Here is a 205,371-nt window from a genome sequence, read left to right on the forward strand (position 1 = left end):
ATAGAGAGAGGAGGGCTGTGCTTTCTGGAGGACAAATCCTCCTGGCTACAGGGCTTGTAACTTCCACTAAAGGGAGCTTGGTGACGGCAGAACAAATACCCTTCGGCCTGCGGTTGCTCCCCGACGGCTTACCTGCTCTCTCCCAGGCCAGTTCCAGGGGCCTGGGTGTCCCTTAGAGCCCGCGGAGGCTGTTATGTTGTTGATTTCATTTCCAGCTTTAGACAGCAAGGCCCTCAGTGGGAAAATCAAGAGTATAAGCACTTTATTAAAAAATTTTTTAAAAAAGACTTAGTAAGTCCTGTAATATGAAAGTGAAATGTCAGGACAAGAAATGCTCGTGTTTTGTAAATGATCCACTTCTGTCAAGCACAGCACAGTCTCTGGCTGCCGGTTGCTTTTAGGCAAGGTGGTGGGGCCCAGGACACCAGGTGTATTTTTAGTAGCTCTCTCCTCCAAGAGGTAGAGGGAATAAAGGCAGCCCTCTTGTGGATGACATCACCTGTCACTCAGCAGCTCACGTGCTACACAGCAGGATGACACCATTCCTCAGAACATCAGAGCAAGTTGACAAGTCAGAGACTGAACACAGGCCTTTCCATGCACCAGACCCAGCTTCTGTCCTGGGTCGTTCAGGGCAGGGAGACATGGATTTCTGCCCCTGGGATTTCTGTTTGTCCAGGTGCTGAGGCCACTCCCCCCTCCTCTGGTGCTGTGGGAGCCAGCTCCTCTGCCCTCTTTGCCCAGCACTTTCCTTAGACCCCCAGAAGGGCGCCCTTCTCATCTCCCTCTCTCCCCTCTTGCCATCCAGCCCTCCACTTGGGGCTGACAGGTGGACAAACCCAGGCTGCAGGAGGGGCTCAGTGACAACCATAGGTGGTCTCAGAGTCTCTCCCATGACCTTAGATCTCAGCCTCCCCCCTACCATTCATTCAACAAATGCTGATCAACACCTATGTGTGCCAGCCAGAATCCCAGGCTCTGGGGACATAAAAGTGACAAGATGTGGCTCTCCCACAAGGAGCTTGCAGCTTAGATGTGGAAACAACTCATCACAACCGATGTGTGCCTGTGTTTATGTCCAGAAAAGAAAAATGAGAAACTCAGCTCAGGTGAGGGTGGTGTAGTCAGAGAGGGCTTCCTGGAAGAGGCAACACTTCAGAGCGGTCTCAGAGGATGAGGAGTTGGCCAGAGGAGAGTGTGGGGGGTGGACGGCTGGAGGTGTAAAATAGAATTGCTGTTTGGGGGGCCTACATACAATGTGTGTTGGCGGGGGGAGTTGTGGGAGAGGAACCTGCCAAGGAGAATGCCTCAGGGGAAGCGGGATCCTACTCAGGGACTTGGACTCATTCTGGAAGCAGTGGAAATGTGTGACTCCCCCTACTTGGGGTCCTCCTCTCCACCCCACACCCCCAGCCTGAGGCCCACACGAGCACGTGGCCCCACCCGTGGCACCCTTGTCAATGTTCCTTAACAGTGGGTTTCATCATTGCAACTTGCCTCTTCTGCTCAGCCAGATCCTTCCCTCCTGCCAGCAAGCTGGAGCGCTCCCTGGAAGTCTGCCTGGGCCAGCATCCCATTCCCAGGCACCTGCTGCTTCTAGGCTCAGGGAGTATTCCAGGACGCTTTTATCTCCAGGCCCACACTCCCTCCTTTTCTACCCCCACAAGGCTCTACTCTGAGCCCTCTCCTTGCTCTGAAGGACACATGCCCGGACCGCTCCCTCTACCACCTCTCCGTGTGCCCCTCTGGCTGACGCAACAATCCCTGCATCCCACCCCTCAACTGCACCTCCCCCTGCTTTCCTGCTGGGGTCGTTCATTACCAGGGAGCCAAGAATCCCATTTACCAAATGTTTACTCATCGCTTAACTAATCACCCAGCACTCTGCCCATGGTGAACAGGAGCTCCAGAAAGCCAGGGGAGCCAGAAAGTCTTCTTGCAAGACGAGCTTGTAGAATGGGTTTGCTGGGGAGGTTGCTGGAGCTGGAGCCCCCAGCTCCCCCTCCCTCAGATTCTCACCAGCTCCCCAGGCTGCACTTACCTGTCCCTGGCCATACTCCACCACCAGACCAGGAGAAACCTACCTCCTCATGGCTCCACTCACCAGGGGAAGCCAGCTTTTGGTTAGCCAGGGGCAAGTGTGCATTTTGATGGAATCCCAGACGAGTGGCTGTCAAGTCCTCTCCAACTCATGGAGACCCCATGTGTTGCAGAGTAGAATTACAATCCACAGGGTTTTCATAGCTGTGACCTTTCAGAAGTAGATCACAAGGCCTTTCTCCCAAGGCGCCTCTTGGTGGGTTCAAACCACCAACCTTCCAGTTAGTGGCTGAGTGCTAAACCATTTGCACCACCCAGGAACTTCGATGGGATCCCATCCCAGACATATTTTTAAGCCTCCCCATATGGCTCATCTCCTCGCTGGCTTTCCATCTTCACCTTCCAGGAAGCAGAAGTTTAGCTCATCAGCCATGACGCCATCCCATGTCACCAGTCCCCCACTCCGCATCAGCTTGTAATGGGCCAATTTTCTTTTACCTTCTGTCAGCTTGGAAAATATCTCAAGAACCTTTGATTGTGCATTAAAATATTCTTTACAATTCTACGCTCGATATCTCTTTCTGCTTCTCTAATTGTCCCTTTTAACTCACCGCACTTTGGGTGTAAATCTCCTAGGCTCCCCCTTTTCAGACTGTGAATAATTACAAGCTCTAAAAAAATATACACAAACATCTATTGTTGGCTAAATAACTCACAACATAATCAAAAAGCCGAGGAAAAAGAGGCTTTGTGCAATGAGTGCCCACTTGAGTTCTATCGGGAAAGTCTTCCTGGCCCGGCCCTTTTAAAAGGGCTGTCCCTAAAAAGTCCACTGAGTGAAGGGTCCTGGATGGCCCAGGCTGGAAAGAGGAGAGGAAGAGAGAGTAGCCGTGGTACCCATAAGGGTCCATCCAAGAGCAAGCTGCTGGTGAGCGAGGGACAGTAAGGGTGAGGACAAAGGAGACCTTTGTCCATGGAAAACAACAAAATACAACAACAAACCCATTGCCTTCAAGTTGATCCCAACTCATGGCAACTCTACATGTGCAGGGTAGAACTGCACTCCATAGGGTTTTCAAGACAGTGACCTTTTGGAAGCAGATCGCCAGGTCTTTCTTCCAAGGCACCTCTGGGTGGGTTCAAACTGCCAACATTTTGATTTGTAGGCAGGCGCTTAACCAATTACACCACCCAGGGACTCCTCGTCCAGGGAGCAGTGGTTAATTCAAGCGGCATTTCTGTGGGCCGGTCCACAGGCCCCTTACCTCCTGAAGAAGTGGGTCAGCTCCTCCGAGGCGCAGGCCCAGCCTGTGCTGATGTGACCCACCCACCAGCTCACCCCTTCCAGCTCTCAGTGCTCATTAGAGGTTAGTTTCTAAGCACCGGGAGGGGAGGGTGGGGAAGGCTATGTGTTTGTGTCACCGAGTCCTGTGTGGCAGCATGCACACTAATGGGATGGCTGAACGGCAGAATTTGACATCGCTGCTGCAAAATGTGCTTGGGTCACAGTGCTTTCCAAACCCTGCGCAGCACCAGTCTGCCCCTTCCCCTCCCGCAGGCATCGCAGGGGCCCTGCCAGCCCAGGCTTCTGATGCTCCCTCTCAGAGCCTCAGAAAAGGGAGAGGAAGTGAGAGATGTATTAAACTCTTCAATCTCTGTAAGTACCATTTCCCAGGAGGCCGACTCTAAGGAAGAAGGAAACGCAAGTGCTGGGGACCTAAACAGGTAGGAGGCCTCAGAGGCAACCGGCTCCAAGTCTCCATGTCACCTCTCCCCCACCCCGCTTCAGGGACAGTCACGGGCAAGACAATCATACTCTGAATGTCTGAATGTCAGCTGGCCAGAGATTTAGATGTGGCAGTGTCCAGGTGGCTGCTTGCTGCTCCAGCCAGCGGGGGCTGAGAAAGGCTCTATTTAGTAATCAGTAAATAAGACTTCCTCAGTAGTGGGAGGTGGGAGGGTAGGGTAGGAGGTAGGGGGTGGGGCGTCGAGTGTGGTGGAATGGGCAAGGGGAGTGGGTGTCCCAGCCGGTGGCCCAAGGGGACACGCCTACAGTGTCGCTTGAAGAGGGAAAGCACAACCCTGTGGGCAGTCTTGTAGCCCAAGAGTCAGAAGCAGGGAGAGAAGCAGACACATAGGAGGAGCAATAGAGAGAAAGCCCCTTGCGTGCACACACACACACACACACACACACATCACTCACGCCACGCCTGTCGCTCATCTCTCCTGCACCAAGCGAGGGACAGTCACACAGCCAACAAATCTGAGCGCTGATAATGTGCGTAGCCCCCAGCCAGGTCCTGGGAGACCATGGTGAACCAGGGTCCCCCCCCCACACACATGAGGAGCTTTCATTCCAGACAGGTTGGAAATCGAATCCCCTTTATTTGATTATGGAGTCCGTGGGTGGTGCAAACAGTGAACATGGTCAGCTGCTAACCAAGAGGTTGGAGGTTCAGGTGCACCCAGAGATGCCACAGAAATAAGGCCTGGTGATCTACTTCCAAAAAACTAGCCATTGAAAACCCTATGGAGTATGGTTCTACTCTGATACAACATGGGTGGCCATGAGCTGGAATAGACTGCAACCGGACAGCAACCGGTTGGTTGGTTATTTGATTACAGGGGTCCTGATCAGGAGGGGGGCAGAGGGCTCTGTTTGCAGAGGAGACCCAGGGAGGGTGCAGGACTGGGGTTTGGGTTCTGCTCTCCAGATACGTTGGTGACCCTCCATCAGGGACCCCAGTGGTGGTGTGATAAGGGAATGATTCTGATCTAAGACCTGAGAGGTGGTATTTCCCACTGAGCCTTGGCCCTGAAGAGATTTAACCCACACGCAGCACCACCGAAGCTCTGTAGAGGCGGTGAGCCCTAATCTCACCCGATCCAGCACCTGTCCAGTGCAGCCTAGTCATCCCCCCCACAGGCCAGCCAAGTGGGCCACATTGATATTCTCTTCCTGTGCCCTGGGTCACAGGAGTCTCTGAGGTGTTTTTATTCTTTATCTAGCATCTGAGCCTCAGAGGCCCTGAGGTGCCTGACCCTTTGTCTTGCCTGCCACCTGGAAAGTCTTTCACTGTTTTATCTGAGGCATTTAAAGTGCCACCGGGTGTCTGGCAGTTTGTAAGCCTAAGTTGTAGGCTCATCTGAATTTCCACGCCGGCCCTCTTTCCAGGAGCCGTCCCAGGCTTGCCTCCTTGCCTTTGCCTCTGTCAGCAAAGAGGCTCTGACCCAATCTGGGCGGCAGCACCAGCCACTCTATGCCGACAGAGGGAAACCAGGTGGACAGTGCGTATGTTCTGGTTGGAAGGAGCTGTAGTGTCCTCCTGCTGTGAACTGCCAGCGTATAACCACTGTGAACCCCAAGCCTACACACTGCCCCAAGTCCCAGTCTTGTCCTGTTGCTGTCATTCCGCATCTCCTCCACACCACCCTGAGGAGACACATCTGTCTAGGCCCCACAGGTAACAGGGACGCAGGAAGCGCTCCCTGCAATCACTCCTCCTGGGTCACTAGCTCTCTTCCCCACCAGCTTCACACTGGACCCACCACTGGCCTCAGCCTCCCCAGTGGCCATTGTCCGAAGCTGTCCCTTGTAGCCTATTCCTCGTTCATCACCCGCCTCAGCCCTGAAGACAGTCAATGGCCAGACCATGGCCCTGTCTGTCTCCTTGCAGATCTTTCTTCCTCATCCATTTCCTTTCCCAAGGCCAGTGACAAGTTAAAATGGAAAACCAACTTAGAGTTGAGTAGTGTTTTAGGTCTTTATAGGCGAGTCATAGATGTGACCTCATAACAGCCTGGGATGTGTCCCCTCTGGGGATATTTGATTATAATCCCCATTTTACAGGTAAAAAAAATGGACCTCCTACATACTCAAGGTTGAAGGTTTGAGTCCACCCAGACGCACCTCGGAAGAAAGGTCTGGTGATTTATCTCCCAAAAATCAGCCAGTGAAAACCCTATGGAGCACAGTTCTCCAACACACATGAATGTCAGAATTGGCTCGACCGCAAGATTATTCAATCCTGGGCTTGTAAGTCTAAGACCAGGGCTCTCCCCTGATACAGCCCTACCCATCTTTCCCTGAGTACAAGGAATCCAGACATTTTGGGGCAAGGCTGTCACTAGAGGAGACCCTACGCACATGACCCATAGTGTATTTTTTTCCTAGGGCCGCCATAATAATCCACCACAAACTGCATGGCTTAAAACAATAGAAGTTTACTGACTCTCAGTTTTGGAGGCCAGAAGGCTGAAATCAAGGTGTTAGCAGGGCCATGCTCTCTCTGAAGGCCCTAGGGGAAGATCCTTCCTTGTCTCTTCCTAGCTTCTGGTGGCTTCTGGCAATTCTTGGCATTCCTTGGCTTATAGACACATCATCCCAGTCTCTGCCTCTGTCTCCACATGGGCCATCTTCCCTGTGTGTGTCTGTCTTTGTATCTCTTTTCCTTTTTTATAAGGACACCATTAGGATTGGGCACTATTGGGTTAGGGGCCATCCTATTCCAGCCTGATCTCATGTTGACTGAGTACATCTGCAAAGACTATTTCCAAATAAGGTTACCTTCACAGGTATCAGGGGTTAGGATGTCAGCATAGCTTTTTGGGAGAATGGAACCTGGGTGGAGCAAATGGTTAAATGCTCAGCTATTAACCAGAACGGTTAGCGATTCAAATCCACCCAGAGGCACCTGGGAAGAAACCTGGTGAACCACTTGCAGAGGACCACAGGCATTGAAATCCCTATGGAGCGCAGTTCTACTCTGAAACACATGGGGTCGCTATGAGTTGGACTTGACTCTACACCACTTGCTTTTTTTTAAGAGGCACTTGTAACCCTTCCTACCTGCAGCTCAGTATTTCAAGCTCTGAAGAGTTTATTTGCACAAGCCCTGGAGAGGAAGTCTGGTGGTCCCATCTTACTGTTTTTCCTAGAGATTCTCCCTGCTCTCCTGACCCCCTTAAATTTTCCCAAACTGGGTAACTGGGATCATCAACCCAGATAACTGAGGGAGCTGGTAAAAGCCCCCCTGCACTCTGCCTTCCTTTCCACCGAGCACAGGGGTGCAGTGGCCAAAGGCTCCCAAGCTGGCTGGGGTAATTTCTCCAGTCTCTTGAGGGCTACACCCGGACACTCACTTCTGAAAGGACCCGATGTTCAGTACAACAGAGACTCCAGTGTCAAGGGCAGAGAGAGACCTGTTCCCATTGTCCTTCCTCCTACAGAGTACCATGAGACCACCATGGGAATGCCTTCCACCATGTAACAGAAGAGAGTGGAACAAGGGCAGCTGAAGGAGAAAATCGGGCCAAAAAACAAGTCTCTCCTTCAGGGTTTCTAATTACAAGCTTAAAATGGGTAACTTTGTAGCTCCCCTCCTCCAGTGGCTCCATATTTTACCACTCTTCCTGTGCTGTGATTTTGGGCCCCTTTTTGTAGTTTTTATGAACTCTGAGACTGTTCTGGGGATTTGTATTTTCTTGCCATGGTTTTTGTTCATTTGGAAAATTAAATTTTTCATATTCCTTTTTAGTTAATTATGTCTGCTTTGCTTGTTTGGAATATTTTCATAAACTAAAAAATTTTGTATCCAATTTTAAATTGTCTAATAGCAAATTGGAGCCCTGGTGGCGAAGTGGTTAAGAGCTCAGGTTGCTAATCAAAAGGTCGGCAGTTCAAATCCACCAGGCAGTCCTTGGAAACACTATGAGGCAGTTCTACTCTGTCCAATGGGGTCACTATAAGTCAGAGCAAACTTGACAGCACACAACAATAGCAAATTGTCTAAAAAAAAATGAATGGCCAGCCACTAGTTTTGTATGATTTTATCTAGGTGATATTATAACATTTTACAATTTATCTTAGCAAAATTTTTTTCTGCCTTTTTTTGTTTAACTTTTTATTTGGAAATAGTTATAGATTAAGTCACAGGAAGTTGCAAAAAAAAAAAAATTACAGAAAGATTCCATATACCCTTCACCCAGTTTCCCCCAATGGTAACATCTTTCATAACTCCATGTTATCTTGCCTTTTTAATTTTAAATTACATTTAATTATGTTTACTTTACCTATTCAGTAAAAGTTCTCTTATATTTAAAGAACTAAAAAAACAAAAACTCAAACCCAGTGCCGTCGAGTCGATTCCAACTCATAGAGACACAATGGGACAGAGTAGAACTGCCCCATAGAGTTTCCTAGGAGCGCCTGGTGGATTTGAACTGCCGACCCTTTGGTTAGCAGCTGTAGCTCTTAACCACTGCACCACCAGGGTTTCCAAAAGAACTTTGATAAGGAAAAAATAAAACTTCCAACAGGGACAGAGGAACGGTCAGTTTTTTGCCTGGATATTTCTGAATGAAACATTAGGATCTTAAATGCTCTTTTTTCATTGGATTGTAGAAGGAAAGACGAGAAATTGTTTGCCCAGATTCAGGGTTCGTAACCAGGGTCTGTGAGCCAGGAGTGAAGAGATGAGAGAAGAACAGGTGTCCACAAACCTTCTGGAATGACATGCAAAGCTTTTTTTTATTTTTTATTGTGCTTTAAGTGAAAGTTTACCAATCAAGTCAGTCTCTCATACAAAAACTTATACACACCTTGCTATGTACTCCTAGCTGGTCTCCCCTTAATGAGACAGCACACTCCTCCTCTCTAACCTTTATTCCCTGTGTCCATTCAACCAGCTCCTGTCCCCTTCTGCCTTCTCATCTCACCTCCAGACAGGAGCTGCTCACATAGTCTCACGTGTCTACTTGAGCCAAGAAGCTCACTCCTCACCACTCGGATCTCTGTCTGAAGAGTTGGCTTTGGGAATGGTTCCAGTCTTGGGCTAACAGAGGGTCTGGGGACAATGACCTCTGGGGTCTCTCCAGTCACATTCAGACCATTAAGTCTGGTTTTTTTACGAGAACTGAGATCTGTATCCCACTGTTCTGCTCCATCAGGGATTCACTGTTGTGTTCCCTTTCAGGGCAGTCATTGGTGGTAGCCAGGCACCATCTAGTTTTTCCAGTCTCAGGCTGATGGAGTTTCTGGTTTACGTGGCCCTTTCTGTCTCTTGGGGTCATCTTTACCTGTTGTCTTTGGTGTTCTTCATTCTCCTTTGTTCCAGGTGAGTTGAGACAAATCGCTGCATCTTAGATGGCCACTTGCTAGCGTTGAAGACCCCAGACACCACTCACCAAAGTGGGAAGATGCAAAGCTTTTTAGGAAAGTGCTATTTTCTGGAGAAGTTTTCCATCCGATCCTTAAAAAGTTTAGGAGTTGCTAATGAGTCAACTCAGAATCATGTTGTATTAGAGTAGAACTGTGCTCCGTAGGATTTTCATTGGCTGATTTCGGGAAGTAGCTCACCAGGCCTTTCTTCCTTGTCTGTGTTAGTCTGGAAGTACTGCTGAAACCTGTTCAGCATCACAGCAACACGCAAGCCAGATGGATGGTGGTTGTGCGTGTGGTACATTGGCCGAGAATTAAACCCAGGTGTCCTGGATGGAATGCAAGATTTCTACCATGGACACATCACTGCGCTCAAACCCGTTGCTGCTGCATTGATTTTGACTCATGGTGACCCCTGTGTGTGTCAGAGTAGAACTATGCTCCGTGGAGTTTTCACTGGCTGATTTTTCAGAAGTAGATCTCCAGGCCTTTTTTCATGGCTATTCTGGGTGGACTCGAACCTCCACACTTTCAGGGAGCAGCTGACCGTGTTAACCACTTGCACCATCCAGGGACTCCATTAATTTAACCTCCTCGTGATCCTACGCTTGCTGCACCCCCCACCCTGGCAATAGGTAGCCCTCTGCCTTCAGTGTGGGGGCAACTTGGGCATCGCCAGCTGAAAAGTGGCAAAAGCCATGGCAGAAATATTCATTCCTGACCAATTTGTCCTTTTAACTAATTTGTTTTTGACCAAATTGTCTACTTCCCTGCTCTCACATGAAAGAAATAGGGCAGAAGGGAAAAAGGATTGAGAAGCTAGCAGAAAACAGCAACGAAATTTTAAACCCAGGCACTCTGCTTCATTTTCACTCTAAAAGCTGTGGTGGTCACTGGCAGGGGCAAAATTCCGCAGGAACAGTGCTTTTCACACACTAGTTTGAAGACAAGGGGGGCCCGTGATTGCGATTTTACCAATTTGCCACAAAACGTTAATGTACTGAGCTTTTCATTAATCCAAATTTACCCAATCTAAACATAACCCTTTCTTCTGAAATCATGTCCTTTTTCTTTTGTGTGTATTAAAAGTCCTTTTTGTTTGTTTCTTTGGATAGGGAGGTGTCCTAAATGATCTTTCTTTTTTGAACTAATCACATTGGTGAATAGCAGCTTAGCTTGTTGTTTCTCAGTCTCTCGCTGACCAAATAAAATGTTGGCAACCTTAGGTAGGCCTTCCAAATTCTTTCTGGAATTTTACCGTTCTGTAAAGCCCCAAAAATCTGTTTTGGAGGGATTGGGCAATGGGGTCCTTGCTCACCATCTTTCCCAGCCCCAACCCAATCTTACTCAGGCCGCGGGGTCTGCTGATCTCTGCCAGCCCATACCCTGCCACACACACTTTTTTTTAAACTTTTGCCACTATTTGTAGGGTAAATACCTGTGCCAGCCTCCTTTGCCCAGCCTCCTTCCTTTTTATTACCTGCCTCTCCATTATTTGCAGATAATTATTTGCAATAATTAGGCAATTACCCTTAAAGACAATTACACTCCTCCATCAGCAAACATTGATGCTCTTTTCGTGGGCCTTTTAATGAAACCGATATTAAGGAGATACTTTATTTACATAAAGTCAAATTGTTCCTTCTCAAGAGGTTCTGGGGTAAACGTTAACATTTTCAGATCTTATCTAGAAGGTGGGTGCTTGGGGCAGAGAAGGAGTTGGGAGGGCTTTTTCTCTCTTGGAATAAGAGGAGCTGCTTTAAAAGGTACGATGCCCAGGGGACCCAGTACAGTGTGCAGCCCTCCCTCCCCAAGCTAATGAGATCTAAAAGTATCAGTGCTATGAGCTCAGCTCTGCAAGTTAAATCATTCAGGAGGGAGGCTCTCCTAACCCTGCTGCCTCTTACTGACCACAGCTTTAATCTCTCTCCTGACAGCCATCTCTGGGGACCTCCCAGCTCATCGCTTCAAGGAGCTTGATTGAAATATACTCCTCGTCCTCTCCTTCCCATAAAAGCTTTATCCATGCAATGGAGTATTACTCAGTCATAAAGAGAAATGAAGTCCTGATGCATGCCACAAAGTGGATGAACCTGGAAAATATTATGCTGGGTGATATAAGACAATTTCAAAAGGACAAATACTGCATGATCTCACTTACAGAAATATGTATATATATATTTGCCAAAGCTTATTATTGATTACCAGGGGTGCAGAGGTAGAAGAGAGGGGGAAAGAAGGATGAGTTACTGTTTAATGGAGCACTGGTCCCTGGGTGGTGTAAATGGTTTGTACTCAACTACTAACCTAAAGGTTGACAGTTTGAACTCACTCACTAGTGCCATGGAAGAAAGGCCTCACCAGTTCCAGTTCCATAAAGTTTATAGCCAAGAAAACTCTATGGAACAATTCTATTCTGTAACACACGGGAACGCTGTGAGTCGGAATCAGCTGAAGGCAATGGGTTTGGCTTTGTGTTTTGGTTTGAGTTTATGTTAACAAAGGTGGTCTAAGTCAGAAAAGGATAGGGACAATGGCTGTGCAATGTCACTGAATTATACGGGTAAACATTGTTGAATTTTTTTGTTGAATTATACACTTGAAAATATTTTGTTATGTGTATTTTTACCACAATTTTAAAAAATGGGGGGAAAAAAGCTTTATCCTGTTTGAAGGCTGACACTGAAGAGTGATATCTCGCAAGTCAGGGGTCAAGGGAGCCGCCAGGGAGGCAGGGTCTAGGCTTACACAGGTAACTCCATTATCATTATCGTATTAAAAAGACTAAAAAAAAAAAGCATTGCCATTTTCTCTCCTCGCAAATGCCCTTTTCTTTATTTTTTGGACCACTACCTGGTGACTATCATACTTGACTCGTTGTGGGCGAAACAGTAGCAAGGTGCAGTTTCTTTCAAAGTTAGAAAAAAATAAAATAAAATAAAGCCCGCTCCTGCTGGGCTTATAAAGAGCTGTTTTCTTCCTGAGCTCCATGGCATGGCGGCTCTAATCCGAAATTTCTTTTTAATCATAGCAGGAGTCCCAATTAGCATGTTGGGTAATCTTTCAAGTACAGCTGGGAGTTTCATGACCGTAAAGAGCAGAGGAAATATCATGTGCGAAGCCTCCCCGAGGAAGAGGGCAGGGAAGGCAGAGCCGGGCCTGTGTGTACACGTATGTGACTAACGTGCACACACAGGCTGATTTCCACAAGGCCGCGTGTGTCCACCCAGGTCCTGTAAATCCCAACACTGTGCAGGGATCCCGACCTTGCCTGTCCCCCGAGCTAGGGTGCCAATACACAGAACATGCTCATACTTGCCCTTTTCCCTAAGAATATGAGCATGAAAACCTGAGATCCATTTGCAAGGCAGCCTGGCCCAGGGTTTGGGGTGCCTCTCTGCACTCCATGAGGCTGGCCGAACCCCTGACTCTACTGACACCAGGGCCCAGCTCGGACCTGGAACTGCCTGTCAGTGACCTATTTTCCTTTGTTCTTGTTTTTGGAAGTGCTGATGTCAATGTAGAATTCAGCAGAGAGGCTTAGTGAGAAAAAAGAGGAGAGAAGGGGTGGGGGAGAAGAAGGGAGAGAATGGAGGGGAGGGAGGGAAAAGAGTAGGGGGAACGAGAGCAGCAAACAATGGTATCAAGTTACCTGCAGCAGCGCTAACCACATAGCGTTACCATCCCCACAGGGCCTGCCCGATATAGCAGGGATTGGCAGGGCCCTGTGGCTCCCGGCAAAGTAAACGGGGAAGGGCTTCCTACAACTTCCTCTCCCAGTCAACGCACAGGGGCTGGAGGAGCCCTGGTGCCCAGGCGGGCAAGCCAGGAGGCCTTCACCTCCGTGCACTTTCCTCTGGTGCCCAGAGATGCTGGGTTTGCCATTGGTGAGAGCCCAGCCGCAGCCCCCTTGACGTTTGGGAGTTGGCGGAGGCTCCCCACACTCGCTGGGGCTGGAGGAAATTGGTCTCTGGGGACACTGAAGGCAGCTTCCTCTGTTCGCTGGCTCCTTGGTAACCCACAGGAGAGAGCTCCGGCAGCTGGCCTGCTGTTACCTCCCCTTCTCAGGTGCGTGTGTGGGGGAGGAGAGGCTGCAGGGTTTGGGGTGAGGAGAGTCCAGACTCCAGTGTGTGGCAGCAAGACTGTGGGGGAGTTACTCCAACACGCCACCTTTCTGGGGTCTGATCCTGTCCCTTCTCCATTGACTGGCTTTCCCATCCTACAGTTGTGGTTGAACTCCAGGCCAGGATGACAAAAACGCAGGCACTTGCGACCCATTTGGTCTTAGCACTGGGCGCTGGGCAGAAGGCAGAGCTGAGGAATCCAGGCACTTTCGGGGGGCGGGGGGGAGGATGGGTGGAGTCCTTCCTCGCTCACATTCAGTCAAGGAGATTCCTAATGGTAGGACAACTTCAGATCCATACTTTCAGGAAACCTGAGGCCGTAAGCCTCCCAACTCTGTGCATACCATGCATTTTCCTCCCAAGGTTTTCACTTTGTGCTGCTGTGCGGCCCCCTTCAGGTGGGGCTGGGGGCTGGGGGCTGGGGGCTGGGGGCTGGAAGCTGGGTTGGGTAAGGCCCTCCTGCTCTATTTTGTAGCTTTTGGTTCCCAAACAAGCTCGGCACATGATTAAACTCGTTCTTTCCTGCTCAATAAGCTCGTACATTTTTTCAAAGAAAGAAATATACAGAGGAGACAAAGCCCTCCTATGCTGGAATTAAAAAAAAAAATTAGACCCCAAAAAATAGGTTACCTGACAATTGACTGGCTTCTAAGTAGAGCATCGTGGAGTGGCTGTAGCAGCGGTTGGGCTGCTGGGGCTGCCCCCTCCTACTCCCAGCTTCCCGCCTCTTAACCTCTCTCTGTCTTCTGGGCTTAAAGTCAGGATAATAATTTTTGCCACCTCCCTCCTTCAGTGGGCTGGAGGAAGGCATAATGAATCAGTGTCTGAAGCGCTCTGAAGAGCCTGGGTTCAGGACGCAATGTAAGTACACAGGATCACCAGCCACCTCTTGAATCTACATCTCGCTGATTTATTTACTTCTCGAGAAAGAGACAACAATCACCATATTTACACTTCAGGCTGCAGCTTTCTGCCTTTCCCAACAGCACCGCTCCCTCAGAGATTGCTGAGGCCTCCATTAAAGATCTGCCTGCTCTCTCCCAGCCTCTCTCCTGCCTCACGGACCCCAACCTTCTTCCCCCAAATCACAACTTGTTGCCACAAAATGCACCACCATCCCCTGAAAACACAAGGCCACAGCCCCCAACAAGAAGATGAGGAAACGGATTCCACAGGCGAAAAAAGGCTCCTTTTCAAGCCAAACGCTGCCAATAATTAAGAGGCAAACCAGACGTGCGTGAAAGGTAAATGGATGTTGTTTAAATGTTGCGTCATTTAAAGAGTACCCTGGTGCTTGCGTTCCTTGTTATCACACGGGGCCACAGACTGGTGACAAGTAGGCTGGCACAGGGACAGCTCGTCCTGCTGAGGGGTGGGGGAAGGGGTCAGGGCGTGCCTTTCAGCTACTGCTGTTGGGGGTAACGTTTGATTTTTCCCTTCCTTTCTGACTTTTGACAGCCCCTGTCATTTTCAGCTGCATTCAGTACTTGGTGCTTTCACACAGACAGAAAATAAAATTAAAAGAGCAAGAGAAGACAGAAAGAAAGAGCTCTGAAAGGTTCTCATTAGTTCTGAGAATGTAGAAAGGCAGCTGCTCCTCAGACACCCAGGTCTGGCTGGGAGAATCCACAACAGCCAAAATGTTTGACATTCTGTAGCAACAGAGTCCAACCCAAGAGCTCCTTGGGTACCACCTGCCAGGAGACAGGATAAATGTATCCTCAAAAAGCGGCCTAGGGACTGATTCCCCAATGTGGATGTGTGAGGGAATGTCAACAGAGGTCCCCTAAAGAATGATGTCTCCATTTCCATGCTAATCAGGGGCTGCACAGAGAAGAGACCTATCTCTTTGAAAAGCAGTACAGGCCACCATAGCTCAAAGAACCATAAGCACCCAGTGGTTCTGACGTTCTCCCAGGAGAAAGCATGGAGATAGGCCAGGGGAAAGGGCTCCAAGTGGTGCAAACGGTATGTTCTCCACTGCTAACCTAAAGATTAATGGTTGGAACCCACCCAGCAGTACCACAGAAGAAAAAGCTTGGCTATCTACTTCCATTAAGATTATAGGTAAGATCTTGAGAAATAGTTTAAACTGAGAAGAACACATTCTTTTTGGTTACGAGAGGGGGGACGGAGGGGGGTGGGAGAGGGGTACTTACTAATTAGATAGTATATAAGGACTACTTTAGGTGAAGGGAAGGGTAACACTCAATACAGGGGAGGTCAGCACAACTGGACTAAATCAAAAGCAAAGTTTTCTGAGTAAACTGAATGCTTCAAAGGTCAGCAAAGCAAGGGCAGGGGTTTGGGGACCATGGTTTCAGGGGACATCTAAGTCAATTGGCATAATAAAATCTATTAAGAAAACATTCTGCATCGCACTTTGGAGAGTGGTGTCTGGGGTTTTAAACGCTAGAAAGCAGCCATCTAAGATCCATCAATTGGTCTCAACTCACCTGGACCAAAGAAGAATGTAGAACACCAAGGACACAAGGTAATTACGAGCCCAAGAGACAGAAAGGGCCACATAAACCAGAGACTACATCAGCCTGAGGCCAGAAAAACTAGATGGTGCCCGGCCACAACCAATGACTGCCCTGACAGGGAACACAACAGAGAACCCCTGAGGGAGCAGGAGAACAGTGGGATGCAGACCCCAAATTCTCATAAAAAGACCAGACTTAATGGTCTAACTGAGACTAGAAGGACCTCAGCGGTCATGGTACCCAAACTTTCTGTTGGCCCAGGACAGGAACCATTCCCAAAGCCAACTCTTCAGACATGGATTGGACTGGACAATGGGTTGTAGAGAGATGCTGGTGAGGAGTGAGCTTCTTGGATCAGGTGGACACTTGAGACTATGTTGGCATCTCCTGTCTGAAGGGGAGATGAGAGGGTAGAGGGGGTTAGAAGCTGACAAAATGGTCACGAAAAGGGACTGGAAGGAGGGAGCGGGCTGTCTCATTGGGGGGAGCATAATTGGGAGTATGTAGTAAGGTGTATGTAAGTTTTTAGGTGAGAGAGACTGACTTATTTGTAAACTTCACTTAAAGTACAATAAAAATTATTAAAAAAAATTATAGCTAAGAAAATAGTATGGCGCATAGCTCTATTCTGTACCATACGGAGTCTCCACGAGTCAGAATTGACTCGATGGCAACTAACGACCACATCAGGATGGGGGTGGGGGTGGGTAGGTTGGAATAACCCAGGCTTCCCGCCCCTCCGGCATGGCCTGCCTTTGTACTTTTTACAGTCTGATTTTTTCCGTTCCTGGAAAACATTCCTGGCTCATGCTTGTCTCCAAAGGAATGTTACTGCTGGGCCTTGCAGCTTATCTCCCCAGTGCTTTTGAGATCAAAACCCCCAAACTTGTTAACTAAAAACTTTGCTGAGGGAACAATGCACTCGGAGGAGCAGAACGTGGTGCCAATTTTCTCATTAAAGTGCCTTTCAACAGGAGAACCCATTGCCATTGACAATGGGCACTTGGCCACTGCCAGTCCTAAGATGCTGAAGAAAGGAGAGGAAAACAGCTGTGTCCAGGTCAAAATAGATTAAATTTATGGCTGGCCGACTGTGGCTGAAAGCTGCTTACTGCATGCGTGGTGCTGCTATTTTTAAAGGTGATTTTCCAAAACGTTTTTCCTGTGGGTGATGTGCCTTTTTTTTTTTGGCATGGGACACAGGCCTTGTGCTTTGTGCCGATGGCTGGTGTTCCTTTGGGCTGTGGCTCAGATGTCATTAAGCAATTAACATCCCCCCCCAAAAAAGACCCAGTGTCTTCAAGTCAATTCTGACTCAGTGACTTTATAGGACAGAATAGAACTGCCCTCATAGGGTTTCCAAGGAGTAGCTGGTGGATTTGAACTGTCGACTTTTTGGTTAGCAGCTAAGGTCTTAACCACTGAGCCATCAGGGCTCCTAATCAAACCCCATCGACTAAGAATACAGTTCAGTTGTATCTGATGTGGAAGAAAGCAGACATCAGGGAGCATTTGGGGGTACAGAAGAGTGAGTACGGGGCCGTGCAGCGAGGAGCCAAAGAGAAGAGCCCAGGAGCAAGGTATCCCAGTTGTCACCGAATATGACAGAAATTTGAATGGACCCACAGCTCCCATCACGGACCCAGCCAGCTGAAAGAACATGGGAGGGTTCAAGAAGGCAGAAAGACAGCCAAAGCCATAAGGACAGTTGCTCCCAGGATAAAGACTTCTCCCCACAACTAGTCTGCCTCCCATTGGATCCTGTCTGCCTGCCAAAGGGAATTTCCCAGCAACTCTTGGGGCACCAGGAGTCCCTGGATAGTGCAAACCGGTAATATGCTTTGCTGCTAACTGAAAAGTAGAAGGTTCAAGTCCACCCAGAGGTGCCTTAGAAAAAGGGCCTGGTGACCTACTTCTGAAAAATTAGGCATTGAAAACCCCATGGAGCACAGTTCTACTCTGACACACACGGGGCGCCATGAATCGGAATCCACTCAGTGGCAATTTGGGGTAGCTGTGATTTTGACTCTGTAACAAAGCCACAATCACATCGAGCTTTTCCTCAAAATCAGGCCGTACTTTCCAAAAACGTTTTCCTATCTCAGTGTCATTCAGCGCTGGGTCCCTTCTCTCTGAGGTGGTTCCCAAGATGGCCACAGAAGAGCATCTCCCCCACAAGGCACCTCAGGTGGGGAAGGGAACCCAAACAGAAGTGGTAGCCAAACACTGATGCCAAGGGTGTTCCTCCTCACCTTTGTCCTTACCTAAAGCTCTGAGTCTGAAGGGCCAAACTCAGGACTGCTTTCCTACAGTGGTTTTACAAAGGTTTACTTGCCTTTTCTTAGGGATAGAAGCTCATTATACTCCGAAACAAAACAAAAAACCATTTGCCCTCTAGTCAATTCCAACTCATGGCGACCCTACGTGTGTCAGAGTAGAACTGTGCTCCACGGGATTTTCAATGGCGGTGATCACCAGGTCTTTCTTCCAAGGCACCTCTGGGTGGATTCGAACCACCAATCTTTGAGTTAGTAGCTAAGCACTTAGCCATTTGTGCTACCCGTGGACTCCATTATATTCTAAAGTGACCTATATGTTGGTGGTCAGCTCTGATAACTAGAAAACACTTCCTTAGGTTAAATCAAAATCAACCTAACTGTAAAGTTGTCCACTCTCTGCCCAGATTTGCCTTCTGGATGGGGTACTACGAACAAAGGTCTCCACTAGGCTCCCAGAGGTTGTTCATTCTAATCAACTGAGGGTATGAAAATGTCTCCTCCCCCGCACCCCACCACTAGGTCATAGGGCACTGCACCTGGGCCAGACGGAAGGAATTTCAGTCCTACCACAAGCATGGATAGTATAGTAACTATCACAGCAATTTTAAAATACAGTCTACTTTTATATGGTAGGTGGAAACCCTGGTGGCGTAGTGGTTAAGTACTGCAGCTGCTAACCAAGACTTTGGCTGTTCGAATCCGCCAGGCGCTCCTTGGAAACTCTATGGGGGCAGTTCTACTCTGTCCTATAGGGTCTCTATGAGTCGGAATCGACTTGACGGCGATGGGTTTTATACACTAGGTGCTTTATATTTATTATTTCTAATCCTCGAAACAGGCCGGAAAGGCATGCATTATTATCATCCCTGCTTTATACACAAGGAAATGAATTCTGAGGTTAAGTAAGTGTAAGATGTGGGATCTGAACACAGATATGTTTTACCACAGAGTCCTACGATTTTCTCCTGCCCCGTGTTGTCTCAGTAATGTGCAAAGGAGCAGCCACTGAAATCTGCTTCCTATGCCTGGGGGCTAGAACGTGGAGGAAGAATGGGTGGTCTTCAAAGGAAGGGTGAGAATGAAGCAGAAACTCCAGTTCCACCTCTAAACCAAACAATAATGTTTTATTTCAATTTCCCCGAGCATATAGTTCAGTTACACTCGGTTGGAAAAAAAAAAAAAAACACAACTGGTTCTTGAGAAATGTCAAGTATTACATTTCAGCGGACGTGTACAGAACAATCAAAATGTTGCACATCCCCAAACAGATGCAAACCTGCACCCAAGTCTCTTCCAGAGACACATCACCGAGGTCTGAAAAGAGCAGCTCATGTTTCCAGCCCCGTTATTTTTCTAGAGTATAAGCTTCATAACGCCAAAGTCTGGTTCACCCAGGAAAGAAAATATAATAATCATTATCCCTTACATATTTATGGAGAGGCCGTGGTAGTTCTGTGGTGGAATTCTCACCTTCCACGCGGGAGACTGAAATTCAACTCCTGGCCAATGAACTTCATGTGTAGCTACCAGCCATTTGTCAGTGGTGGTTTGGGTATTGCTATAATGCTGAACAGGTTTCCGGAGAGCTTCCAGACCAAAACTGTGAAGAAAGGCCTGGTAATCTACTTCTGGAAATCAGCCAATGAAAACCTTGTGGATCACAATGGTCTGATCTGAAATCCATCATGAGGATGGCACCGGACTGGGCAGCATTTTGTTTTGTGGTGCATGGGGTCACCATGAGTTGGGGGCCAACTCGATGGCAGCTCACAACACACTTAGGGAATGTTTTTTGCTTTCCGTTCCCCACAAATTGTTTGATCCTGACTTCCTCTCTATGAGGTGGAAGGCAAGAGGTTATCTTTACCATAACCACTGAAAAGTCCCTAAGTGGCACCTGACTACCAGTGTAAACGCTGGTGGTTGAAACCCATCCAGTGGCACCCTGGGAGAAAGGCCTGGAGATTGGCTTCTGTAAAGATTGGTTACAGCCAAGAAAATCTTACGGAGCTTTTCTACTCTGTAACACATGAGGTTGCCATGTGTTGGACCCGATCTGACAGCACCTGGTGGTTTAATAGATAAGGACATCAGGGGACATGGGTTCTCCAAGGTGAAGTCCACAAGAAAGCAGGATAGAAATCCATGTCTCATCTTTTCACTCTACCATCCTTCTCACAGAATTTCCACTGTCCCTTTGTGAGCTTCAGAGTCCAGTAAGGAGTATGACCATTCGAGATCCAATCAAAGAGCTGGGGTAGGAGGAAGGACAGGAGAGAGGAAAGAACATGGCGAGAACCAGGAAGAGGAGCTATGGTGTCACTAAAGCCATGGCAAGGACAATCAGACTTGACTACAGCTTCCACCAGGGACACAGCAAGAACAGCCAGGCTCCTTCAACGAGATGGCACCAGAAGTCTCTTGACATTAAGTGTTCTTCTTCCCACTTGCAAGACCTTTTTGTCGGGACCATTGCTTGCCCTTAGTAATGACAATGTCAGTCCCAGAGAGATCCAGAAGGCTGGCAGCAACTAGTACCCTCTGGTGTGCCTGTGGCCAGAATAGAACAAAGATGCTGGAGCTCCTCTGAGGTCCTATTGTCTAATGAATTAAGGTTAACAGCTAAACAGTGAAAGAAAGGGCACTGAACTTTACTCTGCTACCACTTTGCTTCTAAGTAAATACTTAGGGGATTGCCTCACTCGGTTGTCAAATACCAGTAGTTCCGCTGAATAACAAAGTGAGGCAGCCATAGGCCTTTGGAACACATGAGCGGGTCCATCCTGCGTTGAGAGGGTCAGACTGGTATTTGCCTCACGCAAAACCCCCAGGACACAGAAAAGCTTAACAGCCACACTTTAGAAAATTCTACTGGCTTAATAATTCCCACCCAGAGGGGCGCTGGCTCCTGTGACAGTTGCTCCCTAGAGCTTGGCCCTTTTCCCCCAGGGTCTGGGAGAGCCCTCCCTACACAACCATTCCCCGTAGCACCCATTTCTATTTTTGGGGACCACTCTGCTCTTATACACGGAGAAATAAAGAGTTGAGGTTTACATGGTCATTTTTGTTACAGTAACGAAAGCTTTGAAATGATCACAAAAGAAAATATGCCTCCTAAAAAGAGCTGAGGCAAATTATTATAGCAACTGAGTCCTAAAAGGAATTTTCAAGTAAAAATATGGCTCATGTGAAGTTGTTATGGCAACTGACATTTAAAAGTAACTGGATTTGGGCAAGTTTCTTCCCCCATCCTCTCTGCAAAGTCTTGCAGGAACTTCATGCTAAAATTATGCTTTAATTTTAATTAGCCAAATAGGTCATAAATATAGCTTATTCCCAAATCCTTACAATTCTTACCCTGCAAGCAGCTGATTTATTAATGAGAAAATATTTCTACAAAACCCACTTACTATTAAAAAATCCTATCCAATATTTTTCTAATATAATTTATCAATTTAAACACATTGCATAATGTGATATTCTGGAGCATTCCATTAAAATGATAAATAGCAGTGGGGGGATAAAAAAACACAAGAGATTAAACATATTGCAAACCATGTAACTGTATTTAAATAACCCGGGTCATTGCCAAGGAAAACACACTGTTTTGACCCTCCAATACAGTCTACACTCAACCCCGTGGCCCTGAATGCACAGAGTGTTAATAGGACAGAAGAAGAGGGGCAACAAGAAATGACAGGCAACTTCAGAAGAAATAAAATTTCTATTAGGCTTTGTAATAAGATTACATCAAAGCAGTTCATATGTTTTAATCCGGGGAGAGAAAAAGCAACTACTTGGGGTTTGTGCCTGGGGGCTGCCTCTGTGTACTGAACCAGTTTGCATAATGAGCAATTTTCATTCAATCAGGATCTCAGCATAGATAGTTCCCACTTGGAGGTCCCAGGCACAGGTTCAGAGTTATTATTCTCCCAGCTCCACCTGCTGGAGAAAACTGCACATTCAACAGGGAGAAATGGATGCAGGGCAGCTTCTCCAAGGTACTCGTCTAAATTCGGATACAGGAAGTTAGAAACGTGACTTTAACCACTAGCTCCCCAATCCCAAAGAGACTATGGAAGACACCCAACGGTACCACCTTCAGCAACTCCTGTCCCAGGGAGCAAGGAACCAGGAAGGTGCAAGTACTTTGCCATTGGCCGCTAATGGAATTGCTGGCAGTTCAAACTCACCCAGCAGCACGACAGAAGGAAGGCCTGGCCATCTGTTTCCATAAAGATTACAAAAAAGAAAACCCTGTGGAGCTCAGTCCTACTCTGCAACACATGGGGTGAATCGGAATCAACTCCATCGCCAACAGGTTTTTCCTTTCTTTCTGGGAAGGGTTGTGGAGTGAAAACCTTTGCTCACTTAATTAGGGATTTTAGAAATCGCTGTTTGCATGCTGAACCAAACACTAGGGAGATTGAAGTTGCTGGGATGGGGCAGTTTGCCCTGAGTGACTGGTGGACAAGGTCCATTGTTTTAAAGCACCAATCGTAGCTCCGAGTTGGCTAATCATCTATCAAGTTTCCCAGCTCTCTGGGTCTTCATAAGATTTAAAAAAAAAAAAAAAAAAAATGCCCAAATGGAATTGCATTTTCATGCACAATGGAAAACTTGAAAGCTGAACAAATCGTTTTGAAAAACTGGCACAGGCGCCCTTGGCTTGGAGGAGGGAAAGTCCTGGGCGAGCCGGCTGCGCCAGGACCCGGGGCTGCGGCCTAATCCCCTTGATCCGAGGGGTTAGTGCGGCTCCTGCCGCGCAGCTCTGGGCTGAAGCCGCAGAACCGACATGCTCCACCTGGCTCCATCCCGCGCGACAGAGCGGCGGCGGCGGCCACAGGGCCGCTTCCCAAGGGGGAGGCCGCGCGGGGAGCGGGAGGGCCATCAAGCCGTGCGAAACTGTTTTCGAAAACCTAGGATGATCATTTAAATGTTTAAAATATGCACATGGTAATTCAAAACTAATTACCCTGAGCACATTTGAAACATTTATGCCACCATCGCTGGATCCTGCCTACTGACAGCGCGCCACGGCTCACTCTGATGTTGCTATAAACTGCTTCAGCGATTTTAACTTCCAGGCTAAATCAGGCGGCGGCCCGCTCGGCCTCCGCCCCTGGTTGGCACAGAGACCCCTTCCCCGACTTCCAGGAGAGGAGGCTGCGCCCCGTTTCCCTGGAGAGCCATTCATCACGGTCGTGTAGTTCTGAAGCTGCCGAATCATTGCTGTCCATAATTATCATTTCCATTATTTAATTTAGGTTAAAACGACCTCTCCCCCCACCTATTCCTTTTCTCGTGGTGTGCCCCCCGCCCCGCCCACCAATTTGCCCTTCCTCTGCCTCAGCGTCCGGCCCCATTTTCCTATCTCTTTCAGGCTCATCGAAAAGTTGCTTTGACAGTCCTATCCCATCCAGTTCTCCATTTTGGGGGGTGAATATGGGACATCTTCAGGAAAGCAAAGAGGTTGTGAGTGTCCACATCCACCAGCCATCTTGAGAAACACAACTGAAGCAGGCCAATCCGAATGAGTAGCAGTCATTGCTGAGTGTGTAATCATAGCCAAGGATGCACGGCCCACACCACATACGTGCACACACCACACACATTTGCACACACAACGCATTGCACACATGTGCGTACACACCACACAGTACACGTGCACACATGCACACACACGCCTCATGCACAGAGCAAAGCCTGCTTATAAAAAATAAAAAAAAAAACTTTTTTTTTTATACTAATTAGACCTAGGCAGGTCCTGAAGCAAATTCATCCCCCCACTTTCCAGAATAAAATGACTTCTCTTCCTTTGGGTGCTCTAAACAAGCATGCTAGAAGCAAAGCGACTGAGAAGTGTAATGCTGTGGCTAAAACGACTTTAACTTCCCAAGTCTATCCAAGGAGACTGACCCAGGGCTGGAAAGCTGGAATTGGAAGACGCACAATCCTGGAGGTAAGAATTAAAAAAAATTAGCACGGGTTTATTGATAGACTCCAGGAAACAGATGAGTGATTGGCAGGCTCCTTGTTAGTGCTTTGAAGATGCCAGTGGCAGGTTTTAGCCGTTTAGGAATACTAAACTAGGTTAGATTCCCGCAGCCAGCTGAAGTTTGATAGAGTGGTATTACCGGGTTTAACTGGAGCCATTAAGAGACTTCATTATCCCCGCACCACCGCCACCAAAGTTATCACATGAGCCATAATGCGAGAGAATTCTCATTCCGTCAACAAGAGAGGGAGCCAGTCTATCTTTGTCCAAAGAAAATGAGCAGCCCAGCATGAAGCTTGTGAGGAATTGAGTGTACAACACTTCAATAACATCCCCTGCAGGATTTCCTCAGCTATTTAGTTGGCTAAGCAGAGGCAGGCTGCGCTGGAGCAATCTTCTGTTTACCTGGCTTTCAAGAACACCAGCTCCAGGAGCTGCTGAAAGGTCAATTAAAGACAAAGGACAGCCACTAAGACCTACATTCCAAAAGGGCTTAAGCATTAAAAAAAAAAAAAAAAAGCATTAAGCTCCGAGAAAATCAAGGTCCACGCTGCTCTCCTGATGTTCAACAATCTCATTATTTTTCTACAAAGATCTACCACGCAGGCCAAGCTGATTTCCTTGGTATCACCTGCCCCTGGCTTACGTGCTCCTCCACCCTGGCTTACGTGGTGTGTGCTGTTCCTTAAGCTTGACACATCCTTCTCTTTTCCTTCTGCCAATCCGTTTTTTCTCACCTTTGGAATTAAAACTCAGAACTTTCATGACTGCCTGCCTTACATTCTATTTCCTCCTTTTCCAGCCACACACTCAGCCTGCACAATACTGCTTTGCGTGTTGATAAGCAGTGTTCTGGACCTTCCCCTCACAGATTAAAATTCAGAGAGAAAGGATGAGTCTTCCATTTCTTTTGCATTTCATGTGGCATCTCAAATAGTGATCTCACATTCGAGACACCCACACTAGATATACTGACTGACCCAGTAGTTTTATAGCTGGTGTTAGAAGACCCCTAGGCTGACCCAGCACACCCCCATACACTGAGCAAAAATTGCACCCCTCATTCAGATGTTCCTGGCATCCAATAACTTGCCTGAAGCCAGATTTATTGCTCCTGCTGTAAAGTGTATCTTCTCTAAGCCTCACTTAAAAGCTACCACTTGGCAGAAGATCAAGTTGAAAGTGCAGGCTAGCAGGTGATGGCGAGGGTAGGAGGGGTGGAGAGGGCGGGGTGGAGCAAATAATTGAAGCTCCGAGAAGTACCAGCTCAATATTTAACCTAGCTGGTAATTTGCTGTGACAATGACGCCACGAAGAGAACACGACTACTATGCAAGAATGTCGCTGTCTAATTAAGAGAGCGCTGCTTTTTCTAGTCCCCCGCGCTTTAATAACACACACAAAATGAGACTTGGCTCCAGGAGCTCAAGGTTCCAGGAGGAGACAAGTGCAGCATCCCACGGTGGCAGGCACATGGCCGGTGGGCGAAGCTGCCCCGGGAAGCCAGCATAACACTTTCAGTTCACCCTCAGATGGAGAAAGGGAGAGAGCCGCTCGACCCTCTCAGACACAAGAGCCATTTGACCGACAGGCATCTTCCCTGAAAGCCAGTGCAACTACTGCAAATCAACGTGCTTCCCAACCTGCTTCCAACCAGGAAGGCTCAGTGTGGGTCTGATCCTGAAAGAGTAACTTTAATGATAAGGATTTTCATGAAAATAAAAGTGCACTTAAATAAAGCCTTAAAGGTGGACAGTAAGACAGAAACAGGGACACACACACACCCTAACTGCTGGCTGAAAAGATTCCAGGATGCTACAAAAGAATATTATTAAAATCATAGCTATAAAGAAGGGCGCTGCCATCTTCTAAATTGACTGCTAGATTCATGAAACATCGCTAAGCAAGATAAACTGGTTTTTGCTTAATTAGTGGCTCCTTTATGGAGGGTTTGCTGCCTGGAGAGAGCCCATTAGAGGAGGAGAACTCATTTACAGGGATGCACCTTATAAAGCTATTCAAGTTTTAAATAAAGAGTGGAGACGGAAATTGGTGGTGGTGGTGGGAGTCGGGGTGTTATGGAGGCAGAAAAGCTGCTGCGAAAGACAAGCTTTTGCACTACAAGCCTGAGTGCTGAGGAGATCAGCTTTCCTAGGCAACACAGAAGCCTCTAAGATTTTAGGCCAATAGAAGTGACCTCTGTACCATGGCTGACTGAAGATATAAATAAACTTCAACATGAGCAGCAGTGTCAACTGTGAGAGGAAAGAGATGAGAGTCCAATTGGGGCTTATTTTTAAAAAGTCCTGGTCGTTCTGACTCCATTTCAGGGCAGGGTATTCATGAGCACAAAGCCGCTGATCCCTGCAGCGAGCTCTCCTACTTCACCAGGCCCCAGCCCCTAGGTTACCTAATCACTGAAAGGAAGCTGCACCACACACAAGTTAAATATAGGCTTGGTTATCTGTGTTTTACAAGCTCCAAGAACGTTATCTACGGAAGCTGTCATTTTTAATGACAGCACAAACTTCCAATTACCAACTGGGTAATACGCTAGGGAGCAGGTACAATTTTTTAAGAATGGCTTACAATCATTAAAAGTTTACGTGATCACTTTTGAATTGGATATAAATATTTCTCACGAGGCAGGTGGGATCACATTTCTCATGTGGTTTATTCAAGGCTGGAAAAAAAAAAGATTTTTTTCTTGAAAATTATACAGTTTGAGATTTGTCAAGAGCTAAGAAGTAGGGAGTGCAAGGGGATAGTCATTAAGAGTCTGGCAAAGCTGAAAGGCTGAAAAAGTGGCCAGGTGGTTGATTCAGTCTCAGATACACCCACAGCTTCACTGGCAAGTCACAAACTCCTATGCAAGAGCTTGGGGTCTGGCGATAGATAACGCAAGTAAGTTCCCCTCACGCTACCCATGGTCAAACGTTATTCACACAAGGAGCCCAATTTTCTTTAGTGCCCTCTACCCAACCTTCATGGCATTCACGTAGCTCCATCTGTCAGGAATGAATCTAGAATGGATGACAATTATCAAGTGTGGCACAATCAAACAGCCCCTGACCTAAATGAAGGTTACAATTCTCCTGAGTCTCAAGTCACCCAATTCTTTGGGAAGCCCTTCCTAATGACTCCAGAATCAGGTGTGATTTTATAAAGCAAGTCAAATGTGTTCTTAAGAAGCCACTTCTCCACACACCAACAGAAAACCAGAGCATTGAGTTCTCCTAAACACAACTCCACTCACGTGGTGGGCAGCAGTAAACTAGGCTTGGTTCAGAAGCCTTCCATTCCTCTCTCCCCCGCATTAATCTACCTGCTTTGGCTCAAGAGGATTCTAGGGCCTGCTCGGATTACCTGCTAGCCTTTGATGCTACACAGGGTTAGAGGGGTTATCGCTGGACTATGGCAAAAAAGAAAGAAAAATGAGAGACTCTAACAAAACAAGAAGGCATATTATTTCCCTTTGCAACAAAGTATAAATGCTCCTTTTCATCAAAAGCTGAGTTTATGATAACAGTGAGAAAAATGTAAGCATTCAGCAAGTGAACTGGGTCAATAAATGTAGACATCCATATAGCCAAATATGGAAACCCTGGTGGCGTAGTGATTAAGAGTTATGGCTGCTAACCAAAAGGTTGGTAGTTTGAATCCACCAGGCACATCTTTGGAAACTCTATGGGGCAGCTCTACTCTGTCCTATAGGGTCGCTATGAGTTGGAATCGACTCGACGGCAATGGGTTTTTATAGCCAAATATAGCCAGATACCAGTGAAATTTATGCAGATCTATTTTTATCAAGCTAGAAAAGATGTCTGCCTGACAGTGCTAGGAGAAAAGTGTTACAGAATAGTATGCATAGTTGCATTTCTTGTTAAAACTATATTTATACACATATGTGCATAGAAAAAAGTGGTCAGCTATACAAGTGGTTATTGCTGGTTTGTGGGATTATGGGCAATGTTTTACCTGCATGTTATTTTGCTACAATGAACATGGATTACTTGTATAAGAAACAAGAAAAATGGTCCTGTAACCTAGTGTCTGAGCCTGTCTACATTCAGGAGGAGGGATGAGAATCACCAGGATCGGCCCAAAGCTGATACCTGAGGTGCAGGTCAGACATACCCCCACTCTCCAACTTTTTCAGCATTTTTGACACTAGCCTCTCCTCCCCTCCCCGACGGTGCTCTCTGCTTCTCTGCTGGGTTAGATAATTTGTTGCAATGGCCACACTGAACTCAAGGACCATACTCTCAGTTATATGGATTATTAGGGGTGTAACAGGCTACAGTTTGTCAATCAGGACAGCTTCCAACCAGGATGGCTCTCAGCTCCTTATCGGCTGTGCCCACAGGCAGACCCTTCCCTTGGTCATGCCAGCCTGCGACCCTTCTCTAGGCCTCTGCCCTACTCAGGCAAATGTTACAACTCTTTAGGTCCTTAGACAAGTGCCCAGAGGCATCCCACTCCCCCAGCAAGCCTCCTGCCCAAAGGTGCTTAGCTCTCTCTTGTTCCCTGGGCTGGCAAGCACCACTGCAGCTGCCTGCTGGTCCCATGGTTCTCATCGCTTGTACAGCTGCTGCTGTTTCTGTCTCATACCATCTTCAGTGTTACAGCTCTCTTCTGGGTCTAGGTTTTCAGCACAGGAACCCCAGTCCAAAGGATACGCTCCACTCTAGGCTTTTTTTTATTGTGCTTTCTTATACAAAAATTTATACACATTTGTTATATGACCCTAGTTGCAGTCCCTATAATGTGACAGCACACTCCCCCTTTCCACTCCGCATTTCCCGTGTCCATTCAACCAGCTCCTGTCCCTTTCTGGCTTCTCATCTTGCTGCCCATTTAGTCTCGTGCATCTACTTGAAGCACACTCTTCATGAATATTATTTTGTTTTACAGTCCAATCTTTGTCTGAAGAGTTGGCTTTGGGAATGGTTTTAGTTCTGGGTTAACAGAGAGTCCAGGAGCCATGTCTTCTGGGGTTCCTCTAGTCTTAGACCATTAAGTCTGGTCTTTTTACACGAATTCGAGTTCTGCTCCATACTTTTCTCCTGCTGTGTCAGGCAGTCATTGGTGGTAGCCAGGCACCATCTAGTTCTTCCGGTCTTAGGCTGACGGAGTCTCTGGTTTATGTGGCCCTTTTGTCTCTAACCAAAAGGTCGGAATTTTGAATCCCCCAAGTGCTCCTTGGAAATCCTATGGGGCAGTTCTACCCTGTCCTATAGGGTTGCTATGAGTCGGAATCAACTTGATAGCAGTGGGTTTGGTTTTGGGTTTTTTGGCTTGTCTTCTGGGTTAATATTTTCCTTGTGTCTTTGGTGTTCTTCATTCTCCTTTGCTCCAGGTGGGTTGGAACCAATTAATGCATCTTAGATGGCTGCTTGCAAGCTTTTAAGATCCCAGATGCCACTCACCAAAGTGGGATGCATAATTTTTTTTTTTTTGACATTTTTGTTGTGCTCTAAGTGAAAGTTTACAAATCAAGTCAGTCTCTCACACAAAAGTTTATATACACCTTGCTACATACTCCCAATTGCTCTCCCCCTAATGAGACAGCCCGCTCCCTCCCTCCACTCTATCTTTTTGTGTCCATTTCGCCAGCTTCTAACCCACTCTACCCTCTCTCTCATCTCCCCTCCAGGCAGGAGATGCCAACATAGTCTCAAGTGTCCACCTGATCCAAGAAGCCTATTCCTCACCAGCATCCCTCTCCAACCCATTGTCCAGTCCAATCCCTGTCTGAAGAGCTGGCTTCGGGAATGGTTCCTGTCCTAAGCCAACAGAAGGTCTGGGGGCCATGACCGCTGGGGTCCTTCTAGTCTCAGTCAGACCATTAAGTCTGGTCTTTTTATGAGAATTTGGGGTCTGCATCCTACTGCTCTCCTGCTCCCTCAGGGGTTCTCTGTTGTGTTCCCTGTCAGGGCAGTCATCAGTTGTAGCTGGGCACCATCTAGTTCTTCTGGTCTCAGGATGATGTAGTCTCTGGTTCAGGTGGCCCTTTCTGTCTCTTGGGCTCGTAATTACCTTGGGTCCTTGGTGTTCTTCATTCTCCTTTGATCCATGTGCGTTGAGACCAACTGATGCATCTTAGATGGCTGCTTGCTAGCGTTTAAGACCCCAGACAGAACATTTTCTTAATAAACTTTGTTATGTCAATCAACCTAGATGTCCCCTGAAACCATGGTCCCCAGACCCCCACCCTTGCAACTTTGTCCTTCGAAGTGTCTGGTCGTGTTCAGGAAGCTCCTTAGCTTTTGGTTTAGTCCCGTTGTTCTGACTTTCCCTGTATTGTGTGCTGTTCTTCCCTTCACTTAATTCTTTTAATTGTGCCTTTAGTGAAAGTTTACAGTTCTAGTTTCTCATACAAAAATTTATTCACACATTATGTGACCCTAATCGCTCTCCCTATAATGTGACAGCACACTCCTCCTTTCCACCCCAGATTTCCATTATCCATTCAACCAACTCCTGTCCCTTTTTGCCCTCTCATCTCACCTCTGGACAGAAGTTGCCCTTTTAGTCTCATGGATCTACTTAAGCTAAGAAGCACTCTCTTCATGAGTCACCTAAGGTAACTCTTGTCCACTCTAGTTAGCGAATTCCCTTCTTTCCCTCCTCGCCCTCGTAACCATCAAAGAATGTTTTCTTCTGTTTGAATCTTTTCTTGAGTTCTTGTAATAGTGGTCTCATATAGTATTTGTTCTTTTTGACTAATTTCACTCAGCATAATGCCTGCCAGATTCATCCGTGTTGTGAGATGTTTCACAGATTCATCATTGTTATCACTGCATAGTACTCCATTGTGTGAATATACCATAATTTTTTTATCCATTTGTCTGTTGCTGGGCACCTAGGTTGTTGCCATCTTTTTGCTATTGTGAACAGTACTGCAATGAACATGGGCGTGCATATACCTATCTGTGTGATGGCTCTTATTTCTCTAGGATATAGTCCAAGGAGTGGGACTGCTGGGTTGTATGGTACTTTGATTTCTGGCTTTTTAAGGAAATAACAAATTTCTGAAGTGGTTGTACCATTTTACATTCCCATCAGTGGTGTTTAAGTGTTCTAGTCTCTCTACAACCTCTCCAACATTCATTATTTTGTGTATTTTTGGATTAATGCTAGCCTTGTTGGGGTGAGACGGTATCTCATTGTAGTTTTGATTTGCATTTCTCTGATGGCTAATGATCGCAAGCCATTTTCTCATGTACCTGTTAGCCGCTCCAGGCTCATCTTGATGATAGTGAGGTCCCCCCATCAATCTCTGTGGGATTGGCCCTTATATTCATTTCAAGGGTTGGCCTTCCTAGCCAGACCACAAACTGACCAATCATCTCAGTAGGCCTATTGACCAATTCCTGCAAGGTCACTTAATCCTAATGGGTGGTTTTATGCGCCCCATTTGCGTAGTATACTGACCAATCCCTTGCAAGATTGTGGCCCAGCCAATCATTTTTGGCAGAATTATAAACCTAAGGCCAGAAAGTCCATATGTAAGAGAAACCCATTGCCCCCGCAGGTCCAAACAGTCCCCTTTTTAAAACGTTAATAATACTTTACATCAGCATAAGAAATGAAATATACTCACTCAGCTTAGTTTCAAATAAATGAAAATACAGCATCTAAACTCTTTTTGAGGAAAAACTGATTATTTCCAAAAGCCTGAACTCTACCAACAGAGTGGATTATATAAGACGAAGCTAACAAACCAGTAAAGAGGAGAGGGGTAGGGAAGAAATTCTCCCTTTGAGATAAAGAAACGATCAATTTACTAGGGGAGTATTGGCTTTCTAACAAGTGAAAAGAAGGAAAGGCGGCTAAACAACCTGTTTCATTTTCTATAAATAAAACCTTGGAAGGCATATTGCCAAAGAAACACAAGTCAATATAAACCTTTATATACTGGGCTGCCAAACTTCACTTTTAGACAGTATATTAATTACGTAGTCAATAACCATGGGTTTCATTAGTGTATTAAATACCATGATCAATATTATTTATACTTTTCAAAGATACGCAACTCAGAAAAAAAAGTGGGGGAGGGGGAAATTTTTGACCCTGCAGTTCAAAAAAGTCAGAACGGCACAGCAGAGATTAGCTAGGCTTTAATGGAAAGCATAAAACACTGAAAATATGGACAGAAATCAGATTTTTTTTTCCAGTCTCTTTTACAATGAGACTGGAGGGAATTCAAGAACCATTTAAAATAAAGGCGAAATGATGAGATTTTTTTTTTCCTAATTGCTTAAATGCTGATGTCATGATGTATGCAAGTAAACATTGATCTACAAGGGAAAGAGAACTAGAACGTGAACAGTCTTTTGAGGTAAACTATATCCAAGAGAATTCTAAGAACTGTGGGCCAAAATCTATTTAGGCAATCCTCAGGGACCTCGCTCTCTTAAAAGCATAGCAGTGGAGCCAATTTCTGATGCTCCTCTACTGGTGATCTGATTTCCTGCAGGGAAATCCGTTAAAAATCCTCTCTAGAGAGCCCCCCCTCCCCTACAACACTCCCCCTGGATTTCTAATGACATCCATGTAGACAGGCTGCTTTTGTCATGCTGGTCATTAGAAAGAACAGTGACTGTACAATGTGATCCAGACACTTCAGGGTAACACTAGTAGTCGGTCCTCCTCACGGGGTAGACACATGTTGGAGACAGGAGTGAATGCTGGGAGTAGAAGATATAAAAGACTGGTTACTGGACCAAAAGCTGGATTACCACTTTCAACCCACAATTTGTCAATCCAGAATGGTGTGGAAGACCGTGATTTTCTAGTCAGTGGTTTATGAGCAAGGTTAGGCAGGACAGAGCTTCTGTAAAAACTGAGGCCTCAGCCACAGAATCAAGTGCAACCCAATTATCATCTTCTGAGACCAGAGAAGGGCAAGGAGATATATGTCTAAACAACTAATGGGCCTGAGAAAAGGGCCCTCTCTATTGGGAGCCAACCTGCCTAGAGTGAGCTGGTTCCTCCCAACAGAAGACGGTAAGGGCGAGATGGATGGGATCTTGTCACTCGATGATGCCACAAAGAGCCTGCATGTGCTGCCTTTGCACAGACTAAAAACTAGGTCCTCCAGCTGCAGGCTCACTGCAATGCTGCCCAACTGCTTGGAGAGAGATGTGCGGCAAATGCCAAGCGGTGGGCTGCAGCAACCGGATAGATAATTAATACGATTAGGAACACACAGGGCAGGCATGCGCTTGCTGACTGAAAAACCCAGTAGCATAATTACTGTTTTCTTACTCGCTCACTGTCTGTACACATTTCAAAGCCTGGTTGGTGTTAGCCTGCTGTGTAAATATCAATAAAATCCCAAAGTGCCAGATCGTCAGCATTCCTGGGCACAATGGCTTTTTGTTTTTAGTGTTTCCGTTCCTTTGAAGATGCATTTCAGGATTGCAAACGTTAGGAAGAAGGATCTCCACGCCTTGGACTAATCTTCGAGTTTGAAATGAGTTAACATCTCCCCAAAGTGAACATTTATTATGGAGGCTAATTAATTGCCTTCTAGTTATAAGAACTCTTCGCATTCAAAGGAAGTAGGAGTCATACTGTTTATTAAACAAAGCAAGGCAAACAAAGGGCTTCTCCCTTCAAAATCCTTTCTATTTAACATGGCTTTAATCAAGAAATGAAACATACAAATGCAAGAAATATATACAGGTAGAAAAAGTGTGTCTTCACCAACCCAAAATGCAACCTTAATTGAAAACTAAAGCGATGCTTTGTAGTTGCCTGCATTTCCCTAGGGGATGGCAAGTCAATGCTTATCAGCCTTCCTCAGAAGAGACAATTTTGATTAATATCAGACCCATCTGACTCAGTCTATTAGACCCTGAAGGAAGGATATTCTTCAGATATAAGAGATGCCTTTGATTAATAATTCTGCTGTATTGCCATTCCAAGCATTCACAACTACGTGGCACCTCTAGAAAGACAGATCCTTTGAATTCTAGGAAGACACACTTACTGAACTATCCAGGTTCCACGCAACCACTTCTCAGCTCTTCCCCCAGAAGGAACCCAAGTTGCGAAGGTGTCACCACTGGAGAAGTAAAACCCTAGTTACCCTAGCTACATAATTTATTTTACTCTCTGCAGATTTGGGGTCAATTACTTGTGACATAATTCCTGCTTAAAGATAATGAAGTCTTACTAAAATTGACAAAAGCCTAGGAGTGACTGGTACTATGGCACCTGCTGACTGACCCCTAGGTCTGACACAGCTTCATGCCACGGCCATCTGAGTGGACTTTCCTTTGCCCACCAGTGGGTTCCAAGATGCACATAAAAGAGGAAACTGCTTAGTCCACCATCAAGAGGCTCTCTGCACTGGGCAGCTAATGTGGAATTGTCACGCAGGGGGTAGGAAGAAATCCATTTCATTTCAGCTCTTTATTTTCGAGCTTTGGCCCAGTCAGCGCTGCTCTCCTCACATTACTGCGTGGCATTCTTCCTGATGCTCACGATTAGTCTTCTGCCGTATTCTCTGTAGTCCACAGGCTTCACGTCCACCACAGAGGCCTTAATTCGGGACTCGTCCTTTGGAAAGAGAAGAGCAGTTTGTGACCGACTGGAAAGCCCTGGCATGTAGCAATGGTGATAACCCCCTTTGCTTCAGTGGCTTCAATGATCCCAGCAGGAGGAAACACAGGACTCAGAGTTTAGTAATTCCAATGAAGAAAAAATTATGAGTGAGCACCAAGTCTAGAACTTCTGGGGCTGGCAGAGTGGACAGAAACCTCCCTTTCACAAAGGCCGTTTTCATCCTTTCCTCCTGCTCCCCCAAAACATTCAGAAATCTAGACTCCAAATGGTTTGAACCTTAGAGGGCTTATCTAGCTCAGCTCACTCTATTTACAGAGGGAAGAAGAGCCCAGAGAGGATAAGTGACTTGCCTAAAGCCACACAGGGAGTTCTGAAAGGTGAGCTTTCTTTTCAGGACAAGCTGCATGTGGTGTCAAAGAAAAAGCACTCGAGGCAGATGAAAAGACCTGGTTTGGGTCCCATCTCAGCTCTGGGTGAGTCAATCAATATCTCTGCACTGTACTTTCCCTGTCCATATGATGAGGTGGCTAAAAGACTCTTCAAGCCCTTCCCTGGCCCCCACTCCCCAACACTGTATCACACTGAGATTGTTGGCCCTTATCTCATTTAATGCTTACAGAAACAAACACATCCATTAGCAGCTATTATGGTTAAGGCCTAATAATCAAACAAAAGAATGAGTAAGGCCTGCAACAAAAGAAGCAGGAATGTTTCCAGAATGCTGCGTCCTCACTCGTTTATTTATATTCAGGAATTGGCCACAGCCTCTAGAGGCAGAAAGGGGGGATGTCCAGAAAGGGTGCAAGGGCTAGCTCAGGGCTTCTCATACTTTATCGTGTTCGGTGTATATACAGTGATATTTATAAGCTTGGTTAAGAGCAAAGCTCTGAGATGGGACTGCCTGAGCTGGAGTCTTATTTCTGTCACTTGCTTTAAACAAGTTACTTATTCTCTGTATGCCCACGTTTTTCATTGGTAAAATGGAGATACCAACATTTCTTATACATAAGGTTCCTGTCCAGACCAAGTGAGATAATGGATGTGAAGAGCTTAGAACAGTGTCTGGCAGATAGTAAGTGCTCAATAAATGCTGCTTTATTTTGACTCTATTTTCTGGGCAATTTTAGGAGTTTTGAAGGTAATTTTAGCTACGTGTGGGCTTTGCTTTATATGATGATTTTAGAACCTAAACTTTGTAGAAGATGTAAGTCCACTAGACACTATCAATTTTTGTCAGAACACAAACCAAAAAAAAAAAAAAACCAGTTTTAACTAAAAAGGCCATATAGTATTTTTTTTCCCTTAGATGTCTGACATTGGACAAGATACTTCACACCTCTCTGTTTCCTCATCTAAAAATGGGGAAATAGTACCTTGGTGCTGGGAAGATTCACTGGGTACTGAACACAAGGTGCCTGGGATTGAGTCTGGCACAGGCAAGAAACTAACTGACAGCTCTCACTGTTGCCATGTTATTGGCAGGTGACAAACAGCAATTTCCCACACCCCGGCTGACTTTACTTACATTGTAGGTCTCTAGTTTGATTCTGATCCTGAATGTAAAAGATCGAAAGCTGGCATTCTGGAAAACTTCCTCAAATGCTTGTTCATTCTGCAAAAACAAAACAAAAATTTAGACATGGAAACTACTGGCCCATCTGAAAATATCTGTAAGACTTTTGAAGAGGCTTTGAGAAAAATCTTTCCTTGAGGAAATCATCGCCCCCAGTGGTTTGAAATTCATTACGAATGACTAACCTACAGGTGTCATTTCATTACATAAAACGGTTTAAGTAGAATTTTATTATAACTTAAAACACTCTAGGTAAATGCATTTGTAGGCTTCAAAAGCTTGAGATGGAATAGACCTGAGGCCCAGCATCATCATCATCATGAATTTACAAATTAGGGAGAAAAAAAAAATTCAGAAAAGAATTCAAGTTGTCATATACATTATTTCTCTCAGACTCTGAACTCCCAGCTACAGGTGTGAGGGCAAGGGAGAAGACAGGTGAGGTGGGCAAAGGTTACCAACGGTCTAAGGAACAGCCCCTCCCTCTTTCCCTTGCCCCTCAAATACTATTTTTTGAAAAAGCCTGACAGGGATTAAAGAAAGCATTTTATATAAATTTATATAGAATAAACTTATCACTTTATGTAAAATTGATAGTTCCTATCAGTTAAGTATTATCTTTGCAAACCATATGGAACATGAAGAAAGCTTTGTTATATAGAACTCTTTCCTGTAAAGGTTACTTTACAAAAAAATAAAAAAGAAGTCTTCTGGACTTTCAGATTTGTAAATAAAACAACACGCTAAACCTTCAGAAAATAATGCCATCCTTCCTCCAAGATTAGGCAAGCAGGCAGCACATGCTCCAAGAACATCACGGTTCCAGAGCGAAGAGTTTCTATGTGTCCTCATTCACCAGCAGTAAAAACAGTCAAATGTAATAAGCTAATAAAAAAATCCTGAAAGGCTGCCTCGAGCCTTAAAATCTGGTATGAAAATAGAGGACCTGGTAAGACAGACAAAAGATACCATCATACACTTTTTTAATGATGATAAAAAAATACCATCTGGTTATTTCTGTCAACGGGCATGCTGGGACTCTTCAGAAATCACACGGACAATTTAGAAAAGGGTGGGGGAAGAGCCAAACGGGCAGAACCCAGGACAGGAAGGAATAAGGAACACATGCCAGAACAAATGCCCAATCCTTTCTCCCCAGTGGCCTTTACAACTATTCTAACCAATTTCCCGGAAATGGGGGGAAAAAAAAAATTAGAGATAGAAGTTAATGTGGCTCAGTAAATACTGCTTACTCAACAACAACAAAATATCTAAGAAAAGGAAATACTGCTTACACTGGTCTACTTTACATATTTTATCTGAACAACTGTCTTTCCTAAGTTTAGCATACTAAGTATATCCCCTGCCTTAAACAAACCTAATACGTGAAATGCAAATTTATAAAAATGGAATCGGCTAAAACGTCTAATAAAAAGAAAGTAATTTCCTGAGAACTGCACGTGACTACCCGAAATACCAAGTACTTTATATGTGCATTTAAACCAGGATTTGCCTTGGCTTTTCAGAAAGGTGTTTGTTTACTATGTCACCAAGGCATACTTGTACTTGAAGTTATTTCAGATGTCTTCCAGGTCTCAGATGATCACAGGCACACCAACTCTGGTGTGCTCACTGTAATAAGAGAAATAAGTGGTTCATACTTGAAAGTGCTTCATTTTTGAAGCACTTTTATGTACATCACACCTCATTGTTACCTCATTAGCCCATTACTTCATTACCTCATTGTTAACACATCCAAAATGGACAAAATTAGACAAAATCAGATGAGCTCTCAAATATCATTAGACCGAGATATGACATACAACATACAAAAGAGACAAACCAAAAAATACTGTAAAGCAAAAAGGGACAGCGTACAGCATGGGAGCTATTACAGTTATAATAAGACGTGGCCAACCTTCTCTTTTAATTCTCCCAGGTAAGCCGCGCTTTGTCCGAGGATGGCCTCTGCAGACTCCTGGAAACAAGTGACCCACTGATTCTCTAGAAAATCTGCAATATTTGCCTAAAAAACACAACTCTATGTTATTAGAGCAAAGAAACAAAGGAAAGCATGCTTAGGAGACTGAGATTAACTCTTCCCACTCATTAATTATTCCCAAAGAAAAACACAATACCACTAGATATACTATGCTCTTTGCAAAGAATGTGAAAGGTATCCTAGAAGAAGTGTGAAGTATAAGTCTGGATCCCAGCAGGAACACAATATGCTGTGGATGTGTGATTTCAGACCTCAGTGGGGCACAGCCCAACCGCACACTCCTTCAGATGCAAAATACAGGCACGTGGGACTTAGCCCTGCCCCACCCAGCTCCAACAGGCTTTGGACTGAGGGTGTTGAACAAGCCTCCAATGAGTCAGGGCGAGTTCTTGCATTTTAAATTGTACATTCTTCAGTCACTAGGAGGAGCTTCATGAGATGGGGCTAAGTCATTGCTGAGCAACCCAGACAATTTAAGAGCCTGAGCCAGGGGCCTTTATCTGGCCATCAAATTTACCTAGCAACTGCGTGAGTAATAACGTTTCTCCAATTAGACTGTGGTATGCAGTTAAACAGGGGAGAGTCAAGGAAGAAAGTGGGTATCAAAGAACCCAGTTGCTAAAGTAAAAGACTCTGTAGAAAAAAAAGAAAGCAAAGGGGTATTTTTTTTAATAATTTTTATTGAGCTTTAAGTGAACGTTTACAAATCAAGTCAGTCTGTCACATATAAGCTTATATACACCTTACTCCGTACTCCTACTTACTCTCCCCCTAATGAGTCAGCCTTTCCAGTCTCTCCTTTCATGACAATTTTGTCAGTTTCTAACCCTCTCTACCCTCCCATCTCCCCTCCAGACCGGAGATGCCAACACAGTCTCAAGTGTCCACCTGATACAAGTAGCTCACTCTTCATCAGCATCTCTCTCCTACCCATTGTCCAGTCCCTTCCATGTCTGATGAGTTGTCTTTGGGAATGGTTCCTGTCCTGGGCCAACAGGTTTGGGGACCATGACCGCCGGGATTCCTCTAGTCTCAGTCAGACCATTAAGTATGGTCTTTTTATGAGAATTTGTGGTCTGCATCCCACTGATCTCCTGCTCCCTCAGGGGTTCTCCGTTGTGCTCCCTGTCAGGGCAGTCATCGGTTGTGGCCGGGCACCATCTAGTTCTTCTGATCTCAGAATGATGTAAGTCTCTGGTTCCTGTGGCCCTTTCTGTCTCTTGGGCTCATAGTTATCGTGTGACCTTGGTGTTCTCCTTTGATCCAGGCAAAGAGGTATTTTAAGGTTGTCATTTTGATACTACATATTCATTTTGCAGGTATGTGGGGCTTTTAATATCAAATGCTATGATGAAATATAAAGTGATGTGGGAAAAGTTAAGAGCACTCACCATATAAGGTCATGGCATCATATGCTGGGGCTCACACCTACCGTGTACCCCATATTATCCTCCTAAGAGGAGAAGAGCATCACACCCTACAGGGTAACAGCACAGATGTGCAGGTGGGTACATGGCATGTGAAATAAGCGTGCACAGAATTCCACTTCTCAGAAGTTTAACAGAAGCTGATGGAATAAACTTTGAAGGCCAATTATTTTCTGCATTGAATTTTTTGTTGCTACCATGTGTTTTCATTAACGTAAAGCATACTGAACCACTGAGTGTTTGTATTTTTGGTAGGTACTACGGATTTTTTTCTAGCCTCATCCTACCAATCCTACCCTTGGAGTCCAGAGGGACATATGTGTCCCCTAAATTTTACCTCCAGAGAGCAGAGGGTCACAGGTGTCCCACATAGTTTTTATCAAAATCCCTATTTTTCCCACCAAAAACATTGATTCAGTACCACCTCACACGATGCCCTGTAAAACAGTAATTAGGGGCACATGCCCATTTTTTCCATTTCAAACTGTTATATAGGTCTCCACCTGCAGGCTGCATGTACTGTTTGTGGGAGAGCAGGTTCCCAATAAACATCAGAGGCCAGAAAAGTGTGTGGTCGCTATATGTACCATGGGCCAGGAAAAAGATAAAACTGTCTAAAACAATGGTCATCGTAGTTCAATGAAAAGTGTATAGTTCATAAAAAATATGATGCTTAAATAGAACTTCCCTGCTGAACTAACTGTTTAAAGGGCAAGAACGTAGAATGGGTTGATGGAATCCTTTATTAAAAATATTTTCTTAAAAATTTCCTATTACAAGAGTATTCGTTGCAAAGGAAAAAAAAATTAGGAATGCAGAAAAATATACAGAAGAAAATAAAAACCAACCAGAAGTAACTGCTACTGGTATTAGTCCTCTCAGGCTGTTTTCTATGTATGTGTACATATAAGACATACCATTCTATAATTTGCTGTTTTCAATTAATATAGCCCGAGTACTTGTCATTTTATAGTCTTTATTAATAATGGTTTACAAACATCTTAATTGTGGAACTTTGTCAAATAAGAAGCAAATTCTAATGCTTTCATGGTATTCCGCTCTATGGATATTTAACAAAGAAATTAACCAACGGAATATCAAGGATATTTAAGCTGTATCTATTTTTTTTTTTTTCAAAATAAACAACAGTGTAATAAACTTTATACATACATAACATCTCTGATTATTTCCTTAGAATAAATTCCCTTCAGGTGTTTACTGTATCAAAAATATAAACGAATTTTTTATGGCTTTGACATATTACTGCCAAATCACCTTCTAGAAAAATGTGAGGGCCATCTTCCTGTAACTTCACTATCATTTAGTATTATCATTAAAGGAAATAAACAAACAAAAAAACTTACACCATTCATTTTAAAGTTTTTAAAACAGAAAGAAACAATTCTTAACAATGCAAAAAAGCCACAGCCCCTTGTGAGCAAGTGGTCACATGCCTCCGAAGTCAGCTCTACTGAGGCTTGAGGAACAGATTATCCACAAGGAAAATAACTAAATACAGGCGCTGGCTGTGTAAGTACCATTACTGCTCTCCAAAAATGGCATTTCAAATTACTTTTCTCTATAACTGTTAGACAGCAAGCGCGACCAAAGCTGCCACTTGCTAAATGCATGGCAGACTGAGATCGGCCAGAGTATCTAAATACAACTTTCTGACATGAAAAAAAGCTTTTAGGAGGAGAAAACAGACTGCCGTTCATTTCTTCAAAGGCCTCATACTTCCTAATTTATCAAATAACCACAAGCTTTTTAGCACTTACTGCAGGCTTCCTACCATGGACTACAGTCACGTATCACTAAAACGTACATGATACGTTCTGTGATTTGGACATTGTACAAACATGTCTAAGTCATGAACGATAGCATTCACTGATTTTCCACTTCATGTTGTTAATAACCTTTGTTTCACTTCCAAATCGATACTTCTCCTTTGCCTCTTGCTGCTGCTATCCCTAGCACTGGTTTGGCTGCATTTGGGAGCCATGAGCACGTCACAGTAGTATTTTTCAGAAGAAAATTAAACAGAGAGATAATGCTACAACACTCAAGAGACACACGATACAAGAGATTGGATGCTGCTGCCTACGAGTCGAAGCATACACTGTTACACGGAAAACTTTTTTAAGTAGGGAAGGTTCACATTAAAATAACAATAGAGGGTACAGTACATCTATAAGCCAGTAACATACGCATTTATTATGACTATCAAGACATATGTATTATAGGCTATGTACTGTACCATTGTATGGAGCCCTGGTGGCGCAGTGGCTAAGAGTTTAGCTGCTAACCAAAAAGTCAGCAGTTTGAATCCACCAGCTGCTCCCGGGAAACCCTATGGGGCAGTTCTACTCCGTCCCATAGTGTCACTATGAATCGGAATCGACTTGACGGCAACAGGTTTGTTTTTTTTGTACCATTATACACCTGGCAGTGCAACTGATTTGTACATGAGACACGAGAGACACCTGTTTCACACAGGAAGCTGCTGTGTTCGGTATGTCCAGTTACACCCCATACATCCCATTCTCCAATCGGGATTTCTGAACTCTATTATAATCTTATGGGACCACAGATATATATGCAGTTGGACGTTCTCCGAACAGATGTTACACGACATGTGACCATATTTTGTTTTCGCTGTTTCACCCAGGGTGTCTGACACATGGCAGGGACTTGATAAACACCCCCAGTGGCTCTCATTTACCCACTCTACTTACTGCCAGGATCATGCGGTACTTGAAATTGGGAAATTCGCTGTCACACTTCTCACAGCGGTATAATCCGTTCTGCTGATCAATCACTTTCTTATTGCAGTCCTGAGTTGGGCAGGCCTGGTACATACAGTTCTCCTTGCGAAGATACACCACTGTCGCCACACAGCTGAAATAGTCCGCCTTCAGGTAGCAAGAGTGACATGAGACACAGAGCATCAAACCGATATTCAGGACTGAACTTACTGGCAGCTCAAAGCTTGCCCTTACACATAAGTGGAAGAGTTTCTATATTTTAATTCTCAAAATCACAAAGTGATTATATACGGAATGGTTCGTTCTGTAGTTTTAGAAATCATATGTGCTAACTACAGAACCCATAAAGGTAAATAAACCAAGCTCTAAAACACAGAATTCCTTAGCTACAGAAGAGTTCATTCTAAATCAGTTTAAAATGGAAATCTTTTCTCTTCTTTGCTTGTTCCTTTAACCCACCCAAGGTAACAGATCTCTGCAACACAGAGTGTGCAGACCACAAAACTCTAGCAAAGCTATGATCAACCATTCCTTCCGCAAATTATTCTGAAAACAGTGGTAGTGAATTCTAGGGCTTAAGATTTGCTTTTATCCTTTGTTCGGGGGAGGAGGGGGGAGGTCAGCAAACCTCTTCTGTAAAAAGCCAGAGAGTCAAGATTTTAGCTTTATAGGCTACCTGGTCATACTGCCTCTGCTGTGGCTGCTCAGCTCTGCTGCTGAGGTACAAGAACAGCCTTAGACAATATGTAAATGAACGTGTTTGGCTGTGTTCCAATAAAACGATTTACAAAAACAGGTGGCAGGGGGAAAGGAAAAGTTAGTGCTCAGGGGGCACTGAGTTTTTGTTAAGGCTAAAGAAAAATCTGGAAAAAGTGGTGATGGCTGCACAACACAGTGACTGTGTCATTAAGGTCACTGAATTGTACAGGTAAAACAGCTGAAACTGCACATTTTACCACAATAAGCGACAAAACGAAAAAACAAGGGGCAGACCAGATTTGGTCCCTGCACTGGTCTGCTGACCCTTAGTCGAGGAGGTCAAATTCAGTACAAGGCAAAAATAATTGTGGCTAACATCTGTGCCTTCAAAATTAAGAAATCACTGATGAGTAAATCTACCAAGGATTAAGTCATGTGCTTGGGTTTCTGCTGTTTATATTTGTTTTTTTGACCCCATAGAGAGGAACGGAAATGAGTAATTCTTTTGGGTACATTTAGTACTGCCAGGGAACAGTTCCCTCTGGGTGTACCCTGAATTCAGAGCCAGGTCAGCAACCTGTAGGGCTGTCTCAGGCCAAAAGAGGGAAAACCATAATGTGGATGTTTAAAGACCTTGGGCTAATCTCAGTTTAGAAGGTTCTAGAGAAAATAAGACTCCAAGGAGGCTGTCTAATGAGTCTTTCTGTATTTCCAGGTTAGCTCCGGATTCACAGTGTAACTTGAAAGTCTGGGTGCAGGTGGGTATTTCCAATGGTGGACTTATTATACATGGTCCACCCTTAGATCTAAGAGAGAAACAGTGGGCAAGAGAACTACAAGAATAAAAACTATATTGTATATTATGAAAAGAAAAAAGCAGAGGCTGCTGTTATTTGAGACGACAAAGGAGAAACAAATGATTTAAAAACTGAACTACTGACAGAATACATGTGTAGGTCAAGATGGGAGGAGGGTCACTTGAAAGGGCAATTGCAACTAAAGTCAAATAGCAGAGTCAGCGCCTGACAGAGGATCCTGGCGATTCTCAGCCTAAGCGAGGTTCATGTTTTACAGGCAGCTAAAGCACAGGTGAACTGCCCATGTCTGACCCTGAACCTAGTACTTAACACTTGTGAACTGTAACTTCAAAAAAACATCTTCTTGAAATGTGGGCACTTCAATTTGCAAGAACAATCACAAAGAAGAAACATGGACTTGAAGGCAAGTCACATTATCATAAACAGCTTTGTTATTACTGCCTCTAAGAATTCAACAACTCTGTGGAGTCACGGTTCTTCCGGTTTTCTGCCCCCACATACCCGAGGGATACAACATGCCCCTATCGGTAAGTGCAGCCTCATCACCCTGGCAGTGAATCCCAAACCCCACGCCGTGCTCCGGTCACAAATCACAGCTCTGAATTAATGTCTGGCAGACAGGCTCAGAAACCAGATTTGAAAACTCATCCTTCTGCATGCTACATGTGCTTTTATGAAGCGAGTTAGGAAGGCAAGCTACCTTGTCACCCTGGCCCAGGTTCTCTGATTTGACCTCATACAAAGTTTTCCAGTTGGTGTTGCTCCCTCCTATCCCTCCACTCTTTAGGTCAGAGATGGAAACACCATCTAAGGCTTGTCCTTCTGAGTCAAACCTGAAAAACAAACAAAGAATAGGGACAGGCACTTGATATGCTTCTCTATTGTGCTACTTGTTCCTATATGCCCCACACAGGCTCCCCCGCTCCCCTACCTTTTATGGCTGCAGTCATTGGAGATGGAGTTAGTGTCTTCCTAACTGTATCTTGAGTCCACTGAAGCACACGAATGACCCTTATAATCTCAATTGTTTTGATGCCCCCCAGTGGTCAGGACAGAGAGTGCCAAAGCACCACAGAACCTTTTCTTAAATTAGCCCTGCACAGCAACACTGGCCTGTGGGCCCAAGGCCTAAAAATAGTAACTGGGGACATCAACAGCAAAACAGCAACAATGCAGAGCTCCGGTCCAGCCTTCGGGCGACTGACACTCATTCTCTGTCAGCAGCAGCGTTTTTATCATCACTGAAATGTATCCGCATAGAAAGGGACGGTTATCAATTGTAACGGGTGAGCAAAACTGTTTCCATGGTGAAAGATCTTTTAAGCTTGATACAGAGTCCAAAAGATTACATAACCCAAAGTAATTTACTAGAAGGCATTATGTATTTTCTTGGTGTGGATCTACCTCCTCAGTGAGATTTTACTTAAGCCAATATTAAAAGTTAAATTTCTATTAAATCATTGTCAAAACTGATTGCGTTTCTTGACCATGTAACAGCTGATATGAAGGAACGGGGGCAGGGAGAAAGTGGCTCCAAAACAAATTTGTAACAGGGAGGAGGGAGCCTGAGATTACAGACATGCCAAACGTCATCCCAAAGGTGGACAACTGAAAGCTAAGCACATCCAGGACAGGCTCCTTAGAAAGAGACCATCTGGCAGAATGAATGCTGCCCTGCGTTGCAGACAATTGCCTTCTCATTCTTTCAGGTAAGCGGCTAAATCCGTCACAGAGGCACAGCACGCTCCATAAATCTGTTTCACCACTACCAGCTACATAAGTTTACGGTTTCGAAAACTCCAAGGAGACGTTTGCCACAAAATACAGCTCATCAGCAGTCAACAGAGCAAGGAGAGAGGCAGCCCTTCTTACAGTAAAAACTCCACACCGCTACAGCCAAGATCTCAACATCTCAAGTGCTTGCCTAGGTGGAGTATGTGCTCCCAACTTCTCTTTGGTCAATGCCAAGTTAGTTTATTCTAGGGAGAGGAATGTCTTTTAAAGGTGATGGGGATCATGGTTATTGACAAGTGAAATATGAAGACCTTAATGTGGGCGTCGATTAACCTGGGGTCAAGCTCCAGAGCCTGAAAGAAAACCAAGCAATAAGGACAAACTAAAGCCGTGGTTATTTCTCATCAGACTATTAACGGTCCCCGCTTTGTAAGGCAATACCAGCTACATAGTTAAATAAATAAAAATCTGCAGACTGTACTCATGAGGCCGGCTTACGTGACATGAGCGCTCTAGAAAATGTTTCACGAAACCATTAAAATACTATTGCTACTGTTCACATTAGACTCAAAACAAAAGTGGGGAGTATGTAATATGAGCTAATTCCTCAGTCACTTAAACCCTAAGACATGGTTTGAAACCGACCTGTGTCCCCCTGTGATTACAGCTATACAAATTATTCAAGCTCAAGCTAGTTGAAGTGTTTTCCGTGACAACAACAATTCTTGCATACCATGTTTCGGTTTGAAGTGCTCTTTTAAGGCAGAGTTTCAATGCCCTAAAGAGTTAGATATATTAAGATTTTAACAGGCTGTCCTCATTCCTTGAGTGCTTTGGGAATAACAATACAATGCCAACAAAAGCCCATTGTTCCCACCACACTTTATCGGAGCCCAGCAAATACACTCTAGATGATGTGATGGGTACGAATGACTTGACAGAGTAAGAAAGCACTTTCTCCTCCCACACCACAGAAGCCCACAGCTGTAAAGTCAGGAGAGAAACGCGCTCTCAGCTCACAGCCCCTCAGATCGGAGCTGCTACAGCCTGGCTGCACCCTGCTTTGCCAGGATCCAGGTCAGCATGCAGCACTCTGTTCTAATTGCCTCCTCTGACTCTTCAGGTTTGTCATGGGATTACAGGTTTGTCAGTTTAAGGACTCTAAGGCCATCCTCTCAGAAGGTATAATGCCTCCAAGAAATGCAGAAACTGTTCCATTCAGTAACGAAGCCCTCTGCTCGGCAGACAGCTCACATACTGATCGTAAGAACCAAAAGAACCAGCTCGTCTCAAAGCCCAGGCTCAAATAACTCCTTTGTTTAGCCCCATAAAACCTACCATCCACGAAGCTTGTAGGCCTCTGGGATATCAGGATTCACAATGACAGTGCTTGAAGACAGTACAGAGAGGCTCCGTCCACCAAAATCAGAAACTCTGGCTCCTTTGATAGCCATCACGGGCTGTCTAGTACCATCAAATTTATCAGCCTGCATAAGAACAAAAAACACCAACCACACACAAACAAGTGTCACTGGCAGGCACGGCTGAGGAAGAACACACAGAACATTTTTATAGGAAACAAGGAAAACGTCAACGGTATGTTGAATGTAATAAGTGGTAACATGGAATCTATACAAGATAGACCACACACAAGAATCTGCTCAGAGAGAAATCAAAAAACTAATCTATCACCATTTTCCTAGAGTTAGAGAAAACAGAATTTCACTATATAAGGGTTTAAATCACAGGATACCTCACAGAAGTGAATCAAATAAAGGATTTCAAATATACCCTAGACAGCCCAGCCCTTCACCCTTGCATGGCCAAAGCCCCACAACTCATGGGATGAGACAACCCACCTAAGTCCTTTACGTCTCTGCCTGTCTGTATGTAAGCTGACTGCTCAGTGCAAGTACTTACATCTTCTCCCCATAGAGTTGCAGATACCACCTTCCCCGACATGTCCATCAAATAGATATTTCTCTTAGAAACTTCTCTGTTGTTAGACTTCACTACGATTTTTGTGGCATCTTCATAGCTCTTGCAGACTCCAATTATGTCTAAAGCATAGGCACAACGTTTTAGCAAGAGATGGTCAAGACCCCCATTATCGTATGACAAAGGTTGTATGGCAAGCACTTCCATCTTAGACCTTCCCGACAGACTGCAAATAAAACTGATAACTGCCACTCTCTTTGTTCCCATATGTGGACTTACCTACGAGCGAGTCTTTGGACTTGTTCTCTAGGTCATCAATCCCTGTGAAGTCAAACTGCATTGTAGGTAAATGATGACCATCTTCACAGGGCATGACAGAAGTCTCATTATTGAAGGTCATCTCATAGTCATTTTTAACAGCTGTGAATTGTTTGTTAGCAATCTTCAGGGTGCCTTTTGAGAAATAATAGACCTGCAAGAGAGGCCAAGCCATGGAACATCTGTCCAGACATAAAAACCCTTTGCCACTACACGCCTTGCTGGACAAAAGCCCCCTCACCCCCACGCCCAAATCAGCACTACCGTACCTTGTTCACTTCGATAAGGGGAAAGAACTTGTCTGCTTGCTCGTTGAAAGCCGTAGCTCGGATTTCACCCTGCAGAAACATGTGAGAGTTGTGTTCAAAACCAAGCTTTACCAGTGAAAAACAGGACACCTTAGTATCAAAATGGCACCTTCAGAGCAGTAGCACAACCATAAATGGGATCTATGAAAGGACTAGAGACACTCCAGAAGCCACATTTTGTAGTCTTCAATCATCCAAGCTATCAGCCCTAATGAAAAAGTGGAGATCCAACTAGCTAAACCTGTAATCATGCTTTATTAATCTCAGAAACTTAAAAAAAAAAAAAAATCCAGCAGTGAGTTTTATATTCTAACAACAACAACAAAAACTTTTGAATACTGAGTGGCATGACTAAAGGCCACAGGGAAGCATGCTGAACAAGACGATTCACCAGCATCCACGTGAGAAATGAGGAATTACTTCACATTCAGGAGTCGGCGCCAAAAATGATACGACCAGTCATGTTTTCAAGTTGCTTGGGGTTTGATTTTCACTTTTACTTTTTTGTCAGTCAAAATGCTACAGAGGGATAAGAAACTTAAGTAAACAGTTTAAATGTTACCAAGGAAAGGAAGAAATTGTCTCTAATTTGCCCTCTGAAAACAAAGCCCTCTTAAGGGGTTAAAAACCTAGAAAATACGCAGCACTTTGAAAAGAAGGCCTGAAGTATATTTTAGGACTTATAAACAAAACCAAGGGACAGATACACAGCTATCAAAACTCCATAGCTTGGAAATGTTTTGGTCCTGTGAGCATTCTTCGGTTGTGTTTAAATAAAGCATATGAAGAGTCTACGCAGTCAGAATCCATTTCCCACAAAGCCATTCATTTAGCCAGGTGGCTGCTGCCTGCCTTCTGCTGTGACCCAAAGCTCCACTCCACTCGTAAGCAGGAATCGTAGTCCAGGGCCTCAAGTAAGCCTGCCAGTAAGGCAGGGCGTCTCTAGTTCCTCCTGCACACGTGCTACTTATACATTTAGAAAACTGATTTCTACTTTGATAAATGCTTTTATTTAATGTCAAGGATTTTATTTATGACCATTAACCCTCTGCTCCAAAAGACTATAACAAAGGAAAGAACAGCAATGACAATCGTGCTTCTTTTTGACCTACTATTATTTTGCACCTGATCAGCCTGCACAAAGATAAGTCCTCTGTTTTCCAGAGTCAAGTGCTCCTCTTTCCTCACTTGACAAAATACTCACACTTTCATCAACCAGTTCTATAGAGAAAAGCTTTCCTTCTCCTCGAGAGTTGCTCCAGGTACGGATCTGACTTTTGTTGGTGACACGAGCGCAAATGGTCCACCTAAAAACCAAACGGTGCATTACTGTTTGAAGTCTTACTTGGGAAGGATCTGAAAGGTTTCCCATCATCTTCCTGTGGCCTTTCTTATCTTTTGCATATTCCAGAATGTTAAAATGTTGTGTTGTGTTAAAATGTTAGCTGTCTTTTAATCTAAAACCCAAAGATGACACACAGGTTTGACAGTTTATAGAATAAGCAAATAGGGAAACATACAAGGTGATTTAACACTAACTCATTCTCCTGTCAAGTAGGTAAAACGATAACCTCTCCCTTCTCCAAAAAGCATCACCAAGGCAGCAATATCCCTTAGTGAAAGGTTCTAAGCAGTAATACCAGCAATTAAATTTCGCCACTATTTTCAATTATGAGAACAGAAGTCACTGATGTCAAACCTCTGTCTTATTTCTAATACACACTGAATACAAATACAAGGTTACAGAACGTCATACTGGTGAGTTATCCAAGGAAAATGCTCTAGAACAGTATGAACGAGAGGCTACCGAAAATGGAGGCACAAGATCCGAGATCTAGTCCTGGGTCCTGAATGTAGGTGCTGGGCAATTTAGTTACCTTACTTATAATTTCACCAGGGAGGGGGGGAGCTTTTCTATCTTAAAAAATACTGAAGAACAAATAAAATACATTTGAAAAAGTTCTGGGGAAAAAAGTCACTAATTGTTAACTGCTCAAATTAACTTTTAATGGAAAAAGTCATAAAAGAAATATATGTTCAGGACATATTAATGGAGTTAATACAAACAGTACAGATTCTTCTAGCCATAGCAACTCATATGTAACTCATAGCAACAATTTTCAGACTAAGTCAACTATTTACATGATGAGAAGATGAAATGCCTCCTAAATTAGAACGAATACTTATTTTTACTCACAAGACTATCAACTGATTCCTCAAGCATTAAATATTTTTTATTTCAAATTCTTTGAAAATGAACAAAAACAAGAGCAGCCAAAAAAAGTAGTAGAGGGACGGCTGCACTTGCAGATACTACTTAGGCCAGATAAATGCTTCACGGGGTTTGATTTTCTTGGTTTGAAGGTTTAGGGTCATGGCTTCATGGGTCTATCCAGTCAACCGGCCTAATGTTTTTAGTTTTTAGTTTAATTCTAGTTTGATGAGTAGCACCTGGTGTTTTAAAAGCTTGCCAGTGGCCACCCAAGATACAAGTGGTCTCTACTTGCCTGGAGCAGTAGAAAAAGAAGGAGATCCAGGAATCAGAGAAAGAAATGCACGGCAGGTCTAATTTCCTACATACTAAACTACTACTTCTTTTACTATGAGACCAGGAGAAATGGCTGGTGCTTGGCTCCCATTACCAAACGTTTTCTGATCAAAAGGAGGGAAATATAGCACAGACCAGCAAATTCTTATGGAGATCCATTAAGACTGGGGGAACCCTTAAATCTATTGTCCTGAAATAATCTTTAAACTTTGAACTGAAACTATCCCATAAAGTCATCTGTAAACAAAGCAATACTTTTGCTCAATTAATAAAGAATGTCAGCCTTAAACACTGGGATCTACTAAAGAATTATCTAAATGTCATCAAATTGATAACAGTAACTCTAAAGCACAGGTAGAACTTTAAGAGGCACAGAAAGCCAAAAGTTAATGGTGGCGAAACAATACGGATAGAGATCGTGAAAATGGTCACACAATGTGAAGAAAGTAACCAAGGGCACTGAACTGTATGTACATGTAGAAATTATTGAATGAATGTATGTTTTATCGTGCATTTTTTCACCGAAAAAAGAATGAAACTCTTTTATTGCTATTCTGCCATTCTTTCTGATAAGCAAGTTAAAGGTTGCCACAATTTGTACCCTTTTCCTTCTCAGAAAAAAAGAGACCCATTTTATGTGGTGGTGACCTTGATGTTCAGGCATAAGAAACTCAAAAGCCCACCCATGACAACTATTTATACAATCTGTAAGCACACTCTGAACTTATTCTATGAAACAACTCACTTGGACTGGTAAGGGGTGAGGCTGGCAATGGGTACCACTTTGGACTGTGTTCCCCCAGCTGTGTTCACCAGGCTGGTGCCTCCAGCTTTTCCAAATGTCTTTGGGGCACCATAAGCCTTCGATACAATGGAACCTTTAAAATAAACAGAAAGGATAGTGCATTATTCTACTTAGCTTTTATAATAACTTTTGCAAAAACTCTCAATTACTGAGGTGCAACTGGTAAAACTATATAAAATGAGAGGCAAAGTTTTCCTTTTTTACTATCTAAGGGATACGAGGGTCAAGTAGATTGAAGCAAGCAGCTAGAAAAACAATCTAGAATCAATACCGGGCACACAGAGGTTCACTATCACATTTGCTGACTTAAGCCCTCGTCAGGATAATGGTAGTGAATTCAGTCACTGCACTTTCTGAAGTCCATTCTCTTAAACTTTTCTTTTACATCACTGGGCAAGGTAATGGATCAGAGAAAGAAAACCAACCTTCTTGACTGTAAACTGATGGCAAGTCATTAGTCACATAATAAAAAAAGCAAAAGGGAGGGCTAGGACGTAAGGGACATACTTGAATGGATCATTTGAGGTGAAGGACACCTATTCTGAAACACGCCAGGAAGACCCCAGTGCTCAACTGGCCTATAAGACTAAAAAGCATAGAATGAAGTCTATGGGATTGGGGTTAGTTGGGGAAAAAAGAGCAAGAATCAGTTTTTGGCTCAAAACATGTAGGTGGGTGACCACTGTGATGCCTTCTGCCTCCTTCATCTGAGCCTAAGCAGCTACCCTCCACTTGGAAGGAACAGGGAATTAAAGCCTATTAGCAGATGGGTTTCTTTATACACTCATTATTTCTGTAAAGCTTCAATCTCCAAATTAAGAAAACATAATTTAGATCAAGGATTTCATATTTCATATTTCTTCAGAATCAAATTTAAAGATGTAAATCTACCATTTATTCGGCATTTATTTATTGAGTTTCCATGGCATGTAGCACACTGTTACAGGTATTCGCAGCACTTAGTAAAAATATACACACTGTTTCAGATCCTAACATCTTCTATTCTAACTGGGGAGTCAAGAGAGACCAACACACATACAACAGCAGTAATTACCTCAAGAGTATGCACTGAAGCTCATGGACTTTGTAGAATATGTGTGTGTGATTTATGTCCATACATGCAACATACAATTACACAAACATAGACACATGCCTATTCATCCAATTTCTCATGCCAGGCAGCTTCCCCTCAATACACACCCAAGTCCTTTTTCTTTCACCACCCAGTTGATGCATGTTTAGGCAACATTAACTAATTTTTTTTTTAATGAATTTCAATCTAAGTTAAAGTCAAACTGGAAAAGTAAATCTGTGGCAGGCCAGAAAAGAATAACACACCATATTTCAGCTTAAGAAAGTGACTTTTAGATTATTTGCCACTTATCTTAGCTAATCCACCCCCCCTTCAACAGTACATAACTGGAGAGCTGTGTAGAAACTAGCTAACTTGCTAAATCTACTGACGAATGGGGAAACAGTCCTATGTCCTACAGGTTTCACAGAAGCATTAGTGATGATTTTATCTTGCTTTTCTGAGAATCTTAGCATTGAAAAACAGGAACTAATAGTCGAGGGTAAAAGAGGAGAGGCATGCGAAGCTGCAACAGAAAAGGACCTCTAAAAATAAACCCAACCAATTCTACAATCGTAACTTTCATAGGTGACTTCTCAGATCAAGAGATCCCTAAAGCAAAGGCCAGAGAGTAAACAAAATGGTTCCATTAGAGCTTCTCAGGACCTGCTGCACAGCAAGTTAAAGGAAGAAACTATCTCTCATCCATGAACTGAGAAGCAGAGCCTATGACCAATATAAATGATACTGCCGCCTTCAAGCAAACGATAAATATCCCAGACAGCCCCAAACAGGAAACTTGAAGAGAGACAAGTCAAATTTAATAAGCAGATCCTAGATAGTTAAAAGGCAAGAATTTAAAAGGTATGCAAATTCACAGGAAGCCAGAGGGTGTAAAACTTCAAGATGTGAGAAACTGTTAAGATAAGCTATTAACAGAGAAGAGTATAACATTCTGATAAAAAAGGCATATTGTTAAAAATCTTTAAAAGACTACCTTTAATTGTTTTTTCAACCACATACTTTAAATAAGAATCTGAATTATTCTTTGCAAGAAGCAATTCTGTCATGTATGGCATTTTGAAAACTCCCTTCTGTCCCAGATCAAATTTCAAAACGTTCTTCAAAAAACTGACACACAGAAGGAACACACGTCCTCACATGGCAATCTTACCCATTCCTGAACTCCCATTCTGTTGCTGGGGTTTGCTGGTTGGTGGACTGGCTGCTGAGGCTGGGGTAGCAACTACCTGCTGCTGCCCATGGCCTGAGGATCAAAAGGGAAAAGCCATTTTAGTGCAAATCATTTGGGTTGAAGGATGTAAACTTAAGTGGAAGACATATTCTGAAAAAGTGTAAAATTTTGATTTTGTCAAAGCCTCTCACAGGTCAGAATTCATGCTGGGGCTTTGATTGCATGCAGTGAATTTCCAGGAGTTCACTTTTTGTTTTCATTACTTTTACCTTTCACCTGCTTATAATTGATAGCTTTCAGTTTTAATGAGGTTCTCCCCTAAAGCCTTGCCCATTTCTCCTGCGTGAACCTGCAGTCAAGTCACTGGGCTGAATCTGCAACATTACCACTATTTCCATAGCAACAAATCGATGTCATCAACAGAACAGTGTGTTCACGGCAGGATCTATCAGAAGGAAAAGCTGGGTGGTAAGAAAAACCTAAAAGCAGTTCAATTGTCTCTGAAGTGCTCCTGCTTCAAAGGAAACGGCGACGTTCAGAAAAGATTCTACCCTTTCCCTCCCAAACAAAGCCACCTTATTTTGTAACTGACAGTTGGTGGAAAATAAGAGTTGAAAGAGTCTTAGGTACCGTGAAGTGCGAGTGAACTGTCACAGCAGGGAGAGATGAGAATGGAGTTCAGAAGCAGGTGTGCCAAGGAAACAGGGAGATTAAAAGGAAAGGAGGGGAAATGAACACGTCTCTCGAGCAGAAAATAAGAAACAACAGACCCTAGGAGTATTTATTTGCCTTTCACCCTTTATACTAATGTTTATGAACTTGAAGAATGTTAAAATTGTAAGATACACCTAATTTTTAAAATGACAGATTTATGGATTTTGTTTTTGTGGTTTGCACTCAGGGTAGGAATCAACCTCATCTGGGCTGCCCACTCTGGGTGGTGCAAACAACACGCTTGGCTGCCAACTGAAAAGTTGGTGGCCTGAGTCCACCCAGAGGAGCCTCAGAGGAAACGCCTGGTGATCTACTTCTGAAAAACCAGCCACTGAAAACCCTATGGCCCACAGTTCTACTCTGACACACACGGGGTCACCATGAGTCAGAATCGACTCAACAGCAACTGGAGAGGGACAGAGAGAGATTTGCACCACAGGTAAAAACAAATTCTCGGTGAATTAAAACAGTAATGTAAAAAAGTCACACCATAAGAAAAGTAGAAAAGGAGAGGGCTTGCAGCACACAAGTGAGCTCAAAAAAACTTCCTAGGGTGCCGTGAGAACCGAAATGCTGAGCGCTGCTGGAAAAGTTCCCACCTGCCACCCCAATTGCTGGGTTTAAGTTCCTGCTGGGTTTTCCAAAGTCCTAACTCAAATGGGCGTATTCCACACCAATTTAATTTACTCCTGCCCATATTACTCTTAACTGGCACAGCTAAATGAGAGTTAACTCTACCATCAGAGTAAAATAAATTTAGCATAAAATTAAAAAGGCTAAATAGAATTGTTTATTATTTAGTTCTTCCTATGGAGAGAAAAATCAAGAGGCCTTATTTACATAGAAAATAGAGCCTAGATTATTGACAATGAAAATTTTCCTTTCTTTTTAGCTTTTCCATCATCTCTGAATTTACCAAGTGTCATAGGAAATTGGATGGGAGAATTGCTCTTCTCTGACAACGTGTCGTGAGGGAACATTTTAAAATTCTACAGTGAACCTTTTTTAAATCAGAAGGGAAAAGATGAGTTATTCAGTAAGGAGTATTGGGGCTAAGTGGCCGGGAAGAAATAAAACTATCTCTACCCGCTTCATGAAACATATGCATAAGAATCAAAGATTTAAACATTCAAAAATGAAATAATAAAAATACACAAACCCTACCATACTTCAGCACAGTTCCTCCCTCGGTACATAACGATGCATGGAGCCTTTAACCAGCGGAGTCTTAGGCTTAACGAAGTACAGTATATTTAACAAGCCTCCAATTATAGCCTATAAAACCAGTTGCCGACGAATCGATTTTGACTCATGGCGACTCCACGTGTCAGAGTAGAAACGGACTCTGTGGATTTTCAGAGGCTGATTTTTTGGGAAGTACAGCACCAGGTCTTTCTTCTGAGGTGCCCCTGGGTGGACTTGAGCCACCAAGTTTTTGGTTGGCAGCCAAGCATGTTAACCATATGTGAGAAACATTAGTAACAGTTAACTTTTTTTTTTTTTTGGCATGCTTACTATGCACCAGGTTCAAGGCTAAGTGCATATTCCATTTAATCTTCAGTCTTATGAGATAGATGCTATTCCCACTTAACAGATAAGAAAACTGAGATAGAAAAGTCAGGTAACTTGCCCGATGTCGTACAGCTAGGAAGTTTTGAACCCAGCTCTGACTGGATCCGTCTACTTCACTACCATCTACTTAATTTTTAATTAAAATTTAATTCTAGCAGCCAAAGCTATGATTATATAAAACATAATACCCATAATATCTAGTAATTTTTTTTTTTTTTTTTTTAATAATCCACTTACTCGAGCAATCCCTAACTCCTGCTCTGGACCACATTTGCCAATCTGGCAGGAGACAAGGGCCAGCCCTGACCCAAGTGGATGTCAAGAGTCCTGGTGCATTCAAAAGGCAACAACTGTCCTTCAATTTCACGCACTGCAACACAGCAGCGAACTACAGGGCCTGAAAGTAAGCCATCTACAGCTAAATAAAAACCTTCCTGAAAATTAAAATTCTACCCCACAGCAGTAACACAGAGACTCAACCTCTGATAATCTTCTGTTCTGTGCCACCTGCAAATCAAATCATTCCAACAAGATGGATCAAGGTCATAATTCCCAGACTCTTGCTCCAGCTTCACAGCACTGGCTCCGACCCAGGAGGGAAACAGAATATTTAAAAACAGACTCTAGCTCCTCAAGTTACTTGCACTCACACCTATCACTTTTATTATCACTATAATGGTAAGTGAGCTATCAGCTGAGAAAAATTAGCTAACAGACAGTGGAGTATGCAGAGCAGCACAAATCCAGCTTCTACCAGTGAGTACTGTCCTAACAACTACAAAAAATACACAAAAGATTCAATCAAATAACTGCAATTTCCTACTGGCAGAAAACGGACAGAATCAGACTGAAAAAAAATTCGAACTAATACGTTTCAAGAATAAGCAATACTAATAGCTAAGTATTATGTAAGAAAATTGACTCTAAGTAAAATGTGGTTAGAATAGTCTAGCTACATAGAACTAATAACATATTGACAAAAATACATAGTGCTAAATATGGGAGATTTAAAACCATCCAATCCAATCCAATATTGTATGAAGCATGAACTAACTGTATTTAAAGTTTTCTCACATTTTGAAAATTCCGTAAATAATCTTTATTTCTAGTATTACTATAAGAAAATTTCAATGCACATTTTGGAATTTCTCCATTAACTTGGCCAATTAGTTTTCCTGGTCACCTGCCATGTCACAGGTTCTAGGTTAAATGCTGGGAGGATACAAATCTATCTTTAGTTCCCTACCCACTGATAACAGTTTCCTAATAGAAAATCAGAAACCATTTCTGTGAAATACAATGTAAGGCAGTAGTCACTGTAACAAAGTTCTTTCCACAGATGGCCCCAGTAACAATGTGTTATTGATCTGGTTACAAAGTAACTCAATAGCAAAAATCCTGGACACCAAATTCATCTCTCTGCTCTTTGACAGACCCTGAAGAAAGGGTGGGGCCAGTAGAGGCGGGTGTTCAGACACAGGAATTTTTCCCATAGCTCTACAGTTCTGACGCCAAGCAGTAATTATCTCTCAATCCTACCACCTCCATCTCTCAAGCAACACTTTTGTCCCTGAAACACAAAATGCCCAAAGCAACCATTCAATTACATATGATATAAAAAAACTTATTTAAAACCTGGTCGAAAGTGATAAAGTTGGGTATGGTCATCTTTCCCTTGACCCTACTGTACCCAAAGATTTCACACAGATGCTAAGCGTATCCTTTGTCTTAGCTCTCCTTCCTGAAAGCTGAGAGTAAGATAACCAGTGTGTTCATTTTAACAAAACCACACTACTGCAAAACAAATGTGACGTTCCAATGTAATATTTTAGAACTTTACCTGAATAGGCTCCAGCTTTCCCTTTCCAATTTAAGGCATTAAATCATTGTGATTTGTGTGGGTATAAACAGATATCTAGAAGGTTCCATTTCTGGAACGCGCATGCCTAGCGCCCAATCTTCCCGCTTCTCCTAAACCACCATAAACAACAGGGAGGATAAATACCTACCCCCATATAAACTACATATAAACTATAGTTTTAATGAAACTAGGGGACAGAAAAAACCCACAAATTCCAAACAATATGAAAGTGAAGCTAAAAACATCACAAATCAAGACACCAGTAAGACAGAAGTAAGACAGTAAGACAGAAGCAGTGTGGATGCTTTAAATGTAAAAAAAGAAATCACACAAGTACTAGAATAAAATTTTAGAGCAAGAAAGTCCTTTCCAACTATGACTCAAAATCCCAAAATATAAAAGAACTGGTAAATTCTATTACATAAAAAAAAAAAACTGCATAGCAAAAAACACCGTTAGCAAAGTCAAAGACATACATCAGAAACAAAGGACAAACTCCTAATTTTTAAAGAACTCCTAAAAATTAAGAAGACCAACCCAAGAAAACGGCAGTACAGTAGTCAGTTCACAGAGAACAAAAACAAAAAGGCCCTTAAACATATGAAAAGATGCTGAATCTCATTCAGAATACAAATTAAAAAACTACACTGAGATACCACCGATCAGACTTATAAAAATTCAAAAGTTTAATGACATACACTGTTGGCATGGCTGGGCAGAAACCAGTATTTTCACGCCTTGCTGGTGGGAGTGCAAAATGATACTATCCTGTGGAGGGGAATCCAGCCATATCTACCAACCACAGATACGTTTACCCACTGACCAGGCAATCTCGCTTCTGGCAATCTAACTGCCTCTGTTGATACACCTGCATATGTACAAAGTTATTTACTGCAGCACTGTTTTAATAGCAGAGCATGAAAACAATCCAAGAGTCCATCAATAAAAGCTGATTAAATAAACTATAAAACAGCCACACAATGGGATACTCTATGGCTGTTTAAAAAACGAGGAATGTTTCTAAACCCTTATACACAACTGAGTCTAAGTTAAAAAAAAAAAAAATGCAAGATAGTATACTACTGCCTTTTGAGTAAGTAAAGTGGAATAAAGAAGGAGAATATATAATATTTATATTTGGTTAAACCTGTATAAAGAAACACCTGAGAGATAAAATCCAAAACCACAACCAAATCCATTGCCACTGAGTTGATTCTGACTCATAGTGACCCTACAGGACAGAGTAGAACTGCCCCCATAGGTTTCCAAGGCAGGCCGCCATTATCTTCTCCTGTGGAGGAGCAGCTGGTGGGTTTGAACTGCTGACCTTCTGGTTAACAGTCAAGCACGTTAACCACTGTACCACCGGGGATCTTTGAAAGATAAAATGGTGTTAGGTGCCCTTGAGCTGGTTCCGACTCCTAGCAATCCCATGTACAACAAAATGAAACACTGCACCATCCTCACAACTGTTGCTATGTTTAAGCCCATCTTTGCAACCACTGTGTCGATCCATCTTGTTAAGGGTCTTCCTCTCTTTCGCTGACCCTCTCTACTTTACCAAGCATGATGTCTGTGGTGGTTAAGATTGTGTATCAACTTGGCTGGGCCATGATTCTCACTCAGTGTTTTCATGTGATCACTCCCATGATGGAATCTGCTGTGAGTAGCCAATCAGCTGAAGGGGAATTTCCTTGGGGGTGTGGCCTGCATATAAATATAAGCAGACATCCTGGCTCTTTTGCTGGCTCTGGATCCTGCAGCTGCTTCCTGTTCATTTGACCTCTGGTTTTTTGGACTTGAGCTATCAGCTTATCTGCCAATCTTAGGATCTGTGGATCTTCACAGCCTGTTAGCGGGAGCCCTGCTGATCTTGGGTTCGCCAGCCCCTGCTATGCGAATCAGGAGAAGCCCTGTGGTCTTGCCTACCAATCTTGGGATTTGCCTATCTTCGCAGACTGTGAGCAAGAGCCCTGCTCTCTGACCTGCTGATCTTGGGTTCGCCAGCTCCTGCAGCTATGTGAATCAAGAGAAGCCTCTATTCTGATCCACAGATTTGGTACGTTCCAGCATCTAGAATCACGTTAGCCATTTCCTTAATATAAATCTCTCTCTGTATATATTTATACACTTCACTGGTTTTGTTTCTCTAGAGAACCCAGACAGGACAATGTCCTTCTCCAGGGACTGGTCTCCCCAATAACATGTCCAAAGCATGTGAGACAAAATCTCACCATCCTTGCTTCTAAGGAACATTCTGCCTATACTTCTTCCAAGACAAATTTGCTCGTTCTTCTGGCAGTCCATGGTATATTCAATATTCTTCGCAAATACCCTAATTCAAAGGCATCAATTCTTCTTCAGTCTTCCTTATTCACTGCCCAGCATTCACATGCATATGAGGTGATTGAAAATGCCATGGCTTGGGTCAGGCATACCACAGGCCTCAAAGTGACACCTTTTCTTTTTTAATACCTCAAAGAAGTCTTTTGCAGCAGATATGCCCAATGCAATATGTCATTTGACTTCTTGACTGCTGCTTCCATGGGCATTGATTGTGGATCCAAGTAAAATGAAATCCTTGACAACTTCAATATTTTCTCTGTTTATCACGATGTTGCTTATTGGTCCAGTTGTGAGGATTTTAGTTTTCTTTATATTGAGGTGTAATCCATATTGAACACTATAGCCTTTGATCTACATTAGTAAGTGTTCTTCCCTTTCTGCAAGCAAGGTTGTGTCATCTGCATAATGCAGGTTGCTAATAAGCCTTCCTCCTATCCCGATGCCATGTTCTTCTTCATATAGTACAGTTTTTCAGATTATTTGCTTGGCATAAAGACTTGAGTAAGCATAGTGAAAGGATACAACACTGACGTACCTTTCCTGATTTTAAACCACACAGTAAGCCCTTGTTCTGTTTGAACAACTGCCTTTTTGTCTATGTACAGGTTCCTCATGAGCATAATTGTTCTGGGATTCTCATTCTTGCCAATGTTATCTATAATTTGTTATGATCCACACAGTTGAATGCCTTTGCATAGCCAATGAATCACAGGTAAACATCTTTCTAGTATTTCAGCCAGGATCCATCTGAAATCAGCAATGATATCCCTTGTTCCACATCTTCTACTCAATCCAGCTTGAATTTCTGGCAGTTCTCTTTTGATGTACTGCTGCAACCATTTTTGAATTATCTTCAGGAAAATATTACTTATGTGTGATATTAGTGATATTGTTTGAGAATTTCTGCATTCTGTTGGATCACCTTTCTTTGGAATGGGTACAAGTACTGATCTCTTCCAGTTGGTTGGCCAGGTGGCTGTCTTCTGAATTTCTTGGCACAGATGAGTGAACACCTCCAATGCTGCATCCGTTTGTTCAAACAACTCAATTGGTATTCCGTCAATTCCTGGAACATTGTTTTTAGCCAGTGCCTTCAGTACAGCCTGGACTTCTTTAACACCATCAGTTCTTGATCATATGCTACCTCCTGAAATGGCTGAAGGTCGACCAATTCTTTGCGGTACAAGGACTCTGTGTAGAAACCACTAACTGTGGCTACCTACAGAGAGCAGCAGTAGGTACAAACAAGGTGGGAGGAAGCAGGGGTAGGAACAAGCCACTATGAATATACATTTTTGTAGTTTTAACTTTTGAAATCATGTAATTAGATATTTATTGAAAAACTAAAATCTGTTAAAGAAAACAGATGTCTGACTATTTTAATTATATTTCAATTTTTTAAGAGTTATACTAGTCTTAAAGGACATATATACCAACATGAAATAACTTCTAATTACACCCACTCCTCACTTACAGACGTGGTTAGGTTCCAAACACCAGGTCACTAAGTGAAAATTGGCATTATGCAAAAGTGGACAATGACGGTGGTGGAGGGATGGGGTGCCGGTGCTCTTCTGTGCCTCAGGGCTGGTGGGTGATGCACTCGCCATGGGAGGTCCGCTTCAACCCCCTCCTCCTTTTCGTGGTTCCCCTCCTTCTCCCCTCTTGTTGGGTGGGGAGCTAGTTGGAGTGGGGGCTGGTGCCCTCCTGCCTTGCCTCGCCACCTGGACCTGGGAGCTGCTACGAGCTGTTGCCAGGAGCTGGGCACCTACGCCCATGCTGGGAAGTTCAGTCCCAGGAGCCCAGGATGTTTCCCTGTGCAGGATGGAGCTTGTATGGGAGGACCATGGGGAAGGTGATAGCGTGAGTTACCACACTGGGTGATGCCAATCCTAGTGATGCTTCGCACCCCAGCATTCGTTACCGTCAGTCGCACATCATTAACATGCAAAACAGAGAGTAGATTTTTTTACTATTGTCATAAATATGAATGTTGGATAACAAGGTAGTCGATAAGTGAGGAGTAGGTGTATTCTTGTATTCGACTTCACTTACATCTTTTTTATTCACAATACATTTTTCACACCAGGCAAGAACTTTGGTATGAAGGTTAATCCGCGAAGGTCTGGGTATAGTGGAAAGCATCCTCACCTGGAAATCAGGCATATTGAGTTCTCATGTTTTGAAGCAACTCATTTGCTGTATGATCTTGGGCAAGTCACTTCATCGCCTTATTCACCTTCGTTTTTTCTTATGATTACAACAACTGGTTTCTAAAATAGTCCCTTCTATCTCTAACGTTCTGAAATTGTGCTGACCCTCTTCTAGAGTTCAGGCCTGAGCTTCTCCAACTCTCCTTTCCCATTACTCCATTTAGGCAAAGGCTAGGGCTGACTTCCAGGCAGGAAAACAAAGGCAGGGTGCAAGTTGCCTCCAGCACAAGAATGGTTGTGATCAATTCTACTTATCCTTAAGTAAAAGCCCTACCTACTAATATCGAAAGTTAAGGATAAACTGAAGACTATGTCCAATAAGTTTAAATCAAGACAGTGAGTTAGTACACATCAGTGGAAATCACCTAAGTACCATTTTCTATTGGGAGCAACAGTGATAGTCTAATTATAACAGGAATAGCTATTTCTCTGAGTTAAAAAAAAAAATCTACTTGATTTCCCACAGAGAAATCATTTGGGAAGGAGAAAATACACAGTGGAAAACTTCAAATAATACAGTTTATATCTTATTTACATGTTTCATATACATAATTCTTAGAAGAAAGGCCTGGCAATCTACTTCCAATAATCAGCTGCTGAAAACCCTATGCAGCATAGTTCTACTCTGACACACACGGTTACCATGAGTTGGAATTGACTTGACAGTAACGTTTTTATTCAATATATAACTCACATATATATCTTTCAGCATCTTTATGCTGACTAGCTAAAAGTTTGAATTTTTTTAAATGAAAGGTGAAAGTTTAAACCTCAGGTTAATTTCTTATCAAAAAATGTACACAATATTGTTTTGTGACTTTGGTTGCAATCCCCACAATGTGACAGCACATTCCCCCTTTCCACTCTGGGTTCCCTGTGTCCATCTGTCCAGTTGTCGTCCCTTCCTGCCTTCTTGTCCTGCTTTTGGACAGAACCTGTCCATTTGGTCTCATATATTTGATTGAATTAAGAAGAATGTTCCTCACATGTGTTATTTTTTGTGTCATAGGCCTGTCTAATCTTTGTCTGAAAAGTGGGCTTCAGGAATGGTTTCAGTCCTGGGTTAGCAGAGAGTCCAGGGGCCAGAATTTGGGGGGCTATTTTAATTTTTGAAATGTCATATTTATAATTAAAATAGCTAATTAATATAAGATATGTGTTTAATAAACTACAGAAGTTATTAAAAAATTATTCAATACATTTCTTTTAAACATGTGTCCTTCCCATAAATTGTATCAGAAAAGGTTTCTAAATATTCATGATTGACTATCATCTCTTAATGACTTCAGATTTAGTTAAAAAATTAGCAATGACACCTCATCTGGAGCAAGGGAGAATGAAGAAAACCAAAGACACAAGAAAGATTAGTCCAAAGGACTAATAGACCACAACTACCACGGCCTCCACCAGACTGAGTCCAGAATAACCAGATGGTGCCCAGCTACCACTACTGACTGCTCTGACAAGAAACACAATAGAGGGTCTCAGAGCTGCAGAAAAATGTAGAACAAAATTCTAACTCACAAAAAAAGACCAGACTTACTGGCCTGACAGAGACTGGAGAAACCTAGAGACCACGGCCCCCAGACACCCTCTTAACTTAGTACTGAAGTTACTCCTGAGGTTCACCCTTCAGCCAAAGATTAGACAGACCCATAAAACAAAACAAGACTAAATGGGTGCACCAGCCCAGGGGCAAGGACGAGAAGGCAGAAGGGGACAGGAAAGCTGGTAACAGGGAACCCAAGGTCAAGAAGGGGAGAGTGTTGATATCTTGTGGGGTTGGCAACCAATGTCACAAAACAATATGTGTATTAATTGTTTAATGAGAAACTAAACTGCTCTGTAAACCTTCATTTAAAGCACAATTTTAAAAAATTAGCTGTAAGTAAAAACAAAATTATCCATTTTTCTGATTTTAAGAAATCAATCTGAAAACATAAAAACCATTTGAAAATACAGTTACAGCCTTCTAAGTGTTATGAAGAAAATTTAAATATATAACAAAATAGAAATGTGTATTTAAAAAAATTAAGTCTGATTAATCATTTAATTGTGATCTAATCTGACATTGACTCTAATTCTCCCAGCTGGGAAACAGGGAGAAGAGAGGCGTAGAAGAGTTAAATTCTAATCTCCCCTAACATTAAGTCAATAAATAAATGTCTAAACCCAAGAGTCAAGATGGAGCAGCGTGAAGGTTTTATTGAGAAATACCAAGGTAAAAATGGAAGCAACAGCTGTCAGAATTAAAACAGATTGCCCCTAGACAGGAACAAGGGCCAAAGAAGAGTAAGGCAGGGGAATGCCATTTTGTTTGTTTTTAAGTACACACCTATTTGACTTTTAAAACTACTTATAGGACAAGATGGAGTAACAGAGACCAGATTGACTCTCCTGCCTAAAACAACAAGAAAAAAACACAGACAAACTATATGAAACTAATAGATTTCAAGAAACCGGACATTAAGCAACAAAGGACAGTGATCCCTGAGACATAGGAAACAAAGTAGATATGATTACACCCATTTACTGACTTGACAGTTTCCAGGTTGGCAACACAGCAGGGAGACCAGGAGGAACCTCTGAGTTGAGATGAGTTTGGGGACAGAGCACCAGAGAAGACAGAGCCACAAAGATTTTTTTTATTTCAACATAGTCAAATATTCAATGTGAATTCTTCCAATCCATTGAGGCAGTCCTTTCCTCTTTGTTATTTTTGATGGTTTCATTTTACAAACTGTTCATAAAAATACATCTGGAATTTATTTTGGTTTACAGTAAGGCTCCAAATTTATTTTTATTTGACTCAGTGGAGGGCCACACAAGACTTCTCCTGTGACGGGACTAGTGGCTTATAATGATTCTTTGCCTTTCTCTAGAGCTCTTATTATCTCTCTTGCTTAAAGTAATGAACTTCTTTTTTTCCTGATTTCATTGTGCTTTTCTATATATTTCCAAAGAAAATAAAAATCATTAGTAATTTTACCACCGAGAGATAATAACTGCTAAACAATATGTTATACGTATATTCAATTCAATTCAAACACTCATTGAGAGCCAACTACAAGTTAAGACAGTAGGGATACAACATAAAAACAAAACAAATATGGAGCCTACCTTCATGGGATTTACTCATGGCCTAGCAATAAAGAGATTAGTCTAAAAACTTACTAGTGTGGAGAATGCTATCAGGAGTATAGGCTACACGCTATCCATTTTTTAAAAACAACAATGGACATAAGACAAATCTTAAGAAAACACATTTCTCACTATTATTCCAAGACCGTTATTTTTCAGTGTACTGTAAGTGGGATCTTCCTCCATTATACTCTCTAACTTTCCCCCTTTTCTTCATACAAGCCCTAACGTGATTTCATCAGTACTGGCAAAAACTGGCAAATAATCTACTTCCTAGCCCCAAAATCATGATCGCTTTTAACAAATCAAACTGAATACCAGAAGGTGGAATTCCGTATCTATACAGAGGTCTTCAATTGAGTGCTACAACCTATAAAAAAGTATTTACCTTCATTATAGGGCACTGGATTGCCAATCTTTAATCCAACTGCTTCTGCTGATTTCAAAACTTCTAACTCCATCAAAATAACTACTCTCCTACAAAGGCAAACAAATACAAACAAGTTAGAATAAAAAAATAAATTCAGAAGCCCTTCAGTCAAATGATAAGCTATTAAAAAGACTTCCCCCAATGATCATTTTGAGAAAACGATTTCCCTTTCTCAACTGTTTTTCCTAAGCTGAATAACTTGAGAAATACATGCTATCAGTTCCTACACAAATATTTCCATTAATCTTTCACAGCATCATTATCAAGGCTTTTTGGGATCGCAGGGTTTTCATTTCCCATCCAGTCCCTTAATTAAAATGCAGCAGGCTTATTACATACCTTATCTTCAAGGAGCCCCCGACATGATAAGAATTTAGATTAAACACAAGCATATGTGGCACAGAAAGAGATTATCTGTTTTCAGAAACACATACTTATTTAAACAATTACTTTCTCCCGTGAAAACCAATTATGACAGAAGATATAAAGAAAATGTTATTATTACCCATCTTTAGGAACACGCAATCTTTGGTCTATTCTGCAACTCTTCCCAAAGACCTTAGGCCAAAAATGAAAACCTCTGACATGGCCTATGAGGTCCTGGGTAGTCTGGCTTAGGAAGCTCTCTCCAGCTCATCCTACCGTGGCTGTCTGCTCTCTCGTGTCCTGTTTTCTCTCAGTTCCTGGTACACAGTAAGCTCTTTGCTGCCACAAGGCCTTTGTACTTGCTACTCTTTGGCTGTGCCATCATTGAACACTCCTTTTTAGCTCTTTCTCAAGCATCACTTCTTCCAGAGATACTTCCCTAATCTTTACTTTAGATCAGGTTTCTCTATTATACTATCTCCTACAGCATGATGTCTCTCTTTCAGAGCACTTCTGTCAGGTTTTAATGATATATTCCTTAGTTATGTGATTATTATCTTTTTGTCCTACTAGACTGGAGCTTCAATGAGGGCAGGAATCTTCCAGTGCTTAACGTAGCAACTGGTCCACAGTAGCTGCTCAATATATACTTGACAGGGAATATCATGATATAGTTATGTTTTAAAAATAACCGCGATAGGAAAAAAAATTGCAATAAGAAAAAACAATTTGAGGGGAACACACTGGAGGCAGGAAGACTAATTAGAAGAGAAGAAATGGTGGTGGCCTGATTTAGGGTAGTGGCAGTGGAGATGAAAAAGCAGAAGGTTTGGAGCAATATTGAAGCAATAATAAATCCAAGTTCATCACGTTGTGTTCTTTAAATAGTCTGCCGGGTGTATTCTGAATTTTTACATACAATCCATCAGTCTGTGCCACTCTTACTAGGTTTTTGTATCAGGGTTACGTTACTTCAATAAAATAAGCTCGAAACTAACTGTTCTTAAAAATTAGACAGAGATAGTCCCTGTAAAAACTATTTGATAGATAATCTGTTGTGTGCCATCGACTCAATTCCGACTCATAGTGATAATACAGGACAGAGAACTGCCCCGTAGTGCTTCCAAGGCTGAAATCTTTACAGGAGGCGATCACCAGGCCTTTTCTCCCACAGAGTGGTTAGTGGGTTCAAACTGCTGACCTTTCGGTTAGCAGCCAAGAGCTTAACCACTGTGCTACCAGGGCTCCTCGATAGATACTTAGTGGTGGATATTTAACGACCTTCCAAAATCATCCAAATTACTCCAGAACATTTAAAAGTGGAAGGTTTATCAATCATTTAGCATTATCCTAATATCAAAACCTAAGAGAACAGGCACATGAAATCAAAACTAATTTCATCTTGTATTACATATACATACATCGTAAATAAAACATTAGCAAGATGAATCCAGCAGCATATTAAAATACGCCAATACCAATTTACAGCAAATACAGATGACAGACGGATACGTTAAACGACATTACTGGAATACAATCAGCAAAATCCAGACTGTGGGAGGGTAAAAAAATACCCTGGTTTCTTTAAAAATAATAGCACAGGAGAAAAAGAGATATGGAGGAGGAACTTTACAGATTCAAAAGGACTTATTTAAAAAAAAAAATCAACCAACTGTAAACGTTACAGGCAGTCCCTGGGCGATGAACATCAGACTTCTATACAACTCACAGTTACGAACCAGCCCACCCCTCATAAAGCTACACACAATGGTTCATAATAACAAGTGCTAATTTGTGACAAGCATCGAAACATTATTAATACTGCATTATTATGTTAAAGATGTTTTAGTGTATCTGGAAGTGTTTCTTTAATGTTTTGTTATGCACAGAAAGGTACACTATATAATATATTCTCAAACATTTGACTGACATTAGAGACAAACCGTATCCAACTGTTCCAACTTACATACAAATTTGACTTAAAGACAGACTTAGGAATGGAACTCGTTTGTAATCTGGGGGCTGCCTGTACTACGAATCTTGAATACATGGATATATATTTAACAATTAATATATATATACATACGCATATATAGATGTGCGTATGTGAATGATAACTGAAAATTGAACACTAACTGGACAGTCAATACGATATTTATATCATTAATAGTCCACTAGAAAATAATATTCAAATTAGCAAAAAAGCCAGCACAGTGGTTAAGAGCTACAGCAAGCTATGGCTGCTTATCAAAAGGTCAGCAGTTCAAATCCACCAGCCACTCCTTGGAAACGTTATGGGGCAGTTCTACTCTGTCATGGAGGGTCGCTATGGGTCGGAGCTGACTTGATGGCAACAGGTATAGGGGCATGATGGTACACGATACTTTTCTGTATTCTGTGTACTTTTGTATATGGTTTAAATTATCCAGCATCAAAAACAAACAAATACATTTTTAAAAGACGGGAAGTCAGCAAAGTGGGGGCAAAAAAATTTTTTTAATGCAGGGTTCACTGCAGGAATGCAATGATAGTTCAGTATTAGATAATCTGTTAAGGTAATTGATAATATTAAAAGATGAAAAACATGAGATACAGGAAAAGCTTTCGAAAAAAATTCAGCAGCCATTCCTGATAAAACCCTAAGTAATAGAAGGACCTAAAAGACTTCCTGAACATAATAAAGTGCGTGTATTCACATGATAAATACCATGCTGAACATCAAAACTAAAAATATTTCTGTTAAAATCAGGGTGCACACGGGGTACCTATTTGCACTCCTGCTGTCCAACATTGATGTGATGATGGCTCTAGCTAATGCATTAAGATCAAAAAGCAATAAATGACAGTTTCATAAATACTAGAATAAAGAGATAATACAATCATATGTATATAAAATCCAACAGACTTTAAATGAACACATACAATACTCTTGGATGAGAACACTTAATAGCAAATACTATAAATGTAATACAATCCTTGGCATTCCAACAAGACTCCTGCTTGTTTTTTCTTTGCGTTTTTTGAATTTGACAATATAACTCTAAAATTCATATGGAAGAATAAACATAGAAGTGCCAAGAAAATTTTGGGGGAAAAAAAATAAAGGAGACTAAGGCCTATAAATTACCAAAATATTCTACCGGTACCTACTTTAACCAAAACTTTTTGGCAGATAATAACAAACGTTGGCGGAGATGGAGAGAAACTGGAGCCCTCACACACGGCTGGTGGAAATGCAAACTAGTGCATCCACTATGGAAAATTGTCTGGCAGTTCCTCAAAAAATTATAGAGTAATCATTTCACCCAGCCATTCCATTCCTAACTATATACTCGAGGGAAATAAAAGTGCATGTCCACCCAAAAACTTGCCCCCAAATGTTCATAGCAGCATTATTCATAATAACCAAAAGGTGGAAACAACTAAATACCCATGAACTGAGTAACGGATTTACAAAAAGTGGTATATCCAAACCATAAAAAGGAATGAAGTTCTGATACATGCTACAATAAGGATGAATGTTGAAAATATTTTGCTAAGTGAAAAAGCCAGTCATAAAGAATCTATTTTATTGATATAAAATGTCCAGAACAGGTAAATCCATAGAGACAGAAAGCAGACTAGTGGTTGCCCAAGGCTAGAGAGGACAGAGAGTTGAAGGGGTACAGGGTTTCTTTTGAGGGTGATGAAAATGTTCTAAAATTAACTGTGTTGATGGTTCAACAACTCTGTGAATACACTAAAAATCATTTAATTGTACTCCTTAAATGGGTGAATTGTATGGTATGTGAATTATATCTCAATAAAGCTGTCACCAAAAAAAAAAAATAGTAATAATAACAAGAAAGTTCCATGACACTGGCACAGAAACAAACAGGTCACTGGAAAATAATGGCAAACTCAGAATAGACCCAGATAAATGGAACACCAGCTTCTCTCATCTACTTTTGCCCCCACCCATCAATTCACCACAAGCCTGTCAGAGAAACCTTTTGAAAAAACTTTTTAAAAGATCAAACCACTCCCCTGCTCAAAACCCTATGGGTTTCCTGTCACACTCAGAATAAAAATCTAAATTCCTTACTGGGGCCTTCCATTTGGAAGAAAATTAAGCTGAATTTCTCCCTCATGCCCTACATAAAAGTAAATCTGAAATGAACTAAAGTTGATTTCAAAAATCTACAGAATGTCTGAAGAACTACAAAATATTTTTATAACATGGTTAGGAGGCCTCCTAACCAAGATACAAAATCCAGAAGCCATAAGGGAAAAAACAGACACATTTGACAAGATTAAAAAAAAAAAAAACTTCAATTCCATATCACAAGACACCATAAACACACCAAGATAGAGTGAAATAAAATATTTGAAACAGGTAACAAAGACTTAATCAATGTCGCTGGTTTACAGAGAACTCCCACAAATTAATAATAAAGAAAAATAAGCCAAGTATATAATAAAAAGCTATTCAGAAAAGAGCTACAAATAGTCAATAAATATGTGAAAAGACATTTGACCTCACTAAAAGGGAAATTTAAATTAAAATAATGATGATTGGCAATTATTTTAAAAAGTATTAAGACTTGCTGTGTTGAGATGGTTAAAAGGAAACAGGTATTTTTTATCCTTAGCTTTAAAACAAAAAACCAGTTGCCATCCACTTGATTCCAACTCATGGCAACTCCACATATGTCTCCCTCAGGTTTTCAATGGCTGATTTTTCTTTCTTTCTTTCTTTTTTTACTGTGCTTTAGGTGACAGTTTACAGCTCAAGTTAATTCCTCATACACAAATTTATACGCATATTGTTCTGTAACATTAATTGCTCAGTGTCTGATTTTTCAGCAGTAGATCACCAGGCCTTTCTTCCAGGGCACCTCTCAGTGGACTCAAACTTTTGGTTAGCAGCCAAGCATGTTAACTGTTTGCACCACTCAGGGACTTCTAAAAACAGCTTTCCAAAAACCCAAAATGAAACCCACTGCCATCAAGTTGATTGCAACTCACAGCAATCCTACAGAACAGAACAGAACTGCTTCATATAGTTTCCAAGGCTGCGCTCTTTACGGAAACTGACTGCCACATCTTTCTCCGGTGGAGCAGCTGGTGGGTTTGAAACTCTGACCTTTCACTTAGCAGCCAAGCTCTTAACCACCGTGCCATCAGGGCTCCTTAAACCTGAGATATAATTCATATACCATAAAATTCACCCTTTAAAAGTGTACAGTTCAGTGGTTTTAGTATATCCACAAAGGTGTACAAGCATCACCGCTTCCTAATTTCAGAACTGTTTTTATCACTACAAACAGAAAGATTGTGCCTATCAGCAATCACTCCCATTCCGCCACTGCTAAAAACCAAACCTGTTGTCACTGAGTCAATTCTGACACACGGTCACCCTACAGGACAGAGCAGAGCTGCCCCATAGGTTTTTCAAGGCTATACAGAAGCAGACTGCCATATCTTTCTCCCATATCCCAGCCCCGGGAACCATTAATCTAACCAGCTAACCTGTTTCTAGGGATTTGCCTATTCAGAAACAGGCACTCTCATACAATGTTCATGAGTATGCAAATAGGTATACCATGGCTTTCGACTCCACGATATTAATTCTAATAATCTACCCTTCAGAAATAATAGCACGAGCATGTAAAGATAAATGTACAAGGATGATTGCTAAAGCCCTGTTTCAAATAAATTGAAATGATCACCAAAAGGGTAAGGAGTAAATAAGCCTGGATGTACACACACACACCAGCTCTCAGCAGAGGTAGGAAAGATGACAAGGCATGTTATCGCCCTGAGGTGGTCGAATAAATCAAAGCCCGTGGGAGTGGAATTTTATCCTTGACTGGAGAGAATGGGCTTTGGAACTTGAGTTTCCCAGCAAGAACCGCACTCAACCCCAGCAAAGCTTTCCACCCTCTCCGATAACCATGCTCTAGACGACAGAAAAGTGGATAGAAAGCACCACTTAAGCACTCAAAGGTAGCCTGGAGTGAAAGATAGCACGTCCCAAGTGAGAAGGCTGGCAAGGAGACTTACCAAGCCTAGACTATATCAGAGCAAAAATAAAGTGTGGACAGGACTGTCCACATTAAGCATGAACAAGATAAAAAAAAAAAAATGACATAGCAACAACGTAACACACAACAAAGCATAAAAATGAAGAGGAACATGGAAGGCAAAAGACAACGAAAGAACCTACTCTAGAAGAAAACGTAAGCCAAGAAAGGGAATAATACTTCCAAACAGTGGTTTGCAAATTAATGAGACTATGAATTTAATAAAAGAATAAAGATTAGATAAAACAATAGACTGAGAAGAAAACTGAGTTTGAAAAGCTAAGGAAAAGATGAGAACAAAAGTACAGTAACACCATTATGTATTTAATACTTAAGTTACAAACATCAAGGAAAAGAACATAGAAAGCAAAACGCTGAACTACTATTATGCTGGAAAACCCTGAAGTAACCCAAAGCATGCGTTAGAAAAAAGATCAAAACAAGCTGAAGACATATGGAAGAAAAAGTTATCTGCAACGTAGGTCAAAACTGAAACTCAGTAAATGAAATCAAAAAGAGCATTAAGGATTAACACACAGAAAATTTTCCTCAAAAAGAAGGCAGGGAAAGGGCCACATGAACCAGAGACCTACATCATCCTGAGACCAGAAGAACTAGTTGGTGCCCGGCCACAACCAATGACTGCCCTGACAGGGAACACAACAGAGAACCCCTGAGGGAGCAGGAGATCAGTGGGATGCAGACCCCAAATTCTCATAAAAAGACCAGACTTAATGGTCTAACTGAGACTAGAGGAATCCCGGCAGTCATGGTCCCCAAACCTTCTGTTGGCCCAGGACAGGAACCATTCCCGAAGACAACTCATCAGACATGAAAGGGACTGGACAGTGGGTAGAAGAGAGATGCTGATGAAGAGTGAGCTATTTGGGTCAGGTGGACACTTGAGACTGTGTTGGCATCTCCTGTCTGGAGGGGGGATGGGAGGATAGAGAGAGTTGGAAGCTGGCAAAATTGTCACGAAAGGAGAGACTGGAAGGGCTGACTCATTAGGGGGAGAGCAAGTGGGAGTACGGAGTAAGGTGTATATAAACTTATATGTGACAGTTTGACTAGATTTGTAAACGTTCACTTGAAGCTCAATAAAAGTTAATAAAAAAAAAAAAGAAGGCAGGCCTGAACCTGAAGACTGAAAGCGCATACCATACACTAGAAAAAAGAAAAAAAAAAACTGATATAGAACAATTGACATGAACTTGAAGCATAAAGAATGAATTCCTCAAGAATACAGGAAGAAAAAGCAAAGCTTTCTACAAGGGAAGAAATCAAATCAGGCTGGCCTGAAGACTTCAATGCCAGATCAATTTCAATGCCAGAACACAAAATTCTGAGGGTAAAACCACGGGACCCACGGATATGACACCCAGCCACATTGTTATTCTGGTATAAATCAACAGGCTGATATAAGGGAATATGGCACTAATGAATTATTCCAGAAAAAAGCTCCTGAATGAAATCCAATAAACCAAGAGAATCAAAATAAAGAAGGCAGAAGGAAGGATGGCTGGAGAAAACATAAAAGTCCTGATCAGTGTAACACAGAACTAACTACTTTAACCTCTTAGCATTGTTCAATTTTCTCTCATTTTAATATTAATGGAAACATTTATCTGACTAAATTCAGTTGTTCCTTGTTTATTTGTATTGAATCATAAGAGAAATTTTAATTAAGTATAGTGTGTATATTTTTTAAATTTGTTGTAATTTTTAAAAAATAATTTCAAGCTTATAGAAAAAGTTGCAAAGATAGCACAAGTATCTTTCATTTCCCAAGCCATTTGAGAGTAAGCTGCCAACACAATGCTCTATAGTTTTGGGATATTTTCCCACTTAGCCACAACACAACCATCGAAATCAGGAAATTAACGCTGGTACAGTACTTCCGTGTAATGCACGGAACCCATTCACATTTCATGAAATGTCTCAGTGATCTTCTCTATAGCAAAAGGATCCAATCCAGGATCACTTGTTATACTTGTCTCTTAAATCTGTAATAGTTTCTCATCCTTGAGGCTTCTAAAGATCAGAGGCCGGTTCTTTTGTAGACTGTCCCTCAATATGCTTGAAGCTTCCTCATGATTGGATACACGTTATGCATTTTTGGCAAGAACATCACAGAAGTGACGATGTGTTCTCCTTGCGTTCTATCAGCTGATACACAATTTCCATTTGACGCATTACCATAATGTTGATCATTATAGTCAGGTGCTGTCTGCCACGTTTCTCCAATGTAAAGTTAGCTTTCCCTTTTACAATTAGGTATGTCCTGGGGAGGTCCTTTAAGTCTGTAACTTGTTCAAACTAAACTATCACTCACTGGTTTCAGGGTGTGTGGTAGGCTGACTAACGGCCTCCCAAAATATATCTCCCAGGTCAATTCCCAGACGTTGTGCCTCATGTGCAGCCACCCCCCATCTGTCGGTGGAAGCTTGCCTGATGTTATAAATGAACAGGTTTCAGTGGCACTTCCAGACTAAGACAAACTAAGAAGAAAAGTCCTGGCAATCTACTTCAGAAAAGCAGTCAATAAAAACCCTACGAGTCACGATGGCCCTATGTGGAACCCAGCGTGGAGGTGGCGCAGCACCGCAATGCAATTCGTTGTTCTGTTGTGCATGCGGTTTCCACGAGTTGGGGGCCGACTAGATGGCACCTAAAAACGACAAAAAGACATCTATGTCCTAATCCTTGGAACCTGTGAATGTTACTCTATATGGCAAGACAGGATTTTGCAATGTGATTAAACCCAGGATCCCTAAATAGGGAAATTATCCTGGATTATCAGGGTGGGCTCTAAGTGCAATGATATGTATCCTTATAAGGGGGAGGAAGAGGAAGATCTGACAAACAGAAGAGGAGAAGGAATATGATCACACAGGCAGAGATCAGACGGATGCAGCCAAGTAATGCCGGTGGCCATGAGGAATGACAGCAGTCGCCAGAAATTAGAAGAGGCAAGGGGTGGATTCTCCCGTGGCCCTGCCTACACGTTGATTTCAGCCCAGTAAAACCGAGTTCAAACTTCTGGCCCCCAGAAATGTAAGAGATTAAATTTCTGTTGTTTTAACTACCCGCTTTGAGGTAGTATGTTACAGCAGCCATGAAAACCCATTATTGCTATAGAGTCTATTCCAACTCTTAGTGACCCTACAGGACAGGGTAGAACTGTCCCATAGGATTTCCAAGGAGTGGCTGGTGGATTCCGGCTGCCGACCTTTTGGTTAGCAGCCAAGCTCTTAGCCACCAGGGCTCCATAGCAGCCATAGGAGACTAATATAGCATCCATTAATGTTTCCTGCATAAATTATTATGTTCGTTGCCAAATAAGATATTCTAATGCCATCAGTCCTCTACATTTGTTACATGTCATACTACTATTAAAAAAAAAAAAAAAAACTTTTTATTCCCTCTATGTATTCATTTATTCAGTATGGATTTATGGATTCCTTTTTATTCAATAGATTGTAATCTGCTGCTGTCATTTATTTTGATTTTTAAATCGTCCTAGATTTGCAAGTAGAAAACCCTGCGAGCTGATTTCTCTGTCCTTTTGACATGTTCCTATCACCCCTGCACATGTCCTTCCTGTTTTTCAATTTTTTTATTGTGTTAAATAGATATGCCCCCACATGTCTGTCAGTTTGTCGTACTGTGGGGGCTTGTGTGTTGCTGTCATGCTGGAAGGACATGGAGGACTGGTTTCAGCTGAGCTTCCAGACTAAGACAAACTAGGAAGAAGGACCCGGCAATCTACTTCTGAAAAGCAGTAGCCAGTGAAAACCTTATGAATAGCAGCAGAACGCTGTCTGATATAGTGCTGGAAGATGAGTCCCCCAGGTTGGAAGGCACTCAAAAGATGACTGGGGAAGAGCTGCCTCCTCAAAGTAGAGTCGACCTTAATGACGTGGATGGAGTAAAGCTTCTGGCACCTTCATCTGTTGATATGGCACGACTCAAAATGAGAAGAAACAGCTGCAAACATCCATTAATAATTAGAACCTGGAATGTACAAAGTATGAATCTAGGAAAACTGGAAATAGTCAAAAATGAAATGGAGCGTATAAACATCGATATCCTAGGCATTAGTGAGCTGAAATGGACTGGTATTGGCCATTTTGAATCGGACAATCACATAGTCTACTATGCTGGGAATGACAGCTTGAAGAGGAATGGTGTTGCATTCATCGTCAAAAAGAACGTTTCAAGATCCACCCTGAAGTACAACGCTTTCAGTGATAGGATAATATCTATACGCCTACAGGGAAGACCAGTTAATATGACTATTATTCAAATTTACGCACCAACCACTAGGGCCAAAGATGAAGAAATAGAAGATTTTTATCAGCTGCTACAGTCTGAAATTGATCAAACTAGCAATCAAGATGCATTGATAATTACTGGCAATTGGAATGCAAAAGTTGGAAACAAAGAAGAAGGGTCAGTAGTTGGAAAATATGGCCTTGGTGATAGAAACAATGTCGGAGATCGAATGATAGAGTTTTGCAAGACCAATGACTTGTTCACTGCAAATACCTTCTTTCACCAACATAAACAGCGACTATACACATGGACCTCGCCAGATGGAACACAAAGAAATCAAACTGACTACATCTGTGGAAAGAGACGATGGAAAAGCTCAATATCATCAGTCAGAACAAGGCCAGGGGCCAATTGTGGAACAGACCATCAACTGCTCATATGCAAGTTCAAGCTGAAACTGAAGAAAATCAGAGCAAGTCCACGAGAGCCAAAATATGACCGTGACTATATCCCACCTGAATTTAAAGACCATCTCAAGAATAGATTTGACGCATTGAACACTAGTGACCGCAGACCAGACGAGTTGTGGAATGATATCAACAACATCATCCATGAAGAAAGCAAGAGATCACTGAAAAGACAGGAAAGAAAGAAAAGACCAAGATGGATGTCAGAGGAGACTCTGAAACTTGCTCTTGAGCATTGAGCAGCTAAAGCAAAAGGAAGAATGGATGAAGTAAAAAAACTGAACAGAAGATTTCAAGGGGCCTCTCGAGAAGACAAAGTAAAGTATTATAATGACATGTGCAAAGAGCTGGAGATAGAAAACCAAAAGGGAAGAATATGCTCAGCGTTTCTCAAGGTGAAAGAACTGAAGAAAAAATTCAAGACTCGAGTTGCAATACTGAAGGATTCCATGGGGAAAATATTAAATGACACACGAAGCATCAAAAGAAGATGGAAGGAATACACAGAGTCATTATACCAAAAAGAACTAGTCAATATTCAACCAATTCAAGAGGTGGCATATGATCAGGAACCGATGGTACTGAAGGAAGAAGTCCAAGCTGCTCTGAAGGCATTGGAGAAAAACAAGGCTCCAGGAATTGATGGAATATCAATTGAGATGTTTCAACAAAGAGATGCATTCCTGGACGTGCTCACTCGTCTATGCCAAGAAATATGGAAGACAGCTTCCTGGCCAACTGATTGGAAGAGATCCATATTTATGCCTATTCCCAAGAAAGGTGATCCAACCGAATGTGGAAATTATAGAACAATATCGTTAATATCACACACAAGCAAAATTTTGCTGAAGATCATTCAAAAACGGTTGCAGCAGTATATCAACAGGGAACTGCCAGAAATTCAGGCTGGTTTCAGAAGAGGATATGGAACCAGGGATATCATTGCTGATGTCAGATGGATCCTGGCTGAAAGCAGAGAATACCAGAAGGATGTTTACCTGTGTTTTATTGACTATGCAAAGGCATTCAACTGTGTGGATCATAACAAACTATGGATAACACTGCGAAGAATGGGAATTCCAGAACACTTAATTGTGCTCATAAGGAACCTTTACATAGACCAAGAGGTAGTTGTTTGGACAGAACAAGGGGATACTGATTGGTTTAAAGTCAGGAAAGGTGTGTGTCAGGGTTGTATTCTTTCACCATACCTATTTAATCTGTATGCTGAACAAATAATATGAGAAGCTGGACTACATGAAGAAGAATGGGGCATCAGGATTGGAGGAAGACTCATTAACAACGTGCGTTACGCAGATGACACAACCTTGCTTGCTGAAAGTGAAGAGGACTTGAATCTCTTACTAATGAAGATCAAAGACCACAGTCTTCAGTATGGATTACACCTCAACATAAAGAAAACAAAAATCCTCACAGCTGGACATATGAGCAACATCACGATAAATGGAGAAAAGACTGAAGTTGTCAAGCATTTCATTTTACTTGGATCCACAATCAGCAGTCACGGAAGCAGCAGTCAAGAAATCAAAAGACACACTGCATTGGGAAAACCTGCTGCGAAGGACCTCTTCAAAGTGTTGAAGAGCAAAGATGTCACCCTGAAGACTAAGGTGTGCCTGACCCAAGCCATGGTATTTTCAATCGCATCATATGCATGTGAAAGCTGGACAATGAATAAGGAAGACCAAAGAAGAGTTGACGCCTTTGAATTGTGGTGTTGGCGAAGAATATTGAGTATACCATGGACTGCCAAAAGAACGAACAAATCTGTCTTAGAAGAAGTGCGGCCAGAATGCTCCTTAGAGGCAAGGATGGCGAGACTGGGTCTTAAGTACTTCGGACATGTTGTCAGGAGGGATGAGTCCCTGGAGAAGTACATCATGCTTGGCAGAGTACAGGGTCAGCGGAAAAGAGGAAGACCCTCAACAAGGTAGACTGACACAGTGGCTGCAACAATAAGCTCAAGCATGACAATGATTGTAAGGATGGCACAGGACCGGGCAGTGTTTCGTTCTGTTGTGCATAGGGTCGCTATGAGTCGGAACCGACTCAACGGCACCTAACAACAAATAGATATGACATAAAATTTGCTGTTTTAATTTTTTTTTTAATAATTTTTATTGAGCTTTAAGTGAACGTTTACAAATCAAGTCAGTCTGTCACATATAAGCTTATATACACCTTAATCCATACTCCCACTCACTCTCCCCCTAATGAGTCAGCCCTTCCGGTCTCTCCTTTCGTAACAATTTTGCCAGTTTCTAACCCTCTCTACCCTCCCATCTCCCTTCCAGACAGGAGATGGCAACACAGTCTCAAGTGTCCACCTGATACAAGTAGCTCACTCTTCATCAACATCTCTCTCCAACCCATTGTCCAGTCCTTTCCATGTCTGATGAGTTGTCTTCGGGAATGGTTCCTGTCCTGGGCCAACAGAACGTTTGGGGACCATGACTGCCGGGATTCCTCTAGTCTCAGTCAGACCATTAAGTCTGGTCTTCTTATGAGAATTTGGGGTCTGCATCCCACTGATCTCCTGCTCCCTCAGGGGTTCTCTGTTGTGTTCCCTGTCAGGGCAGTCATCAGTTGTGGCCAGACACCATCTAGTTCTTCTGGTCTCAGGATGATGTAAGTCTCTGGTTCATGTGGCCCTTTCTGTCTCTTGGGCTCATAGTTATCGTGTGACCTTGGTGTTCTTCATTCTCCTTTGATCCAGGTGGGTTGAGACCAATTGATGCATCTTAGATGGCCACTTGTTAGCATTTAAGACCCCAGATGCCACATTTCAAAGTAGGATGCAGAATGTTTTCACAATAGTATTATTTTGCCAATTGACTTAGAAGTCCCCTTAAGCCATAGTCCCCAAACCCCCGCCCTTGCTTCGCTGACCTTTGAAGCATTCATTTTATCCCAGAAACTTCTTTGCTTTTGGTCCAGTCCATTTGAGCTGACCTTCTGTGTATTGAGTACTGTCCTTCCCTTCACCTAAAGTAGTTCTCATCTACTAACTAATCAGTAAAAAACCCTCTCCCATGTTTTAATCATTTTTAAAGTACATTTCAGTGGCATTAATTTCATTCAAAATGTTGTGCAACCATCGCCACTACCTCGTTCCAGAACATTTCATCAACCCAAAAGGAAACCCCATACCCACTAAGCAGTCACCCCTCATTTCCCTCTCCCCCCAACCAATGGTTATCTTCAATCTATTTTCTGTCTCTATGAAAGCGTCTATTCTACTTAATATAAATGGAATCATACAATATTTGCCCTTTTTGCCTGGCGTATTTCACTTAGCGTGTTTTCTGGGTTCATCTACATCGTAGCATGTATCAGAACTTCATTCGTTTTTATGGCTGAACAATATTCTGTTGCCACATTTTGTTTATCCATTCATCTGCTGATGGACACTGGGTTTGTTTCCACCTTTTGGCTACTGGGAATAATGCTGCTATGGACATTGGCAAAAAATATGTCTGAAGTCTCTGCTTTAAAATCTTTTGGGTATATAGCTAGGAATGGAACTGCTGGGTCATAAGGTAATTCTATGTTTAACTTTTTGAAGAACTGTCAAACTGTTTACCATAGGGGCTACACCATTTTACATTCCCACCAGCAATGCAACCATCATCCTTGCCAACACTTGTTATTGTCTGGGTTTTGTTTGTTTTTTATTCTACCCATCCCAGTAGGTGTGAAGTGGTATCTCCTTGTGGTTTTGATTTTCATTTTTCTAATGACTAATGAATGTTAACCATTTTTTCATGTGCTTATTGGCCATCTGTATATCTTCTTTAGAGAAACATCTATTCAAGTTCTTTGTCCATTTAATTGGGCTGTTTGTCCTTTTGTCATTGAGTTGTAGCAGTTCTTTATATATTCTGGATATTGACCTTTATCAGGTATGTGGATTTGCAAATATTTTCTCCTATCACTTCCTTACTTTCTTGTTCAATAAGATGTTCTAGGTTAATCTTGTAATTTCAAGGCTGTAATAAAACATCCTCCAAATGGCCCTTGTTCCTTTTTTTTTTCCTTTTTAAACAGTATTTTCTTATGTTTTCTGGGAAAGTTTATATAGCAAGTTAGGTTCCCATTTCACAATTTCTATACAAATTGTTCAGCGATATTAGTTACATTTAGCCCTGGTTCCTTTTAAGGTAAAATGGCATTCAGAAACCAAGATCTGGGTACTAAGAAGGCTCATGACTATTGGGGCGTTGCTGTTCAAAAGCCCTCTCAGTGGACAGAGGTAGAAAATACACACACACACTATTATATACGTGTATACACATATATGGAGCCCTGGTGGTGTAGTGGTCAAGAGCTCAACTGCTAACCAAAATGTTGGCTGTTTGAATCACTAGCCACTCCTTAGAAAAGCTATGGGGCAGTTCCACTCCGTCCTATAGGTCACTATGAGTTGCAATCGACTCCACAGCAATGGGTTTGGTTTTTTGGTTGACTATACATACACAAACCAAACATATACATCTATATTTCTATATATCTCTTTACATACTATAAACTTTTAGTTCACTCTGATATCTCTAATTCCAATCCAACATCACAGATTTCTCCCTTGGGTGGCCCCCATTATCCTCAATATATTTATTAGATTAATTCCCCATATGTAACCAATCTCCTGTCACCACTGTTCCTCCTCCCAACCACCTACATGGACACCGTCCTCACAACACCTGGGTTCCAAAGGTCCAGGCTACCACCACCCCACTAGAAACAAACACTGTCGTCTCCCCACTTGATTCTGACATCTCATGCTGGGCTGCCACCACCTCCTGCACAGACTTTCTCCTCATCCTGCTTGGACTCCCTCCCCACCCCAGTCAGTCTTCAACCTACTTCTGTCTCTCTCCTTACCCCCAAGATGTGCCTTTCATGCTTGCTCTTCTCAGACTCTGACAACACATAATGGACTACAGCCACACACAACCCAGAGATGTTCTCTTCACTTGCTGGTTCACCAACACTCTGTGCCAGACCATAAAGACGCCCTCCTCACCCTGCTTGGGCTGACAACTTGTGCCAGTGTGCAGCTGCCCCTACACAAGTACCTTTCTCATCCTACCCAGGCTCCTCAGTACCCTCACCTAGCTGCCACCACCCTCCTCCATCTGCACAGATGCCTTCTCCTCACCTTACCCATGCTATGACAGCTGGCCCCAGGCCACTACCACCCAAAACGGAATAAAAGTGCTGTTCACCCTTGTATCTCTAACATGGAGTACCTTGTAAGTACTCAACATACTCTATATTGGCTGAATAAAACACTTACTGTGGAATATTCGAGGAGCCCTGGCGGTACAATTAAAGTGCTCAGCTGCTAACCAAAAGGTCAGCGGTTTGAACCCACCAGCCGCTCTGCGGGAGAAAGATGGGGCAGTCTGCTTCCATAAAGATTTACAGCCTTGGAAACTCTATGGGGCAGTTCCACTCTGTCCTATAGGGTCGCTATGAGTCAGAATCAACTAGACAGCAGTGGGTTTGGTTTTGGTTTTTTATGGAAGATTCAAAATTGCAGAAAAAGGGGGCAGTGCTACCCAATTAATTATGTTGTCCTTTCTGTGCTAATAAAGACCCCTTTCCATTAAAAGGGGTCCATTTGGGAGAGAATTCTGAAAACAGTGCTTCTGAAGAGATTTAAAAAAATAAGAAGAGTTTGGCATTCTGCTTTGATCTCCTACTCTGAAATTTCCAATCTGTCTCCCAACTTCTCCCCCTTGGTGCCACTTTTCAGTCACCTGAGTTCAGAACTGAATAACTGTAAATTCTAAGCTGAAAATTCATCCTTGCCTTCTTGATTCCTAAGAGAATCCTGGCATCCAATGAACTTCTCTTTTTAAAATTTAGAGTCCCTGTTCTATGACACAAGAAAACACAAGAAAACACACCACATACCTTCCATCTTTCAGTGTGTTCACAATAAATCGGTTAATCTGGCAAATACAGTTGCTGGACAACCGTTCTTCCTCAACAAGAGGGTTCAATTGTGTTGCCAACATGAAAGCTGAAAAGCACAGAGATTATTTTAAGCCTCCAACACATTCAGTCATAAGAATCTGAAAACCAGTCACACCTGTGCTAACAAAGAAAAATAACGCCTTCAGTATGTTCTTGAAATTAAAACTAGTCAGACTCTGTAGTGAAAAACAGTGTAATTTCCTGTTCATTAAACATCTGCTGCTGTTCTTAGATGTATGCATTTCTTAAGGTGCCCAAAAGAATCTTTTCCATCAGTCAGATTTCATGCCAAAGACTAAAAAAATATCTTCTAGGTCCTTCACTTTGTGAATAGAGATAGCAGGTACACATTCCGCAAATTCTTTTCTTTTTCCTCTTTAAAACATCCAACACAGAAGTAAAACCCCCAAGAAGCAAGTACAGGGACAGCTAACCCATCACATTCACTAAATGTCAATATCATCCTGAGGGAAATTAATCAAAGAAAACATAGACCTCCAGTTAGAGAAAATTAATTAAGCCAAGTGGCAGCTTTCCCACTTGATCCAGTCTATTGTCAGAATGCTCTCTGCCGATTGCAATTCTGCCTGAATGAACTGCAAAGCCAAGCAAATTTAAGACTTCTGGAATACACCAAATAATTGTAATTCAAGGAGTTGGGTGTGCTTTTATCATTTAAATATTCACAAATCCCTAGGCTCATACTTCATACTCACAGGATAGAGTGTTCACTCCATCACTCATCAGCAGTCGATAACGGGGTGGACTATTCCCTGTAGTAATGGGACGGATGTTCTAGGAGAGAAAATTTGATTCATTAGCCAGATTGTCCGCCTAGGCCTCGGGGATAAGTAAACCCAAAGGGCAGGACAATGGGTCTGCCATTAGTTCAACACAAACTGAACTGCTTACCCATCCTCTGGACACCTAAATCCAAGTAAAAGAAATTTGGATTTGATGATCTTCCCATATGACCTCTCTCAACTAACACTATCACAGATCAGAATAAAATCAGGTGCCAACAACCCATTTGTTCTCTCTCCCCTAATCCAAATTTGACTGAAAATCTTTTTTTAAAATACATAATATAATACGGCAACTATTATGCGCAAGGTACAGGGTGGGAGATACTCAAAATACAAAATGAACTACAAAATCCTTGCCCTGAAGGGGCTTACAATCTGGGTGTGGATGAAGACGGGGAGGGATGAGAGAGGCGTGCACACGATACGGGGCACGAAGTCAAGACATTTATCCCACCTTGAAGGCAATCAGAGGTGGCTTTCTGAAAGAAGTAAAAACACTTAAACAAAAAATTTAAGATGGCTGGTAGCTAGTTTGGGAACAGCGGGCAGACCATCAGGGCTACTGACTCAGAATCTCTGAAAAGAATGTTCCAGGATTCTGCTTTCATTTATTTTTTTAAAGTTTCGAATAAAGTTTTAGAACCCCGTAAATGAATGACAGGGTTAACGAGGAATTTTAAGCAGGGACGTTCACGTCAGACCTCTCCAGAGGCTGTAAGTAAGGCAGAATTGAGCAAGACAAACCTAAGGGCAGGAAGGCAAGTGAGGAGGCAATTGTAATGATGGTAGTACTCCCATAGCATTCATCAGCCACAGAAAGGAAGGAGAGGCAAAGCTTTAAATGTGAACCTCCACAGGTCTAACTCTGGCTAACGCGATGTAAAAAAACAAACAAAAAAAAGTCTGGCTCCTCTCTCAGGGCTACAATGTGGACTGGCCTTTTTCTGTGACAATGGGAAGGATTTCCTGAAGTAGGCAAATCTGCACGTTCTTCATCAAAACATAATTTATAATTATATCTAAGTTTAAAACATGTTCGAAGTAAAGCATATGTAGGTACTCACAATGACTTGGAGGATAGGTTTTATGGACGTATCTCCCTGTTGCATTATGGCCTGAAAGAGGAAAAATAGATTCTTGTGAGATATGTACTCAAATAGGCCTCCCACCGCATCCTCTTTTGTACATTTTGAATTTTAAGTCTCATCACTCCCTTAACCAAAACAAACCAAACCCGTTGCCGTCGAGTCGATTCCAACTCATAGTGACCCTATAGGACAGAGTAGAACTGCCCCATAGAGTTCCAGGGAGCGCCTGGCGGATTTGAACTGCCGACCCTTTGGTTAGCAGCCGTAGCACTTAACCACTATGCTATCACTCTCTTAGCAATTTTTTTTTTTTAAATAGCTTTCAATCAGGCTTTTAATTTTTTTTTAAAAAAGCCACCATTTGAATGTACCCATCAGAAAAACTGGGGGCAGCAGTGCTTCAGTGGCAAAATTCCCACCTTCCATGTGGAAGACCAGGGTCAATTCCAGGCCCACCTACCTCCACAGCCACCACCTGTCTGTCGGTTGTGTATTGCTATCATGTTGAACAGGTTTCAGGGGAGGTTCCAGACTAAGATCAATTAGGAAGAAAGGCCTGGTGACCTACTTCCAAAAATCAGCCAATGAAAACCCCAGGGATCTCAACAGTCTGAGCCACAGCCAGTCCTGGGAAGGCAAAGGGCTGGGCAGCATGTTGTTCCATTGTGTATGGGATTGCCACAAGTTGGGGCCAACTTAACTGTAGTTAACAACAACTAAAAAACTAAAAAATAGTTAAAACTGGTTGTCTGTCTGACTTTTGCTTCTTGCCATGCTGAAATAAATGACGGCTAGCCCTTCCAACCATATTAACAAATTGGGCAAAAACACATAAACTGTTTTCAAATACTACACGACATGTAGAGGAAGACTGTGATCTCTGAAAGGGAAATAAATGAGGTGAGCCCTACAATGGCCCAGGCTCTCTGCAGAGACACCTTTTGGACCGTAGTTCAGGGAGGGGAGCCCAAGCAGAACATGGTAGTCTATTGCTCCAGGATACAGATCAGAGTTCAGAGTCCAGGGAGGTGAGTGTCTGGATTTTGTGGCTGCAGAGTACCAGAGAGGAGAGAGCTACACAGAGAACGAGCTCCAATAACCTACATAGGGATTACTTTTAGACTCAGCTGAATACTAAGTTTTGCATACACACCTTAGAACGAGACTCCAGAAGTCCAGACAAAGAATAACTCTCAAGGAGCTAGAAGCTGACCAATTACCAGAGCTCACATTGAGGTGGTATAAATCTAAGTTCCCACCAGCTGGAACGGAGAGAACTCAATGAACAAGTGGTACATTCAGTAGAGACTCCAAAAAGGTCATGCCTTAGGGGTGGGACTAAACCAGCCCTTAAGTAAAAGCTAATCTAGACCCACTCTAGTCTCAAAAGGATCACACTGATTCTGCAAGTAAATTAAGAGCCTGTTGGAATAGCTCCAAGCTTTTTAAAGAAATACATATAATCGAGACACTCAATAATGGAACATTCACAGTATCTATCATCTAATAAAAAACTACTAGACATACTAAAACCTTGGAATAGCAGTTCTCAAACTGCAGTCTGAGGACTCCTATGAGGCCCAAGACTCGTTCAGGGAGTCTATAAATTCAGAACAATTTTCATCATAATAATAAGACTTTGCTCTTTTCAATCTTATTCGTTCAACACAATAAAAAACTGGCTGAAAGGCTAATAAAATCGTGTACTGTTAACACTGTTGAATGCCTGCTAGATGAAAAATCAGTAAAATTAAAAATCACAGCAGTGCCACTTTCCAATATCACAGCAACTTGTTGAATTTAAGAACTAGATACATCATGAAGATCAGAGTTGATATCTTATCAGTAGACCTCTACTTTTGCATTACAAATAGATGAATCTATAGACGTGGCTGGACTTGCGGTTTTGTTGGTATTCATCTGGTACCTGCACCAACTAACCATCAGATAACATCTTTTATGTGAATGCTTGACCACAAACACAAATTACTCTGAAATACTCAAAGTGTTGAAATGACTTTCTGAAATTCTTGGTTTATCCTGTTACAGCTGTGTTGATATTGCACTGATGGTGTAAAACAACGGCAGGTAAAACTGTTTGCGCCTTGGCACAACTACATAAAAGTTTAATGTTCTATGTAACAATACAAGAAGTATGCAAAAATTATTTTCTGCTCCCTTAGCGAGATATGGTTGTTTTCTCAAGGAAACGCACTTGTGCAGTTGTTTGAGCTATGAGCTGACCTTGCCACTTTTACCATGGAACATCGTTTTTATTTTAAAGAACAAATGACAAACTATGGTTATTCAGATGTGGGAATTTATCCGCTATTTTCTTAAAAATAAATGAAGTGAGCCTGTTTTCAAGGAAAACAATTGACAGCATTTGTTGCCAATGACAAAATTAAAGTTTTCAAGTGAAAATCAGAACTTTGGAAAACGTGTTCACCAGCATAAGCTTTACAGCTTCCCAATACTTAAAAACTTTTCTGATGAAATCAGGAGTGATAGTAATAAACATGAATTTTTTATATTACAAAATGAAATATGCCAACAAGTGGCAGATCTGCATAACTCAGTAAGCCAATATTTTCCAAATGACCAATGCATGTTACGAATCATGCATAGGTAAAAGAGCTCTTCAAAATGCAAGACAGAAAAATGTCACGAATAAATTATTAAATACAGGGTTCAAGGGCATCTGGGTGAAGTTGAAGCAAGTAAGTCTGAGTTGTTGTAATGCAGAGACGAATTCTGTCCTTATATGAATTTTTGATACTTCTCTATTAAGAAGATTATGTACTAATTCTGATTTTTTAAAAATGTTGCATTAGAGGAGAATGAAGAAAACCAAGGTCACATGATAACTATGAGCCCAAGAAACAGAAAGGGCCACATGAACTAGAGACTTACATCATCCTGGGACCAGAAGAACTAGATGGTGCCCAGCACAACCGATGACTGCCCTGACAGGGAGCACAATGGAGAACCCCTGAAGGAGCAGATCAGTGGGGTGCAGACCCCAAATTCTCACAAAAAGACCAGACTTAATGGTCTGACTGAGACTAGAGGAATCCCGGCAGTCATGGTCCCCAAACCTTCTGGTGGCCCAGGACAGGAACCGTTCCCGAAGACAACTTATTAGACATGGAAAGGACTGGACAATGGGTTGAAGAGAGATGCTGATGAAGGGTGAGCTACTTGTATCAGGTGGACACTTGAGACTGTGTTGGCATCTCCCGTCTGGAGGGGAGATGGGAGGGTAGAGAGGGTTAGAAACTGGCAAAACGGTCACGAAAGGAGAGACTGGAAGGAGGGAGCCGGCTGACTCATTAGGGGGAGAGTAAATGGGAGTATGTAGTAAGGTGTATATAAGCTTATATGTGACAGACTGACTTGATTTGTAAACTTTCACTTAAAGCACAATAAAAATTATTTAAAAAAAAAAGTAAAGCAAAGAGTCTAGCTAATAAGTTAAGAATTGAGATGAACTTGAATCATAAAAAATACTCAAATAATCCAAATGAAGCCAGTGAAAGCAAAAAAAAAAAGGAACAAAAAACAGATGAGACAAATAGAAAACAAGTAGCAAGACAAAAAACTTAAATATACCAATAATCATATTAAGTGTAAATAGTCCAAGCACTCCAATGAAAAGACAGAAACTGTCAGACTGAATACCAAAAAAAAAAAAAACCAAAAAAACCAAACCTGTTGCCTTCAAGTGGATCCCAACTCATGGCGACCCCACGTACTGGAGTAGAACTGCTCTATAGGGTTTTCTTGGCTGTAATCTTTATTAATGCAGGTCACCAGATCGTCTGTGGCACCAATGGGTGGATGTGAAACCACCAACCTTTAGGTTAGGAGCCAAGAATAAACCATTCGCACCACCCAGGAACCATGAGTATGAGTAAGACCCAACTATTTGATCATCTGCTGTCTAAGGAGCCCTGTGGTGCAGTAGTTAAGAGCAAAGGCTGCTAACCAAAAGGTTGGCAGCTCGAATCCACCAGCTGCTCCTTGGAAACCCTATGGGGCAGTTCTACTCTGTCCTATAGGGTCACTACGAATCGGAATCCACTCAGCAGCAACGGTTTTGGGGTTTTGTTTTGGTTTTTATTTGCTGTCTACAAGAAATGTAAAATATTGGAAAAAGATAAATTATTAACATCAAACAAAACAGGCTTCAGGTCAAGGAATAGTACCAAGGATAAAAAGGGACATTTCATAGTAATGATATGGGATATAAAATCAAAAGAGACTGCTGACCTAAAATAAAAGAAATGGCTGAACTAGTGCTAAAAGTTCAATGTGTAACCTTTCACACAGATTCAAACTAAATGTTGCTGAAGAACCAACCCTATTATTAAGGTTTTGTGGGAAGGTTAACTGAATCTGTAACCAAACCTTATCGAAAACCCGTAAGACCTCTCCAAAAAATCGTATGCTCTGGGCAAGGTAGTGTTTAACAATCTGCTCCCATCGTGCCATCTTCATGCCACTGATTGTGGCCAGTAATGAGACTCACTCTGTGAACACACACCTTGTAATTATGTCTTTTAGCCAATCAATGTATGTTAGCTGTGTTTAACATAAACAATAATGTTAAAGATCACGCTTTGCCTTGTCCTTCCTTTGACTGACCTCAATCATTGTAAACCAATCAGAATATCATTTGTGTAGTTCTTCATATGGCACTGTAACTACGGTTGACTTGTATTCCTCCCTTGGAATCCATGAGCTTCAGACCCTGAGGTTTTCATGATTCCCTCATTTGGATGATATGTTGGCTTCAATAAATCTCTTTAATTTTACTTTGAGTTGGAGAGTCTTTTCTCTACAATAATCATAAAAGGGTAAATTCCTGAAGAGACAGAACAATGCTAAGTCAGTGTACCCAGTAACAGGGTTTCAAAACACATGAAGCAAAAACTGACAGAATTGAAAGGAGAAGCAGACAAATCCACAATGATAACTGGTGATTTCAACTTTTTTCTCTCAGTTAATTGATATGGCACATTGACCAAAAAAAATAAGTAAAAATATAAGAGACTTGGAAACCATCAACCAACTTGACCTAACTAGATCACTTCACGACTGTAAAATGTATATTTTTAACTTCACAGGAAACATCCATGGAGCTTACCATGTACTTGCAATGCAATAAGTCTCAATAAATGTTAAAGGACTGAAATCATACAGTGTACATTCTCTGATCACACAGGATCAGGTCAAACTAGAAATCAGTAACAATGTTATCTAGAACTCTCTCAAATATTTGGAAATTAAACAACACACTTCTAAACAACCCATCTGTTAAAGAAAAAATCACAAGGGAAAGTAGGAAGTATTAAGTGAATGAAAACAAAAATAAAATCTATCAAAATTTGTAGGATGTAGCTAGAACAACACTTAGAGGGAAAACCATAGATTTAGGTGCTTATATTAGGAAAGAAGGCACAAAATCAATGATCTAAGTTTCTGCTAGACAAAGAACAAATTAAACCCACGTATGTAAATAAAAGAGAAACCTAATGAAATAGAAAATGGGTAACCAATGCGGGGGGGGGGGGGGGGAATTGTACCAAAAGCTGGCTCTTTAAAAGATCGATAAAACGGATAAATCTCTATCTAGTCTGGCATTCTCTGATATGCCTAGAATTCTGATTCTGATATTTTCAAAGTAAGAAATGAAAAAGGAAGAATCACTATGCTGAGTTGTTAGGTGCCACTGAGTCAGTTCCAACTCACTGCAACCCCATGTACAACAGAACTATAAATCATATATATGCACACACAAATAAAAGAAATAATAAAGAAATACTATGAACGACATCACAAAAAACTTAGATAAAATGGACAGATCCCTTGAAAAACACAAATTATCAAAACTAACATACAAAAAAAACAGAAAATCTAAATTGCTCCACATCTATTAAAGAAACTGAATTCTTAATATTGCAACAGAGAAAATTCTAGGCCTCATGGCTGTACTCGTGAATTCTATCTAACATTTAAGGCAAAAAATATCAATCTTGCAAAAATTATTTCAGGAAATAGAAAAGAACATTTCCTAACTCATTTTATGATGCTGGGTTAACAACTGAATATTTGCATGGGGAAAAATGGTCTCTATACCATACATACAGAGCCCTGGTGGCACAGTGGTTAAGAGCTATGGCTGTTAACCAAAAGGTCAGCAGTTTGAATCCACCAGTTGGCTCCTTGTAAATCCTATGGACAGTTCTACTCTGTCCTATAGGGTCGCTGAGCTGGAATCGACTCAACAACACCTAACAACAACATACCATACATAAAAGAAATCAAACTTGAAATGGATCAAAAGGATAATATTATTTCATTCTATTTATATGAAGCTTTAGTACAGTCAAAACCTACAGCGTGATAGAAACAAGAACACCTGGAGTGGGAGGATGGGGAAGGAGACTATGTGCATTGCTGGAAACGTTCTGTATCTTGATTAGGGGTTTGGTTACAGGGGTGTACACATTTGCTAAAACTCACCAAACTGTACATTTAAGATAGGTGCATTTTAAGTAAATTAAACTTTAATAAAAACAAGCAAACAAAAAAATTCATTGCTGTTGAGTCCATTCCAACATAACGACCGTATAGGACAGCAGAACAGCCTCATAGAGTTTCCAAGGAACAGCTGGTGGGTTCAAACTGCCGCCCTTTTGGTTAGCAGCCAAGCTCTTTGCTGCACCACCAGGGCTCCAAACTTTAACAAAGGGATTAAAAAAAAAAAAAAAAGCAGTTGTTTTTGTGAAAAGAGCCGGAGCTAAGTGGGACAGAAGATCGATAATAGCCTTAAATGCCTTTCTGCTCTATTTGATCTTAAAACCATGTTCGCATATTACTTTTTCTTTTTTTTCCAATTTAAAATGTGTCATCACAAATACTGAATTTGAGGTTTGCTTTCCTGGGATACATAGTATGGCATGTACACTTAAAAATGCTTTAAAATTTTCCAAATTGACAATACAATTTATTATAATAATACAAATTATTATTGTATAATAAAAAATACAATAAAGATGCAACGCAGGAGTTACTGCTTAATGGGTACAGCATTTCTGTTTTGGATGATGACATTTTAGAAACTGATGGTGGTGATGGCTGGACAACATTATGAATGTAATTAATGCCACCGAATTGTACACTGAGAAGTGGTTAAAATGGCAAATTTTGTGTTACATACATTTTACCACAACAATTAAAAAAAAAAAAAAAAAAAAACAACGAAAAACCATGCCAACAGAATGTGATAGTCAAGGGCACATGAATTTGGGTCCCTGCTCTATAGACAAATGATTCAATGTCTCTGCACTTTTCATTTCTTCATCTGTAAAATGGGGGTAATGATAAAAACCCACCTTACAGGGTTAATATAAGTACTGATTGTTATCTGCAAAGTGTCTGGCACACTGGAAAGCAGAAATATTAGTTCCTTCCCCTTTCTTTCTATAACCCAAGTACTTAAGATAGAAATGCCATTTATTCCATTTATCACAACAGTTCCACGCATAATCTTTTATTTTTATTTTGCTCAAAAAGCCTCTACTATTCGTGTGCTCTTTTCTTTCCCCTTTGGGCCTGTGTCTTTTGCACTTAAATGATACTACTTGTTTTAGCTCATAATCAAAGTTCACAAAAGTTCACGCCACACGCTGCCAGGATAGACACATACACACATGCAAACGTCTTTTTTTTTTTCCTTCATTTGAGTAAAACTCAAGTAACACTTTACCCAACACTGGAAATATGTTTCTAAAATTTTGAATACAGGGAAAAATCACTCAGCAAATTTAAATTATCTCATGATCATTCCTTTTAAAAGTGAAGAACCATTCATAATTTTCTTTAAGGTGCAAGGTAGCAACTACAAAGTGAATGAGGACTAACCCAGTGACCCAGTGCTGTTGAGTCAGAATGAGGACTAACCCAATGACCCTGTGCTGTCAAGTCAATTCCGACTCACTGCGACCCTATAGGACAGAATGAGGACTACAGTCTGCAATCACTTTTCAGGTCTCAGCATTTCTGCATCCCCAAATTTTAGCAAGTATTTACAGGCCTCCACCTACCCTTCTTCCCCCTCCTGCTTTCCCCTAAGCTCCCTTTCTTCCCCATCCATCAGTATCCCTTTGTTTTCACTGCCTCATGCATTGAGGGAGCCCTGGTGGCACAGTGGTTAAGAGCTTGGCTGCTAACCAAAAGATGACGGTTTGAATCTGCCAGCCACACTGTGAAACCTATTCTGTCTTACAGGGTCACTACGAGTCTAAATTGACTAGACGGCAACAGGTTTGGTTTTGGTTAATGCATTCATGTGATTAGTGAACATCGGGCACAGTATCCCCAGTAGCTAAAGCAGTGCTGGCAATTCTATCTATGCTGAGCAAAAAAGCAAACATAATTAGTGGCCTCATGGAATTTACAATCCAGTGGGAGAGTCAAAAAGTAACTGCTCTTAATTAAATAAACCTACAAATGTAAAATTAAATCAGTGGTTATAAAAAATTGGTAACATCAGAAAAGGAGGATGAGAATGGTTGCACAACTCGAAGGATGCAATCAACATCACTAAATAGTATATGTAGAAACTGTTGAACTGGTGTATGTTTTGTTGTGTATACTCTCAACAACAAAATAAATAAAATAGGACACATGTATTGAGCATTTACTATGTATCAGGCACTGGGTTAAGCACTTTAAATGGAATAACTCATTAAATCCTCCCACGTATGGAATAGGCACTCGGTATCATCACCTTCACTTTAAGAGGAGGAAGGAGGCAGAGAAACATTTAGTATCCTGCCCAAAGTTACACAGGTGGTAAGTGAAGAAGCAGTACGTTCCCAAAATTTGGTCAAACAAGGCTTCCCTCAGGAAGTCCCAGCTGAGCTGGGATTTGAAGATAACGTTAGCTAGAGAGATGGAGAGTGACGAACCACTCAGGCAACAGGCAGAGGGAAAAGCATGTTCGAAGGTCCCGCGGAAGGCAAGAGTATGGAATATACCAGGAACTTAAAAAAGACCATGAGGCTGGGGAGAGAGCAGTGAAAATCTGGGATGACAGGAGTGAAGGGAAGAGGGTATTGAGTAGGGAGTGAGTAATCCAGGCAACACATGACACTGTGTATGGAGAGAAATAAACGAATTTAAGAAACACATGTGGAGGTAAGATATACAGGACTTGGTGAAGTAAACGGACATACAGGATGATGGAGGACGTCACAAGAATGATTTCTCAATCTCTGGCTAGCATAATTTAACCGACAATGGTGCCATTCACCAAAATAAAGAACCCTGACAGACCCAGACTAAGGAAGATAACGGGTTTGCTTTTGGCATGTTGAATTTGAGATGCCTTTGAGATATCCGGTAAACAGGCTTGTTTTCAGCATAAAGGCAGCTCGGGACAACGAAATGTGTGAATGATTGCCATACATAGATGGTTATGAGGTTGCCTTGGGAGAGGATGGCCTAGAAGAGAGCCTCGAGTCAACAAAATTTACAAAGATCAACCAAGCTGCCCCACAGGAGCCAAAAGAAGAGAGTGTAACCACAAGAAAGCGATGCTCGACAGACTGAGAACGCTGCTGAGAACTCAGGTAAGTTGAAAACTGAAAAGTATCTGTTGGATTTAACGACGTGGAGACCACCAGTAACTTAAGCCAGAGATATTTCTATAGCGATCGGGGGATGATCGATTGGAGCATGTTAACGAGTTAATGCGAGGTGAAGCAATGAAATAGCTGAAAACAACTTTGCAGAAGTTTGGCTGAGATGGGGAAAAGGGAGGAGACAGTGGCAGGCGCAGGGAAATCGGGGAGTCAGGTGTTTATTTTGTTTTCTTAGATACGAAACACGTGACCATGTTTAAAAGACGATGGTAAAATCCTTCGACGAATGAGTGATGGACCCTACAAGAAAGACACCTCGGCGGTTCCCCTCCGCCATCTACTCCCCTCGAGTCCTCTCCCCACCGCCCCTAGATCCCCTCCGCTCCTCCACTCCGCACATCTCCAAACTCCCTGCCTCCAGGGCCCACAGCTCCCCGTCCCGCTCGCCCGGCTGCCAGGCGGCCGCTCACCGCAATGGCCCCCTCGCTCAGATGGCCGACCATGGCTCCCCCGCGTTAACTCCGGCGCTCCGGCTCCTCCGCAGCCCCCACTCCGCTCCCCGGCGTCTCGCGCTCTCCAAAACGATTGGCCCAAGGAGTTGCGCGCGCCACGCCACCTCCCGACGTGCGTGCGGCGCCGGGGCGGGCCCAGGGGCCAAGCAGCAACCGGACTGGCCGAGACGAGGTGGACGGCCCACGTGACCCGCCCAAGGGCGTGCGGGGTCTTGTCGCGGGACGATGGGGCGTGGGGGCGGAGCGCCGAGCCGCAGGACGTGCCAAGAGTTGCGCGGAAACAGCTAAGGGCGCCAGGGGCCCAGTTCCGGGAGCTTCCCGAACGGGCTCTTGGGAGCGTACCCAGCGCTGTCTTTAGGGGGAGACAGACTGGCAGCCCGGAGGAGAGCTAGAGCTGTTCCCTGGGAACTCTGCTGCTAAATATAGGCAAAGCAGTGACTTTGTTCCTTGGCCAGCCCAGTGCGAACGCCTGCCGGTGCCAGGCCTTGAGCTTGGCACTGTGGGGGCCTCTGAAGGTAAATAAGACCCAGCTCCTGCCCTCAGAGGAGAGCACAGTCTGTCGGGGGAGTAGCCACCGACCGTGAGTAGCCCAAACTAAAAGTAGGTATGCACCGGACAGACACAAAGTATACTGCAATCATAGATGGAAGATCAAGGGAAGGCTTCCAGGAGGAGGTGCCGTATGAATACAACCTGGAAGGATGTATGGGAGTTTACCAGGTGAACACCCAGTGAGAGTAGGGTGAACCTGGCCGAATGAATAGACTCTGCAAAAATTTTGGAGAGATGAAATAGCCTCGCAAACTGGGGGACAAGAGGTAGCTTATGAGTATTTCAGTATGGTAGAGTACAGAGAAGGAAGTGCACTTGAGAATTAGAAAGGAAGCCAAGGGTCAAATAATGAAGAGTTGGTACTGGTCTTCCCTGTGTACTAGGAAGAGCATTGATGCATTTAAGGCAGAGGACTGACATCTTTCTCAAAGTCGGGGGAACTGAGGGCAAGGAGACTAGTTATGATGCTGGAAAGGATGTCAGGCAAGGGATCTTGAGGCCTGTACTGAAAGAATGGCCTGGGAGTTGAAGGAGAAAACTGAACCGTAGGAGAGAAATCTTTGTTAACTGAATAGTTGCCGGGATGAGTAAAAAAGAAAAATCTGGTGGCTCCCAGACTTCTGACTTGAGCAACTTAAGTAGGTAGAGCTTCCAAGAGGACAGTGATGGTAGCTATCTACTCTGATTCATCATGGATTAGCAATCACCTAACGTGGTACCAGGAATGTAGTAGGCTTTCAGTTACTATTGAGTGAGTTGGTGTGAGAAGATATAGATCTTTCCTCAGACATTTGTTATAAGACAACAAAAACCTGCTGCCTTCAAGTCGATTCTGACTCAGAGCAACCATACAGGACGGAGTAGAACTGCCCAATGGGGTTTCCAAGGAGCGGCTGGTAGATTCAAACTGCCAACCTTTTGGTTAGCAGTTGAGCTCTTAACCACTGCCCCACGAGACAACAAAACATCCATATAAACAAATATAGAAAAGACCCAAAGAATTGCTTTTTTTTTTTTGCGTTAACTTTGCTTGAATAAAATCTTAATTGTCTGGCATTGTGCATTTATAGAAATCTGATTCCTTATTACTCATTTTACAGATCTAAAGTAGCATGGATCTGCCTGTGGATGAGTGGAAAGCATATATACTCAGGAAGTGGGCTTTGCTCCCGACGTCCATTCGGGACACAATTTCTACAGCAGGGACTTTGAGTGATGTCTTCCTTCACTGCTCTTCGCTTTTTCAGTAAGTGACTAGAAGTGATCTGGAACTTGCTCTCTTTTGTTTGCTCTGAAGTAATATCTCTTTTTGTGGAAAGTTTAATTTCAGATTTTTGTGTTTTGGGGGCATTCAACAATTCTTCCTGTTTCCAGTCTTTTCTAACCCACAATCATAGAACCAAAAAAAAAAAAAAAAACCCAAACCAAACCCGTTGCTGTCGAGTCGATGCCAACTCATAGCAACCGTACAGAACAGGTAAGGATGACTATTTAGCTTTCTCTGTGTCAGTGTTGTATTTCAGTAACTCGGTGCCTTGCTATAGTCACTAGGTTGTGAACGTTGCCATCTCCCAAAGGATATGGTGGAGATTTACTAGCTGCATGTGAAATTTTGTTAAGTGCTCAAATTTGGAAAGGACCTTATAGGTCATATAGTTTAACTCCAGCAGTTTTCAAACTCTCTTGACTGCACCTTCAGTAAGAAATACATTTTACACCACAATCTACTACACACATATGTAGAAAACAGAAATAGGAATTTCCTGAAACTTCATTCATTCAGTAAATACCTATTAATCATCTACGTTATGCCAGGTACAGTGCTAGATACTTGGAATAATTAGCGAACAGAATAGTCAACAGTTGTGGAGCTTAATTCTATCAAGGAGGGAGAGACAATAAACATCACGAAGTATGTAATATATTAAAAGTGATAGGTACAGTAAGGGAAAGAAAAAAAAAGTGGAACAGGGTAGGAGAAATAGGCAGTGCCAGGAGCAAGAGTGCAGGTGGTAGTATTAAGTAGGGTGGTCAGGGTATGCCTTATTGAAAAAGTGAAACCTGAGCAAAGATTGGAGGTAAAGGAGTCAACAAGCTAAGAGAAGAGCATCTCAGGCAGAGACTAGAGCTAAGACCCTACGCTGGGAATGTGTCTGGCATGTTGAGGGAACAGCAGGGAGGCTAATGTGGATGAACAGAGTAAGCCAGAGGGAGAGTAGTAGGAAACAAGGCTAGAGATATAATGGGGCAGGCATGGGGATTGGGGGAGAGCAGATGGCACGGATCATGTAGACCCTGGTAAGGGCCTTGTCTTTTTACTCTGAGTAGGAAGCTTTTGCGGGGTGTAGTAGGCAGAATTCTAAAGATGGCCCCCCAAGATTCCTGTCCCCTGGTTATTCAATCTGACACTAATCTAGGGACTGCAATGAAGGGATTTTGCAGATGTAATTAAAGTCCCAAGTCAGTTGACCTTGAGATATGGAGCTTATCTGAGGATGCCTGCCCCAATCAGGTGAAACTTTTCAATGCAGAGCATTTTTCCCAACTGTTAACAGAAGGGGAAGTCAGAGAGATTCAAAGCATGGCAGGATTCAGTGTGCTATTGCTAGCTTTGAAGATGGAGGGGGCCGCATGGCAAGGAACGCCAACATCTTCCAGAAGCTCAGAGTGGCCCTTGGCTGACAGCCAGCAATGAACTGGGGACCTCAGACCTACAACCACAAGGAATTGGATTCTGCCACTAGTCTGAATGAGCTTGGAATTGGATTCTTCCCCTGATCTCCCAGATAAGAGCCCACCTTGACTTCAGCCTTGTAAGTCCCTAAGTAGAGAATTCAGCTCAGCCTTCTTTGATTCTGACCTATAGACCTGTGAGGTAATAAACGAGCTTTGTTTCAAGCTGCTGAGTTTGGCAATTTGTATGAAGCAATAGAAAGCAAATGCACAGAGTTTTGAGAGAAGAGTGATATGATTGTTTTTTAAAACGGGGCTGCAACCTACAGCCTGCAGGCTAAATCCAGCCCACTGCCTTTTTTTTGGGGGGGGGGAGAACCTGGTGGCACAGTGGTTAAGTGCTACAGCTGCTAACCAAAAGATTGGCGGTTCAGATCCGCCAGGCACTCCTTGGAAACTCTATGGGGCAGTTCTGCTCTGTCCTGTAGGGTCACTATGAGTCGGAATCAACTCAACAGCAGTGGGTTTGATTTTTTTGGTTTTGGCCTGTTTTTGTATCGCCCAACTAAGAATAGTTTCTACACATAAACATTTGCAACCAATTTAATGATGGAGAACACTGACCTTGAACCCCAATTAAGTAAAATGTTATCATTAAAAATTTTTTTCTCATGAGTAGACCTGCATTACAAAACATTGTACACAATTATTATTATGTTTTTAATTTTGTCAACAAAAAATTGTGGAAATTTGTTTTCTCTCCTGTAGCTACATAATGTCTTTGATTTTGCCTCTTGGCCTGTAAGGCCAGGGTATTTACTGTCTGGCCCTCTAAGAAAAACTTACTGACCCCTGTTTTAAAGGATTACGCTTACTGCTGTGTTGAGGATAAACTAGGGGGGAAGGAGAGAAGCAGAGAGACCTGTTGGGTAGGTACTGCATCAGTCCAGGTAAGAGATGAGATAGTAGCTTGGACCAGGGTGGTAGCCTTGGTTACAGATTGGACTGTTGTGATCCACAGGGTTTTCATTAGCGATTTTTGGAAGTAGATCACCAGACCTTTCTTTCTAGTCTGTCTTAGTCTGGAATCTCTGCTGAAACCTGTTCATCATCATAACAACATACAATCCTCCACAGACAGGTGGTGGTTGCATTGGCCTGCAATTGAACCCTGTTCTCCCATATGAAAGGTGGGCATTCTGCCTGACAGATGGGACGTGATGTGTTAGAGAATGAGAGAAATAAAAAAATAACTCTAGGGACTTTAGCCTAAAGGGTCAAACGTGGAAGAATAAAATTGCCATCACCTAGAAAGGCTGCAGATGGAGCTGTTTTGGGAAGGAAGATCAGGAGTTTACGTTTAGATATGTGGAAATTGAGATGTCTAAATGAGTGGAGTTTAGGAGGCCTGAGCTACAGATACAGATTTGAGAATTGTAAATGACATTTAGAGGCATGAGACTGGATGAGCTCACCAAGGAAGAGGGCCTAGATGCTTACTAAACATGATGCACTTTGGTATTTTCTGCTTCTTTCAATTAAAAAAAAAAAAAGCTAATCCAGGCCCACTAAATTGATTTCATGACTCACTGAGTCCTGACCTCCAGTTTGAAAAACAGTGGAAAGCACTACAGGATCTGTGAATTGCCTTTACAGGGTTTCCAAAAATGATGGAGAACTGCTGATGAAACCAGTTTTTCCATGATAAATTGATACAGCTTCCTAGCAGCAAAGTGTAATAATCCACAAGAATCATATTGAAGTTTCAGTGCACTGAAAAGGAATATGAATCAAAGAAGAGTATTTGCCTCGTCATTTAATATTGGAGTTCCTCAAGACGCCAGCCTAGGCTCTTTTTCCTTTTCCCTCAGTATTCTCTCCCGAGGCAGTCTCATCCACACTGATGACATCAGTTGCCTCCCATATGCTGATTACCCTTAAAAAAAAATCTCCAGTCCTGACCTGTCCTCTAAGACTGAAGTATCTAAATCTAGCTGCCTACTTCAGAATCTCAAGATCCTTAAAATTCAGCATTTCCAAAATCAAGTTCATGATTCTGCTCTCAAAACGAAATCCCCGTCTGGTGATCCCTCTAATACGTTCATACAATATGTTCACTTCCTAAAACTAGAAACCTAAGAGCCATTCTATATTAAAAACTGAGCTCAAGTTTTCCCCCCTCAACATACACACCTATATCAGATCCTCTTCTGTGATCCCTTGGTGAATTGCAATACCATCTGTCCAGTTGGTACCCAGACTGATAGCATGCTTGGTTTTTCCTTCTCCTCACACTCTATATTAAAGTCATTCCTAAGTTTTGTCTGTTGTACCTGCTAGGTTTCTCTGAAATTTGGCAAATAGAACTTCTGCTTCTGAGTAGGATGTAATAGATCACAGCAAGCAATACTTGCATCACAACTAAAAGTGATAAACTATAATAGTCATATTTTTAAAGACATCGAGAGCAGCAAGGACTAGATGGCTAAAATTCCATAGAGGGAAGACCCCTTCCTAAGTGATCACTGGTTGTTTTCATTTTCAGAGGATAATTGCAGGCTGAGGATCAGGCTAGGCCCAAGCAGAGGAACTAACATTAGGGAAACAGAAACCAGCACACTTTTGGCAGTCATTTGGGGCTGATGTGGTAGATTGGAAATCAGAAGAGGCCCAAACTCAAGACCTGAATATAAAGTCGGCTTTCCTTATAGCATATTTACTAAGTTCATGGTAGAAGATGTCATTAGCTTCTGTAGGGCTTCTACCACAATGTCAAAAATACAAAAAATTACTAGACATTGAAAGAGGCATGAAAATAACCAACAATTAAGAAAAAAAGTAAACCTTAGAAATAGGTCAACCAATGATCCACATACAGGAATTAATAGACAAGGATTGTTAAATAACTAATAGAGGAAAAAATGGACAAAATAGATGGAAAGACGTATTTCATCAGAGAATTGGAATCTATAAAAAAGAATCAAATGCATTTTTTAGAACTTAATTTATAAGTTTGACGGCAGTTGGACATGGTAGGACACAGGATTAGTGAATTAGTTTGTGGCTGAAAGGTGAGCGTGGTGAAAGAGGAGGCCAGAGAGACAGGCAGTGATCAGATCAGATTGCACAGTCTTACAGGCTATAATAAATTAAGAATATTAATCCTTATCCTAAGAACAAAAGACACTCTTAAAAGGTTTTAAGTGAGGGTAGTATTTTAAGTGATTTGTTTTTTGATAAATGATTCCTGCTGTGATGTAGAGACTACACTGGAGGGAGGCAAAGATGGACTTCAGAAATCAGTTAAGCTATTGTGGTCTAGCTAAGAGATGACCTTGATTTGGATAGGAAAATATATGCAGATACACAAAGACACACCTTTCAAGTTCAGAGTTGGCATCTTTACCTTTGTGCCAGCAACTAGCACAGTGTCTGGCACATAGTAGGGATTCAGATACTAGTTGAATTAAATAAGTTTAGTTTTAAGCTTTGCCAGTTTAGGTACTAGGTACAATTAGGGTTATACTTTTTTTTTTTGGCAAATGTTAGTAAGATACAAATACATTATCATTATAAAAGCTAGAAACAATATTTAATAAAGTAAAACGTTAAAGTTTTTCCCTTACCCTTCTCTTCACACTGTTTCACATAGGTAATCACAGTTTATTAGGCCTTTCTAGTCCTTTTTGTTTATTCACATACATTTGTAGATAAATATAACATATTTTCCTTTATTAGGTTATATGTATTTTTAGGAGTTTTCCTTTTTCCAACATCACATCTCAATTTTTTTTTTCTTCAATATTACTGTGGTAAAATACATCTAGTGTAAAATGTATCATTTTAACCAATTTAAGTATACATTTCATTGACATTAATTACATTCACAGTGCTGTACAACCATTGCCACTGTTTCCAAAATGTTTTCATCATCTTAAATGGAAAGTCTGTACCACTAAGCAATAACTCCTGATTCTTCTTAGCCCTCCATAACGTCTAATCTACTTCTGTCTGTATGAATTTACCCATTCTAGATACTGCATATAAGTGGAATCATATAGTATTGGTTCTTTTGTGTCTGGCTTATTTCACTTAACATAGCATCTTCAGGGTTTGTCCATGTTGTGGCATGTATCAGAACAATATTCCTTTTTATTGCTGGATAATATTCCATTGTCTATACCATGTTTTGTTTATCCATTCATCCATTGATGGGCATTGAGTTGTTTCCACCGTTGACATTATGAATAATGCTGCTATGAACATAGGTATATGTCTTAGTTACCTGGTGGTGCTATAACAGAAATACCACAAGTGGATGACCTTAACAAATAAATTTATTTTCTCACAGTTTAGGAGGGTAGAAGTCCAAATTCAGAGCACCAACTCTAGGGGAAGGCTTTCTTTCTCTGTCCGCTCTGGAGGAAGGTGCTTATCTTTTTTCAACATCTCCGGGCCTGGCATTCTTTGGAGATCTCCAGGTGTCTTGGCGTCAGTCTTCTCCTGGGCCTAAATGTTCACTCCGCTCCCAGCTCTTCTTTTTTGCTGGTAGAGAAGTCCCTCTCCTCTGCTTGCTTCTCTCTCCTGTCATCTCTTGTAAGATAAGAGGTGTGACTTAAGGAAGGGTGTGACTTGAGTGAGGGTGTGACTCTAGTCTTGTATGGCTGTGACTCAAGATACACCCCATACTAATCCTGCCTCATTAACATATAGAAGTTAAGGTTTACAGCACATCACAGAATGGAGGATAATTATGTCAGATTATAAAATGGAGGACAACCACACAACACTGGGAGTAATGGCCTAGCCAAGTTGACACATATTTTTGGGGAACACGATTCAGTCCATGACAGTGTACAATACCTCAGTCTTTTTAACAACCACATGATATTGCAAGTATAAAACCAAACCAAAACCCATTGCCATCCAGTTGATTCCGACTCATAGTGACCCTATAGGACAGAGTAGAACTGCCCCATAGAGTTTCCAAGGAGCAGCTGGTGAATTCAAACTGCTGACCTTTTGATTAGCAGCCGGAGCACTTAACCACGATGCCACCAGGGTTTATTGCTAGTATAGTTATACCACAATTAGTGGTGAAGTTGACCATGAGTAGTGTATGAAAATCATCACTTTTCCATATCCTCACCAGCTTTAGAAAGCAAGAGGCTTTAATTTTTTTAATCTCAATGACAAAAAAAAAGTCTCGTTTTATCTTATATTTTTCTGATTAGTAGTGAAGTAAAGTATGTTTTCAGATATTAAAACCCATTTGTATTTCTTCTGTGAATTGCTTATTTGTAACCTTCACTCATTTTTTCTAGGGAGTCGTTTGTCTTTCTCTCATTAATTTATAGGAGGCCTTTAAAAGCCTAGCTATATAATCCTTTGCTGTATAAGTTACTAATTTTTCTCCTGGTCTGTTATTTATCTTTTATGGCTTCTAGGTTATATATGTCTTACTTAGGGTGGCTTACTGTACCCTAAGATTATAAAAATATTATTTTTTCTTAACATTTTTAAGTAGCTTTGTGTTTTATTTTTGGCTCTCTAATCCATCTGAAATTTACTTTTATGTATGATATGAGGGAGTGTTCTATTTTTTTTTTTCTAATTTCTCCACAGCTTTTATTGACTGGCCCATCCTTTACTCAGTACTTCAAAATGCCACAATTATTAAAAATTAAATTCCCATTTATTCATAAACCTGTTTCTATACTATTTCTATGCCAAAACTAAAAGGTTTTAATTGCTGTGATTTTATAGTATCATATTAGAACTCTTTGAATTGTAAGGGTTAGAAACCCTGCACAGATTAGGAATTTTATCAGCAATGAAGATAGGTTGTCCAAAGGCATCCATTTTCAGGCTGGGTTGTATCCAGGGGTGCAAATAATGTCATTCAGACTCTCTCTCTTCATCTCACACGTAATCTCTCCACCTGGTAGGCACCATTAACCATTGGCAGCACCAGGCACATGCTGATACCTTAATTCCCCCAAAGGGAAGGAAAACCTGATTCCACAATAGTTTTAGCAGAAAAGTTCCAAGTTCAGCTGTGGTCAGCCTAGCTTTGGTCATACGCTCATCCTTCACCCAAAGGTGTGGGGCTCCTTGGATTGGCCGGGCCTGGATCACAGGCCCAACCCTGTTGGAGTCTGCCTCACCTCAGCCACATGGAGTGGCTTCACCGCTGAGACTTTATTACCAGAAGTTGGAGGAAAGCAAGCCTCCAGTACAGATGTGATTTTGCTATCATATTAGGCCCAGTTTCCCCTGACACGCACACACGCTTGTTCTTTTTCAAAAATGTCTTGACTGTTTTGCGTATATTTCCCCCATGTGAACTTTAGAGTTGGCTTGTCAAGTTCCATAAAAAATGTCACTGGGTTTTTGACTGGAATTGTGTTGGATTTATAGATTCACTCAGGGAATCCTGACATCTTTACAGTATTAAATTTCCTCATCCAAGTAACAGATATGTCTTGCCATTTATTTAGGGCAGCTTTTATGTCCGTAAGTAAAGTTTTATAGTTTTCTTTATATAGGTCTTGCACATTTTCTGCCAGATTGTACTTATTGTAAGATTTTTGTTGTTATTGTAAGACTTTTTTCCTCAGTTACATTCTCTAAGTGATGATTGCTAGTGTAAGTAAAGAGCCCTGGTGGCACAGTGGTTAAGAGTATGGCTACTAACCGAAAGGTCGGCAGTTTGAATCCACCAGCTGCTCCTTAGAAACCATATGGGGCAGTTCTATCCTGCTCTGTAGGGTTGCTATGAGTTGGAATCGACTCGATGGCAATGGATTTGGTTTTGGTTTGGTTTGGTGGCACAGTGGTTAAAGCACTCAGCTGCTAACCAAAAGGTGGCAGTTTGAACCAACCAGCCGTTCAGTGGAAGAAAGATGTGGCAGCCTGCTTCTGTAAAGATTTACAGCCTTGGAAACCCTAGGGGACAGTTGTATTCTGTTCTGCAGGGTCACTATGAGTCGGAATTGAGTCGATGGTGGTGAGTTTGGTTTGGGTTTAGTGTAAATAAAAGGAAATTTTTTCTCATCTAATAATTGGCCGGTTAACCAACTTTTATATTATTTCATCATTTTTATGTCAGTCCACTTGGAGTTTTCAGATAACTTATTATATCTACAAATAGTAATCCTCCTTTCTGATATTTTAGCTCTTATTTTTCAAATTATCATGGCATTAGCTAAAACTTCCTTATCACTTGTCTGTCAGTTTGTCGTACTATGGTGGCTTACATGTTACTGTGATGCTGAAAGCTGTGCCACCAGTATTACAGCAGTATTTCAATAGTATTTCACCATCAGGGTCACCCGTGGTAGATGAGTTTCATCAGAGCTTACAGACTAAAACAAACTTGGAAGAAGGACGTGGTGATCTACTTCCAAAAAAAATTGGCCAGTAAAAACCCTATGGATAGCAGCAGAATATTGATGTGGATTGGAAGACGAGCCGCTCATCTTTTTTCTCTGTATGCAGAGCAGATAATCTGGGAAGCTGGACTATATGAAGAAGAGAACACAGCATTAGGATTGAAGGAAGATTTATTAACAACCTGCGATATGCAGATGACACAACCTTGCTTACAGAAAGTAAAGAGTATTTAAAGCACTTACTGATGAAGAGCAAGGACTACAACCTTCAGTTGGGATTACACCTCAACATAAAACAAAAATCCTCACAACCAGACTAATAAGCAGCGTCATGATAAACGGAGAAAAGATTGAAGTTGTCAAGGATTTCATTTTACTTGGATCCACAATCAATGCCCCATGGACGCAGCAGTCAGGAAATCAGACGACACGTTGCATCGGACAAATCTGCTATAAAAGACCTCTTTAAAGTCTTAAAAAGTAAAGATGTCACTTTGAGAACTAAGGTGCGCCTGACCCAAGCCATGGTGTTTTCAGTTGGCTCATATGCATGTGAAAGCTGAACGGTGATTAAGGAAGACCCAAGAAGAATTGATGCCTATGAATTATGGCATTGGTGAAGAATATTGAATATACCAAGAGCTGCCAGAAGAATGAACAAGTCTGTCCTGGAAGAAGTATAGCCAAAATGCTCCTTAGAAGCAAGGATGACGAGACTTCGTTTCACTTAACTTCGGATGTGTTATCAGGCGGGGTCAGTCCCTGGAGAAAGATACCATGCTTGGTAAAGTAGAAGGCCAGGGAAAAAGAGAAAGACCCTCAGTAAGATGTATTTACACAGTGGCTGCAACATGGGCTCAAACATAACAATGATTGTGAGGGTAGCGCAGGACCGGGCAACATTTCGTTTTGTGGTACATAGTAGGGTCTCTGTAAATTGGAAGCTACTCGACAGCACCTAATAACAGCAACAGTTAGAGCCCCCAGTATGATGTTAAATAGTAACAGCCATTTAGGTAGCAGCCATTTAGGACATTTGCCATCATTTCATAGTAGAGACCCTTTTTTAGTTTAAGGAAGTTGTCCTGTATTTCTAGGTACTGAAGTTTTTCTCATAAACAAGTGTTGAGTTTTATCAATTAATTTTTTGTATATTTTGGGGTGATTGATCGTTTTCTTTTTATTCTTTAATCTGTTAATGTAGGGTATATAGCAGTACATTTACTGTAGTTAAACAGTTTGGCAGTTAAATCCTATTGGTTATAATATATCATTTTTGTAACACATTGCTAGATTCCATTTGCTAGTATTAGGATTTTTGTATCTTTGTTCCTAAGTGACATTAGCCTACATGTTCTATTTTGTGCTCTTAATTGTCGACTCTTGGTATCAGGGTTATGGTAGACTCATCAAATGAATTGGAGAGCTTCTCATCTTTTTTTTTTTTTTTTTTCTTTTTCCTCTCTTTTTGTTTGTTTTTAGTTCTTTTCTGTTTCTTACATTATTCCCATTCCCTCCGGGGCCTTCTTTTCTCTTTGTTTCTCTCAGGCTCAGTCATGTTGGAGACTCTCCTAGGAGTGGAACATCCTTATCTATTCATATGTTTAAGAATAAGACACTGAAAAGTCACATGGGTGCTGTGTGTACGTGGGTGGGATCCTCAGTGGCCAAGCTTGTTGTTTGGATGCTCACAGGAGCTGGGGACCGCCACCTGCCTGTTTCCTGGGGCTACTCAATTTTCCTGAGAAGAAACCCCCCATCTCCTGGCTGATGGGGTAGACCCCAGACTCTGAATATTTTCTGTTGGTGGTGGAGGGTCAGCTGTTACAGAAGTGGATTTAGAGATCATCCCCTTATTCTGGTACCAGGTCTCACTCTTGCCTTCTGCCACACCTGGCCCCTTGGGGACCACCTCTCAGGGTTTCCTCAGAGTCCAATAAGCCCTTTTTTTTTAATTGTGCTTTAAGTGAAAGTTTACAAATCAAGTCAGTCTCTCATATAAAAACTTACATACACCTTACTACATAACTCCCAATTACTCTCCCCGCCATGAGACAGCCCGCTCCCCCCTTCCAGTCTCTCTTGACCATTTTGCCAGCTTCTAACCCCCTCTACCCTCTCATCTCCCCTTCAGACAGGAGATGCCAACATAGTCTCAAGTGTCCACCTGATGCAAGTAGCTCACTCCTCACCAGCATCCCTCTCCAACCCGTTGTCCAGTCCAATCCCTGTCCGACGAGTTGGCTTTGGGAATGGTTCTTGTCCTGGGCCAACAGAAGGTTTGGGGACCGTGACCACTGGGGTCCTTCTAGTCTCAGTCAGACCATTAAGTCTGGTCTTTTTATGAGAATTTGGGGTCTGCATCCCACTGTTCTCCTGCTCCCTCAGGGGTTCTGTGTTGTGTTCCCTGTCAAGGCAGTCATCAGTTGTGGCTGGGCACCATCTAGTTCTTCTGGTCTCAGGATGATGTAGCCTCTGGTTCACGTAGCCCTGTCTGTCTCCTGGGCTTGTAATTACCTTGTGTCCTTGGTGTTCTTCATTCTCCTTTGATCCAGGTGGGTTGAGACTCCTTGATGCATCTTAGATGGCCACTTGCTAGCGTTTAAAACCCCAGACGCCATTCTTCAAAGTGGGATGCAGAATGTTTTCTTAATAGATTTTGTTATGCCAATTGACTTAGATGTCCCCTGAAACCATGGTCCCCAAACCCCTGCCCCTGTTTCGCTTACCTTCAAAGCATTCAGTTTATTCAGGAAACTTCTTTGCTTTTGGTTTAGTCCAGTTGTGCTGACCTCCCCTGTGTTGAGTGTTGTCCTTCCCTTCTCCTAAAGTAGTTCTTATCTGCTATCTAATCAGTAAAATACCCCTCTCCCACCCTCCCTCCCCCCGTCGTAACCACAAAAGGATGTGTTCTTCTCAGTTTAAACTATTTCTGAAGATCTTTTAGTAGTGGTCTTATACAATATTTGTCCTTTTGCAACTGACTAATTTCACTCAGCATAATGCCTTCCAGGTTCCCCCACGTTATGAAATGTTTCACAGATTCATCACTGTTCTTTATCGATGCGTAGTATTCCATTGTGTGAATATACCATAATTTATTTATCAATTTTTTATCCATTCATCCGTTGATGGGCACCTTGGTTGTTTCCATCTTTCTGCTGTTGTAAACAGTGCTGCAGTAAACATGAGTGTACATATATCTGTTTGTGTAAAGGCTCTTATTTCTCTAGGATATATTCCGAGGAGTGGGATTGCTGGATCGTATGGTAGTTCTATTTCCAGCTTTTTAAGGAAGCACCAAATCGATTTCCAAAGTGGTTGTACCATTTTACATTCCAACAAGTGGTGTGTAAGTGCTCCAGTCTCTTCACAGCCTTTCTCATCTTTTTCTGTGCTCTAAAATAGCGTATATAATGTAGGGATTATGTGATCTTAAAGGCTGATAGGAAAATCCTGCAATGCTATGTAGACCTGATGCCTTATTTCAGTAGAAATATTTCCCTTTTTTAGTTTAAATTTTTATCAAAGTAACATACTTACATATAGTTTAAGTAGTCGAATAGTACTTCAAAGTTTATAAAGTAAAACAGCAACCTTCTGTCCCACCCATCTCCATTCTTAATTCCTCTTCTCCAGAAACAACTATTTTAAATTATTTTAACTGTTTCTTCTAGAATTTAATTTTACATTTTTAAATAGTGTGCTGTTACTGCTATTAAATAGTATGCTATTCTTGACTTTTTAGTTTTGGATGTCAAATTTAGCTTTCTCAAGCCACAAGTCGTGTATGTACTTTGTTTTTCCATCATTGTTTCATTATAACTATATTATCACTTATTCTATAACATAACTAATGTAATATAGTTTTGGCTAAACCAGTGTTCAATGCATACATTATCATGACTGTGTACTTCTCACGTGAACCATGATGTATGCTTTGAATTACATTTCCTTTCTCGTCCAACTCTTGTTTACTCTGTTAATAATTACCTCCATGTTTATTTGCTGTATGTAACCACTGTCACTATTTCATCCCCAAACTTCCCTACTTAAGAACAAGTTAGCTCTGAAGAGTTGTTCATATAACTATGTAATCCTAATCCAAAGTGACCAAAAAGTTCTAAATTTCTGATCTGCATATAGACACCCATTAAATAAAAGTATGAATTAGCCCTTTAAAATTTAAAAGCAGGCATACTCTTTTCTTTCTTGCCAATTTACGTTCCTTGAGGGATGTTTTCCCAAAATAGGTACCTTCCATCAATATCGAAAATCTTTTGATGACCCTCCGCCTCCAGTTGATAATCTCCTAGGGTATCGTGGTGGTGTTGTTGTTGTTAGGTGCTGTCTTAGGCTGGGTTCTCTAGAGAGGCAAAACCAGTAAAGCATATTAATATATACAGAGAGAGATTTACATGAAAGAAACAGCTCACGCGCTTGTAGAGGCCAAAATGTCCCAAGTCTATGGGTCAGGATAGAGGTTTCTCCTGATTCACATATCCGGAGGGACTGGCGAACCCCAGATCAGCAGGTGGGAGAGCAGGGCTCTGGCTCACAGGCTGTGAAGATTGACAGATTCCAAGATTGGCAGATAAGCTGCTAGTTTAAGTCTTAAGAACTGGAAGTCAGACAAAAAGGAGGCAGCTGCAGGATCCAGAGAAAGCAAAAGCCAGAATATCCACTTATATATTGATGCAGGGCACACGCCGAAGGAAACTCCCTTTCAACTGATTGGCTACTCACATCAGATCCTGTTATGGGGGTGATCACATATGAAAGCGAGAGTCTTGGCCCACCCAAGTTGACATACAATCTTAGCCATCACAGGTGCCATTGAGTTGATTCTGACTCGTAGGGATCCCATGTGACAGAGTAGAACTGCCCCATAGGGTTTCCTTCACTGTAATCTTTACAGGAACACGTCACCAGGTCCTTCTCCTGCAGAACTGCTGGCGGGGGGCGGGGGGCGGTTGAACTTCTAACCTTTTAGTTAGCAGCCATAGCATCACCAGGCCTTCTTTTAGAATGTTTGTTGTAGGAGCCTCTTTATGCTCACTCACTGCCTTACTGCTTTTTTTAAATTTTGTACTGGTTTGAGTAGAATACCTTATTGTGCCAGAAAGCAAGAAAGTAATCAAAGATTAATAGATTTATATTAAAAAAAAAAAAATCAGTGGAACACAGGAGCCAACTTGAAGGCGTCCCACTGGCCAAATTTGGGCCAATTTGAGCATCAAATAGGATAGTGATGATAGTGGTTTATAATATTGAATTTTCTTAGGTCCATAAATGATATTCAGAATATTCTGAGCAAATAATGCAAGAAACTGGACTATATGAAAAAGGACATGGCATCAGGATTGGAGGAAGACTTAACAACCTGAAATATGCAGACGACACAACCTTGCTTGCAGAAAGCGAAGAGGACGTGAAGCACTAAGTGATGAAGATCAAAGACTATAGCCTTCAGTATGGATTATACCTCAACATAAAGAAAACAAAAATCCTCACTACTGGGCCCATAAACAACATCATGATAAATGGTGAAGAAAATGAAGTTGTCAAAGATTTCATTGTACTTGGATGAATGAACATTGCCCATGGAAGCAGCAACCAAAAAATCAAGTGACTTATTGCATTGGGCAAATCAGTGGCAAAGACCTATTTGAAGTCTTAAAACGCAAAGATTTCGCTTTGATGACTAAGGTGTGCCTGACCCAAGTCAAGGGGTTTTCAGTTGCCTCTTATGCATGCAAAAGCTAGGCAATGAATAAGGAATACCAAAAAAGAATTGACTTATTCAAATTGTGGTATTGGTGAAAAATATTGAATATACCATGGAATGCCAGAAGAACAAACAAATCAGTAATGGAGGAAGTATAGCCAGAATGCTCCTTAGAAGCAAGGATGGCGAGACTTCATCTCACATACTTTGGACATGTTATCAGAAGGAAACAACCCTTGGAGAAGGACCTCATGCTTGGTAAAGTAGAGGGTCAGCAAAAAAGAGGAAGACCTTCAAGGAGATGGATTGACACAGTGGCTGCAACAGTGAACTCAAGCATAGCAAAGACTGTGAGGATGGCACAGGACCAGGCAGTGTTTCGTTCTGTTGTACCTAGGGTCGCTATGAGTCAGAACATCACACCTAACAACAACAGCAACAACACATCATCAGGACGGACCAATCACTAGAGAAGAACAGTGCCATTTTTCCAACAGCACTTTGTGTCTGTCACATTTTGGTAATTCTCACAATATTTCAAACTATTATTATATCTGTTTTGTTAATCTGTGATCAGTGTTCTTTGATGTTACTCTTATAATTGTTTTTGGAATGCCTTGAATGGTGCCCACGTAAGATGGCGAACTTAATTGATAAATGTTGTGGGTGTTCTGATTGCTCCACCGACCATCTGTTCCCCCATCCCACTCCCTCTCCTCAGGCCTCCTATTCCTTGAGAAAGGACAGTATTGAGATTAGGCCAATTAATAACCTTACAGTGGCCTCTAAAGTGTTCAAGTGAAAGGAAGAGTCAAAAAATCAAAAGCTAGAAATGATCAAGCTTAGTGAGGAAGGCATGTCAAAAGCTGAGGTAGGCCGAAAGCTAGGCCTCTTACACCAAACGGTTAGCCAAGTTCTGAATGTGAAACAGCCTTATTCTGGATAGAAGATCAAACCAGCCACAGCATTCCCTTAAGCCAAAACCTAATCCAGAACAAGCTCTAACCCCCTTTAATTCTATGAAGGCTGGGAGAGGTGAAGAAGCTGCAGAAGAAAAGTTTGAAGCTGGTGGAGGTTGGTTCATGAGGTTTCAGGAAAGAAGCCATCTCTAAAACATAAAAGTGCAAGGAGCTGCAAAACTGTGATATTCTGTCATTCCCTTTGTCTTAGGCTGGGTTCTCTAGAGGGGTAAAACCAGTAAAGTGTATAAACATATATAAAGATTTCTATCAAGGAAATGGCTCATGAGATTGTAAAGGCTGGAAAGTCCCAAGTCCGTGGGTCAGGCAGGAGGCTTCTCCTCTGACTCACGTAGCTACAGGGGCTGGCAAACCCAAGATCAGCAGGTCAGACAGCAGGGCGCTGGCTCACAGGCTGTAGAGACTGATGAATCCCAAGATCAACAGGCAGGACGGCGGGTAAGCTGCTACTCAAGTCCCAAAAACCGGAAGTCAGGTATACAGGAGCCAGCTGCAGTATCCAGAGTGAGCGAAAGCCTATGACCCTTACCGGAAAATCCACCTATGTTGGTTGCAGGCCACACCTGCAAAGAAACTCCCTTTCAACTGATTGGCTGCTCACAGCAGATCCCATCATGGAGGTGATTACATCATTATACGACTGCCAGGTTACATCATAACTGTCAAACTACCGAGAAAAATGGCCCAACAAAGTTGACACACAACCTTAACAATCACAATCTTTTTATTTACTAGATAAATATTTTTACAGTAATAAATGAGATCAGCTTTTTACTATGAGGTAACAAAAGGAAAGGCAGGATAAATGCTTGTTTCTTTCCTTTACCTACAAGTTTTCAAAATGAGTTGGTTTCCTAGCATCTTCCAAAGATAAGCAATGAATTGAGATTTCTTTTAGTATTGTTATAAAATAATGAAAATAAACATATATGATGTGTTTTAATCCATTGTAGTTATTATCGCTATTAATACACAAATTGCCCTATCTTTAGCCACTGGGAACTTTCTCAACTTGGCTCCCATGTCTTTTTAATGGGACTCTTATAGTCTTTGAGAGCTTCCATGCTTTCTGATATGAAAAGATGTTCTAGGTTCATCTTGTATATTTCCCGACTCAGACCTGGAAGCAGCCTTTCCTCTAAAGAGCTGATTCCTTTTCATATAGACCATAGAATTTTTCCTTGTTGTATTTTTACATTTCTGTTTTCTGGACCAGGATTTCTAACTGTGGGTTGTGCCTTATTAGTAGGCCATTTATTCAGTTTAGTGGATTGCAGCCAGCATCTTTTTCCCGTAATGGAATGGAATTGAAGATTTCAGAGTGCATTGTGCAACAGCCACTGACAAAGAGCTGTGTTAGAGAAGGCAGGAATGTGATGAGTACATGCATTGGCTAAGAATAGGGCACTTGGTCTTTTGTTCACTGGAATCTACTTGATATTCTAGTATGTGCTGAATAATTTGACCGTCCTTGAATAGGAGGGATAATTGTAAAATAATGTAATTTAAAGTTAGTTGTGAAGCAAAATATAGGAGAATGTTTTTGACGTAAGGCTTTGAATCTCTTCTAAGTGTATTACAATGTTCAGCATGTTTTTTATAAGAATGTTATTAGTGATTTATTTTTCAAGTTTGCAGTAGTGTTTAAGATAGATCATTTTATTATTAGAAGAAAAAAGGAATGAGCAAGTGAAAAATACAGAAGCATGTTCAAGTTCAGCTGCTGGATCTAGAAGTGGAAATAGTGTTGAGAAAAATGTTGATTTTGATTGGCAAACTTTGACTTGAGATGAAATCAAGAATAAGTGCAAGGCTTTATAATGAAGATTATTTAAAATATGGTTTTAACAAATAAATAAAAGCTAATAAAAATGATAGACCTTAAGGACTGTTTGTAATAGTATCCTTGAAAATGAAAACATCACACCTTCAAAATTACAAAGAGCCTGAAACACAGAATGCTAAACTTGTCGGTAAGCTCCCCAAAGATTTTTCAAAGAAAGATTAAAAAGGCAAGTTACTCTCAAAATTTTTTAGTTGTTCTATGACTGTTTAAAAACCAAACCTGTTACCATCGAGTTGATTCTGACTCATAACGACCTTGTAGCACAGAGCAGAAGTGCCCCCATAGGGTTTCCAAGGAGCGACTGATGAATTTAAACTGCTGACCTTTTGATAGCAGCTGTAGCTCTTAACCACTGCACCATTAGGGCTTCTCTGTAACTATTACAAAAAAAAAAAAAAAGCCTTATTACAGTTGTATTTAATTCGTGTTATGTGGCAAGAGAAAGTGCTTCACACACATGATAAAAGAAAAAATTATTCCTTCAAGCTGGAAATGGTGTGTGTGATTTTTTCTGAAAAGTAGCTGATAACTTAAACATTCTATTAGTTGTAACACAATATATTGCCAAATGTGGACTGTTATGGGTCATTTAGAAGCAATATGTATCATATAATTACATTCTGGTGTAGATTTAGCAATCCACTTTGATATTACAAGACGTAATATTTTTAGTTTATATCAGATATGTGTAACAGAATGATTTCAAGGCGGATTTATTGGGTTATGGTGAACCCTGGTGGCACAGTGGTTATGAGCTCGGCCGCTAACCAAAAGATAGGCAGTTCAAATCCACCAGCTACTCGTTAGAACCCCTGTGGGGCAGTTCTACTATGTCCTACAGGGTCATTGTGAGTTGGAATCGACTCAATGGCAACGGGTTTGGTTTTTTATTTTTTATTGAGTTATTGAAATTTAATCTTACACAACTGGATTATAGTTATTAACAAATCGGAAAAGTGCACTGTTGATCGTTTAAATGATTTCCAAGTGATAGAGCAGTAGATATGACTAGAAAACAGAGTTAACTTTTTTTTGAAAGTTGGAAGCTACACGGAACTATAGAGTTGTGGCGCCCAGATAAATCTCCTGGGTCTCCGGGTGTATACAAAAATGTAGTGAAAGTTGTTAATATTTTTTCAGGACACTCATTGAATAATCAACTTCTCGAAATTTGTTTTCACAGGTAGGGAAGCTAGCCATTATTAACTGTACTCACTAAGTACATCGCCACATTTCGTTGATGGTTTCAAGAGAACTTCCTGAGCAGAGTATTTTTTAAGATGATATCAGGTAACAAAGTTGGCACATGTAGATATTTTTGGCATTTTTAATGAATATTTGAAAGTGCAAGGACAAAACAGTTACAGATTTTAACATGTCAAACATATCCAAGGATTCTGTAATTTCTAGTGTTATAGCAAGTAAAGCTTCCATGTGATCACCCTAACTACCACATGTTCTCAAACATGTTGCTACATACAGAAGAGATCATTATTAGTATAGACAGTGGGAATGGAATTAAAGTTAGAAAGACTGTTCTTTCTTACTTCCTGCTCAAATTTTTCATCGTAACATTCTAGAAAAAAATTTTGAAACATAAGAAGAAAACATCTATTTGGTTTTCAAAACTCTGAATCAATTATTGAGTTAAACTTGGTGCCTGAAGAAAAAAATGAATTAATGCAGCTTAGTTTTTAATTACACTGAAGAACAGTTATAAAGCATTGAGTTATCATCATTTTAGATTAAGTTTAAAGAATATCCATTGTCAGCTAAAAAGAGTTTTGCCATTATGCTTCTTTCCAATTTTTTGTTTGAACTGGAATTTTCAGGTTTAAATTAATTTAAAACGAAACAAAAAAGAACACACTCCATGGTGTATTGTCTGCATATGTTCTGGACTAGAATAAAATGAGAATAGGCAAGCATACCTGTTGAATTAAATAATTATTTAAATAATTAAATAAAATCTTATATATACTCTGTTTTTACTTTAATATACTTAGAAAAGATAACTAATGTTTTGTGAAAACTTGATATACATACACATAGACATCACACTGAGTCACAATGTATTTCTTACTGTGCATCTTTGTAAACTAGTGAAATGAGTTCCCTTATGTGGCCTTTTGCCTTGGTTTTTTGGAGAAACAGTTTGAGAGATTTTTTTCCCTAAGCCCTGAGGGGTTACCTTTGCCCTAGTTTTCAACTCTAGAGGGTTTATTACTTTTGTCCAGATTGATTGGCATTTCCTGGGTAAATTGTAAACAGCTTCCTTTGATACTTTTTGTCTGGCCCTTGGCTGCAACCTGCCTTGTGATTGGTATGCGCCTTGTGGGGATTGGTCAATAGACTATGCACATGAGGTGAGTTGTAGCCCAGCCTTGCCTACTATGCAAATGAAGTGTCTGTGGCCTGCTGAGAGGGCATTGGTCAGTTCGTGGCCTTGGTGGGAGTGCCATGTCTGGAAATTGACAATGAGTTTGTGTATTCAAGCAGCCAGCCCCACAGAGATTTGAGGTAGAGAGAAGCAAGAAGAGGAGTAGCAGAAAGAAGCAGAAGAAAGAAAGAAGCAGCAGAGAGAAGAGGCAGAGAGAGGAGGCAAGGAACCTCCTAAAAGTTGTAACGCTGGTCAAGGGCTGTAACACTACAGAGGGCAGCAGGACCGGAAGGGGCCCAGCAGCAGAGCCTGTGGTGACAGATGGCAGGGCCAAGAGGAGCCTGTCCTCAGGGCGCTGAGAAGAGCGTGTCCTCGGACTGAAAGGAGCCTGGCCTCAGGTTGGCTAAGAGGAACTGAGAGAGCTGTCCTGCACTGAAGAAGGGAGACTGCCCGCATGCTTCCTGATCTAGATCCTGAATTGTAGCCTGTGATCTTGATCCCGAGTTGTGGGCTGTTCCTTAATAAACCACTTAATTGTAAGTACAGTTCAGTGAGATGTTGCAGTGAATTGCCAAACACAAATGGGGACGAGGAGAGTGCTGAGGGAAGGGAGAATGGCCAGTGTCAGAGAGGGAGTGGTGCAGCAGCTTGGAGAATGTAGAAATCGGGGATATAATTTGACTTCCACCTCATAGGAATTGACTTTGTGCAGATTCTTACACTTGAAATTATTCTTACATATGCAGAAATTTCAAGAAACTTTTCTAGACATTCTGCAGTTTTGATTTTCTATTTCTTCTTTGACTCATGAGTTGTTTAAGAGAGTTTTTAGTTCCCATGTTTTTTGTCTCCACTTCCGTTATTCATATTTTATTTTATTGCACTATAGGCAAAGAGTGTAGGCTAGGTCATTCTACGCTATTTCTCCCCATTGGGAGAAGGCATATTCTCTATTATAAGTATGTGTATGTATGTTTGTTTATTTACATATTAGATCACCTTTATTAATTTATTATATAGCTCATTTGTACGTTTTTTATAACTTTTTAGTTTGAAATAATTTCAGACTTACAGAAAAGTTGCAAAAAAAAGTACAAAGAATTCCTATATACCCTTATTCCAGGTTCCCCAATTGATAACATTTTACTACATTTACTTAATGATTCATTCTCTTTCTCCCCTCCGCCACTTTTTCTCTCTTTATACCCACACGCATACATTATTTTTCCGAGCCAGTTCAAAATAATACATACTTTTTTTTGGCCTACTCGATCTGACATAGGGTCATAAAGAGAGACTCCTACAGTTGCTGTGTTTTGATGAATTTCTCCTTTCATTTCTTGGAATTTTTGCTTTATGTATTTTGATACTATGTTATTTAATACATAAAGATCATGATGGTTACATCCTCATTATGTATCAAGTGCCCTTTTGTTTTTAATACTTTTTACTTTAAAATCAGCCTTAAATGATTCTAACATCATGTACTTTAGAACAGTATAAGAAACAGGGGCTCATAGGATAACCTGTCTGCCTGCATCAGAAATGCTAGGAAAGCAACCAGCCCAGGGGCAAGGACAAGAAGGCAGGAGGGGACAGGAAAGCTGGGTGAATGGAAATGGGGAACCCAAGGTTGAGAAGGGGAGAGTGTTGACACGTCGTGGAGTTGGTAACCAATGTATTAAAACGATATGTATGTTCATTGTTTAATGAGAAACTAATTTGCTGTGTAAACCTTCATCTAAAGCACAATTTACAAAATGTATCTCACCCCAACAAGGTTGGCATTAATCCAAAAACACTAAATAATAAATGTTGGAGAGGTTGTGGAGAGACTGAAACACTTACACACTGCTGATGGGAATGTAAAATGGTACAACCACTTTGGAAGTTGATTTGGTGCTTCCTTAAAAAGCTAGAAGTAGAACTACCATACGATCCAGCAATCCCACTCGTTGGGATATATATCCTAGAGAAATAAGAGCCCTCACATGAGTAGATATATGCACACCCATGTTCATTGCAGCACTGTTTACAATAGCAAAAAGATGGAAACAACCAAGGTGCCCATCAACGGATGAATGGATAAACAAATTATGGCATATTCACACAATGGAATGCTATGCAACAGTAAAGAACAATGATGAATCCCTGAAACATCTCATAACATGGAGGAATCTGGAAGGCGTTATGCTGACTGAAATTAGTCGCGAAAGGACAAATATTGTATGAGACCACTATTATAAGAACTCAAGGAAAGGTTTAAGTACAGAAGAAAACATTCTTTGATGGTTACGAAGATGGGGAGGGATGGAGAAGGGTATTCACTAACGAGATAGTACGTAAGAATTGTTTTAGATGAAGGGAAGGACAACACACAATACAGGGGAAGTCAGAAAAACTGGACTAAACCAAAAGCTAGGAAGTTTCCTGAATACAACCAAACTTTTCAAGGGACAGAGTAGCAGGGGCAGGGCCTGGGGACCATGGTTTCAGGGGACTTCTAGGTCAGTTGACGTAACAAAATGTATTAAGACATTCTGCATCCCACTTTGGTGAGTGGCGTCTGGGGTCTTAAAAGCTAGCAAGCGATACATCAATTGGTCTCATCCCACCTGGAGCAAAGGAGAATGAAGAACACCAAAGACACATGGGAAGTATGAGAGCCCGAGAGACAGAAAAGGCCGCATAAACGAGAGACTCCATCAGCCTGAGACCAGAAGAACTAGATGGTGCTTGGCTACCACCAATGACTGCTCTGACAGGGCACACAACAGAGAATCCCTGATGGAGCAGGAGAAAAGTGGGATGCAGACCTCAAATTCTAGTTAAAAGACCAGACTTAATGGTCTGACTGAGACTGGAGGGACCCCAGAGGTCATGGCCCCTGAACTCTCTGTTAGCCCAAAACTAAAACCATTCCCAAAGCCAGCTCTTCAGACAAAGATTAGACTGGACTATAAGACATAAAATCATACTAGTGAGGAGTGTGCTTCTTAGCTCAAGTAGACACATGAGACTATGTGGGCAGCTCCTGTCTGGAGGTGAGATGAGAAGGCAGAGGGGTACTGGAGCTGGTTGAATGGACATGGGAAATACAGGGTAGAGAGAAGGAGTGTGCTGTCAGATTGTAGGGAGAGAAACTAGGGTCACATAACAATATGTATATAAGTTTTCGTATGAGAAACTGACTTGAATTGTAAACTTTCACTTACCCACCCAGTACCCATTAAAGCACAATAAAAAAGAAAGTTTTTTTTTAATGCGAGGAAAGGCTTTGTCATAGGTCAATGGTTTTCAGATGCTTTTGGTCTCAGAAACCCTTTTTATTCTTAATAATTATTGAGGCCCTCAAAGAGATTTGTTTTTTGTTTGTTTTTAAGGACTTTTGTTTATGTGACTTATATCTGCTAATATTTACCATTTATTGTATTAGAAATTAAAATTGAGGAATTTAAAAATAGTACTAATTTAAAAAAATAATGATCTCGTTATGTCTTAACATAATAACATATCGTAATAATCTTATCTTCCAAAATACAAGCAAGAGTGAGACTGACATTGTCTCACATATTCACAATTTCTTTATGACTTAACAGAGAACGGTTGGATGGTCATATCTGCATCTGTATTCCATCTGTTGCAGTGTTGTTTTGGTTAAAACATATGAAGAAAATCTGGCCTCACGCAGATAAGTAGTTGAAAAAAGGAGAGCCTGTATGACCCTTTCATGTAATTGAAGACATTCTTCTTGGTACTGCACCAAAACTCAACAGGTGGTAGTTCCTGAAAGGCTAGCTGGAAGATGGAATTTGAAACTACAAATGAAATTTCATACTCTGATATACTAAAATCCATCTTGCACTGGTGGTGCAGTGCTTAAGAGCTTGGCTACTAACCAAAAGGTTGGCAGTTCGAATCCATCAGCCACTCCCTGGAAACCCTATGTGTCCTATAGGGTCACTATGAGTCGGAATCAATGGCAATGGGGGTTTTTGTTTTTTTGGTTTATTTTGGTCTTGGAATGTGTCATTTACCCATGTATGATTTTTACTTTTTGGATACCCTGAAAGGGTCTCAGGGGTGCCCAGAGATCCTCAGACCACACTTTGAGAACTGCTATTATAGGCCTACCATGAAGGTGCATCTGACTACACACAGATGTGTCTCTGAACCCAAGATTTGATGCCAAACCATACCAATAGTATTTTTTCTTCCCTGACAGTGAATATGCTGAGCACCTACTCTGTGCCAGTATGGTCTTAGGCCCAGGGAGGGACTCAAAAACCTCTGTTGAAACTAAGATTAAATGTGAGAGAATTTTAATTGAACTGTCTCTGCCTTTAAAGACCTCATAGGCTAACTGAAGAGGGACAGAACTAACAAGACGTAACAATTGGTGGACAATTGAATGTTTAAAAACTGTATGGTGCAGACTATACCTGCAATCGGCTACAGTTCAGAAAAGGAAAAGTTCATCATTCATAAGAGCAGTGAAAGAAGATTATAAGGAGAAAGGCCTTTAAAAGAGGATTTAAATAAAGAAATGGGAATCTAGGAGAGGACACTAACAAAAGAACAGAAGTAGAAATGAGGATGGTATGCTCTTGTGAAAACTATAAGGACACCTTGCTTACTAGAACTTAGAGTAACTGGTGGGAATTGATGAGAGATGAATGAGTTGACCATGTCTGTGTCATAAAAGTCTCAAAAGCTACACAGAACAGTCCAAGCTCAATTTGATAGAAAATAAGGAAGCATTGTAGTCCTGCCTCACCGTCTTCTTAAAAACAAAAATCAGGCCAGTTAATTTTGCTGATTTCTTAAATGCTGTGTTCTCAGATACTCCTAAGTTCTAGAATATCACCAGGAGTCTTCCCATTCGTGTGTATAGATGTGACTTTTTTCCTTAGCTCAGATGATAGTGATTGGTTATCTTTCTCTGTCAGCCATTCACTCAAGTATTTTTAACACAGTTTAAGTGGCAAATACTCCTTGATAAAAAGGCTTTGTGTAATATCTCATTCTCCATACCAAAGCTCCTTTATAATGTGTATCCAAGGGATGATTCATTGGTCGGTAATCATGAGATAAAGAGGAAAAAAAAAATGGCAACTTTGTCCTCTAAATAGAAAATCCAGTCCCTGTGTCTCTAAAACCACAACATTTTTTCCTCCAGTCACATTACATAATACCTACAACCCCTACCCCATATGTTCCAATGTTTTGCAGGCACGTGCTCTTGTTTCAGGTGCTTTGGTTAGGAGCTTTCCTTGAAGCAACAAGTCCATGCTCGATTTAGGGGAGCCCTAGTGCTGCAGTGGTTAAGTGCTTGGCTGCTAACTGAAAGGTCTGCAGTTCAAACTCACCAGCCGCTCTGCGGGAGAAAGATGTGGCAGTCTGCTTCCGAAAAGATTTACAGCCTTGGAAGCCCTATGGGGTGGTTCTACTCTGTCCTGCAGGGTGGCCATGAGTCGGAATCAACCTGAGGACAGTGGGCTTGGTGTTTTTGTTTGTTTTTTCTTTTGGAGCATGGGTGTTTGATTTCAACACTTCTGTTTGTTTTTTCTTTCTTTCTTCATGAAGACCTGAAGATGAAATGGTTTTGAAAAGACTTTCTAGAGGTTACTTGGTGGGAAAGGACCCCAACGCTTCCCTTTTCTACAAAGAAGAAGGAAACAAAAAATTTCAAGAGAAGGATTATATGGGAGCAGCAGTGTTGTACTCTAAGGTAAGACACTCTCAGCCCAGCAGGAGGAGCTGTCTCAATGACTTAATAATATGTATTTCTTCAGAAGATTGAGCCATATTGCTGACTTTTGTAGCCAGTGTTAGCTTTGTCTGTAATTTGTGGTTTGGATTTGGAAAAGAAAACCTGGCAGAATTCTGCTATTGGTTATATTCTGAAACAAAGGGTAGTTTGTATCATATGTCCTGAATGCCATCAAGAAACTTCTGTTCCTGTATTCCTTTCCCACATACCTTCAGACTCCTTATAGCAATAGGTTTCTTATACTCCTTGCCCTTCCTTGTTCATGTCTGTCAGCTCTCATTGAACTGTATGCCTTTCCTGTCTGAATGACTGATGAAGACTGTTAGTCCTGATTTAGAGAACAGCTAGATCATGGTTAGCCACAGTGTTCGCTTACAACCAGTCTGACTTAGATGCAGAAAGAAAAATGAGTTCATTGTCCACAGCCCAGTTGAACTCCATTTTGAAGATTGTCAGTGAACATGCTCATATGAGCGGCCATCAGCAAATGTTTGTTGTGTGACTGTGGTTTAACGATCACCAAGCTAGGTTTTGAGGAAGAATCAAGGCCCTTAACAATGTTACTCCCCTGCTTCCATAGTAGGAACTAGAACAGGATCCCCTCTGAGTCTTCCTTCCATAACTTTTAAAAGATTTATACGAGCCTACAGAAAGAGTGTACCAATCCCTTGCACCTCGTCTGTGATTTAATATATTTTTTTAAAAATGGAGATTTGAAAGGTACTGCAACTCTGAGTCTTGGACAGGCTGTGCTTAAAGTTTGGAATTAGCTTTCCCAAAATGATCAGACCTACAACAGTAGCTTTTGCAGCTGAAAGAAGCCCTGATTTGGAGTTATAACAAAGTATTTAGCTAAATAGTATAAGCTTTAGTGATTGCTGAAGGATTAAAATCCATTAAATGTAACGATCCAGCGATAAGTGGCTAATAGTTCTTTTTCAGAGCTAATAGATCTCTTCACCTTCATGCGTGTGCATCATAAATATGATCACATGGGAAGCTCAAGAAAAACAGGTAAAGTAACAAGTGAAGTCAGGCAAAAACTGAATGTCTGCTCAGGATGTCGAGGCAGATGAGCCTAGTGCTTTGCTGATTATAGTACTTTGCAATTCTATGTAAAGCTGCTATTTTCTTTGTTTTTTAAGATAATATGTGTTGTTTTTGTCTGATTGTAAAAGTAATGTTATGTTTACTTTGGAAAATGTAGAGAAGCATAAAGAGTAAAAAAATCCTGTAACTAGTGATGGACACTGTTAACATCTTTGCTTCTATCCATCCAGTCAGACTTTTTCCTCTGAAAATACATTTTTCTTTTACAAATTGGGATGATGCTGTACTTAATATTTTGTAACCTGCTTTTCCTCTCAACAATTTATTGTGACCATTTCCTCATGTTATTAACTTTTCTACTAGAACATGGTTTTTTTTTTTACTGCTGGCTTCATGTTCCGTTACAGAGAAGTATGGTACTTGATTTAATATCTGATGTTGGCAAAAGGAGCCCAGGGGTGCAGCGGTTTGCTAACCGAAAGGTCAGTGGTTTGAGCCCCCCAGCCACTCATGGGAAAAAGAGGTGACAGTATGCTTCCGTAAAGATTTACAGCCTTGGAAACCCTACGGGGCAGTTCTCTGTCCTATAGGGTCGTGATGAATCAGAATCTCTCGACAGCAGTCGATGGGTGATATGGCAAATTGTTTGATATCATAATGCTGCAATGAACATCTTAATCTATGTAAATATTTATGCACATCTGATTATTTCTTTAGGATAAATTCCTAGAAGGGCAATTTCTAGGTCAAAGGGAAAGTATTTTTTAAGGCCTTTGGTACTCGCTGCTGAATTGTTCTCCAGAAAAGAACTAGCTAACATTCCTTTAGTGGAGTACGAGAGTATTCATTTCTCCATATCCTAAGCAAATACTAGTTATTATGGTTATATTTGGAAAGCCTGATAGCATAGTGGCTAAGAGCTACAGCTGCTAACCAAAAGGTTCAAATCCACCAGGTGCTCCTTGGAAACTCTAGGGAGCAGTTCTACTCTGTCCTGTGGGGTCACTATGAATCGGAATCAACTCAGTGGCAACAGGTTTGGTTTTTGGTTTTGGTATGGTTATATTACTAGTAGTAGTAGTTCTATTTATTTTTAATAAGAAATATGTTCACATAGTTAGAATCCAAAAGGTTCAAGACTATCCAGCGAGGTCTACTTCCCCTGGCGCCTAGTCACCTAGTTTCCCATCCCCAGAAGCCACCACTGGTAAATGTATCCTTCCAGAGATATTCTGTGCGTGTACAAATAAGTGTAATCTTCCTGTGAACACACCCTCTTTTTACATAAATAACTTTTTTTTACACACTGTTTTGCCCCATGCTTTTTTCACTTAACGATAATCTTGAAGATCATTCCACATGAGTACATGAAGAGTTTCCTCGTTCTTTTTTATGGCTGCGTGGTATCTCATTATGTTGTTATATTTTCACTTATTTAATCAGTGTCCTGTTCACTAGCATTTAGGTCATTTCCTATCTTTGGCTATTTCAGACAATTCCTTGATGAGAAACTTGGCACATGTATCATTTCGCATGTATCTGCAGGATAAATAATTACATCATAAAATAAATTCGTAGAAGAATAGCCGAGTCAATAAATATATATTTATAACTTTGGTATAGATTGCTAAATTGCCATCCTTAATCATAGGACCAATTTACACTCCCCCCTGCTTTTGCCAACTCAGTGTGCTATCAATTTTATTTACTTTGCCAATCCGATAGGTCAAAAACAATATGTCAGTAGAGTTTTAATTTGCATTTAGCTGATTATGAGTGAGGTTGAGCACTTTTCCATATATTTAAGAGCCACCTGTATTTCCCATAAGAACTGTCCATTCGTGTCATTTGCTGATTTTCCTACTGGATGATTGGTTGTCATCGTATTGATTTATAGGGACTCTTGTGAAAGAGTAAGGAAATAAGCCCTCTGCCTGTGATAAGAGTTGTGAATATTTTTTCCAGTTCATTGTTTGTCTTTCGATGTTGCTTTCACTGGTGTTTGCTGTGAAGACATTTTTAATTTTTATGTGGTCAAATTTATTAACCTTTTTTCTTATGACTTGTGTGTTATGTGTCATAGTTAGACAGGAGTTCCTCACTCCAACATTAGACTCTTCCTGTCGTTTCTTCTAGTGCTCTTACAGTTAGTTTCACTGAAGATTTTGATCCATTTGGAGTTTATCCTAATGAAGGGTTTATTGTATAGAGAGCCAACTTTATTTTTTCTCAATGGCTATTTTTTTATTGAATATTTTTATTGAATAATCCTCATCTTTTCTCCAGTGATGCCACCTTTATGGCTATGATTAATCCTTGCCAATTTGATAGTAGAAAAAAAAAAAAAATCCCTTTTGTGTGGTAATTTTCATATATTTGGCTAAATTAACCACCTCTTTTCCACGCATTAACTGTTTGTATTTCTTCTGTTGTGAATTCCTATTTGTGCTGCTTGTCCTTTGTTATATGCAGGATTATGCTTGCAAGTATTTTCCTCTGTTTTTCATTTACCTTCAGTATTGTTTGTGGCATTCTGATGCTTTATCTTCAAAGTGCTTTGAATATTTATTTCCTCCAACTATGCTCTAGGGTGGTTAGAAATGAAGCCAAAGCAGCTGAAGCACAAAGAAGCTCAGTAACTCTCCCAGTTTCATACAGTCTTTAGCAATAGAACCCCTATTACCTGAAAAAGTACTTTATACCTTTAACCCATCCATTGTTTTACAGGGAGTATCACATTCAAGGCCTAACACCGAGGCCATCTCACTGTGTTATGCCAATCGCTCTGCAGCCTTCTTCCACCTGGGCCAGTACGAAGTGAGTATTGGGATGCCTGGTGTTACTAGAGAGAATCTGTAGGGGATTCATTTGAGGATCAGGCCAGGACTGGGCCTTCGTCTCCGCTTCCACATTAGAACACTCAACTCAGCCACGCTGCACATGGTTGAATTGGAAGTACATTGATACCCACCCAAACTGTCTTTCTCCTGACTCATTTTACCTGTCACAGGTGAGCATTTGGGATTGTGTAGATTGACAAGAAAGAGTTATGGTACCTTCCACAGAGCCATGGCCTGTATCTACTAGGTCAGCAATTCTCAGTGTTGAGATCAGTTGTAAGATACGTTGCTAACAATAGTTCAGGTTCCAAGTGTTTGCAAGCTTTACTTGGTTTTTCTTTTAAACAAGTAGAGCATGTTTATAATATATCATATCATATTAGTTTTTTTATCATATTATATAGCTCACCCTCAATATGCTTTTTTGAGCGGAAAATTAAAAGGTACACTGAAATGCCTGTATATGCCCATGAGGGGGTAGACTTTGAGAGACTTTCTTCTCATCCCCTAATTGTGGAGTTGTTTAAACTAGGAAGTGACCATAATCAGATTTATGTTTTAGGAAGGTAACTCTGAGGCATCTTAGATTTGTAATAGAGGGGTTAAAAGATAAGCTGTAAAATAGCATTCTGTTTCATCCATTTTGGAATTCTACAGAAAGCCAAATTGTTCCATAGACTTAAGGACTGTTCGAATCGCACAAGTTCACACTTATTGTCCTGAGGACTCAAAGAGAAGGGCAAGAATCTAACTCTAGACCCTAAGCGAGAAAGTCCTGGACTACTAAAGAGAATGAGTGGAAGAACCTACAAAACATTTAGCCCTTTCTAGCTCCCCTAGATTAGTTGTTTCTATTTCCCTTCTTGTAATAACGATGACCACTTATTAGGTACTGCTTATGTTCTGAGCACTCCTTTTACCACTTTAGATATATAATCTTATTTTATCCTTAAAACAACCCTTTAAGGTAGTAGTATCCCTATTTTTCAGATGAGAAAACCAAGACACTGAGAAATTGAGTCACTTGCTCAAGGTCATACAGCTCGTGAGAGGCAGAGTCAGTATTTCAGTATAGGTCTGTTTGACTTCAAAGCCTGCTCTCTTAATCACCATACTGCAGTTCTTCTATCTGTAAGACTTTTTGTCCATAAAACCAGAAATTTTTCATAAGATAATTAAAAATAATTTCCTCAACAGTATTATTAATCACTCAATTAAAAGATCACGCAGGAGTAGAACATGATTTAAAAAAATAAGCATGTGGTTGTAGTTGCTCTGTTTTTAACAATCTTTAACTTTCCTGTAGATTTTTTAAAAGATATTCAGTAGACATTGAAGAGTAGGAACCAAGAGTCATTGGGGGTTTCCTTTCTGTTTATAGACATGTCTTGAAGACATCATCAGAGCCCAGAGTCATGGGTATCCAGAAAGATTGCAACCCAAGATGATGTTGCGTAAGGCAGAGTGTCTGGTGACCCTGGGCAGGCTACAGGAAGCAAGCCAGACCATCAGTGATCTTGAAAGTAAACTCGCTGCCAAACCAACACTAGCAGCTTCCCACTTTGAGGTTCTGCAGAGAAACCTACATCGTCTGAAAACAAAGGTACAAAAAAAGGAGAATCTCTCAGAAACCTTCCCAGCAGCTCTAACCAAAGCTTTCAAGGATATGGACCTAATGGAAGAGAGTGAACAAATTCCTAGTGCATCATCATCTGTCAGCTTATGTACAGACCCTTTAAAAGGTCGCCATCTGATTGCCACAAAAGACATTCTCCCAGGAGAGCTCCTGGTGAAGGAGGCAGCTTTTGTGAGTGTCCTTAACCCAGGAGAAATGCCACAGCTACACCATGGTCTAGAAAGCAAGTGGAACACCAGAGTTACCAATGGGGATCTCCACTGTCACTGCTGCTTGAAGCACACTTTGGCCACAGTTCCCTGTGATCAGTGCAGCTATGCCAAGTATTGCAGCCAAGAGTGCATGCAGCAGGCCTGGGAGCTCTACCACACTGTGGAGTGTCCTCAAGGGGGGCTGCTCCTCACACTGGGTATCTTCTGCCACATTGCCCTGAGGGTGACTCTTTTAGCTAGGTTTGAAGATGTTGGTAAAGTCATAAGGAAGCTGTGTGGTGAGATTGGTAACAAGGACATCTGTTTACCTGAAAGTGAGAATATGCTCAAAACACTCAATTATGACCTGGGAGAGAATGAGGAAAATGGTAAAATAGTCGAGACCCCAATTCCTGGATGTGATATCAATGGGAAATATGAAAATAACTATAATGCTGTCTTCAATCTTTTGCCCCATACTGAAAACCATAGCCCAGAGCACAAATTCCTCTGTGCTCTGAGTGTTGCTGCACTGTGCAGGCAGCTTGAAGCAGCTAGCTTTTGGGCCCTCAAACCAGGTCTGAAGTCCTCTAAGCCAAAAACAGCAGTGACTCATGTGTTGTCTCCAGAGTTGAATATTTGGGGAGTGGTGATGCTGAGACACATGTTACAGCTTCAGTGTAATGCCCAGGCAATAACTACCATACAACACACAGGTAAGAGGGAAACCTGTTTTTATGCCTTACGGTATTCTTAATGTAGCTGATGTTTGGGGAGAAAGCTATATGGGAAAACAGTAGTGTTGGAACAAATCTGTGAGCTAATGGGAAAACACAGCTGCCTTGTATAATCATTATTGTGCCAGCAAAAAGCTGTGTGACCTAAAGAAATTATTGATTCCACTCTGCCACAGTTTTCTCATCTGTAAAATGGGTAGTTTAATCCCACCTGACTTTACAGAGTTGTGAGGATGATATATTTGTAAAAATACTCTAAAAAGTTAGAAGCATTACTGCTGAGATTTTTTTTTTTTTAATTGTGACGGAAGACTGACTCAAATAAGCAGTAACAGCAGGTTTAGTATAAGGGTATATACACAGGACTTCAGAGAAAGCTAAATGGTTCTTTCCTTAGGAAAGGCAGAAATAATTATCAAACCAGACTGCAGAGAGAGCAGGGACTGTAGTTGTGTGAGGTATCAGAATATTAACTTACTTATGCAACTCAACTACTCTCTAAATCTTCTATTTTCAATTGACAGTTTTTTCCTATTCTTCTATTTTAAATTTCCAAGAGAGGAATCTGGCCCATCACGTCTTTTCACACCATACTACACCGTAAGTTGTTGGCCAGCCTACATATGGTTTGTCCTTTGGTCAGGTGGGCCACCTCTCAACCAGACCAGCCTGGTCCTGCTTTCCTGAACCTGGCTCTGTAGATAAAGCTCTTTAAGTTAGATGGGGAGGTTGGATATGCCCACCTTCATGACTGACATCTCAGTACAACTGTACCGATAACAGGTACAACTATTATTAGGGAAAAATGGTGTTTCTAGTATTAATAATGTATGATCCCATTTTAGCATAAAATGTCTTTCAGTCCAACCAGTTCATTATGTATAAAAAAAAAACAAACCCAGTGCCGTCGAGTTGATTCCGACTCATAGCGACCCTACAGGGCAGAGTATACTTCCCTTAATTTTCTAGTTAACCCTGTTGGTGGGGTAACTACATGTTAGCTTAACCTAGGAGTTTTAGGTATATTAATATTAAACGTGGCTTAACTGAACCATGCATGCATGACTCTTTTCACATTCAAAAAAGTCATACCAAATCCATTGCCATCGAGCCAATTTCGAGTCCTAGTGACCCTATAGGACAGAGTAGAACTGCCCATGTAGTTTCCAACGCTATAGTCTTTACAGAAGCAGACTGCCACGTCTTTCTCCCATGGAGCAGCAGGTGAGTTCAAACTGCCACCTTTTGGTTGGCAGCTGAGTGCTTAACTACTGTGCCATCAGGGCTCCTTTTTCACATTAGGTAACGTAGAATTCTCTTAACCATTTTTGTGTATTTTTATCATTAATGTTAATTCAACTGCCAAGTTGTGTGGTATGTAAATATCTCACTAGCATTGTTTTGGGGCAGGACTCTCTTCCCCATTATGAAGAATATGGAACATCCAAAAATAGCACTGGCCTCTTCCCATGATACTGTCAGGTCACATTGCAAGCTGGCCTCTGCTTTCTTCTCTGTCTTCTTTTGCTTCTTTGAGCTATTGCTATCTTCCAGAACACATCTATTGAGTGCTTTTCCAGAGTTATCTTTTCCCTCAGGTACACTCATTTGCATTTAAAAAAAAATTTTTTTTTTTCATTTTGTTTTTCTGAATATAAAAATATAAGATATGGGGCTTCCAGATTACAGTGGCAGAAAGTTACCAACTCTTGATTTTATTATCTGTCTTGCCTTTGAAATACTTAATAGAACACACCAAAAAGATAAATTTCAGTAGCTCCGGAAACTATGGAAACTGTTTTCCAGGTAAGCAAGAGCAGCGACTAGGAACTAAAGCCTGGTGGAATCCCTGGGGCAGAATGACAGAGCCACGTGGGCAAAAGAAGTTGTTTCCCATCCGCCCTCCGCCATTGGTCTGCCCATCAGTCAGTTGCGTAGCCTAAATGCTTTTTCCTCCCTGTGCATGAAATTTTATTACAGTTGATTTGTTATTTGCGTAGTGAATTTTGGGTAAAAATTTTCACAAGTTGTTAAGAGTGATTTTTAGATAGCGAGGGTGGATACCAGGGATACCTGTATTTTCTGTGCTTAGTAAGGACCAGAAGAATAGATGCATAGCACAATACTGGCCACGTGGGTAATGGAAGGGGGATTGGAGACTTTGGCTTTATCTACAGAGTTCTAATATTCGTAAGCATAATGTATGCTTATTTATATGATGTCTTTCAAATACAGACATAGAATAAAACACTAGAAGCAAAAATATCAAAATCTTAGTAATGATTAGTTCTAAAAGTGAAAATATGAGTTACTGCTACTTTCATCTTTGAACTTTTTTTTTTTAATTAAAAACACTTATTCACACAGTGGTAACATCATACTAGTCAATTTTAAAATGGCTTGTACTCCTTTCTCACATTCTAGAGGAAAAGCATTTTTAAAAAACTGTTCACAAATCAAGAGAGAGGAAGATGATAGAAATGAGTCTATAATAGTAGGCTTATGTGGGTTAAATGTTCCTAAGCAAGTCTTTCAGAATAGGCCAAAAAAAGTAAAATCCAATTACATTCTGCTTACAAGAGTGGCACCTATAACAAAATAACGCAGAAAGTGTTGGGCAGGATGTATCAGGTAAACCCATATGTATCAGGTAATCATAAGCAAATCAGGGTCCCAGCCCAGTACCCAGTGCCGTCGTAAATCAGGGTCCTAGTATTAATATGGAACAGTAGAATCCAAGGTTAGATATTTAGTAAAACAAAGAAGCCATTTTACTTTTATAAAGGAGTCTTTCCACACTGAAATATATCATGAACTTTAGCTCTCAGAAGCATAGAGATTGTGTCTATAAACAAAAACGGTTAAGTACGGCAGTGGGTTATACAAGGAGAAAGTGGCAAAAGCTCTGTTTAAAAAAAAAAAAAACTACACCCATTGCCATGGAGTTGATTCTGACTCATAGTGTCCCTATAAAAAATATAGGACAGAGTAAAACTGCCCCATAAAGTTTCCAAGGAGCAGCTGGTCGATTCAAACTGCCGACCTTTTGGTTAGCACTGTAGCTCTTAACCAATGCACCACCAAACCAAAAAAAAAAAGACCCATTGCTGTAAAGTTGATTCTAACTCATAGCAACCCTACAGAACAGAGTAGAACTGCCCCATAAGGTTTCCAGGGAGCGGCTGTTGAATTCATACGGCCAGCCTTTTGGTTAGTAGCCAAACACTTAACCAGCTCCAAAAACTCCGTAGTTGTGAGAAATTGTAATATACCACTTTTACTTGAACTGATCAGCTATATGAAGAATAAGGATCTAAAAACCAAGATAACATAATAAGCTAGAAATTTAGTGTGTGCATATATATATATATATATATAGGGTCACATGAATCAGAATCGACTCCACGGCAATGGGCCTGGTTTGGTTTTTTTATGGAGTTTTTGCCAGTTTCTCCTTGGGTACTTAACCATTTTTGTTAATAGACACAATCTGTTTTCTGAGAGCTAAAGTTGATGATCTGTTTCAGCATGGAGAGTCTCAAAGCTTGTATTCTATAGATCAGAGGTCAGCAAACTCTTTCTGTACAGGGAGGGATAGTAAATATTTTCAACTTTGCAGGCCACGTGGTCTCTTGCAAGTACTCAACTCTGAGATTGTAGTACCAAAGCCGCTGTAAACAATACATGAACCAATGAGCATGGCAGGGTTCTGATGCATTATTTATGGATGCTGAAATTTGAATTTCTTGTCATTTTTTATAGGTTATAAATATTATTCTTTTGATTTTATTTTAACCACTCAAAAATATGAAAACCATTCTTAGCCTATGGCCTATACAAAAACAGGCATCGGGCAAGATTTGGCCACCGGCAGTAATTTGCCAACTCCTGAAATAAAAATCTGGCAGATTTAGTTAAGAAATCTATTTGGAAAACAACAAACACAAAATTAGGAATGATGAAGAAAATAGAACCAATGGTATAAACTTATTTTTAAATTTAAGAAAATACTTCATACAATTTTAGACTATGAAATTTGGGGATATTAAGTGGACAACTTTTTAGAAAATATAAATTGCCTAAATTGCCCCAGAAGAAGAAGAATGCTTCAAAAAACCAATAATTGTGGAAGAAATTGAAAAAGTTTTCAAAATATTTCCATAAAAACAAGATAGATCCGTTCTTTTCCATGTGAGTTCTTTAAACCTTTCAAGGAACAGATGGTTTCGATGCTGCGTAAACTGTTCCAGAACATGGGAAAACTAGGACTCTTTCCTACTCATTTTACAAAGCCAAGACTAAAAACTGTAGACCAGGCTCACTTGTGAATATAAATGTAGAAACCCTGAGTAAATCGCTGCCGTATCACATCCAGCAGTTTATTAAAGTAATGGTAATATATGACCAAGTAGAGTGTCTTTCAGGAATGCAGGAGTATTTTCATTTGGAAGGATATAAAAGAAGGCTTAAAATAAATGCAGAGACATGCCATGTTCTTAAATGGAAAGTCTGAACGCTACAAAAAATGACATTTCCCCAACATTAAACTGGTAAGTTTAATGCAATTTCAAATAAAATCACAATTGGATTTTGCTTGGGACTTGACAGTGATTCTAAAGTTCACCCTGAATAAGTAAGAATAGCCTTTTTTTTTTTTTTTTAAGAGTACAGCAGGGCCTTGGTACTATCAGATTTCATAGTAGCATTAAAGCCACAATAATTAAAAATAATATGGTACTGATATGATAGGCCAAAAAAAATTAGATTCTTCAAATCATTAAATAGTTAAATATTTTTAAAATTAAATCATAAAATATCTAGAAAAAGATGTCGTTAGGTGCCGTCAAGTCAGTTCTGACTCAGCAGCCCTGTATACAACAGAATGAAACACTGCCCGGTCCTGTGCCAGCCTCACAATCGTTGCTGTATTTGAGCCCATCGTCGAGAGTCTTCCTCTTTTTGGCTGACCCTCTGCTTTACCAAGCATGATGTCTTCTCCAGGGACTGGTCCCTCCTGTTAACATATCCAAAGTATGTGAGACAAAGTCTTGCCATCCTCACTTCTAAGGAGCAGTCACGTAGGTGAACGTTTATATAGCCTTGAGTGGGAGAACCTTTTTAAAGTATATGATACCAAAATTAGGTAATTAAAAGACAGCTACCTTAACTACCTAAATACCAATATCAAAAACATCAAGTTGGGTAAAAAAGGTGATGCAGGTAAGAAGTCCTTGAAGGAATAAAAACACTGAACTGGGAGACAGAAGACCTGGGTTCCCATTCTGGGTGTATCACTGACTCTTTGTATGAACTTTGTCAAGTCACTTACCCTGCGTGGGTATCAGTGTTCTCATCTGAAAAGGAGGACTGGATGAGCCTCAAGACCTCTGGAGTACATTGTTTGCAAAGATGGCCACAACAGTTTCTCCTATTCCTGTATGTTTGCCCCTTTGTAACTTAATGTTGCTGTTTCTCCTCTTGAATCTAGGTTAGCTTGTGGCTTTCTTTGACCAATGGAATGCAGTAGAAGCAACATTATGTGACTTTTAAGTTTAAGCCTAAGAGGCATTGTAGTTTCTGCAGTCATGCTCCTGGAATGCTGCTGTGGCCATGTGAATAAGCTAGGCTAGTCTCCTTGAGGATGAAAGACCATGTAGAGAGGGCCAGCCAGCAGCCAGCACCAACCACCAGCCGTGTGGGTGAGACTGTCTTGGACCATCCAGCCCTAGTTGAGACACCAGATGAGTGCAGTCACATGAGTGATCTCAGGCAAGACCAGCAGAAAAACGACTCAGCTGAGCCCAGCCAAAATGACTTGTCCACATAATTGTGAGCAAATAAAATAGTTGTTATATTAACTCTCCCCCTCAAAAAAAAAAAAAAACCCATAAACAAAAATTAAAATGTGAATGACAAAATTAAGGAAAATTTCTACAACTCTTAAAATCAGCTTTTAAAAATAGTTCTAAATGTTCTAAAACTAGGTTGTGGTGTTGGTTGTACAACCATGCACATTTACTAAAAATCATTGAATTGTACACTTGAGTAAATTTTAGGGTATGGAAATTATAATGGATTGAATTGTGTCCCCCCAAAATATTTGTCAACTTGATTAGGCCATGTGTGGTTGTCCTCCATTTTGTGATTTTCCTATGTGTTATAAATCATAATCTCTGCCTGTGGTTAAAAGGATTAGGGTGGGATGTAACACTCTTGCTCAGGTCACGTCCCTGATCCAATGTAAAGGGAGTTCCCCTGGGGTGTGGCCTGTACTGCCTTTTATCTTAAAAGAGATGAAAGGGAAGCAAGCAGAGAGTTGGGGACCTCAGACCACCAAGAAAGCAGCGCCGAGAGCAGAGCACATCCTTTGGACCTGAGGTTCCTGTGCTGAGATGCTCCCAGACCAAGGGAAGTTAGATAACAAGGACCTTCCTCCAGAGCCGACAGAGAGAGCCTTCCTCTGGAGGTGACACTCTGAATTTGGACTTACAACCTACTAGACTGTGAGAGAATAAATTTCTTTTGTTAAAGCCATTCACTTGTGGTATTTCTGTTACAGCAGCACTAGATGACTAAGAAAGAAATACACCTCAATACACCTGTTAAAAAATACACATAAACAAGCAGTTTCTCAAAGTAGTAGTAAAAATGGCCAAGAAAATACATGTTTAGTGAGCACAGCACAACCAAAGTAAAAATGAATGTTTGAGCACATACGGCTGGGGGTATAGACACAATTAAAGAGAATGTTGGCAAATTGTGGTAAATGTAACTAATGTCAGTGAACAGTCTGTGGAAATTGTCAAATGGGAGCCTAACTTGCTGGGTAATCTTTCACCAGAAACTTAAAAAAAAGCCTAACCTCGCTTTAGTACTTAAAACAAGATACCATTTTTTGTCTAACAGATTGGCAAAGGTGTGTGTGTTTATAATACGTATCACAGGCTAGGATATAAAGAAATGGCCACTCTTCATGCACGCATTTTCATATACAGCCTTTCCCGAGAGCAGAATGATACACCAAAGAGCCTTCAAATATACTTACTTTCAACCCTCTAATTCCCCTTCCAGGAACGTATCCTTTTAACCCTGTAGCTCCACTTCCAGGAATTTACGCTAAAGAAATAATTAGGAATTTGTGTAGCAATGTGTAAGGATGCTCATCACAGTGTCATCATGGTGAACAATTGAAAACACCCTTAATATCCAACAGTAAGAAATTAGATATGGAATGTCCCTGTAGTGGGAGGCAGTCATTAAAAATTTATTTTACAGAAATGTTCATGATATATTAAGTGAAAAGAAGGAAAAGTGTACCATATTGCTAATGAAGCTAAAAATTCCATATATAGGCATAGAAAGAAGACTGCAAGAAGATACACCGAAATGTTATATCAGGCTGATAGGATTATAGATGACTCCTATTTTCTTTGTAATTTTCAGTTTTTAATTTTTTTCAATCATGTATACCTTTTAATTAGTTTTTTTTAATAATAAAAATAATCCAAATGCCATGAACATTTTTAAAGTACTTGATACATATGGTAAAATTGCCCTCCAGGAATTTGTACCAGTTACACACCCACTAGCGATGTTCACTTTCACTTTTTAATTCAGTCTAGTTTTGTTTTAGTCTGCTCATGTTTCTAATCTTGTTATATCCCTTTTTATTATTTCTTTGGGGTTCCAACACCTCCCAATTTAGTGTTCTCATTGAATTTCATTAGCAGCTGTTTAATTAGTAGCACAGATGAAGGATTAAAGTGTTAAATAGGATAGACTTGGACAAAAACCTATAAAAATGTATGCTTATCTTTGCATAAATCCTATTTAATCAAAATTCTTCAGAAATCTCTCTCTGGTACTTAGGGGGTAGAACTGGCCACTGATGACATTCTAGACCTTGATATGTGTGGTTCTGTCTCAGTGGGAATGGCACCTTTGTGATATATCTGGATTCTCATCTACAAGGCTAAATCAGGTTCTAATGTATCTTCAGATCCACCCACTGCCCTTTGCTTTCCCTCTTCAACAACCAACCAAGGAATCAACCTTTGGTTTGGGTTCTTGATTACTGGACGTATATACAAATTTCTCATTTCTGTATATTCCAAAGTGTATTCTGGAAATATTGTGAACGAATCCTTTTTTTTATTCTTTGCAAAAGGGATACCAGCAAGGTGCACTTTTGGTAAAATAATCAAAAATACACCTTGCAAATTTTTTTTTTTTAAATACAAAATGTCACATATTAAATTGCTGGGGTTTTTTATACGAAATGTCACATACTTTTTTAATACAAAATGTGACATTAAATTTGGTTGGTAAGGCACATACATGTTCTCACTTTTTGTTACCTCTACTAATAAATGACTAATGCAAAATATTGAATAATTTTCAAAAATCGATACTTCATTTTTTAGAAATAATTAGAGAGATACTCTAACAGGTACCGCACTCAGTTCCTGGGCCTACTTCTGTTAAGGGATAATCTATAAATAGCTCACAAAGCTGACATCACTCACTGTATTGTGATCATTTTTTTCTGAAAAAATTTTCGCAACTGTTCTAATACAAATTGCCAGTTACCAGTAGTTGAGAATGCAAGTCAACCTTTAATTATACAGAGACTGATTATTCAGGCTACAGATTGTTTGTGCCCTGTACTGCTCCTTCCTGCTGCCTACCTTTTAGCTTATTCACTGCTCATTAGCATGGATCCCAGAAGGTAGCCGTTGGACAAGGAGAGGAAGAAGAGGTGAAATTAGAACCAGTTAAGCATTTAGGAGAAGCTCTGATGATTTTAATACAGCTTGTAGAATTGTTGACTAAAATTGAGTCATTTGGATTCTTCGTGAATTTTATTTACTTGTTCTATTCTTGTCTTCCATAGCAACAGGTAATAGAATTTTCTACAGAGACAACATTATTCCTATATTTATTATTTTCCTTTATAGAACACTTTCGCATTTGTACCTAGGCTACTTATTTCTTTGGTGAGTGGTATATTGGATTCCTGGCATATGTACTGTGGTATGACAATTACTTGATACAGTACGTTAGTTGTTCTGTATAAATGATTTTTCTAGACAACTGAAGGCTTCCTTTTAAGTACCAATATCTTTTGTATTTCAACCAGTCTTGTGGGAAGTACCATTTCCTCAGACTTAGACTACTAAACATAATTGAAGGCTTCCTGGACGCCGAGGTCATCTATACTGTGCACAGTCCTGGAAAACATTACTATTACGAAAGCCCGTGTACATATGCTGTCAGCCTAGGAACCTCTGGTTAAAGGAAGTGTTACAATGGAGGGAAAACTTGAGTTGTACTGGCGTTTTTGTTTGTCCTCAGGCAGTTATTCTTGTGTAAGCTTTCTTCCGCTTTCTCCATTCTTGCCATTGTCAGAAAACCTGCCCCTTATACATTCTCCTTTCCTTATTAATTCTTTTCTTCTGGATTGTTGTGGCCTGAGAAACTGAATAACCAATCTACTGTGTCTAAAATAAGAGCAAATAGGCCTGTCTGAGAGTACAGAGAACTCACCTATGAGTAAAAGTACATGAACTTTGGTGCAGAAACAACCTCACTGCTTAGAGGCATTTTTATTCCTTCCATTCTAATTTCCAGTCATGTAGTTGTTTGGAGCCCTGGTGGCGCAGTGGTTGAGAGCTTGGCTACTAACCAAGAGGTCGGCGGTTCGAATCCATCAGCCACTCCTTGGATACTCAATGGGGTAACTCAGTGCTATCCCATAGGGTTGCTATGAGTCAGAATCAGCTCAGTTAAGTTGCTAGTTAATTGTGTCTCAAAAAAGAGATTCTTTGGGACGTGAGACTGTCATGAACAGAGCTGGTACGGAGAGTTCTTTTCAGTGAGAACTACTGCTGATTGATACCCCAGAGAGGTGGGACGAAGGGCAGAATGACCAGGTAAGCATAAAGAATATTGATTGTTTTTAAAGTCCAGTTAAACCAAAGTACTTGGACCATAAAAGTCTTTGGAAAATAATCCCAACAGGTACTTCGGTTTCTGTGTCCTCATGAACGTTATGAAACTGTCTGGCTGGAAAGTGCCCTACTGATAATTCCTTTTTTATTATTTTGTATAAATTCTAATCTTTGTATTTTTCGTCGTATTGAGACACAAGGGTTAGGTTCAAGGATCCAGGTGGATTTTTCGCGTGTTCATTCACTTTGCTTCCTGGGGACCAGAGTTTGCTGTGAGTCATGTTCCATCAGATTTATATTGGATCTGGCTGTGGAGCTCTGACTCAGATGGGCTTCAGGCCCAATTTCCCAGCTCATCTGAGAAGTGGATGGTGAGGCCAGGACTAATGTCCTGAGACATTTTCCCTTTTCCTCTTGCACTTTCAGGATCTAAAGAGAGCATCATTACCGAAAGCAGGGAGATTCGCCTTGCCACAGGCATCTTCCCTGTTGTCAGCCTCCTGAACCATTCCTGCAGGCCCAACACCAGCGTGTCCTTCACTAGCACTGTCGCCACCATCCGGGCATCACAGCAGATTGCAAAAGGGCAGGAGATTCTCCACTGCTATGGTGAGCCATCCTTCCTCCCTCCCGCCCTGCCTTTTCCAACAGAAAAGAACAGGGTCAAAAACTATGAGCAGGCCACTGTGCAGGCGCCCAGTGTTTGTATCCTGGAAGAGGCAGTGCATTTTCGGGCAAAAAAAGGACCTCCTTACTAGGACACTTTGTGCCAGCTTTTGTGCCTAGCTTTTTTTTTTTTTTTTATCATGTGTCTCACTGCTTGGTTCCTATTAAACTTCTATTCTGAAAATAGGCTAGGAACAACTTCTTGAATTTTTTTTTTCCTATCCCAGCAACCAGGAAGCTTATTTCTCTATCTAGTTCCACAAAGAAGTCCCTGGCTGGTGCAAACAGTTAATGTGCTCGGCTGCCCACCAAAAGTTTGGAGGTTTGAGTCCACCCAGAGGTACCTTGGCAAAAAGGCCTGGTGATCTGCTTCTAAAAAAATCAGCCACTGAAAACCCTATGGAGCGCAGCTCCACTCTGACACACAGATGAGATCTCCATAAGTCAGAGTGGACTCTATATCACCTGGTTTGGATTCCACAAATGTTTGGCTAAAGGGTACCCATCACATGATGAATAATTGACCAGGCCCTTTGCTAACCTGTCTCTTGACTGTCTCTTGCTTTGCTTTACACATTGGCTGAGGGTCTCTCTGCAGGGCCTCATGAGAGCCGGATGGCTGTTGCTGAAAGGCAGCAGAAGCTGAGGTCTCAGTATTTCTTTGAATGCACCTGCCCAGCGTGTCACAAGGAGCCCAGAGCCACTGCAGGGCCCAGGTGGGCAGCATTCTGTTGTCACAGCTGCAGAGCTGTCATGCAGGTAAATGTCTCTCCTTCCCCTCTCTTCCTGGAGGTCAGCTAGCCAGACCAAAGGTTATAAATCTTTAGGAGGAATCTGTTGGGGCTTATAGGTGCTGACAGCATTAATAGCCCCTCCCTTTCATCCTGTCTTCCCACACATTGATTATCCTTCCAAAGGAACAGCACAGAAAGGTTGGATTCAGTCACCTTTCACTTGCAAATGACAGATAAATCCCAGCTAAACTAGTTTAAGGGGAGGGGGGAGACTGGGAATTTATTTGCTCAAGTAAATCACTAAAAAATCCCAGAGGCAGGGCTACTTCGGATACCACCTAATCCAGAGGCTCAAATGATGTCAGCAGGACTGAATTTTTCTCTCTACCTCTTTCAGCCCTGTTTTCTTTGTGTTAACCTTGTCTTCAGACAGACTTCCCTTTTGTGGCAAGATGGCTGCTGGCAGCTCTAGCCTTATATCCTTCCTGTCCGGGAGGATAAAAACATGTGCCATTCTTCCAACAGCCTGGGCAAAAAATTGTGTTTCATTGACCCAGTAACTGGCTGGAGGAAAATCACACAGTTTTCTTCCACCCATTTGGGGCAGAGGAATGGGCTTGATCTGAGACATGTCCATACCCTCAGCTTCAGGGCACTGGCTGTGGGAGGGTGGGAGAGGACCCTCAAGAGAAATCAATTGCTATTGCCAAATGAAGGCATAGATACCGGCATCCAAAACCAGCAAATGTCCACCTCAGATTTTCTCCTCTGCCGAGTATGCAGTATTCTTGTTAGGGGAACCCTAAGTGGAATTAGAACTGGTTGTGGTGGAAAGCTCAAGCTGCAGACACATGGTCAAATGTGGGGTGGCATCACCCTGCACCTTTTTCTGTTGGTTTTCTTATGGCTTTTTCATAACCACTAGAAAGATGTCTGTCATCCAAAGTCCTGGCCGCAAAGAGAGATAATAAAGAGGCCATAGAGATGAAAAGAAATTGTGAAGTGTACCAGTTTTTTTTTTTTTTTTTTTTTTTTGGTCCCGAAATTTAAACCTCAGGGTGGAATCCGGCTGTTGCTTTCCTTGGGATTGTTGCTGTCAAACCAGATTCGGTCAGGCTTTAGTCATGATGTATTGCAAGAGTCTCTTTCTCCCACAGGGTCAGAAACTGTGGCGCAGTCCTATAATGTAAGCACAAGCACTGGTGATAACTGACTTGGGTATGTTTAGGAGTAAAGATAAAACTGACTTCCACAGGGAGAGGATGTGCTGAGCTGTGGCAACAGATCTTGTACGGAATCAGTCAGCAGGAGTCACCTAGTCTCTCGGTTACAGGACCTTCAGCAGCAGGTTGGGATGGCCCAGAAGCTTCTCAGAAGTGGTAAATTAGGTGAGACTGGCTCCCTGCTTTGGTCCTCCAGCCCCTTCCCATTTATTCGTTCTGAGATCACCTTGGACTCAAGTATACTCAGTAAAGATTAGAGTTGAATTTAATTATCCCCATGCCAGCCACAAGATGGCTGTGTAGTCCAGTGAGACACAAACCAGCTCAGTTAGTGTGATGTCCTTGAAAAAGGGCCAGATGATTTAAGCTGTTGTTCTCTTATGCATCAAATAGCTAAGTTCAAGTACCCCATCATGGCTAAAGGGTTATCTGTGACAGGCCTGTGCTTATTGTAGTTCCACAAGTTCAGTGTCATTTATTTTCATTCCAGGGTCTAATGACCTAACTTCCTAGAAAGGCTGATCTGCCCTCATCAGAGCCAGCCCAGAGAACAGTGGGGCATGCGCCCAACGGATATGAGTATTCTGCTTTTTTCCGAGAGTGAGTTATGGAGCTTCCCATTACCCTTGAAAACTCTACCTTCTAGCTTGATGTTGTGGGAATTTATTTACTTTATGAAAGTTGACCTTTAGCTTAGATTTCAGAGACAAAAGAAATAAGAACCCTAAGTAGTAATGTAGAGCTAGCTGTGTTAGAAAGCTGAAGTTCCAAACCCAAGGTCAAATGCAGCGAAGCTTCACCTAGCACCTTTTTCTGTTGAAATGAACGAAGAAAAGATGTAAGAGAACAACAGCTTTATTGGAACAGAAATGCAACATTGTGGATTGGTGACAATCCAGGGAGGCCAAGGGGGTTTCCACATTCAGCCCAACCTTGGTCCTCCTTTATAGGACCGTATTTGTGTCTGTAGTGAGACCATTTTCCTTTCAATTGTTAGAGCAAGCTGTTCAGCAGTTGTTGGGGTGCCAGCATGCTGCTGAGAGTTTCCTGCCAGCAGAACACACCGTGGTAGGAGAAATCGACGATCACCTGGCCCAGGCCTATGCCGCCTTAGGTATGTCGTGTGTTTTCATTTTCCATTGTGAGGTACAAGTCTGCTTTGTGTTTTTCGCCATGACCCTGGCCTTGGCTGGTTGTTTATCTTAGTATTTAAACAGAGGCTGCACTCCCTTCCATTCAGCTTCCCCCACCCTGAAAATGTTAAGCAACATAGAGTATGGCTTTTTTTCTGGAACAAGATTTTTCTTTCCTCGCAGGGGACTGGGAAAAGTCAGCTACCCACCTACAGAAGAGTCTCCAAGTGGTTGAGGTTCGCCATGGCCCATCCAGTATTGAAATGGGCCATGAGCTCTTCAAACTGGCCCAAATCTTTTTCAATGGGTAAGTCTCCCTTGTTTCGCAGCACTTCACCAGGACGGTATGTACCCTTAGGTCTTTTATTAGGCTCTTCCGCATACTACTCTTTTTCTTATGCTTTTAAGCAGGCTGAAGCTTCATTTCCCCTTTAGGAGAGATCTTTGCCTTCTGTTTCAATGACAAAAGTTCAAGCTTCAGAATTTCTTCCTGCGAGACGTGGGGAAAGCTCTCAGATCTGAAGTGGGTTTCCCAGGGAGAACTGGCCGTGCGGCCCTCCCCACCCACTGCGATAGCGTTCCTCCTCATTTCTCCCTGGTTTATCTCACCTCTCCTGGCCCCCTCTTTCTCGGCCCCTTCAACTCCAGAGTTTCTTTCTTCCCTCCAGTCTGCATCTGACTCCTTTTAAGACAATGGTTTTCAACCAGGGGTGATTTTGCCCCCCTCGGGGACATTTGGCAATGTCTAGAGACGTTTTGGAGCTCTGGTGGTGCAGTGGTTAAGAGCTCGGCTACCAACCAAAAGGTCAACAGTTCGAATCCACCAGTCACTCCTTGGAAACCCTATGGGGCAGTTCTACTCTGTCCTGTAGGGTCGCTATGAGTCAGAATCGACTTGAAGGCAATGGATTTGGAGACATTTTGGTTGTCATGAATGGGAGGAGGGTGCTACTGTCATGTAGTGTGTAGAGACCAGGGTTGCTGCTAAAAATCTAGAATGCACAGGACAGCCCCCACAATAAACAATTATTTTGACCCAAAATATCATTAGGATCAAGGTTGAAAAACCCTGCTTTAAAGCTTTAAAGAACAGTAGAGTCGTTGAGCAGCTAGCTGCCTTATCTACTTTTGTTGCTGAGATCATTGTGAGGTCCTAATTGCAGGTTTTTTGAATGAAATACCTCCCACCTTCATAAAGTTGCTATTGGTGTACATTGTGTGGGACAAAGTATTTGAAGCTTGATGCTAATTTATGAATGATGGATGGACCTGATACCTGAAACATAGAGGCAGCCCACTTGGTCAGAGAGAGAGAAAAGGACTGCAGAGCTAGGTCGGGGGTAGACTTGGTTATCCTAAGATGGAGACTCCTGAGTAAGTCTTGGGGTAAGTATCAGATTAAAGCACCGAGATTTCCGTTTCTCTGGATCCTGGAAGTTTTATACCTTTTTTCCCCAAACTGTGCCTTGTAGTATATTTGTGAGTGTGTCTTATCTATCCTACCAGGTTTTAAGATCCTTGAGGACAGATACAATCTTATATAACTTTATATTCTTTACAGTGTGTGAGTAGGCGCTCAATGTTTGCATGATTAAATGAGTGGATTAACACCCCTTGCCTCCTTTGGTTCAGGTGTGCAATACCCGAAGCTCTGAATACAATACAAAAGGCAGAAAAGGTTCTGTCGGTTCACTGTGGCCCTTGGAGTGACGAGATTGAGGAGCTACAAAAGATGAAATCCTGTTTATTGAACTTGCTGCCCATCCCTGTGGGGCCTTCAGGCTAGGATTCCAAGGGGACTTTGATGCACAGGAAAGGAACCCATAGACGACGAGTTGGAGAGGCTCTGTGCTGCTGAGCTGTTGCCAGTAAACACAAGACTTGCCTGAAAGCCTAGTTTATGAGGGGAGGGGAGGACTCAGAAAGCACCTCAGAGAGAGAAGCTCACCTGTTTCGATGAATGTTTCTTAAGCAGTTAACTGCCCTTCATGAAAAACTCCCAGTTTCCAGAACAGTTAAAACCAGTATCTGGAGAGTCCACGACCTTCAAAGGATTTTAGCCGATCTGCAGGCATCTGGGTGTTAGCCTTGGGCTTTGGCCAGATTCCACCTCACGAAATGATCATAGTCCTTTTTCCTGGAACATTCCTATGGTTTCTGGTCGTAATGAAATGCTGTGTGCTACCCTAAGAGGAACTTAAATTCTTAGTAGTTGTGCCGTGATTGAAAAATAATTATAAAGTAAGAAATCAGTGAGGCTCCTTACCCCTAGAGATGCACACACTTTCACTTATGGTATCTCACTTCCTTGAATCCTTTGTTAAAACTGGTGGAGGATAAATTGTGAATAGAGAAATAAATATGGGGCCATCTTATTATTGGGCAATTTCTTCCTGGGATAGCAACTCTGAATTTGTTTTTTACCAGTTTTCCAGCCCTTATTATCTGGCTTTCATTCTATACTCTTGGCGAACTCCCTGATCAAACACTCATAAGATCAACCTTGTAGTAATGACTTTACAACACATGTGCCTCCTTTCTGAGTTCTCCTCATTATTAGCAAGCCCAAAAAGAGAATTTTTTTCCTACCAGACCTCCCAAAGCTGGTAAATAAAATACAGACTGCATTAATACTGAAAAAGGGGGGAAAAAACTCCAGAAGATGCCAAGGGTGTGGGCATTGTGCTTGTGATTTCAAATTTATGAGACAGAAGTTGGGGATGACCACTCTTTCCACCTGGATGTGTAGTGACGGCCATCCCAGCCTGAGGGCAGTGGCGGTTCAGTGGTAGAATCCTTGCTTTCCATGCAGGAGACTTGGGTTCAATCCCTGGCCGGTCCATCTCAAGCACAGCCACCAACTGTCTGTCAGTGGAAACTTGTATGCTGCCATGATGTTGAACAGTTTTCAACAGAGCTGCCAGACTAGGAAAAAAGGCCTGTCAATCTGCTTCCAGGAATCAGCCCTATAGATCACAACGGTCCCATCTTACTGTGCATGGGGTCGCCATGATGTGGGGGCAAACTCAATGGCACCTAACAACAGTATCTATCTATCAAACCCCATCCCAGTCAGAGGCTGGGAGACTTTCTGGGTCTGAACCCTGATGGCTGTATTACCACTGGTGACCAAGTGGTTCAGATGAGCCAGTGGGAAAGAATGCCAGGTCTACCCTGCTTTGAGGGCATGCCAACCCTGGCCATGCCCAAGAAGTACCAGTTGGTTGCCATGGCTTTATAACCAGGAAATGAATAGCCCCGACAGTGCTTGGCTGTAGCTTTTTGAGAAGCTGAGTGTTTGGAATACAGCTCTCAAACAGTTGTTGAATGAAGGGCAGAATTTCATTTATCCTTCTTTCTACTAACTCACAACGGGGTTTTTTTCGTCTGCTCACTCATTGTGACAGAAGTAGCCAGTGATATTTTTTTGTAGAGCTCACTTTTTCAAGAAAAAAAAAATTAGTTCTCTGCGCAATTCTATAGTAATTCTCTTCCAAACAATTGGCGTGTCTCAAGGTTCCCCAAAAAGGCTCTGTGTATTTGTAAACTAGGCATACTTCCTTAAGAGGAACATCTTTAGAGTGTTTGCATATCAGGTCCTGCTTTATTCATGCTTGAGAACTTTCTTTAGATGTTCTAAAAAATAGTTTTTTCCTAAAGTTACAAATTACCTCTCTTCTGTCCATGTGTTATCCTGCATCCTCACATGTCAGGCTAGTTTGACTGGGAGGTAACCTGTGCTTGCATTAAAACCTAAAGTCTAACGGGGGAGTGGGCTGTCCCATTAGGGGGAGAGCAATTGGGAGTATGTAGCAAGGTGTATATAAGTTTTTGTGTGAGAGACTGACTTGATTTGTAAACTTTCACTTAAAGCACAATAAAAAAAATTTTAAAAAGACTGCAAAAAAAGAAAAACCTGAAGTCCGGTTTCTTTAAGAGTGTGCTCCAGTGATTGTGGCAGAAGAGATACCCTCCTGGGGTGGGGAGGTAGTGGTGCTAGTACATGAACACCCCCTAGAGCAGACAAGCAGTCCCTGCTTTACACAATGCAGAGAACTAGAAGTTCTTGTCGATGTGACGTTCTGCAGAGTTTACATAGAACCAGGCTGTAAGACCAGCACATTCCTGAATGGCAGTATGGCTTCACAGTGAACTTAACGTGGCTTGGAAAAAGAGGGAAGAACAAGTTAACAAAAGTTAAGGCTAAAGCTCTTTTATTGCAGAGTATACAGTGGAACATTATAGGGGCAGCTTTCACGTAATACATAACCTGCCATCCCCTGGGTTTATCTTCTCCTAGGGTATTTGAACGTTAAACTGGAGCATTAGGTGCTCCTGGGGTCCAGAATTTTGCCTATGAAGAGAAGCGTCCCTGTGTCCGTGTCCCTCAGTACAAAGATGAAAGGTTGGTTAAGGTGATAGTCCAGGGGAAAGGTGAGGCGGGCAGGCTGGACCCCAGGGTTGGAGTTGGTTCCTGCCCCATCCTCGTTCCACTCGAAGCCAGCCCGGTGTTCCACTTGAGTAACTTTGATGGGCTTGCCTGTGATCTTGCCAAAGTCTGGTGAATCAAACAAGGACTGGAGCTCTGCAGAGATAGAGATTTCAATTAAAACCTCGCCTTATCCTAAACCCCAAGAAAGAATATAATACTGATTCTTAAATCCTGATTGCCAAGAAGGCTAGCAAGCTGAGAGTAGAGCACAGTCAAGTATATAGAGCTCTGAGCTTCATGGGGGTTAAGTGACTTGCCCAAGAGCACACAGCAGTGAGGTTAGGATTAGAAACCGGTCAGACACCTATCTGGAGAAGCAGTGTTCTTAGCTCCTGCTATAGGACATATCCTCATGGGGTTGGGGAATGAGTGTTCACAGGAAGGCAGTTCAGCTGTCTCCTTCCAGCACTATTAGAATTAAGGAACCATCCATGCCTCCCTTCAGCAAGGTTATGGATTAAATTATGTCCCCCAGAAAGGCCATGATTCCCATTATTGTGTGCTTGTCTACCATTTTGTGATCTGATGTGATTTTCCTATGTGTGTTGTAAATCCTACCTCTATGATGTTAATGAGAAAGGATTAGAGGCAGTTATGTTAATGAGGCAGGACTTAATCTAAGTATTAGGTTATATGTTGGGTCAATCTCTTTGAGATATAAAAGAGAATCAAGCAGAGAGGAAGGGGACCTCATACCACCAGGAGCGGGGCGCGTCCTTTGGACCCAGGGTCCCTACCCTGAGAAGCCCCTAGACCAGGGGAAGATTGATGACAATGGCCTTCCCCCAGAGCCGACAGAGAAAAAGCCTTCCCCTGGAGCTGGCACCCTGAATTTGGACTTTTAGCCTCCTAAACTGAGAGAATAAATTTCTGTTTGTTAAAGCCATCCATTTGTGTGGTATTTCTGTTGTGGTAGCACTAGATAACTAAGATAAATCCCGTGGAGCTCTTGAGCTCTGCTTAGCAAGGGGAAGCCTCAAAGACTTGTCCTCCTTCCCACCGACAAATGATCTTGCAGACATACTCATCTCCTGCAGGGACTTGGTGACTTCGCCTTCATAACTCAGCTTCAGCTTAGGGATGGTCAGAACTGCTTGGACGGTCTTCAGTTCTCGGTCTATGTCTTGAATAAACTCAGAGGTGAGGCTCTCTTCTATCATGGTCAAATTCTGGGTTGCCTTCTGGGGCAGGAAGAAGATGATACTTGTGCTTCCAGTCAAGGGCAGCTGAGCAATCTGAAACAACAGTGAGGAAGCACATGGGTTAGTCCTTTAGAGCCCAAGGGCCTGAGAACAGACACACACAGCTACTCTGTCTCCCATGTTGGGGCCCTGGCCTCTTGCTTTCCCCTAGACCATAATCTATTTAAGAATTGCCCCTCTGGGCTATTGCTTTCTGGCAGCCAGTCATCTCCTGCTGTTCCCTCAAAAAGTCTGCTGTTGCCTTTTGTTACCGCGGCCTAATGCCAACTGAAGTTATCTGCTGAAAGAATTATCTCCTGTCATTCTGAGGAGCTAGAATTCAAGCTCAAGTCTGTGTTCTCTCCCATGGTCAGTCTGCCAACGTTTGCTAATCATCTGTTATGTACAGAGCACTGGACTGGAAATGAGGCATTGGCGGGTACAAAACCAGCTATAAAATGGGTCCTCGAGTAGAAGTTCTTAATCTAAGGTCTATGGAAAGAATGACGTCAGGGGTCCCAAGAGCCCCCTGGAACCATATGCAGAAATGTTGTACATGTGCATACATGGCAACTGTCTAGAGAATTCCGGGAGCGTTTGTCGTATTTGCAAAGAGATCCGTGCCTTGACTTAGAGTTGAGAGAATTCACATACACATGAAAGACAGAATGCCAGCAATTTGGAGTTGTGATAGTTTTCCAAAGTTTAACTTTGAATTCTACAAATAAAAGGTCTCTAAAAAAGAAAAAGAAAAAGTTAAGATGAAAAGAAAGAACACCAACATTTGAGCGCCCACTCTTGAGGGCTCATTTCACATCACCTCGTTAATCCTTACAACAAGATTCTTAGATAGCCATTTCAGTAACTAGCTCATCTCCCAGTTTAAGAAGAGGAAAGGCTCAGGGGAGTTACTAGCTTGCTCAAAGTCACACAGCAGGTAAAATTTAGACAGCTATGATCTCAAAGCTTATTCTGTTTCTGCTACACCATTCTGCTTCTCCTTGTCCTTTCCCCCCACCCACCCTGCCCCACAGACCTTGCAGTTGAGGTCAGAATCCAAGCCATAGCGTAACATGGCCTTAGGGTCTGACATCATGGGGACTCTCACGGTCCTCTCCTCATCCAAGTGGAAATCCGCGAGGGAGGTCTTCCTGGAATCAAACTTGGTTACCCACTGCCCTGAAATGAAATAAACGGAGTGTCCTGAGCCTCAGAGACCAAAAAGGCAGTGGGACCATGCTGTTGTTGAAAATTGGCTAAAGGAATCTTAGTTGGTCGTAACACGTCAGCCAGTAGCTCTGTCTCAAAATACGTAGTTAGGGCCACAATACTTCTAGGACCCTGGTTATATTCCAGAAGCAAATTCAGAAGGAAATAAGTTATTTCATTGATTTAACTCTGGATCAGACAAGTTCTATAATAGCCTGTGAGAAGGATAAACTGGGGTTCACTTTTACAGTGGGAGACAGAACCAAAGGATGTCAGAGCTGGAGGGGACCTCAGGGGTCATCTTATAGCTGAGAGAACTGAAGCCCAAATCGGCGAAGTGACTAAGCGAGCTGATGACCAACCTCATTTAGCTTAGTGTGGCCTTCAGTAGACGTCTGTAGCTACTGCTTCTAATCACTGGAAATCAGTGCTTGAAGTAGGAAACCACTGGGCTTTTCTCTAGGACTTTAGGGGAAAGTTGCCCCAAAACTCGCCCAAGGCATTGTCTGAATGAGGCTGTTTATCAAACTAGAGCTGTGATCTCTGGGCTCATCACCACAGCCTAGCAGCCTAAAAGAAGAGTGTTAGACAACTAGGAACCATTTCTTGAGCTCCGGCTGTGTCCCAGGCCCAGTCCTAGGATTATTGTAAAGAGAGAGACAACATGGATAAAGTGCCTGTGAGGCAGGTGTATTGTCCTCACTTTAAAGATGAGAAAATGGGCCCAGAAACGTTATGAAACTTGTGCAGAGTTCCACAGCTGGTAAAGGTAGAACTGGGTCTAGAACCTTGCCCAACTCCAAAGCCAGAAATCTAACACAGTGCCCAGCCCCCGACAGGCACTCGAGTATAAGTTCTCTTTCCTTCTCTGCTGTTCTTTCTCCACAAGCCTTTTATATTTGTAGACACTTATCAGATATTTGCCAATTTCTTAGATCTGGTGACAAGCAGATCTCTCTGAGGTGAGTGTATTTCTTGGCCTCTCTCCTGTATTTGCCCCTGCATTCACGTCAGGCAAGCCCTTTGACTTCTCTTGCCCAGCCCTATCTGATGCCTACCATCCACCCTTGGCCAAAAAAGAAGTGGGGCAGCCCTCACCCTTGAAGTAAGCCACACCAAGAAGGAGAATGCTGATTTCATTGGGCATTTCCCTTGTGGACCTAGCGATCTTCCCTTTCATCTGGGCCTGCACCCAGTTGTTAATCTCCTGGAGGTCCAAGCGAGGGTTGCCGATCAGGACCTTGGGCCTGGTCCCGTATGACTTTTCCAGCAGCGCAACAAAGCTTGATTTTATCCGCAGCTCTGGGAAGAAATAGGACAGAGGTTGGTGCACGAGAGCTAAACCAGCATCCTCTCTTTGAGAGCATGCCCAGCTCAAGCTCTGGTTGAGTACTCAGCAGGCCCTGACTTCCTGTCCAGCCTCTTCCCAGGACTTAATGCTGGGACTTCATGCCAGTTTCCCCAGGCACTGAACAGGGAACAACAGAGTTCGACCATTGCTGTTTCTCTTCACGTTTCTGTCCTCCCCCAGCCCGCCCTCCCCCTCTCTCACTAAGGCCACTTCCTCTTTCTGATCCTCTTTGGGCTCGCAAGGCCCCTTCCTGCCCACCAGTGCCAGGCCTGGCCTGAGCATACATAAGCAATTGTTTAGAAAGAAATCCCCAGTGTGGAGCATAAAGCCCCACACTCTTCAGACAGCCCAGGCTAGAAAGGCAGCTCACTCTTCTCGAAGATGATCCGGGAAGCACTCTTGAGGTTCTTCTCAGGGGCAGTGACTGCGGCGAGGAGTTCCTTGTAGGTGTCATGGATGTCTGCAATGCTGATTAGGTCATAGTAGAGAGCCCGGTGGATGGTGGACTCGGTTCGCTGTTCCGCTCCTGGCCAAGAAACAAGGATGTGAGCCTAGATAACTGCCCACCATGGCTCAAAGAGCCTACCTCCCGGGACAGGAGATGCTATACGCTTATTCTTTCTGTCTGCTGAGAGCCTGAGTAGACTGATGCTGGAGATGTTCTAGGCGGGCAAGGAATTAGAGGTCACTACTGTATTCTGAAAGGTTTTCCTAAATATACTAAAGGCTTCAGAGAGAGATATGAGGGTGGGAGTGAGGGGTACAAGTCCCTGTACTTCTCCCGTCACAGCACTTGCCAGACTACTTTGTGGTTACTTATTTGTTTCCACTGTGAACCCAGCTGTGACCCCAGTGAGGGCAGAGACCATGTCTGCTTATATGTGGTTAAAGCCCCTGGGCCTAGCCCAATGGCTGGCATTTAAGGAATGAATGAATGAATGTTGAAGCCACCATGTCATTAAGTGGCCCCCAAAGCCACATACCAGCATCAGCAGTGCTCGGCCCCATCCCAAGGGACGATGGAGTTGTGTGTGCACAGGCTTTGAGCGCCCACTCGCACAAGTCAAGACCCTGCTGGGCCCAGTCTCTCAGCGCCTCTTCACCCTTCCCTGAGGCGAATGTCTCTAGGGCCCGAAGAGCCACATACGTGAGGAGGCCCAGTGGGGCCCCTTCAGGTCTGTGGCAGGTGTAGGCTTATGGGGCTTTCTGCATGTGAGAACTCACCCAGTGACAGGGCAGAGAGTGCCGTGGCCACACTGAGCGGAGACAGGAGCACATTGGCAGCAGGGCTCATGCTGGATCTCACACGGTAAAGGTCATAGCCAAAGTTGGAGATGGCTGCTGCCAGCTTGTTCACAGGGACCTTGAAGAAGGGATCCTCCTCTTCCACTGGTAGCCCCGTGGTATCAGGGGCTGGGGAGTCCTGGCAGGACACAGAAAGTCCCAGATTTGAACGCAAGGATCAGTGGAGATGCACAGTTAATAACGTGTCTCATCACTTCAAGTGGGGTTGTCATCTGGCCTCAGACCATCCTTCCTAATTACGGTGAGTTTCACCTAAGGTTGGAATGAGTTTATGTTCCCTGATGAAGCATGATCTCTCTGCTGGGGAGAGGCAGCCCAGCAGAGATACTGTCTAGCTAAGTTTAAACGCTTGTTTAAACCTACACGTACACAGGCCACACCAGGTGACCTTGCTTACTGCTTCTGGGTCTCTGCCTAGATGCCATCCCTCCATCAAAACCTCCCTGGCTTTTATGGCCCTGATCAAATATCACCTCCTCCATCATCACCCCAAACTGAGAGACCTTTTGATTTTCTGACCTCTTTCTCAGAGTCAGCTACTACTTCTTTACCACCTGCCTTGTGCTAGGCTCTGTGCTGGCTGTTTCCCTTTGAGTTATTCATTTCATACTTGTTGATGTGTTTGATATCCCAAAAGACTGAGTTCCTTGGAGGCAAAAACTGGGCCTTTTCTATTTCCACTCATCCCCAGCACCTGCCGAAAGGTGTTCAATAGATGAGATGAGAAAAAAATGAATGGGAATGGCCGCAACAGCCCTGTAAGGATGGGTGTTGTAATCTACTTTTATAGATAAGGAAATGGAGACTCACGTCAAAGCAGCTTGTCTAAGGTCACAAAGCTAGTGAGAGGTAGAGCCAAAATTCAAACTCAGAACTCAGGACAAAGTCCAGGGCTCCAGCCACTGTGTCCCAGCTACCCTGGTCCCTCATGTGACAGCTACCCCCCACTGCCACACAGCCTAGACTTCCCTCCAATTGTCAGAATCTGCCTTCACACCCAGTCTGCTCTCTCTCTGGGCAGGGAAGAGGTCTGTCCCTCTCTTACATCCTCTCCTGTGCCCCGGTCGGTGTCAGACACTGTCCACTCAGTAGGGACCCACAGGAGTGCAAGATAATGAGACAAGGTCTTTCCTGAAGGGACAGCCCCAAACTTTTAAGGCGCTCTTGCTTTTCACTGTTGTAGAATTTACCATTGTCTGCACCAAGCTCTCTGAAAGGCAGAACAAGACGTTTTCTCTCCGTTTTGCTGATGGAGACACCAAGGCCCTAGATGCAAAGGCCAGAGCCTAGCCTGGAACCTGGGTGCCTGATTCCCTGTTCTGTCTGCTATGGAGAGATTGGGATTACTGCAGCCACCCAGCCCACTGACCTCCAGGCTCCCGCCGGTGTTCTGGGAGCCGCCATGCCCAAGGAGGGCACCCGTCCAGAGGAGCAGCACAAGGGCCTGCATCCTGGGCCTGCAAGAGAAGTGAGAGACAGTGGCTACTTCCTTCACCCACCAGCCTGTGCCTGCCACTGGGCCTCCCAGGCAGGAAGCTGGGCTTGCCAGGGTTGGTCACCTTTTCTCCAGCCTTTCCAGCCTGAATGTGGACCCTCGGCTTGATTATCCCTCCCTCCCAGCAGGGTCTTCCCCATCCATCCACCTGCCTGCCTCATGGCCCACAGTCCTTTCACAGGCTGGTGCTTGTATCCCATTGTCTCTGTCAGGGGCCCCACTCTCCAACCTAAAGCCCCAGAGCAGTGGCAGTTCAGTAATGGTCTCTGTAGGAAGCATGGCCTAGCACAAATGCACAAGGAGGCTTTTCCCCAGAGGGACTGGACAGTTCATTTAATGGAATTCAGGGCAGTGTGTCATAACCCATAGAATCCCAAGAATGGAGGCATCTGAACTAGCCAGTGCTAGCCCCAAGAAGTTTTAGATTCTCCTCTTAAATTCCATCTACCTGGAATTTGTGGCCTCATAAGAGAGCGCATTCCCATCTCAGCAATTCTGCTTTAAGAGCTCTCACTCTCATGGTTAGGAGTGCAGGGTCTAGGACCAGACAGCCTGGCTTCAAATCTCAATTTTGCCTCTCAACCCTTTTGTGACCCAATTATTTTTTCCTTTCAGTTTTTCGTTGATAACGTGTTTTCAGTAATGGAGGGCATGCTGAATCATTGAGTGTGTCTGTATTTTTGGTAGGTAATATAGTTTATTTGTTTTATGCCTCATTCCACAAATCCTATATGTACCCTCAGAGTCCAGAGGTACATGTGTATCAAATAGAAATTTTCAAAGTTCGTGTTTTTCCTACCAAAAATTCAGTGATTCAGCACCGCCTCACACAATATCCTGTAAAAACTAATTTGCAGCACATGCCTGTTGTTTCCATTTCAAACTGTTAGATAGGGCCCTGCCTTCTGGCAGCACATACTATCAGTGGGACATTACCTTCCCAAGGAACCCCAGAGGTACAAAATGTAAGTCGTAGCTGTTTATACCACCGGTCCTGCTAAAGCTCTCTAAATCTCAATTTTCTCTCCCATAAAATGGAAATAAAATAGTACTTACCTATTGTTATAAGAATTAAATTAGATAATGCCCTAAGAGCACTTACCTGTGCCAGAGACAGGTAAGCTCTCAAATGACCTCTGAGCCAAAATATGTCTCTCTGTAACTTGGATCCTTTGGCCCCACTTCTCCCCTGCAAGCTATACCCCTTTCCCTTACTACCCTCTTCAGAAAATACCTCTTAAGTCCCTGGAACCTTCTCTTCTCCAAGTCAAAAAACCACATTTCTCAGTAGTGCCCTGGCTTGCCCAGCCTCTGGTCTGGCACTTGGACCACGAGGTAAAACTCTGAAGTCTGGACCCAGGGCACGTGGGCTACAGCATCCCTTACCCCTCTGGCCTTCCTGCATTCACCTCATCTATGAACTTACCTCTGAGTCAGGATCTGGGGGTGGGAGGGGACAAAGGCAACCAGTGAGGTTCAGATAGGATCTCCCAAGAGACCTTCTGGTTAGAAAGTGAGACAAGGCCTCAGCACGCAGGACCTTTGGCTGGTCCATGTTCCCCCTCCATCCATACTGCCAGGTCAAGTATCTACCATCTCAACTACTTTGTCTCCCCTGCCTCTGCTCCCCTTCTGTGCAAAACACACACGCAGAAGCCAAAGATTCCTTCGATTCCTTCATTATCCCTCTACATACATATACACATATGCACAGCACACACCACATGTATACACAGTCCAAGGAGTTCTTGGGTTTCTTCAATATCCTTTTATACCCATACACACACACACTTTTCTGACTTCTCAGAACAAATTGGATCAGGAAAGTTTGGAGTGCAGTATGTGATTTTCAGTTAAAGTCCTTATAGTGAAGTCTGATAATCCACTGGACAACACTGTAGACCATGAATGGCAACAAAGAAAAGATCGCCTCCTGAGGTTGCTCAGCTTCAGGCTGGGTTGCCAGTGGAAACCAGCCCGGCTTGCTTTCTGGACACTGATCTCGAGCTGACATCTCAAAGTGTGAGTTCTACTATCCCTGGATTCTCCGCCAGCTGCTCTTCCACATGGCTACCCCCACGACTCAGGGCAGAATCTTCCATCAAGACAACAGGAAAAGCTTTCTGCAGTGCAAAATAGAGACCTTAACACCACTCAAGCTTAAAGCTGCTCTCCACCCAGCCAGCCCCACCCAGAGCTGGCAGTAGCCTCCCCTCCTGAGCCTCAGCAGACTGGTTTATTTAGAGAGGACACTGAAACTCAGTGAGATGCATAGGAGGCAAGGCTAGAGGAAAAGCTGTTAGCTCTAGTCCCTCTGGCTGGGGGTGGGGAAAGGTGAGGGTCATCCTGGCATCATTTTTTAAGGAAACTAAGTTGACAGTTCAAAAGCACTCAAAGACAGTACCTTCTTGAGTCCCTGATTAAGATCGTTGTGACTGATCATTGTCACCAAGCGAGTGGGCTGAGGACTGAAGATGAGGTGAGGGAACCTGGCAGGGAAGAGCACATGGATCCAAAGCTGGCCCAGGGCTACCCGTGGGGGACACTTAGTATTAATCGCACCTCTTTGAGCCGGCACCCCAAGCCCTAGGGCCAAGGGAAGTGGGGAGATTACTAAAAGCCCCCTACAAGGACTGGCAGTGAGGGCAGAGAGCAGGGGTCTGCATGAGGGGCCCCTCCGAGCACATTCAGCTCCCCGGGGAAGGTGATTGTCCTGTGGGCTGGGGCAGGCGGCCATTGGCTGGCCAGAGGCAAGGGTAATGGTGCCATCCTGTCCAAAGGGCAGTACCTACACCAGACTCCAGTCCTACGGGGGGCGGGTGGGGGGGAGCAGATATCCTTCCTGTTAGGCCAAGGTCAGGCCTTACTATCTGCCACATTGCCCAAATCAAAAGAGACACAAGGAGCTGGAATTTTGTGATCTTGTCTCCAAGCTAGGAGGAAGCGATCAGAGCCAGTACATGTGTTTCAGATTAAATCCAGTGTGAGACAAACACAGTCCCTCCTTTTCCTCCTCCCAGAACCACACGGCCTTCAAGCCACATGGCAGTGGACCTTGTGGGCAGTGCCGGGAAGGGCCCCTCCCTCTCCCCGTGCTCTGGGAGAAGGATTTGGAGGGGTCCCTTCCTGGCCCAACCATGGTGACCCCACCAGCCCCCAGGCAGTGCTCCTTCTGCGGTCTCAGAGCCTGAATGAGTCAGACCGGGGTCCCCAGAGTTGTATCTCCCCAGACATCAGAGAGGCCAGCCCTAGAACAGGGCTCCTGGCACCATTCCTCTCTCACCCTCAGCCTGGGGTCTGAACTCCCAGTGGACAGTCATAGGCCAGACAGTGACGGGGTTTCTGGGAAGTCCACAGCTTTTCTTTGTCTCCTGGCTGTGGTTTGCCCCCAGGAGAGGAAAGGGTGCGGATAGCGCTCCTCTCCAGCACTGGCAGCCGAGCCCCCAGATAACATCTACTGGCTGAGCTAGATAGGGGTCATCTTTTGCAAGAGGCCAAAACTCCATTGGTTTCCCAGCTTTTAAAGCTAATTTGGCCAAAGAGCATGGGTAGGGGCTGAATGGAAGGACCCAGCAGTACTCCATCCCAGCCCTGGGGCAGGCTCAGCAGGGCCAACTGCTGGGCAGTGTTAGGAAATTATCTTTGAAATCAGCACCAGCTGATTTGAAAAAGGACCAGGGAATTGGGCTGAAGATGAGGCGGGCTGTAGGAGGGGCTGCTTCCCTGACTGGCCCAGGGGGGAGCGCAGCTCCCTGAGAGCCCATCCTTCCCTCAGGGCAGAAAGCCCCTCTGAGGCACTGCTGTCTGCTTCCCCAACCGCTTCCTCTGTTGTTTCCCACTCACTTCATTCAAAAGTCTTTCCAGCCTTGTTTCTGATGAGTGCAGTAGGGTTTGGGGATAATTAGGTTCTGACCTTCTGCCCCCCCCCAACTCCATCTGCCCTCTCTCATCCACTCACCCAGTGTCCAAGCTGCAGGGTCTACCACTTCCCACCTCCTCTCTCCTGCACCTCTCTTTTCTGCTCCCCGGAGTACCCCTGCCTCTCCCCAGTCCTCCCAGTCCAGGGGACACGCAGACTTCCCCTAGCACACAGACCAGATGGGGAGTTGCTTTACCTGCGGGTGCGCTGCAGCTCCACTCCCAGCCTAGGTCCCTCAGAGCCTGCACACTGGGGGGCCCCAGCAAGCACAACTGCTTTTTTGCTGCCTCCCAATGCTTTGGCCAGAAGGCTTCAGATTACAGCTACTCCTTTCTTAAAGCAACCTGCACTCAATTTGGGCTCTGTGATTGCATCATTGTCTGGTGTTAACTTTAACCCGCTGCTGCCCTTCCACGGGGGCCCTGGTGGCACAGTGGTTAAGCATTTGGCTGCTAACCAAAAGGTCAGCAGTTCGAGTCCACCAGCTGCTCCTTGGAAACCCTATGGGGCAGCTCTACCTAGGGTCACTATGAGTCAGAATCAACTCAGCGGCGGTGGGTTTGGTTTGGCCCTTCTGCCACAACACACACATTCACACATCCCACTCTTCCACCTGACCTTCCTTCAAGGCACTGGCCTTGCATGCTGCCTGCTGGGACCCCCTGCAAGCTGGCAGACCCCCAGAGGGCACCCTGGCCAGCCTCAGGTGGGAGACAGGACTGAGGAGTGGTATCCTGCAGGAGAAGGCTGAGACACGGGTTGGTGGAGTGGAGAAAACGAGCCCAGTGGTTGGGACTGTGTTTTTCTGGATAGTGGCTCTGGCACTATCCCTGGGGTTCAGGGCAAGGTAACTCTCCTGGCTCCTACTGTTTCTTGTCTGAAAAAGGAAGGGATAGACCTGATAGGTCTGCATGTTTTCTCAGTTCTGAAATTCTGTGATTTCCGAGGGTCTGAAACGGCAGTGGGGAAAACATATGACCAGAGAAAGAAATGAGACCCACTGTGCACATTAATAGTGAAGGATGTCTACCACGTGCCTAGCACCAAGCCAGGCGTAGTAGAAGTTGCCTGAAAAGGAGAAAACTTAGGCCCTGCCTGCCTTGGGGTGTTTGGGTACTTGCAATGAGGTTGAGAAACTAAAACACTGACATCAGAAACAATTAGAGAATATAGCAAAACATTTCCTAAGAAGGTATGAATCTTGATTGAAAGTTCAGTAGTCATTTACAGGAGAAGTCAGAAAAGGAAAGGGGAGTGCTTGGAAAGATCTATAGCTTCAGGAAGAGAAAATTTAGGGGGAACTGACAGCTATGTTCAGATTTCAGGTGTCCACGTTCAAGGCTCCAGAGAGCAGAGCTATGGCCCCTGGGTAGAATTTTCCAGTGGGCAGTGTTCAGCTTGTTTAAGGAAAAATATGTCAATAGACTTCAGTCCCTTTCAACAAAAAAATTGTCGAGTACCCCTAAAAGCACTATACATGGTACTACACAGAGTACATGGCGAGCAGGAGGAGAAGATGACTCAGTGTTCACCCTCCAAAGATTTACTAGCTAATTAGGCTGAGATGAGAACAGATCATTCCAGTGTAATACAGCACATTCTATGATAGCAGTCTCTATAGCCACGCTATCCAGTATGGCAGCCACTAGCCACAACTGTCTGCAGAGCACTTGAAATGTGACCAGTCTGAATTGAGATCTGCCATAAGTGTAAATGTAAAATACACACCAAATTTTGAATGCTTAGTATGAAAAAAGAACGGAAAATAGCTCAATAAGTTTTATATTGGTTACATATTGAGATGATATTATATTGGTTAAGTAACATTATTAAAATTAATTTAGCTTATTTCTTTTTATTTTCTTGTTAAAAAAGTGAAGAGTTTTATTGAGGGTAATACCATTCACGAATTGGGGAAACACAGGGCAGAGAGGCATTTACCAAGTGCTCCTTCTTTTTATTTTTTAATGTGGCTACTATAAAACTTAAAATTAAATAACTGGCCCACCTTTGCAGCTCATATTAACATTCCTATTGGACAGCAGTGCTCCCTAGGGTATTGGTACCACAGTTGGGGTGAGGTTTGGTGAAGGTTTTCTGGAATATGTGAATCTGAGCTGAGCCTTGAAGGGTGAATAAGAATGATCTAATCATAGAAAGGAGTCCCTGAGTGGTGCAAATCGTTAAGCACTCAGCTGCTAACCAAGAGGTTAGAGGTTCAAGTCCACCCAGAGGTGCCTTGGAAGCAGGGACAGGAATGAATAACCCAATAAGCAAGGTATGCACAGACTTACTTGTGCTTACTTACTAATCTATAGTGCACAATTTTCACCTATCAAAGATGCGATGAAACCCATGCAAAATTGTGCACTACACAAGGAGGCCCGTGAGTGCCTTGCTTACTGGTTAATGTACCCCTGCTTGGAAGAGAGGCCTGGCAATCTACTTCTGAAAAGTCAGCCATTGAAAACCCTGTGGAGCACAGTTCTACTCTGACACCCATGGGGTCGCCATGAAGCAGGGTCAATCAGTGGCAACTGGGTTTTGGACTTTTTTTTTTTGAAGCATAGAAAGGTTGGGAAGGGCAATCCAGGTGGAGGCCATCCTCAATAAATGATATTGAGACTAGTGATGTTCCATAAGGACAAATTAAAATTGGATCCGTACCTGACACCAGGCACAAAAATTAATTCCAATACTTACCACAATTAAGAAATAATTAAAAATTAACCCTAGTCCATTAAAGATTTAAAAGTGAAAAACTATTTCTGTTTCTACAGAACTTTTCCTGATGACTTTTATTTAAATTATTTACTTATTTTTGAATAGGTAATTTTTTAGTCACATGAGTCAAAACTCAAAAGCAGTAAAAGGCATGCAGTAAAAAGGCTCCTTCTCAACGCTGACCTCCAGTCACCCTCCCAGGAGGCATCCAATGTTAATTTCTTTCTTGTGTATCCTTTTTGAGATATTCTTTGCTTTAAAAAAAAAAAAAAGCAAATACACACACACACATAAAACAGGTAAAATTGTAAATACATTTTAGAAGAAAATTAGATGGATACTTTTGTGACCTCTGGGTAGGAAAGATTTTTTAAACAAGACACCAAAAAAGCACACATTATAAAAGATTGATAAATTTGGCATTAAAATTAAAAACTTGTTTTCATGAAAGATATCATAAAACAAAGTGAAAAGACAAGCCCCTTGCTGGGAGGTAATACTTGTAACACATGTAACTGACAAAAAAAATGACTAACTGTAATATATAAAGAACTACAAATCAATAGAAAAAAGAATTCAACGGAAAAATAGGCCCAGGTAATTCACTGAAGAATCCTAAATGGCCAATAATCTTACGAAAAGATTACTACTAATTAGGGGAATGTAACTTAAAACCATAATGAGATTTATATTTCACACTCATCAGATCGGCAAAATTTAAACATCTGGCCATACCAAGTATTGACAAAGATGTGGACAACCAGGATCTCTTATGGCCTGCTGGTGAGAATGTATATTGGTACAACTGCTTTGAAGAACAATCTGGCAATTATTGGCAAAGTTGTGCATAATAGGTTATTGTCAGCTGATGTCAAGTTGGTCCCCAGCTTATGGCAACAACAGTATGAAATGCTGCCCAGTCCTATACCATCCCCATGATTGGTTTCAGAACAAACCATTGTGATCCAAAGGGTTTTCATTGGCTGATTTTCAGAAGTAGATTTCCAGGTCTTTCTTCCTAGTCCATCTTAGTCTGGAAACGCCACTGAAATCTGTTCAGCATCGTAGCTACCCACAAGCCTCCACAGACACATAGGGTTAGTAGCTGCACATGAGGTACGTTGGCTGGGAATCGAACCCTGGTCTCCAGCATTGAAGATGAGAATTCTTTCACTGAACCACCACGGTGAATTTGGTGATTTAACTTTCCAGTGACTTCTTATCTTTCAGGATAAAAGCTACTATCTTTAAAATAACCCTAAAGTCCTACATAATCTGTCCCTAGCTCTTCTCTGACCTCTTTTCTACCCCCTTACTCGTTCCACCCCAACCACATGGGTCTCCTGCTCATCTTGGACCTTTCAAGCATGCTCCCACCTCAGGAACTCTGCATTTGCCATCCCCTCTGCCCAGAATCCTCTTCCTGAGACTTCTACAGTGCTCTCTCTCACCTCCTTCAGGTCTCTGCTCCAGTGGCCTTTGGAACAGAGACATGAAGGAGCCCTCAACCACTGTACCTACTGCCACATGTACACTCCACCTTCACAGACAAGTCCCACCGTGGAAGTGAGCCCACCCACCACCAGTCATGGTGCTCCCCACCTGTGTGAACACCCATGCTGTCCCCAGCTCCTGGGATGTGGCACAGAGGAAGGCATCAGAACTGTGCCAAGTGCCCCCAACTGTTTTGCCTAAATCCTTAGGCGAGGACAGCCTCCAGCTGGAGCCGGGTGTTCCCGGTAGCCTGCCCCGGCTGACGGGCGCCAGCTCCTGGCAGAGGGGCCAACATGTAATTAGAAACTCCACAAGCTCCCTAATTGCCAGTTTTTCTCCTCAACCAGGAGGCTGGCGCTATTCTGAGCTGCCCTTGCAGCTGGCTGCCTGAGGCATGTTGAGGGGAGCAGGCTGAGCAAAGAGCCAGTCTGGCATGGGGGTGGCCCTGAAGAGGGCCAGCGAGGTCAGAGGGGACTGTGCAGTGGAGAAGGGCTGGCCAGTGGCCTCTGAGCCCAGATGTGGCGCACAGTGCTGCACCCTCTCCTAGGGGCCCAGCCTGTTTCTCCACAGTGCAGATGGTGGGCCTCTTCCCTGCCTTTTTCCAGCCGCCCCGTTTGCTCCTACCCATGCCCAGAACAGTGACATCAGACCAGCCCAGCCCATTCATTCTTTATTCAGTTGGTGTAAAAATCACTACAAAAACTACAAAACAGGCTTTAGGAGCTCATGAGGCTCATCTCTGCCTCAGCTCCTGAACTACCAGGCAGAGGAGGAAGGCAGGAGAGAGGAAGGAAGAGGGATCCTGGCAGTGTTGGCATCTCCAATGACCACTAGGAGCCCAGGGTAACAGGCTGCAGGCCAGGAGAGGCAACATGCCCAGCCTTCAGCATGTTATGTCAAAGCCAGATTATGTCAGATACCCAGCCTCTGCAGACTGAGCAGGACACAAGGCCTCACGAGGGGCAGGGCCAGCCCACGGTACCTGGCCCCCGGGACCATGCTCTGTCCCTGGGCCACCATCAGGGCCCATCTTCCCTCTCCACAATCAGGATGTCCTAGGACACGTCCAAGGGCAGCTTCCCCATCCTGTCCCTCTCTGTCTTGTAAACGAACATGGAGGTGGTCCAGCTTACATAGGGAATAGCCTAACCTACCCTCCAGACAAACCTGGACTCACAGCTGCCCTACCACCCAAGCCCCAAAAAGGATACCCTTTGGAAGAAATGATGCAAAATTCCCTGAGGCCTGCCCCCACCCCCCACCCCCAAATTCTTCAAGAGGAGATGGAAAAGAATGGCTCCTCTCCTCCGGGGTTGCCCCCTCCCTCACCCCGAGACCCTGCCCCCATGCCATGAAGCTGGTTGGAAAGAGTCACGTGAGTTGAGAGGCTTGTCCAGGCAAGGGACTCAGGATGCTGGCGGCCACGGCCCCTCACTTGGGGCTGCTAGGTTCAGGGTAATCCTCCTCCAAGGGAGGCGCAAGTTTCAAGTCAGGGCCAAACGGCTTGTCTCCGCGGGGGAAGGTTTTCAGGTTCTGGAAGGAGTTGTTGTCCGGGGAATCCTGCTGCTCCTTGCGCTCCCGCTGCACACCAGGGTTGGGGTTCCTCACACTGCCCACAAAGAGGGGCAAGCCTATGGTGTCCTCGAAAATGAAGAAGAGGAAGGGACGGTTTACGCTGAAAGAAGAGAGGGACATGCGGGACATGGCCGTACTGGTCGCCGCGGTCGCCTCCACGCCAGCCTCGCTCAGCTCCAAGGTGGATTGATGCTGCACGCTGGACACCACCAGGCTCTCGTCAGAGATCCCACTCAGGTCTGGGGCCTGGAACAGCTCCTGCAGGCCTGCCAGGGCAGCAGACAGCTGGTCAGAGCCAACCTCTGCCCACAGCTGCCTGGCTGGACCTGTTTGGTAGAGAGTCCTGGCCCTGGATCTGTTAGCCCACAGATCCGCTGGCTAACTACTATTTAACCTTCAAGCCTCAGCTTAAATGGCACTGCCTCCTGGAAGCCTTTCCTGAAGTGCAACTTGATGCCATTCAATGTTCTCCCACAGCTCCCCTCTGTCTTATCACTTATACTGAACAGGAAATGTCTGATTCCTTGTCTGCCCAGCCTGTTATACTGAGCTCTTTGTACACAGGGTGCTCCCAGGGTCTAGTACAGCACCTGGCACATAGAAGTTGCTTAGCAAATGACTGATGGGTGGATGCATCTCCTTAACAGTGTGAAATCCCAGTTTATCTTCCTCCTCCTTCTAGGAGGCTACCCCAGGCTCTCACCTGGGGGTCTTTGCAATGTTCTTGGGCAAAGCAGATCCCCGTTTCCTGGGCCTCCCAGCCCACCCCAGGAACAGAGGGTTCAGGGGCTCATATCGAATCCCCTCATCCTTCCTATGCCCCAGCAAAGGGTAGGACATAACGCTAGCTCTGACCCATACCCAGTGCCAGGCAGTGGCTCCCTCCTCACCCACACTGCCCCAGCCTCCTTATCCAACTGGTCCATACCCAGCCTCCTTACCCAGCTGGCTGAGGGTGGCCACCAGGTCCAGCTGGTATTTCAGGTGCAGCTTTGGCAGCCGGACATTGGTGGGCCTCTCCCGCACTGAAGGCTGGTGCAGGGTGTCCCAGCTCAGGTTGGCCAGCACCTGGGACACGTTCCATTCAAACTGAGCAGGCACAATGACCACAAAGCTCATGTTGTTCTTAAAGGGGAAGTGAGCCACCTGCAAACAAGGGAAGGAGGCAACGTGAGGACCAGCAAGCACCCAAGCCCAGGCGGCGTCTGGGACAACATGTGTTTTGGAGACAGATGAATGGGATTATCAAGTTCTGCCTCACTGAGCCTTCAGCTCCTCATCTGTGAAATGAAGTCACACCAGCTGCCCACCTTGCAAGTTGGACCCTACTAGGTCCTCCTGGGTAGGGAGACAGAGAGATCTTTCAGAGCCACCAGCCCTAAGGACATGACTGCCCTGCAACAGGAAGGTAGGGCCCCGTCCCCAGCTCCTGCCTACTCCCCTCCCCACCGCCAGAACCCAGGCAACCTAGGCCGACCTGCATCTCAGGCTGCTCCAGCAAGAACCACCGTAGAGGGTACTTGTGGGCTCGCATCATGTCCACGGGCACTGTGAACTGCTTGTCCAGGTGGAAAGTGTCTCTCTGGGTGAGGCTTGGGTCGAACTTGCTCCTCCAGAGACCTGCATCCAGGTGGAGGGCAGAGGCCACAAGGGCTGGGACCAGGGTGGGCTCCTCAACACCAGCCTCTTCCCATCCCACCCAGAACTTTTTCACAGAACAAGGGGTAGAGGCCAGTATTCCTCGGGCTATGTGCAGTGGACCCCGCCCCCCACCCCCACCGCTGTTCTGAGGTCTCTTCCCTACAGCGTTTTTTAAATCTGGGCTCTACCCTCCCAGCCCCTGCAGTGTTCCTAGGAAGTCACCCTGGGTCTGTGTATACCCACCTTCCTTCTAGGGTGTCCTCTCCACAACAGGCCCCACTACCACCCAGTTCCTAGGCCCTCTCGCCACCACACCCTTCCCTGTCTCCTGTCCCCTCCCCCAAGCCACTATCCAGAGAGCTCTTCTGGCTCCCTGCCTTATGGCCCTTAAGAGGGAGAGGAACCCTCAGAACAAGCCCAACTCAGCCTCCAGGGCAACACAGAGGAAACCAAGGGTGGGGATTTCCAGCGCCTGGGTACTTGAGAAGGGGAAGGCCGCACCCTGGAAGTGGATGGCATTAAGGAGAAGCAGCACTGTGTTTTCAGGTAGCTCCAAGAGGAAGTTCTCAATCTTCCCTTCCGTGGCCTCCTTCACCCACTGGTTGATGTTTGCCAGGTCATCCCCCTGTCTTCCCGTCAGGCTCATGGGCTTCGCGCCAAAAAGCTGTTCCGACTGTTCCAGGAAGTCATCTTTGATGGGAAATCCTACACAGAAGAGGCAGCAAACTGTTCCCAGGGCTCAGGATCTGCTGGGCCCAGGCTACTACCCAAGGCCAAGCCCATCCCCTTCACCCCCGGCCACCCCCAGGGAGCTCTGCCCTCAGCACCTACCTTTCTCCAGGTACATTCTGGCAGCCAATCGGAATGCCCCAGGGCCCAGGTCCTGGTAGAGGCGGCTCAGCAGGTGGGGGAGGCAGGGCCCGGAGTCCGCATGCAGCACCTGCTGCAACCTCTGCAACGTCTGGTTCCGAGCACCTGGAGGGGAACGTATGGGCTGTGGCCCAGGCTGGGGGTTCCTCCAGGCCTCGTTCATCCAGTCCCTCTTGGATACCCACCATGAGCATACCCACAGGGCCACCAACTCTCCTCCCAATGCCAGACCAAGTACTGGACTCCCAAGGTCTACTCTCATCTCCGCCATGAAGGCAAGGTGACCTCACTCTCGCAATTGCCTTCTCTCTCTGGACCTCAGTTTCCCACAAGGAGACCCTCCAGTCCAATGGGAGACACTGTAGCAATGAAACTCTTGCATAAAAATCACCAGGCGAACTTGTGCGTAGGCAGATCCCTGGGCCCAATCCCTGGGATTCTGACTCATAGAGACCCGAAATTTGCATTTTTACCAAACGCCCAAGTGATTCTGATGGAGGAGCCACCCACTGCAATACTCTGGACGACTGGGTTCCTACTGGCCTCCCATCTCTGCCAATCTGGACGGGTGCTACCACGGTACCTAATGCCAGGTGAGACAGTGCCAGGGCCACGCTCAGGGGCGACAGGACAAGGTTGGGGCTGGTTGACGTGTGGGCCACCAGGGAGAATAGGTCTGTAGTGAAAGCCATCATGGCCTGGGCCAGCCTGCGGGTCTGCTCTGGGGTTGAGGTCCCCTTGCAGTCTCCTGGGGCCCTTTTCAGGGCATCAGGCTCCTGCTGGGGAGGTTCTGGGGTCAGTGGGCTCAAGGTGTCATCTCCAGGCTCTGTGTTGAAGGTCTCCCTCATAGCCTCGGCACTTGGGTGTGGCAGGATCTTGTCCCAGTGCTGAGGGAAGAGAGAGAGAATGTGGTGGACGCTGGCACTCTGGGGACCACATCCATTCCTTCTATCCTTCCAACCATCTCCCTTCTGCCTCCAAACTCCAGAGCCTCAACCTCAAGGCCACCCTCCTAGGCCCCTCACCCCTGCTGATTGGCCCTCCTTCCTCTGGTTCCGCCTACTCTTCCCAGCCCCACCAGCTTGTACCTTGTTGCCGAACTTGAGGAGGGGAGGCAGAGGCAGCTTCTCCTGGGTCTCCCCACTTATGAACTGCAGAGAGAAGGAAGCAGATAGAGAGTGGCCCTTCCTGTGGGCCCCACCCTGCACAGGTCACAGGTGAGGCTTCAGACCCAGTTCCTCCTCCCTGGTGCCTCCCTCCCTCTCACGTGCACCTCACTCCCCAGTACCTGCTGGTCCAAGGGCCCCACGGCACCCACAGGAGAGAACTGTTGAGAAAGGGACAAAGGTGGGAGGGGATGACCCCATCAGAGCCAAATCCTGTCCCCTCCTTCCCCTCCCAGCCTGGCCCATCTCCTCCTCCCCTTCAGCACCTCTGGCCTCTCCCACCACTGCCTCCCAGCCTCTTCAATTTGACCGACCCCTGCCCCACGAGACAGGGGCCCCTCCTCACCACCAAGCAGGGGCCTTGCAGACAGGACAAGCTGAACACCAGGAGCCCCCGGAGCAGTGCCATGTTCCTGTGTCAGGGACAGGAAGCCTCAGCTCCCACCTCACGCCCCCACAGCCAGCCATCCGAATCCAACCCACCACACTCATGCTCACAGACAAGACAAACTCCTGAGCTATGGCACATGACCCCAAAACACATTAGTGGTGCTTCTCAGCTCTGAGAGGCTGGGATTTCTCCCAGCACTTGTTTTTCTGTTTGTGTTTTCTTTCTGGTTTTTCACATTTCCAGCACTGAGAATGTTTTGGTTAATAGAAAGAAAGTATTATTTTTAAAAAATCCTTGTTCTTTAAGGCCTCATGTTATGAGTCAGGCTTGCCTCCTGCTAGGGTGACCTGGGTACCTTCCTAAGTCCCTCGGAGCTTTGACTTATCTTGAAAATGGCAGCAAAAGTCCCTATCTCCTCCCATGGTGCAGTGAAGACCCTAATAAGGCCATCTTTGTAAATACTGAGTACAATGCCTGGTACTTCATTCATGGCTGTTCTCAGTCTAGCTCAGGGTCCCCCCCTTCTGGGGAGCCTGCCCTGAAGCCCTTCCACATAAGGTCTCCCCTGACCCAGAGCCCCTACACAACCTGCTGTCCATGTGGCCAGCCCTTCTCACAGCGGGGACAGGCATGCAACCCTGAGGTCCTCAGACACAGCAGGGGTGGGGGGTTGACCCTAGAGCTGCCCTGTTGACCTAGCAGTGGAGCCCAATGAATGACTCCAGCCAGAGCCACCCTTGGACTTACGGGAATCACAGGCCTCACCCCCCACCCTGCCCCAGGCCAGCTCTGAGAAGCCAGGCTGCTGAGTGACAGTTGGGATGAGCAGGTGTTAGCCTAAAAAAAAAAAAAGCCCATTGCCATAGAGTCAAGTCCAACTCATAGTGACCCTATAGAACCAAGTAGAACTGCCCCCCATAGGGTTTCCAAAGAGCAGCTGGTGGATTCTAACTACCAACCTTTTGGTTAGCAGGTGAGCTTTTAACCATTGAGCCACCAGGTCTTAGTCTGAGACAAAAAAAGGAGGAGGATAAATCAGCCCCAGCTGGAGCCCCAGAGTAGGGCTACCACCATTCTCAGGGCCAGGCCACTGGGAAGGCCTGTCATCCTAACCCTACTCCCCACGACAGGCAGGGCCCTTGGCCTGGCCCTGAGCTACAGCCTGGGTTTTTGAGTGTTCCTCACAAGAAGATGGCATAGTGGTTAAGTGCTATGGCTGCTAACCAAAGGGTAGGCAGTTTGAATCCGCCAGGCGCTCCTTGGAAACTCTATGGGGCAGTTCTACTCTATTCTATAGGGTCGCTATGAGTCGGAGTTGACTCGACAGCACTGGGGTGGGGTGGGTCACAAGAAAAGGACTTCAGTTCTTCAAACTGAGCCCCACTTCCCACTCAGTCTCCCCTCACAAAGGTCCAGCCTTGGCTCCTCACCACCCCAGGACGCTGGGAATCTCCAGGCCTCCTGAACAAATTCAGAGCAGACTCCTGCATCAGGGACCAACTCTCAGCTCATCTCCTGCCCCAGGGAGCAGGCCCAAGCCCCCGCTCCCTCGTACCTCCTCAGGCTCCTTGCTGCCGCACACGATGTTCCTCTGGCCCCGCTTGGTGCTCCCCACGCTCTGCCCAGCTCCAGCCAGGCCAGCCTAGCCCTCCCCTCCCACCAGGACCTTTGCTCTGAGCCAACCCCTTTTCAGGATTGCTTTCTCTTCTGGTAAATATTGGCAAGCACATCCGGTTAAACATTGATATTGGGGCCAGAAGCCCCTTTCACCCCTTTCCCACCAGGCATCTAATTCTGAGAGACCCTGGAGCCCCCTTAGGTTTGGATCCCACCTGAGCCTGGAGAAAGGAGGTGCAGAAGGAGACAATGGAGGAGGCTGGGCCTGGGCAGGTGAGGGCAGACCCAGGAAGGGCAGGGGCCTGGCCCTATATCAAGCTTTCCAGAGGCCCTACAGGTGGGGATGATTCCCGTTCCAGCCTGGCTCAGAGAGGCTACGTGGACCTGGCCAAGGCCACAGAGCTGAGCCCAGGGTCACATCTCGGTTCCTGCTCCAATGTCCTCCCCTCTCCCCCACAGCTGCCTCCCAGGCCCCGGGGGAGGGAAGAGGAAGCTGTAGGAGTCTATGCCGAGAGCCTGGGCTAGAATGCCTACCCCCAACCCTTACAAGCCCAGGATCCTGGTTGGCTGTCTTCAGCCTGGGGTGGGGAGAGGAGCATGCCAAAGGATGGAGCCTCCCTCAGAGGTACCCAAGTCCTACCTCATTGCGAGCAACGCCTCCTGACCCACCCCAAGGGTGAGGGTTCTGAAAACCAGCCTGGGGCTGCATACAACAAAGCCCCATACCTCATGCCACCCGAAGAGCAGTGGCCAGACTGGCGTCCCCCTTCCCCCTCCCCACTGCCCTGGAAGCTGCTGGGTCTCAGATTTCCCCGCCCTGACACCACCATCAAGAGCAGCCACACTCCATCCATGCTCTTCCAAAGGATTTATTGGTCAGATTTACATCTATTGCAAATAGTGAGGAGACAGCAGGGCTGAGCCTCAGACCTCATCTCAGCTCCACTGTGAGCACCAAGGGATGCCTGGGTCTTCCTGTCCCCTGGGAGAGAACTGAGATGCAGAGATGATTCTTCTTGCCCCTTCTCTCGGGGTCTTGGACCCTCCCCCCTCAGAGGGGTTCTGGGCCTAGGAGCTGCCTCCTCAGTTCAAGGCACAAACACTGCGGGTGGGGGTGGGCAGGCAAGGCATGGGGTCACACTTGGCTGGCACCAGCTGGCCCAGCTCATCCTCCCTCCACTAGTCCTACCCTCTTTCTTCCCCCACTGGTCCCACACCGGGCAGGGCCTGGCTGGGTAGACACTTATGCCCCAGACTAAGGCCCTTAACTCCTGAACCACGGCCAGCCCCCACCCCCCAGAGGCTGGAGTCCAAGCACCATCAGTGCCCTGGTCCAGGGCAGCATCCCTGTCCTTGAAGAGCAGGGACAGAGTCCAGCAACAGGGGCCTTGGCTGGAGACTGGCTGGACAGGGCCAGTCTCCCTTCCCCTTCCTGGAGCCTTCTAATCCCTACGTGGATGGACCCAGAGGGCAAGTCCAGGAGAAGCAAGGGAACTTGCTCTCCCACGCTCTCCCTCTTGCTTCCTGCTGGCTGCGGGGAGCATCTTCCCAAGCCATGAGGACTTGTGAGACACCTGGCAGCCTCGGTGGCTTTAGGGATTCAGAGGCCCAGGCACAGCCCAGTTGGAGGCCCCAGCTGGCTGGCCATGTAGGTACACAGGCCTGCCTGAAAGGCAGTTGGGGGAACAAGGAGCAGGGATGGACTCCAGGGGATTTCTGCCAACCCTGGCCCAGCCAGCCCACAACTCAGTCTATGCCAGGAGGCGGATGACCCCATTGTCAGAGCCCAGCAGGAGGTGGCGCTTGGTGGGCAGCAAGGCCAGGCTGGTAAGCGTGCCCCGGAAGTTCTCAGAGCTGAGCTTGGTGGTGGCTTGGGAAGGCGGCTCAAGCAGAGAGCAGACGCCAATCTTATTGGCCACAGTACCAGTGACCACTTCGCTGCCATACAGGTCGAAGGTGTGGATGGGGTCAGATGCCGACTTGTAGTGATGCGTGGGCTTCTGTTCCAGCTCCTTCCAGACAGTCAGGGAGTGGTCGGAGGAAGAGCTGACCAGGACACTACCCTCCACCGCCTGCCCAGGGAGAGGAGAGCCTCAGCAGGGCTGAGCCCACAGACCCCAGGGAGCTTCCCATCTCCTCCCACAGCATCTCACAGGGAAGATGGGGTGTCCTAAGTGGATGACAGACTGTGGCCCTCTCTGTCATAGGATGCTAACATTAACATAGTAGAGTGTTAACAACCTAATCATCACTGTAGTTTGAGAACTTACTACATGCTAGGCATGTAACATTACACATTAAATTTTCATAACAACTCTGAGGTAAGTGTTGTCATTGTCTCCATTTTACAGAGGGAAAAACTGAGACTCAGAGAAGTTAAGAAGTTAAGAAATCAGCCCAGGGTCACAAACCCAGTAAATGGCAGAGCCAGGATTAACACCCAGGTTGAATGCAGAGTCCTCCTGGCTCTTTGCTGGAATGTCTGAATTCAGAGGTCCCTGGGTCCCTGAAGGAAGCCTGGAGCAGCCTGCCCTTAGCAGTGGCAGTGCATGTCCCCTGGCCTCCATCCAGGAGGGTGGGAGAGTCCCAGCTGCCTGAAAAGCCTTCCCACAAATAGTCTTGTTCCTTCCCTGAGGCCTGTGATGGAGCACTAGAGTGGGGTAGAAGATGCGGGCAGGACCCCCACACCCAGGCCTGCCCCTCCCCAACCAGAGCAGCCCAGTGAGGGGCATGGACTCTGCTCAGTGGGCTAGGGGCAGTAAACAGCCTCTCAACTGAGCTTTATTTAACCTGAACTGGGTCATGGACAGGGCCCGACCCCTGATCCTCCAAGCAAGACAAATATGGACAAGGGTTACTCATTAGAACATCTCCAGGAAGCAGCAGGGTCAGCTCTGCCCCCCTGCTCCCGCCCCCATGGCCTGCCTCTAGCCCAGGCCCCTGCACCACAGCTGGCTCCTGAGCTGGCCCAGGAGGGCCACCCTCCCGGCCTGCCTGTCCTTGAGTAGGTGTCAGCAGAGATGAAGGGCTAGGGTGGGGACTGGAGCCAGGCTAGGCAGTGAGGAGGGCAAGGGGACCTGGAACTTCACCTTGATCTGCAGGATGTCCCCTTCATGGGCGGGCCAGCCACGCAGAACCAGGCCCGTGCGGGTGTCCAGGAGCACCATGAAGCCTGAGGAGAAGCCGGCCACGACGCTGCGGCCACTAGGGCTGACCGCCAGGGAGCGGACAAGCCCAGGGTTCAGCCCACCGCCCAGGCGGAACTCGTGCTGCAGGTGGAAGGAGACTGAGAGTGAGGGACCACCATCCCACCCGCCCCATCCCGCTTCTCCCTACAGGTCCTACCCACCACCTGAGCCCACAGAGCAAGAGGATTGAGTCTCTGTCCACCTACCAAGAGGAGGGAAGAGCCCAGTGTCATTTCCTCTCCTCCGTTCCCTCCCAGCTTCCATCACAGGCCAGAGTCCCAGCCCCAGGATTTGCTGCTGTGCGTGATCTATCTCCAAAGACAAACACTAAGTGTTCTGGAGACAATACCCTGGCTGTCTTTGTGGGCCTCCCCTCCTTGCCAGGTACCCCAGCCAGGACTCAGGAAGATGGGTGCTCCTGCTACCTGCAGGCCAGGTTTCCTGCAGTCCACAAAGCGCAGGGTAGAGTCAGAGCTGGCCATGGTGATGCTGGTGTGTGGGGCGGGCATGACAGCTACAGCGGTCAAGGGTACCCGACTGTCCAACGGCTCCACTGTGCGAAGGGGCTTCCCTGGGAGGAAGCACAGAGTGGATCTGGAGTCCCAACATCGGATGGAAGAGCCCTGGTCCCCTTCTAGCCCCTTGACCTACCCCAGATCCGCTGCCTAGGCCGAGGCTCCGAGGGCCCTCAGAAAAACGCTGAAGATGTTTCTTTACCCTTTTACCTTCCTGCTTCCATGGCAAGGTCAGGCCTGTCCCCAAAGGAACCGCTAGTCTTCACACAGCACCCCCCGACCAAATGGCACCTCCTCTGTCCACCCCAATGCTACTCCATCCCCTTCCCCTTTTTAACCATCTCTCTCCCTACAACAACGCCAAAAAATAATCAAGCAGTCACTTCCCAAATATGTACTAAGTGCTACATTAAGCGAAATCCCTACATGCATTATCCTCTAGACTAGTATTTCTAATTCCCATTTTACAGATGGGTAAACTGATGCTTTCAGCAGCAAACAGACTTGCTCAAGGTCACTCAGCAAGAGAGCTGCTGCAGCCAATTCACACTCAGGTCTGATTCTAAGCCCTTAACAGCTCCTCTGTGTGGCCTCATGTGGTCTCCCCAAACACACATAACATTATAGCCCAACCCTCCCCACCTTCAGGCCCCATTCCCAGAGGCCTGGCAGGGCACAAGATGGCAGCAACAGAACAGGCCTCACCTGGGCCGGCTCACCTGTGAAGGGGTCCCAGACGTGCACAGCCCCGTCACAGCTCACCACATACTGTGGGGCCTCAAGCTGGCCCACGTAGAAGACACTCTTACGGTGTTGGGCATAGACCAGGCGTGGGGCTGTCTCACTGGTACCGTCCCCATAGTTGTAGAGTGGCCAGAGTCGCACCGTCCGGTCTTTGCTGGCACTCAGGAAGAAATCCTCGCTGTTCAGGGGCGCCACACATTTGATGGCCCCCGAGTGGCCAGGGAAGCTCTGCAGGCGTATCTGGTGGAAGTGGAAGTGAGCATCCTGCTGGCTCACGCCGATCTCATACTGCCAGTAGGCCAGCCAGTTCCCGCTTAGCCCATGCGCACTGCGTGGCAGCTCCCGCTTCAGGGCATTGTCCTCACTGCCGCTACTGAGGCCCCTACTGCCCACCCCGGAGATGGGGCCCAGAGGGCCAGGGCTCTCAGGCTGTGAGTCTGTGGGGATCTGGATGCGATTCCCAACCAGGACACTCCCAAAGGTCCCCGAGTGGCTGTCATCCTGGGGGCAGCCCCCGCCCTGGGCGTCCCACTCAGGGCTGGTGCTGGGCACGGAGGGCTCCACACTGGCAGGGCTGCAACTGCTCAGGCTGATGCTCTCCAAATACAGCCTGGCCAGCTCCCCGACCAGCTCGTGGTTGGGGACGATTTTCTGGATGATGTCACCTGGATGGCAGCAAGAGAGGGCCTAAGATTAGGGAAGCCAGCAGGGAGCTGCCTCTACCAGGCCAACGGCTTGGGAGCCACAAGAGACAGGGCAGGTACTGGCTGTGTAACTGGCTGAGTGACTTCATCTCTGAGCCTCCCCAGTAAATGTGGCTCCAGTCATTTCGTACAAGTAAATACAGAAGTGTCTTCTATATGTGCTGAGTACCATATTAGTCACCAAAAAGAGAACAGGGAACAGGTCAATTGGTTCACTACCCTCACAGAGTTACTTTTAGCAGGCGGATGAAAATGGTACCTGACCACATGAAAAACCATATATGGGGCACATAAATGCTCAGCAGTGTCTGGCCTGTATGAAAAAAAACTCTGCCATTGAGTCGATTCTGACTCATGGCGACACCATGTGTTACAGAGTAGAACTGCTCTATGTTGTTTTCTTGAGTGTATTCTCTACAGAAGCAGATTGCCAGAACTTTCTTCCACGGTGCTGTGTGTGGGTTCAAACTGCCAACATTTAGGCTAGCAGTTGAGTGCAAACCAGTTGCAGTACCCAAAAACCTTAGCCTATACAAGGTCTACTACATGGTAGCTAGTATTAAGGGGCTACTCATTCCCTCCCAGACAGCTCCTAGAAACTGTCATTCATCTACTGACTCCCCTGCCCCGCCCCAAGGAGACAACACTATAGGCTAGCTCTTGTGTCTTTCTTGCTAGCTAAACCTCAGTCCTTGTTTATGTCACCTTTGGACTCAGAATGTGAGGTCAAATCCCTTTGCTCTGACCCGGAAAATTATACTTAACACCCACTGCTGCTTCTGGGGGTAGGGGAAGCCTTGGGCCCTCCCAGGGGAAGAGAGGGAGCCACAAAGGCTGTCCAAGGGAGAACAATGGGGCAGTACCCAGCAGGCAGGAGAAAGGCACGTAGATTGTATACGCCATCTCCAAGGTGAACACTTTCTGCAGCTCATCCAGCAGGCTAGGGTCCACTGGCCGCTGCTGCCCATCAGAGAAGGTCACCTCTGGCAGCTGGCCCTCAGTGCTTCCCACAGGATCCAGCTTCAGATCCTGGTGGCAAGAAGCCCAGGGAGTCAGCCAAATGCACCCCTACCGGCCCCGCCCTGCCCCAATGCAGCCAGGCAGGCAGGTCTGCCCACCTGGTGCCGAAGCTCATGCAGCCAGGGGAAGACTTGAAAGAAGGTGGCCACGGGTTCACTCAGGTGCTGCTGGACCATCTCCTGGCCAATGCGCAGGCAGATGAGGGCAATGAGGCTGATAGTTTTCATACACAGGATGGTCCGGGCCTGTGCTCCACCTGGGAACCTGGAAATAGAGCTCATGAACTCAGTGCCCACTCTGCTGGACTTACCCAGTAGCTACCAAAATCTTTACAAGACCACCTAGTCTAAACCAGATGAAGAAACTAAGGCACAGAAAAAAAGGGGTAGGTTGCTCAGGGTTGTATGGTCAGAACCAGAATCTGGGATTTCTGATACCCTGAAAACAACCAAGCCAAGCCCGTTGCCATCAAGTTCATTCCGACTCATGGGAACCCCGTGTTACAGACTAGAATTGAGCTCCATAGGGTTTTCTCGGCTGTAATATTTAGCCAGATCACCAGGCCTTTCTGCCATGGCACCATTTAGTGGGTTGGAACCACCAACTTTTCAGTTAAGAGCCAAGTGGGAACTGCCTGGGCCAATCAGAGACCCTCCTGATACCCAGTCTAGTGTTACTTCCTTTCCCCTAAGCTTCCCAGCCCCTCCCGGGGAGTTCCCCTGGCTGGCTGCTCCCGCCACAGGGGCTGGGCAGAGGCCTACCCCGTGATGAGGGAAGTAAGGAAGCTGAGCACGGGCAGCAAGACCTCATGGCTGATACGAGGCAGGATGTCCATGAGGGTGGTGTCCGAGAGGTACACAATGATCTTCTGAGTCAGTGTCACCGCTGCCAGCAGCCCTGCCTCCTTGCGGCTGTTCAGTCGGCTGGGGCCTGAAGTGCTGCCCGGGGCCACCTAGGGCCACAGAGCAGATGACAACTAGGCTGCCCCAAGGTCCCTCTTTGACCTCCAGAGGTCCTGGGCCAGCCCTGAGGCTCCTCAGCCGCCCCTTCCCCCGGGCCTGCCTGATTGGTGACTGACCAGGTAGCTGATGTAGGGCAGGTACTGGTAGGTGAGGACGGGCTCCCCATACAGGTAGGCAATGTGGAGGAGGCAGCTGAGCACTGGCCCCGACACCATATCACCCAGCACCGGCCTCTTCTGGTAGATGTTGCCAGCACTCAGTGGGATGCTCTCGTCACTGCTTGCCATGAACTGTTGCCCGGTGGGCCCTGCCAAGGAAGAGCCAGCAGCCTTGAGTAACTAACAGAGGGCAGGAGGGAGGTTGACCTTCCAGGGACTGTGGTGGCTGCTCCTGCTCGCTCTAGCCTAAGGTCTGCCCCACGCCCCACCCAAGGAAAGAAGGAGTGCACACACTGGGGCCCAGGACCTGGGAGAAGGAAAGAGCCCCTAGAGGAGGCTGAAGATGAACAGAGGGCCTGGGAGGAAGCCCGTCTCTAGCACTAACCACAGGCCTTACCAACATAACAAGATGTCAGCAGGCGGAGCAGGTTCCGGGCCACGTGGCGAGAGGCCACGGTGGGGCCGAGCTTGGCAGACAGCCAGCGTACCATCTTGCAGGCTGTATCTGCAGGGCAAGAGCAGACCCTGAGCTCATAGATAACAGTGGCTCAGCACTCCCCCCGCTTCACTACTCCTCACCCAACATCTCTGGCTGCAGCTCACTGCCCAGGAGCCCCACCTAACCCTCATCACCCCACACTACCACCCTAAATTTTGCAGTGGCAGAAGGTGCCCCAGGCCCTGGCCTTCGGGACTCTGGGTTGAGGCTGCTCTGGGCTCCTGTCCTCAAGCACACTTGCAGGAGGATTTCCTTTCAGGGAAAATCCCCACATTCTTTCATGAGGCCTGGCCTGGCCTGGCCCTGGCTACCTCCTCCTATGGCCTCTGCTCCCTCCTCTCTTCCTTCTGCTTTCTCAAGTCTACCCATGCTGACCTTTTACTGATTCTATCATGGGCCCAGGACAACCTCAGAGCCTGGCACATGCTGTTTTCTCTGCCTGGAAGCCTCCTCCCACTTCAGACCCTGCCATTTTCACCTGGCTGCCTCCTATTCCTTAAACCTTAACTGATTCTATTTTCAGGGAGACCGTCTATATCCCTGAAAACTACAACTACCCATTTTACATCCCCTCCTAGTAACCGAGAGTAGTTCATCATAGTACTAATCCAATCTGCACTGACACACTACTCTTTCACAGAGTTGCCTACAATGTTACATCTCCTCTGTGTTCCAGTCTACTGATGGGACTCCAGCCAGCGTGGGAGAGAGCAGGTGGTCAGCAAATGCTGCTGTGTGAAAGGGAGGACCCGCATTGGGCCAACATCTCCCAGGCCTGAGGACTCACCAAGGAGGATCTTCTGTTCTTTGCCCTCCGGCTGCTCAGTCAGCGGCTCCTCCTCTTCCTCCCCGTCTGCCCCACTGCTGGCCACCACCGTCTCCATGGACAGCACCGTGTCGGACAGAGTGAGTTCAGATGCCCCAGTGACCTCATCCTGCTCCCCCTCCTCCTCCTCCAGTACCACACAGCCTTCCCCCTCCTCCTCTTCCTCCTCTGAGTCCTCACTTTGCTTCAGGTCCTGGCTGCTGTCCCCTGACCTGAGGCTGCTCTTGTCCACAGGGGCACCCCCCTCGTCCACAGCCTGCTCCTCGCCCAGGGAGGTCTCACTGGTACTGCTCTTGTCGCTCAGCCGGCCCAGGCTCACAGCCTCCGCCTCCTGGGACTGTGGTGACTCAGCCACATAGAGCCCGGCTTGGAAGTCCTCGGTTTCGGGGAGGTCAGCCTGATCGTGGAAGCTGACACCAGACGTGTAGTCTGGCAGCCCTAGGCCTGAGGATGCGGCAGGCTCCCCATGCATCTGAATCTCCTCCCCGAAGGCACAGGAGCCCGGTCCAGCCCCTGGGAGCCCGCTCTCCTCATCCTCCACAGCCCCTGCCAGACCCTTGCTTTCCTCCTGGGAGGCCTCCACACCAGCCAGCACCTGCAGGACATGGGGCAGCAGGTGGACGAGGAAGGCCTGTAGGCCCAGCCGTACTATGAGCTGGGCCACAAAGCAGTCTGTGTACAGGTAGAAGCGGCCATGGAGCCGGCAGGCACTTTCATAGGCACCGATGAGAGGCTTCAGTAGGTACTTATTGGCATTTTTGGGACCCAGTGCCTTAGCAACAGGTTCAAATAAGTACCAGGCTGCGTAGACAGCCGTGTGTTCCTCAGACATGAGGGACAGCACAAAAGGCAGCAGGATCTCCAGGCCCTCGGGGGTAATATCACTCAGCACCGCGCCCAGCTGCTGCCACAGAGCAAACACCAGCTCACGTCCCTGGGCCTCATCCTCCACGCGCCTCGCCTGGTACAAGAGGATGAACTTGTGTAGCGCTGGGAAGTACGGAGGGAAGGGAACCATGGAGCTGAAGGGGCTGAGCAGCTGGGCCGGGCAGGGTGGGGGCAGCCCCTGGGAGATAGGCCTGTACTCAAACAGCAGGTCCAGCTTGCCCTTCTCCCCACCCACAGGGCTTTCAGCCCCACTCAGCTGCAGAAGCGAGTCCAGCACAGGCTGCAGAGACACAGGGATCTCCTTGGGGTAACGTGTGCAAAGCCCACGCACAGCCTCAAAGCGTACCCACAAAGGCGCATCTGGCTGCAGCGTCCGGACCCTGGTGGCAAAGACCATCTCGGCCAACAGGACCCCCAGCGCCTGCATGTCCCGATGGAAGAGGTCCCGCAGCTGCACGGGTGGCCGGGACTGGGGCTGGTCAGGCACCTCCAACTGGCCACCTAGGCCTTTGGTCAGGAAGTTGCCCAGTTTCTCCAGCTCCTCCAGAGCCTGCATGGGGTTGAAGCCCTCAGGGAGAAGGATCTTCCCCTCCTCACTCTCCCCAGGGTCTATCCCAGCAGCTTTGCTCCTGCGGCTTGGGCGAGAGGCTGAGGTTACTGAGAAAGACAGGAGGCCAGGAGGCACCTGGCTGGAGGCGGAGGAGCCCAGCTGGTCACCTGCCTTCCCAGCGAGGGAGATGGAATCCAGAGCTTCCGTGGCCTGCTCCAAGTCATCTTCCCCCGCAATGGGTCTGTCCCTGGGCCAGCCAGCCTCATAGGGAGTGGCCTCCAAAACCATCCTACCCACCCCATTTGTCAACTGTCCTAGCAAGTCCTCCCGGCCTGTGGTCTCCTGGATGGGCTGGACCAACAGCCTGGGGATGAGTGGAGGTTCAGGGGTAAGGGCAGGTGCACCAGCCAGGCGCTGCGGGTGTGGCTGGTCAAAGAGCTGCACCACGCCGTAGCTGGTCAGGTGAGTGTGGGCATCCACCAAGTGCAGACACACATTCTTCTCCTTGACAGCCTCCTTGCCCTGGAGTTTGTAGCCGAATGTAAGGTCGATCCAGTGGTGCAGGTCCTGGGATACCTCTCGGCTCTCCAGCAGTGCCCGGTGGGCAGCCACGAAGTCCTGGCTGGAGCTGCACCAGGCCGGCACATCCAGGTCAGGCATGTCAGGGTGGATGGAGCAGAAGATAGAGGGGTCAGTGTAGAACTCGGGGATGCACTCATCAGGGGTCCAACTCTGCATGCGCTCCATGCTGGCAGGGTATTCATGGGGCTCCCACTGCGCCCGGACATGTCCACAGAGCACCGACCGGGGTGTGCGCCGAGCCTTGTACACGTAGTATGTGATGTCGGAGAGCACATCTGAGATGTGGTGAGGCACGTGAGGTGGCTCCCCGCCACTCGCACCGCCTGCCACGAACGCCTGCCGTGTCATCTCATACGTAAAGTCCAGCTGCTTATCCCCCTTGTTGAGGCGGAACTTGGACTTGCGCAGGTCTCGGAAGCGCCCGTGGGGCATGGTGAAGTCCACTACCCAGGGCAGCACTGGGTGGTAGTTGGGATCGCCCTGCCGCCGACCTGCCAGTCGATTCAGCTGCATGAGGTAGTGGAAGTTGCTGATGCGGCCGTGGACCCAGTCTAGCACAAGGTTCCTAAGTTCCTCCTGGCAGGTGAGACACCCAGGCCCCTCTCTCTGCTCTTGCCCAGGCTCAGGGCCCACCCCATCCCCTGCTGCAGGGGTCTCTTCATTCTCATCCTCCTCAGGCCTCTGGTAAGCACTCAGGTCCAGCCGAAGCTCGCTGCAAAGCTTCTCATCCACAGCAATATGGTGCAAAGATAGGGCCCCGCAGGCCAGCCCCTGGCGGTGACAGGCATCCATGGCCTGCAGCACACGGAAGAGAATGAAGAGCACCTTGGCTTGGCTGTTGGTCAGCTTGGCAGGGCTGAAGGTGACCACATCATGCAGGGAGAACTGTACATAAGGATGTACTATGTAGAGCATCTCTGGCGACTCCAGCAGGGCTTCAGCTTGCAAAAGACTGGGGCAGGGTGGGTTGCCTTGAAGGGGACAGGGACCATCTCTGACATAGAATGGGCACTGGGTAGCTTCACCCACTGGCATGAAGGAGCAACCATAGACCTTTTGCAGAGCCTGCCTTACTGAGTCCAGAGCAGGGACAGCTGAGGGGGCAGGGCTATGACTATAGGGCTGCCCATAAGTGTGATATGCATGGCGCCACAGGTTGCGATAATTCTGGGCAGCCACATCCTGCATGAAGCCAGTGAGGGTCTCAGGGCTGTAGGACTCCTCCTCAAAGGGCAAACCCCCGCCCAGAGGGTAGGAAAGTCTCCGTTTCTGCAGCCCGTGCACCTCCACGCGTGTCCAACCTGGGGGCAGCCTCTGCACCGAGCGTTGCAGGAGGGTCCTGACTTCCGTCTCGCCCAGGCCCTCGGCCCGGGGACAGGATCCCAGAGGCAGTCGGCGCTCGCGGAGGCTGGCCAGCCAGCGCACAGGAACTAAGGCCACCACGTGGGTGCCCCCCGGGGCGGGAGCCAGCTGCCGTGCATCGATATTCAGGTCCCTCTCCACGCTCCGGAGCAGTCCCTCCATGTCGGGGCGTGGGGGCGGGGACCAGCCCTCAGCCGGGGTGGTAAGAGCGACTTCCCGCTTCCTGCTCCCCTGGGGCATCCCCTCCGGGCCGCCTGGGGGCAGCCCGGGGCTGAGCCCGGCCACGACCCTTCTCGCGACGGCTTCCGGGGTGCCAGGCCGGGTGGAGTGGGATGGGCGAGGAAGAAGGGGTGGGGCGGAGGCGGCTGGGGTGGGCCAGGGGCAAAGGAGGGCAGGGCGGGGGTAGCTCTTACCCCTCACAGGATGCTGAGCTCCGGAGCGGCAGGGCGGGGGCTGCGGGACGCTAGCACCCGGCTCCACCGTGACCGGTCAGCTGACGCGGATCACGTGATCGCCCCGGCACGGAAACAACCGCACGTGGCTCGGATGGGACGGGCGGGACCCGCCTCCCGCCGACCTCAGCGCCCTCCCTTCCAGCTGCTCTGGCCTGGTCCCGGCTTCACTTCCTTCTTGGGCTGGGCGGGCCTCCAGGTGGCCCCGATGGGTTCAGGGGAGGGAGATGCTGAGCACCCCACGAGACCTCTCTTCGCTTCCCTGGTTCCTCCTGCCGCGCGCCAGAAAGCGGAGCTAGGGAGACTTTTCCTAGATATCCCAGCCTGCAGAAGGCTGATCCCCACCCTCTGGTTTTGTGATAAGAAAACTGAGGTCCAAAAAGGGGACGGGTTAGCCATACAGTCAGCGGCAGCGCTGGGACTTCACACATTGAGTCCCCTCAGCACCTCCATGCTACCTTCCAAAACGAGCTTTTAATTTTCCAAAGCATCTCATCGGTAGCGTTCCATTTGGCCCTCACAACACTGTGTGAGGTAGGGAGGGTGGTTATTATTGTTTATATTTTACAGCTTATAACCAAGAGATGCCAAAGAGGCTTCCCCAAGTGGCAGATTGGAGGCTAAAACATTGGTGCCCAGACTTTTTGCCCTGGGAGCCCTGCCTCCTGACAGCCTTCTCACAGTCCTTTAAAACAAACAAACTGGAAGATCTGAGGGAGAGAAATGGCCCAGGCCCAGAGTCCTGGGGTTCTTGGAAGGCAGTGTCCCCCGCAAGGCTTCCTGTTGAAGGTCTTCTGTCTCTGTGGTGCCACAGAGCCTGCCTGCTGCGGTCAGAGCCTTGCAGATGCCACGGTGGCTGGGGAAGGATGCAGCACAAGATAGGGAACAGAAACCAGAAAGTTGGCACCAAAACTACAAGACTCCTTCAAGGGGTCTTAGTTGGGACTCATTTCCAGGACAAATATGCCATTGTCTGCAGTGAAACTACTGGCTCTGTTTTTTGTTTGTTTTTTTGAGTCTTCTAGGAGTGTTTGTCTCATGTAGGAGTTTCATGTAGAGGTGTGGGGGTCCCAGAAAGGCACTTAAGAAAAAGTCAAGACTGAAAGAAAACCTAAAGGGCAGTGATGGTTCAGTAATAGAATTTTTGCTTTCCATGCGGGAGACCCAGATTGATTCCTGGCCAATGCGTGTCATGAGCGGCCAAACCTGTCTGTTAGTAGGGGCTTTTGTGTTGCCATGATGCTGAACAGGTTTCAGAGGAGCTTCCAGACTAAGATGAACTAGGAAGAAATGCCTGGCCATCTATCCCACTGCTGTCGAGTTGATTCTGACTCATAACAACCCCACAGAACAGAGTAGAACTGCCCCAAATGGCTTCCAAGGCTGTAATCTTTATGGAAACAGATTGCCACATCTTTCTCCCATGGAGCTGCTGGAGGGTTCAAACCACTGACCTTCCAGTTAGTAGCCAAGCAGTTAACCACTGTGCTACCAGGGCTCCTTGCCTAGCCATCTACTATCTGAAATCAGCCAGTGAAAATCTTATGGAACACAACAGTCTGATCCCCAACCAATTATGGGGACGGTGCAGAGCTGGGCAGTGTTTTGTCCCATTGTGCATGGGGTCTCCATGAGTTGGAGGCTGACTCCAGGGCAGCTAAGAACAAAGACCTGAAAAGAAAAAAGACAGGAATGGCTTAGCCATGATCTGTTTCCTCTTCAAGGGACACCTGAAGCCTCTAATGTGTTTGGTCACATGACCTTGGGCTGTTATAACTTAAAAACATCCTTTATGGAGCACTTACTCTAGGGTCACTATGAGTCAGATTAGATTCCATGGCAATGGGTTTGAGTTTATGATACCAGGAGGCAGGCACCACACTAAGCACTTTACATACCTTGTTTTGTTTAATCTTCACCACGAGAAGATACTTTTATACCCATTTGGTAATGAGGTAGCAGACTACCTTAGGTAACCTGCCCCAGGTCACATAGCTAGTAAGTGTTATCAGCCAGTATTTAAACCCAGGCCTATCTTATTCTAAAGCCAGTGTCTTCTGTATTCTTTGGCCATGTGATGGCCATGCACTATTGTTTTCTCACCTGGGAAATGAGGTGCCCTGTGATAATTCCTCATCTCTAGCCTTGGTCTGAGTATTTGAGACCAGGGGGTGGGTTTTGATGGTCAGGAGGTAGTGCCAGCTTCAACTGAGTGTCAGTGTGATTGGGTTCACATGGTCCTTTCTCTGGTCTCAGTTTACCTAGATCGAGTAAAAGGCACTACCTTTTATTTCCGCAAGTCTGCGTGTGCCCTGCCCTCTAGCGGTTTTGGCTTTCACTGCAGCAGTGACCTTGGCTGTACCTGGCCTTACCGCTTGAATTCTCTTTTCCCTCCCTTGAATAGGGGTGTCCTTGCAATGCTGGGTACACTAAGATTTCTGGAACACCAACACCCTCTCTGGTCCAAACCCTGGAGCAGTGGTTTTCACAAACTTCAGGGTGTACTTCTGATTCAGTACTCTGGGGTAAGACCCATGAATCTAATGTAGGCAATCTGCAGGCCACACCTTGAAAAGTAATGCTCTATAAAATCCCTATAATTTCCCTCTCCCTCCCCACACAAAGGTGTCTGGGTGGCCCAAATGGTTTGCAGTTCAAACCCAACCAGTGAGGCCGTGAAAGAAAGGCCTGGCAATCTGCTGTCATAAGGATTGTTGTTGTTGTAATTGGGTGCCTTCAAGTTGATTTTGACTCATAGCAACCCCATGTGACAGAGCAGAACTGCTCCATAGGGTTTTCTTGGCTGTCATCTTTACAGAAGCAATTTGCCAGGTCTTTCTCTCGCAAAGCCCCTGCACGGAGCTCGATTCTACTCTATAACACATGAGGTTGCCATGAGTCAGAAGTGACTCGACAGCAATGGGTTTGTATTTTTTCTGTCCCCACAAAAGCTCCTCCTGGATTTTAACCCAGGAATCCTTGGGCTTTGGGGAATCTGAGACCAACTCTTTTCACCACCCTCAATACTGGGTTTCGTGGAGGTCATGGCTTGGTTAGTCAGGGAGGGAGGCTGCAGCTGCTCCGGCAGTCAGCCCAGGCTGAGTGAGGTCAGCTCTTGCTGATCTGGCAGGGAGAGAAGTAAAGGATACTAATATTTACTGCACCAGCTCTGGGCCAGTGTGCCAAGTACTGTGCTAGGTATTTTCAAACAATCTTTTTAAACCCTTAAAACAAACCGTGAATGTATTATGCACTCAATTTTATAAATGAAGAAATTGAGGCTCAGAGAGGTTAAGTATGTTTAAAAAGTTCACAGCTGGGATTTAAACCGAGGCTGTCTAACTCTGTGGTTCTCAACTGGGTGTGGATTTGGCCCCCAGGGGATATTTGGCAACATCTGGAGATAGAGATAATTAATTGTCATGTCTGGGGAGGAGGGGTTGTTTCTGGCATCTACTAAGTAGAGGCCAGAGATGCTTGCTAAAGATCCTACCATACACAGGACACCCCCCACAACAAAAAATTATCAGGCCCAAAATGTCAATAGTGCTTGAGTTGAAAACCCCTGAACTCAAAAGCCTGTGTTTTTTGGAAGGGAGGAGAGTGGGCAGAGCAAAATGAGGAAGGGCCTACCCTCAGGGCCTTGGTTGGGAAGGGGATGGGATTTCCATGCTAGGATAATGGGGAATAGGGGCAGCTGGTGAGACTTGGCCAGGGCCCTGCTCAGTTTCCCCCAACCTTGCCAAGTCAGTCCTGGGACTTCACACTAAGTTTGTCCTGGAGTGACCCTGACGCCTGGCTCAGGGCTAAGGGAAAATATTTACCTGAGTCTTCGTGCAGGAGTTCCTAGTCAAAGTCCCTGGCTCCTGGGGCCAGCGTGTCCCACCTGCAACCCCTGGGAAGCACCACCTTAGCACGTTCACTATAGAGGAGGGAGGGTTGGTGGGCAAGGTATCCATGAGAGTAAAAAATGCAGCAGCCAAGGGCCAAGTGGCTTCTGAGAACAGTTAGAAGTGGAGTGAATGGACAAAACCAGGAGATCCCCTTAGCAGGCCTGTGAAGAGGAAGAGGGGAACTTGAGCAGATAGTAGGGGGCAGCAGGGTTCTTGCCCCAGGGCTTGCTTTCCACAACCATTCCTCTCCCCCAGCTAGGCATGGTCATCAGCTTCATTGTAAACCACCACCCCCTACCCAGTCCTGCAGCACCCACACACTCAGCCAGCCATCTCTGTGGGCCTCCCCAGTACTGGCCGGCCCACTAGACCAGGGAGGGCAGATCTGAGTTGACCATACCGACAGGAAATACCTCTTGTTCCAAGCTCATGAACCTCTGAAGAACTAATAAGCAGATGGGGCAGGAAAGAGAAGGAAAAACTACCAGGTCCTTCATATTTGGGGTCCCATCACCTTCCTTCCCTCACCATTTATGGTGGGGGTAGGGGGAAGGATAAAAGGATGGAGGAGGGAAGACAGGGAGGAGGATGTGGTAACAGCTGATTCGTCCCCTGAGGTCACACTTTCCAACAATCAGCTGTTACTAGGGCGGATGGCAGGAAGTTTCCTTAAAGGCACAATGCTCCGAACGCCGGCTCAGAATTCTGGAGCTTCAAGGAGCTGTAGCCACAACTGGGTTGGGGTTTTTTAAGGAGCTGTAGCCATTACCTAGCAGAGCCGGTATTTAACCCAGAAGGGACTCTCTCACTCTAGGCTCCATCCCTCTGGCTAAGTCAAGCTCACAGCCAATTTCGAGCTTATGTAAAAGTCATGGATGCTCGTCTACACTTTCTTCCTAGTTGATGGAGGCGGTGGGGGGGTATGGGGGAGGGCAGTGATGAGGGAGGACCCAGAGTTTCCCCTTTAAGTAAGCAGTTCCGCAGCTTTTGCTAAGTCATTGGGTTCATTTCAGTTTTTGCCCATCCCCCGCCCCTCTAGGCTCTGATTGGTCCCTGGGGAAGGAGCACCCTCCTCATAGGTCTCCACCTTTGAAATCGCTTCCCTAAGTAGGCTTGAGTCAGTGAAAAGCTTCAGGAGGGCGGGACCGAATGGGAGGCTAACCATAGGATGGGGTTACTGACCAACAGCACTTTGGCACCGTCCTTGCCTGAGTGACCAGAAGTCTTCCCTCTACCCTCAGGTGAGGACTGTGCTATATATCTTAAGAGACTCTGGGCTGGGTCGTCTTCGTCTGGAACGAGACATCTTCTACAAGAAAAGGCTCCTTTGGCTAGGAAAGGGTCCCCTGGAGGAGAGGACTAGGACTCTCCAATGAAAGCTGAAGCTGGGCGAGTCGGGCAATCCTTTCCTTCCCCAAAAGCCCTCAGAAGTTCTCATCCAGTGGAGGTGTCTCTGCCGCCCTGGGGGCCGATTTCCACCTACTACTCTCCCCACTGCTGCTGCTTCGCCTGCTCCGCCTTTCCGTTACAGAGCTCGCCTCCTAAGGAGGCCAGCGAGTCAGTTTTGGGGTCGTCTAAAAGAAGCAGTCACAGCCCCAAAAAGGAGGGGCTGTAGCCCTTTAAGGACTTCGCCGGGATATACCCAGAGCTCCGTTTAAAAATGCCAACTCACATAGCGCGCTGGATTCTGGGAAAGAGGCTGTCAGACCGAGAACTACACTAACCAGTATGCATTGCAAATACACACGCCTTTACTTCCTTCTACTCCTCAGAGCTCTGGTTTGACGTAGCGCTCTTCAAAGCAAGTAGCTTAGGCGGAGGGCTGGGCCACACCCTTTCACCTATTGGTCAGTTCGTGAATTGATGGGCGTGGTTTAGCGTAACTCCACTAGGCGAAGGGGTGGCCTCCTTGCCAATCAGGCAAAGACAGCCGGAGGGGCGGGACCAAGGCGAAGTACTGGTGCCCCCAAATGGGTGTGGTCATGCTGCCCAACAGTGGGCGGTGATTGGCCCAGGGTGGTGCAAGCGCAGCTCGTGCGTCACGACGCCGCCAGCTGATCGGAGACTGGAGCCGGTGTGTTCTGGGCGCTGGGAAGAGACAGCGCCGCCGACCGTGGGGAGTGGACGTACTGGTTTGCTCCGTAACCTCAGCACCCCCCCACCCAGCACCAGGTGGGTGTGAGCTGGGGACCCGGTCGCACAGGGGGGAACTGGGGTAACAGGATGATGGGGGAAAGTAGGGTCCTGGCGACCACACCCTGCCCTTCTGGGGGAGGGGAGAGGGGGCGGCGGGGGCAGGAGCGCTCCGGGGGAGGGACCTGGGCTGGCTGGAGTAGTGTGTCAGGAGGTTGAAAGAAAGAGTCCGGGACATGAGTCGTGGCAGGCGGTCTTGCAGAATAGCTGGGAGGAAGCCGAGGGGCAGGAGGACTGGGGGAGGCTAACCCCGGCCCCCTCCGGCCATAGGCTTCAGGAATCAGCCTCCCAGCCTGGGAGAATCTGGACTGGGTGGGTGGGGGGAGGTGCTTTGCCTCTACCAGCGCTCCCTGGGTCAGGGCCAGTTTAGCGCCCTGGCAGGGAAGGGGTCGCTGGGCGGGCCGGCCCCTCCTCTCGTTCTCTCCAGGGGATGTTATGTAAGGGGGGAGGGGAGAGGAGTAGGGGGCGGCGGTGCGGGGGCCTTATGCAACCCAAAGGTTAGGGTTTCTCGCGGTTGGGGGGGGGAGCGGGCAGGAGGAGGGCCTGGAAACTCTAACCCCCTTTCCCCAGCCTAACTGGCCGTCTTGGGCTGAGGGAAGGTCACCTCTGCACCTCCCCCCAGCCTGTCCGGTTGTGGGGCCCCTAGTCCAGGCCTGGCCCTGACGGCCTGTGAAGCCGGCTGGCTGGGTGGGGCGCCTGGGTTAGTCATCACTGGGCTTTCATTCTCCCCCCCCTCGGCCAACTCTTGGCCCCTCCCCACGGCCGCCGGCTAGGCTATCCCCCTCTGCCCTCCAGCTTCCAACTCTTTTGGTCTGTCATCCCGGTTGTCAGACTGGGCTAAGGGCTGTCAGGATGCCAGCGGGTTGATGGAGCAGCTGGTTAGAGGGTCAGTGCCCTGGACCCACCCCGCCCTGCAGCCAAGGGCACCTGCTTGGCACAGACTTGCCAGCCGCTGAGTCCTGTGGGCTGAACAGAGCTGTCTTAGACAGGGGAGTCAGGCAGAGTTGGACCGGTCACCTGAGGGAAGAAAAATACCACAAAGTTCATCCCTCCCAAGAGGGTTTTGGGATTTGAAAGTCCCCACCCCCACCCCCACCCTAGTCTTTCCTCCCCTCTGAGTATAGAGATTCCAAGGCAGGATCACATTGGCCCCTCACTCTGGCATGGGCCATGCCCTTGGACTGAGTGTCAGCATAGATCCGCCCTCCCTAGCTCACAGCCCTCAAGCCTGCCACGCCCCCAGCCCCCTCCCTGGGCCATGCTGCAGGGCCTGGCTTTTCCTGCTGATTCATGCGTTGGAACTGTGGGGGCGGGGCTTGGAACTTGGAACAAAGTTCAGACATGGAGGGGACGGCAGACAGCCTGGAATTCATACCAGATGTACCCGGAATGCGCAAGCGGAATGCCTGGCATCTGAGAGTCCTGGGGAAGCTGCCCAACCACCCTACCCATACTTCCCTCCCTTCCAGCCCTTGGTCCACTGTCCTCTCCCTCACAGTCCCAGGAGTCTTTGCTGACCATCTTCCAAACTCTAGACCTCCTCCCTTCCTCGCTCCTTCCCAGATTTAGGCCCCCAAAACTCTCCTTCCAGCTGAATTCTCTGGGAACAAGTCAGCTGGGCTGATCACTGAACTCAAATTTCTGGACCTGAAGTATAACTTCTCACCTACTGTCTGGGTAGCTGGTGATGTCCAAGGTCTCAGGTCCTGCCCTCTCTGGCTAGGAACACTGAGGAGGCAGGGACCTTGGTGAATTGCTGGGGCAGTGGGGTGAGAGCAGGCCTGGGATTCTGTAGCCTCCATTTCTGGGAAGAGGAACAAGGGAAGTATGCTTAAAGCTTCCTACTGCTTCTCCATGAAGCTTAACAGCTCTTGCAGGCCCAGGTCAGAGCCAAGAACCCTCATTACCAGGTTGAAGGTCTGCTGGGGTAGGCTTTGATAGGCAGTGGGACAGTGTCCCTGTGACATGCCCTGCTCAGGTCTTTCGCATTTGTCTTCCCCTTCCTTCTAGGACCCACTACCTCCCACATCCTCACCTGGCTGAGCCGCAGTAGTTCTTCAGTGGCAAGCTTTATGTCCTGACCCAGCTAAAGCTGCCAGTTGAAGAACTGTTGCCCTCTGCCCCTGGCTTCAAGGAGGAGGAGGAACTTCTTTTCCATCATCTGGAAGGTGACAGAACTGGGGCTGAGAAGGTCTGAGCAGTGGGGGTGATGATATGTTTTGAGGATGGAAACTCTACTCATTTGAGGAGCCTTCACCCACATTGGCCCTGTAAGAGAGCAGTTTGAGATTGGAGACCCTAGCTGAATTGGAGAGTAGTCAGCTCTAACTACACAAGGTTAGTCAATCTTTGGGTAACAACAGGAAGAAGTAGGGAGAAGAAATCTGTCTACTCCTTTACCCAGATTTCCTTCTTGACCCTCCTCCCTTATCCCTCATTCTTCCCCACTGGCCTTTCCAGTGAGGTCCAAAAATAAGTGTATGCTTCAAATAAAGGTGATTCTGAAACTCTTATGTTACCTTTTTCTGTATTTCTTTAGACTGACCCACATTAGATTCAGAGGTACTCATATACACCTGGACCCTTGAGATGGGGAATCACACAGATGAGTATGCATGAGAGAATCAGAAGCCCAGTTGTCAGACTCAGAGCCTGGGCTCTCCTCCCCCTGTGAATGGAAATAAAATAGCTTTTCATGTAAGCTATTACCCTCCGCTGCCCCTGACCCTGACCCCAGGAGCTCTTAGGACAGTGGTGCCCAGGAGTAGAACAATGGGGCTAATGGAAGCTCCATCACTATGCTGACTTCCTACCCTGCAAGGGTGGTCCCAGGTTTCTCCTGCTACCTAGAGCAAGACCACAGCCCCAGATGGGGTTCCAGTTGCAGCTGCTCTGTTTCTTCCCTCATGTTCCTTTCCAGGATTGTGTGTGAAACTCAGCGTAGGCCTGTGCAGGCAGGAAATTCTCACCTCCCTGCTGCCCCCAGTTCCTCTCACTCTCAGGCTCAAGCTCTGATGTGATTTAGCCTTAGCCCAGTCCCCCTACCTGAAAGCGGCCAAGTTCAAGGGCTACAGGAAGCTTTGTTCTGTTTTGGGGGAGGGAGGTTGGAGGTGTGCAGGGAGCTGGGTCCTAATCTTCAGAAACTGAGAAGTTGAAAGGTTTAGGGGAGAGTAGACCATTGAACTCACCCTAAGCTGAAGGAGAAGGACCTGTGTGTGGGACTGTGGGAGAGTGGGTGGGTAGACTGAGGCTTAACAAAGATTGCTCTGTCCCTGGACATTGCTTCTGTCCTTTCTTCCCCTCCTCACTTCACTGGCTGCAGCGTCTTTCCAGCCCTGTGCATGTGGCCCTGCCATCTTGACGCATCGTGGAGCAGAGGTGTGGAGGGGCAGCCTGGGAACACAGAGGCAGGCAGAAAGCCAGTGAAGCACCAGACCTGGAGAGCACAGGGTCCTGCCCAAGCACCCCACAGAGGGGGCTCTTTAAGGCCATAAACACCCCAGGAGGGTCTTCCAGTCATCTCCTACTTCATTCCCCACTTCTCTCCAGTCTTTTTGCCTCCCTGAGGCATGGAACCAGATTAAATAAAGTGTTCTCTAGCTTCACCTTCCTGCTTCTACCTCTTCCCTGTAATTTTTAAATGAGCAGCTCAAAGAGCAAGAGCCAGCTGTAAAAGGACATGTACCAGAAATTCTTAAAAGAAATTCAAATGAGTAAAACCACAGGGAAAAAAAAAAAACGTATGCTTCATTAGTGATTGAAGAAAGGCAAATAGGCTTGAAAGCATTTTTCCCTCAGCAAACTGTAATAGAAAAAAAGGAGACCCAATGTTGGCGAAGCACTGCTGAAATGACACTCCTTTACATGTCATATGGGAGTAGAAACTGGGACAGCCTGCTTGGATAGAGGTGTGGTAATATGGATCAAACGCCCTAAAAGTTCCCAGGGTCTTTGACCTAGTAATTCTACGCTTGGGAATTTAGCCTAAGAAAATAATGAAGGTTCTAGGTATAAGGTGTTCATCTCAGCGTTGCTGTAGAGAAAAATGGGAAGCAACTGTTTGGGAATTCATTTCTGTAATGAAAATTTGCAATAGGGATTGCTTAAGTAAATTATTGTATATATATCCAGATGGTGAAGTACTGTGCAGCCATTAAAAGTCATGTAGAAGAACATTTGTCTAGGAAGAAAAATGTTCCTTGAATATTAAAATGGTTATAAAAATAGGGTGTATTATGGGATCTAAATTTGTTTTTAAAAATACTTGTATAAATATCAAAAAAGACTGAGGATATGCTCCAAAATGTTAATTGTGGAATAAAGTAATTGTAATTTTCTTCTTTGTGTTTTTCTTTAATTTCCAAATTTTCTACATTAATCATGTACAGCTCTTGTATAATAAAATTTTTACAAAATCAGTGTTAATTTTTAAAACCTTTGAAGAGGTGGGTTTAGAAAAATGGAGGGATGCCCCTGGCCTCTTGGTCTTATTGAGTGTTGATGGAGGAAGGAGGTTATGAGAATGTTGGTCTTAGTGGGTTTTGATGGAGGAAGGAGATTATGAGAATGTTTTTCGGGGCGTGGCTATTGGTTTATGCACTTAATTCTTTTGGAGTAGCTGGAACCCACCCTCTCACAGGAAATAGCTTTCTGAATTGCTGCCTGTCAGCCAGCTAAAGAGGTGTAGAGGAAGAAAGGAGGAAAACATTGAAAACTTGCCACCCTTCAGGGGGTAGGGAGTTGGGAGAGGCTGAAGGGTTCTAGGATCCTAACTGTCCTAGGCAGTGTGGGCCTTTGTTTTTCTCTCCTGATTCTGCCCCCACCTGGTGACGCTGTGCAACCTTGCCTTGCCCCCCTTAAATTAGAAGAGAGATTTCTCTTACCCACCTAACAGGTACCAAACCGTGGTGAAAGGGGCACCTTTCAGGACTATGGTTATGAGTGATTTCCTTTTGCCTTCCCCTTCCTCTTAAAGCACCCCTGTAGGACAAAAAAAAAAAAAAAGATTGGGGGAGATCCCCAGTGGGTCTCTGCTCCAAAACAGGGAGCTGTTGTTGCATTTCAGAGGTAAAAAAGGGTAGAGCTCCTGAAATTGTGGAGTGTATTGTGGGTCTGGAAACGTCGGGAGGCCGGTGACTGTAGAACTGAGGTGCCACTTCCCCCAACAACTGGCAAGGTGATGGGGGACATATGATGGCGAGATTTAAGCAAGTGGGATGGGTTGCTCTCGCCTCTGCCCTCGGGGCTGTAGAGTAGGATGGGAGGGACGAGCAGCAGGTGAGAGGTTAGGAAGTGAAGAAAGAAAGTGAAAAGTTGGTGGTGTGGGGCCCTCGCAGCGTCTGGCAAAGCTAGACCAGTGATCCATTTCTGGAACTCCATGGGGCTCCGGACGCTTGGATTTGGGGGGAGACCCCTATCGACAGCCCGGGAGTCCCCCTGAGCCCTGAAGTTGCACGGCTGGGGCCCCTGGAGCCCCCAAACCGATCCCCCGCTAGGGCGGGACGCGATCAGTTGCCGTGGCTCCAGGGGTGGTGGCCCCACTGCTGCTCCAATCACCGCTCAACAGAGGCATGGGGGCGTGGCTGATCCCCGTAAAAGTTACCGCAGATTCCGAAGGCGGGGCAGGCGGGGGAGCCCCGAGACGCACCCCTGCAGGGAAGCGAGCGCCCACTCCCTGCGGGGGTTGTTGGATGCGCCCCGGCGGAGAGCTCAGGGACAAACGGGAGTGGTCCAAACCTAACCCGGCCGCCACGCCATGGCGTCCTCGGGGCTCCTCGTGACAGGCGCGTCCTTCGCCGCTTTCCGGGGGCTCCACCGGGGGCTGCAGCTGCTGCCCACGCCTGGATCAGCTGCTCAAGACCGTTGGAAGTGGCAGAACATCTGTCTCTCTCTGGTGCACAGCTTGCTCGTGGGGGCCAGGGCGCTGCTCGGGTGCGGAACTTGGGAGTTTGGGAGGCACCAGGGCGGGGATAAAGAATGGAAGACTGAGGTTAGAAGACCCGGCAGACGCTTGTAGAATTGATGCAAGACCTTGAGAGTCAGACGAGGGTGGAGGAGTGGATGGGTGGGAGGGCGTGCACAACGGGAGAATGGGGTCAAGGTTTCCGCAACACTGACCATTGCTTCCCCATCTCCCCCAGGCTGTCGCTGTACTCTCAGATGGCCACCGACCCAATTCATAGCCACCCGCCCTGGGCCCTGGCGCTAGTGGCTGTATCTGTGGGTGAGTCTTCTGGGAAAGGTGGCCTGTGGGGGTGCGGGGGCAGAGGGCAACCTTCCAGTGGTCATTTCAGATCCCCTTCTTCCTCTCCTACTGGTGTTAAATGGTTTTTTTTTTGGCGGCTTTACTGAGGAAAACTGAAGAACCAGAAAAAGGGGAATGGGAATTCCTCTCCGCGCCTGATGCCTTCCCCATTCTCTCATGCCCATAGGTTATTTTCTGGCTGATGGAGCTGATATACTGCAGAACCAGACCTTGGGCCAGGCCTGGGACCTGCTCTGTCACCATTTAGTGGTGAGACTCTGAAGGGAGAGGCAAGGCAGGAAGGGAGGCATGCCCAGCTTGGGGCCCCTAATCTCTCTTCAGCTTTCTGCCCTCTGGCTTCCCAGAGAGCCTCTGACCCTAGCGGAGTTTGATTCTTACCATCTTGGGCTGAATTGGGTGAGGGAGAGGGGGTTGTCTGCCAGCCACAGCTGGGAGTCTGAGCACTGCCTAAGAAGCCTGGATCTGGCACAAGTGTCCAGCCAATTGCGGAAGCATTGAATATAAAGTTTTTTTCTGAAAAGAGGTAGCCCCAGGAAGTGGGGATGGGACATGAAAGCCAGAAATGGAAGTTAGGGGGTACTGAGCAGGTGCTACAGCCTCAGGGCGAGGCAGCCCCTTGCTGCTTCCATTCTATGCAAGGATTGTTCCCTGAAGTGAGGATAAATAAAGGCTACATACTTTGGGGGGGGGTCCCTCAAAATGCTTGGGAGCCCCTTTCATAAAGGCTTGTGATATTGGGATACAATGGGTGGCAGGGCCTGAAAGGTCGTCTGACTTCTGACCTCGGCTCCCAGGTAGCAAGCTGCCTCAGCACCACTGTTCTCTCTGGCCACTGTGTGGGCTTCTCCATGGTGTCTCTACTCCTGGAGCTGAATTCTGCCTGCCTGCACCTGCGCGAGTTGCTACTGCTTTCTCACCAGGCCCCATCCTTGGCCTTCAGCGTGGCCAGCTGGGCCACCCTGGCTACCCTGGCCCTCTTCCGCCTGGTGCCGCTAGGGTCGATGAGCCTGTGGCTGTTCCAGCAGCACCACCAGGTGCCTTCTGCTCTGGTTGTCCTTGGTGGAACTGGTCTGGTCACTGTGGGAGCCATGAGCATCACGCTGGGTGTCCACACTCAGGTCAGTGATGACCTGCGGTCTCAGCCCTGCCCATCCACCCCTGGGCACAATGAAATCAGAACATGTTGTGATGATGAGCCTACCAGCCCTGACCACAGGGACAATTCCACTTTCAGCCTGAAAGACTAGAGAGAAGCCACAGGCCTCTCTTCTGCTAGCGCTGGTGGAGGAGCCACCAGGACAAGGAGGTGGTGGTCTTTACTGTACATTCCCCCATTGGGGTAAGGGCTGGGCTGGATTTTCAGTGTCTCAGTTCCTCTTCCAGCTAACTCACACCCTCCCACATTCCTAGGATCTGAGAAGAAAAGCTAATGTTTGTAGGTGGGCAGGAACCTGGGATTTTGTTCACTGGATTCTGTCATCAAATGACCACTCTTTCCGGCAGACTAACTCAAGAGGTACAGCCAGTGCCACCACTAACGGGTGGTGGGAAGCATGAAGCTGGAAGAAACTGCCAATGGGAATGGAAACCTTTGCATTAGTATAGGGATAGATGAGGGAAGATGAGGTTTTGCTAGGATCAGACACTTCTGGTATAAAGGGGGAGGAGTCAGAGGGAAGAGAGACCTCGCCTATGGCCAAATCCTGGCAGTGGGAGGAGGGCACAACTAGTGCCATCTGCAGCCAGTAGAGATGGAAGTAATAGTTGCCAAGAGACAGAAGAATCTGGGCCACAGTAATTGAGGGTGATATTTCTGGTCCTCAAAACCATGCTATTGTGTTCGTACTTAACCCTAGTCCTACTGTGTCCAGCAACTAGCTTTTTCTTTTTCTTTTAGCATTATCTGGCCATTTCAAAGAAAATACAGATTCTTAGAGAGGTGAACATGAGGCTAGGCCTGCCCTCTTAGCATAGTATCGAAGTCCAAAGCCATAGAAGGGACTTAAACACCCATCCTGGGTGCCCAGTGTAGGATCTTTCTAGTCCTGGGATTTCATGAAAGAATGAGGGCAGAGGCAGAAGCTGTTGAAGGAAGACTCCCTCTTAGTTTCGGAGGGATTAAGGAATAGCTGACCCTCTTCTGGGATTTACCCAAAAGCTCTCCTTCCCCCCTGCCATTTCTACTACATTCTTTCTTATGGGTGAGACCCCACCTTCTTTAGGCAGGACATGGAAGGTGTAGAGCAGATTAAGTTGCTGTTCTACTGAACAATGGATAGAAAAGGATAACCCTCAATCCTCCACAGAAAAGATACATGAGCAAAACAAGACACAGGAGGATTAAAACACATACACACAAAACCTGCCAAGGAGCTGAGGCAGAGAAACACAAAGGGAATGACAGAAACAGACAGACATAGATTGAGGGGCAGATAGAAAAAGAAGGATTAATTGCATAGGGGAGACAGGGCAAAAGAGAGAGAATCCTGGGCACAAGTATCAAGAAAGACTGTCATAAATGCTGAGAGAAACCAAAGTCATAAAATTGGTAAAATCGTCATAAACAAAGATGACAGGAAAAATAGAAATAAAGATTGACAGGAAGGGGCCCCCAAGGGTGGAAGGCACAGATAGTCTATACAGTGCAATAATGAGAGTGAGCGACAAGGAAGAACAGGCAGGCTCAAGAGAGATGGAGGTATAATGGTGGCAGATAGAAAGATTAGCAGAGTGAGAGAAGAGAGGAGGTGGAAATAGAGACAAGGTGGGATTAGTCAGAGGAGCTAAGAAGCAGAAGGCGGAGGCGGTGGTCAGGGGAAAGATTCATTGACAGAAGCAGCCAATACGTGGCGTTAAAGACAGGCAGAAAGAAAGACAAAGGACAAACAGCTACAGTGCAAAACACAAAGACAGAGGCTGCCGGTAGCTGATAGGCAGAGACTGGTAGGAAGACAAGGAAAAGTCAGAATCAGGGATGTAAACTGAAATAAAAGCAGAGGCAAAGGGATTAAAGGAACATCGCAGACAGAAAAAAAAGGGGGGAAAGGCAGAATACTTAAATAAATATCCAAATGAAGGAACAAAGAAAAAGAGAGAACACGGAGGTGAAAAGAAATAATGGAGACATGGGGGAAAAAAATGAGAGAGAGGGATTATGGGGGATCCCAGACACGGAGTCATAAAAACTGAGGCACCAAGGGGAGAAATAACAAATAGAGACTGAGGAGAAACTGCAACAACTAGAAATAGATAAACCCTGGCAGAAAATAAGACCAGAGCCTTAAATGTAATGAGACTAAAACTACAGAGGCAAAGATTGGAAGTTGAGTTAGAGTAACAAAACAGAATTTTGTCAGAGTTTGTTCTTAATAGAAGTAGTATCTTCTAACCTCAATTAGCCATCTTAACTGAATGCCTGGATTAACAAAAATGTTGTCTGTCTTGAGTTTTCAAAGAAAAAGAAATGTAACAAATCCATATCCATGTGAGGAATCTGTCCCATAAGAATGTGTTGAGATCAATATTAATTTATTCCAAGCCCTACACCTTTTCTTTTGCCTCTGTTGTAAATTTATGGTCCAAGTGAAGACCTGTCTTGGAAGTACTTGATGGCATCAATTCCCCCATTAGGGAAATATGGTGGTTTCTGTGCATTAACTAGTAAAACTCATGCAGGAAGGGTGAGATTAGCCACCAGTGGGGGCAAGATGTAAGTGTACAACGGAACATTTTTGGGTCATACCCAAATTTCCATCACCATGACCCAGTGAAATTTCGGGAAGGTAGGATTGGATTGTGCTTATAATTGAGGAAGTGGGAATCTCATTAGCTGGCATGTAGATCAGATAAAGATTATATGAATCAAAGAGAGATGGTCAGTAGGGACCCCAGAAAAGGAAGACTCAAAAATACAGAGTTTCTGGGATCAAAATAGAGGGTCCAAGACAGAGCAGGAGAAAAGTGTAGAACAAAAAAAATCAAATTCATAAGAAAAGACGAGATTTACGGGCCTAATAGAGACTGGAGGAACCCCTGAGACTACAGCCCTAAGACACACTTCTGACTTGGAACTTTAGCCATTCCTGGAAATCACCTTCCAGCCAAGCAATAGAGAGGCCTATAAAATAATAACACCTGAAAAGAACGTGCTGCATAGAACAAATAATTATTCGAGAGCAAAAGGGCAACATTTGCTCAAAAGTAAAGATGAAAAGACAGGAAGGGGTAGAAAACCAGACAAAAGGTAACAGTGAAGCCAGGGCAGAAGGGGAGAGTGCTGATACGGTATGCGCATTGCAACAATATCATGGAACTCTTTGTGTACAATTTGTTGAACGGGAAACTAATTTGCTCTGTAAGCTTTTACCTAAAACACAATACAGAGGTTGGCAGGCACTATATTTGGTACAATGTGTCCGATCACCATGACAATGCTTTGTCAGACCTTACCATGGCCTGGTGAAGTGGTCCTCAAGACCAACTCTATGCCTACTGAGCTACTTGCTGTTGAATTATTTGTCTTCTGACATAGGGAAGGGGTTTTCCTGGATGGGGAACATTGATACTTTATGGTCTCAGAACATTATCTTGGCTATAAATTAATAAATTGCTATTTAAATAACTAATAAGCCTCTTGTGAGTGTGGTTACTTTGGGACAGTTTGCTTGGCTCCAATGGTGTCCTGATTTACAAGGCACTGGATCAGGTATGGAAACCCTGGTGGCATAGTGGTTAAGTGCTACCGCTGCTAACCAAAGGGCTGGCAGCTTGAACCTGCCAGGCGCTCCTTGGAAGCTCTATGGGGCAGTTCTACTCTGTCCGATAGGGTCGCTATGAGTTGGAATCAACTCAAAGGCAACAGACTTGGATCAGATACAGAAGTCCCTGGGTGGTGCAAACAGTTAATGCGCTCTACTGCTAACTGGAAGGTTGGTGGTTCAAGTCCACCCATTGACGCCTCAGAAGAAAGGTCTGGCAATCTATCTCAGAAAGGTCATACCCCTTGAAAACCCTATGCGCAGTTCAACTCTGAAACACAGGCAGTTGCCGTGAGTCAGAACTGAGTTGTTGCCAATTGGTTTTTTGTTTGTTTGTTTACCTAGTTAGCTGGTGGCTGAGCCTAGACTCAAACCCATTTTTTTTTTCTATCATACCACCTGTGGCAAGACTTCTGCCATTTTTGCATGTCCAGCAGTGTGGGAGTTTTCCTTTGAAAACCACCCTTCTTTCACTGTCCCCCTCATGGGCGTGTGACCCAGGCCCAGCCAATCAGAACACTATGTCCTCTTTCCCAGGAAGGAGCTCATGACATAAGCAGAGCCTATGAGCCTCGGTCCCTTGACTTCTGCTAGAACTTGTGGCTAAGATGCTGGCCTTGCTAGCCCAGTAAAATCTAAGAGAGCTTCCCTGACTGTAAAGCCAACAGAGAAAAAGAGGACTCAAGGAATGAAGAGAGATTTCTAACAGCAGTTGATGGCCTGAAGCCAGAGCCTTGTCTGTACCATTCAGTTACAGGAGCCACAAAACTCGCCATACCTGCTTAAGTGAGTATGGGTTGAGTTTTTTACTTGTAACAGTGACTCCTGATTAATACATCACCTTAAAGATTATCCAGTATCATCGTTACATTTTGCAGAAAATGGAAGCCTAGAGAGATTAAGTGACGCATCCAGGTAGTTTGTGGCACACCCAGAATAAGAATCCAGGTCTTTGATTTGATTTGGGGTTCCTTCTTATACACTAATTTGCATCTTTTATTTATAGAAAGGCTGAGGTGTACAGAAACTTCAAGGTAGAAATGTAGGAGCCAGCCGACAACTGAAGATCAATCAAGCCAGATAAATTGCCTCTGAAGTAGTATGTTTAAGTCAGGATGCTTCCGTTCGAAAGCCAGACATTTATTCACCAAGTATTGATTTGTGCACTTTTCAGGAATGCAGCAACTGTGGAGGTCAGAGGTTCATTTCAGCTTTCCTCTGCAGATAAGAGTGCCACTTAACTTAGCACTGGGGAGAGCGTTCGTCCCCTGTCTCTAAACTGCCTTCACCTGCCACATCTTCCACAGGACCAGGACACAGAAGTGATTCTCAGCTGAGCAAGGTCTGTCAACAGCGATGAGGGTGCAAACCGTGTGGGCATTAGGGGTAGAAGAATGGGAAGTCATTCATGTAATGAGATAGAAGGGTCCCTTAGAAAGGGCTCCCTGCCTGTCATCACCCACTCCCCCAAAACCAGATTCTGAGTGGTATCTGAGATTCCAGGGATAGTAAATGATTTCTCTGGGTTAATCTTTGCCCCATGCCCACTCTGTCCTGCCTGCCAGTGCTCTTAAGAGAACGTTCTCAGGTCCTTGACCTTCCACTGGTTGGCACTGCTAATCCCAGGCACTGAGTGACTGGCATGGTGGCTCTCTCTGCCTCAGCTCCCAAGACAGGGCACTGCTGGAGGAAGACAGAGAAACCCACAGAACTGAGATGCCACAAATTCCTGCTGCTGCCCTGCCCCAGACCAGCACTGCCATTCAGCTATTCACTTTCTCCCCTTAGTAACTATTCCAAACATTTTTTCAAGCCCCTGCCCTCCTTCCTTAACCCTACTCTTTGCAGAATCCAAATGTCTCCACCCTGGCAGTAAGTGGGGGCGGGAGCTTTGTGGGGTACAGGGGGTGGAAGGAGGGAAACAGGGGCACAGTCAGTCTAGGGCAGCTGCAGCAGGCGGGTCGTTGACACATATTGAATCTTAATTCCTATGAACTTTACATTCGACTTCAAAAGCCATTCGTATTTGTTTTAATATAAAATACCATTTGAAATAACTTTAAAATTATATTACCAGATTTTTTTTTTTTTAATTTTACAAAATGTCAACTGAAGTTGTCAGTTTTACAACCCAGGAAGATGTGCTGTTTTATTCTGTGTCTCCAGGTATCACTGATATGCTTCATTTTCTTCATTTCTTCTTTCAACAAATATTTACAAAGGGCTTACTATGTGCCAAGCACATAGTAGGAGATACAATAGGGAGTAAATAAACCAGATCCCTGGCCTCAGGGAGTCTGAAGTCAGGATTTTGTTAAAGTGGGAAGTTAGAAAAGTAGGAGTCACCCAAAGGTGGGAAACCAGAGGTGAGGAATCTAGGAACAGATCACCCAATGACCTGCAGCCTAAGAAGAGACAACTTGTACAAGATGGGATTTTTGCATTCTGACATGCAAGGAATTGTCTAAAACTTAATCTGGATCTTTCCTCCTAAACCTTTACCCATTCCAGTATTCTCCCACTCTCCATAGCACCCACTGTGTAATTCAAGAACTTAAGAATCGTCCTTGACCCATGCTTCCTCATCTCCCACCGCATGCATAAATATTCAGTTAATCACTGAGTACCGAATGGCTTTTACACTCATCCCTTCCTTTCCATCTCTGCTTTCCCACCCTGGTCTGAGGCACCATCATCTCTAGCCTGGGAGACATGATGGTGGGCCTATAACTATTTTCCAGCTAGCAGGCAGGATATGATTGTTAAAATGCAAATCTGTTTACATCATTCCCCTACTGATACAGTCCAGTAGCTCCTCCTTCATCTTAAGATAAAGTATAACTCATTGTATGGCTTTCAAGGTATCTGCCCTTGTCTGCTCTACAGAATCATGGCACACTCAGTTTCACTCTTTATGTGACCTTTTCAATACCACATCGGAAACTGAAAGACAGTGGAGCAATGTCTCCAAAATTTGAAGAAAAATTATTCCATACTTGAATTTGATATTCAGCCAAACTATCAATCAAGTGTGAGGGTTGAATACAGGTATTACTAGACATGCACAATCTCAAAGATTCTACCTTCCGTGCACCCTTCTCAGGAAGCTACTGGAATGCATACTCCACCAAAATGGGGGAGCAAACCAAGAAAAAATAAGACATGAATACAGGAAACAGGAGATTCAACATAGAAGAGAGGAAAAGAACTTCCTAGGAAGATGGTAAAGGGTAGATCCTAGGAAGAGAGCTATATGCCAGGCAGAGAGGGAAACTGGTATATGCTAAAGCAGGTAAGGACATTGTATGGAAAGACTTCTTTGGGAAGTAAATTTGATAGGTTAACTTATGTGTCTGAACATCTGAAAGGAGATTTAAAATTAGTCAACAGCCAGGGAGTAATTAATAATGACTCCATAGAAAACAAAGCAAACATAACTATAGTTGCAGGCAAAACAAAAAGTTGTTGAGGAAAGGAAATATAATCACAGTTTACTGCATGAATGAACCATTTGTATCGAGAAATCATTTGTATAGAGAGGCGTTATAGTAAAGTGGCTTAGAGAATGGCTTCTAGAGTGAGGCTACCAGTTACCAGTTGTTGTTGAGTTGATTCTGACTCAGGACAACTCCATGTGTATCGGAGTAGAACTTAGGGTTTTCAATGGCTGATTATTGCCAGGACTTTCTTCCATGGTGCCTCTGGGTCAACTCAAACTCTTAGCTACTCAGACAGCAGCCAAGCATGTTAACTGTTTGCACCACCAAGGATGGACAAAGGCAAGAATATAGAGACAGTGGAAAGCTTAGTGGTTGCCAGGGTTGCAGGGGTGGGAGGGAGGAAGGATGAATAGGTGGAGCACAGGGCATTTTTAGGGCAGTGAGACTGTTCTGTATGATACCATAGTGGTGGACACATGACATTATGCATTTGTCAAAACCCATAGGGCTGTACAACACAAAAAGTGAACCATTATGTGAACTACGGACTTTAGTTAATAGTAATATATCAACATTGTTTCATCGATTGTATCAAATATACCACAGGAATGCAAGAAGTTAATAACAGGAGAAGCAGTGTGCAGTGGGGAGGGAGTTTATGGGAATTCTCTGTACTTTCTGCACGAATTTTCTGTTAACCTAAAACTGCTCTAAAAAATAAAGTCCATTAAAAAAATGTGTTCTCCAGCTTAAAAAGAAAAAGCTTGGAAATCATTGTCAATAAGATAGAAAGTCAAAACTCAAAACTCTGCTTGATATTCAAGGCCACTTACCACTTGACCTGAATTTTCCCATCCGAATATCATCTGTGTCTCTCAGCATGAACAGGGACGATGATGTAGCAGCATGGTTAAGAGCATGAGCTCTAGAGCCAGCTGCTTAGGATAGGATGGAGATTCATGACTTACCGTCTGTGGGGCCTTTGAGCTTCAGATTCCCTGTCTATAAAATGGGGTATAAAAGGGTGGCGTCAGACTTCATCTTAACTTCAGGGAGAGAATGGAGAATCAACATCAGCACCAGTCCAAGGCTGATTCCTATGAGATGGAGGTCAGTTATACTTCCACTCTTCAACCATTTTAGTAATTCTGACACCTGCCATCCCTCCCATGGCATTCTCTGCTTCTTTCCTGGGTTTGATGATTTGTTGCAACGGCCACACAAAATTCACAGACCATACTGATGATTATGGGGTTTATTAGGGAAGTGATAGCTTACAGTTCAGGATCAGGATCAACTTGGAAGTAACAGGAACAACTCAGGATACAGTTCTTTGATCAGGACAGCTTCTTGGCCATGCCCACTGGTAGGCCTCTGCCAGCCTGACCTCTGCCCTGCCAAGCAAGTGCTACGGCTCTTCAGCTTGCTGATAAATGCCCGGAGGCACCCCACTCTGCCAGGAAGCCTCCTGCCTGAAGGTGCTCAACTCTCTCACTCTATGCATCAGCCAGCCAACTGCAGCAGTCTGCCGGTCCTGTGCTGCTGCCATCTCATGCCACTGCCATCTCATGCCACTGCCATCTCCAGTGTTACAGCTCTGTCTCCTGGGTCTAGGAGGTTTTCAGCACAGGTATGCTTAGGACAAAGGATGGACTCTGCTCCTGGCTCTTCTTGATGGTAGTGAGGCCTCCCCTCAACCTTTGGGATTGGCTCTTTTCAAGCCTTTTTGTTTTTAGGATGACAAAACTGACCAATTCCCTCAAGGTTTCCATGCACTTTATTTGCATTAGCAGGCTGTCCAATATCCGCAAGGGTTCCATACACCTTATTTGCATAGTCCCAGCCAATCATTTTAATGGGATTTACAAGTCCATGGCCAGAAGACCATATAAAAGCGATTCATTGCACCGCATGAGGTAATAGTAAGACCAATCTCATTGGATTATTGTAACCATAAAATGAACTAATTCATGTAAAGTTGTTAGAGAGAACCTGGCACACAGTTCATGTAATTAGGCATGTTATTCACTTTTTGAGCTTGGGTTTCTCATCAGTAAAATAGGGATAGTAATAGTGCTTACCATGTAAGATTGAGGATTTAATAAGCTTATTTATTTATTAACTTTTTACTCTGAAATAATTTTAGCTCACATAGAAGTTGCAAAAATAGCATGGAGAGCCTAAAGATAGGCAGAAAGATTAATAGAATAGTCCAGAAACAAAAGGTCAATTGATTTTCAACAAAGGAGCCAAGGCAATTCAATGGGGGGAAGAACAGTCTTTTCAGCAAATAGTAATAGGACAACTGAATATCCACATGCAAAAGAATGAATTTGGACCACTACCTCACACTATATACAACAATTAACTTGAAGTGAATTATAGAACTATATTTAAGAACTAAAACTGTAAAACTCTTAGAAGACAACATGAGCATATGTTCCTGATTTGTGTAACACAATTATTTCTAAGATATGAGGCCAAAACCACAAGTGATAAAACAGAAGATTGACAAGCTGGGCCTTATTCAAACTAGAAACTTCTGTGCTTCAAAGGGTACCATCGAGAAAGTGAAAAGACATTTAATAACCAAATCTCAGAAGTGCCATCCCACCACTTTTGCCATATTGTCCTGTTAGAATTGAGTCGGTAAGTCCAGCTACTTCCAAGGGAAGTAAATACTAAGGGGCAGGGAATACAAGGGGATAAAACCACGAGGTAGGAATCACTGAGAGCCATCTCCAAGGCTGCCTACTACACTGGAAGAGGGAGAGGGGAGTGGGGTGGCCATAAGGTTTATGAACAGACCAAAGTTCATGTTTTGGAGTGTCTGGGGATCTAAAAAGCTGCTGTTGGACAGGTCAGCACGAGGCAAGGATAGAGAAGCCAAGAGGTCAAATCACGCCATGTCTTGGCTGCAAAAAAAGAAAGTGAAAAGACAATTCACAGAATGGGAGAAAAAAATTTTCAAAATGTGTATCTAGAATATATAAATAAGTCCTAGAACTCAATAATAAAAAGACAACCAAATTATAAAATGGGCAAAGGATCTGAATGGACGTTTCCTGGAAGAAGA

The 205,371-nt window shown here is 44.5% G+C and overlaps 6 protein-coding genes across 14 annotated transcripts; 2 read left to right on the forward strand and 4 right to left on the reverse strand.

The window, feature by feature from the left end:
* Positions 1-33,656: 33,656 nt before the first annotated feature.
* Positions 33,657-95,498, reverse strand: RPA1 (replication protein A1). The gene is made up of 17 exons (XM_049858831.1): positions 95,340-95,498; positions 85,193-85,243; positions 84,039-84,117; positions 83,260-83,368; positions 66,102-66,190; positions 53,846-53,938; positions 51,540-51,672; positions 49,451-49,553; positions 48,208-48,276; positions 47,900-48,092; positions 47,603-47,742; positions 47,021-47,169; positions 44,649-44,781; positions 42,402-42,578; positions 38,156-38,263; positions 36,190-36,276; positions 33,657-34,658 (listed from the first exon to the last, which is right to left on the reverse strand). Exons 1-17 carry the CDS (start codon positions 95,370-95,372, stop codon positions 34,554-34,556), a joined length of 1,851 nt encoding a protein of 616 aa, XP_049714788.1. The 5' UTR covers positions 95,373-95,498; the 3' UTR covers positions 33,657-34,553.
* On the forward strand, positions 94,546-147,075 carry SMYD4 (SET and MYND domain containing 4). Of its 6 annotated transcripts, none has more exons than XM_049858828.1 (11): positions 94,546-94,857; positions 97,034-97,179; positions 122,521-122,665; positions 126,485-126,574; positions 127,979-129,140; positions 139,538-139,720; positions 140,376-140,536; positions 141,767-141,899; positions 142,732-142,848; positions 143,051-143,174; positions 144,500-147,075. In XM_049858828.1, exons 2-11 carry the CDS (start codon positions 97,046-97,048, stop codon positions 144,651-144,653), a joined length of 2,403 nt encoding a protein of 800 aa, XP_049714785.1. In that variant the 5' UTR covers positions 94,546-94,857; positions 97,034-97,045; the 3' UTR covers positions 144,654-147,075. The 6 variants fall into 6 exon arrangements, 5 of the variants coding, with proteins under 5 accessions (XP_049714785.1, XP_049714783.1, XP_049714786.1 ...); XM_049858826.1 differs by lacking the exon at positions 94,546-94,857 and adding an exon at positions 95,634-95,896; XM_049858829.1 differs by lacking the exon at positions 94,546-94,857 and adding an exon at positions 95,634-95,896 and having other exon boundaries at positions 141,845-141,899.
* Position 147,076: 1 nt separating this feature from the next.
* On the reverse strand, positions 147,077-158,124 carry SERPINF1 (serpin family F member 1). The gene is made up of 8 exons (XM_049858832.1): positions 158,016-158,124; positions 153,775-153,862; positions 152,325-152,523; positions 151,471-151,626; positions 150,848-151,051; positions 149,577-149,719; positions 148,384-148,594; positions 147,077-147,452 (listed from the first exon to the last, which is right to left on the reverse strand). The coding sequence occupies exons 2-8, from the start codon at positions 153,853-153,855 to the stop codon at positions 147,193-147,195; spliced, it is 1,254 nt and encodes a 417-aa protein (XP_049714789.1). The 5' UTR covers positions 153,856-153,862; positions 158,016-158,124; the 3' UTR covers positions 147,077-147,192.
* Positions 158,125-163,367: 5,243 nt separating this feature from the next.
* On the reverse strand, positions 163,368-167,698 carry SERPINF2 (serpin family F member 2). Its single transcript, XM_049860370.1, has 9 exons — positions 167,636-167,698; positions 167,412-167,489; positions 167,212-167,274; positions 166,707-167,010; positions 166,085-166,228; positions 165,755-165,958; positions 165,090-165,232; positions 164,554-164,758; positions 163,368-163,878 (listed from the first exon to the last, which is right to left on the reverse strand). Exons 1-9 carry the CDS (start codon positions 167,696-167,698, stop codon positions 163,469-163,471), a joined length of 1,614 nt encoding a protein of 537 aa, XP_049716327.1. The 3' UTR covers positions 163,368-163,468.
* Positions 167,699-170,156: 2,458 nt separating this feature from the next.
* WDR81 (WD repeat domain 81) lies at positions 170,157-186,889 on the reverse strand. 4 transcript variants are annotated; one of them, XM_049860308.1, is made up of 12 exons: positions 186,823-186,889; positions 185,572-185,801; positions 177,875-183,418; positions 176,986-177,093; positions 176,547-176,737; positions 176,230-176,420; positions 175,567-175,732; positions 175,312-175,477; positions 173,720-174,409; positions 172,911-173,056; positions 172,387-172,566; positions 170,157-171,369 (listed from the first exon to the last, which is right to left on the reverse strand). In XM_049860308.1, the coding sequence occupies exons 3-12, from the start codon at positions 181,533-181,535 to the stop codon at positions 171,049-171,051; spliced, it is 5,820 nt and encodes a 1,939-aa protein (XP_049716265.1). In that variant the 5' UTR covers positions 181,536-183,418; positions 185,572-185,801; positions 186,823-186,889; the 3' UTR covers positions 170,157-171,048. The 4 variants fall into 4 exon arrangements, with proteins under 4 accessions (XP_049716265.1, XP_049716263.1, XP_049716264.1 ...); XM_049860306.1 differs by lacking the exon at positions 186,823-186,889 and adding an exon at positions 186,054-186,219; XM_049860307.1 differs by lacking the exon at positions 186,823-186,889 and adding an exon at positions 186,041-186,219.
* Positions 186,890-193,468: 6,579 nt separating this feature from the next.
* On the forward strand, positions 193,469-197,235 carry TLCD2 (TLC domain containing 2). The gene is made up of 4 exons (XM_049860310.1): positions 193,469-193,764; positions 193,974-194,056; positions 194,265-194,347; positions 194,893-197,235. The coding sequence occupies exons 1-4, from the start codon at positions 193,589-193,591 to the stop codon at positions 195,343-195,345; spliced, it is 795 nt and encodes a 264-aa protein (XP_049716267.1). The 5' UTR covers positions 193,469-193,588; the 3' UTR covers positions 195,346-197,235.
* The last annotated feature ends 8,136 nt before the right edge of the window (positions 197,236-205,371 follow it).

The sequence above is a fragment of the Elephas maximus genome, chromosome 19 (genome assembly GCF_024166365.1).
Source record: "Elephas maximus indicus isolate mEleMax1 chromosome 19, mEleMax1 primary haplotype, whole genome shotgun sequence".
NCBI lineage: Eukaryota > Metazoa > Chordata > Mammalia > Proboscidea > Elephantidae > Elephas > Elephas maximus.

Bases quoted from the DNA above. Each gene is read 5' to 3' on its own strand.
- RPA1 (XM_049858831.1), bottom strand. From the start codon at position 95,372: ATGGTCGGCCATCTGAGCGAGGGGGCCATTGCG. The intron at 85,244-95,339 runs GTGAGCGGCCGC...TTCCTCTTTCAG, and splicing joins TGAGCGAGGGGGCCATTGCG to GCCATAATGCAACAGGGAGA. The intron at 53,939-66,101 runs GTAAATACTTTT...TTTGATCCTCAG, and splicing joins TCCAGTGCCCTATAATGAAG to GCCATGGGCAGCAGCAGGTA.
- SMYD4 (XM_049858828.1), top strand. From the start codon at position 97,046: ATGGATCTGCCTGTGGATGAGTGGAAAGCATATATACTCAGGAAGTGG. The intron at 141,900-142,731 runs GTGAGACTGGCT...TTCAATTGTTAG, and splicing joins TCTCAGAAGTGGTAAATTAG to AGCAAGCTGTTCAGCAGTTG. The intron at 143,175-144,499 runs GTAAGTCTCCCT...CCTTTGGTTCAG, and splicing joins GCCCAAATCTTTTTCAATGG to GTGTGCAATACCCGAAGCTC.
- SERPINF1 (XM_049858832.1), bottom strand. From the start codon at position 153,855: ATGCAGGCCCTTGTGCTGCTCCTCTGGACGGGTGCCCTCCTTGGGCAT. The intron at 149,720-150,847 runs GTGAGGGCTGCC...ATTTCATTTCAG, and splicing joins TGGTGTGGCTTACTTCAAGG to GGCAGTGGGTAACCAAGTTT. The intron at 148,595-149,576 runs GTCTGTGGGGCA...CTGTTGTTTCAG, and splicing joins ATTCTGACCTCAACTGCAAG to ATTGCTCAGCTGCCCTTGAC.
- SERPINF2 (XM_049860370.1), bottom strand. From the start codon at position 167,698: ATGGCACTGCTCCGGGGGCTCCTGGTGTTCAGCTTGTCCTGTCTGCAA. The intron at 167,490-167,635 runs GTGAGGAGGGGC...ATTTGGCTCTGA, and splicing joins TGCAAGGCCCCTGCTTGGTG to TGGGGTCATCCCCTCCCACC. The intron at 163,879-164,553 runs GTAAGGAGGCTG...CTGCCCTGGCAG, and splicing joins GGCCACCCTCAGCCAGCTGG to GCCTGCAGGAGCTGTTCCAG.
- WDR81 (XM_049860308.1), bottom strand. From the start codon at position 181,535: ATGCCCCAGGGGAGCAGGAAGCGGGAAGTCGCTCTTACCACCCCGGCT. The intron at 177,094-177,874 runs GTGAGTCCTCAG...CTTGCCCTGCAG, and splicing joins AGAACAGAAGATCCTCCTTG to ATACAGCCTGCAAGATGGTA. The intron at 172,567-172,910 runs GTAGCAGGAGCA...TTCCACCTGCAG, and splicing joins GCAGGAAACCTGGCCTGCAG to CACGAGTTCCGCCTGGGCGG.
- TLCD2 (XM_049860310.1), top strand. From the start codon at position 193,589: ATGGCGTCCTCGGGGCTCCTCGTGACAGGCGCGTCCTTCGCCGCTTTC. The intron at 194,057-194,264 runs GTGAGTCTTCTG...TCATGCCCATAG, and splicing joins GCTAGTGGCTGTATCTGTGG to GTTATTTTCTGGCTGATGGA. The intron at 194,348-194,892 runs GTGAGACTCTGA...CTCGGCTCCCAG, and splicing joins TGCTCTGTCACCATTTAGTG to GTAGCAAGCTGCCTCAGCAC.